The sequence below is a fragment of the Aedes albopictus genome, chromosome 2 (assembly GCF_035046485.1).
Source record: "Aedes albopictus strain Foshan chromosome 2, AalbF5, whole genome shotgun sequence".
Lineage (NCBI taxonomy): Eukaryota > Metazoa > Arthropoda > Insecta > Diptera > Culicidae > Aedes > Aedes albopictus.
In genome coordinates, this window is record NC_085137.1 from 125535806 (window position 1) to 125824163 (window position 288358).

The 288358-nt window shown below is 40.6% G+C and overlaps 11 protein-coding genes and 2 long non-coding RNA genes across 36 annotated transcripts; 8 read left to right on the top strand and 5 right to left on the bottom strand.

The window, feature by feature from the left end:
• Nucleotides 1–9579: 9579 nt before the first annotated feature.
• LOC115255267 (zinc finger and SCAN domain-containing protein 31) lies at nt 9580–32788 on the top strand. 2 transcript variants are annotated; one of them, XM_029853221.2, is made up of 4 exons: nt 9580–10055; nt 23306–23414; nt 23491–24386; nt 32400–32788. In XM_029853221.2, exons 2-4 carry the CDS (start codon nt 23310–23312, stop codon nt 32644–32646), a joined length of 1248 nt encoding a protein of 415 aa, XP_029709081.2. In that variant the 5' UTR covers nt 9580–10055; nt 23306–23309; the 3' UTR covers nt 32647–32788. The 2 variants fall into 2 exon arrangements, with proteins under 2 accessions (XP_029709081.2, XP_029709082.2); XM_029853222.2 differs by lacking the exon at nt 9580–10055 and adding an exon at nt 10074–11006.
• Nucleotides 32759–80299, bottom strand: LOC109417759 (sodium/hydrogen exchanger 7). Of its 8 annotated transcripts, none has more exons than XM_029853251.2 (14): nt 79800–80299; nt 53648–53964; nt 53307–53593; nt 52547–52794; nt 52280–52482; nt 52107–52218; nt 51888–52041; nt 51723–51774; nt 51463–51492; nt 50957–51016; nt 42623–42726; nt 42447–42555; nt 42273–42377; nt 32759–33181 (listed from the first exon to the last, which is right to left on the bottom strand). In XM_029853251.2, the coding sequence occupies exons 1-14, from the start codon at nt 80089–80091 to the stop codon at nt 33074–33076; spliced, it is 2181 nt and encodes a 726-aa protein (XP_029709111.1). In that variant the 5' UTR covers nt 80092–80299; the 3' UTR covers nt 32759–33073. The 8 variants fall into 8 exon arrangements, with proteins under 8 accessions (XP_029709111.1, XP_029709112.1, XP_029709114.1 ...); XM_029853253.2 differs by lacking the exon at nt 32759–33181 and adding an exon at nt 33313–41661; XM_029853255.2 differs by lacking the exon at nt 32759–33181 and adding an exon at nt 33313–41456 and having other exon boundaries at nt 79800–80298.
• Nucleotides 42733–50563, top strand: LOC134287723 (uncharacterized). Its single transcript, XR_009997477.1, has 2 exons — nt 42733–49146; nt 49444–50563. It is a non-coding gene; the product is annotated as an uncharacterized LOC134287723 (long non-coding RNA).
• Nucleotides 80300–82452: 2153 nt separating the features above from the next.
• Nucleotides 82453–107674, top strand: LOC109417758 (Y-box-binding protein 1-like). Its single transcript, XM_029853260.2, has 3 exons — nt 82453–82597; nt 106773–107406; nt 107474–107674. Exon 2 carries the CDS (start codon nt 106786–106788, stop codon nt 107359–107361), a length of 576 nt encoding a protein of 191 aa, XP_029709120.1. The 5' UTR covers nt 82453–82597; nt 106773–106785; the 3' UTR covers nt 107362–107406; nt 107474–107674.
• On the bottom strand, nt 82607–146724 carry LOC109417757 (myosin-2 heavy chain). Of its 14 annotated transcripts, none has more exons than XM_062850351.1 (19): nt 146517–146724; nt 143062–143368; nt 113133–113340; nt 112812–113061; nt 112523–112746; nt 109577–111012; nt 108839–109304; nt 108458–108782; nt 107689–107848; nt 107441–107592; nt 106453–106732; nt 106003–106394; nt 105576–105688; nt 104291–105203; nt 103787–103992; nt 103600–103732; nt 103314–103538; nt 83004–83267; nt 82607–82935 (listed from the first exon to the last, which is right to left on the bottom strand). In XM_062850351.1, exons 3-19 carry the CDS (start codon nt 113312–113314, stop codon nt 82831–82833), a joined length of 5826 nt encoding a protein of 1941 aa, XP_062706335.1. In that variant the 5' UTR covers nt 113315–113340; nt 143062–143368; nt 146517–146724; the 3' UTR covers nt 82607–82830. The 14 variants fall into 14 exon arrangements, with proteins under 14 accessions (XP_062706335.1, XP_062706334.1, XP_062706333.1 ...); XM_062850350.1 differs by having other exon boundaries at nt 143062–143364; nt 146380–146724; XM_062850349.1 differs by having other exon boundaries at nt 146380–146724.
• Nucleotides 146725–165052: 18328 nt separating this feature from the next.
• LOC109420015 (hydroxymethylglutaryl-CoA lyase, mitochondrial) lies at nt 165053–167860 on the bottom strand. The gene is made up of 4 exons (XM_029853262.2): nt 167660–167860; nt 167316–167588; nt 167075–167243; nt 165053–165671 (listed from the first exon to the last, which is right to left on the bottom strand). Exons 1-4 carry the CDS (start codon nt 167714–167716, stop codon nt 165193–165195), a joined length of 978 nt encoding a protein of 325 aa, XP_029709122.1. The 5' UTR covers nt 167717–167860; the 3' UTR covers nt 165053–165192.
• A 22984-nt stretch (nt 167861–190844) lies between these two features.
• LOC115269912 (uncharacterized) lies at nt 190845–194714 on the top strand. Its single transcript, XM_062855063.1, has 2 exons — nt 190845–191178; nt 191245–194714. The coding sequence occupies exon 2, from the start codon at nt 192492–192494 to the stop codon at nt 193593–193595; it is 1104 nt and encodes a 367-aa protein (XP_062711047.1). The 5' UTR covers nt 190845–191178; nt 191245–192491; the 3' UTR covers nt 193596–194714.
• A 5941-nt stretch (nt 194715–200655) lies between these two features.
• Nucleotides 200656–203027, top strand: LOC134287724 (uncharacterized). Of its 3 annotated transcripts, XM_062850357.1 has the most exons (3): nt 200656–202630; nt 202692–202769; nt 202830–203027. In XM_062850357.1, exon 1 carries the CDS (start codon nt 200659–200661, stop codon nt 202510–202512), a length of 1854 nt encoding a protein of 617 aa, XP_062706341.1. In that variant the 5' UTR covers nt 200656–200658; the 3' UTR covers nt 202513–202630; nt 202692–202769; nt 202830–203027. The 3 variants fall into 3 exon arrangements, with proteins under 3 accessions (XP_062706341.1, XP_062706340.1, XP_062706339.1); XM_062850356.1 differs by having other exon boundaries at nt 200656–202769; XM_062850355.1 differs by having other exon boundaries at nt 202692–203027.
• A 4854-nt stretch (nt 203028–207881) lies between these two features.
• LOC109417754 (uncharacterized) lies at nt 207882–211221 on the top strand. The gene is made up of 3 exons (XM_029853233.2): nt 207882–208098; nt 208341–208774; nt 208904–211221. Exons 1-3 carry the CDS (start codon nt 208007–208009, stop codon nt 210418–210420), a joined length of 2043 nt encoding a protein of 680 aa, XP_029709093.2. The 5' UTR covers nt 207882–208006; the 3' UTR covers nt 210421–211221.
• On the bottom strand, nt 210687–211429 carry LOC109420016 (uncharacterized). The gene is made up of 2 exons (XR_002132488.3): nt 211284–211429; nt 210687–211220 (listed from the first exon to the last, which is right to left on the bottom strand). It is a non-coding gene; the product is annotated as an uncharacterized LOC109420016 (long non-coding RNA).
• A 5870-nt stretch (nt 211430–217299) lies between these two features.
• LOC115253940 (TBP-related factor) lies at nt 217300–218447 on the top strand. Its single transcript, XM_029853234.2, has 3 exons — nt 217300–217532; nt 217634–217713; nt 217781–218447. The coding sequence occupies exons 1-3, from the start codon at nt 217443–217445 to the stop codon at nt 218298–218300; spliced, it is 690 nt and encodes a 229-aa protein (XP_029709094.2). The 5' UTR covers nt 217300–217442; the 3' UTR covers nt 218301–218447.
• Nucleotides 218448–219092: 645 nt separating this feature from the next.
• Nucleotides 219093–233543, bottom strand: LOC109417751 (mitochondrial-processing peptidase subunit alpha). Its single transcript, XM_029853273.2, has 4 exons — nt 233345–233543; nt 232744–233265; nt 219524–220416; nt 219093–219459 (listed from the first exon to the last, which is right to left on the bottom strand). The coding sequence occupies exons 1-4, from the start codon at nt 233398–233400 to the stop codon at nt 219287–219289; spliced, it is 1644 nt and encodes a 547-aa protein (XP_029709133.1). The 5' UTR covers nt 233401–233543; the 3' UTR covers nt 219093–219286.
• A 1243-nt stretch (nt 233544–234786) lies between these two features.
• On the top strand, nt 234787–254456 carry LOC109417750 (endoplasmic reticulum transmembrane helix translocase). The gene is made up of 7 exons (XM_019691878.3): nt 234787–235402; nt 235531–236212; nt 236277–236791; nt 242297–243635; nt 243695–244034; nt 244103–244379; nt 254218–254456. Exons 1-7 carry the CDS (start codon nt 235118–235120, stop codon nt 254332–254334), a joined length of 3555 nt encoding a protein of 1184 aa, XP_019547423.3. The 5' UTR covers nt 234787–235117; the 3' UTR covers nt 254335–254456.
• Nucleotides 254457–288358: the final 33902 nt, after the last annotated feature.

Consider the following 288358-nt stretch of genomic DNA (forward strand, 5'->3'; position numbering starts at 1 on the left):
GGGTGATCTCCAGGTGGCTTTGTGGATATCTTTGCGGGGGAAGAAGGTGCTTCGGACTACCATACCACGGGAGGCTGCAAAGTTTACGCATCGTTGGCCGTTATCATTCGATGCGGCGTGCAGGCTGTTTCGCCAGATTACCGGTCTGTACATTTGCTCCCTTTCTACCTGCGATTCATGTCGCTGCCAACGATTTTCACGTCACGTGGCGAGCAACCATTGTATGTTTGCTCTAGCTGCGCGTAGGACGCTTCTTTCTCGTCATCAGGTCTCCCTTCGTGTGGGCAGTGGACGTTGTAGTTGAAGAAACGGCCCTTAACTCTCAACATGCATTAGAGATGGGAAAACTGATTCAATTTTGAGAGCGAATCGCTTCCGATTCACTCTCAAAAAAGAATCGACTCTTTTGATCGATTCAATAACTCATTTCCGGAATTTGATGAAAAATTTCGTTTTTCGAGCCGAATCCTTTCTTATATGTCCAGTTTTTGAGAAAATTTGCTCTCTTGATACGGACGTCGACGTCGAATTAACAATCTTAGCATAACGTGATAAAATGCAAGATAACACAGATTTTCGCCCTGCCACTAAAGAATCGAATCACTGGTGCGAGTCAGCCACACAATAAACTAACCAAAAAATGATGTAATGGCAAAGATTGCGGTGTTCTGCGTCTAATTATTATGAAAGTGCGTAATCAGCCAACTCTTTTTGGCAGATTGTTGGACCGGTTATGAACTTCACTGAATCGTAACTCTTTTGAAAAGAATCACGGTTCACTCACTCGGTTTTGCGAGACGATTCTTTGAGTCGATTCGCGAGTGAGTTGCCCATGTCTAACATGCATCCTTGCGTTGATCGGCTGCCACCCGATCACACGTTGTCGCATTAGACCGGCCCACATTTGTATGAAGCGAAAAAAAAGTTTTCAAAATTCACGGGGCACCCTCTAGAATCGTGCCTTGGGATGAGAAGAACAATCTGTGAAAGATTCAGCTCAATCGGTTGAAATCTGAGCTGGCGCAAATGAGTTGAAGGTTTGTATGGGATTCTCAGTCCAAATATATGGAAAATTGGATGACCTCCAGTCTCTCATACAGCACGCCGGTTTGGCGAGTTCGATTTGACTCAGAATTGAAAGAATAGCAGTTGATACCCTAATGAACAACTTTGTGGAAGACCATATCATGATAAAACTCAATTTAGTTGCGGTTTTAGCCAACGAAACCAGGATTAGGACATCTTCCCCCGTTTACTCTCGGTTGTTACATGCAGCACGTGTTTGCCGTTCGAAACTTGCTCACTACATCATAGGCGGCTATGTTGTCCTTTATTTCCATTGCTCACGCATGTGGGTGATTATCGAGACAATGTAGAATTACATAGCTGCCTATGATGTAGCGCGCAAGCTACGGCTGACCAACACGTGCTGCATATAACAACCGAGAGTAAACGGGGGAAGATGTCCTCATCCTGGTTCCTTTGGCTAAAACCGCAACTAAATAAAGTTTTAACATGATATGGTCTTCTACAAAGTTGTTCATTAGACTATCAACTGCTATTCTTTCAATTCTGAGCCAAATCGAACTCGCCAAACCGGCGCACAGTGATGCGAGGGCGGCGAAAAATCAAAAAATCAACTTTCAGATATGGGTCCTGTGTTATGTTTGTACTATTTCTATATATTTCGAGAGCTTATTACCAAAGTTTCAAAAAGATTGGACCGAAATTGATTTTTTTACAGCATTACAAAGTATGTGTTGAAAAGTGTTGCATTTTTAGTTTCTTTGTAAAATGTATGGGGAAACGAAAAAAAATTCAACTGAGTTTTCAAATATGAGGACGCAGTTGGACACATTTCACGCTATGCTTATTTTGAAGAATTTCATGTCGTCTTTCAGAAAATCAATGGGTCATCTTGCGCAAACTTGCGCAACATATGTTTTTAGTCCCTTGAACATAGAGTATGATACAATAATTGTACAAAATAATACCGTCCGTGCCTGTACTTGGTATGCATATCATTGTAGTCAGGGTAAAAGCATCTGTTAAAATGTGTTTTTTTTTTTAATTTGTAGCTGAGATTGGCGATGCTAAAACGATTTCATTGCATTTTTGTGTTATTCACTTGAGCCGTCCAAGCTCAAACGTCCTAGAGTTTGACGGAGCCGTACATGCAGTTCGGATGAAGGCAGCGTTCAGTCGTTAACTCTACAGTATTGTTCCGATTTTATCACGCCCCTTTGCAAAAATGCTTTTAAATATACTACAAAATCTATACGCATTTTCAATATTTTAAACGTTGCAAAACACGCCTTCAACATTCATCTTGAAAAAGAGAGGAAACACTTGTTCTTCAATGTAACAGTAAATTGATGAAAACTAAAGGACTGACATGCGGAGGGCGTGATAAAATCGGAACATTACTGTATTAGTATACTAGGGTCAATATGACCCAAATTCGAATATAAAACAGACATATCTTAATTATTTATGTACGGAGACTTATTATTCTGGGGTAACATAAAATGGCATCAACATTTTCGGTAAAATATAAACCGTACGAGCTGAACAAAAAACTTACAAATAATACACTAGGGTCATATATAAACGCGGAAAATCAAACCCTTACAGAGTGACATTTTAACCAAGCAACACCATTTTATATATCATTCGATTGAAAATTTTGTTAAGAACTCGATGTTGAAGTGAAAATTTTATTTGTGGTACAATGATCACTGGGAATCGACTACAAAGCATATCATGTTGACCATAACACTTACCGTATCTTCAACCATTTAGGTTCTATAAGAAACGTGGTTTTAAGTAAAGTTAAAAAATATGTTTTGATCCCATAGTGTATTCTGCTGGCTGAAACTTGGACAGATCATCGATAGCGGAAGCTATGCTAGATAATTTTCGGACATTTCGTGGTGCCCCGGGGAACTTGTGGCAAGAGACATGTATGTAGTAACGTCAAAACATGGAGTGTAACAGCTCTTTCGTGTGATGTTTTATGAATGTTCTTCGGGTTGTGCCTGAACGGATGGGCTTTAGGAGAAAAGATCGAAGTACAGAACGTCTAAAGACAAAAGGTCGAAGGTCTATGGACAAAAAGTCGAATGGGCAGAAGGTCGAATGAACAAAAGGTCGAATGGACAAATTGACAAATGGATGAATGGACAAAAGGCCGAATGGACAAAAGGTTGAATGAATAAAAACAATTTAGTAAAATGTGCTCTCAGTGGGTTGTAGGACAAAAGGTCAAAGATCAAAAGGTCGAAAGTCGAAGGTCAAAAGGTCGAAAAGTCGAAATAAATGAAATAACTAGGATAAAAGGTCGATAGGACAGAAGGACGAATGGACTAAAGGTCTAATGGGCAAAAGGTCGAATGAACAAAAGGTCGAATGAACAAAAGGTCGAATGAACAAAAGGTCGAATGAACAGAAGGTCGAAGCAAAAAAAAATTAGTTCAAAAGGTTGAAAGGACAGAAGGACGAATGTTGAATTGACAACATAAAGAAGAGAAACAATGCCGGTGCGACCATGTTTTTTTTTCCTGTTTTATGTTCTCACTGCAACTTGACCTGCATCTCTTCAACAAAGAGTTCTTTTAACACTTAAATAATTATTAAAAGCAGGGTTTCTTTTGCTTTCCATTGTATTGTATTTGTATATTGCATAATAAACATAATACCACACTATACCCAGGAAGTCGACATTTTTTTCTGATCGGAATCGAACCTCTAATCTGGGCTTATTATAATAGTTGGTATTTACCTGGTAGTGTTTTGAAGAACTTATACCGGAAATGACTTCTACTGAATCGTGTTTGCAAAATCATGAAAAATGGTGTGTCGCAAGTTGAGTTTTAAAAACATCAAAATATTGTCCTCTTCCCCAAGGAAACCAGGATTCCGGAACGGTCCTGAAAAAGGCCAATCTCGCCCAAAAGTTCGGAAATTACTTCTACTGGACCTATTTTTTTAAATCATGAAAAATAATGTGTCGCAAGATGGGGTTCAAAAATATCCGAAAATTATCCTCTTCCCCGAGGGAACCAGGATTCCGGAACGGTTCTAAAAGTGGTCAATCTCACCCAAAAGTCCGGAAATGACTTCTACTGGAACGTGTTTGCAAAATCATGAAAAATGGTGTGTCGCAAGATGGGTTTTAAAAACATCAAAATATTGTCCTCTTCCCCGGGGGAACCAGGATTCCGGAATAGTCCTAAAAGTGGCCAATGTGACTCATGGGATGTCAAAATGTCTTCTTGGTAACTAATTCTAATAAATAACAAAGTTTCATAAGCTGTGAAGGTATATAATTCATGTTAAGACTTTTCGCCACCTTTTGTATGGAGCCGCATCACTGTGCGGCGTGCTGTATGAGAGACTGGAGGTCATCCAATTTCCCATATATTTGGACTGAGAATCCTATACAAACCTTCAACTCATTTGCGCCAGCTCAGTTTTCAACCGATTGAGCTGAATCTTTCACAGATTGTTCTTCTTATCCAAAGGCACGATTCTAGAGGGTGCCCCGTGGAATTTTTCGACATTTTTGTATTTGGGCCGGTCTATTGTCGCATCTTACCCAACACTATAAATCCTGTTCCCAGTTCATTGGTGGTGACACAGATTTTTTTTATTTATTCATATCACAAATTTACATATTTAACCTAGGGTTGCATACATATTTGTATTGTGTTTAAAATACAATCACTATGCTTGTTAAGCAAACTTGCTTTCTTCTGTTGGGTCATTCTTAACAAATGTTAAGAAAATCATTAAAATGTTTCTTAAACAATATCTTATTACTCCATCAACATTCTCTTATGAGTTTTTTAAAACAAAACAGGTTGCTGCATTTAAAATTAACCATATTATAAGCTACTGCTTCTGCTACTACCCATAGCGCACTTTTTGCTTTGATATTTTTATCATTGATTGCCTTATACAATAATTCTTCAATAGAAATCAATTTCTGATCCAACCTAGTTTTTACAATAATTATAACCCAGTCCCATACAGGTTTGAATATTTACATTGTCTGATTCTATGTATGTTTGTATCGGGTTTGTTACAGATATCGCAAACAGGAGAAGTAATTTGGGCAAAGTTATGATTAAACATTTTAACCTTATTCGGAAACGCGTCATTGAAAACTTCAAACAGTATTGAACGAGCCTGACTGGAAATATACGGTTTACTTAAATTTTCCCAAATGTTTTCCCATGGGAGATTTGGGTGCTTCTGCATGATCTTGACTTCAACGTTCTTTTTTGCCAGTAAGTAGTTATAGATTTGCTTATTGGTTATCAAATTATCTAAGGTACTCATGTACAGAGCATGACCAATCAGTTTTTTAGTATTATTAGTGACGTTTTTGAACTCGCTTGTAACTAATGGATGATCGATTTTCCTTTCGTTTTTATAGAGCAGGTTTCTGGCATTGCGTTTCTGGATCAATCAACTTCAAACCACTTTATCAATCTGAATACAGTTGATCGCGATTAACCCTAACCATTGCATGATGATTCCACAAAAATTGACCGGTTATCATTTTGATCTGAGCAACATGATTGTTTTTCGGCGGGATAATTTGAGCTGCATAACACAGCTTTGACAACATAAAGGTGTTCAAAACTGTTACCTTTTCAACTAAATTCATTCTCCTGGATGCAAACAAGTGAGATGAAAACTTAAAATTATCTATTAACATTTTGTAGTTATCGTTTACCATCCAATTGTTTTGTGGTCTTCGAAGGAAAGTATCATAAATGATTTTTCTACAAGAAACGTTGATCGATTTGAATTAAGGAGACAAGGTGCGACCTCTGGGATTTTTTATCTGAAAATGTAACTTTTCCTATAGCTCATCCTATGAAAACTTTGAACCGCTTGCGCTAAATTATAGTTTCACCGATTGCGCTGAAATTTTGTACAGTTCGTATGGGTCCTAAATGGAATAAAAAAGTCGACTGGAGCGAGAATTTGATGTTTGTCCCATACTAATAAACATATTGCATGGTATCATAGCCCAAACTATCATTCCGTGGCTGCCATCTTGGATATGGTCCGCCATCTTGAATTTTGAAATAGGTTCAAATATCGATTTTTGACTTCTACTCATGAAGCCCGATCGAAAGATACCCAGATTGCATGGTCTCATAGCTCAAACTACCATTACTTGGCAACCATCATGGATATGGTCCGCCACCTTGGATTTCAAAATGGCGTCGGATATTATTTTTGAGTTCTACTCATGAAGCCCGTTGGATAGATACCCATATTGCATGTTATTATAGATCAAACTACCATTCCATGGCCGCCATCTTGGATATGGCCCGCCATCTTGGATTCCAAAATGGCGTCGGATATTCATTTTTGAGTTGTACTTATGAAGCCCGATCGATAGATACCTATATTGCATAATATCCAAAGCAGCATTGCCGTTAAAAAGCATATATTCTGGAGTTTTGACCGCTTACTTGGAACCTAAGCCGCCATCTTGAACCTACCATCTCCACATCCTAAGGAATGTGTATGTCAAATTTGATTGAAATGTCTTAACGCATTCCAGAGATATGCTAATGTCCCTGCATACATATATACATATATGTATACGTACATACATATAAACATACATATAACCACACAAACATACAGTCGAGACTCTTATAAGATCACTGGTCGGGGGGCGCAATAGGAATTCGCTTAATAGGAGACTAAGAGCTTATGGGATTTCGGCATTTTGGGGGTGTGGCCTATTATCTCGGGTGTGTTAAGAGTTAACGCAATACTTTCTTCGGCAAATTTTTAGGGCTTGATAAGATCTACCATTTAGAACTTTGGTTCATATGATTAGTTGGCAATTTGGCCGCTAGAGGGACCACCAACAATTTGATGCTAAATTGCACTACAGGAACCATATCAGGTTGTCAAGCAAACATTACGATATGCGACAGCTCAAGACCCTGATAATTTAGAAGGATAGTGTCTTCGGGAAAGTTGTTGGGTACGCCAATAACTTACTGACGATGAGTTGCGAAGTTCGAAATTCCTCCACTGGGCGGCGCTAGTGAGCAAGTAAATTTTCAAAACCTCATATCTCAGAATCCCGATAACTTAGGAAGATGGTGTCTTCGGCAAAGTTGATCAGTATGACATAGACTTACATAAAAATGAACAATTGTTTCGCAATTCTGCCACTAGGCGGTGTTTACCGGGTTTTTTCGTTTTTTTTTTCGACTTTTTTGGCAGTTTTTCGGCTTGGCAAAACTAGTGTCGCTCCCCCCGATAACTTAGAAAGTTGGTGTCTTTGGAAAAGTTGATCAGAGTGACATAAACTCACATAAAAATAAACACTTGTTTCGCAATTCTGCCACTAGGCGGCGCTAGTGAACATGCAAATTTTAGAAATCTCATAGCTCAGAATCCTGATAACTTAGAAAGTTGGTGTCTTCGGCAAAGTTGATCAGTATGACATAGACTTGCACAAAATGGGACACTTGTGTCAGAATTCTGCCTCAAGGTGACACCAGTAATCACGCAAATTTTGAAAATCTCATAGCTCAGAATTCTGCAATCTTGGAGAGACTGTATTCTCCATTGATGAGATACTTGGTTTGAAATTCTGCCCCTGGGCAGCATGCATATTTTATTAGTTGTATAACTTGATGTCAGTCGGACTCGAAAGGAATCCTCCGTGGAATTTTTAAGAGTATGCCAGCTGAAACTACTAGACGAATTAAAAGAATCAGAAAATTAAAGAATTGCGAAACAATTGTTTATTTTTATGTAAGTTTCTGTCATTCTGATCAACTTTGCCAAAGACACCATCTTTCTAAGTTATCGGGGGGAGCGACACTAGTTTTGCTGAGCCGAAACCCCCTCAAAAAAGTCGAAAAAATACGAAAAAAAGCAGTAAACGCCGCCTAGTGGCAGAATTTTGAAACAAGTGTTTATTTTTATGTAAGTTTATGTCATACTGATCAACTTTGCCGAAAACACCAACTTCCTAAGTTATCAGGATTCTGAGCTATGAGATTTCTAAAATTTTCAAGTTCACTAGCGCCTCCTAGTGGCAGAATTTTGAACCAAGTGTTTATTTTTATGAATGTTTATGTCATACTGATCAACTTTGCCGAAGACACCAACTTCCTAACTTACCAGGATTCTGAGCTATGAGATTTTTAAAATTTGCAAGTTTACTAGCGCCTCCTAGTGGCAGAATTTTGAAACAAGTGTTTATTTTTATGTAAGTTCATGTCATTCTGATCAACTTTTCCGAAGACACCAACTTTCTAAGTTATTGGGGGGAGCGACACTAGTTTTGCCAAGCCGAAAAACTGCCAAAAAAGTCGAAAAAAGACGAAAAAACCCGGTAAACGCCGCCTAGTGGCAGAATTGCGAAACAAATGTTTATTTTTATGTAAGTCTATGTCATACTGATCAACTTTGCCGAAGACACCAACTTTCTAAGTTATCAGAATTCTGAGCTATGAGATTTCTAAAATTTGTAAGTTCACTAGCGCCTCCTAGTGGCAGAATTTTGAAACAAATGTTTATTTTTATGTTAGTTTATGTGATACTGATCAACTTTGCCGAAGACACCAACTTCCTAAGTTATCGGGATTCTGAGATATGAGGTTTTGAAAATTTACTTGCTCACTAGCGCCGCCCAGTGGAGGAATTTCGAACTTCGCAACTCATCGTCAGTAAGTTGTTGGCATACCCAACAACTTTCCCGAAGACACTATCCTTCCAAATGATCAGGGTCTTGAGCTGTCGCATATCGTAACGTTTGCTTGACAACCTGATATGAGACTATTTCTATTTAGACTATTTTCTATTTATTTGTCTAATCAACAGGCTCCATATAAGCCCCAATGATGTTTCTTAAATCCTATGGTTCCTGTAGTGCAATTTAGCATCAAATTGTTGATGGTCCCTCTAGCGGCCAAATTGCCAACTAATCATATGAACCAAAGTTCTAAATGGTAGATCTTATCAAGCCCTAAAACTTTGCCGAAGAAAGTATTGCGTTAACTCTTAACACACCCGAGATAATAGGCCACACCCCCAAAATGCCGAAATCCCATAAGCTCTTAGTCTCCTATAACGCTCACCCCTGTCTAGTAGGAGTTCGTTTAATAGGAGTCCGTTTAATAGGAATTCGTTTAATAAGAGACTCGACTGTACCAGTAAAGATACAAGCATATAACATACAATCATAGGTACATACATCGACTTTTGTATGTATTGATTAACAACTCTGCCGAAGAAATGAACTATAAATTATTAACCATTGTCAAGATTCCAGGGATTTCGCATTGAAAATGAAGCTCATATATCGTGACAATATGCAATCTTTGCATCATTGTTTACGCCACCTAGTGAACCAGTCACAAACTATATTGTCCACTATAAGAAAAGTATGGATGTGGAGAACATCTTCTCTGAAGAAAGTAAATATTTTCTCTTGTTTGTACTGTTATCCTTTATTTTCACACTCAAACTAACACCACCGAACGGTATCGCGGTGGTGCAGCACGCTGGACGATGGAGCTTCTCGCGTGATCGCATTACCAGTAAAAGGAAGCCTTTCGTTGCGTGCGCACAACTTACCTACTTCGGTCCTACCTCCCTTTAGTTCGGTCAGTGAGTTTGCTTGCCGCCCATAGGGTACCAACCCAGGTATCAAGTCAGTAGTGATCGTACAACGACGACGACGGTGCGTAATGCAGAAGGCGCGCGCGCGTCGATCGTCCGCACTTGGGCTCGTTATCATTTCCCTTTCAAACCACTAACGGCGGTTTTCACGAAGGCTCGATTGCAGAAAAATACGGTTGTGTTGTGGAGCAATGTGTGAGGAAAAAAAGTGCTTTGGAATTGTTATGGTTGGATATGTTCTAATGACTGTTGCACGTGAACCGATTGACGGCAGTCAGTGATGAATATTAATAAAGTGGAAGGATTCGTACAGTGGAAATTGCGGCATCAATAGACCTTTCCTGTTTTACTATTAGTGTTGATTTGGTTAAAAGCAAGTAAGTTGTATAAAGGCAATATGTAATTGATAAAAAGTTACTTTAGGAGTGAAAAAAAAGCTGTCACGCAACTGATTTTTTAATAGTGTTGAAGAAAAATCGAGAACTTCAATAAATAATTCCAAAACTACTCAAGTAACATAAGTAAGTCCAATAGGTTTAAGGACGTTCATAGATCATCACGAAACCAATATAAGGTTTTATGACAGTCTTCAGAACGTTCTCACGTCTAATTGGTTTTAAAATGTTGCTTGAAACCGCTTGTTGAAGTTCAGCTATAAAAAAAGTGTGATATAATGCATATCAGGGGAAAAAATCGATCGTACCAGAGTCAGAAAAGCGTTTTCAGGAAAAATATCTACAAATGATTGTTTATCAAGTGCCTGTCCATACACTATAATAAAACCGCAGTCGATCAATCGTCGATTAGGATTGCGAAAAAGAACCACTCGTTGCCGTAGCCAGTTCCAGCAATAAGTTGATAATAGGGACGACCAACGACCACATTGCCTGCCTTGGTGGGTGCATTCACGTGGATAAATCATTTTCGCGCGCAAGCTCACACGAGCCATTGAACATTCTGGAGAGACGTCTGTCTAGGAGCAAGTTTCATCCGAGTGAAATAAAAACGTGTAGTACTGAGTGGTCATTAATCTGAGAAAATTATTATTTTCACCATCCGGCTGATTGCCAATTGACGCGCACTTCACCCAATCTGGCCCTCTCCGTTCTGAACCAGTTGTCGTTGTCGTCGTCGGCGCGGGGTGCTAGAAAACGTCTGTCTTTAGTGGCGCAGTGTGTCTCTGGGTCTGCCTGCGGTGTGTAATTGTGACTCACTAGGTACCTGTTGGCCGGTTGGTGGTGAGGTGTGAAGGAGAGGTGTTCTCAGTTCGAAAAAAAAAACTACTTTCGAGAACAAGTGTAACACTTGCTCTTGCAATTTTTCCTCTGGTAAGTTCCACGTTTAAACGGGCGAACGGGTAGTGGAAAATTTAAACGGTTGTGCAACAACAGTATAGGTATGCAGCGAATCTGAGAGCAAGCCTTTTGAGAGTTCTAAAGAATTGATAAAGATTGAGGCTGAAAAATAAATCAAGCTTTAGGAATTTTGAGAATATTAGGTAAAATTACACATACAACATATGCACTGTATTTATACTCGGCAAGCCTCGTTGGATAAATGAACGATTCGTGTAGAAAAAAAACATCTTTTCTAAACTTGTTGCAAAAATAACTTCTTTTTTATGTAGATTGAAATTATGCAACTTTTTTTATGTTATGCAGTACATATTAAGAAAACGCAGGAAAGGTATTTTAAGCAGTAGTGGACCCCTTATAAACTGAAAATAGCTCTGATCATGAAAACAGTACGATATCCTAAATAAATTGTCTTTGTCAACGATTGCGCTACAGGTCTTATGTCTTTTTTACAAATTGTACTCAAAAACCGTACAAAAACACCCTATATTTCGCATCAAATAATCATTTGAAGTCTGGCTTAAATTATCCTATAGTGGTCCTTCCGGGGTTTTAGGAAGAGAGCAGTCTCTTAAAAACATTTACGAGAGGAAAGGGACAAATGGGCGAACTATGGGCCTTAAGGCAACTGCGCATACAGGAGTGCTTCAAGAGTTTTAAAGGGCTTCCAGGATTTCTGGGATTTCAGGGTATTTCATTGGGTTTCAAGCAAGTTGCAGAAGGGTTTCAGGAGCCTTCTAGGGAGTTTTCAGGGACATTACAGGGGGTTTACTGGAGCGTTTCCTCCAAATATCTATAAAAAATATTTTGAAAAAAACCCATAACTAATGCTAAGAATTAATGAGAAAACCTTTGAAAAAAAAATGTGAAAAATCCCTGTAGCTGTAGTAAGGTTTAAATCTGAATAGATTCAAAGTAATGCCTGAAAGAATATCTGATGGATATATTGGAGAAACTCCTGGAAAAACTCCCAGAAGATTTTCCTGGAAATTTACAGAGGAATTTCAAAGTAAGTGCTCGAGAAAATCCTTGAATAAATTAAGTAATACATAAAGAAACCTTGGGAGAAATTCAGGCAATAATTTTTGAAAAGTTACCGGAAACATTTCTGCATTTTTGAAGAAAAACCTTAGAGTAAGAGCAATTTTTTAAAGAATCTCCTAATCTTCGACAAAAAAAATCCTGAAGTCGCATTTTTTTGAAAAAAAGTTTGGAGGAATTCTTGAAGAAACCCCTAGAGAAATTAATAGAAGAATTTTCAGAGAAATATCAAAGAGAAACTTTTGAAAAAAAACCAACAATATTTATGGAAATACATTAGCATGAGCAAAACAAGCATGAACTTATGTAGCAATCCTTGAGAAAATTTTCATTAGAATCCCTAAACTCTTCTAAGATGTTACGCTATGCGCAACGTGATGACGTAAATAGTGCACGTTCAGTGAGCCTGTCTGTGTAATATCGAACCAAACATCTCTGGAATCTCTGGAGGAATTTCTGAGTTTCAAGAATAATATTTTTTTAAATTTCTTGAGCAACTCCCAAGAGAGCTGATTTACACCGTGTCCAATAAGTTCTCATACAAAATACAAATTTAAAAATTATAATTTTATTTCACATCTGTTATTCATATTTTCAAAATGAATGCATGTATTGAAGGGCCACATAATACTGATTCAATAAAGCATAAGGTTTAGAATAACGATATTTTATGTTTGTTTTTAGAAGCCTAGCAGTACGCTTCCGTTTTCTGAAATCCGTTTGCTCCGGCACGCAAGAAAAATGTTCGAAAAGTTCTTCATTCTACGGTAGCTAAATAGAGTCCATAAGGTTGAATTTTGAGTTTTTATCCCCAGTATTGTATCAAATGGATATACTAAGGTTAAATTTAAGCAATTTTAGTGATGATATGGTAAGAAATTTCCAAGTAAGCTCAACTTGGGCTGATTTCCTTGAAAATGACCGTTATATTAAAGATAAAAATCATAAAACCTAAATTTTGAACAAAATTTACCACAATAGGGACACAAGCATGTTTTAGAAGTAAGAATAATGTGAATCAACAAGATAATATGCAGCCATGCTTCTTTAACACAACAAATTTCATTAAAACAGGTAAATGGACATTTTTGTTTAATGTACGTTTTATTTTGTACAACATAAAACAGCTTCGTACTTCACCAATACAAAATGTTATATTTTTTTCTCTTCTGGCCATAGTTGCTACTAGCAATGGTGAGGACAGGAACCTAATTTGTTTCAACCTAAAACCTTCACCTGTTAAAATGAGACGAAATACCAATGAAATGGTATGCGTGCCAGCTGAAATCGACTTACGACACATAAGCGATCAGCAGAGAAGGATAAAGGACAATTAATTCAAAAACATATGCTGTATTTGATCAATGTTAGTTGGCCTTTCAATAAATAAACTTACTTTGAAAATTCTAATTACAGATGAGAAATGAATTCAATTTGATTTTGTATGAGAACTTATTGGACACGGTGTAAGTGAAAAGTCTTCGGTAAACCTATCCATGTAGTCAAATAACACAGCGTAACAAAAATTAATTTTTGGTCTGTCTCAAGAGCAAACTTATGTGTCTCTGACAGATTTTGGGCCGCTGAATCCGAATCCGGGCTCAGATTTGCTCCAGCACGTCACAATTTTGAGCTACACCTCAATTTATAGGGCAAAATATACGATTTTGGGCTTTTTTGACTGCAAACCATTAAGCATGGAAATATTTTTTTAAGCAATCAAAAGGTTAATTGGTCAATTAACATCTAAATTAACGACTCATGCAAAATATTTCGTTTTACCAAATCGAATTTGATAGTTTTAAGCGATTTATGTTAGGTACTATATTTCCCATACAAGTCACCCTCCAAAAGTTGCATGCAAGTTTTCATACTAACATAAAATGCTTAAATCTATCAAATTTGATTGAGTAAAACGAAATATTTTGCATGAGTCTTTAATTTAGATGTTAATTGACCAATTAACCTTTTGATTGCTTAAAAAAATATGTCTATGCTTAATGGCTTGCAGTCAAAAAAAACCCAAAATCGCATATTTTGCCCTATAAATTGAGGTATAGCTCAAAATTGTGACGTGTTGGAGCAAATCTGAGAGCGGATTTGGATTCAGCGGCCCATAATCCTTCGGAGACACATAAGTTTGCTCTTGAGGCAAAAAAATGTTGCGCTGTGTAATGTTTTGCAATCAACTCAAAGTACATACGCACAGTTGAATAAATTATTAGTGAAATTATTGCGAAACCCAAGTAACAGTTCTATTGCTGATTGGTTTTGTTCAATTTTTTTCGGGTTTTATTACAGCAATAATTAAAACTCACATTCTTATGACTACTTTCATTGAAACCATTGACGAAATGTTTTATAGTATACTTGAAAATATCCATAAAGCTAGATTTTAAAAGTAAATAAAACTCTCCGATAAGTAATTCTTCTGGCATACCACAATAAACCACAACTGTTCAAACTCTCAACAGATGGCAATCCGTTCGATTAGTAACGACAAAAAGCAGAAAATACGACATTGCTAGGTTTATTGCGGTCATCATAAAAGTAAACTTGCTTTCGTTTTATTTTCGCTAATTATGGTCGTCGCCATATTGAAGAATTAGATAGATAGAATTACGCGAATGGAAAATAATTAATTATGCTTAAATTAGCAATAAATTGATAATTTGCCGCCATTTGCATAGGATGCTCACATAAATGAACTCTCTCAGCTGAGTTTTCTTGTAGTTCGAGATAGTTTTACAAAACAACAAATTGAGTTATTTATTCCAAAATGATAATATTGATTAATTTCGAAGCGCATTTATTTTATGTTTATGCAACCCCAATATTCACGATAAATTTTAATGCACATTATCCTAGTAACACAATAGCTACTGAAATATTACTTTGAAATGTCGCTTTTCTACTTGCAAATGATGTCGTCTCCTGAACTTTACGTGCCATTGAAAAAGCTTCACTGCATCTTGGGTTGTCATAGTTTTTGTTGGAAAAAACAACAACAATCAACCTCTTTTCGAGTATGGAAAAAATCACCTAGGTTTTGAAACAGTTTTATTGCTACTCTTAATACGATTTGCAAAACCTCTCGGAGAGTGGTCCACTTAGCCGGAAGATGCCGGAAGAGGTTATCAATAGGTTTTGATGGATGAATCAGTTTTATTGCAAGTTTTATAAAGTTGGTCACGAAAATCTCTTATAGGGTTTTGCTCTGCTTGTCGTGGTTTCGTTCGCGCTCGAAAGTTTTTTTTTCGCGACGATTTGGCCGGTGCTACGCCATCCGGATGGCTCTTCCGCGGGTGAGAATGTGTGAATGATTGATTTTGAGAAGATTTGTGAGTGATACGGCGGGTGATACGCCTCAAGTTTTGAAAATATCGACACCAGTCCATGTTTTAAGGTAGAAAGTGCTAAAGGTATTGATTGCAATAATGAAAGTGTGCGCTAATAAAAAGTTTTCTCCGATGCACTTTTTCCGCGATTCCGCTCGTGGCGTGACAGCTCTTACTACGTGCTCCGGAGAGTACAATAGTTTCGTTTTCGATTATTTCGGGACCGGGAAAAGCCAAAAGTGCCGAAACTCGTCGTTGTTCTCGCGATTGTCGTGCGTATTGTCGTGTGCCTCTACCGCTACCAATTGTTCGGCAGACGCAGATGGGAAATTCAGAATCACGGGGATCATCAAGAATAACCTCGGACCGCACAAGCTAAATGGGTGAGAGCTTTCCAATATTCACCATATATCATTCAGTATCATTCTTTACATATGCCTATATTTCTCAACCATATTTAACACATATTTGGAGCGTTTGGTACGGTATGTCCACGCATCCCTCCTCCCCTGCAGATTCTAGAATTGCTTCGACGGAAAACAATCGTTTAAACTCGAGACAATTCGAAGAATCATCTTCGCGGTAAATACAACGCAGTAGGCCTGGCCGCTTTGACGCTTGCACCATATTATTGATATGCTGCAAGCCTCAATACTGACAAGAAAAGTAATTGGGTCTAATCTAACCTGATTACTTTCCAGGATGCTTTCTCGTACTGGCTGCGTTTGTATTAGATTAGATTAGATTAGATTAGATTAGTTGGTCACGAAAATCTCTTATAGTGCCAAACAAAACTTAAAATGTCACTTGAGAAAAGAATTCACAGCTCAGGTGGTATTTAAACTCACGACCCTTAGGATAAGTGCTTTTGCAACTAGGGGCCCTGAAATTTGTGAACCTTGGTTACTCAAGCTCTGGTTTTATCATGATAGCACTGTTTAAAATATTACCTTTTAGTCTTAGATTTATAGTTGTGTTAGGTGGTGGTCGCTGGTTATATTTACTTCTAGTAAAGTGCATAAAAAAAATTCATTTTTTTACTGTGAGTTGAACTCTACTAGTAGTTTATCAATACCTTTAGTTCAAATTTGTTGTTTTAGGTGTTAAAATTTAAACACACGTTTTTCAAAGTTCATTATTTATATCAGTAACGAATGTACAAAATTTTATTTCATTCCGCCCATTCGAAGATATAACAGTTGAAAAATGACTATCAGATAATAATACATTTTTTTGGAATTTTGTATTATTGTATTGTATTTTACTAAGATCACTCAAACTTCATGTAGAATAGCCTAATTATGCTCAAATTTGCACCAATAATGGACCATACGACCAGCTATAAGTGACAATTTATTGCTTTTGTTCAATTTTTAAATTCTATTATGATCTATTCTACTCGCACTTGTTCAATTTTTAAATCTCTGGTGAGTGTCTTTAATAAAATATAATAATTTTTAAATCTGGAAAAAGTCATTTAACCTTCCGCACGGTTGGCCACCACCGTCAGCATCACGTTAATGCTGAGTACAAAAAGCGAGATTTTTTCAACGTGATGTACAAAATACAATAGCACGATCGCTCGAGGATTAAGTGGGCCTCCCAGTTTCGAACATTACACGTTCACTTTGTAAGGTGATGGTCATGAGTTTCACTCCCAGCCCCGCCTCCAACAATTTTTCGTCGAGCCGTCTCAAATCGCTCATTTACACAAACTCTATTTTGAACAGCTACTTTATACTTTCAACTTAGTGTTCTTTGAGCATTTCCACAGTTATTAATTGAAGGGCTTTTTTGCCTACCATTGCATGAATTTGTATATTTTGAGGCAAGTACAACGATACACTATGCCCTGAGAGCCGAGAAAAATTTCCCGACCGGAACGGGAATCGAACCCGCCGTCTCTGGATTGGCGTTCCATAGCCTTAACCACTAGGGTAACTGTAAATCCTGTCCCATCGGGCGTATATAGAAAATTCTACACGGACAAGCTCGCAAAAGAAGTGTAGACTCCAAAGCTGTTTAATACAAACAAATAACATTCATGCATGGTAGCGTTGCTACAAGGAGTTAACAACCGACGACGCCATGTGATGATGACTCCGGCTCAAGCAACCATGCGAAAGTATTTCCGATCGATTGCTGGTCATTAGTTAAGAATTCAGTGTTGAGTTAAAACACATTAACCCACGTAGGTAGTAGTAAGGTTGATGCGGTTGGTGCAGTGAGTGCAGTTTCTCTGAATGAGTAAGTCCATTGCCCACATGTCAATCAGCATCCTTGCTTTGGCCTGTACTTGCAGAGTTGTTTCAAATTGAAATGCTACGTCGTACCGTCGTCGAGCAACGTTGCAAAACGTGAGGTGGTGTTGTTAGGTAGAATTGTTAGGGGTTTTCTTACTACTCAGGAATATTTTTCTTTCTCGTTTTCCGATTCTTATCGATCATGTTTTTGGTACTGACATTATTGATCGCCTTGGAGCTTCCTCTCAAAAGGGCATGTGGCTTAGAACGGTTCCTAATCAATCTCCACCAGGATTGATTCAACGTAACGGTTGCACCATTTTTTTTTTCAACAATGTGCAAACAGGTATACGCTCGACCCTGTACGGTGTATTCAATCAAGAAAGTTTTATAGTAGCTAACATATGACCTAAGTTATCTTTATGTCCATTGAAAAGTTTTCCATCGAATAATTCCGAGCAGATAAATTTGCCAGTCACACGAGCAGTGTCACCCCTTGTAATTAATGGGCGAGGTGTGCGGCAGCTATTACCTACCGTAAACTGGGTAGTTGTATCAAATATATTATCTTCCTACGTTCTCCAGTACATAGAATGAGATGGCTTCGTTAATGAGGGTCATTTTGATAGCGCAAGTGTATTATAAGTTCAGGGTGACTGTGTAGTAGTCGGTTGTTAATACGTATTCCGGTCAGTATGTAGCTCTCCTTAATTGATGTATACCTAAATAACTATAATAAGTATTGAAAATTGCATAATTTCATATGTGCTGTAACATCAATTCATTGAACGTTACTCCGCACATTCAAGCCTTTGACAACACGCCTTTCGACGCCATATTGGAATTCGCTCGGGGTCATGGTATATCCCCAATGATTTGCAATTGGATTCACCAAATGCTCGAAAACCGACATCTTTTCTCGACATTGTGTCATGTGGCGATTAGGAAATTGAGTGTTTGTGGATGCCCCCAAGGGGGAGTCTTGCCACCACTTTTGTGGAATCTCGTAGCAGATACGCTTTTGAGGCAACTCAATAATAGCGGTTTTCCTACTTACGGTTTTGACGACGACTACCCAACATTGTTAATCGGTATGTGCATCAGCAGCCTTTTTGTCCTGATGCAAAACGCTCTTCAGGTAGCTAAGGGTTGGTGTCGCCAATATGGCCTTTCGGTAAATCCGAGTAAAACATTTATTGTTCTTTTCACGGAAAAGCGTAACCGTAATGGAGTTCGACTTTTGCGTCTCTTTGAGTCTGAAATCAATGTGACTGAACAGGTAAAATACGTTGGAGTCATTATTGATTCGAAGCTTTCCTGGACTCCTCATACTGAGTTCAGAATCAAGAAAGCTTATATGGCCTCCGGGCAACCTTCGGCGAACCTTTGTTATATACAACTTGGGGTCTAGAACCCAAGTATATCAAATGGATTTACACAACTGTTGTTCGTCCAATATTGGCCTATGGATGTCTTGTGTGATGGCAGAAGGGCGAAGTGAGAATGATCCAATCAAAATTAGGCCATCTCCAAAGGATGTGCTTAATAGCGATGTCTGGAGCGATCTCTTCAATTCCCACAGCAGCGCTCGAAGTTCTCTTTGGCGTTGCCTCACTACACATTCATCTCAAACAAGAAGCACTTTCTTGCACTTACCGCCTATGGGTACTCGGTTTACTAGAGGAAACTCCTGTGAACCGCAGTTCAACACACACCTCGTTGTTTCCAGTTTTTATGAATTGGGACAAAGTTGCCCTTGCTCCAAGTGATCTTACAATTGCTTTTAATTTTCAATATAGGACATGTTCCACGAAATCAGTCTTATTCATTTGGATGATACTGCACCGTATATCAGGCCGGAATCTTTGCTCTCTTGTGCGGAGTGCAGTCAGCACTTCAGCAGCACACGGAATTCCTGGAGGAACCTCTGGAGGAGATCTTGGAGCTCCAGATACTTGGAGGAATTTTTGGGAGGGTTTCTGGATAAATTCCGAGAGGAATTCCTGAGGAAATTTCTGAAGGAATCCCTGGAAAATTTCTTGGAGAATTTACTAGAGAAATACCTGAAGAAATTAATGTAGAAATTTCTAATGAAATTCCTGGAAGAATTTCTTAATTAATTCCTGGAGAGGTTTCTGAAAGATTCCCTGGGGACCATTCATAAACGACGTAGAATTTGGGGGGGGGGGGGGGTCTGACCAAAGTCTACGCTCCATACAAATTTCAAAATTTTTGTATGGACAAAAGTCTACGAGGGGGGAGGGGGGTCTGAGATGGCCAAAATTTGGTCTACGTGGTGTATGAACAGCCCCCTGGTGGAATGCTTGGAGGCAAGGCTAGAGAAGTCCCAGAGAATCCATACATAAATCCAAATAGAAATCCCTGGAGAAACTTTTGGATGAATGCCTAGAGGTATTCCTGGGGGAATCCTTAGCGCAATCTGTAAAGGATTCCCTAGAGGAATTACTGAAGGAATTTCTACAAGAATCTGTAGGGAAATTCATGGAGGAATTTCTATAGGAACTCCTGGAGGAATCCTTGCATAAATTCTCGGAGGAATTCTTACAGTAATTATTGGAGAAACTCCTGGAGAAATTCTTGGAGAAATCCCTGGAGGGTTCCTGGAAAAATCCCAGCTGGAATTACAAGAGGAATCCATAAAGAAATCCCTGGAGGATTTACTTGAAGATTCAGTAGAGAAATTCCAGGAGGAACCTTTGAAGATATTTCTGGATCTCTAGAAGGGCTTGTGAAGGAATCTTTATTGGAATTCCTGGAAGATTTTTCAGAGGAATCCCTCCAAGAATTCTCAGAGGACTGGAAGAATTCTTAAATTCTTGCTAGAGTTCCTAGAGTTATTCTTGGAGGAATCCCTGGAGGAATTTTTGGATGAATCCCAGAAAGAATTCATGAGGGAATCCCGAGAGAAGTTTCTAAAGAATACCCAGGAGGAGGAACTAAAGAAATCACAGAAGAAATTCTTGGAGAAATCCTGGAGGAAGTCTAAAAAGAGTTCGTGAAGGAACTCTTCTAGGCATCTCAATAGCAGTTCCTTAAGAAATCTCTGGAGGAATTCCTGAATAAAAAAAAACATGAGATATCCCGGAAGCAATCCCAAGAGGAATTCCTAAGCGCATCTCGAAACAGTTCCTGGAGGAAGTCCTGGTGGCGTTCTTGAAAGAATTCCAGGAGAAATTCTTGAAGAAATCCCAAGAAAAGTTCCTATGAGAATCCTTGGAGGATTTTTTTTAATAATCCCTGAAGTTGTTCCTGAAAAATGCAGAAGGGCAGCATCCATTAATTATGTAACGCTAAAATCGACATTTTTCGACGCTTAGCCCCCCCCCCCCCCCTAGATCATTACGTAATTTGTGGACAACACCAAGGAATTCTCGAGTGAATCTCTGGAGGAATTCTAGAATAAATACTTGGAGGTACTCCTATAGGAATTCCTTGAGGAATTTCGGAAGCAATACCATGAGAAATTCCCAAAAGACACGGACACGTTTAATGCTTCCAGTGAGCTTTTCGCTTTTTGAAGAAAGCACGACACTAGACAACGGACTAGCATGCAACGCCCAGTGGCATATCCGAAAACTTTTCCTGGCATCTGCGGCGGGAATCGTACCAACGCTCCCTTGCACGATGCGACTAAATGCTTGGTGAAAGACACTGGTCGCACGATCAGGAAGCCACAAGAAAATCCTAGGAGAGCTTTCTTAACGAAGAACTTCTGTAGGAATACCTAGAAAAAAAATCTGATAGAATCCATGTCTGCAGTAATTCCTGGACGAATTACTAAAGGAACCCTTGGATGGGCTGCTACACAATTTTTTGTGCAAATTATTTAAGGAATTACTAAATTAATTTAAAAAAAAAATTCTGGTAAAATTTTGTAAAAAAAATCTTGGAAGAAATTCCTACAGAAATATTTTCAATGGAGCAATCTCTAACGGAATTCATGAAAAAAATATGGAGAAATAAGTGAATAACCTGCAGTAAACCCTCTGGTGAAATTCCTGAAGGAATCCTAAAAACAAACACTGGAACAATTACTGGAGGAGTCTCTAAAAATATCCCAGTGGAAATTCCCGAAGGAATGCCTTGTGAAATCCCTACAGGAATTCTAGAAGAAATCTCTGTAGGAATCCATGATGGAATCCCTGAAGGAAGTTATGTTGTATCTATATAAATTTCAAAAGGAATCATGCGATGAATTCCTGAAGCATTTCTTGATACATGCCCTGAAACAATCACTGTTGTATCTCTGCAAGACGTACTTTCCTTTCGGGTCAGACTAAGCCATGAGCGCCGTACATAGTAGCCGTCTCCATTCTACTCGGTCCATGGCTATGTGTCTCCAGTTCCGCACTCTGCGAAGGGTCCACAGATCCTCCTTCGCAAGACGTCCATCGAAGAATTTACGACGAGAACATTCTTGGAGAAGTTCCTGAATAAATACCTGAACAATTCATAAAAAATACAAGTGAAAATTTGAGAATTTCTAGCTACTACACTCTATAGCAACGTATGGTTCTAGAAAATCCTTGTCTTACCCTACCGGAACTGGTCCGGGTCTCCAGTTAGCCTAGTGGTTAAGCTTATGCATCGCCAATTTGGAGACGGCGGATTCGATTCCCGTTCCAGTCGGGAAAATTTTCTCGACTTCCTGAGCATAATGTATCATTGTGCTATCCTTACAATATACAAAGTCATGCAAAGGCAGGCAAAGAAAGCCCTTCTGTTAATGACTGTTGTTTCGTCCGGGTTCGGACCCAACGTTGTGTGGAAGATGAGAGGAGGAATCCAGGCGACGACGAAAACAACTTATTTCCAAACTTAGGATTTTATTTGCCCCCGAGAGGCACACGCCTGCTCGGGAGTGATCTTCACTTACAATTCTAATTACATTGGGTTCGGGTGCGCCTTTTATAGGCGCACAGTACGGATAGACAAAGAGTATAAAATTTAATATTTGATTCCCCACGCGGGCTACTTTCTGCAGTTTGGTGCGCTTGTGGATTGGCACCAAAGCAGAGAAGCTGCACGCTGGATTGTGCGGTGCGTTGAAGGAAACAATGGGCATCGCTTTGAATGCCTCTACTTCTGCACGCACTTGGATAGCCTCGTAGCAGCCAGTGATGACGGCGACGACGGGGCGAGATCGAACAACTGTTGAAGTGCTCAAAGAACACTAAGTTGAAGCGAGGCAGGCCAAGTTCCAGTGGGGACGTAGAGCCATAAAGAAGAAGAAGAAGCGGAACTGGTTTGCGGCATATCCGGAGAATTAGACATGTTGTTTTTGTATTTTTGAATTTGAATCACAAAATTCAGCCATTCAACCAAGCTTGCTATTAAGGTGTAAAGTTCTATGATAAGATTGAAGTGGTACTCGTAGAGATATAGGTACTTGGACGAATTTCTTGTGGTTTTTGTGGAAACCAAGTTTGATAATTGTGGATGTAATCCTAAATTATTTGAATGGTTTATTTCTTTAGATTTTTTCTTGAACTCTTAAATATTGATAATCTTGAGATGACCCGAATTAAAAAAAAATCTGGCGGCCAGGGGGGGACACGGCCCCCTGGCCCCCTTCTGGCTACGCCCATGACGTATCCTTTTTTTATTCTTATGATCCTTTTCCTTCCAGAGCAATGGCAATGGACATCTGTCGCCTCTGTATGGAGGCCAGCAACCTCAACCAATCGATGGCTGATGAAACCATCCAGGTGATGGTAGAAGACTGCATTCAAATCAAAGTAAGAGGACATTTCTGACAAATTTATTCCACACTACAACTTATGTGTCAATTCATTTTATGTTACACTTCCACAGTTGGATGTCCCAAACGAGCTGCTTCCGCTGGATATTTGCGACGACTGCTACTACAGAGTGAAAGATTTCTTCGAATTCAAAGAAAACTGCCATACCATTCAGGAAATGCTACGAAAGGAGATCGAAGACAATCGACGCGAACAGGAGGAGAACAGTGATTCATGTACAGCGAATTTACTAGGGGATGACATACAATACTCGGACTACATCGAGGACAGTTTAATCTTCGGTGAAATATCGACTGATGACTTGATAAGTGATTTGCAAAACAGTTGCACCAGTAGTAGTGATAACGAAATAGACAAAATTGCAAACGAAATTCTAAATCAAAGCGATTTTATTCTCAATAGTGACAGTAATAATAACACTAATAATGAAAATACCATTCCTGAAACCACAAACATTATCGTGGATGAAGATAGTGAAATGACTAATGGGAACTTGCTAATCGTGATAAATGGCTACATTGGTAGTGATGGTAATATTTACGAAGATCCCGTGATACACCAAACTGAGGTGGAAACCGCCAAGACTGACAGCCAACCCGAAAGTAAGAAACGCATGGTCAAACGCAGCTACAGGCGTGAGTATACTTCGGCTTTGCTGACGTGCGAGATGTGTGGGAAAATGGTCCACAAGACGTTACTGCCCGGGCATCTGAACATGCATAATGGCGTCAAACCGTACGTTTGTCCCCGAGTGGGCTGCAAATCTGCCTTCCACTGCAAGCACAAGCTGAAACGGCACCTCGGATACAAGCACACCGATGGGCGATTTCCGTGCCAGGAATGTGACAAGATCTTTAACTCGAACCTTGCCCTGTACCATCACCAGTTTGCGACGCACCAACTGCGGGACAAGGCGTGCACGGAGTGTGACAAGAAGTTCCGAACCACGTAAGTTTTTGTAGCTTAGCCGAATTGTCTCCTATTTTGAAGTGAATGCATCTGATAAATTGTAGTTATAATGGTATGCGCATAGCGCAACGCACGCCCGGAGTTGTTAGAAATTTTTCATGGAAGACTTCAACGGGTAAAAAGCGACGAACCCGTTTCAGTGGGTCAGCTCCAGAGAAACACAGCGGGGTTCTTTTAAGGCAAGGGTTTTACACTTTGAATCATTTGACGACTCTTCCAAATGGATTGTTATGAGGTGTCATATAATTTACATGGAATGTATAGACAAAAAAACATGGCGTGGTGGATCGTGACCGGTCTTAGCCGTCCCTACTGTCACTCCAAAGAAAAAAAAACAATAAATAAAGCATGGAAACTCGTTTTATCCAAATTACACTTTTCAATAAACAATATAGGGTATTGGTTCCCTTCTTAAGCATGTGGCTCCCATTTCCATCCTACGAAAAACAAAGAATTGAAGCGCTGTTTGTTTTGTTTCTTATTTTTGTATTTTTTGTTAAACGTTTAGTGAGCACCCATGAAAACAAAAAGAACGGAATGAATCGGTGCCGTATTCGCTTGTTTTCGAATAGGATGAATATGGGAGCGTGGGAGTACTGATGGCACACATACCCTACCTTGTGAAGTTGCGTATTGACATGATTATTTTGAAGTTTATCGTTGAATAATTTTTCAATCATGCTCAATTACAAGGGTTGCACAATAAATTCAAGGGCATGCCATGAGCTATTTTTTCCACGAGACAATGTGAGCTAAAACTAAAATCATAAGTGAAATTCCTCAAGATTTTTTTTTTTGCTATGATTCCTTCAGAAATTTCTACAAAAATTCTTCCAAAAATGTTCATAATATTGGAAATCTAGTTGAGATCCCTTTAAGAATTCTTGCTAGGATTTATACAGATATTTTTGGTTGAATCTACTAGAAAGTCTTGCTGGGATTCATCAGGCGATTCCTGTTGGTAATTCTCCAGGAATTATTGCAAGACTCCCATGAGCAATTGATGGAAAAATCCCAGATGCAAAAACGAGAATTCCTGCAGAAATCATTAAAGGTATTCTTGGTATTGGTATTCCAAGAGAGGCTCCTAAAGGAATCTTTGGAGAAATACAATTTCATAGGAGAAATCTAATCAGACATTCCTGGAGGAATCCCAAGAAGTTTTTTCTAAAGATTTCTCCTAGAATTCATCTTGAAATTCCTTCGGCTATGCCTGATTTCTGAAGAAACTCCTGAAAAGATTCCTCTATGGATTCCTCCAGCAAGTGGGAAGCACCTCATGTGATTTGTTCAGCAATTTCTTTAAATCCATTAATTTTACCAGAATTTTTTTTTCAAAAATTTTTGCCTTTATTTTCCAGTGCTTCTCTTTTTTTATCTGTATCAACGAGATTTCCAGTGCTCCTTTAATAATTACTCCAGAAATTACCCTCGAAATTACTCCAGGTATGCAAGGTTCAACTCTCAAGAAATTTGTCCATGGATTCCTCCAAGAATTCCTCTTTGTTTTACTCCGCAGATTGCTCCAAGGGTTCCTTAAGGAAGTTCAGGAGTCATGATAGAATCCCTCATGTAATTCATTCTGTGGTTCCTCTAGAGATTTTTCCAATGATTTCTGCAGGAATATCTCTGGGATTACCTTTTAAAAATTCTTTAGGAATTCCTTCAAAACTCCTTCAGGAATTCCAACCATGCATGGTTGGATCATGATGGATCATGGATCATGGATCATGGGTCATGATCAGGCCCGGATTTAAGGGGGGGGGGCAAAGGGGGCAAATGCCCCGGCCCCCCGTTTAGGGGGCCCCTCAAGAATCCTGAAGCACTATATATTTTGGTCAACAAAATTATATAAAATGCACTTCAACAGACGATTAAATTTTATAGATGTCCAAGACTGCCCATAACTGCATAACAGTCACATTCGACAAAAGTAGGCATTGGAGAAAATTGAGCTCAAAGTTTGCAACTTGCACTAGTATTGAAAAGGATCAAAATTTCAAAATATTGGCAAATATTCGAAGTTAATCATTTTGCAATGGACCCTGATAAAAAAGATGATAGAGATACAACAGAATGGATTGTTACAACACGTTGAATTGAATGGTACTTACCATTAATTCAATTGTTTAAAACGATAGAGTAACAACAGATCTTATGGTTTTCAACCATAGCATGTATTGTAAATGTCACTTTTACAATAGAAAATGGGGGTTGTTATGTATCTTTACCATAAAAAAAATCCAAATTTTCTGGAAAAAAATCAAGTCAACTACCATTCAACTTAGGGTGTTTTTATTATTGAAATCTCTAGTGCCATTGATTTTATTGTACACGTATTGTAGTTCCAATACACCATTTTCAGCAGGAAAATACGTACACAATATAATTTGTTGTTGAAAAGTCAAATTTATCATTATTCAATGGTAGTTTATGGTGATTTTATTGGGAATTTTTATCAGGGGAATTTTCCACAGCTCTTCTTGGGCGAATAGTTTAAAAAAATATTAGAGTAAAATATGATTGGTGGTACGCTATGAGCCCAGTGTGTATTCCCAGTGTGACTGTTATGCAGTTACATTCGTGAATATTTGATAATGAGACAAAACGACTTGGTATTTTTTTCACATTTTGAAAAACAAACTTGTAAAGTTTGTTTGGGTAGTTGAAAGTACTGATGATTTGAAGATGAGCCCCGGTATTAACTTAATATTGACAAAAATTGCAAATGTTGCAAATATGCAGTTATGGGCAGTAGAGCTTTTATAAATGGGTTCTTTTAAAGCATTCAGATTATTTCATAACCTAAATTTTCACTTGAAAAGTTTCATAATTTTTGATAATTTTATATCAAAACCCTATGTTTCATAATGTTTGGTGCAAACATATTTTGCTATTTCGATTATAGTAGGGTATGAGTGCCATCAATAATCTCACGCTCCCATATTCATCCTATTCAAAAACAAGCGATTACGGCACCGATTGATTCCGTTCTTGCGTGCTCACTTCCAACAAAAAAAATACAAAAATGAGAAACAAAACAAACAGGATTGAATCCTTTGTTTTTCGTAAGATGAAAATGGGAGCCACATGCTTAGGAAGTTAACAAGTTCCCTACGTGGTAGGAAAAAATGCGAAGGTGTTTTTCAACTTCAAACCTTATTTTCATCTATTCGACGCTTCTTAATCTCTGTTTTAATGTTCAATGATCTCTAACAGCCTAATTTTCTGAAAATATCTTGATTTTTTTTTTTCGTTTTTGTCACTATCTTTACAAGACAGCGCTTGAAACTGAAAACAATCAACGTTTTTATACCATAATAACATCAAATGTATGTGCTAATTTCAATGAAACTACATGGCTCTGGATTAGTATGGCTTGGGTTTTCATCTCATTATATTTAAAAAATGTAGTATATTAGCCATTTTGTCTAATGACAATTGGCGCGCAGTTTATTGATACTCACTTTTCCAACTTACCTTATTACAAGTTAAAAATCAAATATATTTATTTTTATTTTTATAGTTGGCATATTCAAAATTTTGTTTTTAGGGGCCCACTTTATAAAGTTTGCCCCGGGCCCCCAGAAGCCTAAATCCGGCACTGGTCATGATCTCTAGGAATTCTTACTTGGATTTCTCAAAGTGGTGTTTCTGCCATTTATTATTTCTCTCGAGAGCCATTACAGATTCTTGGAGAAATTCCAGCAACATTCCTGAAACAATCGCTACAAAAATTACCAAAGAAATATCAAAAAGAGGACTTCATAGAAGAATCCCTAGGCAAATTCCGAAGGAATCCCTGAAAAAAAAGCTCTCCATGAATTTCTGAAGGAAACCGTGAAGAAACTACCAGCATCCCAGCATAAAATGCTAGAGGAATTCGTTGATGAACCCCAAATGGAATTCTTGGGATATCTCTGTAGGAACCACACATGATGAAATCTAGAAGGACACCCCGCCGGAATTCTTGAAGCAAATCCAAAAGGAATTGCTTGGAGGAGTCCTTTGAAAAGCGCCACAGAAGGAACTTCTACTGAAATCCTAGCAGGCATTCCTAGTGTAATTCCTAAAAAAATCTAGACGACGTCCGCGGAGGAATGTCAAGAGGAAATCTTGGCGGAATCCATAGTGAAATTTCTTGAGATCTAACAAGAAGAATCCTGGCAGGTATTCCAGGAGGAATTCCAAGAACTCTGAAGGAATCCTTGGAGAAATTTCTAGAGAAACTTGCAGGAATTCCAAGAAGAATTTTTGGAGAAAACTTTAGAGAAATCTTCTTAGAATTCCTCCAATCATATCTGAATGGAATTCTTTAGAGACTCTTGCTGATATTGTTCCATTAATTCAATTCATTTATATAGCATTACATAACAACTAATAATAATAAAACTGAATCAACAATTCCTCGCCACGTTCGTGGCTGTAGTCCTCCATCCTCGGCCGCGTTCCACATTTGCTAGATTATTTTGCACCTGGTCCGCCTATCTTGCACGCTACCCTCCAGGTTTTATTGCACCTTCCGGATCTCTTGCGAACACCAGCTATGCAGGGTTGTTGTCCGGCATTCTCACAACATACCCTGTCCATTGTATCCTGCCAGATTTTGCAAACTTCCGAATGCCGATATCTCAAGTTGATCGGGAGCACCCGCATACTCGCCGATCTACTGAAAGCGCATGGGTTGCGCACCGTAACGCTGCAGGAAGTGTGTTGGACAGAATTTATGGTGTGAACGGTACCAGAGCTGCGGAAACACATGCAAGGTGGGAACAGCTCGTGTCGATTCTTCAGTTTCAGCATAACCAATTTGATCAGCCCCCACAACGGAATCAGTAATGATGGTAAAGATGCATTTTACACGCAGCTCGAATTCGACCTGCCCAGGCCACGACTTCAAGATCATCGACTTTGACTACTACCTGATAATGGCCAAGCTATGTACACCCAAAACTTTCCGTCATCAAAAAGCAGGGAATGAAATTATCGATCATGATCGCGATTATAGAAAACTCTCTCGCACATCAGACCCCGTTCCGCAGCGCCGAAAATGGATTATCATCAGCAATGAAAAGTTGACTGGTTTGCTTTCTGCGATAGGTTTATTTGACCGAAGCTAACGATTCCTCCGCATCTGGTGGTAGGAATGAAAACCCTGTAGAAGAATTCGAATGGTCCCTCATTGTAGAGGCGTTGAGTGAGATAAGGGGAAAATCGTTTGTTTACACAAAAAAAAAACAATTTCTTGTCTTTAGAATTTACTCATATAGGCTTATTCGGATGACCCCTCATTTTAGAGGCGCTTGGTGAGATAAGGAGAAAATCGTTTGTTTACATAAAAAGTCAATTTTTTATCGTCAAATTTTACTCATTTTTTGCTCTAGAAGTTGCTATTTTCCATTTGCGATGGCTTCTAATATCATCATTCCCGATGCCCATGCCGACGGACATAGGATTGGCCAGCAAACAAAAAATCCGGGAGATTTCCCGCCGGAGGCATAGCAAGAGCTCTTCAATTTAAACACATAAATTCATTACCAAATTTTGAAAACGACGTATAATCAATGCTACACCATTGATTATACGTCGTTTTCAAAATTTGTTACTGAATTGTTCGTAAGTACCTACCGAATCTTAGCGCTTCTGAAAGAGAATTATTTTTTTTGTCCAAAAAGTGCTCATTTGGTTCATTACGTTGCAGAATTCGATAAGAAAAAGTGAAAAAAGTGTACTTTGCATATGCTGCGCCATGTATTTTTTGACGGAGTCACTCTTTTCATGAGATTCTTATTCCTGCCATCAGATGAGGGATCCTTAGCTTTCATAAAATAAGCCTATTGCCGTCATCACCGACTGCAGCTTTGATGGTCTAGGTTCAAATTCCGTTGCCGGCATTTTTTTGTTATTTGGCTTCTGTTAATTATCGCGGTAACTTTGCAGGCGAAAAAGTTGGATAGCCGACTTATGAAAATTAAAAGAACTATGTTCGAGCTCGATATAGGCAAATTTGACGGGAGCTAACGATCCCTCCGCATCTGGTGGCACGAATGAGAACCCTACGAAAAACGTGACTCCGCCAAAAAGTGTCATGGCGCAGCATAGACAAAGTGCACGTTTTTCACTTTTTCGTATCGAATTCCGCATCGTAGAGAAACAAACGAGCACTTTTTGGAAAGACAATTTAATTCTCTTTCAGATGCGCTATGATCCGGTAGGTACTTACGAACAATTTATGTGATAAATTTCAGGAGCTCTTGCTATGACTCCGGCGGGCGATCTTCCGGATTTTTTGTTAATTGGCCAATCCGGTATCTGTCGGCGTGGGCATTAGTATGGGACACGCTTGTCCCGCTTGTCGCCAAAGTTTGCATAGGATTTACTATGGGAAAATTTACACTTTCAAACAAAAAATCCCAGTGGTCGCCTTTTGTCTCCTTAATTCAAATCCATCAACGCTTCTTGTAGAAATAACATTTATGAAACTTTCCTTCGAAGACCGCAAAACGATTGGAAGCTTGTGGAAAAAGTTATTGATTTATTACCGATTAGTGATCCAACGAATGGCTTTTTGTTTTGTTTTATTAGCAGCACTGCTGCTGCCATTGATGCATGGGGCTTGGCATGGGGTGGCGGGAGGCATCACCACCCCCAGAAACAGCAGCAGCCAAGGCAGCAGCTACAGGATTTTCTATCTGAAAGTGTTACTTTTCTCATAGTAAATCCTATGAAAACTTTCATACAGTTCATATGGGACCTAAATGGAATCAAACAAGTCAACTGGAGCGGGAATTTGATGTTTGTCCCATACTAGTGTGCATCAAGAATGATGATAATGGAAGCCATTGCAAATGGAAAATAGAAACTTCTAGAGCAAAAAATGAGTAAAATTTGACGACAAAAAATTGATCTTTTTATGTAAACAAACGATTTTCTCCTTATCTCACCAAGCGCCTCTACAATTGGGGGAAATCTGAATTGGCCTATAGGCTAATTTGTCACCAAAATCGAATGAATTTGTGGGATGTTATTAAGCAGGCTTCGTTGACGGCCGGTCGACATGGTACGCTGTCGACCGGCCGTCAACGAAGCCTGCTTGATAACATCCCACAATACAATACTTCATTATACGACGGCAAATTATCCAACAATACAGTGCTAACAGGTGATAACCAGGTTTCAACGCATCACCTGTTCATCGGTATCAAGGCGGCATACGACATTATAGACCGCCCAGAGCTGTGGGAAATCAAAGACATAAACAGCCACGCTGGGAAGCTGACCAGCAGACTGATCATAGCAACGATGAACATTGTGCATAACTGCGTAAGGATTTCTTGTGAATTATCCAGTTGTTCCAGATCTCGCCAGGGACGGCGAGGGACTCTCATCCCTACTCTCCAACATCGCTCTGGAAGTTGTGACGAGCCGGGCTCAACAGCCGGTGTACAATTGTCGGCCAATTTGTGTGCTCTGCGGACGACATGGATGGTTGAATTTAAAACGGTGGCAACAATGTGATACGGGGAGTGCTCAAAGCATTGCATTATTTAGAATTTCTTAGAATTATCTCTTAAAACGGATTCGTGGATGATAATTAAAATGGAATCATAGAGGGTTCATATTTTATAAAGGACACGGACAACGTCTTCAGCTTTCGGCTGCACAGACTGTTTTAAACTTAACATTAGACAACGGACAACGGAGCATGCACCAGTGGAAACGGGGAAGAAACTATTTTCTCGAAAAGTTTCGACGCCCGAAGTGGGAATCGAACCCTCACCTCATAGCATGGTGCGATTATAAGCTTGGTGACCCTAACCGCACGGCTACGAGGCTATTTTTTTAAATTAATAATTCCAATGCTTTAAAAAATCTTCTAGAACTATTATTATTGAATCATCAACCCCGTTCCAACACATATCACATGTTGTATAGTATGAAAAACATCACTATTCATCATGCGATTATTACATACTTTATCTTTTCTTTCAGCCATGGTCTCAACCGACATATGCACACGCACAATACGGAGAAAAGGTTCAAGTGTTCGCACTGTCCGATGACCTTTACGAAAAGCTCCCAGTGCGAGAATCACATCCGAGTGCATACAACGGACCGACCGTTCGTGTGTTCGAAATGTAACGCCGACTACAGTTACCGGCGACTGCTGGTGAATCACATCAAACGGAAACACCCGGGATCGGAAGCCATACTAAGGGAAATCGAGTGTGCTGCCTAATTTAATGAGATTCGGAGAATATACATTATTAGTGAATAAAAAAGAAACAAAAAGAATCGATGATCATTTGATAGATATCACACCCGTTTGGACAGTAAAACACAAATTTCGATTAAAATTTATACTTTTATTCTAAACAGACACACAGTGATGAATACAGTTAGATACTAAGAGCTACAACATACAAATATCTAGTTCCAATCATAGTTCTTCACAATAGATCCGGTTATGTAACGCAAGCTTTAGCTTAATTTTATCACAGTCATGCAAATAATTAAAACAACTTGATTCGTAATTTCAATATCCAAGCGAATGCATCTATCCTATCTAGTTAGAGCGGCGCGAATGAGATGTAACCGGATGATTCAGCGAATTTTTGTGTTAGTTCCAATCCAATGCAAGTGCACCTGCATGCTTAGCCCGCTTACTAGAGATGGAAAATTTTGCCACCAGCTCGTTTACCTTGCTGAATGATTCGGCTGGCAAAGTTGCCAGAGTTCAGAGAACTATGGACGCAGTCATCCATAATCTCCAACTACACCCCGGACGGAGCACGTTGTCGAGGACGCCGTTTTGGGGCAGTTAGGATGGTTGGCATTTCGGATACGGATTGTGTGAAGCGGAGACAGTGAGCGACCACCGGAACAAGAGAAAGGACAAATAGACGAAACTTTAGACAGGACACTGTATTTGCGACATACATTTTTTTTCACTCTTTTGATTTAATGTGTTTTCTAAAACGATAATTACTATCCAGTACGCTTGACAAACCATTATTCGTCTGCTTAAATATATATTCCCTTTAAACAATAGTTATAACACGATACTGTAGCCAAAGGTGATAGATTCTATTCGTCATAACGTTTGATTACTTTTCACTCTGCATAAAACTCACGTAGGTATCACTGCATAAACCACTCTAGTGTGTACTAATTAACAAACTGTTCGCTATGATGTATCAGCAGAGTCTTAAATGTAGGACCTAGCCTCTCGGTCATTACCGTTTGTCATACCTACAATGTACACTAGCAGCTGAAACTAGTAGTGGATCCAATAAAAATAACATAATACACGTGCAGAATTGCTCCTTCTGCAAAATAAAAGAAACTTAACCCTTAAGTACGACTAATTATAAATTATACATGATAGCATTTATAGTGCCTAATCACAGATGATATCTCACCAACATCTAGTTTAATAATTACCCAATTTTCTTTTTAATAAACAGTAGTTAAGGCCAGGATTCCATCCGGGACTACAGTAACTGTACGTTGTTTGATGGCGCGATTGTGATGTAATTAAGCTACTGTTTTTCTTCATTTAGAATTCGAAACTATAACCCAATTGATAACAGATAAAACTTAAATGATAAACATCCCGTTGACTAACACACGCTTCGTTGATTTTTGTTTTTTTTTTCAGTTATTTGCACGCTTTCAAGATTGGCACATAGTGTTCTCCCTATACAAGTCGTGTGTGTGACAAGCCAGTTGTGATTGAATTCAGAATTTACAAAATTGAAAAAAAAAAACACTCATTGCTTTGGCTTGATAGTTTGTAAAACAATTACAATCTTACAATATCAAAACAATCTTCAGCAGAACAACTCCACTGAAACAAAACCTGCTATGTAGAAAAATGACCCAGCATTCGTCATGTATTTTGCTAGTATCTCATCTCTAAGAATATGTGTTGATCTCCAAAAAAATCCAAGAATGAAGTAAAGAATTCTTCAGTGGAGATGAACCAGGGTAGAAATTTACTACGGCATAGGCGCTAATTCCCGTCATATCAGATGGAAAACAGCCAATAATTGAAGATATTCCAACTTACCTTTGACAATGACACATTAAGTAGATAGGAGCAAAAGGTGTAGACTATCCATAACCAGCCCCTATAGCATTGGAAATAGGTTGATTATGCAAAATTCCACGTTTATATTTCACTCCACTTACGATTTCACAATTCTTCACGTTTAACGTATGCAGAAGAAAACCGCGCCAAAGCAGCAGCTATCCGAATTGTTCTTCATTACCGTTTAATTTTCACTTCGCTAGATTTACTACTGGCCTGACCTTCAATTCACAAACCACAAAATCTCTATGGTAGGGAAGTGGAACCATCTCGGCAGGGGTCCTATTTTGGGCACTTTTCTGCTATAACTCAGCCAATTCCGAACTAATTGACACAATTTTTGAAACGCGATGAGATACGTATAGTATCTAGCCGTGTACGAAATTTCAAGTCAATTCACAGAAAAAAATATTTAAATTTAAACAATATGTAAATCGTTGTTGTTGTGAAATTAAACGAATTCAATCGAAAAAATTAGTTAAAATTGAGTTTAATTTGATGTACATACCTGGAGCATTAAAAACACACAATTTTACTCTTGAATCAACTCAAAATACCATCAGATTGTATTTTCAACTTTGTATTGAAAAATACATTGAAAAGCATCCGATTTTCTGTCAACAAAGCTATAAATTTCAAGTTGTGTAAATTTCCAACTTTTGCTTTGGAGTCAATGCAAATGGCGTCACCTGTTTCAGTTTTGTTTTGCTAGCGACTGAGAAAGTTAATTTCATGGAAAGCACCGGAAGACACGTTGTTTGCAAGTTTTGTGCCGCGATGTTTGTGGTTTAGGATTGTTGGTGAGTGCACACTGAATAATGGCTGATCGGGTAAGTGCAGATTACGAAGAATTCCATCTAATCCGGCAAAAAATCACCCACACCAGCGGCACTTTCAACTGTAGTCGCTGAGCGTCTCCCGGTGCTTTGTTTTGAAATTCGCTTGTATCGTGGACAGGAATGATGGCGCAGTTTATGGCAAAACAGGGCAAAGGATGTTTGCTCCTTCACGTAAAGGACTAGTCCATCGATTTTTATTCAATTAGATAGGTAGCATGAAAAATAAAAATGAAACTTCAATGAAAAATGCAGCAGCATACAAATTGAGCAAATCGTTTAAATTTCAACGAAACTGAATTTTACACGACTCGCTATATAGCTCGTGTAATTTTAAAATCTAACGCAATTTTGCGTTTATTTCGATGCTCCACATATGTGCATCGAAATCAACGCAAAATTACACGAAAATTTTAACTGTGTTGGTTTGGAATTGACAGAGTTTATAGCGAAGAGTGTCCAAAATACCGGCCGCTGCCCAAGTGGTTCGCTACCCTACATCAAATTTGGATGTCGCTGTTGCAGAATGCACCAAAAGCTGCTCAATTATTTAAATAAATTGTTGTTTCTCGTCAGTAAATTGTAAACAAATAGTTGTCTTCGTCTTTGGGAAGATGCAGACAAATGTGTGCGTGAATTTTCTGCATACGAAACATTGTATTTAACAACCACAGAAAAAGATTCCTTCGTTGCAGTGTGATGGCGTTTTATGATCTGGTGGGTAAAACTAAAAATTAAACCGAAATATGTTGGTCGTGCCTTCTTGTGTACAACATTTCATGGGAACATTTAAAAATTGACGGTTTTTTTTTACTTATTCGTTTATTTGGAAGGCTCGGGCGCCACATGTGCATAACTGAGCCGAAATCATTTGTTTTTACATTGATTTTACATTTTACAATTTATTACTGCCTTAATACTATGTTAGTTTGGGAAGCCGAAAAAAAAAATGACGATTAAAACGATAAAAAAGTTACGACCAAAAATCGATCCGTGCAAAAATAAGAATCGAGTGTGTTTTCAACAAATTGTTAAGAGCTTCAGGGATTCTAATATTGCGTCTCTAACAATTTTACTAAATTTTCCAAGATTTTTTATGAGATTCCCTCAAATTATATCATTCGAAGAACATTTGAAATGTATAAAGGATTCTACCAGAGAATTCGTTCAAAGATTCCATAAAGAATTTCTAGATGAATTGCGTTAAACATTATATCAATTTTGAAATCCCCGGTCACCTTGTAGCATTTTCAACATACTTAATACATGACTCGTTACACTATCAAAGACTCTCCTTCCCTCATACATGGAGAAATCCTCGTAGAAATCCTTGGAAAATTATCTTGAGGAATCCAGTCTCAGTAAAAATCCTGGTAGATATTTTGGTGGGATTCCTTCAAAGATTTGTTGGGAAAATCTCTGGAGGAGAATCCTGCAAGTAATCCGTGGAAGGAACATGGCAAAAACCCGTTACGGAATCTCGGGTGGAATCTTTAACCCTCTACTGCCCATGGTTGCTCTAGAGCACCATCGATTTTCGGCGAACTGGAGACAAACGGAATTAGATGAACATGATGCAAAAGTTTTAAGAATATGATTGTAATCACATTAGGTAAACCCAACTGCCAACTACTTGTTTCAATAGTGGAACGATTATAATCAAAAAACTATTGATTTTCAACTAAAAACTTGTTCGTTTATTTCGAAAAAAATTGGCCAATTTGCAACAACTTTTGTTCGAGCACTTTTTTTCGGAAAAGCTTTCTTGGTATTAGTAATAGTCGTTCAAAGTCGTGGGAGGGAAAGGGTTAAATAAATCGTGTTGAGTTGACGGAATGCCGGTAAAACTCCTGAAGGAATCCTGGCAGAAATCCCGTGAGAAACACCATAAGGAATCACTAAAAGAATATTGGAGGTATCTCTGCAAGAATCTTAGGATGAATGCCTGGAAGAACCTCAGGAGGAATCCCAGAAGGAATCAAAGGAGGAATCCCGGGAAGAACACCTGAAGGAATAGTGGAAGAAATGCCTAAAGGAATCCCTACAGAAATGCCTGAAAAAGTCTCTCAAAAAATGATGGAGGAATCCCTGAAAAAAAAACATTGAAGGAATCTCGGAAGGAATCTTGAAAGGAATCCGGGAAAATCCCTGGTGATAGGGAGATATACGTTAAAACATGGAGGTATTCAGACAGAATCCCAGGATGAATTCCTGAAAGAAACACGGGAGCAATGCTAGGAATTTTGGGAGGAATTTTGGGAGAAACACAGGAAAATCCCTGGAGGAGATGAATCCTTAAAGAAATGCCTTAAAAAATCAGGAATGAAATAATCCTTGAGCGAATAAGAAGAATTCTAGAGGTATCCCTCACAGGGAGGGATGCTAGGAAAAATCAATGGAAGAATCCCGGGAGGAACTCCTGGAAGGATCCCAAGAGCACTCCCGGGAAGAATCCCTGAAGAAATCTCTAAAAATCCTGGACAAATCCTCGAAATAATCCCTGAAGAAATCTCGGAAGCAATTTTGGGAGGAATAGGGAAAATACCTGAAGGAATTCTGGAGAAATTTTTTTGAAGAAATACATTAAAAAACAAAAAGAATGCTGGAGGTATCTTTGGAAGAATCTCGGGACGAATTCCTGAAAAAAATCTCAGGAGAAATTCCAGGAGAAATCTATGAAGGAATCCTGGGAGGAAATACTTAAGGAATCAAGGTAGGAACTCCTGAAGGAATTTTGGGAAAAATACCGCAAGGAATCCCTGAAAGAATCTCGGGAATAATTTCAAGAGAATTCCTTAAAAAGATCTCGGGAAAAAATCTATGAAGCAATCTCGAGAGAAATCCTCAAAAAAATCCCAGGCGGAATTTCTGACGGAATCACGGAATAAATCCCTGAAAGAATTCCGGAATGAGTCATAGAAAATAACCTGGGGGAATCCCTGGAAGAATCCTGGAAGAAATCTCGGGAGAGATTCCAGGTGGAACCTTGAAAAAAATGGTTGGGGAATCCAATGTAGGAATTCCAGAAGAAATCCTTTAAGGAACCACGAAAGAAATCCCTTAGAAAATCTCGGGAGAAATTATTAAAGGGGTCTTGGGAGGAATCAAGAAAAAGAATCCCAGGAAACCCAGAAGAGCTTCCTAAAGAAATCCCGAGAGAATTCTTTGCAGGAATCTGAGATAAAAAATCATGGAGTAATTCTTGATTCCTGAAAGAATCTCGGAAGGATTTTGGGAGAAACTAGCGAAAGTCTCAGGAGAAATCCTGGAAGGAATCCCGGAAGAAATACCTTCAGAAACCACTGGAAAAAATGTGGAAGAATTCCAAGAGGAATTCCTGGGAGGAATCCCAGCAGGAATCAATGAAGAAATCCCGGAAGAAATCAATAAATGAATCCCAAGAAGAATTCCCGAAGGTCCCTGAGTCACTGATTGAATCGCGAGAGGAATTCTTGATGGAAATCATTTAAAAAATCCCAGGAGAAATCACCGAAGGAATTCCGGGAATCTCAGGGGGAATCCCGTGATAAATCTCGTGAGGAATCTCTGAAAGAATCTCGAGAGGAATCCCTTTGGGAAAACCGGGAAGAATCCCTGAAAAAACAGAGGAGGAATCCCAGGAGAAACCTCTTAAGAAAATCCGGGAAAAATCAATGAAGAAATACCTGAAAGATTTGAAGAAATTAAAAAAGAAGTCCCTGGAGGAATCCTTTGAAAAAATCTGGAGAAAACCTTGAAAGAATCTCGGAAGGAATCCGGAAAAAATCTAAAAAAAGCCTTTGGGAATACCGGGAGGGAATCTTGGAAGGATCTTTTGAGAATACAGGGCGGAATTCTAGGGGAAATATTGGGACGAATCCCTTGAAGATTCTCAGCAATAATTCCGAGATGAACGAGGTAGAAAGTTTAATCATCCTAATGCATTACATTGGCAATAGCTCGCTGACGTAGCGCACGTCAAAAATGACGCTAATGCACAAGGAGGGTTAAGAGAAATCTGATAACAACAAAATCACATAGCTTGTTTTTATATAATAGTTTGTTATTGTTAACTTATCAAAATATAGGGTCTTGTTCCATTTGGGCAGGTGTACCTATTTTGGGCATCTGCCGCTATAACTAAGTCAACTTTAAACCGATTGATTTGAAAGTTTATATAGAGTTAGGCACGTACAGTATCTAACTCTGTACAAAAATTCAAATCAATCGGTTGGAAATTGACTTAGTTATAGCGGCAAGTGCCCAAAATAGGTACACCTGCCCTAATGGTACAAGACCCTATCTTTTAAATAACATGTTTTGTTGGGAAATCTTATTTTGTTATGTTCAAATTATTGGGGCATATTCACAAGATAACAATTCAATAATATATTTTGTTGTAGAACAAGTTTAGTTATTATCCTACAATATAGAATGTACAAATATGTGATAAACAATAACACAAAAATAACAAGTTCAGAAATTTCTTATTATTAAGTTGTGATTGATCTAACAAAGCATGTTATTGAATTAGCCTTCCAGGAACATTTTTTTGTTATGATATTTGTTATTTTGCCGCTTATGTTATGCTAATAGCATAAAAATAACTGATTCCAGTATTCAGTTATCAAGCCAAAATAACATATTTTATTATGCTGTTGATATTTTCTTCTGCTCGGGTATCGGTATCTTAGGTATCTTAGGCCACGGTTTCCCAACCTTCGTTTCGCGACCCCCCAACTGCTTGCAGGCATGCTGCGATTGTTCTACGAAAAGCGGGGTGTTAACCGACTCGGGGGTCGCGAGAGCAAAGGTTGGGAAGCGATGTCTTAGGCATTTGAACGGTTGTGTTGAAGACGCCTAAGTTGGGTCAGGCACATATTTGCAGGAGAAAAACAGGCACAACTATTGTATAAGTTTCTCTAGAAACATGCTTGAATGGCTTTCTGGCTGAGTCCTTGAAGACATATTAGCAAAATTTTCTGTCGTTCTTCGTTTCTGGTGTAATTTGAAAGAGATTATTTACCCAATCCGTCCTTCAATCATGAATCACTGAACTGTCAAATGTATCTACATCATGAGCTATTTTATGCATTCTTGAACCCTGGTTCCAGAAATGTTCATGAGAACATAATTTTCATTCCATGGTTTATACTTGGCATCTTGCGAGCACTTTTTTGAGCGTGCGTTAAAAGGATTTCTGTGAAATGTTAGTAGTTTTACTTGACTTTTAAAGGTTTCTAAAAGAATATCTACAGGGGTTCCTGAAGATAAATCTCCTAAGAAATCTTTTGGAGAAATTTCAGATACTCCTTCAGAAACTAATGAAAATTAGCACAGCACACGCTATGTCTGAGCCAGCAGATTATAAAAATTGAATGTACATCGGGTTTCTTTCTACCAAACATCAGTATTCAAGCTATATTTTCATATGCAGAAGGTTTCAAAATATTCTATCGGTGAAAATTTTTCCATACATTTTGTATGGGAGCGAAATTGGCCGAAAATGAGAATTTCATGTAAATTTGTATGAAAAACAGCTAAAAAATGCAAAAATCAAAATTTCCCCGATGAAATATTTTAAAACCTTCTGCAAATGAAAATATAGCTTGAATACTGATGTTTGGTGGAAAGAAACCCGATGTACATTCAATTTTTATAATCTGCTGGCTCAGACATAGCGTGCAGCATCAAATGCACAAATTTGAAAAGTTATTTTTTTGTAGCTGCAAAATTGCAGAAAAGTATTGTAATGATCACTTTTAACCGACTTAACACACACACACACGTCTTCCTAAACAACTCGTTTTAGTTCTCAAAGCCCCCGCATCTTCAACTGATGTCTATAAAGAGGTGCTAAATAAGCCTAACAACTTCAAAACTACATAACTTAAAATATACAAATTTGGCAAAGATTAAAATACTCAAGTAGATATCGTTGATACCGTTTGATTCTAGTGGAGAGGTGCAACGAGGAACATGATTTGATCAGCTCCTTATTACACTTATCCTGTGACGATTATTGTCACCCTGTTGTCTTCGGCTTATTTGTTTTCTATTTTCTATTTTTTCAACAAACTGCGATGCAAAACAAGGTTGGAAATAGGAACACTCAACGCTCTAACGCTTTCTCGATATGGGCTGAAATAAGGAAAACACAAATGGGAAAGAAATTTTTGTTGAAAATGAAAAAAAAAATCTAAAATAAAACATAAACTCCAGAATTTACAGAACACCAATTGCAACTAATTGAAACCACTTACAGTTAGGAAACAGAAAGTTAGATAAAATCATTCCCTAGTCTACTAAATTGATTAATTTCCCTATTCGCATCGTCACTAGTGGTCTACATACATGGGTATATGTGAATTAGTAAGTTTAGTTTGTGTGATCCATACCGTTAATCGTTAATCGTTGAATGGCGCATATGCCGTGCATGCATTTAATAAGTGTAAAAAAAACAGAAAATAAGATAAATAAAACCAACATTGGATGTTACTAGTAAGGATAATAAATCATGGCTTTTTGTTATAAGTGTGTATTGAATGTTTTTCAGATTTTTTGGCAGATTCTGTACTGTGATGCTCCATTTTCCGCGTATCACCCTACTCGACTAGATCGGTTTTCTTGCTAATGTTAGTTATATTAATACATGCTATCCTTATACCATTCGCTAACAAGTTGGTCAACTACCGTCAAATCCCGATCTCCCAAAAATATTCGAGCAATTCTTTGGACTAGATTTTTTAAACCTTTCGTCGTAATTGGACAAATGTTCACCATCTTCAAATCAAACCAATATGCAATGATGCCCACAATACGTGCACAATGTTAGACTCTAGTGTAATGGTTGTTAGCGGCGCGTTTTTTCCCCTTCTAGATTCCATATATGTCCTAGTCACGGTTTTTATAGCTCGCAAAAATAGTACGATCATCCGAAACAAGTCGTATACTTACGCGATTGATCGAATTGCGACGGATGCTGCCGTCGCCCCGCGAGGTCCGATCGTCATCGTCGATGCACAGATCGGAGTCCGAGTCGGCACGCCGCGTAGGACCCTCCTGTACAATGGAAGAGCGATAGAATTGGATTAGTATCCGATTATTTCATTCCATTCCATCAACACAAACCTGTGTCAGTTGTTCGGTGGTGGTTAGTAACCTAGCCAATGGGCTAAGGCATACTGGAAGCGTTTCCAGCAGCGTTGGACGCGAATGGGTCAACAGTGGTTTCATGTATCTACGAGAAGTCGAATCGTATAGGATAAGTAAATCTAAATTAAATACCAGAAAGGTTGATTTATTACCTTGTATCGAAACTACCCCATACTCGGGCTAGAACAGCCTTTTCATTACCTCTCCTGGTTCCACCAGGAGTTGTTGCTCCTTCGCTGTCCTGATTTTCAAGATCCTGTACAGAAGATATAGTTTCAATTTAATGCTTTTTTTTATTGAAAATGCTTAATAAATTAAACTAGATTGTGACATTAATACAACAAATAAACACTCATAACAGTAATATTTTGAATTGAATGAGTATGAACAAGTGAACATGGATAACCCCTAAAAATCAAATATTATATAGTGGACAATGAGGGTTTCCGGCCATCTGGTCGAATGGGTCGTCTCGTTTGGCATAATTTTGTTCGAAAGAATTCAGATAAACTTTTTGCCATTCTAGCAAGCAATAGTGTAGCGGCTCGGGCAGTGGCCGGTATTTTAGGCACGTTTCGCTATAACTCAGTCAATTCCAAACCAATTGACTTGAAATTTTGTACACATGCTATACGTTCCAAAAATTGTGTCAATTGGTTCAAAATTGTTTGAGTTATAGCTGAAAAGTGCCCAAAATAGAAGCCCTGTTGAGATGGTTTCACGTCCCTATGATCGTGAGAAGTTTTTCCTTCTTTTAATCATAGGCTATTCTTTCTAGTTTTACCATTCAGTGTTAAGTTAAGCCCTGAAACTGACACTATTTCATCAGAGATTTTTCCTTCTGCAAATCATGATCTGTTCTTTAGGGTTTTACTGATGTGGAGAACAGTCGCATAATGACTTAAGTTCAATATTCCTTTTTTGGCCAAGCGGCATTCGCCCAAAAGGCCCGAAACCGACAATAAGATAACCAAAAATTTGAAACATATTCGGTATTTGTTCAAGTTAAACCTGACGATCTAACTCTAATCATTTTATAAACTAAATCAGATCGTGCAACACTGTACCTGTACCGTTGACAAGTACACCGCAAGAATTCAAAGTTCTGCGTTCGTTTAAAAAAACATTATCTGTTTGATGAAAAATCAATCGAATAGAGGAGAATAAAGAAGGGGGATGGGGGAGAAAGTGTTCCAAGGCGAAATTATTGGAATTTCCGCTAAGGTGTGGAAAGAAGAAAAATACATGATCTACGCCAGAGAGTCTACCTTGGTTTGAAAGGGAATGACAAAAGTTTCCTCTGGAAAATTTTGTGCAAAAATCTAGATAGAGAAATCGTAACGTTTTTCTTCCCCTATGAAGATTTAGAGAATATATCAGTGAACATTTTGCTAGAAGACAACTTTCTAGTTGGACTTCTAATATGGGCGATATTAAATTTCGAAACGATTTTTTTTTAATCTGTATTAACCCTCTAATACCCAACCCCGCCTTTAGACGGAGTATAGTTTGAGCATTTTTGTAATTTTTGTTTCGTGGGAAATCAAAATTTTTATATTTTTGGCAGATATTTAGGACTGTTTTGTATATCTCAAAATGTTTTTTGGTGTATTTTAAAGCGTATTTACATTTTTGAAAAATCTATGAAAAATTGATGTTTTGGTCACCTTTTAGAAGTCAATGTTTATTTTGTATTGAAACGCAACAATTAACATATTTTAATTTTTTCCCAAATCATTCTACCCTAGTTTAATAGTTTAAGGGAATCGAATACACTCTAAAATTATTTTCCTTAAAATTACACGGAAAATAAAATTTTATATGAAAAAAATAAATAAAATAAAAATATTTCTACAATAATCATAAAATCTCAAAATGTTCTCATCTCAAAAAATCCGTACCCCAAAAAGGCTTCCAGGAAAAATATAAAAGTGTGGAGATGTTCAAAAATAAACATAAGAAAAATCAAAAACTGAAATTCACGAAATCAAGAATTAAAAAGAATCATCTTCCAAAACATGTTTAAATCGATTTTAGATGACGAAAAATGGTATTTAGATCAAAATCAAAAATTTGGGTATTAGAGGGTTAACGAGATTTTTAGCCCTAGGCTAGTTCATCTCGGGACCCACGCTTTAACTTCCCTTCCGAAGGAAGAACTCACATTTTGTGAGTTTGTCGGGAGTGGGATTCGATCCCAGGTCCTCGACGTGATAGCCAAGTGTTCTAACCATCACACCAGGTCCGCTTTCGAAACGATGAACATTTAATACCGAATGATTTCTGACATCTTTATTTGGCATCACTGCACGTTATATGTGTGGCGAATATAATCTTTGGCGTCACCACCCGCCGCTGGATGGAAGCGCAAGTGTTCTATAAAAATGGTATAGTTTGGATCGTAAATATTTTACGATATCACTTCGAACAATCTTGGTATCTTTGGCAATGTTGTTGGCTTGTTCAAAAGCAGATCATTGATGGTCCAAATCATAAGCAAATCAATCGTTGTTGAATTCTTAATGATTTGGATCATCAATCAACAGCTCTTGTCAAAGCTAACAACTTTGCCGAAGATACTAGCCATAAAAATTATCGCATTTTTAAGATACACAAATATACGTTTATGCAATTCAGCATCATAATTTTTAATATATATAACTCATTTCGGTATCATAATGACTAAACTTTCCGCACTGGTTCATTATGCAACTGAAATGAAACGACGGGCTTGGTGGTCTAGTGGCTACCGCTTCTGATTCCTTCTGCATAGGTTCTGGGTTCAATCCCTGGCCCGTCTCTTTCCTCCTACTTTATCTCTTTCTCTTCTCTACATATATAATTCATTAGAGTGGGTCATCCGTTATATGGAAAAATGTAAAATTTGATGGCATCAAAGCATTTGGGGTCCCATTTCAGGACTCAAATAACTGTGCAAAATTTGGCCACGATCGGTTATGCCTACGTTTTGTGCATCGCGTTTGAAATTTATATGGGGTACTTTTTTGCATTTCTCTCATTAGAAGCACGAATTTTTCTAAAACCATATAACCGATCATGTGAAAGCATAGCCTAGGGTGTCCTGAAAAACGTTTTCGAAGACCACGAAGTAATCTGATGCTTTCGAAAAAAGTTAAAGCGTTGGCATTGCTTGTCGAAACAGCATGATTTTGGTGCTATTGTTATTCCTTTACATGTTAAAACTTTAACACATGCATGCGGTTTGTTGTATATAACTTTTTTTACAAGCATCGGATCGCTTTGCGGTCTTCAACAAAGTTTTTTTTTTTTTTTTTTATCTGTATTAACGAGATTTTTAGCCCTAGGCTAGTTCATCTCGGGACCCACGCTTTACTTCCCTTCCGAAGGAAGAACTCACATTTTGCGAGTTTGTCGGGAGTGAGATTCGATCCCAGGTCCTCGGCGTGATAATTCAACAAAGTTTTTCAGAACATCCTAAGCTATCATTTTATATTATTATTGGTCAAATAGTAGGCAAACTTTTTTAACTTATGACAAAAATGCAAAGAAGTATGTTTTCCTATACAAAATCCCATACAAATTTCAATTGCAATGCGCAAAGTGTAGACGCAACCGATCTTGCTCAAAATTTGCAAATATACTCAGGACCCGAAACGGAACCAAAACAGCATTGATCTGAGAAAACGGTTCCGATGACCCACGCTATACATTGTATATTCATAAGTTCATAGCCATCGCTAGAACAGAAACGGGATGAAAATAAACCGTTTTCTTTCCTTCCAACTTTGCTAACACAATGTCAATCTGTCATATAACGCCTACGAGTTATGGAATCAAGCGAATTGTGCCGCAATATCTTCAGAGTAATGAATACACTAATCTATCACCTTACGCCTGGCATTTACGCACCAATGTGTGAGCCCATTGCCAACCATACCTTACCAACACTCCGACATCCGCATGAATTTGTGCAAACGCAGGGGTACATTCGGTCTGATGTGGATATAAACGATTGCAATCATCACTTTCTTCCCCTTCCCGCATTGACCTGTAACCTGACGTGGCAGGCGCCATTGTCGCTTAAAAATAGAAGATCACCAACACTCACACACTGAAAATGCCTGCTTAGTCATCGGCAGATTCTCATTGGTTCCTTGTGTGAATGTAGCTGGTTTGGTGATACTGGAGTAACATCCACGGGTGGTCAATCAAACTCAAGCTCAAACTGAAGGTTAGTATCGCAGCTAATAGTACAAGCTTACAAAACCGAAATTACTTTCATAATTTTTCGTAATTTGACGAAGTTTGGCAAAAATAAGTAATTTTCCACTAAATTGAGCAAATCTCAAAAGAATGACTGACGTTTTTCTTCATAATTTGTTAGTTACAACACCAAGCTTTGGATTAAGCATAAATTTGTTACATATCTCTTCAATTTTCACCGATTTCTAATTAAATGTGCAAAAATGCGGAAAACGCTGAGTACCGCTGCCGTAGGTGATAGTTACCACCCTCTTCCATTCGTAAAAGATGCAGTGATGCCAAATAAAGAAGTTAGAAATCCTGCGTAAAAAAGGTTCATTATTTCGAAACCTAATGGCCCCCTTATTTGAAGTCCAACTAGAAAGTTGTCTTCTCACAAAATGTTCACTGATAAATCTTCAGAGGGGGAGAGAATTTTTAGTTCTGCTTTAAAGTACCTTTTTTGAGACTTTGGAAAGTCTGCTTTCCCCATACTGGATAAATAAAATTCCCATATAAAACTCAAACTCAAGTGTGGACTAGCTTACCGTCTTTTTAGATTTTTGTTTTTATTTTTTTTTATTTGGGGGTTTCATTTGAACCCATTTGCAACTATTTGTGACTATGCGATTATGGATTTTGTGAAATCAACTAAAAAGGGTCTTAAAGACTACATAGGGTAAACTAATTATTTATACGAAACAGAATGGATCAAAAGTACACTCATTGCACAATTATGGGTCACACACAATTATTAGTCACTTTCCACTTTAATAGATAAATACTAATTAATTGCAAGCTTTTGCTAGCCATTATCACTTTTCGTTGATGAGTTGATTTGTTTTATGTCACTATACGTATCGCACACGGGCTTATACGTCAAAACATACATATTTTCGGTAATTTTTTGTTCGGCGTAAAACCATTTTTCAAAGAAACGCTTCGATTGTGAACATCATAAAGTGCGTGCGCTGCTTTCGTAAGCTCTGTAAATGCGAGCTTTAGTGATTTTCAAGTGCGAAATGGTATCGTCACCAGAACAAAGGTATAATTTACGTTCTAAATGTAGAAATTCATGCAACTGCAGCTAATCAAAGCTTATTTCAGGCAAAATTTAAATGACTCATTGTTGTGACAAGGAACACCGAAAATCACACAATTATGGGTCACTTTTTGTGCAGCATAATATTGACAGTTCTGCGTACATGGGCATTGCATACTTTTAGGCGTTTATCAGTGGTTGTGTTGGAGATTTCGGCAATCCCAATTTTGAAAAATTGATTCCAAATCGTTAAGAGGTTTAAGACCAGTTTTAGATTCTACTAGTTGATCTATCTAGAATAAGTGACCATTCATTGAAAAAATAGACAAAACATTATTGTTCAGCCGATTCCTCTTGAGTGACCCATAATAGGCAACAAATTGATCCATAATTGTTACACAGCCAATTTTGACCCAAAATTGTGGTTTTCATTATTCACCGACATTTCAGTAATTTTCACCGCCTAAAGTGAATTTTACAAGCAGATTTTTATATAAAACAATAAAACTTTTTATTGTTCCTAACTCCTTTAGGAGTTTCAATGAAGTGAATCTATCTATATATATAAAAATGAGTTTGTAGCTTCTTTGAGGCAACAAAACTCATGAACGGCCGAACCGATCTGCAAGACCCTTGCACGTTTCGATTCGTATTCATGGTGGCTGTGTTTATATGTATAAAAAGTTACGAAAATCAACTAGAAAAGTAACAAAATTGATAGAGAACTGATTTTCTATGAGCTGGGAAGGAAATCAACACGACCGAAATAAAATCAATCTAGAGTGCGGTGCTATTTCGAGCTCAACAGTTGTCAAACCACCATAAGACGGCAAGACAAAGTTTGCCGGGACAGCTAGTATAAAATAAAAATAATGAAAGTGTTATTTTTGTATGAAAAACGATTCATATTATGAAATGATTGTTCCTTGAGTGACCCATAATTGTGCAATGAGTGTACATTATTACTAATTTTCTGATCATTTTTTCATTGACTCTAACACAATATATGAAATTCGTTGGTTTTATGAGCGTGTGTAAACTCAAAGTTTGGGTTGATTTTTTATCATGCAGGTCACCATTTGAATCCCTATTTAGTTAGAGTTATCGAACTAAGGCCACGAGTACACGGGGACAAATCGCCCCCTTAATGCTAGAACTAGGTAACTCGTTTTGGCAGGTGCGGGTAAAAAAGACTGGTAAAACTTATTCTGCTATAAAACCAACTCTTTGTTGGTCTTAAAAGATGAATTAATATGTGTTTTTGTAGTTTCAATTGACAAACTTTTGTTTATTGTGATGTACGTTCAGATATAAACAAATTTCTCGCGATTTCGCAAAACCAGTTACCAGCTTTGAACTAACAAGAAATCATCTGGTTTACACTCATGAAAATTTGATCGATTCAAACAGGTATTTGAGGAAGGGCCCATATAGCCGAGGTGGTAAACGCACGGGTATTCAGCATGACCATGCTGAGGGTGACGGGTTCGATTCCCGGTCGGTCTAGGATCTTTTCGTAAAGGAAATTTCCTTGACTTCCTTGGGCATAGAGTATCTTCGTGCCTGCCACACGATATACGCATGCAAAATAGTCATTGGCAGAAGAAGCTCTCAGTTAATAACTGTGGAAGTGCTCATAGAACAAGCTGAGAAGCAGGCTTTGTCCCAATGAGGACGTTACGCCAAGGAGAGAGAAGAGAGAGAGAGGTGTTTGAGCATAATTTTCATCAACTTTCACATAATTCATCGCGTAATATCTCTAAAATTAATGTTTAACACGTCCAAAACTTCAGATTTCTATGAAGGGAAAATATAGACCATTCATTTGAAGTTGGAAAGTTTTTGGCTGGCAGCTTGAATTTGGCCGCTGTTTCGTATTTTATCATTACGGCGAAACTAGAAACGCTTTGTCATTTTTTTGGTTTTATTTTATGTTGAACGGAACAAAGAATCGGTTTTCATACACATTTAGAGTAAGGATCAAGGTGTCTCCCGAACTGTCCTGGTGGAAAGTATTTCTTATATTTAAAAAAAACATTTTTTTAAGGAAATTCAGAAAAAAATGGTTGAGGAAAACTGATAAACATTTTCCACTAGGAAAAAAATCACGAAACACCTTGACCCTTTCTCTAAAACTGTACCTATTTTGAAAATATTGTTCCGTTATTTAATGAACATCCAAAACCAACAATGAGTTTTGGTTTAAATCGTGGCATAGGTGGCGACACCATCAATTGCCAAATTTTGAGTCAGTGGCTTAACACTTTCAAAGTTGGAAAACTTTGAATGTCACAATACAGTAAAACAATTTTGCATATTGAGAATGTTGGCTACATATACGACCAAAACTTTTTATCCGTTTGCCAAATCGAATGAAATTTTAATAGAATATTTCTATTTACATACGCCACCTACAGGAAAAAAATATTGTAATCGGTTCAGTATTTCTGACTCAAGCGTTACATATATGTTAAATATTTATTATTTTTTATTCGTTATTTGTACAAAATTCTCAAAATCTAAATTTCTTGCGTCGGAGATATCTCCGACAATACTAAACCAATTCTGATGAAATTTGGATGGCTTCATCTACACATAATAAACTGTTGTTGGTTGGAAAATCAGCCATTTTGATGCAAGCAATCAAAAGTTAAACACTATTTTTCATGGTGCAATTTGAGTTGGGACACCCTTTAGGACGCAATCAGTGAAGTACTAGATTGAAAGTAGTGAGCTGGATTTTAGAATGGTGAAATGATCAATTCTCCATTTCTGCAATGACATGGTGCAAACAGCGTGGGTATTATGATTTCTTACCTAATGTGATGCTGTCTGAGCAAAAATTTGGGTAACTGTGTTGATGAAGTTGCAAGAAATAAATAATACAACAATACAGTTACCCAAACATTTGCTCAAACAGCATCAAATTAGGCAAGAAATAATAATACCTACGCTATTTGCACCATTTCGTTACAGAAAAGGGAGAATTGATCATCTCACCATACAAAAATCCAGCTCACCACTTTCAATCTAATACTTCACTGATTGCGTCCTACTAAGTATTATCGTCATTTCTAATCAAATTTATTATTTATAACTTCGCAACCAATAAAAATCAGCCTATCTGTGTCGCGACCCACGTTTGATCATTTTTAGTGTAAACTTCCAATTTCCTAAAACTCAATTTTCAAACGCATTTCCAATAAATACTTATTCTTACCAATGAACTACTCCTTCTATTGACCTGAAGCTGGCTCAGATTCAAACCGACATCAACCGACTGGGTAAATTTTCGACCATTCGATTCAGAAAAGATGGGCATTTGAAAGTTTCCGGTAAAGGAGTGTCAAATAATTGTAGGAGAGTGCCGAACCGCAGCCAAATTTTGGATTTGTTAGCAGGAATGCGTGCAAGTGGACAAGTAGAGAAAAAATACGGTATATTATGAGACACGTTTTTGATTTTTGAGTTTAGTTTAAAATTGAAAAGTTAGGGAACATTGAAAGTACTTTGTGAATTAGAGAGTGCCTTGGGTGCACTGGTGAAGATTGAGTTAAATTACAAAGAAGCTAAGTAGAACATGCAGAAGTAGGATAGGAAAGAATTATTTAGAAATATAGAAGATGCAGAGCACTTAAGCTCAAGGAATACAGCCACACTTTGTTAATAGGTAGGCAGTCTACTTCAGGTCTAGCATTAGAGTCAACAGATAATTTGGAAACGTACCCCGGCTGTGTTCTCCATCGAATTGTATACCTTTCGAGTGTTTTGCCCCAGTTGTGTGATTTGGATTGCAATTAGTTCGAGCATTGTAGAATCAGAGACGTGAGTTGCGTGTCAGTGAGATAAAATTAAAAAACGAGAATGATAGAACAGTAGGTTGCAGTTAATAACAGAAATTGAGACCTCTAATGTGCGTATATGTGATTAAAGGAAATAAGCGACCCTAACAATGTTTTTGGAGTATTCAAGTAGTAGAAACTTACACTTCTCACGCCCTGGTACGGTAGTGCTTCCGTTTCATCATTGACACCGACTCTGTAAAATAAATGATTAAAATAAAATATACACGAAAACGCTCATGGAACTATATGAATTGTTTCTAAAGCGCACAAAAACTGGTTTTGAAATATATGCAAAAAGATACTGACGGAATTTTCAGCCAGTTTAGGAGGAAATTAGAAGCGCCACCCTGGATTATTACGGTGGCAATCACTATCAACGATGTGGTCGTGAGCATGGCTTGCCGTGCATCAGAAACTGTGTTTCTGATTGCCAGTGCAAACGACATTGCTCCTCTAAGACCTGAAATATGAACGCCAAAGGTTAACAAACTTATTAATCTACTGGAAGCATTCTTAGTCTCTAACCTGCAAAGAAAAGCATATGTTGGAAGTTCCACGAAATCTTTGGTTTTCTAGCAATGTTCAGCAATGCTGACAGAGGATAGATGTTGATAGCTCGACCAATTGCTGCGCAAATCTGAAACAGTAAAAAGTACTTTTAGGTAAAACTGTAACGTTTACTAAAGAAGTCTACTTACAAAGCCAGTGAATATGAACAGCGGATCGAATCGATGCTTCGGGAAGGTGAACATCGAAACTCCGATGTACGAGAAAATGAAGTTCTCTGCGAGGAAGTTTAGCAGTTCGAATATCTGTTTCGTTCGAGTTCGCGAATCATCCGACAAGTTGTTGTACGTGTAATGAGCTTGACAAATACCGCAGAATAGTACAGCAACGACACCTGTGAAACAATTTCAACCAATTATTTTCACTTCATATGCTACGATTCCGAGCTTTCTTCATACCAGTTAGCTCGGCAGCTTCCGCTATCAAGAACGTGCTGTACGACATCAGTACGAACAATGCCGACTCCAGCAGAGGGAAATCCCGGATGTGGGTGAACTTGGTCATCAGTGCCGTTATGCAGCCCATCGAAGCTCCAATTAGCAACGAAAAGAAAAACACGCTGAAGAAGTCTCCCAGCGATCGCAAGAAGGCATGGCCTTCGAAACCTCCCGTACTGGAGTAGTGTTCTCCGTAGTTTTGAATAGCACTAGAATTGGGTGAATTACATTCAAAAACGCTATACTAGAGCACACAGGACACCAGAAAGTATAAATGCAATAAACCATTCCTATCAGTTGCGCTGGGTATATGATAAATACCGATTGTGTTTGTATACCTACTTCTCGGGTATTCATTCCAGCAGCAAGGAGTAAGAAAACTTTCCAATCATTCTCTTGCAAATATTGTTTTACTTGCATAGGTACAAACAGCAACGGAGAGTTCCATGGATGTACATTGTACAGTGTTTGTTATCAACAACATTTACAACAACATGTACAAAAATTGGTGAGCTCGTTTCATGCTATTGTAAAATTGCGAAAATAAACTACCTTTTTCTTTTAAAAACACGAACCTAAAGTAATAAGACACTATTACTGCGATGATCGTAAACATATTTTGTTGATACACCCGATTCTTTTTTGCACGGGTCGTTTTTTTCAGGTTGCAATTATACTTTCTGGATTTTCCCTAGAAACCTAGGTAATCCGAATTACTTACCCGCTCAGAACAAGCGAAACCGCATCGTTCAACACGCTCTCACCAAACACCAAAGCGTACAGATTAACATCGACGTGCATATCACTAAATATCGCTAGTATTGTCAGGGGATCAGTCGGTGAGATCAACGCCCCGAAGTAGAGCGTATCCAGGAAGGTAAAGCTTTCGCTTAGCTTTGGCATCATTTGTACGAACCCGTACATCAGTGCCCCGATCAGGAACGCCGACAGGGTCGTTCCGATAATGGCAAACGTCAGAATGGCACCCAGATTGCGGAAAAAGTATTTCTACCGGAATTGATTAGCTCTCAATGTGACTCAAACAAATCTCATAAAACTTACCCTCTTCAGGCTATAACCAGCGTGAAAGATGATCGGTGGTAGTATAATGTTGAAGAAAATCTCCGGATCGAAGGTTGCCTTCAGATCTATCTCGTTCTCCTCCAGCTTGGCAACCTCACCACGAAAACTGTACGAGTAGGTCTTGTTGGCCCGCGTAGGTGTGTTGGCCTCGTTGGGCAGCTTCCCCGGAAACACCAACCACAGGCTGTCCGGTGGAAGGCTCTGGTTGAACTTGGCGTCCGGTTCGGGCTCGACCGACAGGTGGATGATCGGCGTCTTGGTGCCGGCATAGCGTATGATCGCACCCACTATGAGACCTGCGAGGGGTATGAAGAACGTATTTCAAAAACGGGATTAGAAGGGTTTTATGTTGTTTTGCAATAGGATTGAAATTATACTATAGGATTATTCGCCAATTCAAGACCAACAATTGAAAAGGCCCCATCAACATTGCGTAAACAAACACGTTTCTGTCGACTTTGGGCCTTCTGGAATCCATCCACGCATCTCACCACCATTAAAAGAAAGCTTGATGTTTGCGCTTCTGTTAGTGGTGTTGAGGTGTGTGAGTGGAGTTCATAAGGCCTCAAGTCGACAGAATCATGTATGTTTACAAAGTATTGATGCGGCTTTTTCAATTGTTGGTTTTGAATTTCCTCCAACAGTTTCTCTAGGAAACCCGTCCGAAGCTTTTATGAAAATGTCTACATAATGTCTTCCATGACTAAATGAAATTCTTTCAGTAATTGCTCATCCTGGATTGATAATAAGCATAGGCAATTATTATCAATCCAAGACATTCGAGGATCTCTATTCCTCTAAGAATAAACCTCCAGTTGTATTCTTCTGAATACGTCCTTTCCGGAATTTCCCTCAAGACAGTTTCTATACTCGATATACTCATCTTAGGCATAATCCTGTAGAAATGTCAATTGATGTATTTCCAGAAGGATCCTTGTAACAATTATTGAAGGAATTCTCGTGAAAGCCTTGAAACTATCACTGGAGGCAACCCTCGAGGTATCCCAGTAAAAATCCCTGAAGAAATTCTTGAATAATTTTCTGGAGGTATATTTCCAGAGAACTCTCAAATTATGCAGTTCTCGGAAAAAATCTGAAATACACCTGGAGGATTTCCTGGACAAAATGGCAGGAATGTTTTAGGATTAGCTTTCTCAGTCACTAAGTCAAGACAAGTTTATACTGCTCCGACGTTTTGGCCTTTTTGTTGTGGCCTTCTTCATCCTTGGAAATACTCCTAAGAATCTCTGGAAAGGTTTTTTGGAAAAAAAATTCAATGGATATCTTTTTGAAGGGTTTCTTGGAGAAAATTAAGAATATCAGGATGAAAGATGAATGATGAAGGATGGAAGAATCGCAGGACGAATTTCTGAAGGTATTCCTTTGCAGGAGCTGCAGGGGGTATTCTTGAAGAAATTCATGGATAGATTCCTGAACAAATCCGTGGATGAGCTCCTAGAAGATTGTTTGGAGATAATTCTTGGTTTCTGTATGCATTGCTCTAACACTATCTCAACATGAAGAACATGGAGAAATTAATGGGTGCATCCCTGAAAAAGATGTTGTCTGAAATTTCTGAAGGAACGCCTGAGTACATGTTCCTAAGAAACATGAATAACATGCAGAAATTAATGGATGCATCCCTGAAAAAGATGTTGAAAATATTTCTGAAATTTCTGAAGGAACGCCTGAATACATGTTCCTAAGAAATCACCAGAGGAATTCCTGGAGCAATCCGAGGAAAAGTTCCCGGCGCAATCCCTGGGAAAATTCTTGGAGAATCCCAGGAGAAATTCCTGAATGAAGCCCTGGAGGAATTCCTGAAGAAATTGCTGGAGGAATTTCTGCAAGAATGCCTGGAGGAATTTAAGGAGTAGACCATGTAGGAATTCCTGGAGAAATCCCTAGAGGAATTCTTGGGGAAATTCTTGAAGGAATCCCTGCAGGATTTTATGAAGGACTAACTGTAGGATTTCCTAAAGGAATCCCTGGAAGAATTCCTGGAGTAATATCTAGGAAATCTGGGAGGAAACCCTAAGAAATTTCTGGAGGAATTCCTAGTGGAATTTCTGGATAAATTCCTGGAAAAATCCTTGGAAGCAAGATCGTGCGTAAGGGAGGGGTTTTGGGGGTTTAACTCCTTCCATTTCTAATGTCCCATACACTAGGCGCCCCTCCGGATTTTCCCGAAATCAGTAAAAACCCCTCCCTTGCCACCTTTTCTGCGCACGGGCCTGCTTGGAAACATTTCTGAAAGAATCCCTGGGGGAATCATCGGAAGAATTTCTGGATGAATCCCTCAAGCAATTCTTGGAGGAATCTCAGGAGGGATTTCTGAAAGTATACCTGTAGGAATTCTTGGATATCTCTCAAGAAATTTATGCATGAATTTCTGGAGGAATCACTGGATGCATTCCTCATGGAATCCCTGAAGCAATTCTTGGAGGAATCTCTAGAAGAATCCTTGGAGGAATTCCTGAATAAATTCCTGGAGGATTTCTTGAAGAATCTTATGACGAGTTACTGTACGAATTTCTGAGCGCATTCCTGGAGGAATTCCTTGAACAATTTCTGAAGATATTCCTGGAGAATCTTTGGCGAAATTCTTGGAGCAATCCCTGGATGAATACATAGAGAAATTTCTGAAGGAATCGCTGGAAGAATCCTTGGAGGGATCCCTGGAGGAATTCTTGAACAAATTCCCGAAGAAAATCCTAAGAAACTCATGTAAAAAATTCTGAGAGAATTCCTGGAGGAATACCTAAAACTTAAACAATTCCTGAAGAAATCTTGGAGGAATTCTGGAAAGAAATCCTGGAGGAATGCCTATAGAAATCCTATGAGCAATTCCTGGGGAAACTCCTAGAGGAACTCTTGGAGAAACTTCTGGAGGAATGCCTGTAGAAATATCTAGAGGAGTGTCTGGATCCCTGACGGGAATCTTGCAGGAGATTTTGGAGATCCTGATCCTGGATGGATTCTTGTGAGGGTTTCTGGATAAACTCCGAGAGGAATTCTTGGAGAAATATCTGAAGGAATCCCTGGAGACTTTTTGGAAAATTTACTAGAGAAATTTCTAGAGAAATTGCTGTAGGAATTTCTGGATGAATTCTTGGAAGAATTTCTTGATTAATTCTTTGAGGGATTTCTGAAGTAATCTCTTGAGGAATTTCTGAGGTAATTCCTCGATGAACTATTGGAGAAATTCTTGAGAGAGTCAATTTCTAGAGGAACTCCTGGAGGATTTCCTGGTGAAGGTAAGCCTAGAGAAATTCCTGGAGGGATCAATATAGAAATCCCAATAGAAATCTCTGGAGGAATTCTTGGAGGAACTTCTGGAAGAATGTCTGGAGGTATTCCTGGAGGAATTACTGGAGACATTCCTGTAGCAATTCCTGGAGAAATCTGTAGGCAAATTCTTGGAGGAATCTCTATAGGATTTGGCGGAGGAATCCCTGCATAAATTTTCGGAGGAATTCTTAGAGTAATTCTTGGAGAAACCCCTGGAGGATTTGCTGGAAGAATCCCTGAAGGAATTCCAAGAGGAATCCCTAGAGAAATCCCTAGAGGAATTTCTTGAAGATTCGCTGGAGCATTTCCAAGAGGAAATCCTGAAGGAATTCTTTAAGGAACCCCTGAAGATGTTTCTGGAGGAATGCCTGTAGGAAACCCTGGGGAATATCTAGTAGACCTTCTCTATTGGAATTCCTGAAGGAATTTTTAAAGGAATCCCTGCAAGAATTCCCTAAGGAATTCCTGGAAGAATTATTAAATTCGCGAAGGAATTCCTACAGTAATTCTTAGGGGAATCCCTAGAGGAATTTATGGAGGAATGCCAAGATGAATTCATGAGGGAATTCTAAGAGAAGTTTCTGAAGAGTTAACTGTAGGAATTGAAGAAATCACAAGAGTTTTTGGAGCTCCTGAAGCAATCCTAAGAAGAGTTCGCGAAGGAACTCCTGTAGACATCCCAGGAGAAATTTCTGAAGAAACCTCAGGAGGAATCCCGGAAGCAAAGTCCTAGAGGAAGCCTGGATCAATTCCTGGTGGAGTTCTTAAAAGATTTCCAGGAGGAATTCCTAAAAAAACTCAAGAAGAGTTCCTAGGGGAATCCTTGAAGGAATTTTTAAAACAATCTCTGAAGATGTTCCTGAAAAAAAAATACAGAAGGAATCCTCGAGTGAATTTTTGGAAGAGTTCTTGAAGGAATATTTGGAGGCATTTCTGAAGAAATTCCTTGAGGAATACCGGAAGCAATACCATTAAAAATTCCTAAGGAAATCTTAGAAGAGCTGTTCTAACGAAGAACCTAGAAAAAATCTGAAGGAATCCATGACTGCAGTAATTTCTGGACGAATTATCGAAGGAATACTCCTCGATAAACTCCTAGAATTTTTTTTTAAACATTTTTTTTTGAATTATTCCTGTATTAATTGTTGAATAATTTGTAGTGAAATTTTTTTTTTTTTTTGAAAGGTTCCTAGCGGCACGCCGACGGACGTAGAAACCTCTCCCATCACTGTGTGCACAATCGTCTCGCGTTTGCGCGGACAACGACAGTTCACTAGGCCTTTGGATAGGATAGAGAACGTAATCCTTCAGAAGCAGTTCACCAGCCGTGCACGGAACATGTCGTCCAGTAAGACACTGCACAGCAAATAATGTTGTAATATCCAGACGCGTAACTTCTGGCGATGTAACCAATTTCGAACGTAATTTCAATCGGTTACATCGTTTTCCAACAATAATCACACTCACCATGTACATCTTGGTTGGCACCGGAAAGTGTCAACAGACCCGCTTCAGCTGAAACCTAGAAGCAGTATCATATTTATCATCCACTTTCTAACTCGGTGGAATAGACGAGAGGTAAGGGATATACCTCACAATCAACGGATCTCTGTACGAATCCATGCCAATATTTTACTTATATATGATGCATCTATCGATTTGGTTCTAGCGATTGCTAGACCCGCTATCAAGCTGCGGCGGCTGATTTGCTGCGTGAAAGGAATGTAATCTGTACGTCACTTTCACGACACGACTGATGTGCAGCGAAAATGATGTGATATCACAAGATTTTTTTTGCTGTGTGTTGCGTACTGACTCAGAAGGTTACGGTACACGGAGCCGCCAAACTACCCAAAATTGAGTTCTTTTGACGCAATCCCATAGTTCTGCCCAATAAGCCAAATTTGGGTAAATCGATTAAACTCACACTAGGTAAATTGCCTTCACCTCCAGCAAAAACATTTACTTAAAAGTAGGTAAATTCAACCCAAGACCCCCCCTCATTCAACCCAAATTTGAGTAAACCTGCATATACCCAAAATTGGCTTATTGGGCTCAAGGACCCCCGTTGGGTAGATGCATCTCTGTTTGTTTTTGACAACATCGGTGAGGGAAAGAGGGAAAACAACCTAATTTTGGGTAACTAGTTTATTCGATACACTCAGCTTTGAGTAAAATCGACCCAAAAATTAGGTAGTTTGATTTCTCCGTGTAGAAGGTGTGAAAGTTTCGGTTTTGTCATATGGTCGATTTCGTATTTGTTTTTTTTTGTCATGTCAAGGCTCAAAGAAAGTTGTTGTTAAAATTTATAATTCAGTAATCTTTGGTGTGCCTATGATCTGTTAGATGGTCGATGTGTTCGCTATGTCCATTTTTGTTGATCCTCATTTTAGTACTGTTTTTATTATCTTTGAAAGTAGTTTTTCGTCCACATCCCTAGCACTATCAGCATCTGTCCAAATAAGTCCAAATAAAAGAAAACCTTTAATATACTCAGTTGAAAAATGTAAACATATCTAATTTGTCATAAATCAGGCCAAACATGTCTAAAGGTCCAATCTGCAAAAGAGAGGCTCTCTTTGTTTTCCCTCTCTTTCGTTAATATCTCAGCTGTTTATTTGTATTATGATTGTCTCCTTGCATTGAACGATGGTCAAAACAATCGTCTTTTGATTTGTATTGCAAAAATAGTTGAAAAGTTTACCATTACATTAAAATAACTGAAAGAGAAAGTGAACAAAGAGAGCCTCTCAAATGCAGATAGGACCTATTGAAATGTTTGGCCTGAAATAGTATACGTTAGTCAAAGTCGAAGTAGTCAGTTTTTGTCGATTTCGTCTTGATCACACGTTAGCTTCGAATCTATAAGCATGCACTATTAAATGCTGCACTTCCCACTATTAGTTTCTTAGTTATTTTAAATTGATATTGGAAGAAAATGTTATTAAGCATTAGGCATTCGAAACATATTAGGGTTTACTCACAATACTATCAGATATAAAAATAATGATAGAGAAAATTAAATCACGAAAGCACATCAATGTTGAGAACTATGTATTAGCTAATGGATACTACTAATTATTTCATATTTGAATTGAATTTGTATTTGTTAAAATTAACCGAATACATAGTGGGAAGCCCAGGCAACAGTTTAAAGTCTGCCGACTCAAAAAAGATTCCGAGACTCGTCACAAAACAAATATTTTCATTATGATTCACAACGACTCACGAAACCTTCCCAGACTCAATCGACCGGAACTGTTTCCTGGGTATAGAAACTACTGGGCCCTAGCAGGTTCCACCTGTTTATCGAGCATTTCTAATAAATCAGCCATACTCCATCTGTGGCAGCCGGTTCGCAATGAACCGTTGGAGGCGCATTAAAGTGTTAAAGGTGATATTTTCATTACAAGAATTTAAATTAACATCCTTCACTTTAATACCGTCGAACCCTGTGATCTTGGCCAGGGAATAATTTGTGGTGAAATTTTCTGAAAAAAAAAATCCTACAGAAATATATCGAATAGTTCCATATGGAAATATATTTAGAAATCCGTGATTAAATCTCTAAATACCTACAGAAAACCCTAAAAGGATATCTTGTTAAATTCCTGAAGAAATCCTAAAAAACACTAACAATCACTGCAGGAACCTCTAAAGATATCCCAGTGGAAATTCCAGGAGGAATGGCTGATGAAATCCTTAGAAGAATTCTAGAAGAAATCTCTGTAGGAATCCAAGGTGCAATCTCTGAAGGAAGCTATGTCAAAATTGCTGTAGGAATTCGTGGATTAATCCTTGCAGAAGTATCTGTAAAAATTGCTGAAGGAATCGTGCGAGGAATTCCTGAAGCATTACTTGAAACAAGCCCTGAAACAATCACTAACGGAACTACGCAAGATGTCCATGGAAGAATTCACGAAGAAGAATTTCTTGGAAAAGCTCCTGATTATATACCTCAAAGAATTTGTGGAGATGTTGGTGTCCCTGGAGGAATTCATGAAAAAAACCCAGGTTTTTTGTCTTAGCATAATGTTCATAATAATTGAATTCAAGTGAAAATTTCTGAATTTCTAGCTACTGTAGGGGTAGGCGGGGCAATATGGACACCCGGGGCAGAATGGACACCCTTAATATTTTGAAATATGCGAACTTTTTTGAACTTTTAATGAATGGAGTCCATTTATCTAAAACGTAGTTTCAGGAAAGAAACATTCGAAATTAAAATTATACTTGATTTTACACGAAAAAGTTGCGTCCTCCGCTTTTTGTGCATGGAAATTATAATTTTCACACCATCTAAAATAAGATTTAGTGATTAATTTATTGCAGGTCGATTAAAACCTGATATTTCTAGAACACATGCGAGTAGTTTTGCTGTATCTACATGCTTAACATGTTTATATTTTCTTCTTTATTATATCAAAAATCAAGTTTGGAAATATCTTCTGCTGCCGGGGCAAAATGGACACTCACCTTTTTGAAAGAAGCGGCAAGGGAAAAATATAACCTAAATCACAAACCAACCAAATTCTTCGATTTCAGTATATTTTCGGTTAAGGTGAATATATAACGAAGCCACACCTCAAACTTTCAAGAGCACAAATCTAAGGAACCAAAAGACGGATTGCGCTGCAAAGTTTATCGATTGATGACCCGCTGGTGGTGACCAATCGATCAACTTTTCAGCGCAAAGCAACCCTCGGTTCTTCAGATTTGTGCTTTTGAAAATTCGAAGTGTGGCTTCGTTATATATTCACCTTAAATGTTCACTATAGTAGACATAGGGTGAAACAAATTGGTCAAAAAACGACAGCAGTGGAAAATAGTTGTTCTAGGCACAGCTGTACATGCCGACAAAAACGAAGCTTTATCCAAAACAGCCTGAATTTAAATTAACTGAACAAAAATGAACTACTTCGGCGTATTATTCATCCATAATAGTTGTTTTATAATGAAATGACTTTATAGGTGTAAATAATGTACGAAATTCGTAAAAATCTCATGGTGTCCATATTGCCCTATGGGGGTGTCCATTCTGCCCCGTATGCTTGAAGACGGTCATGAAAAACTAACATTTTTCAAAACATTTTTTGAAGTGAATAAATCATTTTTCTTCGTGAGCATTCTTATGCAATAGATGCTAAATAGACTTTAAAAGGATACATGTATAAAAAAACTAAACTTTTTTGACATCTTGCCAGGTAAAGTTGGCAAAAACCTTAGGGTGTCCATATTGCCCCGCCTACCCCTATTTACTCTATATCAGCATACGGTATATCCGGAAAATTGGGCATGTTATTTTTCCTTGAATAAGAATCACAAAATCTAGCTATTCAATCCAACTTGTTATTAGGTGTAAAATTCTATGATAAGATTGCAGTGGTACTCTTAGAGATATAGGTAGGACTTGGCCAATTTTTTGTGGTTTTTATGGAAACCAAGTTTGATAATTGTGGATGAAATCCTAAATAATTCGAATGGTTTATTTCATCAGATTTTTTATGGAACTCGCACCATGGCACTATAAGATATCAGGCGGACAAAAACAGAAAAAATGACCCTCATCCGATCTTTTTGTTATATTTTTTGTCAAATGTAAATATTCTAATTAAGAAAAGCCCAAGGTTTCAAGTATCTAGCACTCTGCGTTTCTAAGATACGAAATGTCAAAGTTGGAAATTAACGAAAAATAAAACTTTTTGCCGGATAAGCTTGGTTTATGTGTAATCAATTTAATGGTCAAAGCTTTCTAAAACTCTTCTGAAATTATTTTAGTAATTACTACAAATGGCATGACAAATATACCTACAAACAATAAACGCGCTATAAATGTTAAGGTGAATATATAATGAAGCCACACCTCGAATTTTCAAGAGCACAAATCTGAGGAATCAAAAGACGGATTGCGCTGAGAAGTTGATCGTTTGGTGACCTGCTAGTGGTGAGCAATCGATCAACTTTTCAGCGCATACCAACCCTCAGTTCCTCAGATTTGTGCTTTTGAAAATTTAAAGTGTGGCTTCGTTATATATTCACCTTAAGATTTTCACGTTATGTCCAACCGCAAGTGAGAGACATTTCCGATTAAAATAGATGTTCGACCGGATTGCAATCAAAATCAACATCTCTGTTCGTTGCAAACCTATGCAATTTAAACACTAAGCATTTATCTAGGCATTTGCCTTATAGCTTATACCAATAAACAGAATCACTCTACGTTATGTACGAAAGAAACCTGATCGTGCGAACCAAATGAACTGTCATCATGATTTTGTATTTGTGAACCTACAGAACATGCTAAACACTAATCACAGTAATCGATCAAACCAACAGCAGTATCAAAAATCAGCGAATAGAATCTTGAAGTTGCATACCGGAATCGTCTATTATCTGATTCTAAACGGTGTCCATGTGTACTTGTTCTTAACCTTCCGTAAGTCGCACAGTTGGGCCCCACCACGCTATTGTTGAATATAAAAAGCGAGATATTTTAACGTGTTGTACAAAATTAAAATACAACAGCGTGATAACTCGAAAGTTAAATAAAACTGAATGAAAAAAAAAACACATTTGCATGTTGCATGATCGATCAGGTATCAGTAAGTCGGCTCCTTCATTTGGGAAATTTGTGCCGCCATGACTGCATGATGATAACTAAATTCTTTTTTTACACGATCTTTTTTTACGCGGTTTTATTTTACACGATTTTTTTTACACGATTTTCTCGAAATTACGCGATGTGTTTTTGGAAAGATTCTTCTCTCCTGGTCGTAATTTACTTCCGATGGGGCTCAAATTTCTACCAGAGATCTCTCTTATCATCCTTGATACCCTGTCAAAATTTTAGAATGATCCGATACAAAAAGTTTTGAAAACTTTTTTTACACGATTTTTTTTACGCGGAACAAAAAATCGCGTAAAAACAGAATTTAGTGTAATGAATTGTTACATGTATGTATCTTATAGTTGGAAATTGCAAAAAAAAAACAACATGCCTTTTATTCTTTGAATTTGAAGTTTAACATGTACGGTGAAATGAGAAGACGGTTAATTCGAACAAGACGTTTTGAAACGTGGCAGTTTAACCTGACAATTATTACATTATGACTTCTCAACACATAACAAGTTCATAGCAAGTACAAGTAGTGTTGTGATTGTGAAGTGATACTTTAATAGCTTCAAACGCTTAATAGATAAGCAATAAATCCCAAACAAATGCAGTAGTAGATAAATCAGGCAAATACCCAGCCACTAAATCACGTACCTATCTATAAACTGCAACGCGCTGACGAACAACTATTAAAAAGTGATTCAACCACACAAGGTGATAGGTTCGAGAGTGCATGGATTTCCCCGGCATCACAGTCGTGTGGATTGATTCCCTCAATTGTAAAACGATCATGTACGGAAAAAAAAATCGACAGTGTGCATTTAAATCGTGGCTATGACCACTGACTGAATTGCTACGAAACCGGAAATAGTTGTTGTTTATATCTACATGTGGTTTTACCTAATCAATCAATAATGGCCGTAACACAGATTCGACCACTGTGGATAGAGAATAAAATTGACTGGTCAGCAGGTTATTAGTAGCTACGAGTGAAGATTTAACGACCACGTTTTAGACTCACTCATCCTTTAATTTAGATGTGATAATTGAAACCAGTAACACTCAAAAGTTATACAATCTGTAATCAACTGAATTATCTTTCTTTTTAGCGTACTGTATCAACTGAAACAAAGCCTGCTTCTCACACACACATCATGGTATTGTTGAATTACCGCTCACTTATCGCTGCGACTGTGTGTGCATTTACGAATTTCCGGTATAATATTAAATTCCATGAAAATGGGGTATTTTGAATGTACATGCTTTCTGTTGACTTGAGGAATGAAACAACATGTGGGAATCCCTGATCTAGCGAGACCGCCTTTGATAAAGACTCACTTGCTTCTGGGAATCAAATGGTAACTCGATCCTCCACTTGCTAACTGATAATGGTTCCGCTCGAAGCTTTTTTGCCATATGCTGTCTAATGCGGAGCATGACTAAGTGCTAATATATTTGAATATTCCCATCTCAGCTATATGCTATAATTGTATCATTTCAGTGGTTTGCACCACTGAAAGGTTATACACTCGATCGTTTTTTTACGTCAGTTCGTACGGTTGGATATAGGGGAGACTGAGGAGACTTGATCCCTGGGGAGACTTGTTCCCCCCATATTTTCTCGGAATCAAAAACAGTTTTCTTCCAGCATATTTTTTCCAAAACGACATCTGGACAGACGACAATGTTTTGGCTACAATTGATTTTAATTGTGTATTGCATTATTTTTTAATGGCTGATGGTTTGTTTTCAGTCTTTCAGAAATCTTTTAGGCGATTCCGAAAAATCTCAATAACTTTGTGAAAATTGAACCAAATGGTGTCAAAATTTCACAGCACATAGTATAAATAAAGTACTATCAAATGTATTTATTCAAATAGGGCTGTTATATAAATATTTCAATTAATGTAGCTTAGTGTATACAACAGTGACATGGGGAGACTTGATCCCTCGAGGATTACACGCACATTATACATGTGAAAAATAAAATTCAATTTGGAACCCTCTATTTACTCGGAATTCTAGTATATTCAATGATAAAACGTGACAGATAACACAGCGCAACATTTTTTTTGTCTCAAGAGCAAACTTATGTGTCTCCGAAGGATTTTGGGCCGCTGAATCCGAATCCGGGCTCAGATTTGCTCTAACACGTCACAATTTTGAGCTATACCTCATTTTATAGGGCAAAATATGCGATTTTGGGCCTTTTTGACTGCAAGCCATTAAGCAAGGAAATATTTTTTTAAGCAATTAAAAGGTTAATTGGTCAATTAACATCTAAATTAACGACTCATGCAAAATATTTCGTTTAACCTAATCAAATTTGATAGATTTTAGCATTTTAAGTTAGTATGAAAACTTGCATGCAACTTTTGGAGGGTGACTTGTATGGGAAATATCGTACCTAACATAAATCGCTTAAAACTATCAAATTTGATTAGGTAAAACGAAATATTTTGCATGAGTCGTTAATTTAGATGTCAATTGACCAATTAACCTTTTGATTGCTTAAAAAAAATATTTCCTTGCTTAATGACTTGCTGTCAAAAAAGCCCAAAATCGCATATTTTGCCCTATAAATTGAGGTATAGCTCAAAATTGTGACGTGTTAGAGCAAATCTGAGCCCGGATTCGGATTCAGCGGCCCAAAATCCTTCGGAGACACATAAGTTTGCTCTTGAGACAGACAAAAAGTTAATTTTTGTTACGCTGTGTAATTATTATATTAGTACAAACCATGAAAAGGGGGATCAAGTCTCCCCATTTTCAAGATACGGCATATCCTTTACAATTTAAGGAAATCTTATAATTTCAAATACACCGTATGCATTAAAAATGCAAGAAAACTTGAAAAGAAAATGAATAGGAAGCTTCTGGTATTATTTTCCCTTTAAATTAATCATGTGCTCAAAAGGGGATCAATTTTGACCCATTTTTGAAAAATACATCATAAGACATGCCTCCATAAAAACACAGTTTTGAAAACTTTAACAATAATTTAAAGTCCTTCTGTTTTGTATAAACTTGCAATAGATGTTTACCTGCTATTCTGTACAAAAAATGGATCTAGTTTTGGGTTTTTCTTAAAGTTACAGGCAAATTAAGAAAAAGGGATCAAGTCTCCCCAGTCTCCCCTACTTTTTTGCAGTTTCTCATTCTAATAGGCTGTTTTACCTCACGCAAATCTGCCAGGAAAAGGCCTACTTTCTCACACCACATTAGTAGTGCGGTAATCGTTCATTACAGCACTGATTTGCGTCGCGTAATGAACCATTACAGCACTGTTTTCAGTTTTGATCAACTTCTTGATGCTTTCTGGACGCAGGTTTCAAAATTTGTGACAACTGCACAGCATAACCTGCTATGAACAGACTTTCTTAAACATGACTATGAATATCATTGTGCAGTTTGATGAAAAAGTTTTGTTAAAAACTATCCTCAAGTGGTAATTTATGAAATTGCAAAAAACGGCAAGCCTCGTTGGATAAGTGTACAACTCGTGCTGTAGAAATCTTCATTCTGCACCTTGTTGCGTAAACTACTATTATACGCCCAAAATGAAGATTTACACACTAAGATCAGCTCGGTATTTTTTCCATCTTTTTACTGAGTTCTCAACAGCAGATTTAACTCGGTACGCTCGGTTGTTTCTTTTGCGGATATTCTGTAAATCAGTTACCGAGCTCAGATAATAAACTGTCAAAAGTTACTGATGCACGGTAAATATCGTTACTGGTGAACGGTAAATACGATAACCGAGTGTACCGAGAAAAATCTGCTGTTGAAAACTCAGTAAAAAGATGGTAAAAATCGAGGTAAAAATACTGAACTCAGTGAAAAAATTACTGAGCTGGAACATCTGAATCTTAGTGTGTAGGTCTACTTCAAGTATTGTTCAAAAAAATGTTGTATTACAGAAAAACAGACGTCACACTCTACTCACTTCCCATAGATTACCTCTTTAACGGTTGATTCAAATATTCGGTAGTTGGTCGGTCGCGGCGCTGACATTGTTTCTGCTTGCCATCTAGTGGTGGCTTGTCCAAACAAAGCATGATTAGCATTAAGCGATTACGATTTCGTGACGATGATTTTCAATATAACTTGTTCTGAGTGTTACGTCTGTTTCTTTGTGACTACACGTAACACGATGAAATTGAAAATAATAAAATTATATTCTCGTTGAAAAAAACTAGCTTATTCTACATAAATCAGTGTGGTGCTGGTAGGGGTGGCCAATTTCTGGAAGGGTAATTTTTTCTCCTTACTCGTGCGTTGTTTTTTCAGAAGCCTTTAATATTTTTTGGAAATCACGAACTCATTTAAGGGTTAACTCAGAATTTTCTTCATGATTTCCTTCAAAATTTTTTCCAGTAGAACACAATGGAAACCCTTACATAGATTTTTCCATAATTTAAACTTGAAATAGCCTGGATCTCCATTCCTCTAAGAATATACCCTCAGTTGTATTGTTCCGAGAACATCCTTGCCGAAATTTCTATAAAAACAGTTTTATATACCCCTAGTCCCCTCTTGTTCTGAGATGAATGTAGTGTTCAGTAAAACACATTTGGTAGCTTTGGATTCTTATACATAAGTGACGTTTATTTATGTCCTACCTCATTCGTAGCCTACTACATCTCTCCTTATCTTTAATAAAATTTAAATATTAATTTTACATGATTTCATTCTAATTATAATAATGTGAGTATCTACAGATAATCACTGACTGATTTCCAGAAGGTTATCTCACGGGATTGTTAATTCTTTGGAATCTTCTACGTCATGTTTCTCCTGCTATGAGACTCGCTAAAGATGAAGATGAAGGTTCTTGAACCTGGGGAAAAGAGGTATTAATGAATATTTGAACACCAATATATATGTACATTATTTTTTCTCATTATACTTAGCCATCCACTTTCATATTTTTCCAATTTTTCCAAATAAATTGATTATTATCATGAATAATTCTTCTTATTTTCGTCAACTTCTGTTCAATAGATGGCTGAAATTAGACTTAGAATTTTAACTGTTATAATATATTCAAGAGTCACATGAACCGAATTTATAACTTGAATATTATAGTAAACTACTGGTTTGCTGAATCCATTGATATAGCATAGATTCGTTTTTATATTCAATATAGTGTTGTTTTCTCTATTTATAGCTTGTGTCATAATCGTCTGCTCAATGTTATTTTTTTTAAGATACTTTACAAGAAACGGGCCGGATGATTCGTTTTATTCCTTCGATTCATTCTTGAGTCGGGCCGAATTTCAACGATCTCCCTACGTTCTTTTTTCAGAAATGGACCAGGAACATTTTCCTCTACATTTCATATGGAGAAGTAGACCGGAATCAGTGTTCCCTTTACTCTCTTCTTTTTACCGAGGAGCGGACCGGACGATCTGTTTTATTCCTTCATTCTCTATTTGGAACGGACCGAATTTCAACAATCTCCCTTCGTTCCTTTGACAGAAACGGACTGAGATTTACAAACCTCCTTCGTTTCATACGGAGATGTAGACCGGAATCAGTGTTCCCTTTACTCTCTTCTATCTACCCAGGAGCGGACCGGACGATCTGTTTTATTCCTTCATTCTATACATAGAATGGACCGAATTTCAACAATCTCCCTTCGTTCCTTGTACAGAAACGGACCGGGATGTACAAATCCCCTTCGTTTCATACGGAGATGTAGACCGGACTGTTCAACCAAAAACGGAATTGAAGATTTGTGCTATTCCTTCATTTCATCATAGAAATGGACCGAATTTTTCCAATCTTTTTAAATTCCTTTTACAGGAACGGACCAGGGTTTATAAATCCCTTTGTTTTAGATGTAGACCGGAAGCACTCATAGTTTTCCCTTTACATTCATTCGTTCACCAGATTATTTCCTCATTTCCTTTTAGAAATGAGACAAATTTTCACAAACTTCCTGAATTCGTCCTACAGAACCAAACCAGATTCCTTTTTATCTTCTATGCCCTGTTTCGCTATGGGGAAATATACCAGAATAGCTGTAGTATTTTTTTCAAGTCCTAGCAGGAATTCAAAAGCAGATAGTATTGTCAGTAGCGCTATTTTAATTTACAATATAAACGCTTTAAATATGTTTTTTTTTTCTACGAATCATGATCCTTACAACATTGTCATTTCTAGTTAGTAGCAACAACATGAGCAACAATTAACGTATTATTTTTACGATATATTTTCACAGTAGTACATCTGAGAACCAGACCATATCTGTAACGAAGGCTAATTCATGTTCCTTTCATTTGCAAGGATACCAATCTCAATGGTTAGTGAACAAACTCACATGTTCTTGATTAATCTTAACTTTACGCAGGCCAACAATGCTAGAATAAATAAATGAACTGTGGGGCCATGTAAATTAGATTTGTGAGCTACTTTTAATATTCAAATGAATAGACAAAACACCGCTTACTTGATTGAGTAAATACATATAAGTCTTATTAGTTTTAGCACCGGAAAATCAACAAGAGAAGAATGCGAACCGATACCAATGGCGACGACCACAGCGACGAAAAGGGACTTGCGATTGGAAGCTCGGTACGTGGAACTGCAGATCTCTCAACTTCATCGGGAGCACCCGCATACTCGCCGATATACTGAAGGACCGCGGGTTCGGAATCGTAGCGCTGCAGGAGGTGTGTTGGACAGGATCTATGGTGCGAACGTTTAGAGGTAATCATACCATCTACCAGAGTTGCGGCAACACACGTGAGCTGGGAACAGCTTTTATAGTGATGGGCGACATGCAGAGGCGCGTGATCGGTTGGTGGCCGATCGACGAAAGAATGTGCAGGTTGAGGATCAAGGGCCGATTCTTCAACATTAGCATAATAAACGTGCACAGCCCTCACTCCGGAAGCACTGATGATGACAAAGACGCATTTTACGCGCAGCTCGAACGCGAGTACGACCGCTGCCCAAACCACGACGTCAAGATCATCATAGGGGATCTAAACGCTCAGGTAGGCCAGGAGGAGGAATTCAGACCGACGATTGGAAAGTTCAGCGCCCACCAGCTGACGAACGAAAATGGCCTACGCCTCATCGATTTCGCCGCCTCCAAGAACATGGCCATTCGTAGCACCTTCTTCCAGCACAGCCTCCCGTATCGTTACACCTGGAGATCACCACAACAAACGGAATCGCAAATCGACCACGTTCTGATTGATGGACGGCACTTCTCCGACATTATCGACGTCAGGACCTATCGTGGCGCTAATATCGACTCCGATCACTACCTGGTGATGGTTAAACTGCGCCCAAAACTCTCCGTTATAAACAACGTACATTACCGGCGGCCGCCCCGGTACGATCTAGAGCGACTGAAGCAACCGAATGTCGCCACCGCATACGCGCAGAATCTCGAGGCAGCGTTGCCGGACGAGGGTGTGCTCGATGTGGCCCCTCTAGAGGACTGCTGGAGTACAATCAAAGCAGCCATCAACAACGCAGCTGAGAGCACTATCGGGTACGTAGAACGGAGTCGACGAAACGATTGGTTCGACGAGGAGTGCAGAGCGGTTCTGGAGGAGAAGGATGCAGCGCGGGCGGTAATGCTGCAGCATGGAACCCGACAGAATGTGGAGCGATACAGACAGAAGCGGAAGCAGCAGACCCGTCTCTTCCGGGAGAAAAAGCGCCGCCTGGAAGAAGCGGAGTGCGAGGAAATGGAACTGCTGTGCCGTTCACAGGAAACACGCAAGTTCTACCAGAAGCTCAACGCATCCCGCAAAGGCTACGTGCCGCAAGCCGAAATCTGCAGGGATAAGGACGGGAGCCTCCTGACGGACAAACGTGAGGTGATCGAAAGGTGGAAGCAGCACTTCGACGAGCACCTGAATGGCGAAGAGAATGTAGGCACGGAGGACCAAGGCAGCGGAGGAAATGACTATGTTGGTGCAGCGGAGGACGGAAACGAACCAACTCCCACGCTGAGGGAAGTTAAGGATGCCATCCACCAGCTCAAAAACAACAAAGCGGCTGGTAAGGACGGTATCGCAGCGGAACTCATCAAGATGGGCCCGGAAAAGTTGGCCACCTGTCTGCACCAGTTAGTAGTCAAGATCTGGGAAACCGAACAGCTACCGGAGGAGTGGAAGGAAGGGATAATCTGTCCCATCCACAAGAAAGGCGACAAGTTAATGTGTGAGAACTTTCGAGCGATCACCATTTTGAATGCCGCCTACAAAGTGCTATCCCAGATCATCTTCCGTCGTCTTTCACCTAAAGTAAATGAGTTCGTGGGAAGTTACCAAGCCGGTTTCATCGACGGCCGGTCGACAACGGACCAGATCTTCACCGTACGGCAAATCCTCCAGAAATGCCGTGAATACCAGGTCCCAACGCATCACCTGTTCATCGACTTCAAAGCGGCATACGACAGTATCGACCGCACAGAGCTATGGAAAATTATGGACGAGAACAGCTTTCCCAGGAAGCTGACTAGACTGATAAGAGCAACGATGGACGGTGTGCAGAACAGCGTAAGGATTTCGGGTGAACTATCCAGTTCATTTGAATCTCGACGGGGACTACGACAAGGTGATGGACTTTCCTGCCTACTATTCAACATCGCCCTGGAAGGTGTTATGCGACGAGCCGGGCTCAACAGCCGGGGTACGATCTTCACGAAATCCAGCCAATTTGTATGTTTTGCGGATGACATGGATATTATTGCTAGGACATTTGGAACGGTGGCAGAACAGTACACCCGCCTGAAACGTGAAGCAGCAAAGGTCGGACTGGTGGTGAATGCGGCTAAGACAAAGTACATGCTGGTAGGTGGGACTGAGCGAGACAGGACAAGCCTTGGCAGCAATGTTACGATAGACGGGGATACTTTCGAGGTGGTAGAAGAATTCGTCTACCTCGGTTCCTTGCTAACGGCTGACAATAACGTGAGCCGTGAAATACGAAGGCGCATCATCAGTGGAAGTCGTGCCTATTATGGGCTCCAGAAGAAACTGCGGTCAAAAAAGATTCACCCCCGCACCAAATGTACCATGTACAAGACGTTAATAAGACCGGTGGTTCTCTACGGGCACGAGACGTGGACGATGCTCGAGGAGGACATGCAAGCACTCGGAGTTTTCGAGCGACGGGTGCTAAGGACGATCTTCGGCGGCGTGCAGGAGAACGGTGTGTGGCGGAGAAGGATGAACCACGAGCTCGCTGCACTTTATGGCGAACCCAGCATCCAGAAGGTAGCCAAAGCCGGAAGGATACGATGGGCAGGGCATGTTGCAAGAATGCCGGACAACAACCCTGCAAAGTTGGTGTTTGCTAACCATCCGGTTGGTACAAGAAGGCGTGGAGCGCAGAGAGCACGATGGGCGGACCAGGTGGAGCGTGATCTGGCGAGTGTTGGGCGTGACCGACGTTGGAGAGCTGCAGCTGCAAATCGAGTATTATGGCGGCAAATTGTTGATTCAGTATTATCATGAATTTGATGTTAACTAAATAAATGAAATGAATATAAGTCTTATTTATGTTTTCTGTAACTTTTCTATTCATATGTTTGAATAAATTTCACTTACCCCCATTTCAAAACAACTGGTTGTATGAAAAGTATTTCAATCGTTTGCCTTTACATTTAAATGTAATGTAACTTTTCTTATTTGCATCATGCTCAATAAAGCGATTGCATATTTTTTTTCAATCATTCCTCAAGTATCTGTATTGTTATAACAAATGGATTAAAACACATGATAGTGGAATTCAATTATTACATTTGATTCAAATGCAATTGCTTCCAACTTTAATTATTTTATTGTGCTTGTTGTGGGTGTAGGAATGTGTGCAAACTAAATGAAATTATTCTTCCGTAACTTACGTGGTTGGCCACCACCGCCTGCACCATGCTAATGCTGAATACAAAAAAAACTAGATTTTTCAACGTATTGTACAAAACACAACATCATGATCACTCGAGGGTTAATATCAAATCAATATGTTTTCATTCAAACTTCTCAAAGAATAAAGAACGGCTAGAATAACTAACAGTATTTTCTTGAATGGTCAATTTTGTATGTCAGTTTCATAATAAATTGAACCTGTCTAATAGAGCGCATGGCTATCCGTTCTTCAACATCGGAATCATAATGTCACGTAAACTTCACATAACTTCCAACACAAATTTATGTAATCCAATAATAGCTATCCTTCAACGAGTTATGTTTTTTTTTCATATCAAGCTAGAAATACTGATGATTTTTTTTTTCAATAGGATAAACGTCAATCATGGAGGTAAAAGTAGCTTCTTGTAGTAAATTAAACAAATTAAATCGATCATACCACACAGTTAGAGGCCTCAACTCGTTTGTCTGTAGTTTCGCATCTTAATTTAATTGTAAAAATATTAAAACTGCCCTTATCTCAGCTTTCGATAATTAATCACTTGCACCAATTATAGGTACCTACATATACTGTTCTTATTATGGAGGCAAAATTTAACTTTGATTTCAATTGCTTTAAAATAGGTTTCCGACAATATTACAAATACCCTTTTTCCAACATTAAACTTGTAAAAGTACTAGTGGTACTAGGTTTCAAACTGATGCTATTCTAACAAAGAGAGCGATTACCCCAGAAGTTTGCAATTGTCAGGAAATTCCATTTTGCTTGAATAAGTTATATTAATTATGAATGCTGGGCCTGACTAGGAAGATCCACTGAAAAATTAACTTTCAATACCCAAACTCCCACAAATATGTTGACATACATACTATTCTTTTATGAATTTGATTCAGGAATGTGTATTTGTATTTGTATTTGTATTTGTAAATAATAAAGTACGTTTGTCTATTTATCATTTACTATTTTTTCATCACAGCAACTAAACTATTAGCTGTTTCGCTGCTTAGCAACGAACCAGTGTCAGACAAAATCAAACAATTCTTTACACCACGACAGCTCCAAGCCAAATTGGTCTGAAATAATTCGTTCAAAACTAAAACTTTTTGTTTTCGTCCTGAGCTTTATTCCAACCTGGAATGATGAGCATATCATCTGAAACATGTCACTACGCAACCTGCTGGAATAAATCGAGTCAGCGAAACTCCACCTTCTTTACGGTATTCATTTGAACGTTGTTGCCACACCTGTCGACGAATGCCGTCCCAAGCTTTCTCCGCGCCTCTTCGCTGCCAAATTTTCTGATTGCTGGAGCTTCTGGGATCGCTGACTTGCGTTTCTTCTGGTTTCGCCGCTACACCAGTTTCTTCTTCCAGATGCCTCCTTCGGAAGGGATCCTATCCTCGTCGCCAATGTAGTGTTCAGTAAAACACATTTGGTAGCTTTGGATTCTTATACATAAGTGACGTTTATTTATGTCCTACCTCATTCGTAGCCTACTACAATGAATATACAATCCCCAGAACATAATCTCAAACAGATATCAATTAACGTTTTCCCGGAAGGATCCTTTGAAGAATTTTTGAAGGTATTCTCGTAAAAGCCTCAAAACTATCACTGGAGGAAACCCTCGAGGCCTCCTTGTAAAAATTTCTGTAGGAAATCCCTGGAGAAATTCTTGAAGTATTATTTTCGGAGAACTCTTAAATGATGGAATTCTTGGAAAAAACCTGGAGCTCACCTGAAGGAATTCCTGGACGAATAGCAGGAATGTCTCGAGGAATTTAATAAGCAATTCCTATAGGAATTCGTGGTGCATTTTCTCGAGAAATTTCCGTAGGAATCCCTGGGAGAATTCCAAAAAAGTCTTCTCTGGATGAATTCCTGAAAATTTTCTTAGAGAAATGTCTGAAAGCGATTGATTGATTGATTGATTTGTCTTTATTTAAGAGATTTTCAGCCCTTGGATCTAAAAGCGCATGTAAATACTTATATGTTTGAAGTAAGTCACAGTGACTGTAAAAGAATAACAGAATATGATCCTGAAAGAATTGCTGGATAAATATCAGAAGAAACTCCTTTGCAGGAGCTGCAGGGGGTATTTTTTGAAGGAACTCATGGATGGATTCATGAATAAATTTGTGGATGAAATCCCTAAACATTTCTTCAAGATAATTCTGGAAGAATTCCTGGATGGCTTCTTGGAGAATTTCCTAACTCTTGTATCCCGCTAAAATTGTTTCAAAGTATTCCAATACAAATCACTGAAGGGCTTGCTCTAGAAGTCCTTCAAATAATTCAAAAAATCTTCAGGTCATTCTGGAAAAAAAACTTGGGTGAATCCATGGAAAGTTGATGAACACATTTCTGAAATTCCTGGCCAAAGGGATGAAAAAATCCCGTGAGGAATTTCTGAAAGAATCACTAAAAGAATTCCTGGAGCAATCCCTGAAAGAGTTCCCGGAGAAATCACTAGAGAAATTTCTGCAGGTATGCCTGGACTAGAGTAAACCCTGGAATAATTTCTGAAAGTATACTTGAATCCCTGGAGGAATCCAGAGAGCAAATATGGGAGGAATCCTTGGAGAAATTTCTGAAGAAATCGCTTGCTTGCAGAATCCCGTGAGGAATTCTTAGACAAATTTCTGGAGGAATCATTGGAGGAATTTTTGGTCGAAATCTTGGAGGAATTTCTTGAGCAATTCTTGGACAAATCACTGGAGGAATTCCTGAAAATTCCCGGAAGCAATTCCTAGAGGAATCTCTACTAGATTCTTGGAGAAATCCCTGAAGGAATTTCTGAAGAAATAATTGGAGGATTTCCTGGAGGCATCTCTGGATTCCTTTCAGGAATTCTGGGAGGAATTTCTGGAGAAATTTCTGACGAAACCTCTTGCGAAGTTGCAGGAACAATCCTCAGAGAAATTTCTGGAGAAATTATTGGAAGAACCTCTGGAGAAATCTTGGAGAAATCCCAGGAGGAATTTCTGGAGGAATCCCTGAAGCAATTTTTAAAGGAACCTCAGGAGGAATGCCTGGAGAAATTCTGGACAAAGTTCTGGCGGAATTCCAGGAGGAATTCCTGCAAAAATCCCAAGAGTGATTCTTGGGGTTCTTCCGAGGAACTACCTCTGGAAGAATTCCTGAATAAATTCTGGAAGAATCTCTAGAGGAATTATGTAAGGAATCCCTGGAGAAATTTTTGAACAAATTCCTACAGAAATTTCTGAAGAAATATCTAGAGAAATTTCTAGAGAAATTTCTGAAGAAATTCCTAAAGAAATTTCTAAAGAAATTCCTAGAGAAATTCTGAAGAAATTCCTAGAAAAATTCTGGAACTCCTGGAGGAATATCTGGATGAATTACTGGAGGAATCATCGAAGGAATTCCTGGAATTTCTGGAGTAATCCGTGAAATAACTCCTGGAGAAACCCTGGAAAGAATTCCTTGTGGAGATCTTTATGGATGAATTCCTGAAAAAAAACCCTGGAAAATTCCTGGAGGAATTACTGAAGAAAAACTTGAAAAGATTGCTGTAGTAATTTCCGAAGAAATTCCTGATTTAATTCCTGGTATTCTTGGTGGAATTCCTGGAGGAATCCCTGGGGAAATGCCTGGAGGAATACTTGGAATAATTTCTGGAAAAAATCCGGGAGCAATTTCTGGGGGAATTTCTGAAGAAATCCCTGGAGGGTTTCTGAATAAATTCATGAAAGAATTACTAGAGGAATCTCAAGAGGAATTTATACAGGAATCCCTGGAATTTTTGGAATAATGCCTGTATAAACTACGGGAGGAGGAGTTCTTGGAGAAATTGACATAGTAATTTGTGAAGGGATTCCTGGATTGATTCCTGAAGGAATTTCTGCAGGAATTCCTGGGAAAATTTCTGCAGATTTGCCTGGGGCAATTCCTGGTGGAATTCTTAAAGTTATTTATGGAGGAGCCTCTGAATGAAATCCTGGAGGAATGCCAGGATGACTCCCTGGAGGAAACCCTAAAAAATCTCTGGAGCAATGCCTGGAGGTTTTTCTAAAAGAATTCCTGGAGAAATTCCTAGAGCAATCCCTAGAGGATTCCCTAGATGAACTCCTGTAGGAATGACTGGAGGAACCCCTGGAGACATGCCTGTAAAATTCCTGGAGGAATCTCTAGAGAAATTCCTTGAGAAATCTCCATAGGAACTTCTGGAAGAAACCCTAGAGAAATCCGTGGAGGAATTTCTGGAGGATTTTCTTGAAGAATCACTAAGGAACTTTCAGGTAGAATCCCTGGAGGAATTCCTAGTGGAATTTCTAGAGCAATTCCGTGAGGTGTCTCAAGAGGAATACCTGGAGGAATATATGGAGGAACTCCTAGAGGAATCTCTAGTTGAATTTTTAGAAGAATTCCTGGACGAACCCCTGTAGGAATTTTCAGACGAATCCCTGAAGGAACCTACAGAGGAATCCTGGAACAATTCCTGAAGCAAATAATGGAGAACTCCATTGTAGAATTCCTGGGGGAAGCTCAGAAAGAAATGCAATGATCAATTTCTGAGGGAATTCCAGAAGGAGTTTCTGAAAAAATCCCAGAAGAAAATATTGAAGAAATCCCTGAAATTCTAGAGAACATCCCGAAGGAATCCTTAAAAGAATACGTGGAGGAATCCCTGTACTAGTATACCTCTGGAGGACTACCTGACAAACCCCCAGGAGGAATCTCGGAAGCAATGCTAAGAGAAATTCCTAGGGGAATCTCTGATGTTCCTGGAGGAGTTTCTGCAAAAATTTCAGGAGGAATTCCTGAAGGAATCCCAAGAAGAGTGCTTGGAGGCATTTTTAAAATAATCTCGGGAGTCGTTGCTGAAAAAGTCACACAATGAATTCCCGGGTGAATCCTTGGAGGAATTTCTGAAGAAACTCCATGAGTAATTCCTTAGGGAATTTCAGGAGAGTTTTCTTAGAGAATTCCTGGAAGAATTTCTCTAGGAATCCCTGCATAAAAAATCTGGAGAAATCCATGTCTGCAGTAATTTCTAGACAAATTAATTAAGTAAGAATAAGATGGACTTTTTAAGGTATTTTTCTAAAAAAATTTAAGCAATTCCTTGAGTATTTTTTAAATAATCTCTAGTAATATTTTCTGAAAGAATTTCTTGATGAACTGCGGAAACACTTCGAATAATTCCAGATGGAATTATTGGAGCAATATCCAGTGGAATTTTGGAAGGAATATATGGAGAAATTCCTGTAGAAATCTCTGAAAGAATACCAGCAGAATTACCGCAAAAGATCTCTGCAGAAATTCCCGAAGGAAATCGCGAAAACAGCACTGTAGGAACCTCTAAGGATATCCCAGGACAATTCTGCAAGAGTATCTCCCAGGGTTTTCCGGTATACTCTCAGAGTTTCTAGCAGAATTTCCTACGAAGAACGGTTTTGCGAGATAGCTTTCCAGCGACTTCAACTTAGTTTTTTGCAAGATTTCTTTAAAAGTTGTTCCAGAGATATCTTCCAGATAATATCATGGAATTTCTTTTCAAGTTCCTTGCGGGATTTCTCCCATATCTTCTCTCGGGATATCTCTTAGAGGTTTTCAGAGTTAGTTCCTCGCGGAATTTTCCTAATTACTTCCAGTTCTCCCGGAAGAAATCCCATCAGGAAGAACTTCTGCAGAAACCCCGGTAAAACTGCTGAAGAAATCCTGGGAGGAAATCTAGTAGAAATCCCAGGAATAACTCCTATAGAAATCTGGCAGAAATACCCCAATCATTCAAGAGAAATCCTGAATATACGGGGAAATATCCTAGGGGCATTCATTTTGTACGCCTTGCAAAATCTTCCCTTCGTACGGGTTTTTCGTATACCTAATGCATTGATTGTTACATTTTCTGGAAACCCCCCTCCTTCCTCTGACCGTGACGTACTTAATGGATGCCCACTGAGAGAAAATCCCGTAGAGATCCCGGGATAATCACACAAAAAAATCTTAGACAAAACTCAGGTTGGGGGACAAGGGACTCTGGTAGCATACCGGGAAGAAATCGCGGAAAGAAATTCTGGAGAATCCCCGGGGGAATCAAACGGAGTTCAGGAATCCTGGAAGATTCTGAAGGAAGAATCTCGGAAAGAATTGCTCGTTTTTTTTTTAATTCAAAGATTGCTAAGAAGATAGTCGTGAAAATTTCAGAAAAATTGAAGGACCGCGATAGCAAAAAGTTTGGGAACCACTGAGTAACCCGATACAGTTTCATTTCAAACAGCAGCAGGCTGTGTTATCACAGCTCATAATGAAGCGACACAAAGGGCACACCACCTACTAAGAAGCGAGATGATGATTTGAGTGACTCACCGTAGATGACCGCTAGTCCGGTTTCATGCAACCAGGACACTCTGCGATGCTTGAACAGCCAAATGGTCAGGACCGTCAGGGTCAGCAGGAACGTATAGAGCAACAAATTCAGACTGTCGATCTGGTGTAGCTTGTTGGCCTTGGCATCCAGCTCAATATCGGTGGATTCGCCATAGCAGCGGCCACTGTGCCCCAGCAGAACTGCCACCGAACAGACTATCACAAAACAAACACTCAGCTCCGGACGAACCCTCCGGGATTTCACTCGCGACGAAGTAGCGATGGCCTTCATGGCGTTGATTCTTCCCCCTTTCCGCGGAGCACTGCGATTCGCGCTCGCGAACGCATTCACGCACTACACTAGCCCCGGACCGATACTCTGGGAGTCACTCGCGGTTAGAACTGGTAATCACTACACTTTTTCAGACCGGATTTACGGGAAGAAAATTCACGACGGCGGAGATATTATTTTTTCCTCCGTTTTACACTGTTTGTTTTTCTCTGACATTCGCATCGCATCGCGACGTCGCACAAGAAGAAAAAAGTTTGAGACGAACTGTCAACTGCAGGGGTGGAAACAAAGGCGTGCAGTACTAGATTAATCATCATATCATTAGGGTGGGTCAATTTTATATTATCAATCCAGTTGAAATCCGGAATAAATACATTATATTTTTACACGGCGTTTTTACACGATTTTTTAAACGATTTTCTCGAAATTACGGGATGTGCAGTTTTCTTAATCTTGTACCTCACGCTATGCCCAATGGGAAGTATTATGAAAAGCAAGATGAAAAGTGAATGTACCTTAAACTTTATTCGCTAGAACCATATTTTCGGACCTCTAGATTCAGAAAATGTGTGGTTAAAAATAATCCATCTTGGGTTTTTTTTTCATACATTTTTATATGAGACGAAATTGACCTTAAAGCACTGTTTGCAGTTCAGAAGGAATCTTGATGCATGGGAAATTCCTTGCCTGAATCGCTCAAGAAACCGGTTTTTCTTCGATCGCAGAACGCAGTAGAAAAGAAATGACAGTTGAGTTCAATGGCAGTCACCGAAGAAAGTTTCTGCCAAGAAGTTTCTTGTGCGATTCCTTTAGAACTCGAAACTGCGCTTAAAATTACTTTTTTCGATATTCGTATGGGAAAATAGTAAAAAATATTAAAAATATCAAAAAAACCAAGACGAAATATTTTTAACCGCACAAATTCTGAAACTAGAGGTTCACGATCCTATAGGGAATAACATTTGAGGTACATTCGATTTTGATAATACTTCCCTTTGGACATAGCGTGTACCTCGCTAGAACTGCACGACAGGCAGGTTATCGGGCAATATTGTTTTGATTTTGCGATAGTATCAGGCAACACCTCAGCAAACCGGGAGAAATCCTGAGAAATTCTGAGCAATTCTGGAGAAGAAAAATGCACTCTCCAGCACAGAGTCTTACCCCGAGCCCACAACCCCGAGTTCATTCTGCTGTTGAGAACTCAGTAAAAAGATGGATAAAATATCGAGTTGATCTTAGTGTGTAGTACGCAGTTGCGAAGAAATAACAATTAAAATGGCAGCCACTGTAGAAAATTTCTGCCAGGAATCGGTCAAAAAATAATTTCTTGAGCGATTCCTTTTGAACACGAAACGGCTTAATAGGACGGATCGGTGAAGTACTAGATTTGTAGTAATGAGCTGAATTTTAGTATGGTGAGAAGGTCAATTCTCCGTTTCTGCAATGAAATGGTACAAAAAGCGTGGGTATTATGATTCCTTGCCTAATTTGATGCTGTTTGAGCAAAATCTCGAGCAAAACTTTGGGCAACAGTGTTGTTGTTTTCTCCATTTCTTGCAACATAAACAACATAGTTATCCAAAGTTTTGCTCAAACAGCATCAAATTAGGCAAGGAATCATAATACCCACACTTTTTGCACCATTTCTTTGCAGAAACGGAGAATAGACCTTCTCACCATACAAAAAATCAGCTCATTACTACAAATCTAGTACTACACCGAACGTGCCCCATTCGCTTTAATCCTAAAGTGATCGACAAATTGTTGAAATGGACACCCCCTATCGTCTGACGACACCAGAAACAAAAAAAAATGGACACCCCTAATGAAAATTGTCTAATCCTTTTTGTGCTCCCTTTTCTTCATCCAGATTAGTCCTGTTCAACGACATAGGTTGAACTTGCTCGAAGTTGCTCCATCCTACTCTTACCCATTTGTCAACAAACGGGAAAGAGCGGGATGGAGCAAGTTCGAGCAAGTTCAACCTACGTCGTTGAACAGGACTATTATTGGGGACTACGAAGGTGATGATTTTGTTTGCGGTTTTCTGTGAGAAAGTGAAGGAGGGAAGATTTTTTGCTTTTTTTTTCACTCATACTCCCGTAAGAAACCCCGTAGGAAGAAAGAGTGTTTCCCGGCTCATCAACCTTCGTAGTCGCGAATTTTGTGTTCGCTGCCGTCGCGTCATTTTCATAACCTCCTTCGATTCGAACCGTTGCGCGTCAAAAATAAATAGTCCTGTTCAACGACGCAGGTTGAACTTGCTCGAAGTTGCTGCATCTTGCTCTTACCCATTTGTCATCAAACGGGTAAGAGCGGGATGCAGCAACTTCGAGCAAGTTCAACCTGCGTCGTTGAACAGGACTAATGTCTCGTGTTTAGTTGCGGGTTTGAAAATTCGGCGAAGATTTTGTTGAATGACGTGAAAAATAGTGCGTAGAATTTGGTGAAGTTTGTGCTGCTTTCCGGAACACAATCCGAACTACCGACCCAGGATCACAAAGTAAGTAGATATGATTTTGTTTTCCAATGATTTATTTTTGATCGTATTTCAACAACTTGCGATAACAACTAGAGAAAAAAACTGAATAATATTGGTGCATCTCGTGTCAAAGATTTTCTTTTTCAAAATTGGGGCATCAGATTTTACGTAAAACTATGAAGGTATTATTTTGCTAATCTGATATTCTCCGCCGCCGGTTGGATCATGTATTAACTGCCTTTTGTTGCAAATGTTTACTTCGGAAGTGTCCCAGAACTCGAGGGGCCAAGTTGGGACGAGGCGACTACCCTTCTCCGTTGCGTGGCAGCCATCGATGGGGTGGGAGGTTTTCCGGCCTGCTGTAGTGTACGAATGACGGAATTAGTTTTGAACTTCCGGATTGTCCCAATAAACAATACAAACTTACTCTAGCCAAATGCGGTGTACTAGCGGACACCGGCCGAGGGGGAGGTCCCTGACCTGCTGCTCCTGCCAGCGCTGTGGGGGTTGGGCCGTTGCCCAAAGTTTGGATCGCAACCGGTCGCTGAAGTTCCCGATCGAGCGCCTCGCTGCTGTTCGCTCGGGATGACGATCCCGCTCTTCGGAACATTCCGGACAGCTTGCCCTTTAGGTTACTCTTACTGGAACGAATATCACCCGCCATGCTGAGGTCCGAATCGGATCCTTGCATCTGTTGGGATGAAATTTATGGTACACATTTAATTTGGTGTTAGGCCATATAATAATAGTAAAGTAAATATAGATCCCCAAAGACCTCTGTCACATGTTTAATTCATATAGAATATCTATTTACTCAGTATTATTTATAACAATGATCAACCTATGACCTATTACCATTTTACACTGTTGAAAACAACACTAAAATATTTAGTTAATACAGGTTTACGTTGAATAATAAATTACAATTACAATTACTAAAATATTTGACTTTACCAACAATTGAGGATTCATTCTGTAAATAATACAGGAATACATCTTGGTAGTGCGTTTGCCCGATAGTATGTAAATTAAAGTTTAATTTTGAAAGATACCAGCACTGTACTCTTCATCCAACGGTTGTAGGCTAAATGAAGCTTAATAAACAGAGTGCTTACACATACAACGGAGAGTCCTGAATTTCTTTGTAGATTTCTTAAGCCGATGTAGGTTACCGAGAAGATTATTGGCCTCCTACTAACATCTGACATGTTTTTTTCACTATTCTAATTTCTATTGCTTTCAGAATTTGCAGCAGTTCAGCGTTGGTAATTGCCAACTTTTCGTTTATACTTCCTGCTATCATATTCTCTTTTCCTTCGTTATGCAGTGGTTATAGCTGCGCCATGCTCCATGCTTATAGACTGTGGTTTGCTTTAATCTGAGTTCAGTTTTCTAACTGAAGTTAAGCATGTCGAAGTATTTCATCCTTCTTCTTTGGTGGTATTCTTTGTCCGATTGGTGTAGTTGGTAAACTAGGTCTGCATGTTTGTCGGATAGCCCCGTTTCCGGTTTCCTTAGCTAAGGTGATACTGATATCGTACTCGGGGTGTAGTACACTGCTTTTAGCAGTTCCGAGTTTTCGTTTTCCTTGGACTTCTACTCTGGATTGCATTGATATCTAACCTGATTGACAGTATGGCTATGTGTGATCCGGTTGCATTTGCGTTTCCTGCTTCGTATGATTACATCCTTAACTTTGATAAGGGTTTCTGGATTCATTCTCCCTATCTTTTTTGAAAGCAACTTCAGAATTTTCAGATTATTTCCTGTGTTTTTTTTACCGCTTCTATGGGCTTTCCGTACGTGAAACCCCGGTTCAAGGTAAAACCCAAGTACTGGTGGCAATTGACGATCTATATTTTCTCTCCCTGTAGGTTCACCAGGAGGTGGTTGATGTTCTCATTGGTGAAGGGTATTACAGTTAACCCTCTCTTACCCATGGTAGCACAGGTGATCCACTACTTTGCACTGTTCATACAAACACAGTATAAGTTAGATCATTTCCATTTTTTCGTCAGATGTTTGTATATGTTTGATGAACTATTATGCCAAGTTTGGTGAAAATCTTTCTGCTCGTTTTTGTTCTAGAGCTAAATGATTTAGCGAAAGTCGGTATTTTTTCTATTTTAATTCAAACAATATTTGAATATTCAATATTCCGAAACATGAACATTATTTTCAACGGAAAAAAATACTAGCATGCCCTACAGTATGTATATTAGCACAATAAAATACCGTTTCACAAACAAGTTGACGATAAAACACTAATTTTATGAACAAACATGTGGATCATCAGTGATCCATTGGGAACATATCGACATTTTTATCCTTCCTGATCTAACTTGTTCCTTGTTAAAATGTTTGTTTACATCCAAGACATTTGCCATTAGTAATATTACTAATAGTGTTTCATGTAAAAATGTCATTATTTCATATAATGTAATCTATTTAGCGCCGGCAATAAGTCGCAGATGAATCCAGGAGGGTTTATATGGTACGAGGAGTGAATCCAAAGATTTGAAGCGAACCATGTCCGAATAACTACTTATGATAATTGCAAGAAGTTCGACAAGTTTCATTAAGTTTTACAGATGGGCTAGATAAGAATTTCGAGATAAATTAAAGGTGCAATAGACGATTTATAAATATATAGTTTGAAAAAAAAAAAGCAATATACAAATAAACAACTAAATTTATATATGTGCCTTCAGTGCATCTATCTTCCCAATGGATCACAGGTGATCCACCTCAAATATCAAATTTTTCATTTCTAACGATATTTTGGAGTAAAACTATACATCTTTTGTTCTAGTGATTTGTTTAGAAACCATTTTATCTATTTTTAAATGTCAAAAAACCTTGTGGGAAAGAAAGGGTTAATTTATTTATTAATTGATCGATTTGTATTTATTATAGAGACTATCAGCCCTTGGATGGTTTCGTCTCTTATTTGTTTATGTGGCTAGCTATGTGTAAAGTGGAAGCAAGAAGTTGTTTAGGTTTTCAAAAGCTTCTTCAATACAATCGTGTGTATTAGTGCGATCACTGCAAAATCATCCGTTAGTTGTTCCAAGATGCATTTCCCATTGGAGAGTTGGTGTAGTTTGGAGGACTTCAGGTTAAATGGGACGCAGCCAATATTTTTCCAAAGAACAGTTACTAGAAATCTGGAAGTCGACTCTGTCCATTCTTTTTTTCTTCTCTGAGAATCCTTGCGTTACTTCCAGGTTCCGACTCGGATTACCTTGGACCATTTCTGATACTAATTGTTTTGTCTAGTCTACCTGGCTGTTTCCCCCAGGTTGATTCGAAGTTATGCTCCAGTTCCTCATCGAATTCTTCATCTAGCCTTTCGTACCAATTGCTTGTGCTGATCAAATCCTCGAGATCGTCCACATATGCCTCTCTGGACATTCCTTGCGAAATGCTATTTAACAGTGGGCCTTATTTTCAGTTTTGTGCATCTTGGCTTGTGCGGACAAATATTTGCCGTCTCGGCATGATGCTCTCCACAGTTTTGGTACTTTTGTGAGTTCTTGCATATCTTTGTTGGTTGATTCGTATTTCCAGCACTTTCGGCACTACCGTGTAGGTACTAAACTTTGGGCAGTACGAAATATTGCGCATTTGGGTGAAAACCATTCCTTTAAAGCCTTTTTTTTTTGCTATATTCATATTTTTCACGATTGTTTTGCTTTTCCCCAAATGTCGATTACCCGAACGCCGTTTCCCCGAATAATCATTTTCCCCGAATGCTGTTTGCTAGAATAAATACGTTTCCCCGAAAAATATTTTTATGTTTTTATTTGATGTAGGTACTATCTAAAAATTATGAGATGCTAAATTGTCATCGGATATTTTTTCGGCCTATGCCGCTTTTATTAAGTTTTGTTTCTAAAGTACACTAAGGTCTTTTTTTACACGGTTTTTTTACACGGATTTTTTTACATGGTTTCGCGAATTAACACGGTTTTTTTTTTACACGGATTCGCGAATTAACACGGTTTTTTCAACTTTCTCGCGCTAAGTGTCTAGAAGGGAACTCTTACTAAAAGGAAGAAATGGGATTTATGGGAAAGGATTGCAAGGGAGTTGAAAAGTGGTATGAGGTGAAGGCGGATGATGATGTAAGAGGTCTGCAGGAAAGGGATGTGTGTGTGGGGGGGGGGGTCTGTTTCTTGAAGGTGGTGGGTGGGTGGTGCTGTGTTTCTTGAAGGGGGGGGGGGTGTTAATATATGGGGGGCTAGAAGGGGTTAAATGGGGGGTTTCCTAAAGGTGATTTCTGGAGTATGGTTCAGCGTCCTACAGGTCCATGGAGCATAGTTCTGAAGAGAAGTAATTTTCAAGGATATTCTAGGGCATCCTAGAACTTCCGCGAATATTGGCCTTAAGATCTACAAGCGTAATCGATGGATTGTAGTCACATTACTGATACGGTGCTACATCATACAGGTATTTAGACCACAGTTCTGTAAAGACGTAGTTTCCAAAGATATTGTAGGACCTCCAAGAACTTCCGAGAGTACAGGCCTGAAAATCTATGAGCGTAATCAATTAATTGTTGCTATATTATTGATGCGGTGTTCCATCCTACAGATCCATGGAGCATGGTTCTGTAGAAAACTACTTCCTAAATATGCTCTAGGTCATCCAAGAATGTCTGCGAATAAAGAATTCAACATCTACAAGCGTAACAAATGAATTTTTGTTACATTACTGATACGGTGTAACATCCTACAGGTCCATGGAGCATAGTTCTGAAGAAATGTTATTTTCAAGGATATTCTTGGGCATCCAAGAACTTCCGCGAGCAGTGGCCTTAAGATCTACAAGCGTAATCGATGGATTGTAGTTACATTACTGATACGGTGCAACATCCTACAGGTCCTTAGAGCATAGTTCTGTAGAGACTTACGTTTCCAAGATATTCTAGGACCTCCAAGAACTTCCGCGAGTACAGGCCTGAACATCTACGAGCGTAATCAATTAATTGTTGCTATATTACTGATGCAGTGTAACATCGTGCAGGTCCATGAAGCATAGTTCTGAAGAGAAGTTATTTTAAGGATATTTTAAGACATCCAAGAACTTCCGCGAACAAAGGTCTTACGATCTACAAGCGTAATCGATGGATTGTAGTCACATTACTAATATGGTGCAACATCCTACAGGTCCCTACAGCATAGTTCTGTAGAGACGTAGTTTTTAAAGATATTTTAAGATCTCCAATAACTTCCGAGAGTACAGGCCTGAAAATCTACGAGCGTAATCAATTAATTGTTTCTATATTATTGAAACGGTGTAACATCCTACAGGTCAATGGAGCATAGTTCTGAAGAGATGTTGTTTTCAAAGATATTCTTGGGCATCCAAGAACTTCCGCGAATAAAGGCCTTAAGATCTATAAGCGTAATGGATGAATTGTAGTCACATTACTGATGCGGTGCAACATCCTAAAGGTCCTTAGAGCATAGTTCTGTAGAGACGTAGTTTTTAAAGATATTCTAGGACCTCCAAGAACTTCCGAGAGTTCAGGCCTGAAAATCTACGAGCGTAATCAATTAATTGTTTCTTTATTATTGATACGGTGTAACATCCTACAGGTCCATGGAGCATAGTTCTGAAGAGAAGTAATTTTCAAGAATATTCTAGGGCATCCAAGAACTTCCGCGAATAAAGGCCTTAAGATCTACAAGTATAATGGATGGATTGTAGTTACATTACTGATACGGTGCAACATCATACAGGTCTTAAAAGCATAGTTCTGTAGAGACATAGTTTTTAAAGATATTCTAGGACCTCCAAGAACTTCCGAGAGTTCAGGCCTGAAAATCTACGAGCGTAATCAATTAATTTTGGCTATATTATTGATGAGGTGTAACATCCTACAGATCCATGGAGCATAGTTCTGTAGAAAAGAAATTTCCCAAATATGCTCTAGGTCATCCAAGAGTTTCCGCGAATAAATAATTCAAGATCTACAAGCGTAATAAATGGATTTTTGTCACATTACTGATACTGTGTAACATCCTACAGGTTCATGGAGCATAGTTCTGAAGAGAAGTTATTTTCAAGGACATTCTAGGAAAACCAAGAACTTCCGCGAGTAGTGGCCTTAAGATCTACAAGCGTAATCGATGGATTGTAGTTACATTACTGATATGATGTAACATCCTACAGGTCTTCAGAGCATAGTGCTGTAGAGACGTACTTTTCCAAGATATTCAGGACCTCCAAGAACTTCCGCGAGTATATGCCTGAAGATCTTCTAGCGTATTCAATCAATTGTTGTTACATTACTGATACGGTGTAAAGTCATACAGATTTATTGAACACGGAGATGTCATTTGCAAAGATGTTCTAGGTCATCCAAGAACTTCCGCGAGATAAGGTCTTAAGATCAGAATCAAGCATAATCAATAGATTATTGTAATATTACTGATGCGGTACAACATCCCACAAGTTCATGGAGCATGGTTCTGTAGAGAACTTTTTTCCAAAGATATTCTAGGTCATCCAGAATTTCCACGAGTGCAGAATTTAATATCTACAAGCGTAATTGATGTATTTTTTTTCTACATTTTTAATATGGTGTAACATCTTACAGATCTATGGAGCATGGTTCTGCAGAGAAGTTATTTTCAAAGATGATCTAGTACATCCAAGCAGGGATTGGCGGCATGCACCGTGCGGTGCGAAAAAAGCGTGTGCTTCACACAATCGCAAGTGCTCGTCTCCCGTTTTGCCGAGAGACAAGAGACGTATGAGTGAGAGCTTTCGTAATTGTGCGAGAGACATTCGCAGCACTAGCTCTACGGCGCAGGGAGTAATGCACGGTGCTTGGGACTGCGCTTGTCTCCAAACAGAAAAAAACAATTAATAAATTAATTGAAGAGTTTGTGTTTTCGGCAAAGTTGTTAAGCTTGTCAAGGGTTGACAAGTGATGGGTCGTTTGATTCGAAATTTTTCCAATCATGCGTAGTATCAAGCCAAGTGCAAAGCACGGAGACAAGCACCGAGAGAGTGCATACGACAGAGCGTGAGAGACAGGAGAGCTCTAGCGCGCGGCAAAGTAAGCGAGCAACACACAACCGATTGCGCGTACTCGTCTCCTTCTAGTTTGTTGTGCTGTCTCGTAGCAGAGTGTGCGGCATGCAAAGAGTTTTGAGTCGCACCCTATCCCTGCATCCAAGAACTTCTACGAGTCAAGGCCTCAAGATCTATAAACAAAATCGATCGGTAATTGTTGCATTACTGATGTCATGTAACTTCCTATAGAGCTTGCTGACGTTTATTCACCTCTCTCTTTCAAGCATGCAGGCGGGATAGGATTTGTTTTCATCGGGAAACCTTTCCTGATGCGACAAATCCTATTCCGCCTACATGTTTGAAAAAGAAAGGTGAATAAACGTCAGCAAGCTCTATAGCATAATCAATGGAGTTTTGTTGCATTACTGATCTTGTGTAACGTCCTACAGGTCCATGGAAGACAGTTCTGTAGAGTCTTGATTTCCAAGAGTGCTTTAGGTCTTCCAAGTACTCTTGCGTATATAGACCTTAACAAACAACCATCGACAGTAACATCACGCTTGTGATGTATGTAATAAACGTTATTTCATGTAATAAACGTCAATCACGGATTATCACTGCACGATATGCAGGCATTGGGATAAAAATTGCAAACATTTGCATTATGGTAAACAATTGGACCGCAATTCCAGATGTAGTATTGCAACAATGCATTTGGATATTTGTTATGCGGGAAACGTTATTTTCGGACGAGTGATTTATTGGCCGAAAGAAATTCGAGCGTTTATTATTCAGGTATTTGGAATTCGGACGAATGATATTCGAGTTTTGTTTCCAAAGCATCTCTCTTTTGGAGTATAATGGGGTACTTATTGAGTATGTATAATCGATAAAACTAACTTATCAGTCAACAACATTTATGTTTCGTAGCGACCAAACCCAAACAGAAATTACCCAATCATCTCTTTTTTGAATTCTTTACCAATGCGCAAAAATAAGTCCGAAGTTGTCCAAAGTTCATAACTATCGCAGTCGCAGTTGACAACCGGTAAACCTCGAGGATGTTGCATCGCATCAGTAATGAAACAACAATTCATTGATTACGCTTAGAGATCCTAAGGGTTTTTTCACGGAAGTTCTTGGGAAACATAGAATATCTTTGGAAATTAGTTCATTACACAACAATTCTCCATGGACCTGTAGGATCTTGCACAGCATCAATAATATAATAAAAACCCACATATTACCCTTGTAGATCTTAAGGCCTCTACTCGCGGAAGTTCTTGGAGGACTTGGAATATCTTTGGAGATTTGTTCTCTTCAGCTCTTTTATGATCTTGCACCGTATAAGTAGTGTAACAACAAGGCACCGAATACTCTAGCAAGATGCGATTCACCCCCGGATGAGCTGCAGTGAAACCTTTGGTCCAATCCTTATCCTGTCCATCCCTCAAAATGTGACCTTCTATCCTCGAGCTGCCACGAGTACCCTGGCTTCCACCCATCACTAACAGATATCATTAAAAAGTTATTACTCTGTATAATGTATACTATTAAGTACAAAGAAAGATCCTCGGCTCCGTAAAGCGTTATACGTGATTGAGCCCCAAATAAATGAACCAGAAAAAAGTAGTGTAACAACAATCCATTGATTATGTTTGTAGATCTTCAAGCTTTTACTCATGGAAGTTCTTGGAGTACCTAGAAGATGTTCGGCAATTATCTCTAAATAGAACTATGTTCCCTGGACCTTTAGGACGCTATACTGTGTCAGTAATGTGACAACAAACCGTTGATAACGCTCGTAGATCTTCAGGTCTATCCTCACGGAAGTTCTTGGGAACTTCCATTGATTGCGCTTATAAATTTTAAGGCCTTTACTTGTGGAAGTTCTTGGAGGTCCTAGATCATCTTTGAAAATTATTTCTCTACAGAACTATGCTCCCTGGACCTGTAGGACGCTACACTGTATCAGTAGTGTTACAACAAACCATTGATAACGGTTGTAGATCTTCAGGTCTTTACTCGTGGAAGTTCTTAGAGGACCTACAACATCTTCTTCTTCTTCTTCTTGGCGTAACGTCCTCACTGGGACAAAGCCTGCTTCTCAGCTTAGTGTTCTATGAGCACTTCCACAGTTATTAACTGAGAGCTTCCTCTGCCAATGACCATTTTGCATGTGTATATCGTGTGGCAGGCACGAAGATACTCTATGCCCAAGGAAGTCAAGGAAATTTCCTTTACGAAAAGATCCTGGACCGACCGGGAATCGAACCCGTCACCCTCAGCATGGTCATGCTGAATAGCCGTGCGTTTACCGCCTCGGCTATATGGGCCCTACAACATCTATGGAAATTATATCCTTACATAAAAAATGTTCATGGACCTGTAGCATGTTACAACGTATTAGATATGTAACAATAATCCATTGATTACGCTTGCAGATCTTAAGGCCTTAACTCGTGGAAGTTCTTGGAGGTCCTAGATCATCTTCGGAAACTATTTCTCTACAGAACTATGCTTCCTGAACCTGTATGACGCTACACTGTATCAGTAATGTGACAACAAACCATTGACAACGCTGGTAGATCTTCAGGTCTTTACTCATGGAAGTTCTTGGGGGATCTAGAACATCTGTGGAAATTAGTTTTTTACAGAAAAATTGTTCATGAATCTGTAGCATGTTACAACATATTAGAAATGTAACAACAATCCATTGATTACGCTTGTAGATCTTAAGGCCTTAACTCGCGGAAGTTCATGGAAGAGGTTAGGTTAGGTATCTTTATTAGAGAGATTTTCAGCCCAAGGCGTTCATGGAAGACCTAGCATATCTTAAGAAATGAATACTTTTCAGTACAATGCTCAATGGACCTCTGTGATGTTACAACGTATCGGTAATGTAGCAATAATCCATAGATTACGCTTGTAGATCTTAAGGTCTTTACTCATGGAAGTTCTTGGAGGTACTAGATCATCTTTGGAAATTATTTCTCTACAGGACTATGCTCCCTGGACCTGTAGGACGCTACACTATATCAGTAATGTGGCAACACATCATTGATAACGTTTGTAGATCTTAAGGCCTTTACTCGCGGAAGTTCTTGGAGGACCTAGATCATTTTTGGAAATTATTTCTCTAAAGACCTATGCTCCCTGGACCTGTAGGGCGCTACACTGTATTAGTAATGTGATAACATACCATTGATAACGTTTGTAGATCTTAAGGCCGTTACTCGCGGAAGCTCTTGGCATTGGCGTAACTAGAGGGGGGGCCAGGGGGGCCAGGCCCCCCCCAGAATCCGCCAGGCCCCCCCCACAGAAATTTTTCATGACTTTATATATGGAAATTAGAAAAAAAAATCTGAAAACCACTGTCATGGTGACAAACATAGATCTATATTCTCAATTTAGTTGAAAATCGGAGTTTTCGACTAGCGAAGTTGGATTTTTCTCAAAATCAAGCAAACAGCTATACAGTGCACCACTTCCGAAGTTAGGTCCGACGCACGGATTTGGAGAAAAATCCAACTTCGCTAGTCTAAAATTCCGGGTTTCAACTGCACGTACAGTAATAGAAATTTGTTTTGCATAATATGTGTTTAAATTGGCAGTTATTGGAGACAATTCTCAACTTGTCACTCTTTACAAGATCATTGTCCAAAATGGTCTATGTAATTAGTTAGTTTTGTTTGGAAACATTATATAACCAGAATTATATAAAAAGTAATACTTTGTACATCTTCTTTTTTAAATCGCTGAGAAATTCAATCTAAATGATAATTTCCAGGAATTCCTGGATGGGTATCTTTAAGAATCTTTGAATTTTCTAGCAGCATTACTGCAAAATATGGTTAAGTGATTCTTTATGGATATCAAGTATCATGTGGGAAAAAACTCTGGTTGAATTTGCAATGGAATTCCAGCAAAAGTTTGTGAATTCCTAGTGAGAATAGATGTACGTAGCTGAAGCGTAAACGCGAGTGTATTCATTAAAACCATGCTGGAGGTGATTTCTAGCCGGTCACTATCAATTTCTTTTATTTCGTGGGCCAGGGGTATTTTTGCGTCTATCAAACAATGCACAAATTCAAATGGTCATTGAGGAAGTTTTAATATATTTAAAAGCTGGTGCTGCAAGATGGGATCGTAAGTTTGAAGGTATTCATGATTGGACTTGTAAAAGACTTGGTATACATGAGATAAATGTGAAAGAATTCCTGGATGACCTCTTGGAGAATTTCTTGGCTTCTATGTCCCTCTAAAATTATCTAAAAGAATTTCAATACAAATCGCTGGAGGAATTCCTCTAGAAATCCTTCATAGTATTCAAAAAATCTACAAGTAATCCTAAAAAAAACCCTGGGGTGAATCCCTGAAAAACATTATGAACGGAATACTGTAATATTTTAACTAACCGCTGAATAAATTAAACAAAAAATCCCGAGAGAAATTTCGGAAGAAATCATTACAACAATTCTCGGAGCACTACCTGCAGGAATCCCTGGAGTAATTTGTGAAAGTATGCCTGAAGGAATTCCTGGATAAATTCCTGGAGGAATCCGAAAAGCAATTATGCTAGGAATTTCAGGAAAAAAAAATCTGAAGAATCCGCATCACAAATCCCTGTAGAAATTACCAGAAAATTTTTAGATGAATCCTTGGAGGAATTTCTGGATGCATTCCTGGAGGAATCCTTAGAGGAATTCTTCAAGAAATCACAGGAGGAGTTCCTAGATGTATTTCTGGAGGATATCCGGGAGAACCTTCTGGAAAAATTCCATGCGGAATCTCTGGAAAACTTCCTGGACTAATGCCTGGAGCATTAGGGGTTTTTTTTAATATCGTTCAAATTGGTATGAAGTTTCTGAAGGTTAATGAAACTAGGTAGGGATCATATATATTTGAAAAACTAAATTGAAAAAAATCAGGGTCGCCTAATTTTCCGGAAAACTCCAGTGAAAAACAAACATTTTCCACAGACACCACCTACTTTGTAAAATCATAGAACGAAGCATCATAGGCACACTTTTTTGTGAAAGCAAATTTTCTCAGCAATTCCAAGATGGATTTCTGGAGGAAATCCTAGAAAATTTTTTGGACAAATTCCTGGCGGATTCCTTGGAAAAGTTAATGGATTGATTGATTGATTTGTCTTTTTTAAAGAGACTTTCAACCCTTGGCTCCAAAGTTAATGGATAAATTTCTGAAGGAGGCATCCCTGGAGAAGTTCCTGGAGTAATGCCTGGAGCATTAGAGAAATTTCTGATGAAATTCCAAGATAAATTTCTAGAAGAATTCCCAGAGGAATTTCTGGAGGAATTCCAGGAGGAATTCTTGGAGGAACCTCACGGAAGAATCATTAGAGGAATCCCTGCAGGAATTCCTGGTGGAATTTCTAGAAGAACCCGTGAAATAACTCCTGGACAGATTTCTAGAGGAATCCCTGGAGTTGAAATTTATGGATTTATTCCTAGAGCAAACCTGAAAGAATTTCCGGAGGAATCCCTTGGAAAAATTTCTATAGAATTTGCTGAAGAATCTCTTGAAAGAATATCGGAAGCAATCTCTAAAGGATTTCCTGCAGAAATTCGTGGAGGGATTCCTGGATCAATTTCTGAAGAAATTCCTATAGGAATTTCTGAAGAAATACCTACGGTAAAACTTGGTGGAATTTCTTGAGGAGCCCCTGGAGACACTGCGGTAGTAATTTCTGAGTAATTCCCAGAGGAATTCCTGAAGGAATTCCTATATGAATTCCTGAAGGACTTTCTGAATGAATTCATAAGGAATTCCCGTAAAATTTCTTAAAGAAATTTTTACAAAAGTTCTTGAAAGAATTCCTGGAGAAATCCCTGAAACAAATTTCTGGAGGAACCTTAGGAGGGATTCCTGGAGGAACTTCCGGACAAGTTCCAGGTGGAATTTCAGGAGGAATTTCTGGACAAATCTTTATAGGAAATCTTGGGGAAATTCCATGGAACTATTCATGGATGCATTCCAGGAGGAATCCCTTAATCAATTCTTTGAGGAATCCTTCAATGAATTCCTGGAAGAATCTCTAGAGAAATTCTGGAAGGAATCCATGGAGAAATTTCTGAATTTATTCATAGAGAAATTCCTAAAGAAATTCGTAGAGAAATTCCTTGGAGAATCCTGAGAGGAATTTCTAATGGAGTTCCAGGAGAAATTTCCAGAGGAATTTCTGGAGGGCTTACAGGAGCAACTTCAGAAAGAATTTCTGGCAGAATTACTGGAGAAATCATCGGAGGAATTTCTGGAGGAATCCATGAAATAATTCCTGGAGGAATGTGTAGAGGAAACCGCGGAGAAGAAATTCCTGGATTAATTCTTGGGGGAAACCCTGGAAGGATTTCTGGAGGAATTCCTGGAACAATTCCTGAAGGAATTGCTGTATGAATTTCCGAAGAAATTCCTGGAAGAATTCCTGGATCCATTCCTGAATAAACTACCGAAAGTATTACTGAAGAAATACCTGGGGTAATTTTGTGAAATTCGTGGTAGAACTCCTGGAGGAGTTCCTGGAGAAATGCCTGGATGAAATCCTGGAGGAATGCCGGGAGGAATACCTGGAATAATTCTTGAATAAATTCCAGAAAGAATTTGTGGGGAAATTTTTAAAAGAATCCCTTGAGGATTTCCTAGAGGATTCCTAAAAAAAATATTTGAAGGAATTCCTAGAGATCTCAGGAGGAAATCATTCAGGAATCCCAGGAAGAATTATTGGAATATTTCTTGGATAAACTCCGGGAGGAATTCTTGGGGTAATTTCTAAATGAATCCCTGGAGGATTTTCTAGATAAATTCTTGGAGAAATTGTGGTAGTAATTTCTGAAGGCAAGGTTGCAACCATTCATTTGCAAAAATTTACATTCATTTGCTATTATCTCAGTTCAGAAGCATGCTATCGAAAAACAATGTATGGATGAATTGAACCTTGTAGTTTTATCTGAAAGTTTGCCGAATAACATTGGGGTCGCAAACGTATGCCAAAGTCGTGAGCGAGCTGTGAAGGCAACTTTCCACAGCGTGAATGAAATTTATATTCACCGCGTGGAGAGTTGCCTTCACAGCTCGCTCACGACTTTGGTATACGTTTGCGACCCCAATGTTATTCGGCAAACTTTCAGATAAAACTACAAGGTTAAATTCATCCATACATTGTTTTTCGATAGCATGCTTCTGAAATGAGATAATAGCAAATGAATGTAATTTTTTGCAAATGAATGGTCGCAACCTTGTCTGAAGGAATCCTGGATTAATGCCTGAAGGAATCCCTATAGAAACGTCTGGAGGAACTTCTGGAGGAATGCCTGGAGTAACCCCTGGATAAATTCCTGGAGACATGCCTGTATCAATTCCTGGAGGAATCTCGAGAAATTCCTTAAGAAATCCCTGGAGGATACCCTGGGGAATTTCCTTAAAAAGTCCCTGGAGAAATTCCTGGACTAATGCCTGGAGTAATCTCTGGATACATTTCTAGATGAGTTCCTGGTGGAGTTTTCAGAAGAATTCTGGGAGCAATCTAGTGGAGTTTTGAGTTTTTAGAAGAACTCCCGAAGCAATCTCTAGATGAATTGCTGGAGAAATCCCGGGATGAGTCCATGGAGAAACTCCCAGGAGAAATTTCTAAAGAAACCTCTTGAAAAATTCCTAGAGGAATCCTTAGAGAAATTTCTAGAGAAATTCTTGGAAGAATCCCTGGGAGAATTCTTTGAAAAATCCCTGGAGGAATCCCTGAAGCAATTTCTGGAGAAACCTCAGGAGGAATGCCTGGAAAGTTCTGGACAAATTCCTGCAGGAAGTTCTGGATAAACTCCTTGCGGAATCCCAGGAAGAGTTCCTGGATTAATCTGTAAAGGAATTTTTGTGGAAATTCCTTGGAACTATCCCTGGAAGAATTCTTGAATGAATTTCTGGAGAAATCTCGAGAGAAATTCTGGAAGCAGTTAATGGAGGAATTTCTGAAGAAATTCCAAAAGAAATTTCTGAAGAAATTCCAAGAGAAATTTTTGAAGAAACTCCAAGAGAAATTTCTGAAGAAAATCCCAGAGAAATTTCTAGAGGAATTCCCAGAGGAATTTTTGGAGGAATTCCAGAAGTAATTTCTGAAGGAATTCCTATGGGAGTTCCTGGATCAATTCCTGGAGGACTTTCCGAAGGGATTCTTGGGGTAATACTTAAGTAACCTCTTGAGAAATTCTAGGAGGCATCCTTAGAAAAATTTCTAGAGAATTACTTGGAAGAATCCCTGGGGGAATTCTTGCAAAAAAACCTGGGGGAATTCCTGAAACAATTTCTGGGAGAACCTCAGGAGGAATTCCTGGATAAATCTCTATAGGAAATCTTGGGGAAAATCCGTGGAACTATTCATGGAAGAACTGCAGGAGGAATCCCTAAATGAATATCTTGAGAATCCCTGAATGAATTCCTGGAAGAATATCTAGAGGAATTCTGGATGGAATCCATGGAGAAATTTCTGAAGGAATTCCTGGAGAAATTTTTAGAGGAATTCAGAAAGGAATTTCTGGTGGAGTTCCAGGAGGATTTTCTGAAGGAATTACTGCAGGAATCATCGGTGGAATTCCTGGAGGGATCCATGAAATAAATCCCGGGGGAATGTGCAGAGGAAACCCTAGAGAAGAAATTCCTGGAAGAATTTTCGGAGGATTTCATGGAAGAATTCCTGGATCCAAACTTGAATAAATTCCTGAAGTAATTCCTGAGGAAATACCTGGGGTAATACCTGGAGAAATTCTTGGTAGAACTCTTGCAGAAGTCTCTGGAGAAATGCCTAAATGAAATCTTAGAGGCATGCCAGGAGGAATACCTGGAATAATTCTTGAAAAAAAAAAAAATCCGGGAGGAATTTCAGAAGGAGTTCCTGGAGGAATCTCAAGATTCATTCCTGATGAAATACAAAGTTCGATTTCTGAGGGAATTCCAAGAGGATTTTCTGAAGAATTCTCAGGGGAAATACTGAAGCGCTGAAATTCCTGAGGATATCGTGAAATCCTGGAATTATTCCTGCGGAAGTTTCTGAAGGAATCCCAATAAGAGTTCCTCTAGAAATGTTTAAAATAATCTCGGAATTCGTTTTTGTAAGAATAACAGAAGAAATTTCCGGTGAATCCCTGGAGGAACTCTTGAAGTAATTTCTGAAGAAACCCGATGAGGAATCCCGGAAGCAAGCCCCATTAGGAACTCTTTATGGAATCTCAGGAGAGCTTTCTTAGCAAATGCCTGGAAGAATTTTTGTAGGAATATTCCTGGATAAAAAAAATGGAGAAATCAATGTCTGCAGTAATTGTTGAAGGAATACTAGGATCCCTAGTGGAGCGGACCTGGTGGGATGGTTAGAACACTTGACTATCACGCCGAGGACCTTGGATCGAATCCCACTCCCGACAAACTCGCAAAATGTGAGTTCTTACTTCGGAAGGGAAGTAAAGCGTGGGTCCCGAGATGAACTAGTCTAGGGCTAAAAATCTCGTTAATACACATAAAAAAAAACCAAAAACTAGGAACCCTAAAGGTTTTTTTGTACAAATTTTTCAAGCAATTCTTGGAGTGTTTTTAAAGAATCTCCAAGCAAAATTTTCTAAAAGAATTTCTGGAATACATTCCTGCAGAATTACTTCGAATCATTCCAGATGTAATTATTGGAGCAATCTATAGTGGAATTTTGGAAGGCATATATGGAGATATCCCTGTAGAAATCTCTGAATACCAGAAGAAATTCCTAAATGAAATTTCGAAAAAAGTACTGGAACAATTACTGGAGGGACCTCAAAAGATATCCCAGGACAAATCCCCGAAAAAATGTCTAGTGGAATCCCTAGATAAATTCTTGATTGAATTTCTGGAAGAAGCCAAGATGGAATCACTGAATTAGGCTATGGAAAAAATCTTGGAGGAATTGTTCGTACTCATCCTCCTCTCTCCTCTTCTTGGCGTAACGTCCTCACTGGGACAAAGCCTGCTTCTCAGCTTAGTGTTCTATGAGCACTTCCACAGTTATTAACTGAGAGCTTCCTCTGCCAATGACCATTTTGCATGTGTATATCGTGTGGCAGGCACGAAGATACTCTATGCCCAAGGAAGTCAAGGAAATTTCCTTTACAAAAAGATCCTGGACCGACCGGGAATCGAACCCGTCACCCTCAGCATGGTCATGCTGAATACCCGTGCGTTTACCGCCTCAGCTATATGGGCCCTACTTCGTACTCATATAGTTTACAAAACTATGAACAAATCTGAACCAGTCATTTTTATTACTTAAAACTACAATACTGATTTGCATATTCACATATCGGGCGCCCATTCCGCTTAAAATTCATCTCAAGTCAGGCCCCCCCTGGGCCCCCTCCAGGAAAAAATCCTAGTTACGCCAATGGCTCTTGGAGGTCCTAGATCATCTTTGGAAATTATTTCTCTACAGAACTATGCTCCCTGGACCTGTGGACGCTACACTGAATCAGTAATGTGACAACAAACCATTGATAACGCTCGTAGATCTTCAGGTCTTTACTCATGGAAGTTCTTGGGGGACCTAGAACATCTGTGGAAATTAGTTTCTTACAGAAAAATTGTTCATGAACCTGTAGCATGTTACAACATATTAGAAATGTAACAACAATCCATTGATTACGCTTGTAGATCTTAAGGCCTTAACTCGCGGAAGTTCATGGAAGACCTAGCATATCTTAAGAAATGAATACTTTTCAGTAAAATGCTCAATGGACCTCTGTGATGTTACAACGTATCGGTAATGTAGCAATAAACCGTTGGCTATGTTTGTAGTTCTTGTGGCCTTTACTCGCGGAAATTGTTGGAGATCAAAATTGGAGGTCAAGTTTGAAAATTATTTATTTACAGAACAATGCTCCGTAGACCTGTAGGATGTTGAACAGTATCAGTGATGTAACAACAATCAATCGATTACGCTCGTAGATATAAAAGCCTTTACTCGCGAAAGTTCCTGGGTGTCCTGGAACATCTTTCTCTACACCACCATGCTTCGTGGGCCTGTAGGGTGTTGACAGTCTCCTTGATTCTTCATTTCGTCCGTCTAGACAGTCCTTAACACCCCAAAATATCCTTTGCGATCTTCCTTTGAAACAGTATGCACTCTGCTCCCCATAACCCATCCCTTGTCCCTTGAAGTTCTAAAAATCTGAAAAAAATCATGGTGGTTCAGAAAAAGGTGCTCTTTTGTATAAAATCAAAAAATCACTACATTTTTCTTAATTTAAAAACCCAATTAGCACGGTATTTTTTTACACGGTTTCGCAAATTAACACGGTTTTTTTACACGGTTTCGCGAATTAACACGGTTTTTTTTACACGATTTTTTTTTTACACGGGACGTATCCCCCGTGTAAAAAAAAGACCTTAGTGTATGTGTTACCATCACAGCTAACACTAAGGCAGCATCCATTTATTACGTAATGCTAAAATCAACATTGCTTGATTTTGAATTTCAATTCCGTTGAAGCTCTCTTTTGTCTATAAAAAAAGCAAGTAGGTATGTTTCCAATTTGTTTCCAATTTATTTCCATTAAGCTTTCTATTATGTATTGCAAATTCAAAACTGCAAAGTTACGAGTCGTATTGTTCCATGTCGTGCCTCATGATATAAATTAGTTTTGAGCTGAAATGCGTGACTTAAACATGTCGTCCGACGTAGAAGAATTTACAGGATTCGTTTAAGCTGATCTCGAACCAGAATCCGGCCCATACAGGCGCCAAAGTGTGAATGAGAATAATTTCATTAAGTGTGTCCAAACAAAACGTGGAAAAAATAAAGTTTGCAACGACGGAGACACCTATCACTTGAACAAACGAGTAAGCACATGAATAATTCTTATTGAAGAGAATAATACAACATATTTTTAGACCGATGACTCGTCGTACTGGGATTACGAGCACCGTCGAGCACCACTTCTCGACCACGATCCATATTTAGAAAGATTGATCAGAAGGACAAATGGAACCTTATCCATGAACAATATCCATAGCCATGAACCTAACACACTGAGGGTTGCTACAGCAGAATTCCAAGCAGACGCAGAACTATCGAAACACGCTGCAAAATCAAACGTAAAACCTGATGCCGTCTCAATGCAAACGAAACCAGAGGTAGGTCATTCCAAATATATTTGATTAGAATATTAATTTAGTTTGTATTACACCACGTGCTCATTAAATTGGAAAGCATTGTATGATATTTTTTTTTATTTATTTGAACATGTTCAAGCCGCAAGTATCAGGAATGCGAAAAGAAAATTTGTGCAAGGACGCAGGAAGCAGGAAGCACCACCAGAACTTGAAGAATGTGAAGACTTTTCTAAAATTGACGAACGATTTACCAAAACAGTGGATGCTGAACTATTCGCCAAGAAACGTTACAGATGGGAAAGAACAATAATCATTATGGTAACCGCACAACATGTCAGAATACTTGCTGAAGCAAACATTTGAATAATGGATGGATCCTTTTCCACAACTCCCAAAGGATTATAACAAAATATTATACCTTCGGTTACCAAAGAAGAATAAAACCACGTACACTAGGGTCTTCACCGCATTAATCAAGGTTGCTGTAAAATTCAAAGTAAAGCTTGAACCAGATTCTATTCTTGCGCATTCTTAGCGGTAAAAACTTGCTGGTCAGACGCGAAAATACAAGGGGTTGTTACTTCCGTTTTTCGCAGAGTATGTTTTGCAAGTTGAAACAATTAAAACTGCAGTACGCTCACGGAAACGATAACAGCGTTTGAGAAGGTTTTAGCCTTTGCCATTTAATAAACTGAAAAAGAGCTCCTCCAAAAACATTTACAACTTTATGAAATATGTTGAAGAAAATTACGTACATGGACCAGCCGAAAAGAAACGTGGAACTACTTTCCCGCCTAAACTGTGGTCGGTATACACCAACGTACTGGACGGTGTGCTACGCACGTCTAATAATTTAGAGGGCTGGCACTTTAAATGGAATTCCTCATTCAAAACAAAGGTTTTGTTTAATGGGGTACTGCGACAGTTTCAACTCGAAGAACGAAGTGCGTCGACGCAAATCATCCGAACTTACAACTCGAGCCAAAAATTGTCGTATTTAGCGTGACGTACTAAATGGATGCTCCCTTCACTGCGGGAAAATGTACTTCGAGCTTCGGAGTGAAAAAGACTCCGAAGATTTTGAATGCTTCGGGAACATGCTTTCTTTCCACTACGGTCTTCAAGTTCTTCATATCCAGCTTCCGTTCTCTTGTCATTTCGTTTTAGCCTTTCGACTCTAGTGACTTTGCTTCAGTGTTTTTCTAAAGTTCGTCTTCGCCGAAATCAAATTCTCAATCCATAAATAATTTTGCATATCATTTCGCATAATTTAGTCCAAAAATGAGTCGAATTGATAAAAAAAGGTTGAGGTGACATGTAGGTATGCGTATTCCCTCAAGGTTGTTTAAATCTTGTTTAAATGGTTGCAGTACATATTATCGTTGGATAAACTACTAAAATTATTAGGTTTGGCTTAACAACGCTCGTACTGAAATCAAGATTCATTAAATTACCTTTAATCCATGAAGTCTAATGAAAAAGATTTATCAGCATTTGTTTATTTTTTCATGAAGTCACAGATGAAATATTTCCCCATTAAGAAATGGCTCTGAAACATATATCTTACCGAAAAATCACTTTCGCTTCCCTTGCTGCCTCTGGTGAGACTCAAACTTCTCAACTTGCCCATTATGCCTCGTTTCTTCTTCCTCATTCGCGGCATATCGCTTTGAGTCGATCCACCGGATAGGCGTGAATCCAAACTTGAATCCCTCTGGAATCTTGCCCCGTATTCGGAGTCCAACGATTGCAGCGAAGACATACTGTCATCGCCTTCCTTCCAGATGAGTTGCTAGAAATGGATGTATCCGTCAGTTTCTGTTACAAATAACAAGTTCGCACGCTGTGCTAACCCCTTGCTGTTCAATCTGCAGCGATTGATCCAACGATAAGCTCTTCTTGTACAAGCTTCCTCCGTTGCGGTTGATTCTCATCACCGGCCTGCCCGTGTGGCCTTCTATGGAATCGTTCTCCTGGGAAGCGGCCCTGAGTAGAAAAAAATCTGGTTATGGAGTCCTTGGGCTTATCTCAGATTCTTACCTTCGCATTCCACCACGTCGCATACGTTCCCTGTCTTTTTCCTCATCACACATACGTTGGTACCGTCTCAAGTCGTCGGACGCCTCGGCTAGTCTCGTTAATACTGCTATCACTGTCGGCGACTGTGGAGTTGTTCCACCTGGACCCGGCGAAGGACTCTTGTGACGCATCGGAGGTGTTGGAATGGGTGCATTTGCACTGATGGTCTGTAGAATGAAAAAAAGAATGTCAATATCCTTTCGAATGTCCAATAGAGGTAATCACGTTCAAATGTATGCGAGCCTTTTTAGTAGATGTAGTAGTGAAACTGCGAGGAAAATATTTGCACTCTTGCCCCGGACGTTAGTTTTATCATTATTTACCCGTTTTACCCAATTCGATTGGGTAATATTTGCATATGCAATCTGAATAGCCTTTCAATCGGCGTGCACTTTTGTGTGAGGAAAAATTTGCGCTAGTGTTCGTGTGTTGAAATGTCACTTATCTCTATAAGTCCCTTCTTACCTTTCCCGTGCTTGTAGTAGTAGTGGTAGGCTCTTGTCGGCTAGATGCTCTCTGAAGCTCTGGCGCAAGTTTTAGCAATTCATCAACCGTTTGCAACAGAGCTCCCATTCTACGATCGCCTTCCATTTCAAGCCTTCGCCGTGTAGCGCCCTCGCGTTCTCGCTCGGAACGTTCACGATCGCGTCTCAGCTTTTCATTGGCCGTTCTGAGCTTCGCATGAGCGTCCCGTAGTTCTAGCAAATCACTCTGCAGCTCGGTTACCTTCCTTCTGCCCTCTTCAATTTCCTCTTCGGTTGTCTTTTTGATCTGGTCTATCTTACGCTTAGACTCTAGCTTCTCCTTATCCCTTTCTCTCTCCACTTCGAACAGTGTCTGCCGGAGATCCCTAGCCAGTGTGGAAGTCTCCTGTACCAATCGCTGCAAATCCTCACGTTCCTTCTGCCAGGAAAGCTCCAGTCTTGTCTTTGTGCCCGGTACCTTGCTTTTACCTCCGCTGATGATCTTCTCCTCCTCAAGTTCGTTGATCTTGGACTGCATTTCGGAAATCTTGATCTCGGACGCACTCAGCTCGGATATCAACTCCGTTCGCACCTTGCTGGCCTCCAGTCGTGCCTCACTGAGCTCATCCTCTAGGCAGCCGATCTGCTGTTCCAGTGCGATAATCTTGGATTTGTCATCGTCGTCGCCGCTACTGCTCGTCACCGAGGCTAAGCTGCGTCGGTTAGCTTTCATGTCACCGATTTGTTTCTGGGCGGCTTCTACCAACTGCTTGAACGTGTCCCGGTCCCGCTTGAATCGTTCGCATTGTCTTTGTAGTCCGGTCAACTCGTTGTGTAGATTTGTTACTTGCTGTTCGTAGCGTAGGCGCGTGGCTGCTACTTCGGACTTTACGTTCATTTCGGCTGTCTCAAGTCTAGATATGGGAAGGGGATATTACAAGAGATGAATGGAAGAGGAAACCTGGTTTAACTTGTGTCAATTTGTGGGTATAACGGTAGGTTCCGTTAGGGTTCTGCAAGTAGTTCAAATGTACGCCATGGTACATTTTTTCTATGGAATTCAAGTTAAGTTTTAAAATGAAATGAAATTCATCCTTAAGAAAACATGCCTAAAATTAATGGATCTACAATGCTATCAATGCATCTAATAGTCTCTCAAAAATAAGCTGTAGATACCGGTTTTTGAGGACATAATGAGGATTACAAGTTAAAATTGTTTATGACTAGTCTATTTTAGGTCTAGTGAGGAATAATGAAACTATGTCAACAAAACTTGGGACACTTACTGCACGTGAAGCTTTTTAAGGTCTTGCTCGAGATGGGAGTTGTGCTCGCTTAAAGTGCGCTGTGCTTTGTTGATTCTCTCGTAATCATCTAATTTCCCCCTCAGATCATCATTCTGAAAAAAATAAAATGTTCAATATCAGGCCAAACATTTCAATAGGTCCTATCTGCATTTGAGAGGCTCTCTTTGTTCACTTTCTCTTTCAATTATTGCAATGTAATGGTACACTTTTCAACTATTTTTGCAATACAAATCGAAAGACGATTGCTTTGACCATCGTTCTATGCAAGGAGACAATCATAATTCAAATAAACAGCTGAGATATTAACGAAAGAGAGGGAAACTAAAGAGAGCCTCTCTTCTGCAGATTGGATCTTTAGAAATGTTTGGCCTGATATGGTTTCTCATCGATGTTTCACTACACTCACGTCTTTTCTCAACTGTGCCACCTGATAGGCGTTCATTTCATTCTCCTGGCACAAATGTTCATACTCGCGCTGCTTGTCCTCCAGTGAACTCTTCAGTCGGTTCTTCTCTAACTCCAAACCAGCCATTCGACTGTCGGCGGCACTTTCCAGCGCAGCAATGTTCTTCTGCATTTCGACACACTTCCGGCTGAGGTTTGTATTTTCCTTCACCAGCCGAGCTTCGATAGTGTCCGCTTGTGACAGTTTGTTTCTTAGTACGTCAAGTTCCAGAAGCTTCTGTTTTTCGGATTCCATCTGCGCCTTCAGCATGACGTGATCCTCCTCTAGCAACTCATGTTTGGATATCAGTTGCTGGTACTTTTTGGTTTCATCTTCCAGTTTCGACATCAAATCTGTTTTATAAAATATTTGGATTAATTGGTTGCATTCTTTTATATTTTCTAAACTCACCGTCGTTCCTCTGACTCAACTCCTGGATTCTTAAAGCGGATGGATCGTTTGACGTAGACTTTCTCTTCAAACTGGTAATTTCTCGTTCCAAATCTTCCTTGGTTTCATCGGCCTTGCGTCTTTCCTCCATCAATTCCTTTTCCAAGCCCAAAATTTTCCCTTCGATCTTGGATTTTTCTTTCCTTAAACCTTCCAAATCCCTCTCAGCTGCATCTAACTTATCCTTCTCAGTCTTCAACTGTGTCTCCAGTTGAGATTTGTTGGATTCCGTTGATTTCATCTGCAACAAATGCGATAATCGTCATATTCTCAACCTCTAGAAACCGAACAAACATGGCATCTCAGGAAGAATCTCCGGTGTCTGAGGATGCCGTTGCAGTACAGCAAGAACAGCAAGAATCGAAGCCCCAAGATAGTTTTAAAAAGAACAAGCGTATCACCGGAACAGTCAAATGGTTCAACGCAAAGGACGGATTCGGTTTCATAACTCGGCACGACACCGGCGAAGATGTATTCGTACACAGAAGTTCGATTCTGAGACCGAACCGGCGCCAAATCACCAAATCGGTAGGAGACGGAGAAATAGTAGAATTCGGGCTGATTGCCTCCAAGGTAACCGGCCCGGGATTCAAGCCGGTCAAAGGAAGCCCATTTGTGGCCACACGGGGAGGTCGCCGAAGCCGACCCTCGTCTCGCGCCAGTCAGGTGTCAAAGGATAGCGTCAGCAAAGTAGACACCGTGGGAGACGGTGTACAAGAAATTGAAAAGCGCACCAAAAAGCTATCCGTCCAGTCGGCCTCGGACGAAGCCGAATCGGAAAACGCCGCGAAACAAGTACATTTCGAGGAATGTGGGGATGCTACGTCGGAAACGGTTTCGTCCAATACGACCAACGAATCCGAGGACTAGCTATGGATTACCCACCGCAGCAAAACTTCAGAACATCTACGAAAGGCAAGTGCCTGCCGAACTCGCAAATAACACTTACGGTGGTAGTAATTTTGGTAATCTTCTCTTCTAGGACTTTTATTTTATCGTTTTGCTTTTTGTTTTCATCCTCCAACTTCTGAACCGTGCGTTGGGCCTCGTTCAGTTTGATCGCCTGAAGCTCTGAAGAAACCTTGGGAGCGGCCAGCTTTCCTAAATTTAGAGAAAACAAAACGTGTAATTGATACTCCGAAATTGACTTCAATAAATAATGTGAAAATAACCGCAAACACTACGTTGTAGACTTACTTATTTCTGCTTCCAGTTTCGCTCTTTGTTCCTTGGACTCGGCCAGGTCAGCTTGTAGTTTCTTCTTCTCGTTCTCCAAAGTGGTCAGATTCATGGCGCCGGATCGTCCCACGATGGCACGCAGCTCGTTGATTTCATTCTCACATTCGTCGACCATTCTCTGAAATGTTGAATGTATCCTTCAATAAATGTAATAATACGTACGGAAATTCAAACTTACAAATTTAGAAAAAGTAAGTCTATAGATAAAGTGGTAAATGGTATATTGGTATACTGAAAAATCATACGTGCGTGTTATGGGCTCAATTGATATTCTGCGAGACTTCAAATCTGAAAAACGATCTTGTTTTACCGAATGAGTTATGCCTGGTGTGATCCAAATGTTGCTTAGAAAATAATGAAACCCATAAACACATAGCATCCAGGGTACAAAGGAACATGATGAAGAGTTGTGGAGAATGACAATATTTTTGATATGAACATGAATACAGATAAACATTATTGAACATCTAGAAGATCGTTAGACTAATCCATCAGTATTATGACTCTGGACTAAGACGGAAATTTCACCTACAAATGGGAAGTTTGGGAGGTACACCTGCCAAAAATGACATAGTGTCTTATCCTTGGAAAAGGTGCTAAATATATCGAAACGTCGGACGTTGAAACAAGTCAGCGTTTGATTTATGTCCAGACTACTATCTCGATATCATTCAAACTTTAGATTTAACTCTTTCCAGCCTGTTGAACTTCATAGATAGATACATACCTTCAATTGCAGCTTGGTGTGCATATCATTCGGCACCTTTGCTGATCTGGACGGTAAATTTGCCGAAGATTCTGCCGTTATGCGTTTCAACCTGCTCTCCAGATCACTCTTCTCTTTCTGCAGCTCCTGGATAGTACTATTCAGTTTCTTCGTATCCGCATCATTACCCTTCGTTTCGGCCTGCTGAAGTTGCTTGATCTCAGCGGTGTACTTCTCGTTTTCCTGCTCCAGTGCTTGTGTTTTCTGACGAAGTACATTTGCCTCTTGCTCGATGACCTGTAGCTGACGTTTCAGATCTAAAACCTGCTGATCTGCATCCAGAGATCTGTAAAAAATAATCTGCTACCAAAGCTTCCTAGAATTCCATTTCTCTTAACTTACTTCGACTTCACCAACGATTTGCCGCCCTTCGTTTTGCTGATGCTCAACTCGGCCTGCACGCGTTCCACCTCCCGATCCTTCTCGATCAACTTCATCCGCAGTTCGTTGATTTGCTCCTCCATTACCTTGATTTTCTTCTCGTCCAGAGGATCCTTCGTTCCGCTACTCTTCGACCCCAGCAGCGACGGTAGCTTGTTCTGTTTGTCCATTTCCTTCGTCTTGGATATCAAACTTTCCTGCAGTTCCTTCACGTGTTCGCGGCTGCGCTTATTCTCGATTTCTAGTTCTTCCATCTTTCGCCGCAAAACCGCCGTTTCCTGCTCGTTCAGCTCCAGCTGAAGTCTCAGCTCTGCGGGATCATCTTCATCGGAAATGCCCTCGTCTTTGTCCATAGGACCTTCCGGAGTTAGACGACGGTTTGGCGGACTGGGACTAAGCTTTCGACCTGTATTGAAGATACCTTTCGCTGAAGTTGTGATCGGGCGATGAAGGAAATAAAACCAAAACTCGATTACTACTCTACTTGCAAGGAAAGCGATAGAAAAAAGGTCGAAGGATAGAACATGCTCTGGACCAAGTCATGTTTAGGATCCACATCTTTCTAGTCGATTCCATCGATTGCTTGCGCGCGAAACTCGGTAGTTAGAATGTTATTCATAACAAAATGAAACACATCAAGATTAGTAAATATTAGTACATTTATTGCACGAAAACACTCGAATTCGAAACGCTCAGTACTTCTCGCCTTCGTAGCCATCTTCTTCAGCTGCATCATTAGCGATTCGTTGTCATCCTCGATACGCCCCGATTTGCGCCTAAGATTTTCGGCCTCTTCTTCAGCATACTTCAACTGCTCGCGAAGATCGGCCTCCCGTTCCAGAGAGTCTTGCAGATCGCGAAGCAACTGCACCGGATCTTCTTGCGATCCTCCGCGGGTCAACGAAGCCCGTGAAATCTTGTTATCCGCTGAAGTTGACTTTCCGATCTTGCCCAAGCTGGGGGTCTTCTTCGTTGGCGTAGTGGGATTCGATCCCATTTGTTCCAGTTCTCCTTGTAGGCGGCGTGCCACTTCGTTCGCTACCTTCAGCTCATCCTCCAGTTGTTTGACCTTCGTAGCCAGATCCGTATTGGTCCCAAGTGCAGCCTTTTCAGTTTCCAGCTGTTCGATTTTTCGGTCCGATTTCTTCAGTTTGAACGACAAGATGCGACAATTTTTCGTAGTCTGATCAAGTTCCTTCTTCAATGAAGCATATTCGTCTGCTTGTTCTTCGCGGAAGTTATCGTGCATTTCCTCGATTTCCGATTCCATATTGCGAAGTTCACGCTTGATCTCTTCGTTTTCATCCATTAGTTCTTCGCACAGAGTTTCCGCTTGCTCGAGTTTCTGTCTGAGTTGCTCTTCCACGTTTTTCGCTCCACGGATTTTGATATCGGATTCCAGTTCTTTCACCTTGGTGGTCAGAAATTTCTTCTCATCTTGTAGATCTTCAAGCATCTGTTTCTGTTCGTTGACTTTCTGCTGCAGTTTGAGAGCTTCCGACGCTGCCGTTTTGTTGGAGCCCGTGTCCATAGATGCCAGTCTACGTAACAGTATGTCACTCTTTTCGCGTTCAGCTCGATCACATCTGGCTTTCACAGTTTCCAGTTCACGTTTTAAACTTTCGATTTCTTCTTGCAGCTCGCTGTTGTCAGTATGGTCCACTATTGTGGTTTCCGTAGTCTCCGTTGTAATCGAATGAAGGTCTTCGTCTCTCTTCGATTTATTATCTTTGATGGATATTAGGAACTTGACATCATCGCTACTATTGTTCACTACAGGATCAGCTTTTGGAGTGAGTGGTATTAGTGGTTTCGGTGCTGGAGTGATTGTTGGCTTTAGAGAAGCTTCAAAAGGACCAGTATCAACTCGTCGACGGCGAATAACCTTCGTGGAATCTTTTGCCGGTTCGGTATTAGTGGTAGGTTTCTTAGTTTCTTTTTCTTTTAGAGGTGCTAGCGTAGTGCTTCCGAGTGGTTTAGTGGACGTAATGGTCGTTTTGCTTAGCGTTAACTGCGGTTTACTGATTGGCTCCTCGACTTTGGCTTCTGGAATGGGTCTAACACGACGCTTACGTTCTACCTTCTCCGGTTCGACGGCTTTGAGCGGCTTCAAAACGGATTTTGGCTCCTCTTCCCTATGGAGGAAATATGAAATGGGAATTAATATACAGGTATTACGCGACCATCTTTAAGACAATTGCCAAAAAAAATCCTAGGAGGATGGATAACATCTAAAATTCAAAAACAAAATCTGTAGGTTTTCTTAAGACATTGCAAAAAAGAAAGAACCCTTGGAGGCAGTTGGGCACATGGGTGAGCGGAATTCCAGTCGGTTCTCACTACACGTTGCTAGAATAATTTAGGATGCTGTTAAGCCATTTGACCGGATGCCGTTTGGCTTAATGTCGTTTGATCGTACTCCATTTGGCTGAATGTCAACTGGTCGTAAGGGTCGTTTGGCCGATTGTCATTTGGTCTAATTATGATCAAAAGAATTCAGAGGCACGGACACACTCTAGATAACATACGATCATCAGAAATACTTTTTTCTTCTAATCATACCTAGGCTACATTAATAATTTTACTATTGAGGGATTAGTTGGCGTTGAAACTGCGAATGGTGTTATCAGATTTTTCCTTCCTTGAATCATATGCTGTTCTTTTGAGTTATACTGGTATAAAAAACAGTGGCATGATCACTCAAATTCATTATTCCCTTTTTGGCCAAACGGCGTTCAGTCATGTTGTTCAGCCAAACGGCATTCGGCCAAATGACCTGGAACCGTCAAGTACCGTGATTTCGGGTGAAATTGATCGACGTGAGTACCATTTTTGTTTGTTGAAAATAAAGCTTTGAACTTAAAACAATTTGTAGAAAATGACCATCATCTGGCTCAAGGGTTATTGAATGATGAGTTCACATGTTTTACAGATAATTAGTCACATATTTCTGTATTAAATTTAATATTTTCCGAAACTGCGTGTTTGGCGATTTTCAAAGACACTTTCATACTTTTGTTACGGTAGCTGTATCGCACATGGAATAAATATTCAAATAAACGTTTATAGCTGCTAAGTGTTCGCCAAACCCGATTTCGTCATCAAAAGTTCTATAAATATTGATATTTATGCATAAAATTGTACTTTTTCTAAAGAAATGACTTGTATAGTATGGAAATTGCATACTTTTAGGCGTTTTCGTTAGATTCATTAAACTTTAAATTTAAATAATTGAGAATTTACTAAACATGTCTAAGTTTTACAAAGCTTTTCGCATTCTGGGGTGAATAATTCAGATGGAAAATTTATTTTCAGCATTTACAAAGATATTTCACGGACTGATCAATTTCACCCCGAAACTAAAATTTCTGATTTTTTATTTTAAGTGATATTTATTGCAATAAAATAATTTGCAGTAAAATTTTCAACCTCGTTGACTGATGAAACCCGTGGTCGTACTTGTTTCAAAGCATTGAGTTTGACTATATCGATAACTATTCAAAATTTAGAAGCCAAAAACTGTGGAAAGTGATCAATTTCACCCGAAATCACGGTACCACAATAGTGCTACAATTGCCGATTTTCTCCAAATTTGTGCAAGACATTTTAGCATTTGATTTGAATAAGTCGAATATTTGCACTTACTCTTTTATAGGCACTGATCGTTCCCGGCTGTCTCGTTCGGCACTGCCCTGTCGCTTTATAAGATTCATCTTACGTACTCTTTCGGCCAGGGAATCGCCCTTCTCTATAACGACTCCCTGGTCCTCTGCCTTTTCCAGCTCTTTCTTGGTATCCTTTGGTTCAACTTTCAATATCGGTGGCAACGGAGGTCTTTTCAGCGTTACCGTCATCTCTGGTTCTTCCAACTGTAATCCGGAGAAATCAATAAGTACCTTAGTCATGACTCCGTTCAACAGCCCGGACAACTTACGTTCTCGAATGTGGTAGTATGCCTCCTCCGTGGAAGCGTTAGGTTAACTGTGAAATCTGCCTTCACTTGTTGTAGAATGTTATCTAGATCGGGCGTCGAGGCCCAGGATGCGGGTCGCTGCGGAAGTCCCGGTGGTCTATCACTGCTGCTGCTTCCCTGGTTGCTACTGTTGGACACAAACAAATTCTGCGTGGATGTCCAACTCCGCACGGGTTTGTCCAGGCTTGTGCTACTACCACCATCACGACTTCTGAGGCGGTTATTCGACATCGAACTTTGATTAGAAATCTCCCACGTTCTAGTACTTTTAAAAATACATACCGCGATTGGGACGAGCCGACTAGGACTGGAGTGGAAGCTGTGATGTCTTCGCCATTTCGTTTGTTGCCGTGCTCTTTGTAGTCACGAAAGCACCGCTTACAACGGGTTGGCCAGCGCACCTGCGGATGGAATCCAAGCGGGCACAGCTGGTCACCCTTTGCACTGGGAAACAGGTGCGACATGTTTGAAGGTTTTGTTTATCTCGAATCTGAAAATAGAGATGACATATGGTTGATAAACAATATTCATAAAGTTATCAAGAGGTCTGTAAGTCGCAGAAATAGGCGTATCTGTCCAAAAATAAGCATAATATTGGAATTAAAAGGAGTTTTCTCGTCCTTACTATAGTCACAGACAAACAGACGTAACACTCTGATAATTCCCATCGTACACCGATTTATCGGTCTTTTTCAAAATATGATAGTTGGCCAATTGCCCACCCGTGGCGCTCGCATCGTTTTTGTTCGAGTTTGACGTTTGCTCACTACCGCCACCTAGTTGATGGTCGGCCAAACTTAGTCCTTTTAGCATTGGGCGAATATGTTTCCGTGACTATGATTTGAATCGAAAAATGTTCGAAGTGTTACGTCTGTTTGTCTGTGCTATAGTTCTGCTTTTTTTTGAGTAATTCATTTTTTATTTTTCTATGCAAAACAGTGAAGAGATGGTTAAGTGTTTTTCCAGCTAGTGTTTCTATGTATTTACAGATAGTGTTCATTGACCTGAAGGACTGAATTGAACCAGGTTATCTCCGATTTCCAGGAATATTGTCGAGAAACTTGCTTACGCGATACAGCTATGTAGTTATGAACATGTGCACTCAGACAAACAGACGTAACACTCTTCAAAACGGCTTTACACATGCATTTAACGATCATTTCAATTTAATTTGATTTCTGCGATCCTTACACCAGATGCGCTAGTGTTCGATCGCTTTGACGTTAGCCAGTATACACGTTGCTGAATGATGCAAACGAAAATTACAGACGATTTGTGTAATAGGGTGCGTGTTAGACCACAAACGTCAAATCGAAATTCATCATGGCCCAATTTCCTCTAAAAGTTACGTCTGTTTGTCTGTGTTTCTTATGTGAGGTCAGTTCTGGAATATTTCAGCGTTGTCTGGTCCCCTTTCAGAATAACGCATATCGACAGGATAGAATCAGTACAAAAACAATTTCTATTATATGCTCTTCAGAAACTAGGTTGGACATTATTTCCTCTTCCATCATATGAAGCAGGCTGCATGCTTGCTTATAAACATTCAGACATTAAAAGAGCGTCTTGAAATCGCCATGATCTCATCTGCAAAGATATTTTTTCGCAACGAATTAATTCATCTGAAATTTAATCTGAACTAAATTTTTATGCGCCCACACAGCGTCTTGGGTGACCCCAAACTTTTGGCCGATGACATCAAGGATTAATTTACTTAATAACTTTTTTTCTAGATTTTTTAGCTAAGTTCTGTAAAAAGCAGTTGAAAGCTAATAGAAAATGGGTCATATTACCGCTCTCATCTTAAAATTTGGTCGACCCAACTTCCAGCGACACTGCCGTAAGTTTATATTCATTTTTTAGAAAATTTGGCAACTTTGGGTTAAGTTTACATACAAAATTTTTTGAAAAAGTTTCTTTTAAATCATGTTAAAAGTTTCTTTGACTTATTATCTTTTGAATGAAACCTAGGGTTTTGAAATCGGACTCAAATTGGCGGAGATATGGGCCTAAAAAAATGACATGTTTTTGAGGGGGTGACCCCAAACTTTTGAACGGGAGTGTACATGTCACTGCACGGTGAAAATATATCACGGTGATGGCACATTGAGATTCCACGGTGAAAAAGTTTTGGACTTGGACAAATGAGAATCTCTTTAACCCTCCTATAACAGGTGTCATTTTCTTGTTTTCACCGTGAAACAAGGCCCATTATGTGGGGTTATACGGGTTGGAAAATAACAGTGTTCCACCCCATTTGAAATGACCAGATTCGGTCTCCGTCGTTCATGAACGCCCTCTTAGGGCCGATTTCTTCACCTCGGCTTAACCGGTAAGCCAGGCTTACCCATATAGTTAAAACTGGTTTAACGCTTAAGCCAGGGTGAAGAAATCGGCCCTTAGGGAGACCGTGTATGTTATTGGACAGTGAATCAAAATTCAAACGTCGCGTAACAATAATGGCAATGTCGCAACCTGAATTTGTTGCGACATGCTACCCAACGCGACATAGGTTTGTCCCAACTTGAGCAGAATAGGACAAAGATCGTGCACCACTAGTTTAGAGATATCTGAGCCTTGCATTGTGATTTTCGAGCGCTAACTTCGAGTCGGTAAACACTGCAACGCGGCTGAAGATGTATCATCAAAAATTTTCGATTTTGGGTTAGTAATAATTGATTATTCACGAATTGAAAAGTACGCAACAAATTCAGCTTCCGTTAAGTTGCAGTTATTTGTAAGATAGTGATGTCGGCTGTTCGGGTCCGTATGAAGTTGATCATCAATATTAACTTCTTTTTCCGATCAGCCTAGATAGCTGTGTAGTGTCGGTAGCGGTTGGCTAAGAATAACACTACGGACCACCTGTTCCGGGGGTAAAAGTCCACTAAACAGGGAACCCCAATCCAAGGTGTCAGGCGACCCGTGCTGATGGATGAATGGTTGAGGGGGTTTAAAATATGCTCGATCTTTAACGGAGCCCGTAACGTAGGTAGATCGCCTTTATGTATTGCGTTACGGTTCAAGATCTACCAAACCGAACCCTAGTGACATCCGGTTTGTCAAGTTGGGGTAATGTGTTTTGGTAATAAGGATTCATGCTACAAAGTCCTTGTTACTGGTGACAGTTTCTAAAAATGCATTTATTCTGCCTTGCTGATAGTTAAAGAATCGGGCTTTGCCCACCCGAGACTACACTTGATGTTAGGAAAACATGCTTTACGTATCTAACTGCGTACTAACCTATCAAGGACTGTTAAGTTCTGGTAATTCAAGGACTCACGTGCATTCTTATTGCAGAACACATTCTCTAATTTGACAGAGTTTTGCAACTAGCCTGAAGTCCCGGGTTTTGTTTGTTGTCCTGGGACTAAACTAGAAGCAAGACATGGATGGGGCTAGAGTTCCGATGCATGGATAAATATCAGTACCACCGTTTTGTTTTTCTCAGAATTCAAATACATTGGGTTTGATTAGGGGCGCTCTTTCACTGGGATTTAAATCTCTATGATAACGGGACCTTTTTATCGCAATCTATTTCTTGCACCTCTGGGATAACAAAACAGGAACTGTACAGAAATCGATGCTTCATTGCCTCTCAATGACAATGGAGTAGTACGACATGCACTAAATACTAAGGATACGAGTAATGCCACAATAGATCTAAATACTGGTCGCAGTGGCTCACCCGAACAGAAAAAAAAAGATAGTGTATGTTTTGGAAACAGTATTGATCGCACATGGCTTTTATAATTGAATCTGTAGTTTAACTCCTAAACTACCAAGGGTCCAAAAAAAGTCGGAAGTCCAACTTTGACAAGGCATTTCTCGGCCGTTTTTCAACCGATTTCAAAACTTTTTTTTGTGATGGAACCGGACAGGTTTCAAGATCATCGTCCATTCAAAAAAATATAAAATAGATGCGTCTACCCAAAGTTATTAAGCAAAAGGCACTTCCTAGTTTTTTTGAGAGCGCATTTTTTGCGCATATTGATCAATAAAACAAAATTTAAAGCGATGACATATGGTTTTTTCGACTCTAAATCATGCGTACAGCTGGAGTGAACATGTTTATGCAAAATTAGTGATTCCTCAGTACACTGATAATTTACTTTACTCAAAAAACTGCTGAAATACCCTATTTTTCACATAAAATAAGCAATAAATCAAAATTCAAAGCGATGACATATACTTATTTTGGTCTTAAATTGTTCGTAGGATTATATTCGACATTTTTGATGAACAATGAAAATGTTCTAATTACACTCTTATTTTGTTTTACCCGGAAAACTACGAAAATTCCATACTTTTTACACAAACTAGTCAACAAAACTAAATTTAAAACGATAACATGTAGTTTTTTAGCCTTGAAATGTTCGTAGCAGTTTGGGGGACATACTTGAAGAATAATAGTGATGTTTTCATTACACTCAAATTTTGTTTCACTCAAAAATCAACGAAAGTACCACATTTTTCACGCAAAGTGCTTAACAAAAATAATGGCTCACAATGCAAAGTAGTTTTTTACCTTTAAATTATTCGTGAAATCGTACTGGACTTTCTTGATGAGCAATAGTGATGTTATCATGACACACTTAATTTATTTTACTCGAAAAGCTACAAAAATACCATAATTTTCATACGAAACAGTCAATAAAACAAAATTTAAAGCCATAACATGTAGTTGTATGGCCTTAAATTTTCCGTTACAATGTTCTGGACCTGTTTTTGATGAAATGTTGATGTTTGCATTACACTAATATTTTGTTTTATAAAAAATGTACGAAAATACCACAGAAAAAGCGAATAAGCCAAAATTTAAAGTAATGATATGTAGTTTTTCAACTTTGAATTTATCGTAGTAGTTTAGTGGATTTATTTGAACAATCCTAGTGGATTTTTAATTACACTCATATTTAATTTCACTCGGAATATTAGGAAAATACCACATTTTTCACATAAAGTAGTCAACAAATAAAAATATAAGGCAATGCATTCTGGTTTTAAGGCTTGAATTTTTTCGTGAAATGATGAACGTTGAACAATAATATCCCCTTCATGACACTCTTAATTCATTTTACCAAACAAGTTTTTAAAATATTATAATTTTCTTACAAAATAGTCAATAAAACAAAATTTGAAGCAATGACATGTAGTTGTTGGTCTTTAAATTTTCCGTTGGAATGTACTAGACATGTATTTGATAAAATTTTGATGTTCACATCACATCCACGTTTTGTTTTACTACAAAATTACGAATGTGCCATATTTTTCACACAAAATAGCCAAGAACACAAAATTCAAAACAAACACATGCAGATTTCTATTACTGACTTTTTTGTACCAGTTTCAGGTTATCTACTACCTGAAAAAAATACAAGGCAAACCGAAAATTCACCAGGGATTTTTTTTATTTGAGTCCATTTGCGTCTCCTGAACATGCAGTAGCAATCACCAAAAAATGAAAAAAAGTTACTAACATAACTGGTTTCCAAAGTTAAGGTTAGGTTATGTGTCTTTATTAGAGAGATTTTCAGCCTTCTTTCATTCCTGTTTCTTGGGATTCCTTTTCAAATTCCTCTGGGAGATTCTTTCGTATTCCTATCGACGTTTTTACCCTAGATTCAAACAGTTCTTTCCGGAAAAATTCCTGGAGAATATTGCAGGATTTCTGAAATGCAAATATTGTCTCCTGAAGGTTTTTACGAGAATCCTATAGATTTTCTTCCAGAGGTTTAACCATATTTGCTCTCAGAGTCTCTCGTTGGATTTTTCCTCCTGCGTTCTGCCCAAACAAATCTTCATGGAATTTATTCTCTTTTCTCCATGAATATACATCAGATGTTGCCACAGAATTTCTTTTAGAGTTTTTCTCGGAATTTCTCTTGAAGGTTTTCCGCGATTTCTTCCGGTATTCCTCTTGGTACTTCTCCATTAGATTTTTCCGGGATTTCTAAGGCTTTTACAGAAACTATTGCTGGGACTTCAACTGTGGCTCCTCCCGGATTTTAAAGGTGTTTTTCACGAGTTTTCTGAAGGAATTGCTTCTGGGATTTCTCCCGAAGTTTTAAGAAATTTCAATGATTTTTTTCTGGAGTTTCTCCCCGGATTTCTACAGAAGTTACATCCGGGATATTTTATAAAGGTTCCTGCGAGAGTTTTTTTTAAGCTTCACCTGAGATTACTCTCGGAGTTTGTGCTCTAGAAGTCGAAATACAGAGCTCCAAACTTAAGCATTTTGCATGAAAATCAGTCAATGCGTCCAGAACTACACTTTTCTAGAAGTGTTTCTCGGAAAACCTCCTGCCTGAGATAACCTACAAAATTCATTGTTAAATAACCGGAGACAGGTCGAAATGAATCCACGTGATTTTTGCGAGAAATTATACAATGAGGAACGCGAGAGAAACTTCGGAATAAATCCTGAGAAGAACTGGGAATTCTCGGAAAAAAGCTCTGGTAGGAAATATTTAGAAAATTCATGAAAGAACTCTGAAAATTTCTAAGAGAAATCCCGGGAGAAATTCCGGATGAAAACCAGCGGAGAAATTCAGGAGAAATATCGGAAAACTCTTTGGCAGAAATTCCAGAAGTAATAATTGGAAATCTCTAAAAATATCGGAAAAACCACGGAAGGAACTATTAATGGGAGCAAATAAAAGAAAAACACTTTGCATGGGAACTAGGATGTTCCATCCACTTGAGAGAACTGGAGAAAGCCAGAATAAAAAACTTCGAAAATGCTCCAGGAAAAAAAATAAGAGATTCCTGAAAAAATATGATAATTTTCTAAATGAGTTCTTGGAGAAATTGATCAAGCAATCGCTAGAGGAATTTCTGATGATAACCCAAAATAATAATACACGGAAACATTTCAAAAGTTTTCTAAAATAATTTCTTGAGAAATAGAATCCCTAAATAAATTCCGCATCAATCCTTGATATTTTTGAAAACATCCCTGAAGGAATCTCTGGAATATTTTTGAAAGATTTTTGAAAAGAACCCACGACAAAATATTTTGAAAGAATCTTTGGAAAGATATCATAAAATATAAATGCACCTTTTGGGAAATTTCTGAAAAACAAATGTGTATAGAAGAGTTTCTGATGCAATACCGTAAAACCGGGTAGCTTTGATAGTTTTCCCGCAAATTTACCTTATATTATTCCATGTATTTTTCCTGATTTAATAATTTTAAAACAAGTACTGGTGTCTCAGTTATAATTGCAATGTAGGAATTGGACAGTTTTAATTGTTTTGGGTGATTAACGTTATTTTTTCACATGAGCGAGAGTCACATTTTTATGTTGGGGATACTTTGATAGTGCTCTGACAAACATATTAAATCCTAAAAAATATTACAGATTGCAACGCAAAGAGTATCAGCATGATGAGAAAAGCCGTATGAAGAATGTTAGGTTAATTTATTGTATCAAAACATGAAGAATTTTATAAATATATAAATAACAAATTGAGTCAGTACTCCACCTGAGTGAAAATCTCAGTGCTTTTAGCTGTCAAAAATAATAAAAAAAACTTTAATGCATTGATTTCAATTTTTAATTCATGACTACTTTGTGTGCAAAACGTGGTATTTTCCTAGTATTTTGAGTGATATAAAACATGAGTGTAATAAAAACATAACTGAGGTTGTTCAAATGAATCCACTAAGGGGCTGTCCATAAACCACGTGGTCATTGGGGGGTGGTTTCGGCCAATGACCATTTTGTATGGACAAATAAAAAAAATTGTGTGGACTAATGACCACACGGGGGGGGGGGGGGGGGATTGAAAAGTCCCAAAAAAATGACCACGTGGTTTATGGACAGCCCCTAAACTACTACGATAAATTCAAAGCTGAAAAACTACATATCATTGCTTTAAATTTTAGCTTATTCGCTTTTTTGTGGTACTTTCATACATTTTTTTATAAAACAAAATATTAGTGTAATGTAAACATCAGCATTTTATCAAAAACAGGTTCAGTACATTGTATCGGGAAATTTAAGGCCATACAACTACATGTTTTGGCTTTAAATTTTGTTTTATTGATTTATAATATTTTTGTAGCTTTTCGAGTAAAATAAATTAAGTGTGTCATGAAAACGTCACTATTACTCATCAAGAACGTCCAGTACGCTTTCACGAATAATTTAAAGGTAAAAAATTACTTTGCATAGTGAGCCATTATTTTTTTAAAGCACTCTCCGTGAAAAATGTGGCACTTTCGTTGATTTTTGAGTGAAACAAAATTTGAGTGTAATGAAAACATCACTATTATTCTTCAAGTATGTCCCCCAAACTGCTACGAACATTTCAAGGCTTAAAAACTACATGTTATCGTTTTAAATTTAGTTTTGTTGACTAGTTTGTGTAAAAAGTATGGAATTTTCGAAGTTTTTCGGCTAAAACAAAATAAGAGTGTAATTAGAACATTTTCATTGTTCATCAAAAATGTCGAATATAATCCTACGAACAATTTAAGACCAAAAAAAGTATATGTCATCGCTTTGAATTTTGATTTATTGCTTATTTTATGTGAAAAATAGGATATTTCAGCAGTTTTTTGAGTAAGGTAAATTATCAGTGTACTGAAAAATCACTAATTTTGCATAAACATGTTCACTCCAGCTGTACGCATGATTTAGAGTCGAAAAAACCATATGTCATCGCTTTAAATTTTGTTTTATTGATCAATATGCGCAAAAAATGCGCTCTCAAAAAAACTAGGAAGTGCCTTTTGCTTAATAACTTGAGGTAGACGCATCTATTTTATATTTTTTTTAAATGGACGATGATCTTGAAACCTGTCCGGTTCCATCGCAAAAAAAAGTTTTGAAATCGGTTGAAAAACGGCCGAGAAATGCCTTGTCAAAGTTGGACTTCCGACTTTTTTTGGACCCTTGGTAGTTCGCGGGAGTTTTTACCCCCTCGGTAGTTTAAGTGTTAATAAAACATGTCGGTAATGTCGGGTCAGAATTTAAGAATTATAAGATTTGTTTCCAACCCTTCATAAATTTGGACCATTGATAGACAACTATAGTTCATCAACCTTCATTTGAAATTTAGGAATTTTTGATACACTTTTTCTATACGTTACACCTAGTTGCTCATTAAAAAAAAATTTACTATATGAAAATTTTTCCGTTCATTTATCTGTATTTTAGAATCTGTCCAACATTTTACGGAGGGTAACAGAAGCAAAAATCAATATTGTCCCTGACTGCAAAATTTCTTTTATCTTCTCGATTACCATCATTCAACAAAAACACCTGTCCCGCTACTACCTAACGAACACCCACGCATATTCGCTTCCTTTCGCGAACACATGTTGACTTTCACTCGCGTGAGAAATACGCATGAGAGTAAAAATAAAATTAAACACAACAACATTGCAACCATAACAATGTTGGAAGTACGTTGACGGCGACATGTGGGTGACGTAAAATGTATATAAACACCATGACAACAGTTGCAGATACGCCGTACCGGTGGCAATTCCGCTAAACCAAACGCGAAAATCTGTTTGGACTATTCTTAGTTAACTAGGTTAGGTTCAGTGCACTGCGCATGATCTCAGAAAACATCGTTCAGAATGAGACAGAACGTTATGCCGCTCGAATGAAACGAGTAGACTTTGTGTGAATGAGACAAGCAATTTTGTTTTCGTCTCGTCTTACGTTGATCTTTCAGTTTGCTAATACGAACAGATATTCGATTGTACTACGCTCCGAATCTTAGGCTATAAACTTCATGATAATTAAATTTTAAAAGCACGTGCAATCTTAAGTGACATGTGCTACACGAATAGTACACTAATTGGATGCTAATTCTATATAAGTTGATTTAAACTTACAAATGTAAGTATATACGCCCTATGCTTACTGTACTGAGTACATTGACGATGTTAGCAAAAATGGACGACGCAAAAACATCATATTCCTTATAGCATTTTATAGACGGAAAATCGACTATAAATAGATGATTGATTGACAACGTAATTAAATATTGTTAATTCATTAGCACCGAGAAATCATTTGTGTTTACAACACGACACTCACACTAGGGTAAGGGAGGTATTTTGGACCCTTTTAGGAAGTGGATGAACGATTCAGCGAAAAAAGAAGGTTCCCACTTCAAAATATGGATAATTTCAGTAGGCATTACGTAGAGCAACATGTTTTCTGTCGAAAAAGGCCAAACAGAACTAAAAATTGTTGTAGTAAATACAAGAAATATCAAAACTCCTGAAGGTTCTCGGGCTTCTATTTTGGACCACCTGATTTTATATTGGACCACCAAGTGCACATATTTTGGCCCACCGAATTAAACTTCAATTGATTCATGAAATGAAAGCCACCACAGCAAAAATTTAAAAACAGTTAAAACTACGTAAAGTTTACATCATTTCTATTCATTTTTTGAGGCAGGGAACGTTTAAAAATTACGTAACGGAAAAAATCGATGATATTTTGTTGTATTGCCAGTTTTTAAGCATTGTTGTATGATGTTTCATAAAAAAATGTGACGCAAAACCTGTATTTATTAACTATTGCATGACGTCAGTCACCATGTATAAATTACGTAACGCTTAATAGGAAGTGTGGAAGTCTAGTGATTTTGCTAAATATAAAGAAGTTCCACACACATTGTAATGAGTGGAAAGGTCATCAAAAATAAGGTAATATGAATGATACTTAAATTGCCATACATACATTAGATAACACATTGTCTCAGTCATCAACTGATTGCCGAGAAGGACAACTTTTCTAAACTGGATGACTAAACACCTGAAAATTTCAACTTGTCGACTGATTGTTAGGACACAAATCGAATCGAAATTTTTAACTTGGCGAAAAGTAGTTACATAGAACAATTCGAACCCACAACAATCTCATTGTAAAATAAACGTATAACAACCCAGATCACGGGAGGTCCCAACTTATTCTATTTATCTGTTTTTAGAGTACATTACATTGGCATGGATATTTTCTCCCTTTAGAAGGAACTGGAGAGATGGATCTGACAGGTGGTCCAAAATATGTCCACATCTGATTATGTTGAACATATTTTGGCCATACCTCAAACCACCTTTTTAGTAAATATTATCGCCCCACCGAGGTTAAGAACAGTTTATTTTGAGTTCTTACAAGGCCCTAACTACATTCACATGAAATAAATATTTATTTGTAAAATTTAATACCTCTTCGATGCCGACTACAAATTTGTCACCTTCTTTGTTTTTGATGCTTTTCCGTGCGTTTCATTGGAAGTGAAAACATTTTCTCTATTTTTGATACTGAAGAGCATATTTAACTGACATCCAAAATAAAGGTCATCACATAATTGAATACTTTTCGTGTTCCCGTAAAAAATTACCAAGATTTAGTAGAGATTATGTGATAAATATCATAAAACTCCCTAGGTGGGCCAAAATACCTGCCCGGTCCAAAATACCTCCACTACCCTAATTGTAGCATTCAAATTACGCTATCTCATATGGAAACGTAATTAGTTGAATCACTGCCAATTGAGTAACGATCTAGTTCTGTTTCTGTATATACGTGACAGGGTAAGGGAGGTATTTTAGACCCCTGTAGAATATGGATGAACAATTCAGCGAAAAAAGAAGGGTTTCACTATAAAACATCATGCTAGGACCGCTCAGCACCTAGAATATGTAAGACTTACTCATAAGTGCATCATTTCCAGATCACACCAAAGATGTGTAACAGTTACACATTCACAAAAACAGCTCGTACACTCTTATAGTCTATAAGAATTGATAGAATAATAGAAGTTCTAGATGCGAAATGTCGATTTTTTTTGTTTACCAAGGTCACTAGTAAACCTAGCTAGATTGCCGTGCTATTTTTTTTTGTGAATTTCACGATTTTGTGGACGCAGGAGCTGATTTTGTGAAAGTGTAAGGGTTACACATTTTCGGTCTAGTCTGGAAATTATGCACTTCAGTAGGCATTACGTAGACCAAAATGTTTTCTGCGGAAAGTAGCCAAATAGAACTCAAAATTGTTTCAGTAAATACAAGAAATATCAAAACTGATCTCGGGCTTCTATTTTGGACCACCTGATTTTATTTTGGACCACGAAGTGAACATACTTTGGCCCACCTCATTCAATTTTAATTGATGAAATCAAAACACCTCAGCAAAACTTTACACTTGGTTAAAACTACGTGAGAATTACAACTTGTTTTTCTCGTCTTTTAAGCCAGGGAACGTTTAAAAATTACGTAACGTTAAAAAAGAAAGAAATTTTGTTGCAAGCTCCAGTTTTTACACATTGTAGTAGCTTCATAGAAAAATGTTACGCAAAACGTGAACTCATTAACTATGGCATGATGTCAATCACCACATGCATTTGCATTAAAACTTCAAAGGAAGTGTGAAAGTCTAGTGATTTTGCTATATATAAAGGCATTCCACACATATTGTATTGAGTGGGAAGGCCATCAAAAATACAGTACAGTCAGAAGTCGTTATACACGGTGCCACCCTCTTTACGCCCAGCACGATTGCTCTGTTGTATTTCAACCTATTCCGTTCATTTTTGGAAGGTAATTAGCTTGCGATATGCCGCAACTACTCACCAAATCGAACCCATAACAATCTCATTATAAAATAAACGTATAAAAACAGGACTCCCCAACGTATTCTATGTATCTGTTTTCAGAGTACATTACGTTGTTGGCATGAATGTTTTCTCCCTTTAGAACGAACTGGAATGAATCTAACAGGTGGACTAAAATGTATCCCCATCTGATTATGTTGAACATGTTTTGGCCATACCTCAAACCACCATTTTAGTAAATACTATCGATCTATCGAACTTAAGAACAGTTTATTTTGAGTTCTAACAAGGCCATAACTACATTCACATGAAATAAATGTCCATTTGTATAATATAATACCTCTTCGAAGCTGACTACAAATTTGTCACCTTCCTTGTTTTTGGTGCTTTTCCATGCGTTTTATTGGAAGTGAAAACATTTTCACTATTTATTTTATACTGAACAGCATACTTAACTGACACCCAAAATTAAGGTCACTACAAGCTTCCGAAAGGATGGAAAAAATCTTTCCTTATACCCATCTACAAATCTGGTAAAAAATCCGATGTTCGTAATTATTGTGGGATTGCCATTATCTCATGCATACCAAAACTATTTGAATCTATTATAAATAGACGTGTGTTTAATCAAATTAAACTAAGAATAACAAATGCACAACATGGATTTTTCAAAGGTCGGTCGACTACAAAAAACTTGTTAGAATTTGTTAATTACACCTTATGTGCAATGGACAGTGGAAACTATGTTGAATCACTTTACACCGATTTCAGTAGGGCGTTCGATAGACTTGACATTCCAATGTTGATTTTCAAGCTTGATAAAATGGGAATCGAGTCAAGACTACTTAAATGGATCGAATCATACTTAACTAACCGATTACAGATAGTAAGATTTGAGGGAAAGAAGTCAGAACCTATCAACGTATCATCAGGAGTCCCCCAAGGCTCACATTTAGGACCTTTGCTTTTCATATTGTTTGTAAATGATATCACGTATATTCTAAAACATCTCAAAAATTCTTATATACTCTGATGATATGGAACTCTTCAAAGAAATAAAAAATGAAGAAGTCAGAGAATGTTTTTTGAGAGAAATCGACACTTCTTCTTCATTAGGGCCTAACTGACATTTTCGATTTCTCTTCATCGATCCTCTCTTTGTGTTATTACAGAATGTATATTTAGTTTTCACAAAATTTTTTGATTAAAATGCGAACGAGATGACTACATCTTGCTATAGAAACAAAAAGAATAATGATTTTGTTCGTTTTGATCAAGTTATTAACGAAAGAGAGAGTCGACGAAGAGAATTCGATCAAGTCAGTTAGGTCCTTATGAAAAATCATTGTCAAATCGAAATACGCATATTTGACCAATGGTGTAGTAAAAGCCTGCTGCAGTTGAACGTGAAAAAATGTAATTCAATTACGTACAGCAGAAACATAGTACACCACCATTGATTGTATCTTTAGGAAACCGAGAAGTTGAAAAGTGCAATAGAATTAGAGATTTAGGTGTTATCTTAGATTCCAAATTAACTTTCACCGATCATTATAACGCTATCACTCATAAAGCAACTAATATGTTAAGCTTCATTAAGCGTTTTAGCTACAACTTTCAGGACCCATACACGATTAAAACATTGTACTTCGCTTATGTAAGATCAGTTCTAGAATACTGTAGCATAGTATGGTCTCCCTACATGGTAACACATGTGGATCGAATCGAATCAATACAAAAGCAGTTCCTCCTATATGCCTTACGCAAGTAAGGTTGGTCTACATTTCCACTGCCTTCATATGAGGCTAGATGCATGCTTATAGATATTCAAACTTTGAAAGAGCGTCGCGAATTAGCCATGGTTTCATTTATAAATGATTTAATATCTCAACGCATCGACTCCGCCAACTTATTTTCATGTATAAATTTCTATGCTCCTGCTAGACTATTGAGAGGTCGTAATATATTTGCTTTAAACAAACATAGAACAGATTATGCAAAATTTGGTCCTTTGAATCGAATGATGAACCTCTATAATCACCACTGTGCATCTATTAGTTTAACCATGTCTACAAACTAAGATTCTGATTTTCCAGCTCAGTAAATTTTTCACTGAATTCAGTATTTTTTCATCTTTTTACTGAGTTCTCAACAGCAGATTTAACTCGGTACACTCGGTAATCATATTTACCGTTCACCAGTAACGATATTTACCGTGCATCTGTAATTTTTGACAGTTCATTTGCAGAGCTCGTTAACTTTTTTACAGAGTATTCAGCAAAAGGGATAACCGAGCGTACCGAGTTAAATCTGCTGTTGAGAACTCGGTAAAAAGATGGTACAAGTACCGAGCTGATCTTAGTGTGTAGAACAAATTTAAGAGAATATTTCGAGTCTTTGAGACATAATACAATATAGTTATTAAGTGATATAGTTAAGTGAAATTATAGTCTACGGTATGTTTGACGAAATAAAATAAAAAAAAGAATACTTTTCGTGTTCCAATAAAAATTTACCCAGATTAAGTAAAGATTATATCTTCTTCTTCTTTTATGGCTCTACGTCCCCACTGGGACTTGGCCTGCCTCACTTCAACTTCTTAGGTATGAGAAGGCCGGCTCCAGAGGCATCCTCCATTCGGGACATTTGTGCCATCGCCGTACATATAAGCCTATTTCATCATTTACCTGAGGGAGAATGGGACAAGGGATGGGAATTGGGAAAAGGAAAGGTAATAATGGAATAGGAAGGGGTACCCTAGAAGAGGGAATGAACGCATAAGCGCAACGAGAGCTCATAGCCCATACCACAACGGGATAAATCAGTGCCCTGAAAAGGACAATGTAGTATGAGCGAAAAGAGAGCCTATAGCTCATTGGAGGTAGCTTGTGACGTCATGCGACTTTCAATATGGACACATTCCACGCACTTCTACGCCAAGGGTGTGAAATTTTAAAGTGATTGTTTCGCCCCAAAGCTTTTCAGCATATGAAAAAGGGTAGATTCAATCTTACGAAAGCCATTTATTTTACTTAAAATTTGAGTGGTAACGTATTTAAATAGCTAGGTGAAGTAATAGCATTTTATGTGAGAAAAATGAAATTTTTCATTGATAATTTTTAAACATGCCTGCTTGCATGTTAAAGTTCGAAAACGTTATACTTATTATTTGTTAATGTAGTATAATAATGTACCAAAGGACACTTTTCATAAAAATGGGTTTTGATATGTTTTAAGCACTTTTTGCTATAGCCGCAATTTAATGGTGTCCCGTTACGAAAATAGCATATTTCTTGTAATATCAAATTTCTTACGAACTTTAGGAAAATGATTTTCAGGATTCTCTTAGTATTCGGGGAGACCTTTCTTCCAACATATGGGTTACCTTGATCGACACGTTATCTTAGGCGTTACAATGGGTGCTTAGACATGGTGTACCGTTACGAAAATTTTAAAGATATTCATAAGTGAATAAATAAGTCTGGTTTGGTCAAATATATAACCAAAAATCTGTAACCAAGATGAAATGATATTATAGGGTGTATATTAGTGTGGTTCAAAAAATCGTTTTTGCTCCACACCGCTTATTCGATTCAAAACCAGATTCTATGCCTTCTCCCAAAATTTGAGCTCATTTGGTTGAAAATTGAGACTGCACAAGCCCTTTAAAGTTTGTATGGAAATTACTATGGAAAAACGATGTTTTTCCTTCAATCGACCGTAAAATTTCCCCAAGTGCCCTGGAGGATTGGTTTACCCTTGGTACTTCTAGATTACTCTATCAGCTACTACTTTGCCGAAGACCGCATTCAAATCGGACGCCTCATTAATAAGTTATCGATTTGTATCCAACTGGGCAAACTTTAGCAATGATCCTCCAGCTTCCCAGCAGGCAACATTGCTGCATATGGCGCCAAAGATAGCACACTGAAATCATGGCTACTATGTTTCACTGCAAAATGCAGTGATGCCCACCGATTAGTTTAAGCATCATGAGTAAAGATTTAGATTCTGGGTAAAAATCGGTAATTAATTAATGAGGCATGCGATTTGAATGCGGTCTTCGGCAAAGTTGTAGCTGATAGAGTAACCTAGAAGTACCAAGGGTCAACTAATGCTCTAGGGCACTTGGGGAAATTCTACGGTCGATTGAAGGAAAAACATCGTTTTCCCATAGTAATTCCCATACAAACTTTGAAGGGCTTGTGTAGTCTCAATTTTCAACCAAATGTGCTCAAATTTTGGGAGAAGGCATAGAATCCGGTTTCGAATCGAATAAGCGGTGTGGAGCAAAAACGATTTTTTGAACCACGCTAGTGTATATACTTTCATTATCCTTCTTGGAGTAACACCCCAACTGGAACAAATCCCGCTTCTCAGCTCTTCCACGAAAACTACGTAAACAAAGGGCAGGTATAGCCTGTATCCGCAATAATCGGGACACAGAAGCACGGCTGTAGCTCTGTAATGAACTTGTTAAATTGTCCAAATAATTGACTGAAAACTCTTTTGTGTATGTTTATTATTTGTGCTAAATTTCGTAAAAATCGATGCATTAATTTTAGCTGTGGATGAAAAACAAACAGACGTGGTTTTCAGCACTTTGTACAATCATGACCAATTTTAATTCGCATAATAGATTGTTCTTTCACGCCACAGTTCAAAGTTCTTTGATGATCATTATGAAATTTCATCAGCAGTTATGATACTTATAGAGACATTTTCTTGCAAAATTTCATTAACTTCGATCAATTGGTTTAAAAGCTAATGGTGTTGATAGGGGTGAGTGTTAGTGAAAATTTTTCGTGTTTTTCATGTGCGATGTTTGCATAATCATAATTTTTGAATTTCTTTGCCAATTTTCATTAAATTTTCACAGAAGGTAGTTGATTACGTGTACATAATGCCTGCAAAATTTGATGATTATTGGTATTGTACCTTCAATAGTACAATCGAAACAATAAAGGGTGCTGACTAATTGCTGTTGGAGGGGCTAAAATAACGTTCTGTCCCAATACATGTTTCCACTATAAAATTGTTGATAGTGCATCGATTTTTTTGAAATTTTGTCTATGCAACTAATGTAGATTGAGAAACTTGTGTTCAAAATTTCAGGCGTTTCCTTTGCCAAATTCAAAAGTTACTGCGCTGACAAGCAAAACTAGGGGCTGTACAAAATTCAATGTCGCGCATTCCACTTTTTCATTGCTACAACAAAAAGTACTGCACCGATTCACATAAAATTTTGTAGGTGAAATGAACACACCTGAAGATGTTATTTGGTCAAATTTGAGCAATTTAAATGTATCTATTGAATAGTTACAACTGTATTTCTGTGACCCGATTATTGTGGATACAGGCTGTATTCTGGTGGATCAGTATAAACAGTGATATTTTATTAAGTTTTGTGGTGACAGCATACTCAATAAATGCTATAACCTTTTTAACATGTCCTATGAACTACCACCATGATGTATGAAAAGGTTTATAGAATCACACAACACTCAAAACTTGAAGACCCCGAAGTGATGGTTGGCATACCTTTTTTAATCCATTTATCGCCGTATAATTTACTTTTATGACGACAAACATATTTTGAAGCTTATGTTCTTATTGAAAATATAAAAAAGTAAAATGCATCACGAAAATGGCGTTGCATTACATTTTTGTGACAACATAAATTAATAACCATTGATTGAAAGTCTAGCGACCTCCCTCTTGTCGTTTTGGTTGTCAACCTTTTTTCTTCTCGAAATCCGTTTGTTTGTATCGTTACTGGTTGTCGTTAGCTGAATATCAACGGAAAGCCCCCATAATCCATCCCCTCAAAAAAAAAAACATTGTTCTCTCTAACCTCGACGAAACGGCGAGTTCAACGGTTCGCCAAAACTAACATTGTTCTCTCTAACCTCGACGAAACGGCGAGTTCAACGGTTCTCCAAAACTAACATAGAATGAAAGAAAAATCCCCTTAAAATGTAAAATTTATTTCAAATGAAATTGACTCCTTTATTTCCAAGGCGCATGAGCCTTCAAATAAATGATTAAATAAAAAATGATAAGAAGTTTTGCAATCGATAGAATCAGTTAGATAAATAAACGATATAAAAGTTAAATATTTGGCGGGATGTGTAGACTGGACTACTAAATAAGAGTCCTCGCTTTTATATTTATTAAGTAGAATGATGCTGACAATAAAACTGTTTCTGAGTATCTTGTGCAATTGATACCTGTTTTGCCAAATGGCTAAAAATTATTATTTCGTGTGTGTTATTGTGTTTGAGAGGCCCCACGGTGTCAAAATTTCGATTATTACACTAGTTTACAAAATAAAACGAAAGTCGTGAACTTCTGTCAACGACCAAAATTTTTGAAGCATAATTTAGCGCTGTTTTCAAAACCATGCTACAAAAAATTTTAAGTGGAACACTACAGTTTTTGAGTTCTAGCTTAATATCGAGTTTTACAACTTTTTAAAATATGGAATTTAATAAAATTCAAATATCTTGCGTTTTGTTAAACCAATTTTAAATATTTTTCCATAATTTAAGAGCTGAATTTAATACCATTCCATCATCTGAATGCAGGTTTTGCATCAGATTGATGAAATTCAAGATATTGGCGAGTTTTGGGGACGATCTCCTTAAATTTTAGCAAAATTTCCAAAAATATATGAAGAAATGTATTTTTTTAAATGAGAAAAAAACAATTTAAAAATTCTTTCTCAACGTTTATTGGCCATATCATATGTAGGCGAGTTACCGTGAAAAATTCAGCTCAATCAGATCATTGATCACGGAGAATGAGATGTTTGAAGTGAGCGATATTGCTTAAAAATAGAACAAAAATCGATTTCAAATCATCAACCTTGTATGAAAAATCGAAAAAAATTCCGCTCTATTGTAATTTTTTTCCTTCGCGTTTTCGAACTCAGGGCATGATTCTACACCAAAAACGATCATCAGCTTACCAAGTTCAAAAATGCTGTAAACTAGTGTTATCGAACTTTCATGTACCTCGGATTTTTCTTCATAGAATGTCAGAATTTCGGCAAAATAGTATGAATGGAAAGTTTGAAAATATTCCATCGGGGAAATTTTGATTTAGCTAAGTTTTTGGCTGTTTTCCATACTGAAATTCAATAAATACTATTTTAGCCTAAAATACGTTCCATACAAAATGTATGGAAAAATTTTCGCCGATGAAATCTAGATTGAGTTTAAATAAGGGCGAAAGTAACATGAGAGGGTTCTCTTCATCGACTCTCTCTTCTGCAAATTATAGTGACAAGATGCAAATTCAATCGAACTTTTTTACACTTAGACGCTAGATTGCATCGCTACCTAGCGATTTGTGACCAAAAAGTGCAACCATACTTGCATCTTGTCACTTTAATTTGAAGAAGAGAGAGTCGATGAAGAGAACTCTCTTATGTTACTTTCGCCCTTATTTATACTCAATCTAGAAATATTTTCTAGTCTTCCGATTATGAATATATAGCCCAAATACTAGTTATTTTCGAAGAAAAATACGAGGTACATGAAAGTTCGATAATAATCGAGATTTTGACACCGTGGGCCCCCGCGGAACCTGTTCCAGATGTTACGGAGCGGCCATATCAGTTGATACATACTTAAGTCAATTTTTTCTATCCCATTCTTTCGAAATCATGAAGATTGATACGTCGCACGGCATGTCTTGGTTGCAAACCAAAAATGTCCCCGATGACACCCTGTGGAACCTGTGCTTTATGTTCCGGGGTGGCCATATTAGTTAATACATACTTCAGTCTATTGTTTCTGACTCAGTCATTCGAAATCATGAATATTGATATGTCACACGGCATATTTAGGTTGAAAACCAGAAGTGTCCCCAATGAGGTCCCGCGGAACCTGTCATGGGGATCCGGATGGGCCAACCAATTCAAATCTGGTTATCGCAGTTGTGTTTCACTGTTCGCAACAAAAATTCCGCTGAAAATCGATGGTTCAAACACAACAACACACGAAATAATCATTTTTGCAACCCCCTGACCCCAGCACGATTCGGAATATTGCCGGAATGGTTCCGGGCCACTTGAGTATAATAAATCAGTACCAATTTATGATCAATTGAGGGCGACTTCAAAAGAAATCGGATGAAAATGGATGAACTGCCTGCATTTAGAAAATGAGTTGTCGGGGCTCGGGTACGTGAAGGTTAAATAAAACTCGAAACAGGTTCCCCAGGGCCCATTCCGATGGCCATCATAGGGCCAGAGCGGGTTTGAAGGCCTATTTGTGTCCTGCTGGACAGCTACCATCTGTCCAAGGATCGGTATATTTGCCTCACTCCATTCATATTCACTCCTCTTTGCTGAAGCGAATCGAAAAAGATGCAGCAAACGGATCGTCGTGATCAAACACGCAACCCCATCACCAGTGGGAAGCGATGAGACAATTGCTTGACACGAATATTCGTTGCCATTCGTCGCAGTTTGGATCGCAAGCGAATGAATGAATGGCGAATGGTGAAGAATGCTGATGAGCGATCGAAGCGGCTATTATCATAAGTAGAAGAGAATTTCTGCATGTAATGCTTACATTTTTACTGTATTGTTGTTGAAATGCTAGATTAGCAAAGAAAATAATTCGAAAACATCAAAAATTCGTATGCACAATATCAATCACATCACTCACGAATCGCATTCGCTTGCGATGCGAATGTGGACGAATGAGTAATTTCCAAGTGTGGCTTCCCACCGTTCGCCGGAGTTTGCTATCGTCACTGACAAGCATACACACGAACTAAAGCGACAACCGTTCGCTGCTGACTGTCTTCGAATGTGGAAGAAGATGAAAAGTGGAAATCAGGAACCCTGCATCTGTCTGAAAAACATTGCCGAAGACACCAACATTATATCTAGCAAAGCATTTGACCTACAACCAGATGTCTTTCGCCGTAACAGGACACCATTTGCAAAACACTGTTTTCACGCGAGCGTAACGCTAAACTATACATTTCTCAGTAAAACTCACTTCGGCAATCTTGTTCACATCAATCCAAAGAAGAAATGTCTAGAACACTCTATTATTCTAAACATCATAACAGAGCTGATATACGCATTTCAGTTTGAAAATTTAAAAAAGAAAATTTCTGCGTTGGTGTCCCGTTACGAAATGTAACATGTTGTTAGGGTATGTGTTCCATCATTAATCTCCCGCTCCCACGAAAGTTAGTTCCTCGCGGTGTCCCGTTACGCTGGAATGTGTCTCTGACATAGAAAGGCACGTCATCGAAAGCATCCTCAATATTCAAGAAATTACCCAAGCAAAAACTACGTTTGAGCGAGTGCTTTCTTGAAAACGTATACAACTTTGTGTAAAAAAGTCACTGGACATCCCAAATTGGGAGGCATGTGAGTTCACATGAACAGTCATGTTAGCCAGACGAACATCACAGATGTGATAATCGACAATGCGTTTCAAGCATTTCAGAAAGAACGAGGTAATCAGATAAATCTGGAACTTATTCCTTCTTTATACAACGCACGCACCCTTTCGGGATAAAACTACAGAGTAATTTCACACCATGAAATACCCAATACCCAATACTACAAGAGTTCAAAACATGTTTGAAAAACCCAAATCCCTCTGAAGAAAACTAGGACAAAGCCCCATTTAGTCCTGGAGATTTGAAGTAAGCAGAGCTTTTTTAGTGCCCACTAAATCGATTCTATAGCTACAATCCTAGGGGCAGAAGCTAAAGATTCGTAGCTATACAAAAGACTGGTTTATCCGAAGATATTTAGAACTTGAACAGGTCCGAGTTCCATTCAGGAAAACCTCTTGCGGTCCGCACAGACCGCAGAGGACAAGCTTCTTTGAAAGCAATAGCTATGGTATACCACAATGAAGGGCGTTGTAGTAACAAAACCACAATGAAACTCTCTTGGAGTAGCAATGGAAGCGAGTTATCCATGAAATGTGGTCGCAACCAATTATTACAGGTACCCTAGTTTGTTGAGCAGGGGCGCCTAAATACGCAAAGTTCGCGAAGGAACACTCAAAAGTACAAAGAAGGTCAAATGGAGACTTCTCATCTGACACATGCCAATCAGTCAACTCATTAAGGTACACCGGGGCAAGTTGAAACGGGTGGGGCAAGATGAAACAGCGGGTTAACATGATGTTTTCTATTTATGATAAACAGTTTGAGTGCCATAACGCATAGTTTTTGATTCAAACAATCTTTTAACGAAGGATGAATTTCAAAATTTTATTGAAATCTATTTCAAAACTTCACGTTTCATCTTGCCCCACCCGTTTCAACTTGCCCCGGTGTACCTTACAAAATCTGCTCATGCAGAGTTGGGTTAGGTGTAATTCTATGTTAAGTTATCCATGAACTATACTACCTAAGTATTCCACCAAACTGAAGCATGGCAAATTAATGTTTGAGCTATTTCAGATGATATAATCATCGTAGCAATACTGCCAAATATCAGCGAAAAGATGCTAAAAACAAGAGCTTACTTGAAGGCATCCATAAGAAAAGGTTGAAACATACTGTTAACGTTATTTTAAGATATAGCATGCTCGAGGCACGACACTTCATTTATAATGAAAAAAGATACAGAAATTACCCTACAAAAATGAACTTTTTGAAGTAGAGCCACTTGGGCTACACACGCTTTTTATGCTGAAAATTGATCTGAGGTTTCGTAGCTGGTGGGGCTGGCTCACCGACACTTCCGGTCCGCTTTAGTGCTTTATGCATCATTGTGGCCAGGTGTTGCTCTAGTTTTTCCAACTGTATTGTAAAGCATGAGCGGTGATCCTTGGCATTCTTGTGTAAATTGGGGTAGGTACTCGAAATGTTGATCGATCACCGATTATTGCTGGCAGATGCAGTGGAAAGTTTGTCTTAATACGTATCAATCGTCTCTGACAAACGAGAAAAACTGACTTCACTGATTACCTGTCTCTGAGCCAAATTTGGTATAGAGTCTTCAGTCTCCAATTAATCGCTTCATGTTTGATGGAGGTTTTTAATCCAATGGGTTACATAGCCGCTATCCGAATGAAGAGAGTAATGTTCCGCGTAATGTATCACAAATCGAAAGAGGTACGGTACATTACGTGGAGCGGATATACTGAATTGGGTACCAGACCAAGTCCCTGCTGGGTGGCGCTAAATAGGTGAGCCATAGACAATAGAATCGTCAATGTCGTAGGGCATAGTATGTGACTATTGTCGAAACAACACTATATTTGGTCATTGTCCAACTAAGCGCATAACTATGTTAGGGTCAAGATTAGGATGAAATCATTGGTAAAATATAATAACACTTTTTAGTTTGTGTAGTTAGATATTCGCATGGTTAATTATGTTATGAACAATAATTTTATTGACGAATCCGATTTAAAATAATTGAATAGTTATTTTGTTAAGCCATATTATATTAAAATAATCACTATCATTATCAATGAATGCTATCCGCTTAAGATCTTCGCTACATTGAATTTTGAATTATTGGAGGCTTCACTTATCAACAAATTTACAACAAACACGCTATAACAGTATCTAGAGAATCGTGGAGGGTGAGAAATCTGAACTAGTAGCAGTATTCATATAGATTAACAATTATACTCTACTATTTCCAATCATTGCAACATTATACTAATATGTGCGGGCCGCCCATTTGCGGAGTTGTGCGGCCAATTATTCTCTTTCCATTCCAGAAACGACCGTTTTGAAGCAAGAAGTGTCCCAATGGCCAACACAAACGGGACTTGTCCGAAACACACAAGATAAGTACAACAATTTTATAATCAGGCGCCCAACTCTTTCTACGACTTTGCTAATAGATAATGCAATATGCATACTTCAATATCAATTATTTGTTTGTTTGCGCGTTTATTTATGACACTATTGAAGCATTCGTGTCGCCGCGGAATAGTTTACAATTTATATATATATATTTTTTTTTCAATTTTTCAATTCACTTTAAAGTATCTAACACTGCTTTTACAATTGTGTATGCAAACTTGTATCTTAAATATGGTCATTATTAATAGTAGTCTGATAATTCAAGTCTAGTGATTTTTTTCCCAAGGAATAGAAAGAGTTGGTGCCATAATCAATACAATACTTGAAACTGGAAACTCCTTATTTCCCCCTATGGGTTATAAGGAGGGGCGGGACATTCGAGCCTACTCATCAGTGGAAAGGACTTGATATGCTAATCGGTTTAGCATAGGGCAGATACAAGTCTACTGGTAGACGTATCGCCCAGCGAAACAACGCAGATTGGCCACGGCCCGGGGGTGCGTTGATTATAACAGATTATATAACAGATTATAAATTGATCTGAGGTTTCGTAGCCGTAGCCACTACCCTAGGCAGGATTACACTCTTCACAATCACAGCACAAAAAGGAAACATCAACGACAAACCAAATCGGTGTCAATTGAAAAACGCATTAAGCGAGCCCATTTTGATAGTAATGTAAGCTAATTAACAACATTTGAATAATCCCGTCCTTATTTAGCTTCAAATTTGAGAATTAAGAAAGGCCAATGATTATCTCGGAGAAACGCAATGTCCACTGCACTATTGCTCCGGTTAGCGCAGTAAGGGCGTAATACTATGGAGGACGCCTTCATTCTCCACAGGCTCCGTTTGTGGTTTGGTTTTTATTAGACCCCCCAACCATTCATTCCTAGGCACGGTAAGCGTAAAGCCGCATAACACCATGAATTAGGGGTCACCTGTTTTGTGGACTCTTACCACTGGATCAGGCGATCCGTAGTGTTATTCTTAGCCAAGTGAGACAACCGCTACCGACACTACACAGCTATCTAGGCTGATTGGGAAAAGAAGATTATATCTTTTTCTTCTTTTATGGCTCTACGTCCCCACTGGTACTTGGCCTGCCTCACTTCAACTTAGTGTTCTTTGAGCACTTCCACAGTTATTAACCCTCGAGCAGTCTCGTCTTTGACTACCTGCAGTGATGCCGCGCTTACGTAGTGTACTAATACTACATGCGTGCATTTTTCATGGTGCGTGTACTCAGTACACGACGCGACCGCTCCACAGTGTTTTATTCCGCCGATTTCGCGATCAAAATTGAATATCTTCAAAACTAATGATTTTAGGTACATGTTGTCTTTGGAGAAGTTTTTTGATGAAAAAGGGCGCATATTTTGCCAAAATCATTTTGATGATTAATCCACTTAAAAGTGAGTTAGAAAATTTATTTTTTCTAAACTCACTTTTAGAGCCAAGGTGTCTTCGGCAAAGTTGTAGAGAATCAAAATACAAAAAGCTTTGCCAAAGACACCAATGTCCTATGTCTTCAAAATTTTGAGATACAAAGAATTTAGTATAAAAAAACCTTAAAACCTGTTTTTTCAGTATAACTCTTGACTGGTATTTTATTAATTTTTCAAACCTTCTACAAAGTTATCACAAATGACAAAATACATGTTTTTGTAGAAGGAATCAAGGTTCTATCTCTTATAGGAAAAAAGTTATTATAGATTTTCTCCTTATTTTAGGTCAACTTCAACCTTAAAAATCTCCATTCTACGCAAAATTACGCAGCTGAAATTTTGACAGCTGATTCTTCTATGTTTTTACTATCACGTAACGGTTATAACTTTTGTACACTTCAGGAAACACAGCCTTTTTTAACTAAACAAATGTCTGATATTTTTCATTTTTCAGCTTAAAACTTTTTCCATTTCCCTCAACCTTTGTCAAATAATAGTCAATGATATTCTATACTCAACTCAATACGTTGCAACGCGTTGATCCGCACTTTCAGAATGCGCCATACACTCTGGTGAACAATTTTGATTTTCCCCGATGTGTACAGGGTGCGGCAGGAAAAAATGCGAAAAGTTCAAGGCACTATTACACGCTAAATATAGGATATATATGTGTATTTTTTCATGACAGTGTATCAGTCAATGTCTATATTCTAGAACTAAAAAATAAAAATGAACATATTTGATGTTTAACATGTGATAATGTAGGCCTAATAAGCGAATATCAATAAACTGCGCGCCCAATGGTCATTAAACAAAATGGCTATAACAGTAACAAAATTAGCTCAAATTCGATGAACAACCAGACCACACTGATCCAGATCCATGTAGTTTCACATACCAGATGAAATAAGTACATATATTTGATGATATTGTAGAGAAAATCAAAAAATTTGTTTTATCAGATGCGAAATTTAGCGACCTGTGCGATTTTTTGCGGTTTGAAAATTCTGGTTGTCTTCATCTTCAGGCGCCGTCCTGTAAAGGTTAGTGACCAAAATGGGAAATTTTTTCATTAACTTTTCAGAAAACTAGCCTATTATAGATCATGGAACGTTGAAACATAGATTGGTTAATGTCAAATGGACGAAAATGAGGTTTGAAGTTGAAAAACACTTACGCGTTTTTTGTTTAATGGTTTCATAGAGAAACGTTTCCCTATGAAAACAAACACGTTCTCCCAGTGAGCCAAAAAGAGAAAGGTGATTTAACGTCAGATACCTTTATGTGATAATATACTGACTGAAAAGGTCTAGGTGTGAGATACAATCGCGAGTGTCTTTTTTATTTTTCATTTGTCATACAATAGGACTGGTAGGACAGGTGCAGGAGATGTGCCTGTTTTTATCTTGCATATGAATGGTTAATCAATAATATTGTAGTGGTTTTGCCGCTCATTGATGTTGCATGCACAGATTTGATGAAAATCACAGTGGGAGAAGAAAAAACAAGGTTCTTTAGTTGAAAAAATGAAAAATATCAGACATTTGTTTAGTTAAAAAAGGCTGTGCTTCCTGAAGTGTACAAAAGTTATAACCGTTACGTGATAGTAAAAACATAGAAGAATCAGCTGTCAAAATTTTAGCTGCGTAATTTTGCGTAGAATGGAGATTTTTAAGGTTAAAGTTGACCTAAAATAAGGAGAAAATCTGTAATAACTTTTTTCCTATAAGAGATAGAATCTTGATTCCTTCTACAAAAACATGTATTTTGTCATTTGTGATAACTTTGTAGAAGGTTTGAAAATTTAATAAAATACCAGTCAAGAGTTATACTGAAAAAACAGGTTTTAAGGGGTTTTTATACTAAATTCTTTGTATCTCAAAATTTTGAAGACATAAGTCATTGATGTCTTTGGCAAAGTTTTTTGTATTTTGATTTTCTACAACTTTGCCGAAGACACCTTGGCTCTAAAAGTGAGTTTAGAAAAAATAAATTTTCTAACTCACTTTTAAGTGGATTAATCATCAAACTGATTTTGGCAAAATATGCGCCCTTTTTCATCAAAAAACTTCTCCGAAGACAACATGTACCTAAAATCATTAGTTTTGAAGATATTCAATTTTGATCGCGAAATCGGCGAAATAAAACACTGTGCGCTCCCGGGTTAATTGAAGGGCTTTCTTTGCCTGCCATTGCATGAATTTGTGTATTGTGAGGCAAGTCCAACGAGACACTATGCCCAGGGAGTCGAGAAAAGTTTCCCGACTGAAACGGGAATCGAACCCGCTGTCTCCGGATTGGCGATCCATAGCCTTAACCACAAGGCTAACAGGAGACCCAAGTAAAGATTATATAATAAGTGTAATTAAACTGATCCAAAATATGTACATTAGTATGGGACACGCTTGTATGGAAAAAATAAATCCTCGCTCCAGTCGACTTTTTCGATCCCATTTAGGTCCCATATGAACTGTACAAAATTTCAGCGCAATCGATGAAACTATAATTTAGCGCAAGCGGTTCAAAGTTTGCATAGGATTTACTATAGGAAAAGTTACACTTTCAAACAAAAAATCCCAGAGGTCGTCCTTTGTCTACTTTATTCAAATCGATCAACGCTTCTTGTAGAAAACTCGCTTATGAAACTTTCCTTCGAAGACCGCAAAACGATTGGATGCTTGTGAAAAAAAGTTATCGATTTATTACCGATTAGTGATCCAACGAACGGCTTTTTGTTTTGTTTTATTAGCAGCACTGAAGTTGCTGCCTTGGCTGCTGCTGTTTCTGGGGGTGGTAATGCCTCCCGCCACACCCCATGCAACAACGGCAGCAGCAGGGCTGCTGATAAAACAAAACAAAAAGCCTTTCGTTGGATCACTAATCGGTAATAAATCAATAACTTTTTCGACAAGCATCCAATCGTTTTGCGGTCTTCGAAGGAAAGTTTCATGAATGATTTTTCTATAAAAATCGTTAATCGATTTGAATTAAGGAGACAAAGAGCGACCTCTAGGATCTTTTATCTGAAAGTGTAACTTTTCCCATAGTAAATCCTATGAAAACTTTGAACCTCTTGCGCTAAATTATAATTTTACCAATTGCGCTGAAATTTTGCATAGTTCATATGGGACCTAAATGGAATCAAAAAAGTCGACTGGAGCGAGAATTTGATGTTTGTCCCATACTAATGTACATGCCCGGGCCAAGATTAGTATACACAACAGTGACACACAGTGGTCCAGATTTGAAAATACCTGGCAAAAATTGCCAAATCATAGTAGTCTGCTAGTTTTAGCCTAAATGAATATATTGGAACATGATTTAGCGCTCTATTACATGTTAATGCCATTTTCATTATTTGTTGATTTCTTCGAATAAAATCCGAACAAAATGGATGTTTTCCATACAGTTTGACTATACACATATAATCATGGCGCTATTGTTTTGGCAGCTCTTGGCAGTTGCATTTTTCCTTAACCGATTCTACATACATAAACGTGCATTTGAACGGAATATCCTCGCGTGGAATAGCGTGGAGCGTTTTGTAAGACACTTTGAACTCGAAGTGTAAGAATTTCTCCTACTAATGACATGTAATGTCAATTTTGAAGCCAAAAGTATTATTTTGAATTCTTGCTTCATTGGAGATGTCTGATTTTACATCAGCAGCTATTCAGTGCTGTAACAAGATACAAAATCAATACGTCCAAATATTTTGAAGGCCAGTCAGTGCTCTTGGTATTATAGATGAATGCTCAATATACTGTATCTCATTAAAGACATGTTCAAAAATTGAGTTTCTGCCAGCTTTTTTTAAAAATTGGACCTCTGTGTGACATAGCGAACTTGCAGTTAAAAAGCATTGCAGTTAAAGCGTTAGCACCGAGCGAACGTGTACTGTATTTGTAAATAATGTTCGCGATTTTCATGTGCGATGTACGCATATTCAAAACGTTTGAATAGCTTTGCCTAAATAAGTTGTGTAGTAAAAATTCAAGCATAACATTTTGTATTATACTCGTTGAAAAACTCGACTGTAACAACACTCGTCATAATTATGCAGCTCGGAAAACCTCGTTGGATAAACGTGCTGTAGAAGATTTCATTTTGCAGCTCTTTGCATAAACCTAGCCATTATTTCATACTTTAAATGTTTCCCACCTAGACAACACAAATTCTTAATTTCATAAAGATTTGAGCACTAACCATGTGTTTTTTGAAAAATTTATTGTTACCGTAATCACAATATCAATGATTTCGAAATTCTAAGAAATTGAATAAATATGTGTAACTCAAGGTATTACTACTTATATTCCATTAAATACTGGGATTTTCTCTTGTCATACATGCATCGTACTTACATTAATTAAAATAACTGCTATCGTTGCAAATACTCCTCTCAATAATTCATTCTCAGACTGCTATTTTCCGTTGTCTTCCCCAATCATACAATTATTCACAGCTCAGGTTTTGTTTATTCGTTTCCGGTACACTTCTGGTTACATTTTCCACATGTACGCGTACATGCCATGTGGCACATAATTCATAACTTCCCAAACGATCACCACTCACTAAATATGTTGTTCACGCGCACTAGCTGGCTGGCTACAGCATCGATTCTTCCTCTTCATTTCACTTTCACGCCATCAACAATACAGCAGCTTCTAGCTTTTCCAAAAACAACTAAAACATTTATTTCCACTGATCGTATTGCTCTGTCTTCTTCCTTCGGGCCAACCAAGACCTGCTAGGAGCAAACGCAGCTCGCTCGTAGCGGTATGAACAACGACGACCGCGAAAATCGCAATATCTGCTACATTTTATGAATTAGACTGGTCGAAGTGCGGGTATTTGCATGTAGGAAACATTCCAGTGAAAGAGGTTAATTGGGGAAATTGAGGCTTCTAAGTAATTGATGTGCGATTGGTACCTACGATGTGTTTTTGTCCAAAACATCATCATACACGGAGAAATCAAACTACCTAATTTTTGGGTCGATTTTACTCAAAGCTGAGTATATCGAATAAACTAGTTACCCAAAATTAGGTTGTTTTCCCTCTTTCTCTCACCGATGTTGTCAAAAACAAACAGAGATGCATCTACCCAACGGGGGTCCTTGAGCCCAATAAGCCAATTTTGGGTAAATACAGGTTTACTCAAATTTGGGTTGAATGAGGGGGGGTCTTAGGTTGAAATTACCTACTCTTAAGTAAATGTTTTTGCTGGAGGTGAAGGCAATTTACCTAGTGTGAGTTTAATCGATTTACTCAAATTTGGCTTATTGGGCCGAACTATGGGATTGCGTCAAAAGAACTCAATTTTGGGTAGTTTGGCGGTTCCGTGTAGGTTTTGGACAAGCATGTAAGAATCCAAACATGGTAGTTGCAATGGTTGATGCTGATGAAATCGTGAAGAAATTCTAGGAGGAAATCCTACAGGAATTTCTGTAGAAACCTCTAGCCCTTTATAAGGCAGTGGCAACTATATTGCCACCTCATAACAATATTTTTTTTCTGCTCACTTAGAAAATCTTCTCAACTTCTGTTTTAACTATTGGACACATTTGGCCTTTGTTATCACTCATTATTTTTTTGAGCCATAACAAACATGAATTGGCTATTTTAGAACAAAAAGTCTTTGACAAAACTGCCATTTTTGAGCCAATGAAGGTTTTTAAGCTCGAACTTTGGTTGTGGCAAACAAATCAAAAATCTATTGATGGCAAATAGAAGATCTATGTTCCTTTTACTCATGGACAAAATTTCAACTTGTTTGCTTCACTACTTTTTGAAAAATTGAACTAAACTAAATGGTCATGTACTAAAATGACAATATCTTTCAAAATAATCATCCAATCGTGTCGCAATCCAAACATGTAACTCATAAATGTTAGAGCAATTACCTGTCAAAAAACCAGCATGATTGATTAACGCATTACGAAGCTACAGAATTTTAAACTTTCTTGCCGAAAAAACTGAAATTTAGACCATTTTTTTCATACAAAATCGATCGGTGATTTTTTTGAAAATAAAATCGTTTTTGTTCATCACACCACATGTGCTTCATATTCCAATGTAGTACGAGTTCGTTCCGTGCCTGGTTTTCTCGGCCTTATAAAGGGCTAGAGGAATCCCTATTCCAATATGTGAATAAATACCTAGACGAGTTCCGGAAATAATTCATTTAAGAATCATTGTAGGAATTCCAATTAAAATTTCTGAAGAAATCCCTTAGAAACATACAAAAGTTCTGGGGGAATATTTGGAGTAATTCCTGGAGGAATCCCAGCAGAAATAGCTTGGCAAATTGTGGACGAATAACAAGGAAATTCCCAGATAGAAATGCTAAAAGAATTTCTGGAGGAATTCCGGAAAAAAATCACAAGACAAATTCCTTAAGCAAAAGCAATTCCTGCAGGAATACCACAAGGAAATCCTGGATGAATCCCAGGAGGATCCCCGATAAATCCATAGACAAAGCATTGTAAGGAAATCCTTGACATCTTGACATCCATATTAGGGGTATTCACTTAACAGCGTAAACTGCTTATTCAAAATTATTCTGATTAAACGTCGCGATCACCAAGGTAATCTTTGATTATTTCATTCGCAATTTCATGAAACATTTCAAATAAACAGAAAATCATGACTTACGCAGCCGTTTAAACTGTTTAGTGAATACCCTTATTTTTTTTAAAGAAATTTCTAGCAGATTCCCGGATAAATTTCTGGTTTAGTCATCTCAGGACACCCCCCACCCCCTAACAAATTTCATATAAAGATTTTGTGGAGTGGAGTGTAGACTTTGACTCAGTGGAGTGGATAACTGAGGAAGATTACAAATGGTAGTTGAAATACGCGTATCTGTCAAAGGATAAAAAATAGGGCGGAATTAAAAGGTACGAAACTGATTAAACTCATTCGAAAAATGAATCCGATGCTGTATTCATTAGGCCAGTCTAACTACAAGCCATTCGCCCGAATTGCGTAACAATAATATAGAGTAGGAGAGCACTACATATATTCTTCTGACACTGGCCGGCGGCGGGAGCTACTCGTGTATAGAGGATGCTATGCTTCGATTTAAAAATAACTCCCCATTCAAAGGCAAAAAAAAAAACGTTGCGAAAAAGAAGGAATTTTTTTCCTACCGATTTTTACGACCGTTTTCTCTATAGTGCAGAACACTTTGATCTTCACGAATTCTTCGATTGGTTTGCTCTCGGCTACATCATACCTATATCTCGCACAGTTGGGCACTTGTGTTGCTGCACTACACGTTTTCTGACCGTGAAATACCTCGTCACTCGTCACGGAAGATTATATTCAAAACTCTGAGATTGAACGTTTTCTTCCTGGTGGTATCTATCGGCATGGCACGGATTATGATCCCATTTTTTGCTCAATTATGGCAAATAGTGATGTCTCACCTCGCATTGCTTTGTGGGCAACGACGAAAATTTTCGCACCGTGAATCACACTCTAGGGTACTCTTTCTCTTGTCAGCTTCGGCTATTTTTGCTGCTCCGGTTGCCAATGCTGAAATTATATATCGCCTTGTGGGAATTTTTCTAGACCTTTTTTTACGTTTTCCGGACACTTAAGACACTACTTCGATTTCGATTTTCACTTCAACTTTCAATCTAAGGGCAGATCCATCCACTCGTGCTGAATACATACATTCATTAACTTTTTCGATTAATTTCACTCGTATTAATGGCGAGGATGACCCCAAGAACTCAAAAAATTGATCGTAATTGTTCCCCGAAGGAAAATTTCTTCGATTTCGCAGTGCACAGGCAGATCACACTTTTCACCAATTTTCACAGTGGCGGTGCTCCTTCCTTTCCGTTTTATCTCTGTTTGGCGCGTGGTTTTCCCCGTTTGGTGTGCTAGAGTGAGTGAGATGGCAGACACAGTGGCCCCCTGGGGTTCCCCGTACCGACGACGACGGCCAATCGTGCGCACGCGGTTAAATGCGATCCTAATCCGGCACCGTACGAAACTCGACTAAAATTAAGCGATCAACTGGCAAGTGGGAGATGCCAACCAGCGCTGACAGATTACCACCTCACGCACGAGCATGGGAAATTTGGTAGATCGTGAAAATTCGTGAGAAAACGAGGGGAGTTTCTAGTCGGTGGAAAAGTTCACTGTGGGCTGATACCGGCTCGATCATCTCAGATTAGGATTCTTAATTTAGGAATATTTGAACAGCTCAACTCGGATATTATTTTTAATTGAATATTATGAGGAAATAATATAACCTAGGACAGCCCTGGAATCCTCCGGCAATTCTATTAGAAGTAAAGGAACCTTAGTTGATAATGGAATTACCTATGCTCATTTTTTACGGGGATGAACCAGCCTCGGGCTGAAAATCTCCATATTAAAGAGCCAATAATAATAATATGCTCATTTTTGTATCCAGAAACTCTGTTGTAACACCTTCAGTGTAGTGTGGAGTATCAGTGAAGCTCAGTTTGTTAAAACTGAGAAGACTGTCTTCTGAATTTCTTAGAATTACTTCACTGAAGTAATTTCTGTCTTAACTCCGGGATCAATTTTCGGTAAAAAATTTGGATAGAATTTGAATTTAGGATAGAGTAATGGCTGCAAAACGGTGAGTCGATAAGGAGAGCGTCTAACATAGCTCTGCTCTGGTCCTTACAAGTTCCTACCTCATGCTTCCACGGGTCAAGCGATGCTGGTAGTGCAGCCTGGGCACTGTTGTCCTTCTGACTTCAGTTAGATTGAGGAGGTACCACCTGAGCGTCTGATCACCAAGACTGGAAACTCGGAATATGGAATAGCAAGTCACTTGATCTTTGTTGGACTGGACAGAAAGTGTGGAAAAGCGGACATCGAGCGGCTACCTTCTACCATAGCTGTGGCACCATCAATGAACTGGGAACAGGTTTATAGTGTTGGACAAGATGCGACAACGTGTGATCGAGTGGTAGCCGATCAACGCAAGGATGTGCATGTTAAGAGTTAAGGGCCGTTTCTTCAACTACAGCATCATCAACGTCCACTGCCCACACGAAGGGAGACCTGATGACGAGAAAGAAGCGTTCTACGTGCAGTTAGAGCAAACATATTGTCCGTGCAGTTGAATCCCGGCATTTTTGACTAGCGAAGTTGGATGTTTCTCAAAATCCGTGCGTCGGACCTAACTTCGGAAGTGGTGCGCCGTATACGGAGAAAAATGGATATACTTATTAGCATACCATTTAATAAAAAAAAATATTTCTCGTGATATATACTGTGTTATGCATAAAAAGTACGCATGAAATGAATTTATATTATGCATTTCTATGAATATCTGGAATTTATTGTTTCCTTGAATATTGAGACCCAAATGTTACTCTTGGGACTTGAAAACAGTCAAAAATCCCCCGCGTTAATTTTCGCGTATCCGCGAGTTCATCGAGAGAAACAAAACTTCGAATATTCTCTGCAGAATCTATATGATATAAGGCAAATTCCGACCGTGATCGATCAGGTGTTCAGTAAGTACATGCATACATTACTAAAAGGGCATTAGCATTGAAAATTATTATCTTTCTGCAACAGAGTTTGCCACCAACGGAAGCTGTATCCTGTATCCGGTTGCAGTTCCAGTTCCTACACCATCCAGGGATGGGAACACTCACTTGCAACGCAATACAATCACTTGCTATTTTCTCAGCTCAGAAGCGTGCAATCAAGAAGCGATGTATGGGCGACTTTTACCTTGTGGTTTTGTCTAAAACTTTGCCGAATAGAGTAGGGGTCGCAGACGAATCTCAAGGGCGTGACAGAGCTGTGAAAGCGACTCTCCACGAGGTGAGTGTAATTTACATTCACCTCGTGGAGAGTTGCTTTGGCAGCTCCCTCACGACTTCGATGTGCGTGTGCGACCCCTACTCTATTCGGCAAAGTTTAAGGCGAAATCACAAAGTAAAAGTCGTCCATACTTTGTTTCTTGATTGCACGCTTCTGAGTTGAGAAAACTGCAAGTGAATGTAACTCTTTCTAAGTGAGCGTTCCCATCCTTGACACCATCTTCCAAAAGACACAGGCACGACGATTGGAGAACCCTCGGGAGAACCTTAAAGCGGAGTTTCCTCTTCCTGTGTATCCCGACGATGAGTTCTAGATACCGGGCGACATGCCGGGCCCGTTTGCCATCGGTTATTTTTAAGTTTATGTGTAGTGCAGAGTGTATAGTTTTGTTAAGTTTACTTCAAATTAATTAATTTAAATAGGCAAATAAAATGATATCCTTCTGTTTTACTCATTCAATTTTGAACTATGTTTCTCTCTTGTTGTGATAATCAGAAAAAAAAACAAAAACTAAATCAAATATGCATTAGCAAATATAATCGATGTATGCATTCCAATGCATAAACGCCTAAAAGCATTGACTGAATACAGCCTGGATTCGCTGGTTGGGTCACGACTGCGCCCTGATTAGCGAACCGTGTTCGTTCGTTGGGGCAACTGACAAATGATCAGAATGCTTAAGACACCCGCAAGAGACAAGAAATATGTCACGAAACACTCACATACTTCCACAAACGTTCTGTATATAGGAGCTGCGATGCGACGGCGGTTAGACGTCAAACTCGTTTTGACATCGATTTTGACATTGACAGTGCTTTTTAGTTGGGTTTTGCCCCAACTAGTGAACATTCAACCATCGAGACAGCCCATGTAACGAGCCTCCAACGAACGAATCGGCACTGTAAACCCAAAAATATGCATTCCAAAGGGTGGGCAGATCGAATATGGTTTTAGTAAAGAATTTATGCATTTTAGCATTTTCCAATCTCTCCGTGATAGCAGACCAGGTTTATTATACAGCGCACCACTTCCGAAGTTAGGTCCGACGCATGGATTTGGAGAAAAATCCAACTTCGCTAGTCGAAAACTCCGATTTTCAACCAAATTGAGAATACGATGGTGGCTCGCCGCGTGACGTGAAAATCGTTGTCGGCGACATGAACGCGCAGGTAAGAAACTTTGTAACGAGTCACTATTTAGTGACTTGGTCACTATTTTCGGGTCAGTCACTAAAAAGTCACTATTTTTAAAATGTTTCAACTGAAGTCACTTTTTCTGCTGAAAAGTCACTATTTTTTAACTATTTTTAATGTTTCGTGGCAAATGATCTATACAGCGAAAAAATAAGATTTGGAGTTATAAATAGTGCAAATCAAGCATTGTGTGACTGGAGACAATAACATGTTGATTAGCTGTGTTAGCAAATGTATCAATCGCCTATGTAGAGTGACTGATTTTGATTCGTAGTATTGTTAAATTAAGTTAGGTTCTCTGATAGAGACGATTTCCAGTCCGAAACTGTTTCATCTATTTAGTAGAAGGCTTGTCTTTTTGGACAAGATTTATGTGACTATACCAGAAAGCATTCTTTCTCATTGAAGTTTCTTGCTCATTCTACAGTAAAGTGATGAATGTTTTTGAACTATTATCGAAACAAATATTGGTGAAAAATCTGCATAAAGTTGTAATGGCATTCTAGGAAATAAAAAGTAGAGGTTTTTTAAATAGAAATTTGTGGAAATATTTGCCAGAACTCTTGAAGAGATTCTCGGTGGAATTAACGTTACAATTGTCGATGGAATGTGCTCCTGTATAACCCCCATGACAATTTCTGCATGAATTCATGCAGGATTTTGGCGAAATCACGGAATACCTATTACTTGTGAAATTTTGTCTTTAGCAAAAGCATTTGTCTGAATTCTTGTAGGTATGGTATTCTAGTTCATCGCCTGGAAAAACTTCCTGATAAAATTCTTTGACGAATGTTTGGAAGAGAAATCTTCGAAATGATATCTTCTAGTAATTTTCAAAAATTGTACACTATTTTTGTCAAGAGTTTTTTTTTTTTTGAAACATCGCCAAATACTATTTTGACTATTTAGTTTTCAACTGTTTTTGCTTTGCTTTGTTTTTGACATTGATGTAGCTTGTTGGAAACGATAGTTATCAACATTTATTATTCCCTGAAAAAAATGTTGACTACATCAAAACGTCTGATGAAGGAGAAAACATGTCTGTTCGATTGCAGCAGAGACTTACCAAACTACCCAGATTTCCAGATAAAGCCTGTATCCGCAATAATCGGGACACAGAAATATGGTTGTAGCTCTGTAATGAATTGATAAAATTGGCCAAGTAATTGACTGACAACTCTTTGGAGTATGTTTATTGTTTGTGCCAAATTTCATAAAAATCGATGCATTACTTTTAACTGTGGATGAAAATCAAACAGACGTGGTTTTAAGCATTTTGTACAATCATGACCAATTTTCATTCGCATAATAGATGGTTTTTTAACGCTACAGTTCAAAGTTTTGCGATGACAATAATGAAATTTCGTTTGCAGTTATGATACTTATAGAGACACTTTCTTGCTAAATTTCATCAACTTTGATCAATTGGTTTGAAAGCTGCTGGTGTTGATAGGGGTGAGTGTTAGTGAAAATTTTTCGTGTTTTTCATGTGTGATGTTTGCCTATTCATAACGTTTGATTTTTTCTTCTAATATTCATGAAAATTTCACAGAAGGTAGTTGATTATATGTATATTATGCCTGCAAAATTTTATAATTATTGGTATAGTACTTTCAATAGTACAATCGAAAGAATAAAGGGTACTGACTAATTGCTGTCTGAGGGGCTAAAATCACGTTCGGACCCAATACATGTTTCGACTGTAAAATCGTTGATAGTGCATCGATATTTTTGAAATTTTGCCTATGCAACAAATGTAGATTGAGAGGTTTGTGTTAAAAATTTCAGCCATTTCATTTGCAAAATTCAAAAGTTACAGCGCTGAAAAGCAAAACTAGGGGCTGTACAAAATTCAATGGCGCACGTTCTACTCTATCATTGCTACAACAAAAAGTACTGCACCGATTCACATGAAATTTTGTAGGTGAAATTAACCCATTTTAATATGTTATAAGGCCAAATTTGAGCAATTTTAATGTATCTATTGCAGAGTTGCAGCTGTATTTCTTTGCCCTGATTATTGCGGATACAAGCTTTACTCCAGTCACTAGCTACTCTGTAAATTCAATGACTTCCTCTGGAGTGAAAAATTCGCTCAAACATAGAGTATTGATTCCCTTATTAAGCATGTGGCTCCCATTTTCATCCTATGAAAAACAAATGATTGATGCGCTGTTTGTTTTGTTTCTTATTTTTGTATTTTTTGTTTGAAGTGAGCACCCATGAAAACAAAAAGAACGGAATCAATCGGTGCCGTAATCGCTTGTTTTCGAATAGGATGAATATGGGAGCGTGAGGTTACTGATGGAACACATACCGTAATCCGGGGTATCATTGATCAGCGGGGTAACATTGATCGGCTTGACCCAACTCAGGAAATGTTCAAACAAGTATTTTACATTGAATCAGTTTCTGCTATCGAATGGTATATCATAATCTGCTATCATTTAGCTATTAAATGACATGCAATTCATAAAAATTGAATTTCATAAACAATGAAATAAATCGATTTTTCCATAACTGTGTTTCGTAACGCAATGAGATACATTGATAAACATTCATGCCTGGCATGAATACCACCGACGAACCGACGTGACAGCTAGAACAAATAAATTCAAATTTGTTGTCCGCGACGCCATGATGAAAAATAGCCGAACACTATCGCCACCTCTATAACGGCTCGCGATGATTTGATAGTTCGACACCGAACCCCCGTGTGTTCATATAGGAAACGGTTCGCGTCTGTGCTGATTTGACAGAAGCGATCGCTCGCTTCGGTGGTCGACCGTTAAATTTGGGGGGGACACTTTTGAATCGCCACTGACACGTCGGTTCGTCGGTGTGAATACTACATACAATATGAGGTTTGAAATCACTGTATTACTTAAATATGATATCCTAGAGTTGGATTTAATAAACGAAACTTTTATGAAAATGCTCTTTTTCAGTAAAATATACGATTTATTAAAAGTCGGCTATCAATTCCTTAAGCCATTGCCTATTTTCAGGCGTTATTCGTGGTTTAGAGAATTTTAATCCTAAAATAACTTAAAAAGTACATAATTTGTAAGAATTTGGACAACATATTCGAAATCAGCAACCCCGAATTTAGTAAGTAAGGGTATTTTCACCACAAATGAACATTGATCACTGACATGATCAATGTTACCCCAAATCAACAAAATCAAAAATTAGATTTAAAAACCTATTTAAACATGTTTTAAAGTTTTACAATACTTTTTCGAGTAGCTTAACACATAATCAGAGGGCCAGTACTTGTTTTGAAAATATAAAACATGTAACGTTTGCTTTTACAAGAGAATTATTCAAGAAAGATCGAAAATTCTGATCAATGTTACCCCGGATTACGGTACCTTAAATCGGAAAATGCACCTCGAACTATTTTTAGAATTGCTTCAAAAACTCAAATCAAAGTTTTTTGAAAAGGTGATATGACTGGTTGGAGCAAACATAAAAATTATCTTTGGCCCGCATTCAAAAGAAGAAATGTTGTTATAAAACATATCAAAAAATTAGAGGAGTGTTATTTTTGTAACTCAAGTGAAAAATACTTGAAAAGTGCCTATTTTTTCTAGAAAATCATCAATATCTTTTGAACGGAATGACGTAGCAACATTCTCAGCGCACGAAAATGTGCGTTTAAAGCTCTAAAAATGGTTCTTAGACAACTTTGATGAGATATTTGAAACAAAAAATATAAAGCGTTTAAACTGTTTTGACCAAATTTGGAGCATTTTCCCATAGTTTCCATAGGGTGACGCTAGAACAAAACGTTTCATGGCTTTATCTTTTTTGTTTCAAATTTCTCGTCAAAGTCGCCTAAGAATCACTTTTAGAGCTTCCAAAGACGGAATTTCAGGAATTTTTGAAGGACTCTTTGTCCTTGAATTCCTTCAGGGATTTCATTCAGGTACATATCCTTTAGAGATTTTTCCCGAGATTTCCTCGTTGATTTGACATTGAATTCCTTTTGGGATCATTTAGAAATTTCGCCTGGGTTTCCGTTAAATAAAAGGAATCCCGGGATTTCTTCAATTATTTGCCCATAATTCTTTTATGTTTTTTACCCTGGCCAAGATCACAGGGTTCGACGGTATTAAAGTGAAGGATGTTAATTTAAATTCTTGTAATGAAAATATCATGTTTAACACTTTAATGCGCCTCCAACGGTTCATTGCGAACCGCCTGCTACAGATGGAGTATGGCTGATTTATCAGAAATACTCGATAAACAGGAGGAACCTGCTAGGGCCCAGTAGTTTCTATACCCAGGAAACAGTTCCGGTCGATTGAGTCTGGGAAGGTTTCGAGAGTCGTTGTGAATCATAATGGAAACATTTGTGTTTTGTGACGAATCTTAGAATCTTTTTGGAGCCAGCAGACTTTGAATTGTTGTCTGGGCTTTCCACTATTCGGTTAATTTTAACAATCAATTCAAATATGCAACAATTAGTAGTAAATCGTGTATTCAATATGCTCATTCATAATTCACAACATTAGATTTACTTGTGATTTAATTTTCACTTTCATTATTTTATATATGATAGTTTTGTGAGTAAATCCTAATATGTTTCGAATATCTAATGCTTAGTAATGTTTTCTTGCAATATCAATTTAAAATAACTAGGAAACCAATAGTGTGAAAGTGCAGCATTTAATAATGCTTGCTTATAGATTCGAAGCTAACGGGTGATCAAGACTTAAGACGCATATTTGACGAAATCGACAAAAACTGACTACTTCGACTTTGACTAACGTAACCTATTTATAACAAATTAGAGATTTTTACGTTTTTCGATTGATTGTATTAAATCTTTTCTATAGTTTGGAGCTGTTTGGACTGACGCTGGTAGCGCTAGGGATGTGGACGAAAGACAATTTTCAAAAATAAAAACAGTACTAAAATGAGGATCAACAAAATCGGACATAACACATCGACCATCTAACAGATCATAGGCACACCAAAGATTACTGAATTACAGGGCACAACAATTATCTGAACACAATAACATGCTTTAAACCTTGACATGACAAAAGAACAAATACAAAATGGACCATACAACAAAACCAAAACTTTCACATCTTCTACCGTAACCTTCTGAGTCAGTACGCAACAGTGTCTTACTGGTCGACATAATCCGTGCACGGCTGGTGAACTGCTTCTGAAGGCTTACGTTCTCTATCCTATCCAAAGGCCTAGTGAACTGTCGTTGTCCGCTCAAACACTTCGTGCTCCTTCATATAGACGCGAGACGATTGCGCGCACAGAGGCTTTGTGTCACAAGCCGACATGTGCCGAGATAATCGCGGGAATATTCTCACGAGCGAGCGTGAGGTGGTCGAGAGGTGGCGGCAGCATTACGATGAGCACCTCAATGGCGACGTTGCAAGTACCGAAGGTGGCGTGGTAACAGATCTAGGAGTACGTGCGCAGGACGAAAGATTTCCAGCCCCTAACCTCCAAGAGATTGAAGAGGAGGTTAGCCGGTTGAAAAACAACAAAGCCGCTGGAGCAGATCAACTGCCAAGCGAGTTACTTAAAATACGGTGGAGAAGCACTAGCAGTTTTAGCAGATTCCAATCCTCGGTACCCATTATGCATTGGCGTATCTAGGATTTTTTCCTAGGGGGTGCCCAGGGGGTGCCAGATTTAGTGGCTTTTCAGCCGCTCAAACCGATTGATCTAATTTGCAAAATTGTGGAACTCAGCCTTCTAGATAAATGTGAAGTGTTTAAAATGTCTATTAGACAAATGCTGTATTATTGTAAACTCAGTAAACCGCAAAAAACTAAAAAATCTTTAAAAAAATAAGGTTAATATAGGAAATTTGTATTTTCATTCTAAACTTCGCGTTTACTACTCTGTGTTTTATCGCATGCAAGCAATCATTTGAATATAAACATAACTTGCATTTTCGGTTTGAACTCAACATAAATAGTGACTGTCTTTATCTTTTATAAGTTGAAAACTATTACGTGAGCATGAACTTATTTTTGAAGAGCAATTGAGAGTATGATTCATAAATACTACCTTTTTTAAGAAGTACGTAATATACAAGAAGTTTGTATTTTCGGAAATATTATTTCGGCATTCCTCAGAAATTCGTCCGACAATTTATTAGAAAATTGTTTTGCAATTTGTTGCACAATTCAAATTTATTTTGGAAACCACTCAGTAATTTCTTTGACATTGACAAATTTCTTCGGCAACTGCTTTGTATCCTCTTCGATAATTTCTTTGAGAATTTCTTTGGGAATAAGCTTGGAATTTGTTACAAAAAAAAAACCTTTCAGCATATCCTTTAATTATATTATTTGTAAGTTCATGGAGTTAAAGTGGCTTATTTTTAAATGTAATTTCACATTCTTCGGATTTTTTGACGTTCCTTCACCAATCGTTTTAGAAGTTTCTCAAGAGATTTTCCTTTAATTATGCCACCAACCCATTTGATATTTTATTCAATTTCTCCAGCAACTCTCGGTATCTCGGTATCAACATCTTTCGGTAAAGTCTTTCAATTCCCACTGTATTTTTTCGGGATTTTCTTCGATACTTTTTTTTTAGTTTATTTTATCTTTGTAATTAAATATTCCTTTGATAATATGTTTGAGGAGTTTCTCGACAATTACTTTGAAAACTTTTTCGGTAATTCTTTTATAATTCACGTCTATAATTCCAGTGAATGTTATCAGACAAATAATTCATCGAGATTTGTTCATTAATAAATTAAGGAATTCCTGCAACAGTTTCTTTCGGGATACTTCGGCAATTAATAGAGCATCTGCAAGTATTTCAGTGTAAAATTTCTGCCCTAAAATACTAAATTTGAAGGAATGACACGAAACTTCGATAATAAACCCCAAAAAAGACTGTGTTACCCCAAAAATTGGAATAGCATTGGGAGTTTTAAATTATGCGTATGGTCCACTGCACGAATTTATGCTGGCCTGCTTACTCTCACGCGAAATTTGACAAATTTCGTGTGAGAGTAAGCAGGCCAGCAGAAATTCGTGCAGTGGACCATTGAGTGATAAATAATGAATTTCAGTTTGTTTTATTTGAACAAGGCTCTGCAACGCAGCTTATAGAGCTATACAATTTATAATAAGCCAGCTGGAAGGAAATCATGTTGAAATTTAGTTTGAGAAAGTGTCTATTGTCTATTAAATTAGTCAACTGTGAGAGGTCCATATGTAATCAAGCAAATTTTAAGCAAATGGCTGACACCAAGGGACTCTACCCACAGCAGTCACAAAAATCATTTTGGATCTACCGTGAATTGAACCTGAATAGCATAAGATCGATCCAAATTAACTGTACATTTTCCAGATTAGCCCAAATTGCTAATCTGGTAATGATTTTCTGTTGCCTGCCTTGATCAATTTGCGTAACTGTTAAGAGATGAACCAGCCTAGGGCTGAAAACCTCTATAATAAAGAAAAATAAAATAAAAAATTGCGTAACACCCGTAACGCACTAGTGTTAATTAACCCGTAATCATTACTGTATTGTTTGATTGTTTAAAATTAAAATGTTATTTTTGGTCATACACCACACTTCATTTTTCCAAAAGATAATGTTTAACTTATCGTTGTTCTAAACAAAATAATAAGCTAGTATAAATAAGTACCACTTTTATGCTTAATTTGAAGAATATAAGTCTGTTGATTGAGGGCCCATATAGCCGAGGCGGTAAACGCACGGGTATTCAGCATGACCATGCTGAGGGTGACGGGTTCGATTCCCGGTCGGTCCAGGATCTTTTCGTAAAGGAAATTTCCTTGACTTCCTTGGGCATAGAGTATCTTCGTGCCTGCCACACGATATACGCATGCAAAATGGTCATTGGCAGAGGAAGCTCTCAGTTAATAACTGTGGAAGTGCTCATAGAACACTAAGCTGAGAAGCAGGCTTTGTCCCAATGAGGACGTTACGCCAAAAAGAAGAAGAAGTCTGTTGATTGTTCTCACAGTATCCACAGTAATCCCGGGTTATACATAGTTGATTTATCGTGCGAAGTTTGTAATTTTAGGTGATTGTTAACGGAAAAATTCTAGGGGGTGCCAAATTTATTCTAGGGGGTGCCAGGCACCCCTGGAACTATTGGTAATTGAGCAGACAATTGACTAAAACACGTCTTTATGGTTTGAAGTGTAATTCAGGAATGATTTATTATTCTAAGTTTTCTATGAATGTCAAATACCCTGGCCAAGATCACAGGGTTCGACGGTATTAAAGTGAAGGATGTTAATTGTAATTCTTGTAATGAAAATATCACCTTTAACACTTTAATGCGCCTCCAACGGTTCATTGCGAACCGGCTGCTACAGATGGAGTATGGCTGATTTATCAGAAATGCTCGATAAACAGGAGGGACCTGCTGGGGCCTAGTAGTTTCTATACCCAGAAAACAGTTCTGGTCTATTGAGTCTGGGAAGGTTTCGAGAGTCGTTGTGAATCATAATGCAAATTTTTGTGTTTTGTGACGAGTCTCGGAATCTTTTTTGAGTCAGCAGACTTTGAACTGTTTCCTGGGCTTCCCACTATTTGGTTAATTTTAACAAATACACTATACAAATACAAATTTAATTCAAATATGAAATAATTAGTAGTATCTCGCGTATTCAATTTGCTAATACATAGTTCTCAACATTTGATGTGCTTTCGTGATTCAATTTTCTCTATAATTTTCAATATCAATTTAAAATAACTAAGTAACTAATAGTGGGAAGTGCAGCATTTAACAGTGCTTGCTTATAGATTCGAAGCTAACGTGTGATCAAGACGAAATCGACAAAAACTGACTACTTCGACTTTGACTAACGTAGACTATTTATGACAAATTAGATTTTTCGACTGAGTGTATGAAAGGTTTTCTTTAATATGGACTTATTTGGACCGATGCTGATAGTGCTGATAGGGATGTGGACGAAAGACAACTTTCAAAGATAATAAAAACAATACTAAAATGAGGATCAACGAAAATGGACATAACAAACACATCGACTATCTAACAGATCATAGGCACACCAAAGATTACTGAATTATAGGGCACAGCATAAATATGAACAATAACATTCTTTAAAGCTTGACATGACAAAAAAAAAACAAATACAAAATTGACCATATGACAAAACCGAAACTTTCACACCTTCTACCGTAACCTTCTGAGTCAGTACGCAACAGTGTCTTACTGGACGACATGTTCCGTGCACGGCTGGTGAACTGCTTCTGAAGGATTACGTACTCTATCCTATCCAAAGGCCTAGTGAACTGTCGTTGTCCGCGCAAACGCGAGACGCTTGTGCGTACAGTGATGGGATCCGTCGGCGTGCCGCTAGGAACCTTTCAAAAAAAAAAAAAAAAAAAAAAAAGTTTTCTATGAATGTCAAATAACAGTGCAATGGCTTTGCCTACTGTGATCAATGGGTTGCTTCGTTCATCAACACTCCTCCTCAACGCATGATCTCGACGCCAGACATAGTTCTCAGTTTCTCCAATCGAACTGCTCCAAGAGGCTTCGTTAGAAGATCTGCGACCATGTCTTCAGTGCAGCAGTAGACAAAACTTACTTCTTGTTTCATTTTGATATCTCGTGCATAATGAAATCGGGTATCAATATGCTTGGTCCTGTTGCTGAATTTTTCGTTTTCTAGCATTTTCAGGGCACTTTGATTATCTTCGTACATAACTGGAACAAATGGATGTTCATCCAGATCGCGGAGTAGCCGCTTCAACCATATCATTTCTTGAACGGATTCTGATAGCGCCACGAACTCTGCTTCAGCCGTTGACAGCGATACGCACGTTTGCTTGCGGCATGCCCAGCTAATTGTTCCACCGTTGTATTTCATCAGGTAACCACTATTGGATTTTCTGTCATCTCGGCATTCGGCCCAATCAGCGTCGCAAAATCCTAGTAATCCTTCGTCCTTCTTCGTATTGCTCAATCGTAGCCACAGATTTTTGGTCGTCATCAGATATCGAGCCACCCGTTTGAGCTCCACCCAGTCATCTTTTGTAGGACAGCTTGTTTTCCTGCTCAAGATGGACACAGAAGCAGAAATATCGGGCCTGGTATTTACGGATACGTACAGTAATTGACCGATGAGTTTTTGATACTCCTTGTTATCCGAAAGACTATCACTTGATTCATGCTTGTGGTATCCTGGGTCTAACGATATTTTTGACGGTTTTGCTTCTATTAATCCAGCCGAATTAGCAATCTGCTCTATGTAACGTTCTTGGCTCAGAAAGAAATCTCCTTCTTTGTTTCGCTTCACTTCCATTCCTAAATACCAGTGGACTTCTCCCAATGATGTAAGCGTGAATCTGGTCTCCAAAGCCTTCTCCGTCTCAATTATTAGATTGTTGTCCTCGCTTGCAATCAAAATGTCGTCCACGTAAACTAATACATAGCAATGATGTCCTCCTTTGAGCTTCACATACAAGCATGGATCCGATTCACTTCGCTTGAAACCTTGACGCTCCAGTTCCGCATCAAGCCGTTGGTTCCACGCCTTAGCAGCCTGCTTCAACCCGTATAAGCTCTTGAACAATCGGTAGACTTTGCGTTCACTTCCTTTGATCACAAATCCAGGTGGTTGTTGCATATAGATCTCCTCCTCAAGGATGCCGTTTAAGAAGGCAGTCTTGATATCATATTGGCGTACAGACATTCCTCTCTTTGCAGCCACCGCCAATAATGTACGAAAGGTTGCTTGACGTACAACAGGTGCAAAAATTTCATCATAATCGACGCCATACTGTTGACTAAATCCTTTTGCTACAAGTCTCGCCTTAAATCTTGAAATTTCTCCGTTGGAATCTTTTTTTATTTTGTAGACCCATTTGGCACCGATCGCTTTTCTCCCAGCAGGTAGTTCAACCAACTTCCACGTATTGTTATCTTCGATCGAATTCATTTCTTCCATCATGGCCATCTTCCATTCCTCCTTATGGTTGCTCGAAATAGCTTCTGCAAATGTTGTTGGCTCCTCCTGACATTCTGTTACTGCCCATATACGCTCGAACCATTTCGGGGGAACTCCTTTCGTTTGCCTCGAAGATCGTCTGGGAGTGATTTTATCATGATTCGATTCATCTTCATAATGCAGTTCCGGGTTCGCATCTCCATCTGCAACTGGCTCGACTGGTTCAGCCTCTGCTTCCGGTTCCGGTTCTGGCTCGGGTTCCGCTTCAGGCTCATCGTTCGGTACTTGAGGTACAGGAATTTCCTTCTCCAGACTTACTACAACATCATTAAAATTCTGTTCTGCAATTTCAGACTCTTGATATAGGTATTCATCAAATTTTGCGTCTCTGCTGATAGTGATTGTACAATTCATCCGGTTCAGAAAGCGGTATGCTTTGCAACCATCCGCGTATCCAACGAACGTCAGCTTCTCTGCCTTCTTGTCAAGCTTCCTACGTCTCTGTTTCGGAATGTGCACGAAAGCTGTTGATCCAAATATCCGCATATGTGTGTACGATGGCTTCTTTCCGTAGTAGACTTCAAAAGGAGTTTTGCTTGACGATGATGTTGGTAAGCGATTTTGAATGTAGTTTGCTGTTGCTATGGCTTCTCCCCAAAACTTTTTCTCCAGCTTCGACTCGGTCAGCATACATCTCATCATTTCCACCAAATATCGATTCTTCCTCTCCGCTACACCATTCTGTTGAGGGCTGTAGGGAGCGGTGTGCTGCATCCGGATTCCATTATCTGCACAAAATTGCTTCAGCTATCCATTGTTGAATTCGCCTCCACCGTCTGCTCGCATGATTCTTGGTTTCCTTCCAAACTGATTCTCAATCAAATGAACGTATTGTTGAATCCTAACGAAAGCTTCCGATTTGCATCTCATCAAATATACTTCAGTATAGCGGGAATAGTCGTCAACGATCACCAAACAAAATCGGTTTCCGCTCGGCGTACACTCTTCGAATGGTCCACACAAATCCATGTGAATCAGGTCACCCACGGCTACGGTTCGACTTTCCGACTCTTTCGGGAATGAAGCACGACTCTGCTTTCCTTCGCAACACGTATCACAAATGGTTCGAACGCCACAGCTCTGCATCGTCATTCCGGTTCCCATTTCCTCTCGGACAATCCGCATAATCGCATCCGCATTCCGGTGTCCCAATCGGCGATGCCACAGGTGAATGCATTGTTGGGAATGATCAGCTACAGTCACCAAAGCTCTCGCAGGTCCTGCCTTCAAATGATACAAGCCTTCTTTGCGCTCTCCAATCAGGTATACGACATCGTCCTTCATAATCTTGCACATTGTCTTGTTGAACACGACTTCGAATCCTTCATCGGTTATCTTGCTAACGCTTAACAAACTTCCGGCAAGTGCTGGAACGTGGTAGACATCGGACAGCTTCACCGTGACTCCTTTACCTTCTTCATTTACGCCTCGAAATACACCGGCACCAATACCGGTTCCGACCACCTTGTTTCCGTCCGCCAAACTGATACTTGTTTTTCGCGATACATCCAAACTATCCAGCATGCGTACATCGTTCGTCATGTGGGAGGTTGCTCCAGAGTCCAATAGCCACAAAGCGCCACCAGTTTGCTCACCAGCCGCCAAGCACATCTCGACTTCATCGTTCGTTGCTAGCTTCACTTTTTGCTCTCTGGGTTTCTGCTGCTTTCTCTTGTCACTCATGAGCTTCTTGCAATCCCGACGAAAATGACCAGTTTCTCCACAGTAATGGCAGGTTAGCTTCTGTTTCAAGAATGGTTTTCGTGATTCATCTCCGCCAGTCCGTAAAACCTTCTCAATCGATTGATTTTCTTCACGCCGCTTCCATTCATCAAGGAGTTTGCCTTTTACGTATTCCAGGGTTAAATCCGCTTCTGGTCGACTCTCCAACGCCGTAATGAGACTTCCGTACGATTCAGGTAAGCTTGATAGGATCATGGCCACTACCCAGTGTTCTTTCAGCTCTTCTCCCATAGCGATTGGATAGGCACGTTATTTCATTTAAATGTTCGGACATGCTTCCTCCTTCCAACAGCCTTTGGGAACACAGCTTCCGGAGAACATGGACCTTGCTCGCCAGTGATGACCGTTCGTGGTAAGTCCGTAATGCGTCCCACATCTCCTTGCTTGATGCAGCTCGAATAACATGGGAAAGTTGTCCATCTTCGACTGAGAGTCCGATCAGTGCGCGCGCCTTCGCATCTTTCGTGATCCAGTCGGCCGGCGGATTTTCAGGCTTCTGTTCAGTCACGACATTCAACAAGTCTTCTTGAATCAGCACAAGCTCCATTCGAAATTTCCACACAGCATAATTGGCATCACCTAGCTTCTTGAAGGACGTCTTGAGATCACCCATCGCGCTGGAACTTCTCCTTGAACTTCTCGGAATTGCTGGTAACGGTTTTACAGTTCGGATAGCGTTCTCCTCTTCAACGAGTTCTCCTGGGCTCATAACCTATTGGTAATTGAGCAGACAATTGACTAAAACACGTCTTTATGGTTTGAAGTGTAATTGGGTTGTTTAATGAATATAATATTGCTTTTTTCTATAGCCTAAGTGAAAGAGCTCATTTTTCTAAGAATAACGTCAATTTATTGGATTCCAATACCTTTGTTTTGAAGGTCAAATTAACAAAACAGTTTTAACTTTCGTGGATAGAATGACAGTTCAATCGCTAAAATGACAGTTCCACCCGAACAAAAAAATTTCCCCATACAAACTTTAAATGCAATTTTAAAAATAGTTCCTAGACTCCAAAAATTATGAAATTTTGGATTTAGACTAATTTTGGGGCGGAGAATCCGATTTTGAAATAATCCGGGTACCCCTAAAGAACCCAATTCAGGAATGATTTATTATTCTAAGTTTTCTATGAATGTCAAATAACAGTGCAATGGCTTTGCCTACTGTGATCAATGGGTTGCTTCGTTCATCAACAGGAACCACCCCTAGCTACGCCAATTCCATTATGTAATTTATGTTTAGTCGTTTTCCTGTCAGATCGGTGTAACATGCCAAATATAATTTACACAAAAAGTATTCACACGGAAAAAATACACGGTAATGAATATTATTGGGTACCGGACTGGACACACAAAATTTAATGGTTTTCTTTGGTACATCGAGGTCTTGAAATTAGTTTATGAAGGTATTCTCTCAAATTTTATGCCGCCGTCTATCACCGATTGCAAGAGAGTTCGTGGGCAATATCAGGCTGGATTTATGGGTGAACGCGCTACAACGGGCCAGATGTTAGCCATCCGCCAGGTGTTGCAGAAATGCCGCGAATACAACGTGCCCACACATCACTTGTTCATCGATTTCAAATCGGCGTATGATACAATCGATCGAGAACAGCTATGGCAGATTATGCACGAATACGGATTCCCGCATAAACTGATACGGTTGATCAAGGCGACGATGGATCGAGTGATGTGCGTAGTTCGAGTATCAGGGACACTCTCGAGTCCCTTCGAATCTCGCAGAGGGTTACGGTAAAGAAATCGATGTGGTTCAAGAATTTGTGTACATACTTGGGCTCACTGGTGACAGCCGACAACGACACCAGCAGAGAAATCCAGAGACGCAGGAAATTGAGCTTACTTTGGACTCCGCAGAACTCTATAATCGAACAAAGTTCGCCGTAACACGAAGTTAACTATCTACAAAACGCTGATTAGACCGGTCGTCCTCTATGGACACGAAACATGGACCCTACGTGCAGAGGACCGACGCGCCCTTGAAGTTTTCGAACGGAAGGTGTTGCGTACCATCTACGGCGGAGTGCAGATAGAAGACGGGACTTGGAGAAGGCGAATGAAGCACGAGCTGCATCAGCTGCTGAGAGAACCAACCATCGTCCATACCGCGAAAATCGGTAGGCTACGGTGGGCGGATCACGTCATCAGGATGTCTGATAGCAACCCGACTAAAATGGTTCTCGAGAGTCATCCGACCGGTACAAGAAGACGTGGAGCGCAGCGAGCTAGGTGGGTCGACCAAGTGGAGGACGATCTGCGGACCCTACGCAGAGTGCGGAACCGGAGACAAACAGCCATGGACCGAGTGGAATGGAGACGGCTACTATGTACAGCAGAGGCCACCCCGGCCTTAGCCTGATCGGTAATGTAGGTACATAGACAGAAATTTAACGATCCTGTGATAAAAATCAAACCAAAGCATGGGAAAGAAAAAAAATCAAGCATTGACTTGATTTCTGCATTTGTCTAACAAAATATAGAATGAAATCTTTTATTTGGTAGTTTGCAATAGTCACAGCTGTCCAAAGGTCCATCGAGCAAATCAAACATAAAAACGAATTTTTGGATATTTTTTTTATTAAAAAAATAATCGTCAAAAATAGATCTGGCACACGTTGCTTCCTAATTAAAATAAATGCACGAATTCCGACACCCGTAGTTGGTATATTTCATACGACCGCCACATCAGTCCGTTTCTAACACGATGCGTTTGGATTGGTTTTCCTCATGGCTCGGTTCACCTTCGACTCGGATTGCCGTCCCAATTTTTCGCAAATAAACTTTCCAACATTGACCAGCTTGGGCAAATCGATTCCGGTCTCAATGCCCAGTCCATGCAACATGTACACCACATCCTCAGTGGCAGCATTTCCCGAGGCACCCCTGGCATATGGACATCCGCCGAGCCCGGACACCGATGCGTCCACAACGGCGACTCCAAAGTCCAACGATGTCAAAATGTTTGGCAGGGCTTGTCCGTACGTATCGTGGCAGTGGACGGCCAGCATGCTTACCGGAGCAATCTTGGTCACTTCCCGAAGCATTTCCGAGAACGAACCCGGTGTTCCCACTCCGATTGTGTCACCGAGCGAGATCTCGTAGCAGCCCATCTCCAACAGCTTGTCCACGACGTTCACCACGGCCGATGGTTTGATTTTGCCCTCGTACGGACAACCTGAAATTCAAATTGGAGCTTCGTTAGTCATTGAAACATATGTAGTTCTAAAAAAATCATTTCGTATAATGAAGCATTCTTCAGAGACAAATTTCTAAAACTCCATTCTTCAGCTTTTCACACCAAAAATCGGTTTAGGCTTTCAGCAAAATGATTTGCTGAATAAATATCAGCAATCACCTGTTTTGCTGAAACTATCAGAAGTTTCGATTTGTTAGCTGAAAACCAGCAAACTTTTCGAGTTTACTGAAGTTTCAGCAAACTCGTCCGTCATCAACGACGTCGACGTCGGTTGCTTGTCAAATAGGAGAAAAATGAAAAAAATGTGAATGTCACTGTTGCAGCGAAAAGTTCATTTCTATTTTAGTATTTTTTGCCATATTTATTGAAATACAGTGCGAAACGGATTCAGATCTCGTTACCACACCTTTTGGCCCATTTGTACAAGTACAATGTAGGTAAGTACTTAAATAATGAAGCTTTCATTTACCATGCTAAAGTTTAATTTCCATGAAATAGGTAAAAGTGGAAGACATGAAACGACCATTGAGTGATGAGGCAGCAATGCATCCAATTATTCGATACGTTTTCTTCAATTATGATAGCTATGAGTTTAGTAAATTTCACGAAATAAACAACTTTTTTACACTTTTATGTTTTTGTTTATTAAGAATTTTTAATCCCGCAATTTAAATTGTTTTGATCCATTTTGCTGAAACTATTCAGTAAAACGCTGCCAAAACCCACGCCGGTCGAGTTCACTGAAATTTCAGCAATTCTCAAAAATTTGCTGATCTTTCAGTAATCCGTTGACAACCACGATGACATTTGACATTGCTGAACATTTCAGTATTTTTTTTTACTGAATCGTTTGCTAAAATTCCAGCTCGGCAAAATTCAGCAAAATTTTGCTGATTTTCAGCGAAAAAAATTTGGTGTGTTGGGTACCCAGCGGTATCACACTGTAGCAGTATTGCGACATTTGCACCCATTTAGACTCGGCCGAAATTCATTATCATCACAGTTGAATTTCGCACACGACTTCGCAGCGGCTGGCATGCACAAGTTTGGTTGAGTTCATGACAGGGGCGTCGGATGCACGTCAGGTAAACAAAATAAGTTGGATTAGTGTGAAATTTCGCTTGGAAATGATGATTAAAAGGATTCTCAAATTATCACAGTAGTCTAAACATTAATGAGAAACCCAATACTAATGAGTTGCATAGAATTTTCAAATATTGAAGCATTGTCGATGATATTTTTTGCAAAATTTTGCCAAAAATCGTTGTAGTCTTATATTGATACGATCGATTTCTTGGCTATCTTGATGTGCATTACAGTGAAGAATTTGCTAACATCCTCCAGAACAATAGTTTGAAAATTATTGGAACCAGAATACTTACCAACGACTGTGGACACGTACCCCCGCACCTTAACTTGAGCCTTTTTGGCGGCGTCCATCACGTCCTGGAAGCGAGCCAAACTTTCTGCGATCGAGCAGTTGACATTCTTCTTGGTGAAACTTTCGGAAGCAGCCCCGAATACGGCCACTTCTTCGGCTCCGGCTGCCAGCTGTAAGAGAATTTCCAACGCCACATTAGTCTTGCGATCATAGCTAACACCTAAATCAAACTAGGGACTGACCGCAGCTTCGAATCCCTTCAAGTTCGGCGTTAGCACCGGATAGCTAATACCCGGCAGTTTGTTGATTCCCTTGAGCACTTCCGCATTGTCGCCCATCTGGGGCACCCATTTGGCACTAACGAAACTGGTGACCTCGATCGAGCGGAGACCCGTCTCCGAGAGGGCGTTGATCAGTTCAATTTTAGTAGCGGCCGGCAGAATGGTGGGCTCATTCTGGAGACCATCTCGGGGACCGACTTCCACAATCCGTACTCCGGTGGGTTGGGCAAAGTTCTAGAGGAACGAAAAGGAATCAGACGATCTACTTCATGCAATTTTGAAAAGAAAAGAAAAAGAATGCTTACCGTCGTATATGCCCTTGCCAACAGCGGCTTTACTGTGCGACGAAGAGTTGGCAGCATTGTGGTGTAAAATGTATTAAATTATGCAATAGTTAAACTATAATCAGCTGTAAAAATGATAGATTAGTGCACTTTGTATGAGTTGCGCAAACAAAACAACTCCAGTGAATTCTTATCAGTTCACTGATCATCAATCATCATCCATCAGTGTTGTTTTGAATACGAAAAGTGATGCCAGCACAACACATTTTTCGCACTCTGGGATTCTGGTTTGCATCTGAGTGCTGCGAATAGAAACGGTTTTATTGCATCTTGCTTTGCTCTTTAGATTACCGTGCAAATGTTCAAACGTTTGAAATATTTGTTCACACCAGGGAGGGTGCAGGCACGTCAAACTCGAACAAACTACGCCTACCTAACATGCATCGAGCGGGCCTTCCCAAACAACACAATGCGATTTCGCGGGCCACCCCCATCGACAAAACAAACCGATTTCCAAGCAGGATTCGACTAGGCTTCTGATCGCATTGCCAGTCACACTAACACACTCGTAAAAGATGAGCAGTAGGCCTACCTTGCCGCATGCGGGTCCCCTGGTTCACACGTCAAACACCAAAGGAAGTAGCAAGTAAACAAACCGATTATTCCATGCACCACCCAAAAAGTGTAACCGACACTGAAAAATTCTAGCAGCGAAACGAACCAATGTATGCTAAAACTGGTGGGAACATATTGCATCTTTTTTTTGTCCCACCACAATATGTTCCCACCAGTTTTAGCATACATTGGTTCGTTTCGCTGCTAGAATTTTTCAGTGTCGGTTACACTTTTTGGGTGGTGCATGGAATAATCGGTTTGTTTACTTGCTACTTCCTTTGGTGTTTGACGTGTGAACAAATATTTCAAACGTTTGAACATTTGCACGGTAATCTAAAGAGCAAAGCAAGATGCAATATTGTGGTGGGACAAAAAATTTTTGCAGGGGGTCGAATGCGGTGCAAAAGATGCAATATTTTTCAAGCTAATTGGCTTCTTTAGCGCACGCAGAAAAATATTTTGTAAACACAATTAAATTCTCGTTCAAATCAACCGATTTTTCAGTTTGTTATAGCGACAAACTGATTTCTAGTTTAAACTGAACTGTTCCATTGTTTGACAATACAAATATTTTCATTTGCCGAAATTTTTAACAGTTTGTTAGAACAAACAGAGATTTGGTAGTTTCAACATAAAATAACAGATTGTTTTAAACGACTGCACTTTTGCCACTAACAAAGCCGGGAAGCGATTGTGTTGGTGACGGCAGCTCCTGCAGCAGCTCCGAAATCTATTTTTAGACACTCGACAAGCGGATGGAAGCGAGAACGAATAAAAAAAGGCAAAAAATCGAAACAGACCAACTTTTTTTTGGATGCAGTCTTGAGTACCTGCGCGTTATCCATCACGGCCAAAACTGCACTTGGAAGTTGGAGTGATGGATTTGCTACACTTTCTTCGTTGTGGCGATGTTGGGGTAAGAATTTTGAAGATGTGTGAGTGCTTCCGGGCCATGTTTATGGTCCCCATTTTGTTGAAACAAATGCAGATTTTAACGTTATGCTACGTTCAGACTACGCTCTATATCAAGTAATATAGCGAGATGATATCCTATATCAAGAAAGGCGTTCACACTACGCCGACATGATATAGCTTGACGTTTATGTTGGCGAGGTTGGCGAGCTGAAAAAAACAATAACATTGCGCGTAAACTTACAGAAAATATTCATTTCTATCGATATGGTGAAAGTTTCAGTGAAAATTTGCTGCAAATTAATGATTCCAGGATTCTGGTTTCTCAGGAAAGGATTGCGGAGATAGTCTGGTTCGCAGATACGGAACTTAAAGTGAATTACGGGCAGAATATTGAAGAAAATTTCTTAGAAACTCTGGCGGCATTCCAAAATATTCTTGTGCACATTCCGTAACCTGATTGCATTGGTGGGATTTTCTCCATCGGGAACATTTCAAGGAGCTTCGCTAGAATTTTACCAGTTCACCGGGAAGCCCTCCTGGAGTTCCCCGAAAGTTAGTGTAGGAGCCCTCGAGGCATTCTTTCGGAAGTTCCCCGTAAATTGATTCAGGAGTTCTTAGGCAATTTCTCCAGAAGTGACCGAGAATTTCTACTGGAATTCCCAGTGTTTTCCTGTATTTCCCACGTAAGTTCCTCCAGGATTTTCCCGGAAATCCTTCCGTTACTTACCCGCGCTTACCCGTGAATAGAATGGAAATTCCTTTAGAATCTCGCCAGGAATTCCTGTATTACTTATGGCAGAATTGATCCAAGTTTTCTTTGGCAATTACAACATAACTTATCCGGATAATCGCTCCAGGATTTCCATGAAATTGATTGCAAGTGTTCACCAAGGTGCCCGCCAGCAATAATGTATCATTTTCTCCAGGATTCCGCAAGGAAGTTTTCCAGTACTTTTCTAGAAATTCCGAAAGAAGCTCATCAGGAATATTTCCACGAGTTCCACAGAAAATCCCCGGGAATTTCTCCGGAGACCAGAAACATCTCAATAATTCTTTAAAAAATATTGTGATTTTCTCCGGAATTTCCTACAGGAGATCCCCAACAGTTCCTGCAGGTGTTTCTCAGAAGTTTCCAGGGAATTCCTTCACAAGAATCTCGACAACTTTTCCATGAGTTTCCCTGGTACATCTCCTGGAGTTCACCAGGAGTCCCTTCAGCGAAGTTCCCCGGGAGTTTTCTTAGGAATTTTTCATTGATTTCTTGAAAATTTCTCCTGGAATTCCCCGGTAATTTATCAAGCATGTTAATAGGATTTTTTCCACGGTATTTTTTTTTTTCAAGAGTTTCTCGATAACTGCTTTAGAAGAGCTTTAGGAATTTCTCCTGTAGATTCCGGGAAACTCCAGAATTCATTCAAGAGTTTTTGGAATTGCCCAGAAGTACCACAGTAATCACTCCAGGAGTTTAAGGGAACTCCTGAAGGAGTTGATAGGCAAATCCTCCAGAAGTTTCGTGGGAATTCCTCTACTAGTTACCTGGAAACTCTTTAAATTTCGTTTTTTTTTCGGAAATTCCTTCAGCAGTTTCCCGAGATTTTTTTCCAGAATTCCACGGATATTTCTTCAGGAGATCATTGGGATATTCTCCAGGAGTTTTTCGGACATTCATCCAAGAGTTCTCTGAGAATTCTTGCAGGAGTTCCTCGAGAACTCTTTCAGAAGTTCTTAGGTAACTTCTCCATAAGTTCCCTGAGAACTCTTCCAAAAGTGCCTCATAGATTCCTTCAGAAATTTCTCGGAATTCCTAACGGGTTCCTCGAGAACTCTTACAGAAGTTCCAAAGAAATTCTCTAATTACATTCCAGCAATTTCATTAGAATTCTTCGGGAATTCTTCCATTAGTTCTTTGGAAGTTCATCTAGGAGTTCCGCAAGAATTCCACCAGGAGACCTTGCAGGAGACCCCCGGAAATTCATCCAAGTGATCCCCGGAACTTCCTTCAAGAGATCCCCGGGAATTCCTCCAAGAGATCCCTGGGAATTCCTCCAGGAGTTCCCCGGAAATCCTTCCAGCAGTTCCCCGGAAATCCTTCCAGCAGTTCCCCGGAAATCCTTCTAGCAGTTCCCCGGAAATCCTTCTAGCAGTTCCCCGGAAATCTTTCCAGCAGTTCCCCGAAAATCCTTCCAGCAGTTCCCCGGAAATCCTTCCAGCAGTTCCCCGGAAATCCTTCCAGCAGTTCCCCGGAAATCCTTCCAGCAGTTCCCCGGAAATCCTTCCAGCAGTTCCCCGGAAATCCTTCCAGCAGTTCTCCGGAAATCCTTCAAGCAGTTCCCCGGAAATTCTTCCAGCAGTTCCCCGGAAATCCTTCCAGCAGTTCCCCGGAAACCCTTCCAGCAGTTCCCCGGAAATCCTTCCAGCAGTTCCCCGAAAATCCTTCCAGCAGTTCCCCGGAAATACTTCCAGCGGTTCTCCGGAAATCCTTCAAGCAGTTCCCCGGAAATCCTTCCAGCAGTTCCCCGGAAATCCTTCCAGCAGTTCCCCGGAAACCCTTCCAGCAGTTCCCCGGAAACCCTTCCAACAGTTCCCCGAAAATCCTTCCAGGAGTTCCCCGGGAAATCCTCCAGGAGTTCCCCGGGAAATCCTCCAGGAGTTCCCCGGGAAATCCTCCAGGAGTTCCCCGGGAAATCCTCCAGGAGTTCCCCGGGAAACCCTCCAGGAGTTCCCCGGGAAATCCTCCAGGAGTTCCCCGGGAAATCCTCCAGGAGTTCCCCGGGAAATCCTCCAGGAGTTCCCCGGGAAATCCTCCAGGAGTTCCCCGGGAAATCCTCCAGGAGTTCCCCGGGAAATCCTCCAGGAGTTCCCCGGGAAATCCTCCAGGAGTTCCCCGGGAAATCCTCCAGGAGTTCCCCGGGAAATCCTCCAGGAGTTCCCCGGGAAATCCTCCAGGAGTTCCCCGGGAAATCCTCCAGGAGTTCCCCGGGAAATCCTCCAGGAGTTCCCCGGGAAATCCTCCAGGAGTTCCCCGGGAAATCCTCCAGGAGTTCCCCGGGAAATCCTCCAGGAGTTCCCCGGGAAATCCTCCAGGAGTTCCCCGGGAAATCCTCCAGGAGTTCCCCGGGAAATCCTCCAGGAGTTCCCCGGGAAATCCTCCAGGAGTTCCCCGGGAAATCCTCCAGGAGTTCCCCGGGAAATCCTCCAGGAGTTCCCCGGGAAATCCTCCAGGAGTTCCCCGGGAAATCCTCCAGGAGTTCCCCGGGAAATCCTCCAGGAGTTCCCCGGGAAATCCTCCAGGAGTTCCCCGGGAAATCCTCCAGGAGTTCCCCGGGAAATCCTCCAGGAGTTCCCCGGGAAATCCTCCAGGAGTTCCCCGGGAAATCCTCCAGGAGTTCCCCGGGAAATCCTCCAGGAGTTTCCCGGGAAATCCTCCAGGAGTTCCCCGGGAAATCCTCCAGGAGATTTCCGGGAATTCCTCCAGGAGTTTCTCTAACATTTCCTCGAGAATTCTTAAAGGACATCTACGGGAATTCCTCCAGCAATTCCTCCAAGAGTTTCTCCAGCAATTCCTCTGAGAGTTTCTCCAGCAACTGCTTGGGAGAGCCTTCAGGAGCTCGGGAATTCCTCAAGGAGTTCCCCGAAAACTTCTCTAGGATTCTCTAGGAACTCCTATTGGATTGTCGAGAAACTCTTGGAATAATTTCCGGGAACTTCTGGAGAATTTCCGGAAGAACTCCTAGAGGAGTTCTCGAAAAACTTCTGAGGAAGTCTCAAAGAACTCGTAGAGGAATTCCCGAGGAACTGCTAGAGGAATTCTCGGGAACTCCCGAGGAAGTCCTAGAGGTTTTCTTGAGGAACTCCTAAATGAATTTCCGAAAAACTACCGGAGGAATTTCCGAAAAACTCCCGGAGAAATTCCCCGAAGAATTCCGGCGGAACTCCCGGAGGAGTTCTCGAGGAACTGTTGGTGGAATTTACGCGGAACTTCCTGAGATGTTCCAAAAAAAACTTCTGGAGATTTTCCCGAAGAACTCTTGGAGAAACTTCAGAGGGCCTCATGGGTGAATTCCCGAGGAACTTCTAGATACTGCAGAAGGAATTCTCAAGGAATTGCCAGAGAACTGCAGGAACCCGGAGGAATTCACGGAGGAATTTTTGAGGAACTTCTGGAGATGATCCCATGGTGGAATTTTCGGGGAAATTCTGGAGAAATTCCAGAGGAGATTCTAGAGGTATTTCTTAAAAACTCTTGGAACTCCTGAAGGAATTCCCGATGAAGTCTTGGAGGAACTCCTGCTGGAATTCACAGGGATCACATGGGGGACTTTTCGAGGAACGCCTTGAACAGGGAATTTCTCCAAGAGTTCTCCGGAAATACATTTTCGATTTCTCCGGAAATACCTCAAGAAGTTCCTCGGGAATTCTACCTGGAGTACTTAGGAAATTCTTTGAGGAATTTCTCGGCATTTTTTCCAGGAGTTGCTCGAGCATTCTCCAAAAGTTCCTTCATGAGTTCCTCGAGAATTTCTCCAGCATCCTCGGGAATAACTCCAGGAGTTCTTCAGGATTTCATCGGGAATTCCCCCTTGGGTTACCCGGGGATACATCTAGGGATAGCCTAGGAATTCTTCCAGGAGATCCTGGTTTTCTCCAGGATTACGTCAAGGAGTTCCTACAAGAGTAATTCGAGAGTTCTACCAAGAGTTATTCTGGAATTCTTCCCGTAGTTCTCCTTCAGAAGTTCCTTGGGAATTCTCCCAGAAGTTCCTCGGAAATTTCTTCAGGATTTCTCCGGAAATTCCTCAGGAATTTCTTCAAGAGCTTCTTCCAGAAGTTCCTCAGGAGTTTTTTCAGAAGTTCCCCGGGATTTCTACCAGAAATCCCTCATGAATTCTCCCGGAAGTTCTTCGGGAATCCTTCCAGCAGATCCTCGGAAATTCTTCCAGAAGTTCCTCGGGAATTCTTTCAGAAGTTCCTCGGGAGTTTTTCCAGAAGTTCCTCGGGAGTTCTTCCAGAAGTTCCTTGGGAATAATTTCAAAAGTTCCTTGGAAATTCTTCCAGGAGTTCTTTGAAAGTTTTTCCAGAAGTTCCTTGGGAATTTTTGTAGAAGTTCCTCGGGAATTCTTCAAGAAGTTCCTTGGGAATCCTTCCAGAAATTCCTTGGGAATTCTTCCAGAAGTTCATCGGGAATTCTTCCAGAAGTTCCTCGGGAATTCTTCCAGAAGTGCCTCGGGAATTATTCCAGAAGTTCCTCGGAAATTCTTCCAGAAGTTCCTCGGGAATTCTTCCAGAAGTTCCTCGGGAATTCTTCCAGAAGTTCCTCGGGAATTCTTCCAGAAGTTCCTCGGGAATTCTTCCAGAAGTTCCTCGGGAATTCTTCCAGAAGTTCCTCGGGAATTCTTCCAGAAGTTCCTCGGGAATTCTTCCAGAAGTTCCTCGGGAATTCTTCCAGAAGTTCCTCGGGAATTCTTCCAGAAGTTCCTCGGGAATTCTTCCAGAAGTTCCTCGGGAATTCTTCCAGAAGTTCCTCGGGAATTCTTCCAGAAGTTCCTCGGGAATTCTTCCAGAAGTTCCTCGGGAATTCTTCCAGAAGTTCCTCGGGAATTCTTCCAGAAGTTCCTCGGGAATTCTTCCAGAAGTTCCTCGGGAATTCTTCCAGAAGTTCCTCGGGAATTCTTCCAGAAGTTCCTCGGGAATTCTTCCAGAAGTTCCTCGGGAATTCTTCCAGAAGTTCCTCGGGAATCATTCCAGAAGTTCTTCGGGAATTCTTACAGAAGTTCCTCGGGAATTCTTCCAGAAGTTCCTCGGGAATTCTTCCAGAAGTTCCTCGGGAATTCTTCCAGAAGTTCCTCGGGAATTCTTCCAGAAGTTCCTCGGGAATTCTTCCAGAAGTTCCTCGGGAATTCTTCCAGAAGTTCCTCGGGAATTCTTCCAGAAGTTCCTCGGGAATTCTTCCAGAAGTTCCTCGGGAATTCTTCCAGAAGTTCCTCGGGAATTCTTCCAGAAGTTCCTCGGGAATTCTTCCAGAAGTTCCTCGGGAATTCTTCCAGAAGTTCCTCGGGAATTCTTCCAGAAGTTCCTCGGGAATTCTTCCAGAAGTTCCTCGGGAATTCTTCCAGAAGTTCCTCGGGAATTCTTCCAGAAGTTCCTCTGGAATTCTTCCAGAAGTTCCTCGGGAATTCTTCCAGAAGTTCCTCGGGAATTCTTCCCGAAGTTCCTCGGGAATTCTTCCAGAAGTTCCTCGGGAATTCTTCCAGAAGTTCCTCGGGAATTCTTCCAGAATTTCCTCGGGAATTCTTCCAGAGGTTCCTCGGGAATTCTTCCAGAAGTTCCTCGGGAACTCTTCCAGAAGTTCCTCGGGAATTCTTCCAGAAGTTCCTCGGGAATTCTTCCAGAAGATCCTCGGGAATTCTTCCAGAAGTTTCTCGGGAATTCTTCCAGAAGTTCCTCGGGAATTCTTCCAGAAGTGCCTCGGGAATTCTTCCAGAAGTTCCTCGGGAATTCTTCCAGAAGTTCCTCGTGAATTCTTGCATAAGTTCCTCGGGGATTCTTGCAGCAGTTCCTGGAGAATTTTATAATAAGTTCCTCGGGAATCATTCCAGAAGTTCTTCGGGAATTCTTACAGAAGTTCTTCGGGAATTCTTCAAGAAGTTCCTCGGGAATTCTTCCAGAAGTTCCTCGGGAATTCTTCCAGAAGTTCCTCGGGAATTCTTCCAGAAGTTCCTCGGGAATTCTTCCAGAAGTTCCTCGGGAATTCTTCCAGAAGTTCCTCGGGAATACTTTCAGAAGTTTCTCGGGAATTCTTCCAGAAGTTCCTCGAGAATTCTTCCAGAAGTTCCTCGAGAATTAATCTACAAGTTCCTCGGGAATCTTTCCAGACGTTCTCCGGAAATTGTACTAGAAGTTTCTCGGGAATTCTTCCAGAAGTTCCTCGGGAATCACCACAGGTTCCTCGGGAATTCTTCCAGAAGTTCTTCGGGAATTCTTCCAGAAGTTCCTCGGGAATTCTTCCAGTAGTTCTTCGGGAATTCTTCCAGAAATTCTTCGAGAATTATTCTAGAAGTTCCTCGGGAATCTTTCCAGAAGTTCTCCGGAAATTCTTCCAGAAGTTCTCCGGAAATTCTTCCAGAAGTTCTCCGGAAATTCTTCCAGAAGTTCCTCGGGAATTCTTCCAGAAGTTCCTCGGGAATTCTTCCAGAAGTTCCTCGGGAATTCTTCCAGAAGTTCCTCGGGAATTCTTCCAGAAGTTCCTCGGGAATTCTTCCAGAAGTTCCTCGGGAATTCTTCCAGAAGTTCCTCGGGAATTCTTCCAGAAGTTCCTCGGGGATTCTTCCAGAAGTTCCTCGGGAATTCTTCCAGAAGTTCCTCGGGAATTCTTCCAGAAGTTCCTCGGGAATTCTTCCAGAAGTTCCTCGGGAATTCTTCCAGAAGTTCCTCTGGAATTCTTCCAGAAGTTCCTCGGGAATTCTTCCAGAAGTTCCTCGGGAATTCTTCCCGAAGTTCCTCGGGAATTCTTCCAGAAGTTCCTCGGGAATTCTTCCAGAAGTTCCTCGGGAATTCTTCCAGAAGTTCCTCGGGAATTCTTCCAGAATTTCCTCGGGAATTCTTCCAGAGGTTCCTCGGGAATTCTTCCAGAAGTTCCTCGGGAATTCTTCCAGAAGTTCCTCGGGAATTCTTCCAGAAGTTCCTCGGAAATTCTTCCAGAAGTTCCTCGGAAATTCTTCCAGAAGTTCCTCGGGAATTCTTCCAGAAGTTCCTCGGGAATTCTTCCAGAAGTTCCTCGGGAATTCTTCCAGAAGTGCCTCGGGAATTCTTCCAGAAGTTCCTCGGGAATTCTTCTAGAAGTTCCTCGGGAATTCTTCCAGAAGTTCCTCGGGAATTCTTCCAGAAGTTCCTCGGGAATTCTTCCAGAAGTTTCTGGGGAATTATTCCAGAAGTTCCTCGGGAATTCTTCGAGAAGTTCCTCGGGAATTCTTCGAGAAGTTCCTCGGGTTGATTGATTTATCTTTATTTGAGAGACTTTCACTCGAATTCCTCGGGAATTCTTCCAGAAGTTCCTTGGGAATTCTTCAAGAAGTTCCTTGGGAACTCTTCCAGAAGTTCCTCGGAATTCTTCCAAAAGTTCCTCGGGAATTCTTCCAGAAGTTCCTCGGGAATTCTTCCAGAAGTTCCTCGGGAATTCTTTCAAAGAAAAACTTTCAAAGAACTCCTGGAAGAATTTCCAAGGAACTTTTGAAATTATTCCCGAGGAACTTCTGGAAGAACTCCCGAGGAACTTTTGGAAGAATTCCCGAGGAACTTCTGGAAGAATTCCCGAGGAACCTATTGGTGATTCCCGAGGAACTTCTGGAAGGATTTCCGAGAAACTTCTGGAAGAATTCCCGAGAACTTCTGGAATAATTGCCGAGAAACTTCTAGTAGAATTTCCGGAGAACGTCTGGAAAGATTCCCGAGGAACTTCTAGAATAATTCCCTAAGAACTTCTGAAAGGATTCCCGAGGAACTACTGGAAGACTTCCCGAGGAACTTCTGGAAGACTTCCCGAGGAACTTCTGGAAGAATTCCCGAGGAACTTCTGGAAGAATTCCCGAGGAACTTCTGGAAAAATTCCCGAGGAACTTCTGGAAGAATTCCCGAGGAACTTCTGGAAGAATTCCCGAGGAACTTCTGGAAGAATTCCCGAGGAACTTCTGGAAGAATTCCCGAGGAACTTCTGGAAGAATTCCCGAGGAACTTCTGGAAGAATTCCCGAGGAACTTCTGGAAGAATTCCCGAGGAACTTCTGGAAGAATTCCCGAGGAACTTCTGGAAGAATTCCCGAGGAACTTCAGGAAGAATTCCCGAGGAACTTCTCGAAGAATTCCCGAGGAACTTCTGGAAGAATTCCCGAGGAACTTCTGGAAGAATTCCCGAGGAACTTCTGGAAGAATTCCCGAGAAACTTCTGGAATAATTCCCGAGGAACTTCTGGAAGAATTCCCGAGGAACTTCTGGAAGAATTCCCGAGGAACTTCTGGAAGAATTCCCGAGAAACTTCTAGTAGAATTTCCGGAGAACTTCTGGAAAGATTCCCGAGGAACTTCTAGAATAATTCTCGAAGAATTTCTGGAAGAATTCCCGAAGAACTACTGGAAGAATTCCCGAGGAACTTCTGGAAGAATTCCCGAAGAACTTCTGGAAGAATTCCCGAGGAACCTGTGGTGATTCCCGAGGAACTTCTGGAAGAATTCCCGAGAAACTTCTAGTACAATTTCCGGAGAACGTCTGGAAAGATTTCCGAGGAACTTGTAGATTAATTCTCGAGGAACTTCTGGAAGAATTCTCGAGGAACTTCTGGAAGAATTCCCGAGAAACTTCTGAAAGTATTCCCGAGGAACTTCTGGAAGAATTCCCGAGGAACTTCTGGAAGAATTCCCGAGGAACTTCTGGAAGAATTCCCGAGGAACTTCTGGAAGAATTCCCGAGGAACTTCTGGAAGAATTCCCGAGGAACTTCTGGAAGAATTCCCGAGAAGCTTCTGGAATAATTCCCGAGGAACTTCTGGAAGAATTCCCGAGGAACATCTGGAAGAATTCCCGAGGAACTTCTGGAAGAATTCCCGAGGAACTTCTGGAAGAATTCCCGAGAAACTTCTAGTAGAATTTCCGGAGAACTTCTGGAAAGATTCCCGAGGAACTTCTAGAATAATTCTCGAAGAATTTCTGGAAGAATTCCCGAAGAACTACTGGAAGAATTCCCGAGGAACTTCTGGAAGAATTCCCGAAGAACTTCTGGAAGAATTCCCGAGGAACCTGTGGTGATTCCCGAGGAACTTCTGGAAGAATTCCCGAGAAACTTCTAGTACAATTTCCGGAGAACGTCTGGAAAGATTCCCGAGGAACTTGTAGATTAATTCTCGAGGAACTTCTGGAAGAATTCTCGAGGAACTTCTGGAAGAATTCCCGAGAAACTTCTGAAAGTATTCCCGAGGAACTTCTGGAAGAATTCCCGAGGAACTTCTGGAAGAATTCCCGAGGAACTTCTGGAAGAATTCCCGAGAAACTTCTGAAAGTATTCCCGAGGAACTTCTGGAAGAATTCCCGAGGAACTTCTGGAAGAATTCCCGAGGAACTTCTGGAAGAATTCCCGAGGAACTTCTGGAAGAATTCCCGAGGAACTTCTGGAAGAATTCCCGAGGAACTTCTGGAAGAATTCCCGAGGAACTTCTGGAAGAATTCCCGAGGAACTTCTGGAAGAATTCCCGAGGAACTTCTGGAAGAATTCCTGAGGAACTTCTCGAAGAATTCCCGAGAACTTCTCGAAGAATTCCCGAGGAACTTTTGGAAGAATTCCCGAGGAACTTCTGGAAGAATTCCCGAGGAACTTCTTGAAGAATTCCCGAAGAACTTCTGTAAGAATTCCCGAAGAACTTCTGGAATGATTCCCGAGGAACTTATTATAAAATTCTCCAGGAACTGCTGCAAGAATCCCCGAGGAACTTATGCAAGAATTCACGAGGAACTTCTGGAAGAATTCCCGAGGATCTTCTGGAAGGATTCCCGAGGAACTTCTGGAAGAATTCCCGAGGAACTTCTGGATGAATTACTGAGGAACTTCTAGAATAATTCCCGAGGAACTTCTGGAAGAATTCCCGCGGAACTTCTGGAAAAATTCCCGCGGAACTTCTGGAAGAATTCCCCAGGAACTTCTGGAAGAATTCCCCAGGAACTTCTGGAAGAATTCCCCAGGAACTTCTGGAAGAATTCCCCAGGAACTTCTGGAAGAATTCCCCAGGAACTTCTGGAAGAATTCCCCAGGAACTTCTGGAAGAATTCCCCAGGAACTTCTGGAAGAATTCCCCAGGAACTTCTGGAAGAATTCCCCAGGAACTTCTGGAATAATTCCCGAGGAACTTCTGGAAGAATTCCCGAGGAACTTCTGGAAGAATTCCCGAGGAACTTCTGGAAGAATGCCCGAATAACTTCTGTAAGAATTCCCGAAGAACTTCTGGAATGATTCCCGAGGAACTTATTATAAAATTCTCCAGGAACTTCTGCAAGAATCCCCGAGGAACTTATGCAAGAATTCACGAGGAAATTCTGGAAGAATTCCCGAGGATCTTCTGGAAGGATTCCCGAGGAACTTCTGGGAGAATTTATGAGGAATTTCTGGTAGAAATCCCGAGGAACTTCTGGAAAAACTCCCGAGGAACTTCTGGAAGAAGCTCTTGAAGAAATTCTTGAGGAATTTGCGGAGAAATCCTGGAGAAATTTCCGAGGAACTCCTGAGAAACCCCTATGGAATCGCTGGAGAAATTGCCGAGGAACTCCTGAAGAAAGTCCTGGAGGAGTTCCCGTTGAATCACTGAATAAATTCCCGAAAAACTCCTGGATCAATTCTTGATAAACTCCTGGAGCGATTTTCGAGGAACACCTTGAGAATTCCCGAGGAAGTTCTCGAAGTATTCAAGAGGAACTCCTGGAGAAATTGCCGAGGAACTCCTTCAGACATTTTCCTGGAGGAATTCCTCCGGAACTCGTAGAGGAACTTAGGGAGAAATTCCAGCTAGAATCTTATAACCTGGTAGAAAGCCTGATCCTGGTCTAAGTTTAGTCCCGGAGGAATGTCCATAAAAATGCTGAATGAATTTCTAAAGAACTTCTGGAGGAATTTCCAGAAATTCCTGGATGGAATATCCGATGCAAATATGAAGGAATTACCAGGAAAACTATTGTAAAATTCCCAGTTAAGTCTTGGAGGGAGTTTAACATAAATGCTGGAGGATTTTTTGCAAAACTCTTGTAGAGATTCCCGTTAAATTCCTGGAGGAATTTCTGGAGAAAATTTTCTAGAAAATTCCGAAAGAATTCCCGTTAAATTCCTGGAGAGAATTTTCTAGATTTCTAGAAAATTCCGGAGGAATTCCCGCGGAACAGCTGGAGAGGTTTCTTAAGAACCCGACAATTTCCGGAGAAATTCTGGAGGATTTACCGAGGAACTCTTGTAGGAATACTCCTAGGAATTTCTGAGGAAATCTCGGAGGAATTCCTGAGGATTTGCAGGAGAAATTTCTGAAGAATTCCCAACGAATTCTCAGAGGAATTCTCGAGGAACTTACGGAGGAATTCCCAAAGAACTCGCGGAGGAATTTCTGAAAAAGTCTGGGAGGAATTCCATCAGGAGAAATTTCCGAATAAGTCCCGGATCAATTTCAGAAGAAGTCTCGGAGGAACTCCTTGAGGACTCCACAAGAAACTCTTGAAGGAATTCCAGAGGAACTCCTGGAGGAATTTTCGAAGAACTTCCGGAGAAATTCCTGAAGAATTTCCGAGGAATTTTCGAAGAAGTCTCGGAGGAATTTCCGAATAATTCTCGGAGGAATTCCCGGGGAAATCCCAGAGGAATTTCTGAGGAACCCCCGGAGGAATTCCAAAGAAACTCCCGAAAAATTTCCCGCAGAACCTTCGGAGGAATTCCCGGAGGGATTTCCGATGAACTCCCGAAGGAATTTCCTAGGATCTCTTGGCGAAATGCTCGAGAAACTTTTGGCGAAATTTCTGGGGAACTACTGGAGGAATTCCTGAGTAACTCTGGGAGGGATTCCCGAGGAACTCCAGTAGAAACACCTGGAGGAACAAAAAGAAAATCGCGTTAAGTACTGTTCCTTTGAATTCCACTAAGAATTTGCATCCTTTGACAGATACGTATTTCGACCTCAACTGTAAGGTCGTCTTCAGTGTCTTGTACTTGACTCAAAGGAACAGTACTTAACGCGATTTTCTTTTACTTGCAGATATTCCCCTAACAAGCCCAGGTTAATCATCATCAACCTGGAGGAATTTTGAGGAAGTCCTGGATGGCTTTCTGAGGAACTTCAGGAGAAATTGCCAAGGAATGGCCGGGGAAATATTGGAGGAATTCCCATGAAACTGCCGGTAAGATTTCCGAGGAACTGCTTGAGGAATTTCCGAAGAACTCCAGGAGAAATTCCTGAGAAACTCTTGGGGGAGTTCTTGAAGAAATTTTCCACAAATTCTGAATTGAATTCTTGTTCATCCTCTAAAAAAAATCTCATGTCACTTCTGGAAATATTCCTGGGGAACCCATGGAAAGATTTATTTGGAACTGCTGCAGGAATTGTCATAAAACTCCAGGAAGTATTCCTGAGGAACCTCAGGAGCGTTTTCCAGATACCTTGTGATTGAAAAAAATTTGCGAGGACCTCCTGGAGGCGATTTCTGAGAAACTCCTGGATGAATTTCCGGGGAACAGCCGGGAGGATTTCGCGGGGAACTTATGAAGGAATAGTCGGAGATCCTAGATCCTAGAATTACTTTGGAACTTCTCGGAGAATTTCAAGGAAAATCCCGGAGGAATATCTAAGAAAATGCTGTATAAATTTCAGAGGAACTCTCGGGGTAATTTCCACATAATTACTGTTGGGAATTTTCGATGAAATTATAGAGAATAACCTGGGATTTTTTTCCGGGGAACTTCTACAATTCGTAGGAAAAGCTGGCAATAATTCCCTTGGAAATAATAAATAAATTTCCAGGGCAATCCTGAAGGATTTCCCATTAAAAGCTTATGTACTGGCAATAATACAGTTTGGTTATGTTGTCGCGGAATTGTAATTAAAAATGAAAAATAAGTGTCAATGTTTTAAATTTCCTAGTAGCTCCTGTAGGAATTGCCGGTGGATTTCCTGACATAAATTCCTTGAGAATCTTATAGTGAATTTTCGGAGTAATTCATAATATAATCCTGGGCATTCTCATATAAAAGCTGGAAGAATTCCCGATGTTCTCCCGTAACTCCTAAAGGGAATCATGTGGAGCTGCTGGAGTAGATCTCAAATAATTGCTGCAGGGATTTTCTGGAAGGAATCCCGAGGTGTTTCTGCATGCTAGATTGATTCCCGGGGAAATACAGAATTTGCTGTTGCGATCGTTTCGCGATGAACCAACTGAGTTATCACCCTGCAATTGCTGATGCTTCTCAAAGAAACTGCGGAGAAAAACTGCACATAATTCAAACAAACTGCTGCGACCGCATCTGGAGGAACTCCTGTGGAGCTTCTGGGAGTATTCTTGGCTGCTGTAAGAACTTCTGAATAAATGCGGGATGTATTCCTGGGGAAATCTGGAAAGCATTCTAGAAGAAATGCTGCAGCTGCTGCTACGGTTATTTTCAGCTAGTTGTTCCAGGTTTCTCGATGTCTCAAACTTGGTTCCAAATGCCTTGCCACCTTGGAATTGTAAGTTTCCCAAAGGAAACGGCGAAAGCTGGGAAAGGAACTCCAAAAGAAACATTTTTATTTTAACTACCGATGGAATCCACCGAGTCCAACTTTTTTTCGTTTTTTTTTTTTCAAAATTTTTTGTTTTGGTTGCATGCGACTTGACGTTTCGCAACATAAAATATCGCCCAGCGCTATGTTGGCCGGGTTGCCAACCACAACTTTTCGGGTTTATATTACGAAACGAACTTGATATACGCTATATCACGTTCCGTTCTTAATATAGGATGACAACTGATTTGTATGGTATATCAAGTAATATAGAACTTGATATAGCCTCTATATCAAGAATCGCTCTATATTACTTGATATAGAGCGCAGTGTGAACATAGCATTATATGGAATGATGGGAATTGGTTGTTTTGATCGATAAACTCTAAGTAAAAACAACGAAATATAACTTTGGAATAAGTAAATGCTCAGTTTAAAAATCAACCATGCGTTTTATTGTTGTAAACAAGCCTCATTTTTCTGCGTGCGGTGTTGAGATAATTCCATATTCTGAATCTGCTTGCAAAACTGAGCCGAAATCCAAATTTTCATGAATTTTGGTGCCCGGGAACATATTTTAAAATCAATTTAAAGTTTGTATGCAGGGATGCCACATATACAGATTTTTCTGTAACCATGCAGATTTTCTCGCAGCTTTTCATACAGAATTCTGTATACCAATAATTACAGATTTTTGGAAATCATACAGATTATACAGATTTTTCTGAAACTTACAGAATTTCAAACAGATTTTCCGTGAAATCTTACAGATTTCATACAGATTTTTGGCAAAACATGATGATACAGATTATAAAGATTTTTGGAAGGCAGTATACAGATTTAAATGTGGCAACACTGTTTGTATGGGAGCGATTTGTCGAATCACCCCTCGTCGCATTTTGTGTTGGGTGGAGCTGTCAAACAGTTACCCAGCTGTCAAAAGGTGATTTTGAAAAATCTCTTTGAAATTGATTTTAGGTACCAAAATAATGTTCTAAAAATCTGCAAAAAAATCATAGTGGCTCAGAAAAAGGTGCTCTTTCGTATAAAATCAAAAAATCGATACATTTTTCTTAATTTAAAAACCCAATTGGCTTCTTTAGCGGTGTTGAGATAAATACATATTCAGAATCTGCATGCAAAACTGAGCCGAAATCCAAATTTTCATGAATTTCGGTGCTCGGGAACCTATTTTAAAATCAGTTTGAAGCTAGGGGCAAGACACTGTGCAAACGAGAGTAACTCTGAGAAATTCTGAGTAACTCTTTTCACCAATGATCGACGAAATTTGTTGAAAAACACCCCTAAAACTGCAAGAAAGGCGACATATCGGGCAATATTGTTTTGATTTTGCGATGAATCAGGCAACACCCAAGCAAAAACGGGAGCAATCCGGAGGAATTCTGAGCAACTCTGTGAAGGAAAATGTACTCTCCAGCACAGTGTCTTGCCCCAAGGTTTGAAGTTTGTATGGGAGCGATTTGTCGAATCACCCCTCGTCGCATTTTGTACTGGGCGGAGCTGTCAAGCAGTTGCTCAGCTGTCAAAAGGTGATTTCGAAAAATCTATTTGAAATTGATTTTAGCTACCAAAATAAAGTTTAAAAAATCTGAAAAAAATCATAGTGGTTCAGAAAAAGGCCCACACCGCTCAAACGTCAAATTTCGTGTGAGAGTAAGCAGGCCAGCAGAAATTCGTGCAGTGGACCATACGTGAAACCTAACGCCGGACGTAGTGCGCTGGGCAGCGGATCTGGCCCTCTTTCCAACGCACTTTGCCCGACGTACGTCCGACGCACGGTTTGGAAGAAAAAATCGATTTTCGCGTGTCAAAAATTCCGATTTTGAACTGACTGCACGTGAACAATAGAGATAAGTGACATTTCAACACACGAACACTAGCGCAAATTTTTCCTCACACAAAAGTGCACGCCGATTGAAAAGCTACTCAGATTGCATATGCAAATATTACCCAATCGATTTGGGTAAAACGGGTATTGCGCAGTTCCCACCCCACTGGACCCCTTTTGCAGTTAGTGTAAGTGCGGGATCGTGAATACTGCGGTAAAATAGAAAAAATCCAACGGGGTTGCGGTGGTTTCGACCGCCGCAGTCGTTCCGCAAACGTCAAAAGTGCTCGGTTCACGCTAAAAAGCTCTCACTCACTTGGTTGCCATCAAATTAAAAAATAATGAAAATTGTTTCATTTATGGTTTATGTAATCGCAATTGCTGCCACAACATGTAACTTATTTCTAAACTATATTAGGTGTAGTTTTAACACTTTAGTATGCAGCTGTACGCCATTAAACACAATTGAGATTTTCAATTATTTATTTTTGTTTCAAGGTTGTGTGCATACTTTTTGAAGTGTGCAGCAGTTTGACGTTTGCGGAACAGGTCTTCTTTGTCTTCTTCACTCCGCCAGGTTGGAAGATTTCTCTGGATAAGCAATATTGCTTATCCAGAGAAATCTTCCCAAGGAGAATACATTTTACTAAGGTGGCGCAGATAAACATTGCAAACCACTGGTTGTCTCTTCCACTCTTCTGGTGTTCTTATGCAACTAAAATAGTGACGTCACTATTTCAGTTCCATAAGAACACTAGCAGAATGGAAGAGACAACCAGTGGTTTGCAATGTTTATCTGCGCCACCTTATGTCGTTTTCGTTTTTGCGGTGGAGCTACACCGGTGTAGCACTTTTGCACCGAAAATGTTCGTTTTTGATTTTCGTGCTACACCGGTGCAGCACTTTTTCTGCACCGCGCATGATAGTGTAGCACTCAAAAAATCGGGAGTGTAGCTGGTGCACACCGTGTCCACCAATCAGCGTTTGCAAAGTTGTCAATATTTTGGTGTTTATACACGCACACCAATGCAACTGCACCGAAAATGTTCGTTTATTCTGCAAAAAGTGTAGCACGAAGCGGTGTAGCACCGCCGCAAAAACGAAAACGACATTAGTAAAATGTATTCTCCTTGAAATCTTCCAACCTGGCGGAGTGAAGAAGACAAAGAAGACCTGTTCCGCAAACGTTGAACTGCTGCACACTTCAAAAAGTATGCACACAACCTTGAAACAAAAATAAATAGTTGAGAATCTAAATTATGTTTAATGGCGTACAGCTGCATACTAAAGTGCTAAAACTACACCTAATATAGTTTAGAAATAAGTTACATGTTGTGGCAGCAATTGCGATTACATAAACCATAAATGAAACAATTGAGTTGTCCAAAATAAGTCTCACGAAACCTACTGCAAGCCTATCCATATACGTGAGAACAAAAGATGTTTACAAAGTTCTTACAGATAGATTAACACGGGAAATCTGAACACAAACCACTACCACATAGGAATTTGGATTGGTCAATTTTCATTATTTTTGAATTTTATGGCAACCAAGTGAGTGAGAGCTTTTTAGCGTGAATCGAGCACTTTTGACGTTTGCGGAACGACTGCGGCGGTCGAAACCACCGCAACCCCGTTGGATTTTTTTCTATTTTACCGCAGTAAAACTGCGATTTTGCATCGAATCGTTTCGGTGTCTTCTGCGCACTTGTAATGCACTTGTGGCTTCTTGTGGCACTTGTGGCTTCGTGGCCGTGCGGCTAGAGGCGTCAGTCATCTAGACGTTTCGTAATGCTCGGAGTGTGGGTTCGATTCCCGCTCCAGTCGGGGAAAACTTTTCGTCAAACGGAAAATTCTCCACTGGGCCACTGGGTGTTATGTGTGTTGTCCGTTGTCATATGTTACACACTATTTTTGTTTCGCTGGAAACCAGCAATATTTTGCTGGTTTTTGACATGCTGTAAAACCAGTAATCCAACCAGCAAAATATTTTTGCTGAGTTTTCGGCAACGCGTTTTGACAGCTTATTTTGCTGGTGGTTCAGCAATTTTGTCCGAGGTGGAGTCCGGTCGGATTTTTTTTCATTTTTCTTTTCAATTGAAACAAACATTGATGAAAAATCTTGAGAAAATGTACTTTATAACTAGAATTCCGATATCCAGTGGTAAAAAATAGAAAGATGACTCATCGAAGAAGTGACACATTGAATTTAAATGATAAATGTGTAGTAGTTCCGAACCCCTTTTATAGATCAAACGAAACTCGTCAAACCCATTGGGCTAAATACAGCTGTCAAAAATAAAACGCAGCGACCGTGCGTCAAACCGATTCCGTTGTAGGTCCGCTGAGGCGGAAGTCAGGAGGAGAAAGCAGTGCCCGCATCATCCTCGATACGTCCGTCGCCGAATAAAGACGTGTGTTGTTACCAAAAATCGTTTTAAGCGTGCGCGATCCGAAAACCGACCACAACTTTTCAGAAGTGGGATCAGGCCTAGTCCGAAACTATTACGCGAAGTGGCTGACCTGAAAAGTGCGGAATATTGTGTTTGTGAGTATCGAGGCGTCGGGTAGGAAAAACCCGGATTCGAGCGTCAAAACGAATCCATCAAGACCGATCGAAAACCGCGTGTGCCGACCAGCCAAGCGACCAGCGAAACGGGTGGCATAGGTCTAGCCCCGTCCGGAGACAGCGAAGGTGAATCCCGTAGTGAGCGAGCGATAATGCCACGGCGCAAGGGAAGCCGAAAATCGGTAGGAGCAGACCAGGACAAGGAGGAGGACGACGAAAATGAGGAAGAGGACGGCGAGGACGAGTTGCCTGCGGCCGGTGGTGAGCGATATTTCCACCCGGAGGAACTAAAGCAACTGATTCCGCTGTTCAAGGAGGGAAGTGGAGTGTCGGATTGGCTACAAACTATCGATCACTATCGTGTGCTGTATTCGTGGTCGTCGAAAACTACACTGTTGTATGCATCCTGTCGTCTTTCGGGAGCAGCATACCAGTGGTATCTCGGGGAGCGTCCGACTATTCCTGCCTGGAATGACTTCAAAGCGAAGATTTGTGTGGCTTTTCCGGAGCACGAAGACGAAGCCGATGTTCATCGAAGGCTGGCGAAGTGCGTGAAGGATGGAAGGGAGTCCTATGACAACTACGTGTTTAGGATGAATGCCATCGGGCAGAAGGGAAAGCTGAGCAACTCGGCGATCATCAAATACGTCATCAGCGGCCTGTCGTACGATCCGCTGTATGGATGCATCGCCACTCGGAAGTACGAAACCATCTACGAACTTCTCGAGCACATCCGATACTGCGAGTCAAATCAGGAGATGTGCAAACGGCGAACGTACCTCCCGAAGGCAAACGCAAGCAGGCCGAATGCAGGTGTTGGTGGCAGAAAGCAGCACGACGAGAACCGCCCAAACAACGACGGCGAGGGCCAACCGAAGCGGATTCCGAAGGATGAATGTTCCAACTGCCACGGTTCCGGCCATATTTCGATTAACTGCCCGCAGCCCCAACGTCGACCCCGGTGTCCGGTATGCAATAAGGTGGGCCACGGTGAGGAAACGTGTTTCAAGCGACGAGGTGAACCAACAGCAAGACCAAGCGGTGATGCAGCTGGACCAAAGCCGGCAACGAGTGGCAACAGCCCGGCGTACCCGATTGTAGCTGGAAGCAGCGACGATAGCCCCGGAGCTGGTAAGCTATTGAAAGTGAACGGCCAGTCGTTAGTACCAGTTGATCTAGTTGTGGGAGATCAGGTACAGACGATTGAAGCGCTTGCTGATTCTGGATGCCCGGTGAGTCTCGTTAAGAAATGTTGTTTCCCAAATGATAACATGTTTTGTACAGAGAGCAATGAAGATTTAGTAGGAGCGAACAATTCGCAGATTGATATTGTAGGGTCGTACTCGACCAGAGCGAAAATTAAATCAGACGATTATGTAGCTAATTTGACAGTGGTCGCAGACAGTATGTTCCTAAGCTAACTGGCAACGCTGAAGGTTTCATACTTCAGCCCTGCGGGATCCACTCACACCAACCGACGCACAGTGGGAAAAAATGAACCCGAAACACGACTAAATTCATTTTCTCAGCTGGGTAACGGGTTCTGCCAACGACTGAGACCATTTTCGCTTGGAAAAAGTGTGCTGAATCGATTGGTGGGGGTCTCGTTGACCGGAGGCCTCACCCTGGCCAGCTAGAGGGCCGGAATCAATCCGAGTTCCTTACGGAAAGCAAAATCATTGTCATCCAATAATACTTTCGCACCCGATATTTATTCTGGAGCCGCAAATCAGAAGTCAACCGCACTCCGGATAATATCAGTTGCATGTTATGGTCCAATTGTGGTTCCGGAACAATCCGGGACAACCCGGAACATTAGGGTGGGGCTAATTTAAAAAAAAATCTCTGGGATATGATATTGATATTTATTCTGAAGCCGCAAATCAAGAGTTAATCGCATTCTGGATAATATCGGTTGTCTATTTGGTTGCTGTGGTCCATTTGTGGTTCCGGAACAACCCGGAACATCCGTGTAAGCGGGTATACAGAAGACTTACCCCAATTAACATTTACACTTGCATTTACATTACATTCACATCCAAATTGAAAGTATGAAAAGTGAATCTGCATAGATATATTTATAGTATTGAAGTAGTATAAGATCGCTCTGGCCGGTTAGAACTGGCCAGTGCTAATTCCGAGTTCTTCTGAATACATATACTTTGAATATCTGAGTTATGCCGCAACTTAATAAATAATACAAAATTCACAAACAAAACCATGCAGGTTGACCAAATTATATTTGTGACCACTTAGTCCGGCCCAATCCGGAATGCTCCCGGATTCCCTCAGAGATGCTTCCAGAATTTTTCTATGGATCCTTGGATGCTTCCAGATTCCCTACAGGATGCTTCCATAATCCTTCTAGGATGCTTCCTGAATCCATCTGGGATACTTCAAAGTTGCTTCAAAGATGCTTCCACAATCCTTCTAAGTTGCTTCCAGAATCCTTCAGGAATACTTCCAAGTTCCTTCAGAGATGCTTCCAGAATCCTTCGGATGTGCTTCCAGAATGCTTCTGGGATGCTCCCAAAATGTTTCTGGTTTGTTTCCAGAAACCTTCAGGAATACTTCCAAGTTCCTTCAGAAATGCTTCAAGAATCTTTCAGTGATGCTTCCAGAATCCTTCGGGTGTGCTTCCAGAATGCTTCTAGGATGCTTCCAAAATGCTTCTGGGTTGCTTTCAGAATTCTTTCAGGTATGCTTCCTGAATCCTTCTAGGATGCTTCCAAAATACTTCAGGGATGCTTTCAAAATTCTTTCTAGAATGCATTCTGAATTCGTTTTGTGTGCTTCCAGAATCCTTCTAGGATGCTTATAAATTCCTTCTGGGATGATTCCAGAACCCTTATGGGATACTCCCGGTTTCCTTCTAGGATGCTTCCAGAATCTTTCTTGTGTGCTTCTAGCTTTGGGAAGTGCTTTACATTTACGATTATTTATTTGTATTTTAACCGTAACTTTTTTATGTTGCTTTTCATATAAGTGGGCGAAAATGAAAGTATACACTATAACTTTACTGCGATCACAGTAAGCTGTCGCCATACCCATAGCATAAGTATATTTTATAGACAATCAGAATTTATCGCGCATTCAAGCAAAGCACACGTCATCATGATATATAACGGAGATATTGTAAAAATCTATATTCATAATCGTCGTGAAGAAGATGTCTTGAATTTTCTGAAGAAGCATTTGAATATTACACTCAAGTTATTGAAACCCTTAGCAAAAAATTGGATTCGAAGCTTCAAGTACCATTTTTCGAAGCATGGATGCTGTAAGCGGTTTTTTGAGAAGGAATCAAAATGGATTGAAACGCCTTTCTCGGTAAGAAATTATTTCTAGTAAATGTATCAAATTCATATTACATTAGATTAAAATATTGATAAATAGTCAGGTACTACGGGATCAAAGTCGTTCCATCTTGCTCATCGTAAAAGTGTTCCTAACCCCGCTGAGCACAATAACGACGTGGAAGGTATTTCAATAGATAGCACACCTTTGACGCCTCTATCTACCGCAACCAAGTCTGGTCACCGCGGACGTAGGCGCCTGGTGTTTGAAAGCTTGTCTAAATCAACCAAAAATAAACAGAGTCAAAAGTTAGCACGAGAGAACCCGCTTGAAAAACTGTTGCAGTCATCTGAAAAAGTAGCGCGTAAGCTGAAGAATCCACATACAGCGAAAATGTTGAAATTATTGAGAACTGGTGGCGAGATCTGGGCGAAAAATGCATTGAATTCCATCGAACGCGCCGAAAAAAATCTAAAGCCGACTGCTGAATCATCGTTGATGTTAAAAACACGACTTGGACTAAGCAAATCAAAATACCAAGGTAAGGGCGTTTGTATGTAAGTATTAGGGCATAAAAGTTTCTAGAAACAATCCCTATTTCTGAAGCATTATTTCAGTCATGGTCTCTATGGAAGAGGATTATATTTATAATATTAGCATCACACAAACAACCACTAGCAACAATTAAATATAAGGATACCTCATTATTTTACCTTGAGTGTATAAAACTCATAAAAAAATTTAAATAACATTCCAAACTTTACAAAAAAAAAACCATTGTGCATTGTACACTTTCATATTTGTTGTAATAGACTATCTCCGTCAGATCCAATCTCCATTTTTATATTTTCAAAAGTTAATATATAATATAAAATAATTAAAATTGGTGCACTATAATGTTCATAAATAGGGACCAATATAGCCGAAGCAGTAAACGCGCAGTTTTTCAGCAAGACTATGCTGATGGTTCTTGGTTCGCTTGCCGGTTGCTCCTCGACCTTTTCGTAATGGAAATTTTCTTGACTGCCTTGGGCTTACAGTATCTTCGTACCTGCCACATATTATACGATCGCAATATGGTTGTTGGCATAGAAAGTTCTCAATCAATTACTGTGGAAGTGTTCATAGAACACTAAGCTGCGAAGCTGGTTCTCTCCTATTGAGGACGGTACACCGAGGAGAAGAATAAGAATGATTACAAAAGTGTTGAATGCATGATTGTTTTTTTAAGATAATGTAAAAATATAAACATTCGTCTTATGATATTGAATTTACTTTCTATTTAAGGTATTCGGAAATTCATAAAGCAAGAATTCGGCTTGAAGCTTCTCGTCCCGTGGGCTGTTATGATCGAATACAGAAAATCAATAATACCGTCCTTTTTAACTCCAAACTGGGAAAAAGGATACCTTTCGTGTACCGTTTCCGTTCGGGATTTGATTGAAAATGATGCTAGACGAATTACTGAACTAGCAGACACAAGATCAAAACTGGATGCTATTTCAAATTCGTACGACGCACCAATAGTCATTGACTGTTTGATGAGGGTAGCGGGAGGTCCTGATTCAGCAACAGGTTTCTCCCAGTATAACCAGGAAAACATTCTTGGTAGTGATGAGAGCCTCCTGTCAGAAAATTATATGTGTCTGGAGCTGACAACAATGTCTGGGGACGAAATCTACCGGAATCCAAACCCGCAGTCGGACTTGTTTTGTCGCCCACGATCATTAAGCTGGACGAAAGAGACGGATGCCATCACACTGGAAATGTATAACAACTTTTTCGATGAAATCAACGACATCAAAGACGATCCCGTCATAGTCAACGTAGATAATATTCGTCTTCGAATAACAGTAGAAGCAATTTATTCATTAATCGATGGAAAAGCTGCCAATGCTATTGTGGGCAACAAAAATACACATGCTTGTCCGGTATGCATTGCAGGAGTAGATAGTGTAATAGGACCGTCATATTTTCACTCTCGCTTAAATAGCGCGGAATGGCTAATTCGTAATGCGGCAAAAAAGAACATCCCCAATAACCCAGCTTTGACAAATCCTGAAGTACGAGCGGAGCACAGAAAAATTTCGAATAATCTGGAGGATCAGTTCAAAGCCCATGTAAATCGGCCAAAACCCGGAGGCAGTGGAAGTTCCAATAATGGGAATCTTGCACGCCTCATGCTCTCAGATCCTACCGCATTTTCCAATATTCTTGGAATAAATGTAAAACTGGTGGAAAATTTGAGGCTGATCAGCAACCTGGCACTCTCATCCCGAAGACTTGATCCTGAAAAGGTCCAGCAGCTGTACGAGGAACTGGAGAAGAATATCATTGCGGAATTCACGTTCGTTAAAAAGCTTCCGCCCTGTTTGCATAAATACAAACACTTGCCGGAGTACATCACCAAATTGGTAAGTGGAATGATTTCTTATAATAAACAGAATTAAATACTTGTTTTTTTATTCAAGCCTTACACTATGAACTTTGTCGACGAACAAGCAGGGGAACGCATGCACAAACGACATAAATTTTCTAGGCCCAATTTAGCACGGAAAACATCTCCCGAGGATAATCTGTATGATGTAATGGTAACAGCTTTAGCGTGGTCTGATGTAAAAATGTCGTACATCGCCCAAAGAAAAGAACCTAAAGACAACCGCGGGAAAGACGATCACTCTAAGGAATTGGCTAAATATTACATGGAAGAAGATTTGAGTGCCGATTCCATGGCTTCGGAAATGGCTGCCAACACTGACGACGAGAGCACAGACGGAGCTGATGTTGAAATGTCCTCTGAAGAAAGTCCTTGCTCAGATGGAGAATGACATGCACCATTTTTGTCATTATGTTTAGATATCATTTCTGTTATTTGTTCTTTTTTACTTTTTTCATTGTTTCTTGTTATTTGTTATTGTTTTTTTTTTTGATCACTGTACTAGTTTATTTTCGTTTATTATTTACAAATGTTTACCTATCAAGTAAGGAACTTGATCGTTTATCGTTACTAAAACCAGAATTTGTTGTTTGTTTCCAAAATAATTATAAATAAGATAAATTACCTAAATATATGGAAAACAAATTTCTTGAATTGTTTGAAAGAAAACTAGACACATAGACAGTGCTGAAGCCTTATTGCATGTAGATTAACAGTGTATTTAGAGCAATCATTAGCATTTTTTTTATTTTTTTAACTGTGCTTACGGAATAGTCTAAGGGAACTTAACAGTTTATCTACTTGAAAAAATGTATGGAAAAATGACGCAGAAGAGTTTGGAAGTTTATATATTATAAGAGATTTTGAAAAGAACATAAAAAAGATCCAGCAAGAATTTAAGGAGAATACCAGGAATATAAGGAATATTGCATCAACCCAGAAGCATTCTAGAAGCACACAAGAAAGATTCTGGAAGCAACCCAGAAGGATTCTGGAAGCATCCCTGAAGGAATCCGGGAGTTCTGGAATATCCAAGAAGGAATTTGTAAGCATTCTAGAAGGATTCTGGAAGCATACAAAAAATTCTGGATGCATTCCAGAAGGAATTCTGACAACATCCCTGAAGCATTTTGGAAGCATCCGAAGGATTCTGGAAGCATCTCTGAAGGAACTTGGAAGTATTCCTGAAGGATTCTGGAAGCAACTTAGAAGGATTGTGGAAGCATCTTTGAAGCAACTTTGAAGTATCCCAGATGGATTCAGGAAGCATCCTAGAAGGATTATGGAAGCATCCTGTAAGGAATCTGGAAGCATCCAAGGATCCATAGAAAAATTCTGGAAGCATCTCTGAGGGAATCCGGGAGCATTCCGGATTGGGCCGGACTAAGTGGTCACAAATATAATTTGGTCAACCTGCATGGTTTTGTTTGTGAATTTTGTATTATTTATTAAGTTGCGGCATAACTCAGATATTCAAAGTATATGTATTCAGAAGAACTCGGAATTAGCACTGGCCAGTTCTAACCGGCCAGAGCGATCTTATACTACTTCAATACTATAAATATATCTATGCAGATTCACTTTTCATACTTTCAATTTGGATGTGAATGTAATGTAAATGCAAGTGTAAATGTTAATTGGGGTAAGTCTTCTGTATACCCGCTTACACGGATGTTCCGGGTTGTTCCGGAACCACAAATGGACCACAGCAACCAAATAGACAACCGATATTATCCAGAATGCGATTAACTCTTGATTTGCGGCTTCAGAATAAATATCAATATCATATCCCAGAGATTTTTTTTTAAATTAGCCCCACCCTAATGTTCCGGGTTGTCCCGGATTGTTCCGGAACCACAATTGGACCATAACATGCAACTGATATTATCCGGAGTGCGGTTGACTTCTGATTTGCGGCTCCAGAATAAATATCGGGTGCGAAAGTATTATTGGATGACAATGATTTTGCTTTCCGTAAGGAACTCGGATTGATTCCGGCCCTCTAGCTGGCCAGGGTGAGGCCTCCGGTCAACGAGACCCCCACCAATCGATTCAGCACACTTTTTCCAAGCGAAAATGGTCTCAGCCGTTGGCAGAACCCGTTACCCAGCTGAGAAAATGAATTTAGTCGTGTTTCGGGTTCATTTTTTCCCACTGTGCGACGGGATGTAGCGATACCTGCGAGTGCGATAGCATTATAGGATCAAAACAGATTAAGAACAAAGCCTCAGATGAATGCCAAATCTGAAAGCGTTGTGATCTAATGTGCTCTTTATCGATAATTTCGTTATAAATATCTTCTCTAAGATTGTGAATTCCCTACTACTATATTAAATCTAATTAGTGAAATTGACCGGTAGTAAAACGTAAGGTCGCCTAATGCCTAAACTACTACAAATTTAATAATAACATGTTGATCAAATCTAGGTAAAACCTGAAATACTTTTCATGCGAAGAACCAAAAGATATTTAGTGGTAATTTCGGGTAATAGTTGTGAACAACACGTGAGTGGATTGAACTTGCAAAAAATACGTATAATTGTTAACCACTTTATAATTTCAGTAAATACTTTTTCTATGCCAAAACTCTACACACACTGAACCTAACCTAAGTTGTACAAGCCTACACCAAATTGTAAGTAGACACATATTAATGTTACCGAATTCGTCTAAAAGAAATATATTTTTAGCTTGAGCTGATCTGGAACAAGTGCGTTTCAACTGCTAAAAGAAGTGTGGCTACTTGTAGTTTTTAACAAACTCAAGAATTTGAGTCCACGATGGCTCATAATACCAATTATCCGGCCAATCTCGAGACCACCGACCAGAATGTCTCTGCAAGTGCGTGCCCGGCTTGCAATCGTCCGGACTGGGCCGACGCTATGGTCCAATGCGAGGAGTGCGAAGATTGGTATCACTTCGGCTGCGCCGGTGTAACCCGATCCGTCGAGAACCGACGCTGGACTTGCGATGACTGTTTGCCCATCAGTGTCAGCAGCCGATCGTCGTCGGTAAGTAAAGCGCTGGAGCTGCAACGACTGCAGGAAGAGCAGCAGATCCGTCGCAAACGGTTCCTTCAGGAGAAGGCTTTGGAGAAGAAGCGACTCGAGCAGGAACGGCAGCAGATATTGGAAGAAGAAGAACTGGAGAAAACCTTTCTCCAAGAGAAATTCAGCTTGATGGAGATGCAGGAAGCAGATGAGCGAGGAAGCGTTAAGAGCAGTAGAAGTCGTAGGAGTAATCGCGAAAGCATCATGCAATGGATGCGGAATGACGGAACCAAAGAGCCCAGTGGTAGTACGCCAAAGAACGCGACAACGCAGGCACTAAATCCGGAAACCGTTCCACAAAGTGCGAATGCTCGCGGGGATAGAAATCTAGTTTCGTCCTACCTTGCGACCGAGCAATCTACGCTACTTGTACAACCCAGTCCCAGCAGAACCATCTTTCAAGGATTAGAAGCATCAGCGCTCGTTCCAGCCGCCAAGCGAAACATCGCGCCGCAGACACGTCCGACTCCTCCGCCACGAGCAGCATTCCCTCAAGCACCACCTCGCCAACGACTGTCATGCTATCCAGCGCCAACGGCGCCGCCAGCCAGTGTCGCGGAAGACGACGCTAGCATCGATGTACCTCCGCTTCCCTTCGTATACGCCTCTTCTGAGTTGGAGGATGACCATGGTCCTCGCAGAAGTGCCGCCAGAGTTAGACGAGTGGCACCTCCTGTACAAAACGTACCACAAGCAGACCTGTCAGGTCAAACAGCCGCTGTACCGCCCAGGAATGTGAGGTACAGCGAACCGAGGGATTATTCCAGAACGAATTTGGAAGATACGTCCGAATTAGCAGCGCATGGACCTACTTCTGCGCAAATTGCAGCTCGTCGTGTAATGTCTCGGGATCTTCCTGATTTCGACGGCAATCCAGAGGACTGGCCAATATTCATCAGTCAGTACGAAATCACCACAGAAAGTTGCGGGTTTAGCAACGCCGAAAACCTCATCAGGCTGCAACGATGCTTGAAAGGACACGCTCGGGAGTCTGTACGCAGCCGCCTGCTGTTGCCCGCCTCGGTGCCCCAGGTAGTAGAAACACTGCGGATGCTGTTCGGTCGTCCAGGATTGCTCATAACCGCTCTGCTGAACAGAGTGCGATTAGCTCCAGCCCCAAGGATGGAACGTCTCGAAACGGTGATCGAGTTCGGAATGGAATTGCAAGGCCTTTGCGACCATCTGCTAGCGTCAGGTGAAAACGCTCATCTGAACAACCCCTCCTTACTGCAGGAACTCGAGGACAAACTGCCCTCACAGATGAAGCTGCAGTGGGCAATGCACAAGCAAACCGTGGTAAACGTCACACTACAGACCTTCGCAGCGTACATGTCACACATGGTTACGGCAGCGAGTCAGGTGACAAAATTGGTGGACTGTTCTGGCGATCGTCGACCCGCCGATCAGAAGAAGAGAGGAAACGCAAAGGAGAAAGGTCATCTCTATGCACACGCCTTGACATCTGATAGTCTACCGAGTAAGAGCACGGCTACCACACAAGAAGCGACCTCGCGCCACTGTCCAGTCTGCGAGAAACCAGACCATCGAGTAAAAGACTGCCGACAGTTCTTGGATTTCAACGTCGAGAATCGCTGGCGCTGTATCCACAGACTCAAGCTATGCCGCACTTGCTTGAACCCGCACGGCCGGAATCGTTGTCGGTTATCTGCTAAATGTGGTATCAATGGGTGTGAATACAAGCATCACCCACTACTCCACTCTAAGTCGGAGAACCAAGTTGGACCAATCACCGCTGAAAACCATTCGCATCGGGACCAACTATCGAAAACGTTGTTCCGCGTCGTTCCCGTAACGTTGACTGGAAAGGCTGGGAAAGTACATACGTATGCCTTTCTAGACGATGGCTCCGACCTAACGTTGATTGACAAATCAATAGCTCAACAACTCGGTGAGTCCGGACCAAAGGGAAAACTGTACCTCAACTGGACTAGTAACGTGACGCGATGTGAAGCAGATTCTGAGGAAGTTTCTTTCAGAATATCGGGACTATCTGGGAGCAAGTCCTTTTTAGTTCGGAGTGCTAGAACAGTGTCTGAACTAAAGCTACCGATACAGTCGCTAAATGTGGACCGACTGACACAACAATACCCCCACTTGAAAGGAGTCCCCATATCAGGGTATGAGGACGCTGTCCCACGCCTGCTTATTGGACTCGACCAGCTGAACCTTTCACTGCCGCTAAAACTACGAGAAGGTCAACAAGGAGATCCCGTCGCCACCAAGACAAGACTCGGCTGGTGCGTCTACGGTGGAAGTAGCAACACAAAATCCGTTGGAGTAAGCTGCCATATCATGCAATCGCAGCCGGAGATGGACCTACACGACGTGGTCAAGCAGTACTTCGAACAAGAAGATACAGGTACCAAGCCAGCGGTACAACTGGAGTCAGCTGAAACGGTGCGAGCAAGGAAGATACTACACGAGACCACTGGGCGTTTGCCCGATAGGTTTGAAACCGGGCTGCTTTGGAGATTTGACCACTTTGAATTTCCGGAAAGCTATTCCATGGCTCTTCGGCGTTTGGAATGCCTGGAACGGAGAATGTCCCGAGAACCCCTGTTGAAGGCGACTGTGGTTCAACAAATCCGAGAGTACGAAGAGAAGGGCTACGCTCATCGTGCCACGGAAGAAGAGCTCTTGGCAGCTGATCCACGTCGGACTTGGTACCTCCCGATTGGAATTGTTACCAATCCTAAGAAGCCCGGAAAGGTTAGGTTAATTTGGGATGCGGCCGCCAAAGTGGACGGCATTTCTCTTAATACCGTTCTATTAAAAGGACCCGACCTACTGAACTCCCTCCCAGGAGTTATATTTCGCTTCCGAGAAAGGGCTGTGGCGGTCAGCGCCGACATCCGTGAAATGTTTCACCAGCTCCGCATTCGCCCAGAAGACCAGCATGCACAGAGATTTCTGATGAGGGAAGATTCGAGCCGGGAACCAGACGTGTACATCATGGACGTGGCCACCTTTGGTTCTACCTGTTCCCCTTGTAGCGCGCAGTATATTAAGAACAGGAACGCAGAAGACTTCGTGCAGGACTATCCCAGGGCGGTGGAAGGAATTACCAAGTGCCATTACGTGGACGATTACTTGGATAGTTTCGACACGGTGGAGGAAGCTCGACGAGTAGCCGCTGAGGTGAAAATGATCCACGGAAAGGGCGGATTTGAAATCCGGGGTTGGCGTTCCAACTCGGCCGAAGTTCTCAGCCACCTGGGAGAAACGACGGTTCCGACGACGAAAGATCTTCAATTAGACAACGGCGGAGTAACGGAGAGGGTTCTCGGTATGCTGTGGTTACCAACGGAGGACGTGCTGTCATTTTCTACGCAAATGCGGAAGGACATAGCTGCGATCATCGACGACGGCCGGCGGCCAACCAAGCGTCAAGTTCTAAGATGCGTCATGTCTTTGTTCGATCCACTCGGACTGTTAGCCATGTACACCGTGCACGGAAAGATCCTAATCCAATCGATATGGCGTTCAGGTAAGGATTGGGACGAGGAAATCGGCGATGAAGAATTCCACCGCTGGATGAAATGGATACGCGTGCTGAACCAGGTTGACAGCATTCGCCTCCCCCGTTACTACATCGGCAAAACTGTCTCCTCGGCTCTGGGATCCGTCCAACTTCACCTCTTCGTGGATGCAAGTGAAGAAGCCTACGCAGCTGCCGCCTACTTCCGGTTCACACTTCTCGACGGAACGATCATCTGTAGCCTCGTCGCGGCGAAGACCAAAGTGGCTCCCCTTAAGCCGCTTTCTATACCTCGATTGGAACTGCAAGCGGCAGTCCTCGGCGCAAGGCTAGCCATCTTTATTGGAGAAAATCATACAATTTCAATCGAAAGAAGGGTTTTCTGGTCAGACTCCAGCACAGTCCTAGCATGGATTCGATCAGACGCCCGTAGATACCGGCAGTACGTAGCCTGCCGTATTGGAGAACTACTCACAATTACGGAAGCTAGTGAGTGGAAATGGGTTCCTACCTTGGTTCCTACCAATATGAATACTGCAGATGAAGCCACGAAGTGGGGTAGTGGCCCCTGCCTATCTACGAACGGAAGGTGGTTCCAAGGACCGCAGTTTCTGTATTCTCCTGAGCAGCATTGGCCACAACAAAGTCACATGAAAAACATTTGTACGGAGGAAGAACTTCGATCCTGTTTCGTTAACAATGCCTCGCGGCATGTACCGTTGATTCCAGTTGAACGGTTTTCTCGCTGGATTCGGCTTCTAAGAGCTACTGCCTATGCGTTGCGGTTTATCTACAATGTACGGAGGACCAAACAACAGCGAAACACTGGACCATTGGGCTCAGATGAAATGCGTGAGGCTGAGAACGTTCTTTGGCGGCTCTGCCAAGAAGAATCGTTCCCGAGTGAGATTTCACAACTAAACTCAATGAAATCTGAAGTGTCGAAATCATCACCTATTGCCAATCTGTCGCCCTATCTTGACGAACTCGGAGTACTGCGGCAAAATGGTCGAATCGGCTCGGCCTCCTACGTTGGATTCAATACGAAGTTCCCGATAATCCTGCCGAAGGCACATCGGATTACTGTTCTACTCCTTGAAGACTTCCACCGCCGAAACCATCATATAAATGTTGAAACTGTCGTGAACGAAATAAGGCAAAACTTCTACATCCCACAGCTCCGCACAGCAGTACGGAAAACGGCAAGAAATTGCCAATGGTGTAAGATCTACAAGTCACAGCCGTCTACTCCAAAGATGGCACCACTACCAGCTGCAAGATTAGCATCCTTTGAACGGCCGTTCTCATACGTTGGAGTGGATTTCTTCGGTCCAATACTAGTGAAGGTGGGACGAAGTCACGCAAAACGCTGGGTGGCCTTTTTTACGTGCCTGACTATAAGAGCGGTCCATCTTGAAGTTGCGCATAGCCTAAGTACGGAGAGTTGCATCACCTGTTTTCGTCGTTTCATCGCTCGTCGAGGAGCTCCCTTGGAAGTTTACAGCGATAATGGCACCAACTTTCAAGGTGCCAAGAAACTTCTTCGAGAGCAAATAAACAACGAGTTAGCAGAGTCTTTCACGAACTCCAATACCAAGTGGTTCTTCAATCCTCCCTCAGCCCCGCACATGGGTGGAGCTTGGGAGAGGATGGTGCGCTCTGTAAAAGCCGCTATAGAAAACATCGACACCGGGCGGAAACTAAACGACGAAGGACTTCTGACGCTACTGACAGAAGCGGAGGGTATCGTCAACTCCAGACCGTTAACCTACTTGCCACTGGACTCGGAAGAACAAGAAGCTTTGACGCCGAACCACTTCTTACTCGGAAGCACAACTGGTGTCAAGCAACCTCCTGCGATTCCCACCGATCAACGGGATGCGGTTTCCAACAACTGGAAGCAGATTCGTTATCAGCTGGACATTTTTTGGAACCGCTGGCTAAGAGAGTATTTGCCGACCATCTGCCGGCGCACAAAGTGGTTTAGCGATACCAAACCCATCGAGGTGGGAGACTTAGTACTCGTAGCGGAAGGTACTAAACGAAACAGCTGGACACGCGGGCGAGTGACGGAAATACAGCCAGGTCCCGACGGACGTGTACGACGGGCTACAGTACAAACATGTTCGGGTTTCATGAGAAGACCAATTTGTAAGTTGGCCCTGCTTGATGTTCAAGAACCTTGTAAAACAGCTCCAAACACGCAGTCTTACGGGGGCGGGAATGTTCCTAAGCTAACTGGCAACGCTGAAGGTTTCATACTTCAGCCCTGCGGGATCCACTCACACCAACCGACGGGATGTAGCGATACCTGCGAGTGCGATAGCATTATAGGATCAAAACAGATTAAGAACAAAGCCTCAGATGAATGCCAAATCTGAAAGCGTTGTGATCTAATGTGCTCTTTATCGATAATTTCGTTATAAATATCTTCTCTAAGATTGTGAATTCCCTACTACTATATTAAATCTAATTAGTGAAATTGACCGGTAGTAAAACGTAAGGTCGCCTAATGCCTAAACTACTACAAATTTAATAATAACTTGTTGATCAAATCTAGGTAAAACCTGAAATACTTTTCATGCGAAGAACCAAAAGATATTTAGTGGTAATTTCGGGTAATAGTTGTGAACAACACGTGAGTGGATTGAACTTGCAAAAAATACGTATATGATTGTTAACCACTTTATAATTTCAGTAAATACTTTTTCTATGCCAAAACTCTACACACACTGAACCTAACCTAAGTTGTACAAGCCTACACCAAATTGTAAGTAGACACATATTAATGTTACCGAATTCGTCTAAAAGAAATATATTTTTAGCTTGAGCTGATCTGGAACAAGTGCGTTTCAACTGCTAAAAGAAGTGTGGCTACTTGTAGTTTTTAACACAGTACGATGAAAATGGGAATGATCTTGGGTCGAAAATTTTTCGAAGAAAACGATATTCGTGGTTTGATTTTTGAGCGCGATCGAAGCGTAAATGATAGCTTCGATGTTAAAGCGATGCAAGATGTTTTTGACGGCGAAGTTGAAACTTTGTTCGTGGACGCAAAATGTACCCTTGTCGTGGGTGACTCAGATGAAACCAGATCGTTAAGTGGTACGGTGTGTGAACTTTTCGAAACTGAGTACTTGTCTCGCGAGAAACCGACCGAACCGTTAGTAAAGTATTGTGTTGATATAAAGCTCAAGGATAACCGATATTTCAATTCAACTCCTCAACGCTTAAGCGACTATGAACGGAAGGAACAAAACAAAATTGTTGATGATCTTTTGGCAAAAGGCATCATTCGTGAGAGTGAATCGCCTTACTCGAGTCGAGTAGTTCTAACGCGTAAGAAGAACGGGGAATATCGCCTCTGTGTCAACTACAAACCGTTAAACAAACTTGTCGAACGTAACCATTACCCGTTACCAATAATCGAGGATCAAATCAGTAAGCTTCAGGGACGGAAGTATTTTACCACGCTTGACATGAAGAACGGTTTCTATCATGTTGATATCGCGGAGGACTCGAAGAAGTATACGTCGTTTATAACGGAAAGCGGTCAATACGAATTCAATAAGCTACCGTTCGGTTACGCGAACTCGCCCGCTATATTTTCGCGGTATGTTTCCAAAGTTTTGGACCCGTTTATCAAAAGCGGCGAGATTGTTGTATTCATCGACGACATAATGGCAAGTTCAAAAACTGTTGAGGAGCATTTGGACTTACTGAAACGACTTTTCCAGGTGTTGTCAGATAATCACATTCAGTTGAACATCAAGAAGTGCTCGTTCTTGAAGTTGAACATCGTTTTTCTCGGTTACGAAGTAACGTTCAATCAGATTCGGCCGTGTAATCAGCATATCGAAAATGTAGAAAAGTTCCCGGTTCCAACAAATGAGAAAGCGCTTCAAAGGTTCCTCGGTCTAATGAGTTATTTCCGGAAGTTCATCTACCGGTATAACGAGATCGCGAATCCGTTGTACGAACTGATGAACAGTCATGATAAGCACTTCAAGTTCGAATCGCGACATTACGAAGCTTTTGAAAAATTGAAAGAGGCGTTGGTATCGAAACCTGTATTGAGCATATATTCGCCAGCGTTAGAAACTCAGCTGCATACGGACGCGTCAGCAAGCGGTTTCGGTGGAATATTGATGCAGCGGCAAACGGTCGATAACCAATTCCATCCGGTAATGTTCTTTTCGCGTAAAACGACTGCGGCGGAGTCAGTTTTACATTCGTTCGAACTCGAAACGTTGGCGATCGTGTACAGCGTTAAACGATTTCGCGTTTATCTCTTCGGCATTCCGTTTAAAGTCGTTACGGATTGCAATTCGTTAAAAGCGACACTGGCAAAGAAGGATGTCAACCCTAAAATCGCGCGTTGGGCTCTTTTCCTTGATCAGTTTGACTTCGAAGTCGAGCATCGAGCGGGTACGAAGATGCAGCACGTGGACGCGTTATCACGGATGTACTGTTATGCGATCGACAGAGAATCTGATTCCATATTCGAAAATGCGCTTTACGTTAACCAAATACGGGATTCTAACGTCGTTAGAATTAAGGCGGACTTGGAAAGTCGAGACAGTAAGCTCTACGAAGTGAGGGACAACCTGTTGTTCCGTAAATACAAAGATCGTTTGTTGTTGTATGTTCCTTTGAGCATGGAACAATCGGTGATGTTCAAATACCATAACGGTTTAGGACATTTCGGTATCGATAAAGTGGTTGAACTGATAAAGCGATCATATTGGTTCCCGCAAATGCAATCGAAACTCAAAGATCACATTTCGAAGTGTATTACGTGCATCGCGTTCAATCCGAAATTGAAGAAGTTGGATGGGCCACTTCTAATCGTTGACAAAGTGAGCATTCCGTTTCATACGGTTCACGCAGATCATCTCGGTCCGTTGACGTTGACGAAGGGGAAGAACGTGCATATTCTCGCGGTCGTGGACGCCTTCACGAAGTTTTTGAAGCTGTACGCGACAAAGACAACGAGTTCTCGTGAAGCAATGAAGCATCTGAAATCGTATCACATTTCGTATTCGGTACCCGAGGTTCTCGTTACCGACAGGGGAACAGCGTTTACATCAAAACAATTCTCGTCTTTTGTGAAGGATAACGGTATCCGACATCAGCTAGTAGCAACCGCGTGTCCCCAAGCGAATGGGCAAATAGACGGTACAACCGCACACTGATCCCGTTGTTGAGTAAGTTGGTTGAAGAGCGTTCGCAAGATTGGGACACGGTGTTGGTTGAGGCGGAATATTTGCTGAATAATACGTTCAACCGATCGATTGGGGATGTACCTTCTCGGCTATTGTTCGGCGTCATCCAAAAGCGTATTGTTCCTGAAGATCTTACAGCTTACGTTGATGTGTTGAATGAGAAATTTGACCGGGATTTGCCTGCAATCAGGGATGCGGCAGAGCGAAACATTCGAAAATTGCAAGAATACAACAAAGACCAGTACGATATGCGTAGCAAGCTAAACACTCAGTATCGCGAAGGTGATCTCGTTTCTGTTCGGACCGTTAAACAAGTTGGAGAGAGAAGTAAGTTGAACCCTAAGTTTAAGGGCCCATACGTCGTCAAAAAGGTATTGGATCGAAATCGGTACGTAATTTCGGACATTGATGGTTATCAGGTATCCAATCGTAAATTCGAGGGTATTTTCGATCCGAGTAATATGAGGTTGTATCAGAAGAGCTCAGATGAGGAAATTTCTAAATTTTCAGATTCCGAAGAAGAGTTTGAAGACGTTGAGTACCTAGAAAGATCAGAGTCAGAAGAATATGAGGATGAAGAATATCTAGAGGATGAGTAAGCGACCAGAAATGTAAACAAAACATGAACTGTAAACAATAGTTGTAAGAGTAAACAATGTAATCTTGAATTGGGTTTTTAAATTAAGAAAAATATATTGATTTTTCGATTTTGTACGAAAGAGCACCTTTTTCTGAGCCACTATGATTTTTTTCAGATTTTTAGAACCTTATTTTGGTACCTAAAATCAATTTCAAACAAATTTTTTGAAATCACCTTTTGACAGCTGGGTAACTGTTTGACAGCTCCGCCCAGTACAAACTGCGACAAGGGGTGATTCGACAAATCGCTCCCATACAAACTTCAAATTGATTTTTAAATAGGTTCCCGGGCTCCGAAATTCATGAAAATTTGGATTTCGGCTCAGTTTGACATGCAGATTCAGAATATCGAATTATCTCAACACCGTTAAAGAAGCCAATTGAACGAGAATGAGGGCGACTATCTGGGCAATCTGTTGAGGGCAACAGACAGGTCAGGATGGACGAGCTGTAGTAGTTCCGAACCCCTTTTATAGATCAAACGAAACTCGTCAAACCCATTGGGCTAAATACAGCTGTCAAAAATAAAACGCAGCGACCGTGCGTCAAACCGATTCCGTTGTAGGTCCGCTGAGGCGGAAGTCAGGAGGAGAAAGCAGTGCCCGCATCATTCTCGATACGTCCGTCGCCGAATAAAGACGTGTGTTGTTACCAAAAATCGTTTTAAGCGTGCGCGATCCGAAAACCGACCACAAATGCGATGAAAATTATAACTTTTAAAGAGGAATTTTCAAGTACTTCTGCTTGCTAAGTGTTTCGAGCAGAGGCGCGAAAAAAGTATCCAGGAACGTGTTAAGTGTTTGACAGCACCTTTGCTGGTGTTTCAGCAATTTCTAATTTTGCTGGCTCTTCAGCTATCATTGCTGCATTTTCGGCAAACTATAGTTTGCTGATACCCTTCCAGCAATTTATTTTGCTGGATGGGAAAATCAAAATTTGGTGTGTAGTGCTTGTTCAGTCTGTACAACCTCTGGTTGAAGACGGTGTAGTGTCTTTTTAAAGACACCGACACGATTCGATGCAAAATCGCAGTTTTATTAACGATCCCGCACTTATACTAACTGCAAAAGGGGTCCAGTGGGGTGGGAAATGCGCAATAAATAATGATAAAAGAGTGATAAAAGATAAAAGATAAAAGAGTGCAAATATTTTCCTCGCTGTTTCACAACTACATCTACAAAAAAGGCCAGCATACATTTGAACGTGATTACCTCTATTTTTTGTCTGTATGAAATAGGGTATGTGTGCCATCTGTAATCTGACGCTCCCATATTCATCCTATTTGAAAACAAGCGATTACGGCACCGATTGAATCCGTTCTTTTTGTTTAACAAAAAATACAAAAATAAAAAAAAAAAACAAAACAAACAGCGCTTCAATCCTTTGTTTTTCGTAGGATGAAAATTCAGGCCGAACATTTCAATAGGTCCTATCTGCATTTGAGAGGCTCTCTTTATTCACTTTCTCTTTCAATTATTGCAATATAATGGTACACTTTTCAACTACTTTTGCAGTACAAATCAAAAGACGATTGATTTGACCATCGTTCTATGCAAGGAGATAATCATAATTCAAATGGACAGCTGAGATATTAACGAAAGAGAGGGAAACCAAAGAGAGTCTCTCTTCTGCAGATAGGACCTTTAGACATGTTTGGCCTGAATTGGAGTCACATGCTTAATAAGGGAACCCTAGGTACCCTAGGTACATTATTCTTTCTGCAGTTCTGGCAACCCTTCGCCGAAGCCGCGCGCCGGCAGTTCGATTTTCGTGCAGTTTTCGTGCGCCACAACAAAAACAAAAGTGCGTTTGACGTTAGTGGTTGTTGGTTCAAATTTGTAACCGTTTATTGTTCCGTCTTCGTGATCGCGCAGGTAAAAATACAAAATTCCGTTTTTATTTTCGATTCCGCGTTTGAGATTTGCTCGCAATTTGTAGGATCCGTTTGAAAGTGACTGTGTAAAAGTGAAAGTGACCTAGTAGAGGAAAATCAATCCGAATCGGTCGCACAATGTCCAACGACAGCCAATCGTCCGAAGAGGAATGCCCCATCCTCGGGACGCCCACGATCGGGGAGGTGAAGGAGTATCTGCGGCGGCTTCAGTAAGTACTTACAAAAAGAAAGGGGGGCTGAGTAGGCCGTTTTTAAGGGCTAGTTTTGTTTTTTATTAAAAGTTTGACACGCCGAAATAATTTAGCTGCGAGCTAATGGAAGATTTGTTAACAATGGCTTTTGCAAAATTGTTTGGATATGTTGGTAGAAAAGTGCTTAGGTACCTAAAATATGACGTGGAATTGAGATTCAAATTCTAAAACTATTGTTTTCTATCATCTTTGACCGACAGGAGGCTGCCCATGGATCAGCAGGCAAACATTACCTCGGAGACGTCGGATGATTCGTTCGATATCGATGACAGCTTCCAGGCGATGATCGAACGCAAACGGCAGCAGATGATTGAGTCCAAACTGCGGGACGAAGATACTACTGCTTCGACGGAAGAAGCTACATCGTTTACACGTTTGTCCGAAGTAGGAGCCGGAGATGCCAGTAGCCAGCAGCTCCGCCGTGGGAATGATTCGACTTTTATCGAACACGATTCCATGAGGAAAACGACCGATGAGAGCTTCGAAGAGATGGAACGGCTCTGCTCGATGAATTTGAGCAAACTGGGAGTACAGCAGCAGCATGATGACGAGGAGGAGGAAGCCATTCGCAGAATCTTGGAAAGCTCGAAAAATAAACCGAATCAAGTTAGCGATGGAACAGAACAGAAAGATGGTATGTATTCATTGTTTATACTGAGGATAGCATATGATTTGAAATTACTCTTTCTATTTTTCTTAATATTCTAAACTACATCATTCATTTAAGTCAACTAAGCTATCCTATTTCATTTCCATCTTGTAGCCTCCAGCAACGCTTCAACGGAGCTTGTAGACGAAACACAGCTGGAAGATGTGGAGGAACCTTCCGGAATGTGGGAGAACACCATGCACCACCAGGCTGGTCCAATGGGGGGCAAGGCTATTTCTCCGGTGAAACGAATGCATATGCTCCGGCCGTCGACGATCATTGAGGAGGCCACTATCAACGAGACTACCGCTGTTGGTAGCAGCGGTACTTCCAAGAACACATCCCTGGAAAGTTTCCTCACAGCTAGGCAGAATCTGAACGGAAGCGGCGATGACTGCTGTTCGGTCGTCACCGGAAGCGAGGCTTACCGTACGGCGAACGAAAGCAGAGAGGATGAGATTAGTAAGATTTCGTCGACGGTTGATAGTACGGCAGATTCCGCTGTCGGATTCGATGCCACCACGATCGTCGAGGAAACGAAGCTGGAAGCAAAGCATATTCCGCGTCAGGTAGGTGGACAGGGAATAAGCGAAGATGATGATGATGTTATTGTTTTGAGCTCAAGTGATAGCGAAGCGGAAGAAGAAGGGGAGTATAGTTCGATTGACAGTGGAAACCCTGATGGTGGAAAATTGGATAACGGAAGCTTGTTCAACAACAGTGACAGCTTGCAAGAGGATTCCCTTTGTCAGGAAGATAGCATTGAGGGCGCAGTACCAGGATCCCCGATATTGGACGCTGTGCCAGATCATTTCAACGATACCATGGAAGAAATGGAATTCATGATGCGTCAAGGAATGAAGATACTGCAACAACAAAAAGCTCAACAACAGTCAATGTCCGAGAAACCCAAACAAACTCCGAGCAGTGTCAAGAATACCTTGGTAGTAGGTTCACACCTCACCCCGGTAACGCCCATCAGTCCAAATCGGTATCTTAAACCTAAACAGCCCACCTCTTCCAATGCCAAACAAAATCTTTTCTCATATAGCGCAAGCAACAAGCCCAAGTCCACCCAGAAACCGTATTCCGCTTCTTCCAATGGCCCGAGCAGTTGCGGAACGTTCAAGAAACCCGTCAGTCGATTCCCACTGCCCAAGTCCGCCAAGAAGTTCGATCACGTTGTTTCACCCATCGGAGAGTACATCAAGAAGACGCCCCAAACCATGCTCCAGGCTCGAATCTTCTGTCCCAACCGGAACCTGATCGATGTCCTGCACAATAAGCACGACAACCGGGATAGCGTGATGAGTTCCAAGGAAAACCTAATGCAGGAAATCGATCCCACGACGGAAGGTTACAGTTCGTCCCTGCCACGCAAGGGAGTGGTCAGTTCGAGGGGTGCTCACGTGCTGGACGAACGCAACCCGGTTCGGATTCCTGGTGGCGAAAAGATGCACAAACTCCTGAACAATTCTCCCACCCTGGTGGTACGGCACGAAGGCCGACTCAAGTACCAGCGGGAAACGCAGCTCACGGAGGATAGCGTCGTCGATGACAGCATGGCCGATTTGTCGTTCGCATCGGGCGACATTTCGGTGCGGGTTTTGAAGGATGTTAGGCGGTTCTAATTCTAAGGTTCGTCGCAAACAAATTTAAGTCGATATTTTGCTCATGTGTGCTGCGGATTTTTTTTGTCTCCTCGATGTCTCGATTTTATAATATAGATGCAAACCAATCTCGTAAATTTTGGGTTTCTTTTTTGGTTTTTCATATCACAATTTCCGGGTTGGATAATTACGAAGAGTGTTGAAAAAATCGAGTTTTGCAACAAGTCACTATGCAAAAAAAACTGACTCGATTTACGGCTGTCATGTAGAAAATTGAAACAAAAACATTGCGTGTATCAGAAAACTTGTTTAAAATAAGATACAACTAAAATCCTAATTCAAAAAGACATTATTCTAAATCTAGAGACTAATCCTTCAGAGTTTCTTTGTCGTCCCGAAGTGGACTACCTAGCGCTTCCTGCTCCTTGCGGAACAGATAGTCCGCAATGTATTCGGCCTCTGCCCGGCGATTCCGCGCCTTGTGCGGTTCGTAAACTTTCTTTACGACCACCATTACGGACCCGGTAATGAGAATGGCACCGCCGAGTATTGCCACTGGGGATCCCCGCAGCACTCGGTACATATTCATTAGTGTGAACATTTTTTTAGCTTTCGTTTACTGCTACCTCCTTCACTAAAGTGGTTAGCTACCTACTTAGCAGTTGATTTCGCTTGACCGCCTTCTACTGAGCCAGTGGACGATGCGTTATCGAGCTGGTACTGCTTGAATGCCGGCTGAAACGCGTAGAACCCACCACCTATGCCGAATATAGTCACAAGAATGATTTCCGGTAGCCTAGATCGTCCGTAGCGCATCGCTTCTGTGGAGCAGATATGTATTTGATTATTTTTGCTGTTAAATCAATTAAAAACACAAAATTTACCAGAATATTTACCAAAAAAATTCTTAGCATTCACGTTTTCTACGAAACTTGCATAACTTCACGACACCGATGAATTTGTTTACTGATGGATGAATGGAATGAACATAAGTTTATGTTCACCTACTGTGCCGCAGGAAACAATCTTGGCGCATAGTGGTTCCTGCTTTTAGTAGTGTTGCGTGTACGTACACGCTGCATTACACAAACACCACTTGAGTTACTGGTTGAAAATAGTAAACAAAGATCAGCTGTTCCCAGCAAAATCAAATGGGCATATTTTCAACCAGTAGATTTGCATTAGTGTTCGTGACACCGCGCTGCGAAACCACTATGCACGGAAAAAAATAATGACGCATTTCTAGCATTAAAACGCTAAGGTCAGTTTACCCAAATATGGGTATGGTTTACCCATAATTGGGTTGTTAAGTGAATAAAATATTGCTATTTTCTATAGCCTAATCGAAAGAGTTCATTTTTCTGAGTATAATGTGATTTTATTAGATTCTAATACCTTTGTTTTGATGGTTAAATTAACAAAACAGTTTCCGTTTTTGTGGATAGAATGACAGTTCAATCGATAAAGTGACAGTTCGACTGGAACAAAAAAAAATCTCCATACAAACTTTAAATTCATTTTAAAAATAGTTCCCGGACTTCAAAAATTATGAAATTTTGGATTTCGACTAATTGTTGGGTGGAGAATCCGATTACGAAATAATCCACCCTAATAGAAAAATATGATACAACGTGCTTAACAACCCTTTCGGGCAATCATCTTGATCATACATGGAATAATACAATCATTCACCCAATCATCAGTGTATATTGTCGTCGCGGTTGAAACCCGAAGTTTCCCCACACCCGACAATCGAATTTCCTCAAAATCCATACATGAAACCTAACGTCGGACGTAGTGCGCTGGACAGCGGACCTGGCCCTCTATCCAGCGCACTGTGCCCGACATACGTCCGACACACGGTATAGGAGAAACATCGTTTTTCGCGTGTCAAAAATTCCGATTTTCAACTGCACGAACAATAATACATTTTTATTAGGGCAGATACTCCTAAAGAACCCAATTGCCGAAAAGTGCACAACCTCATTTTATGGGTAAAGCCACTTTTCCCATAAATGGTTAAAGGCGCTTTATTCAAATATGGGTAAATAATTTTACCCATAAATGGGTAACTTAGCAATGTTTTATTTTAAAATTTTATTTATATTTTTTTGTTTATTTCAATTTATTCAAGATTTTTTCAATAGGAGGCAATCAGTGAAGTACTAGATTGAAAGTAGTGAGCTGGATTTTTGTATGGTGAGATGATCAATTCTCCATTTCTGCAATGAAATGGTGCAAACAGCGTGGGTTATATGATTCCATGTCCAATTTTATGCTGTTTGAGCAAAAGTTTGGGTAACTGTGTTGTTGAAGTTGCAAGAAATAAATAATACAACATCACAGTTACCCAAACTTTTGCTCAAATAGCATAAAATTAGTCTAGAAATCATATAACCCACGTTGTTTGCTCCATTTCATTGCAGAAATGGAGAATTGATCATCTCACCATACAAAAATCCAGCTCACTACTTTCAATCTAGTACTTCACTGATTGCCTCCTATTAATAAAACAATGGCCGTAAAATTTTAAACTGTATTGAACATGAAAACACATGAAAAAATAAATTATTTTTAACGTTTCCTAATCAGTTTTAACATTTCACCATACACTATTTTCAATGCACTGTCCATCTTGCTGTCCGCAACAACCCGATCTACCGGAGTCCGTAATCTGCTTTCGAATCTGCTCCAGGCTCTTCCTAGCAGAGATTCTCTTTTCCCGACTTCACTTCGCGGAAATTCAAAAAATATTCTTGTTGGATAAGCACTTCCCTTGGCACTTCCAACTCCGGGCTCAATTTGCTGCTGCAAGCACCCTGGGCGTTGCCGGAAGTCCTTGAACATTGTTCACACGATTTTACAGTTCGTGACGTTGGTCGTCCGTAGGAAATTCCTTAATTCCTATCTGTGTTGACATTATGTTTTGGGCTGGTGGTTCAAACACGTACGTGACCGCATCACCTCAAATGCAGTGTGACTGAATCCCATTCACGCACAAAATCATGTTGAGGTGAAATTTTGCATCGCCAACAATCGCCAAGCAAAGTAATCATTGGAATAGTTTGTTTTCAATTTATTTTTGACAGTACAAGAGAAGAAAATTTTTCTTTATTTTTTATTTTTGGAAAATTAACAAACGCTCTCTTTTTGGAGCAAGCCAAGAGCTCAAAAATGTGTAACTGGCCATCAGCTCACGGCGTGAGTATGACGTACACATAATTTTCCAAGTAATTTTCACACATTCTCCCGGATTTGCAGCGATGCTCCACAGTGAGTAACTGTTACACATGCGATGTGCGTAGCAGTTTCAGCGTGTTGGACTTGGCTATATCTTTCTGTCGCTGTAGGGTCTACCTCGATCCACCCACGCATCTGGGTACCGTTATCAGAAAGATCTAACTTCCATGCTAACTTCGCTTTTTCTGTTATGCCTGGTTTAGACAGTGCAAGTGACTTGATTAAAGTCAATGGAAAATGCCCAATTGAATGCGAATTGAACGTGTAAACAACACCATTCATCTCACATGAGCAACTCACTTGACTTGAACGAAAGTTGAACACGTTGAACTTTTTCATTCAAGTCAAACGAAATCGTCTCACTTGCCCCGTCTAAACCCGCGATTCATGTGAGCTGAATTCAAGTCATCTGTCAGTGAGATTAATTCAATTCAGTTTGCTTACGCTCCGCACGAGTTGAACAATGTAAACACTTACTTCAACTGAGATGCATTCAAGAGCATTCAAGTGAACACTCAAGTCATTTGCTCTGTCTAAACACATCATTCCATTGGATTGAACATCTTTGAGAAGTTGGCAAGTGAAATGTTCGTTTCAGTTGAACAATGTAAACCAGGCATTAAGCGTGTCGACATGCGTGGGTGAATCAAGATAGGCCCTACAGCGACAGAAACAATGTTTGTTTACAAAACGAGTTAGACCCTTTAGACATGTTAATGCAGTATTTTTCTTTTGAAGGATATAAAAAGTACGAACACCGCAAGTGTGTCCCAGGCCTTAGCCTGATCGGTAACCCCACGTCTCCACTAGACAGAAATGTCTTGCCAAAAAACGTAACAGAAATGATCAACACCGCTGCTTTCCATGCAAATAGCGAGAGAATATTCCTGTCATGACACATCTGTCCAACAAAATGGCAAGACATTTCTGTCTAGTGGAGACGTCGGGTAAGGTAAGTATACAGCCTGGATTCACTGGTTGGGTCACGACTGCGCCCCGATTAGCGAATCGTTTTCGTTCGTTGGGGCAACTGACAACTGATAAAAATGCCCTACACTGTAAATTTTGTTTGCTGGTATTCAGCAAACTTTGCTGATTTTTTTTTGTGCTGATTTCATTCAGCAATGAGAATTTTACTGAGTATGAGCAATTTTTTTTTTTCAACTTGCTGAACCATCCAGCAGTTTTGACAGTTGATAAGCAACGTTGTGCTAAAATTCAGCAAAAATGTTGCTGAAATTCAGCAATTGACGCAGAAATACGTCACGAAACACTCGCAGACTTGCACAAACGTCCTGTATATTAACAAATTAAGACATACGATGCGACGGCGGTCAGACCTCAAACATCGATTTTGACATTGACAGCACAGACAAACAGACGTAACACTTGCGAAACTTCCATCGACCACGCTTTTAACGGGCATCGTTTTTCTATGCGTTTGACGTTTCACACTAGCGCCTTCTGTTGACGATATGGCATAACACAGTGATTCGTACAACTTTTCCACCAGGTGATGGTAGTGTGAACTGGGCGATGGATTTCCATGAAAATCGTTCAAGGTGTTACGTCTGTTTGTCTGTGTTGACAGTGTTTTTTAGTTGGGGTTTGCCCCAACTAGTGAACATCCAACCATCGAGACAGCCCATCTAACGAGCAGCCAACGAACGATTCGGCACATATTTTTTTCAAAACGATCTAAAACCCGGTTTTGAATTTCGTACCGCTGGATAGTTTTTGTGACAATACGCCCTTTTGTTAGAGAAAGCGTGCTGTACTAAAATTCACGCGCAGTCCGAGTTCACTTTCGGCGTTTATACACTGAACCCAAACATCATCCTTGAATTGTATTTTTTGTCATCCGCCTGATGCTTAAAATGTATCCTTCCTTTTTTGTCTGATGGCAATGAGCGTATGCTACAGCATCAAAACATCGAAAGACATTCCCTCCCTATGCATATGAATGTACTCAGGTTGTTGAATTTCCTCTCATTCGATTTTTGAATAGGAGGCAATCAGTGAAGTACTAGATTGAAAGTAGTGAGCTGGATTTTTGTATGGCGAGATGATCAATTCTCCATTTCTGCAATGAAATGGTGCAAACAGCGTGGGTTATATGATTTATTGACTAATTTGATGCTGTTTGAGCAAAAGTTTGGATAACTGTGTTGTTGAAGTTGCAGGAAAAAATAATACAACAACACAGTTATTCAAACTTTTGCTCAAATAGCATCAAATTAGCCAATAAATCATATAACCTACGCTGTTTGCACCATTTCATTACAGAAATGGAGAATTGATCATCTCACCATACAAAAATCCAGCTCATTACTTTCAATCTAGTACTTCACTGATTGCCTCCTATTGCACGAGTCCAACTAGCTATCATCCTGTAAGCGGATGAATAGTGTTCCGATCACGCCCTATTATTATAATCAGTCGATGCTTGGCTGATTCGTCATCCGCTTTCGAACTGATTGGCAGTCGCTGGCTGGTGTCCGATCTGGCGGTGGTAGGTTAGGTTGGATGCGAGGCTAGTAGTCCGCCATTGTCATTTTCACAAGAACGAGAGAGTGCTTACTTTTTGTAGTCTGAGGTAAGAAAACATATTCTGGATAAATATTAGAAAGTTTTCGATAGTAAAATTCATCTACTTTTGTTACAGCCAGACGCCTTGCTTTTTTTCCGGAATAAAAGGAGCAATGATGATGAAGGTGAACATCTTCCCCACCAGTGACGGGCCGCACAAAAGTCGCCGATGGATACCTATCGGGGCTCATCCGCGTTTACCGCCGAGGCTCCCCTATGTTCCCGTTCAGCATCAGTACATCTTTGAGTACACCAACCACACATTGGTGATGTTTTGGATGCCCCAAATTGCACAGAAGCTCACCACGGGGACTACGCCGATTCTTTCATGTTAGCCATCTCTGTTTAACAGTTTATTTAATGTCTTTTCAATAAACGTTAAAAAATAAATTATTTTTGATTCAGTTTTTTTCTAGGATTATTTAGTAAAAAGTTCAATAGATCCATTTCCCAGATAAATCTATTCTGTTTCTCATACGAAATACAAATTTGATTCGTTTAATAACCGTACTAAACTCATTAGAAAATGAAATGGCAAATCATTCGTTTTTGGACAAGCGTATCATACGGTTACAGGATGAGTGCCATTCGGGTGATTGCCATCCGGAATCAGAGGCATTCGTTTGATTTGTCATTCGACTAGGGAATGATGTTTGTTAAAGGGCGTGTGCGTATTACTTCACATACGATTTTGGGAGGATGCTTTGGTTCAGTGTAGACGAGTGCACTGATGAACATTGAGTAGCCTGAAAAATTTTGACAGCACAGCGGAGTCGACTCTCAGCAACTTCTACTCAGAGATGCATTACCAAAATGCGCTGATATTTTTTTCTTTGATTTCTTACATGAATTTCCATTTAAAGTGATGCATATGCATATAGTTAATGCACAAGCTCATATTTTTGCAACTTCATCGCGAAAACCAGTTACAAAAAATTAAACAAATATTTTGCTGGGTAGAACTTGTTGAGAGTCGACCCCGCTGTGGTGTCAAAATTCGCTGCCCGAGTGAACTTCCAGCGGGCGGTGCACTCGTCTATCTTCATCAGCTGTCAGATCAGTCGCTTTCATGTTAGTTCATCCTTTCCTTTGCAGTTTACAGGCGGCTCTGCCAGTTTGTTGTGATTCGTGCTAGAGTTTCCAAAAAAGACATCGGTGAAACTCTGCCAAAATCAAGTAGAACTTGCACTTTCCAGGGTAGTTAGGCGGACGAAATGGACATCAAACCAACGGTGCTGTCCAGCCCGATGCCGCGACCGGCTGCATCCACTGCAGGTACCAGTTCCGCGATGCAGCACTCGAAGGTATGTTTCGGTCGGTCGGTAGTTGGTAGTTAGTGCTTGTTGAAAGGAAATACAAATTTATATGGCTTTACTAAAGAATGCTGAAAATGTACATTTTTTAGCTACCACCACAAAGCAGCATGGTAATGCAAACACCCATGCCCACCGGGCCACAGGAAGCAATAAATTCTATACTTGTTAGGTAGGTTCAATGTTTCGTTTGTCACCAAATGACGGTAGGTAAAAGATCTCATCCATTCCTTTTTTAGAAATTGTGTGGCCACTGTCGGCTTGGGGTGTGAGCTGAACCTTCAGGCAATCAACTTTCGGTTGCGAAACTCCGAGTACAATCCGGCTCGGTTTCACGGTGTCGTGATGCGAATCCGGGAGCCCCGCTGTACGGCGCTGGTGTTCCGATCGGGGAAGATCGTCTGCACCGGGGCTCGTAACGAAGCCGGTGCCTATCTGGCGGCGCGGAAATTTGCACGAATCGTACAAAAACTGGGCTACAACGTGCGCTTCCTGGAGTTCAAAGTGCAGAACCTGGTTGCGACGGTGGATCTTCGATTTCCGATTCGGCTGGAGAACCTGAACCAAGTGCACGGGCAGTTTAGCTCGTACGAGCCGGAACTGTTTCCGGGCTTGATCTACCGGATGGTGAAACCAAGGGTGGTTTTGTTGATTTTCGTCAACGGAAAGATCGTTTTTACAGGGGCCAAATCCGAACGGGAGGTTAGCGATAGTTTGGAGAATATTTATCCAATTTTGCAGAGTTTCCGAAAGAATTAGACGTTTTCTTTCCTTATTTGGAATCGACAAATTAATTTTACATTTATCTCAGTATGTATATAGTTTTTTTTATTACTTGAATATTAAGTACCTTTTGATTGTATAATAAAAAGTATGAAAATTTCACCCACCATAGTGAGTACACTACTAGTACTTTTTAATTCTTTGAAAGAACAAGAATAATAAGAAATTATCACCATTCTGGATTCAACTTACAGTCCGAAATTGAAAATACGAAATCCCTATCCTCTCCCCTCAGGCTACGTGAAATATGCTCCATACAAGTTTTGGAATTTTTGTATGGACAAAAGTCTACGAGGGGGAGGGGGTCTGAGATAACCAAATTTTGGTCTACGTGGTTTATGAACAGCCCCCAGAGAAATATTCACGCACGGCACATCACTGCAGAATGCGCCTGGTAGGTGAATTAGATTTATTGAAGTTTGTTAGGACGTCAGTCGCGCTCGGAACCAGAATATCATATCATCATAGCTTCCAGACAGCGCAGATAGAAAGATCTACTAACCGCAGCACCGTTCCTACCGGGCTCACGAATTGAATATGCCTAATAGTAATCAATCGTTTATAGGCAGCGCCGGCGCTTGTACTTGTCTACCCTGCTTTAGTAGTGCCAGTTTCACTAAACATCAAACGACTAAATCTGTAACCAACATTGACGTTATCATAATATATAACGTTAACAATTTAACATAAGTTAAACCCAGGAGCTGTTCATTTTTTCAGAAAATTAAAAAGGGCTTTCTTTCACCACGAACTGACACTGTAGCGACATCGTTTCCTTTAAGATTTGATATATTTTAAAATAAACTTGTAATCAGTTCCCGCAGGCAAATAAAGCACAATCATCATTACACAACTAACATCCTATAGAGTACTCACAGTTTCGGTTCCACTTGACTCACGCTGAGAAGACATCGTCCATCTTCCATCATCGTCCACAAAATGTCCCGATCTCTGTCTGGACCTTACCTAAACAATGACAACCGCCGGTTGCCGGGCAGTCGTCCCTCGCCACCGAGCGCCGTCTGGATGTCCTTCACATCCGGAATGCCCTTGATTTCGCCTCGGGCGGCCAAAGCCGGAGGCGACGCCAGGAACCGCCGGGCCACGTTCTGAACATCCTCGGCAGTTATTTTCTCTGCAAATAGGAGGATCGATGTATTCCCGCTGAAACCAACAGACACAATTTCTTAGACACTTACCAATCTCCTGGATGAAATGTTCCGGCCGCCTGCGCTCGCCGGTGGCCAAAACCTGCCGTCCGATGTCCTCGAAGACAACCGGCCGGGCCTCCAGATTCATCAGCAGCATACTCTGCAGCTGGGTTTTTGCCCGTCGCAGTTCCTGATCGCCCGGACGGGCCTGCATCGTGTACAGCTCCCGAGTGATGACTTCCACCAGGCTTCGGATGTGCGTCGGGGGGGCAGTGGCGTGAATGCAGAACAAACCGGAATCACCGTAAGCGTGGTTGTACGCCGTGGCGCTGTACATCCAGTGGTAACGGTTCAGAACGTTCGTATAGAGCCGAGTGTACATGCCCTTGCCGGGACCGCCTGCCGAGAAGGAACCTCCTCCGCCCATCATGATGTTCAACACGCAAGCGGCAATGAAATCTTTGTCCTGATGGGAGCATCCGTTGAGTCCGATCACCACGTGGGCCAACTCTGGCAAGCCGACTGCCGCATACACCGGAATGGGACATTCCACCAGCTTGGAACCTCCAGTGTACTGGGCAATGGAAGTGTCCACTCCGGACGGATCTTTGGCAGCGACCTTCTCCATCTCCCATGTGGCCGATCCTTCCACGAAATATTTTTCCGCCATTCGTACCAAATCGTCATGGGCAACGCCGACCCCGGCCAGTACCATGCGGTCCAGGCTGTGGTGATGCCGCAGATAGTTCAGCAGCATAGTGCGGTCTATCTTGTCAGCATTCTCCAGCGGGCACAGCTTCGGCAGTCCCAGAGTGTTGTCTCTGAATGCTGCCGCATGGATCATGTCCATCAGAATCGGTTCCTGCTCGGGGCGCATTCCCAGCGTTTCCAGTTCGAACTTTACCGATTGCCTGGCTAGGTCCACTTCGTCGTCGGCTAATCTGTAAAATGAAGAATTTCCGAAATTGTTTAAAATTCAATTGTCTGTCCTGCTTATTAGAAAATAGCTTTGCTTTATTCAAATCTTCGGGAGCAGATGGGATGCATCCTATTTTACTTCAAAATGGATTTGATTATTTCAAATATGTTTTGATAAAACTACTTTTTGCAGTTTAGCTACAGTATATATTCCCAAATCTTGGCAGGATATTACCGTAAAGTTTATTCCGAAAGAGGGTCGTGCTTCGGATGAAGAAGCAAAGAGTTTCAGACCTATCAGTTTGACCACCTCTTTTCTTCTGAAATGCTTAGAAAGCATTGTGAATCAACACATCCGTGTTGTTCATCTGGCTAACGTGCCTCTTCATGTGAACCAATGCTTACCAATTTAGAAAGTCCACTGTGACTCTTTTACACAAAGTTCTTTACGATATCGAGAAGGCATTCGCTCAAAAGCAATCCTGCTTGGGTATTTTCTAAGATATCAATGGGGCTTTTGACAACGTCCCTTTCGATGCCGTATTGGAAGCCGTACGGAGTCATGGTGCTTATATCTCCAATGATTTCCAATTGGATTTACCACATGCTCAAAAACCGACATCTCTTCTCGACGTTGCGATTAGGGAACGTTCAAAAATTACGTCCATGATTTGGGGGAGGGGGGGGGGTCTAGAAAAGTGTGACAGTACGTGTATTGGGTATAGGAAAAGTGCGTGACAGAGGGGGGAGGGGGGGTCTAGAAATCCCGAAAAACGATGGACGTAATATTTGAATCTTCCCTTAGGAAGCTGAGTATTTGTGGGTGCCCTCAAGGTGGAGTCTTGTCACCACTTTGGTGGGATCCCGGATAAAAATTAACCATAGGGTGTTTAGTGAAAACCATTCCTGCACCATACAGGGTACCAGCTACAATAAGGTGTATTGTAATGGAAAAAAATCTTTGCACATTATAGCTACTATACGGTTACATTCAATTTTTATGTTACAATATATTAGGGGGATTCACTTAACAGCGTAAACTGATTAAACTGATTAAACATCGCGATCACCAAGGCAAACTTTGATTATTTCATTCGCAAAACCATGAAAGATTTCAAATAAGCAGAAAATCATGGCTTACGCAGCAATTTAATCTGTTTAGTGAGTACCCCTATTATACTGTTTTACGTTTGAACTATTCACTTTTCCGAAACATTATTTTTTCAATAAAAATGTTTAAATAAGTGGTAAACCAGATCGACACTGATTTTTCATTTGAGCCTGACATTTGCAAGTTCTTTTCATCGAGCCTCTCTTTGTGTTAACACAGAATGCGAAGAAGATGACTACATGTTGCTATAGAAACAAAAAGAATAATGATTTTGTTTGTTTTGATCAAGTCATTCGCGAAAAAGAGAGTCGACGAAGAGAAATCGATCAAGTCAGTTAGGCCCTTATGAAAAATCATTGTCGTGATATCCTAAGAACTGCAGATCCAAGAGATATGGCGGGCTAGGTATGTGAAGTGCGATGAAAGGAATATGAATGTAGGTCAACTCGGAAAGACGCAGGTCAGATTACCGTAAATCAGTGGATGAGATCAACACTATTCTTTCTGTATTTGCATTTAGGGGAGTTTTCTCCTCTTCTCTCAATCGAACTTCTGACAGTTTTCTCATGAGTTGTTATGTATTTCAAACTTTAGTCAAATTGGAGCCTCAATATTGCAATAACGATTAAGCACACAGTAATGATACTTATGTACCTCGTCACCCACTTCATGCAATACTTGTTTGCAGTTTTGCTACAGGGTATATTCCCAAATCCTGGCGGGATATTACTACTGTGAAGTTTATTCCGAAAGTGGGTCGTGCGTCGTATGAAGAAGCAAAGAGTTTCAGACCTATCAGTTTGACCTCTTTTCTTCTAAAATGCTTAGAACGCATTGTGGATCATCACATCCGTGATGTTCATCTGGCCAACGTGCCTCTTCATGTGAACCAACATGCCTACCAATATGGTAAGTCCACTGTGACTCTTTTATACAAGGTTGTTTACGATATCGAGAAAGCATTCGCTCAAAAGCAATCTTGTTTGGGTGTTTTCTTGGATATCGAGGGTGCCTTTGACAGTGTGCCTTTCGATGCCGTATTGGAAGCCGCACGGAGTCATGGTATATCTCCAATGATTTCCAATTGGATTCATCAAATGCTGAAAAAATCGATATGTCTTCTCGACATTGCGTCTAGCAGGGATTAGGAAATTGAGTGTCTGTGGATGCCCCCAAGGGGGAGTCTCGTAGCAGATACGCTATTGAGGCAACTCAATAATAGCGGTTTTCCTACTTATGGTTTTGCAAAGCGCCCTTCAGGTAGTTGAGGGTTGGTGTCGCCAATATGGCCTTTCGGTTAATCCGAGTAAAACATCTATTGTTCTTTTTACGGAAAGGCGAAACCGTAATGGCGTTCGACCTTTACGTCTCTTTGATTCTGAAATCGATGTGACTGAACAGGTAAAGTACGTTGGAGTTATTCTTGATTCCAAGCTTTCCTGGACACCTCACATTGAGTTCAGAATCAAGAAAGCTTGTATGGCCTTCGGGCAATGCCGGTGAACCTTTGGTACAACTTGGGGTCTAAAACCCAAGTATATCAAATGGATCTACACAACTGTTGTTCGGCCAATATTGGCTTATGGATGTCTTGTGTGGTGGCAAAAGGGCGAAATGAGAACGGTCCAATCAAAGTTAGGCCATCTCCAAAGAATGTGCTTAATGGCGATGTCTGGAGCGTTCTCTTCAACTCCTACGGCAGCGCTCGAAGTTCTCTTTGACGTTGCTCCACTACACATTCATCTCAAACAAGACGCTCTTTCTTGCACTTACCATCTACGGGTACTCGGTCTACTAGAGGAAACTCCTGTGAACCGTACATCAACACACATCAGGTTGTTGCGAACAAAATTTGCTAAACATACATTTTTACTCGGGCACCGCAGGCGCCCGACGTCGAGCCAACCGTCGTTGCCACGTGAGCGGGCTGCCGTCGTTGCCGTAGCAACGACCCAACCGCAATCGCAGCAAGCGTGGGCTGAATTTGAATTTTGCACTAGAAGTGAAAATTTGCTCGTGCGTACAGGACGCACTTTGTCGAAGTTTAGAATATAAAATTAACTTGTAAATGCTTGATATATAAAATAGGTTTTTAAATAAATTAGTAAAAGATTCCAAATAAGTGCTTTAGTAGTCAATCGTCGAGAAACGAACCCCTGTACAGTAGTTTTGGTGATGTGACTGTGGTGCAAGTGAGTTGAAACCTGAGCCGAAGCCGAACCTGGTGCTTCCCCCCAACACGCTGCCCAGAAGCCAAACGTCCGTGCCGCAGGTGAGCCGTTGACGATTGAGTTCGAGCGAACCTTCGGAACATTTTTGGTCCTTCGAATGCCCATGACCGGTTTATATGGAACAACAGGTACGACGGTCTTCTAGAAAAAATAAAGGTGTAGTTCCTAAGGCTTTAGATAAGTACGTAGTTTATATTCCGAAGCAAAGTAACATGCTTCGTACTCCACCCAACGTCTCGAATGTGAATCCCCACGTGGGGGAAAACGTTGCTACACAACCGGACGCGATTCCGGAGAACAAATCTGTCGCCTCTGGTGCATCGAGAGAACCTGCAAAGTCAACGAGAACTCGAACATCGCGAAGCAGCAGGACTGACAGTCAAATCAAGCTCTTGGACCTGGAAGAGCAGAATGAGGAGGCTGAACTGCGAGCTTCCATCGAGCGGGACAGGATCGTGGCTGAGAAGCAGCTTGCTGAACTGCAGATTCAACACGACCTGGCACTGAAGACCGAGCAGCGGAAAGCGGAGTTCCTGAAGCGGCAGCGAGAACGCGATTTGAGGAAGATCGAGCTGCAGTCTGACTCAAGTCACCGATCGGGTACATCGAGCAGATCGAGTACCTACACCGACGTCTCGAAGCGCGTAGCAGATTGGCTTACCGAATCCGATAAGGTCAGACCAACCAACGTGCATGAATCGTCCCACTGGATAGATCGTCCGTTCCTACAACATCGCGATGCAGGGAATGCGTCGCCTCCCGACGACTGGAATGCACCGCCTCCCGGCACATGGAATGCGTCGGCTCCCGGCGCGCAGAGAGCTGTAAACCAGGGTGCATGGAATGCACCGGCCCCCGTCGTGCGGAACGCGCCGGCATACGACGTGCGGAGTGCGTCGGTACAAGAACCCGCTGTAAATGAGGTTCTGTCGCAAGCTTTCAGAGCACTACAAAGTAGGAACATGCGAGACTTGCCTCCCTTTTCCGGCGACATCATGGAGTGGACCGTTTTTGAAAACGACTTCAGAACATCCACCGAAGAGTTTCAGCTGTCGGACCGTGACAATCTTCGACGACTGAACAAAGCGCTGCAAGGAAAAGCGCGAAGAACTGTAGAGTCACTGCTCTCATCGCCTGACAACGTGGAGCAGATTATGCGAATGTTGAAGTCGAACTTCGGCCGCACTGAATGGGTGGTGGCGAACCGACTGGAGGCGCTGAGAAACCTGGAGACCGTAAAAGAGGGAAACATCGAGTCCTTCCGTGCCTTTTACAATGCGGTAATTGGTACCAAGGTGGCGATGACCAACGCGAGGGCGGACAACTACCTGATGAATCCCGAACTCATATCGCACCTGGCTGAAAAACTGCCTGCTTTCAGCAAACAGATGTGGGTTCGGCATAAGGCCGCTCTGTTGAAGGAAGGCGTTGTAATCGAGTTCGACACTTTCTCTCGTTGGTTGGAGGATGAGATGGACAACCAGCTCGCGAGTCTCAACCCTGTATTCAGCGTCAAGAAGCCCAGCTACCAGCCGAAGCCGAAGCCGACAGTCCTGAACGTCAACAGTCGCGACGAAGTGGTAGCGAAGAAGTGTCCTTTGTGCTCCGCAAGCTCTCACTCTGGCCTGGAGAAGTGCGAGCAGTTCCGGAAGCTGTCGGTTACCCAACGTCGATCTGCTGCTAACTCCTGCAAGGTCTGCTACATCTGCCTGAAGTTCGACCATGCGAGGAGGAACTGCAAGTCCGAGAAGAAGTGTCCCATCTGCAAGAAAAACCACCATGAACTGGTCCACACCGACGAACCTGCAAGGAACTCGAGAATCAGTCGTACGGACGCGGCGAGTAGTGACGATAATGTCTGCAACTTCAACGGCAAGAACACGAACACACTGCTCCGAGTTGGAAAGGTTAAGATTCGTGGTCCACAAGGCGTCGCTGAAGTATTTGCGCTCTTCGATGAAGGTTCGTCTCTCTCGATGATGGATGCAGCTGTGGCAGAGAGCCTCGGATTGCGAGGACCGATTGCTCCTGTGACCTACCGCTGGACAAATGGGATCCTGCACAAAGAGGAACAGTCGATGATGCTCTCGTTCCGAATTTCTGGACCTTCCGATCAAGCGAAGTGGTACGACGTGAACAATATCCAGACGGTGACAAACATCGCCCTGCCGGCGGTGAAGTTCGACATGGCGAGAGTAAAGCAGCTGTACCCCATGCTCGATGAAGAGAAGCTGGCTGCGATCCAAGATGCCTGTCCCTGTATGCTGATTGGATCGAACAACGCAGGTCTGATTGTGCCTCTGAAGACGGTGCAATACTCATTGGATGGTTTGCAGCTGACTCGATGCCACCTGGGATGGACAATCCATGGAGTAGTGGACCCAGCCGGCGCCGGATCGAGCAACCATCATGCGTTCCTGTGCTCCGAAGACGACGACATCGAGCTTACAGATCTGATGAAACAGATGTACAAGGTTGAAGATTTCGGGATCTCTGGCCAGTCGGTGAAAATAGCCGACGAAGATCAACGAGCACTGGACATCATGCACCGTACCATTACACGGCGTGGTGATCGTTTCGAGGTTGGCCAGATATACAGGTACAACAACTTCGACTTCCCGGATAGCAAGCCTCAAGCCCTACGACGTCTCCAGATCATGGAAAAGAAGATGGACTCGAATCCTGATTTCGCTGATCGGTACTGCAAGAAGATCCAGGACTACGTCGACAAAGGATACGCCAGGGAATTGGAACCTGGTGAGCTAGCTGAAACTCCGAACACCTGGTACCTGCCGCATTTCAGCGTGGCGACTGATGAGAAGTTCCGCTTGGTGATGGACGCCAAGGCAAAGTCGCACGGTTTTTCCCTGAACGATCTGCTACTGAAGGGTCCGGATTTCGTCCCTCCGCTGATCGCGGTCCTGATACGGGCCCGAATGAAGAAGATTGCCTTCGTTGCGGACATACGGGAAATGTTCCATCAAGTCCTCATCCGCAGAGAAGATCAGGACTCCCAGCGATTTCTTTGGCGTGGCATGAATCGCACGGACCCTCCTAACGAGTACGTTATGCAGGTGATGGTATTTGGTGCAGTGTCGTCCCCGTCGATGGCACAGTTCATCAAGAACTTCAATGCGAAGGAGCTGGAAGAAAAGCACCCCGGCGTCGAGCGAGCTGTCGTGAAGCAGCACTATGTCGACGACTACTTCGACTGCGCGGACACTGAACAAGAAGCCATCGAACTGGTTCAGCGTGTCATTAAGGTGCACGATCAAGGCGGATTCAAGCTAGTGAAGTTCTCGTCAAACTCCCGTGCCGTGTTGGCATCTCTCGATCCGGAAATCGTCGCGGATAATGAGAGCGACGTTCGTGTCCTCGGAATCGAGTGGGACCTACAGTCCGACGAATTTGTCTTCCCGCTAGACTTCCCAAAACTGGATCAGCGATTCCGGACAGCTGAAGCCGTGCCCACGAAGCGGCAACTGCTGAAATTCATGATGGGTATCTTCGATCCACTGTGCTTGCTCAGTCCGATCACGATTCAGCTGAAGATCATCTTTCAAGAGCTGTGGCGACTGCAGTCGGGATGGGACGATGAGATTCCTGATGGTCTGGTGCCGAGATGGATGGAATGGCTGAACGAAACTGCAAGACTGGGAGAAATTCGAATACCGCGGTACTACCATCCGGCGGTGCCATCCTTTAGTGATGTTGAACTACACGCTTTCTGCGACGCGAGTGACAAGGCTTATGCCTGCGTGATCTACATGGTCCACCGCCAAAAGGAAAGATCACATGTTGCGCTGGTGTACGCGAAGTCGAGAGTAGCACCCCTGAAGTCGCAGACTGTGCCGCGACTAGAGCTACAAGGATGCGTCCTGGCAAGCCAGATGATAAGCGTTCTTCAAACGGAGATCATGATCGACATTACCCGGCTGTACTTCTGGACCGATTCGAAGATCTGTTTGTGTTGGTTGAAGTCGGATCAGAAGCTGACGGCCTATGTCGGCGCTCGCGTAATGAAGATTAAGGAGAATGGTCACGGAGTGCAGTTCTGGCACTGGGTTCCGTCGCAGCTCAACGTGGCGGATTTGGCAACGAAGTGCTCGAAGATTGGCAGCATGCAGGAATGGCTGCGTGGCCCAGACTTCCTCTACCGGGATAGCTCTACCTGGCCGATCGACGAACCGTTGGAAATGTCCTCCGCAGAGTTCGCGAGCTTCCACTCCGAAATAACCGTCAAAGATGTGGCCGGACCGCTGTGCTGTGCGGCGTTCAAAGAAAAGTTGATCGATCTACCCGACATTGCTAGGTTCTCGGATTTCAACCGGCTGATCAGGTCAACTGCGTACTACCTGAAAATGAGAAGACTGTTAGTTTTGCCGAAACGAGAAAAGCCTAATCGGTTGACGATCAATGTTCGTGACATGGATGAAGCAAGAAATGCGTGGTACAGGAAGGTACAATCGGAGACCTTCGAATCCGAGCTGCGTAGCTTGAAGATGTCAGGTTACGTGAAGAGTAGCAGTCGTCTGAAAACATACTCCCCGTTTCTCCACGATGGAATCATTCGGATGCGAGGTCGTGTCCAAGATGACAGCAAGCCGTTCGAGGTGAACAACCCGGTGATCCTTCCCGACGGCCATCCGTTCTGTACGCTGCTGATCCGGATGTATCACATTGCCAACGCACATCAAGGCCTGGAAACCGTCATCAACAACGTCAAGGAGCGTCACCGGATACTGAAGATCCGTTCGCAGGTGAAGAAGTACACGATGTCCTGTGTAAAGTGCCGAGAGCTGAGAGCGAAGCCAACCGTTCCGCAGATGGGAATCCTGCCGCCGGCACGAACAACCCCGCACGTGTATCCATTCACCAGTACTGGCATCGATTACTTCGGGCCGCTTTCTGTAAAGGTCGGCCGGCGCGTGGAGAAAAGGTGGGTTGTGCTGTTCACCTGCATGACGTCGAGAGCAGTACACGTGGAAGTGGTGCCATCGCTCGATACGAACAGCTGCCTAATGGCAATACGCTGTTTCATGTCTGTCCGTGGACTGCCGCAGTGCATCATGACCGACAACGGTACCAACTTCACCGGTACCGACCAGGAACTGAGGACGCTCGTAAAGTCACTGGACCAGCCGCAGATTGAGGAGTCGTTGAGTGTTAGAGGAGTACAGTGGAAGTTTATACCCCCCGGTGCTCCACATTTCGGGGGATGCTGGGAGCGATTAGTCCGCTCCGTCAAAACTGCACTTGGTGCAATGCTGAGAGACCGACACCCTACGGACTTGGTGCTCCGGACGGCGTTGTGCGAGGCGATGAACACTGTCAACAATCGGCCGTTGACGCACGTTGCGGACGACCCCTTGGATCCTGAACCGTTAACACCGAACATGCTGCTACTCGGACGGAACAACGTGATCCAGTTTGACCACGATTTTGACGAACGGGACCTGGACTGTCGTGCCGCCTACAAGCATTCCCAGATCTATGCGGATCGTTTCTGGCGCAAATGGGTGGCCGCATATCGCCCGGAGCTCATCCGGAGTCGCAAATGGCCGGACAACAGGAGGTATCACGAGTACAAGGTTGGTGACATTGTGATGCTGGTGGACGAGACCCTACATCGTGGTAACTGGCCAAAGGGCGTGGTAGAGAAAACCTACCGTGGCCCGGACGGGAAAATAAGAACTGTGGAGATACGAACAGCGAAGTCACGGTATAAGCGACCCGTCAGCAAGGTTGTGTTGCTGCAACCCATCAGTTCGTCTTCTGGCCCGGAGAATGTTGCGAACAAAATTTGCTAAACATACATTTTTACTCGGGCACCGCAGGCGCCCGACGTCGAGCCAACAGTCGTTGCCACGTGAGCGGGCTGCCGTCGTTGCCGTAGCAACGACCCAACCGCAATCGCAGCAAGCGTGGGCTGAATTTGAATTTTGCACCAGAAGTGAAAATTTGCTCGTGCGTACAGGACGCACTTTGTCGAAGTTTAGAATATAAAATTAACTTGTAAATGCTTGATATATAAAATAGGTTTTTAAATAAATTAGTAAAAGATTCCAAATAAGTGCTTTAGTAGTCAATCGTCGAGAAACGAACCCCTGTACAGTAGTTTTGGTGATGTGACTGTGGTGCAAGTGAGTTGAAACCTGAGCCGAAGCCGAACCTGGTGCTTCCCCCCAACACGCTGCCCAGAAGCCAAACGTCCGTGCCGCAGGTGAGCCGTTGACGATTGAGTTCGAGCGAACCTTCGGAACATCAGGTCATTGTTGTTTCCACTTTGGGTGAATTGGGACAAAATTGTCCTTGCTCCTAGTGATCTTACAATTGTTTGTAATTTTCCATATAGGACATTTTCCACGAAATTCCCATCCCGGGGATATCTGGAAAGAATTATTTCAGACGGCGTCGTATGATACACTGATGGCTCCCTTCTCGAAGATCGAACAGATGCTGGTGTTTATTCTCGTGAGCTAAGGCTGTATCAGTCTCACTCACTTGGTAGACAAGGCACCGTTTTTCAGGCTGAACTATTTGCTCTTATGTGCGGAGTGCAATCAGCACTTCAGCAGCACATACTGGGCAAAGTAATATACTTCTGTTCAGATGTCCAGGCTGCTATTAAAGCACTTACTTCGGCCAACTCTGGGTCGAACATAGTTATCGCTTTGTTGAACGCAAATCGTGGAGCTGAATTCAGCAAATGCTGTTCACCTTGTATGGATACTTGGCTATTCTTCCATCACTGGAAATGAATTGGCTGATGAGTTAGCTCGCACTGGAGTATCACATGACTTCATTGGCCCTGAGCCAGCTATTCCGATATCGAAGTGTTGGGTAAAGCTTCAGATTCACACTTGGGCTGCTACTCAACACAGGCAATACTGGAATAGTTGTGAGTCATGTCGTCAAACTAAATTCAGGGCTGTTACAAAACTGTCGATTTGGAAACCGCAAAATCCGCGCCAAGCATTTTGAAATCCGCGCCGAGGTCATCAAATCCGCGCCAGTACAAAAACATATGATTTTGATGACTCAGGCTCATAAAAAGTCTGAATTTTTCAATTTTTCGAGCATGTTTTTTGTTGCACTCCATGTTAAAACCGATTTTAACTATTATTAATCCATGCAACTTCCACATCAACCAAGAAATGTTGCAAACAGTTAAGTTTTTTAAATTGGAATAAAAAGTTTTGGATAAATAGTTATTTGATTGCTTGCCAATCAGGGTGACTACTATTTCACGAGAATGGGATTTCCTGTTCCCTGAAACAGTTCCAAAAAGGAGAACTCTTGGCGAATTTTTTGAAATAATTATAACCAACATTATTGTAGAAATCTTGCTATAAAATCTGTAGTAAGTCTCAAAAGATCGTTCAAGAGAACTGCAAGAAAATTTTCAGATTTTGTGTGATATCTAATTGCCCCATCTAAATTGAGTAATTGAGCGTAATCCATTGATTAAATAAATCACAAATTTCAATAGGAATAAAATTTAAGAGTGATATTTATTAAAAAGGAATCATTTCATAAAAAAATATCAGGCAAATGTTCTCACCTTTGAGTAAAAGGTATGTAGAGAAGTATTAATTTATTAGAAATTTAAGATAAGAGGTTCTGCCCATGCCACACCCTTGGAAATTCAGTAAAGATTTCAGCAAGAATGTCCTGCATGGGATTCCAAAAGCTTCATGTTTTTATGTAAAAAATCCTCCACAATTCTACCAAAAAACCCTTTATTAATTGTGCTTGCTACTCCCCTCTCAACGAATACTCCGATTGGAAATCAAAGATAAATTTTACCATGACAACAGAAGTTTATTTTTAGGATAATTCTACCAGAGTTTATCACAAAAATCGATTCGACAAAAGATCTACAAGCAACACAGTCTACAACTACAAAACCAATGATTTTCTATACGAGATTCTTCTAATTCAATCAAAAGATTATCCAAAATTTCCAGTGACGTCTTTTTGCAAATTCCATAAAAAAAACAGATTTCAGAATTACCAAGAAACTCATAGAATTTTTGCAGAAATCTTGCCTTGATTCAGTGTTTTTCGAACCTCAGACATTACTAAATAAGTTCCGTTCAAAATATTCTATCCGAAAATTTAGCCGGGCAGCATCGGCAGCTATGTTGGATATGCGGCTCGAAATTTCAAAGTGATGATTCTCTGCAACCAAAGCGAATATTCGTATGAAAAAGTATCACACTATTTGCTCACTCGCAGTGATTACGATGATACTTTTTCTGCTGCGTTGCTGCAGAATTGACAATTTTTTATCACTTCAAAAACGCGAGGCAAACAATCATTGAAAAGCAAAAAGTCAATGATTCGTTTGAAAGCTTCGTGATGCATTATGACACCTTAAGACATAAATTACTATGAGAGGTTGACTACGAAATTCAGAAGAGAAACTTCTTTGTTTTAAAAAATTGAGCGTTTAGTGCAGTGCAACTTATCTAGCACTCCAAGCTAGCGACTATTGACATTATTTTTGCTCAATCACAAAATTCATAACTCTAATTTGGAAATGTTCTTTATTTATTCTGATTGTGTTGAGCTACATGTCAACATATTTAATGTAAGTGCATTTGAAAATCATTTCCGCGAAAACCGCACCGAAATTATCAAAAACGCGCCAAATCCGCGCGAAACGCAAAAACCGCGAAAAACGCAAAATCCGCGCCACCTGTAACAGCCCTGCAAATTGTATTGTACTGAGCCATCTTCAAGGGTGCCAAAGTATCTTACAAATCTGGCAAAGCAGAATTGCAGCATTCTGGTTAAGGACTTAACTGATGTTCTTGACCCACTGTGGTAAAGAGCTATATGCTCTACGCTTTTATGCGTTATCACAGTGCCTTTTCCAGGACGCTCTATGAACTCATTGTGGTACGTTTATTCCCCTACCTATCCTTTTTCTCATTCCATCCTTCATTCCTCTCTCTCTCCCTCAGATAGATGATGAATACGGTTCAAAACATTTCACTTACTTGGGTCTCAGCACGACATCGGCCAAAATGCGCGACACCGACTCCAGTCCCCGACTGTCGGCGCTGGCCGCATACACGAACGTGTCCCGCGAGCTCTGGCAGTCGCAAATCCCACCGTGCTTCTCGAGCTCCTTGAAAATAACGTCCTTTTCGCCAAAAGATTGCGTCGACTGGAACGCCAGCTTCTCCAGGAAGTGCGACACTCCGCTGGGGTAGGCCATCTCGTACCGTGGCCCGGAATCGATTACCACCCCGACGGTGCAGAACTGTCCGAACCGATTCTGGGACGCGACCCGCAGCCCATTGGACAGCCGAGTGACCTGCGTCGGGACGCCCTGATCGTTGGGCCGGGCGTACTGAACCGGGGGCAGGTCCGGTATGGGCTGCGAGAGCGGCGGCATCGGAGTGACTATCTCCTTCGACGGAACATTGAAGGTGGGCCCATCCGGATTGCTGGCACGGCCCCCTTCAATCGAGTTGCTGCCGCCGCTGGTGCTGACGTAAGGTCTCCAAATGGTGCAACTATCCGGACAAAAGTGCAACAATAAAAATGTCAGATTTCGAGGTTAAAAGGGACGGCCTTCGCCCGTCGTGACCTTACCATTTGTTCAGGAACACCCGATTCGAGAGGGCTTTTGCGTTGAATGGCAGAGCCATTTTTGCACGGTTGTTTTCCTACGCGATTTTACTACGGGAACTGGATTTACGCACAATTTTCTGGTGAAAAAGTGTTCACAGGACTCGATTCACGAAACAGCAGCAACAGAAATGTCGCCGAACAAGAAAACTGACTGGCGGACGTTTGACAGATGGATGAACTCTTGCTGCAGCAGCTGCAGGCCAAATGATGTGCCGCTGTAACATGTTTTGTAGAGGATTCGGTTATTTTCAATGTGGGCTAAAAACTTAAAGCACAGACAAACAGACATACTACTCAAATCGGAACCATCGCACGATTCAACGGTCATTTCGAAAATATTGTGTGGTTCGGACTGTGCTCGCATGTGTCATGGTGGCGCTGCTGTGCCTCAATTTTGCAGAGAAATGAACGCGACGCCGATCAATGTTTACATAAAATGACTCAATCATGAACCTTCATTCATGTTTTACGAATGGATGACGCCACGGGGGAGTCGTCACCTGCTAAATTTTCACATCGAGCCGAGGGAAACAACACCTGCAAATGAATGCTTCGGATTGAGCATTATAGAGGGTGCTAGTGAGATGCCAAACGATGTTTTTGAAGCAGTTTTCTTTTAAGTAATATGTCTGTTTGTCTGTGCTTAAAGGCAGAGCTTTGAAATATCTAATAAAATATTAAATTTTGTAATAGAGGTAATAAACTATAGAGGAAGAATGTCGCTGGCGTCGCTGCCGAAACATCTCTTGCTGGCGGAGATAGGCCGGGCTATAAGTGTCAAAGCGAAAAAGTATGCAGTTTGACAGATAGATACCCGACATGTTTGCGAGCGAGAACAAAGGGAACAGCAGCGACATTCGTCCTCTATAGTTTATTAACTCTATTAATTTTGTTCATTTGTATACAAGATCAACCATTTAAAATGCTATGTTCAGACTTAACTGAACAAGAAACTGATGCCGTTTTTCTTTTTGATCCAGTTCCAACCTGGGTTGGAACTGGATGAGATCACAGTTTCAACCCCAACCCGACTTCGGTTTCGTTTGTACTAAAGTTTGTTTGACGTTTGTTTGTTTACACATTTTCCGCCAATCCAGTTCCAACCCAGGTTCAAAAAGAAAAACGGCATGAATAATGTAATTCCAAGTATTCAGAATACCATTTTTCAGGTATTTTTTTCTTAAGCAGGCTGTAATTATAATGCTAGCTAATATTAGATTTCTGGGATATGATCCATTCTAGGGAAAGATTTTTGAGGGAATGGTAATTCTATATAAATAATAAAAGTGAACGAGTTTCTTCGAGTTTGATTAAACTGTTTCTTCCCTGATAAAAAACGTACACTTTTCCCAGAGTGGCATCATTTTAGTACATTCACACGTCACTCAAAGGGGGAGAAAAAAGCAAGAAAAGCAAACTGATCCACCTGTCAAGTGATTTTCGCAGCTCCATCATCATCGGATCGTTTTCGCCCGGTTACAGGAAGAAAAATCGGGCCCAGCAGGAAATTTTCACTCCATTCAGTGCGGAAAATTGCCCGGAATCTAGCCCCGAAATGTGCCGGTTCTAGTGTCGTTCAGTGCGTGCGGTTTGGCCATCGTCGGAAAGCGGTGTCCATTCATTGAAAATCTGCGGTGGAAATCGATCGAGTTTGCTGTCGTCACTGTTGCGGGTTGTGCTGCGGTGGGGGGTCGTCGTGTTGCGCTGTCGGGGGAGGGGAAGGATAAAAATCGAATGATGACCGAGGACGGGGGGAAGCGCCGGAGGAACGGTTCGCTGGACGAGCTGGTGCAATATGTTACGCTGCACGTACCGAGCCACGTCCTGCTGAGCGGAAGCACCCTGCCCTTTATGATGGTGTACGCCCTCTGGGGCTATCTGTGGGTGTGCGTTTACGGAGTGGAGGACTACTGGGAGGCGGGATTGCTGACCCTGGCCGGCATCGGATTCGTGCAGATTCTGGTGTGCCTCTGTTGCTTCTGGAGCGTGCATGTGCAGGTGTTCCTCAACTGCCGGAAGGTAAGAACAAGAACTAAAATAACAAATTGTCATCCTTCAACAGTTACCTATAAGGATTTTTTTTTAAACTCTCTTTGGAGACATCGATTAAGAATCCTATTGAAATTCCCACTTTCTTCTCTTTACAGGCAAAAAGCCCGGACAAAGCAAAAGTAGTGAAAGTGGTCCCCACGGAGAACAACGGTTCATCCGAACTGGTCAAGCTACACTGCGCCAAAGCGAACGAAACTGATACGGCCGTAAGCGACGATGGATCGGTCTATTGGTTTATTTTCCAAAAGACCAAATACGTGTGGGATTCGAACCGGAAACAGTTCCGCAGCGTTGAATTCCCCATTCACAAAACGTACGAAGAATACTTTGAATCCAAGGGGCACCAGGAAGATTCCGATGTCCAACTGGCGGAGCGAACCTACGGCAACAACAACATGGAGATGGTTGTTCCGGAATTCTTCGAGCTGTTCATCGAACGGGCCACGGCTCCGTTCTTTGTGTTCCAGATCTTTTCGGTGTTGCTGTGGTGCCTGGACGAGTATATGTACTATTCGCTGTTCACGCTGGGGATGCTGATTTCGTTTGAGTGCATCCTGGTCCAGCAGCAGCTGCGGAACATGTCCGAAATCCGCAAGATGGGAAACAAACCGTACATGATTAACGTGTTCCGGAACCGGAAGTGGCGTCCGATCAAGTCCAATCTGCTGGTGCCCGGAGATTTGGTATCGATTACGCGATCTCAGGATGAGAATCTGGTTCCTTGCGATCTGCTGTTGATTCGGGGAACCTGCATCGTGGACGAAAGCATGCTGACGGGTAGGTTTGCAATGATTTTCCAATGACACGTCTTACAAATTCCTTTTTTACCTCTCATTTTCAGGTGAATCCGTTCCCCAAATGAAGGAATCGCTGGAAAACACCGACGAGCACAAAAAAGAACTGGACATCGAAGCGGACGGCAAGTTGTATGTGCTTTTCGGCGGCACCAAGGTGGTACAACATTCCTCTCCGAGCAAGGGTGCCATGCGGGCACCGGACAGTGGCTGTATCGGGTATGTTCTCCGAACCGGGTTCAACACCTCGCAGGGCAAGCTACTTCGGACGATCTTGTTCGGCGTGAAACGGGTAACCGAGAACAATCTGGAAACGTTTGCATTTATTCTGTTCCTGTTGGTGTTCGCGGTGGCTGCTGCGGTCTATGTGTGGATCAAGGGCTCCGAGGATCCGGAACGGAATCGGTACAAGCTGTTCCTGGAGTGTACGCTTATTCTGACATCGATCATCCCACCGGATCTACCGATCGAGCTGTCGCTGGCTGTGAACACCTCGCTGCTACAGCTTTCGAAGCTGTATGTGTTCTGCACGGAACCATTCCGGATACCGTTCGCTGGAAAGGTAAGCATTGCTAAGATGAACTATGGCGCATCATTCATACCGTATGAAGTGATAAACATTTCGTCCCAGGCATGTGCATCCATGCAAATTTTAATGTTCATTTGGTTCTATTTTCTCAATTTCCAACCGAGTTTGACGGAAACTCATCGTCATCGGGATCCGTCCGATGATCAAATGAGATAGTATCTCAGAGATACTTTCATCGACATGTAAAACATTGTCCAGTTAGAATCTGGACGCAAAGTAAAATTTATTGTGACGCTCTAAAAATGATCATAATCATTATTCTTTTACAGTAGTCTGAGCATAAACTAGTCCTCTATTAATGGTGAAATCATCGATTTTCTTGCAACGAGTGAACATTTATTTCAGATTGAAGACAAGATAAGGAAAAAAATCTTGCACAAACACGTTGAAAATCTAGCGTGGTGAGATCCGACAATCGCCAAAAATGTTAATATCTCCAAAACCATTATGAGTGATGTGCTCAGATGTTATCCATGCCATGAGGAAGTGTCTCCGGAAGATTGAAGTTTGTGTTCATAGATTAATCTGCTTGGAATTCAAAGATTTGGCAGGAAGCTCGAGCTCTGAGCATCGTTTCCTCACTTCACGATAATGACAACAAATGTGTACAAGGATGATAGCCTCAAGAATTGCGTGCTGGTTTTCAAAAATGCACACGAGGCACGAGGGTAGAGGTTTGAGCTACTTTGGCGAGCTGTCACGACAGCCGGATATGTTCACTGGTATCATCACGGATGGATAGTGTTTATTAACGAAAAAACGCTCAAATTTCGCCTCCCTAGAATTCACTGAATTTCCCTTAATTTCGCAACAAGAGAAATGTTTGACAAAGTTTCTTTGGATTCCTAATCAGACTTGTTGAGGGTCTCAAGACACTACAGAGATGACCCGATTGTGAGACAAATACACCGAAGGGGTTGATGCTAAAATTTACTACCATTGTGCAGATTTTTAACCCCTCTACTTCCCATGGTTGTTCTAGAGCACCATCGATTTTCGACGAACTCCGGACAAACGGAATAAGATGAATATGATGCAATTATTTTTAGAATATGATTATAACCTCATAAGGTTAACCCAACGACTACCTACTTGTTTCAATAGTTGAACTATTGATAAACAATCAAAAACCTATTGATTTACAATCGAATTTTTTTTTACATTGATTTCGAAAAATTTAGCCAATTTGCAATAACTTTTGTTCTACCACATTTTCGGAAATGCTTTTTTGGCATAGATATACTGCCCCTATTCGCATAACAGTCCCATGTTTGCTGGGTTTCCTATTCACATGGGACTGTTGTGCCAATGGGGGCAGTATAGTCGTTCAAAGTCCTGGGAAGGAAAGGGTTAAGAAAGTTAACACGGAAAAATTCTGCGATTCCTCTAGAAGTTTCGTCAGGGCTTTTTTTCGAACTTCATTCAAAGATACCTCTTGAAGTTTTTTCGGAGATTTATCCAGAATTTTCTTTAAAGAGTTCTCCAGGAATACTTTCTGGGATTCCTTCAGAAGTTCCTTTAAGAATTCCTCCAGGGTTTTTTCCAAGTGTTTCTTCGGGAATTCTTCTAGAAGATCCTCCATAGATTTCTCCAGGAGTTCCTTTAAGGATTCTTCCAGAAATTCTTAAAAGATTTCTCCAGGACTTACTTTAGAGCTTCCTACTGAAGTTCATTAAGGGATTTCTTCCAGTGATTACCCAGGAGTTCTTTCAGAGATTCCTCTAGAAGTTTCGTCAGGGCTTTCTCCTGAAGTTTATTCAGGGATTCGTCTAGAAGTTCCTTAGGAGATTCCTACAAAAAAAAACAAATTTCCTTAAGGATTTCTCCACAATTCCTTCAGAAACTTCTTTAGGGACTCCATCAGGAATTTCTTTAGAGATTTCACCAAGAGTTTTTTCGGGAATTCCTCTAGAAGTCCCTTCAGAGATTCCTCCAGAAGTTTCTCCTGAACTTCATTTTCTTAACAAGCATTATAACTGTACAACAGATGAATAAACCGTACTTAAGTTTGATTTTGGAAATTTTAGCTGAATAAGCTATTATTCAGCTATCATTTTTTGTTGGGTTGTGGTTCCTCCAGCAGTTCCTTCAGGGTTTTCTCCAATGCCTCCAGGATTTCTCCAGGACTTACTTCAGGGGTTCCTACTGGAGTTCATTCAGGGATTTCTATAATAGATCCTCCACACGCTCAGAAAACCGCTCTGATAAACGTGAACAAACAAACGCAAATATACACCGTGAACTGGAACTAGTTCCAGCTGTTAATATGGGCGTTCTAGAAAACGTGAAATCTAGTTCACGGGGTACATTTCTTATTGTTGTTATCGTTGCTATGCATAGTTCCCGTTTGTTCACGTTGCCGTGATTGGGAGTGCACTACACGTATATCGGAACGGATTTTTTTTGCGTGCAGTGATTCCTCCAGCAGTTCATTCAGGGATTCCTCTAGATCCAGAAGTTTCGTCAGGGCTTTCTCCTGAAGTTCATTAAAGGATTCCTCTAGGAATTCCTTATGCGATTCCTACAGATTGAGATTCTCAAGGATTTCTCCAGGACAGCGTAGTTATTGGTCGAGGCCATCCCATAACGGCGAACAAGTTAGCATTGTCATCGTCACAAGATGAAACGGGCATTCGCGCGCTTCATTATGTAATTTTGTAATGGGCATGTGTCATGACGGAAACTTCTATATTGTTAAAATTTCACCTGGTCCAAGTGAATTTAGGCTAGCCATTGTTTTTAACAGAGTGGACATATTTTCATGATTTTAAGGGTTCAAACAATAACAAAATCAACCAATCTGATAGTAATTGCTTTGTTAACAACTATGTCACGCTCCGTCATGACCGAATATTGTCAGACTCTCTTTAGAGTCATTTAGAGATTCCTCCAAGCAGGGATGGCATTCCGCTCTGAAAATGTGCACAGTGCAGCTCATAATCATATTAAAACCGCGCACACTTGCACACACACTGAGGGGCATGCCATCCCTGCCTCCAAGGATTTTTCCAAGAGTTTCTTCGGGAACCCTTCTAAAAGTTCCTTCAGAGATTCCTCTTGAATTTCATTTTGGGTTTCCTTAAGCAGTCCCTTCAAGAATTCCTCCAGAAGTTTCTTCCGAGATTTCTCCAGGGGTTCCTTTGGAGTTTATTCAGAGATTTCTATAGGCGTTCTTCCAGTGCACTGCAGTGCTTCCTCCAGAAGATCCTTTAGTTATTTAATTTCATTTATTCAGTATTACATAGTTAGAGCACCTTTAACGGTGCGCTTCTATACCCCGTTTGGCAGCCCTCCATCATTGCAGCAAACTTTACCGGTCGCTGCTGGATGCGCTCGCAGAATACTAGCGCTATGGGTGGGTGACCAAATATAGTAGCGGGACAGTTGCGCTGCTAAAAATGACAGCCCTCCCGATACGAATCAGGGTGACTAATTTGATTGCTACCGGTGTGGAAAAGGGTGGTTAAGTCAAAATGGTAGCGGCGCGCGGGTTGCTAGAATAGTAGCCGAGGTTAATGTTGCTCTTATTACAATAAATCTAAATTATTCAACAATTCCTCGCCACAAGACTCGGTTCGTGGCTGCAGTCCTCCATCCTCGGCTGCATCCCACACTTGCCATCTGGTCCGCCAATCTTGCAGGCTGCCCTCGAGTTCTTCTTGTGCCATCCGGATCTTTTGCGAACCCCAGCTTTGCAGGGTTGTTTTCCGGCACTCTCACAACATGTCCTGCTCATCGTATCCTTCCAGCTTTTACGACCTTCCGGATGCTAGGTTCGCCGTAAAGTGCAGCGAGCTCGTGGTTCATTCTTCGCCGCCACACACCGTTCTCCTGCACACCGCCAAAGATGGTCCTAACGTTGTTGTCTGCCGTTAAAAAGGATCCGACGAAATCCTCTACAACCTCCAAAGTGTCTCCGTCTATCGTAACACTGCTTGCACTGTCGTTCTCGGTTCCACCTGCCAGCACCTACTTCGTTTTTGATGCGTTCACATTTGTTGCTTCACGTTTCAGCTGGGTGTACAGCACTGCCACGGGTCCAAATGTCTTGCAAAAAATGTCCATGTCATCCGCGAAACAGACAAATAGGCCGGATTTTGTAAAAATCTTACCCCGGGTGTTGAGCCCGGCTCGTCGCATAACACCTTCCAGGGCGATATTGAACAGCAGGCATGAGAGTCCATCACCTTGTCACAGTCCCCGGTGAGATTCGAACGAATTAGACGGATCGCCTGAAATCCTTTCGCAGTTTTTTACACCGTCCATCGTCGCTTTCATCAGTCTAGTGAGCTTCCCGGAGAAGCCGTTCTCGTCCATGATTTAGGGATACCTCCTTGTGGTCATTCAGGAATTCCTCAAAGGGTCCCTTCTAAAAGTCATGTAAGGGTTCCTCTAGGAGTTTCCATAGGTCTTCTCGTTACTAATAATTAACTGTATTTTGAGACTCCTTCAATGAAGGTGGTCTTGCAAAAAATAGAAATATTTTTTTTTTTAACTTTTTCATGTTTTAACTTAGCGCAATGCAATAAGAAGTTTTTCTACAACCAATTTGGAGAAACTTTGCCGAGTTGTTCCTGAAGGAATCTTAGGAAGAACTCCTTGGGGAATCTCACGAGGAATTTCTGAAGGAATCCTAAAAGAAATTACTGAAGGAATTTTGTAAGGCATTCTCGGGAGGAATGTCTGAAAGAATCCCTTGAGGAAACACAGAAGGAATTGGGAAGGTGGAGCTTCCATAAATGTAACTTCCGAAGGAATTTCTTCAGGACTTCTAGAAAGTAGGTTTTCCAGGAGGAATCACAGATCACAGAACTCCAGAAAGAACTCTTGGATAATTCTCAAAAGAAACTTCTGGAGGAATTCTTAAAAGCAGGAATTCCAAAACGAATAGAGTGCGGGCACCGGTTTTGGCCAGTCTAACGGAAATCATTTTTAGAAAAATAGTCAATAATCCAATGATAACTACCGATGTGTTAAATGATTGATTGATTGATTTGTCTTTATTTAAGAGACTTTCAGCCCTTGTTAAATGAAAGGTTTCAATCTATATTTTGAAGGAAAAATGCAGAAATCAAGCTAATACTTGATTTTTGCAATAAAAGTGGCATTGGCCAAAATAAAAGCTCAGCTTCAGTTTTGGCCATATTCTTAAATGCCGTGTCATTATTTGGCTCGGTATAGCTAATAGTTGGTAAAACCCTTGTCTACACTGAAAGACGGCTTGCGGTAATAACCAGCATAACAATGTTTTCAAATTTACCATGGCATAACTTGATCATCGATCAACATACGCTTCTTGTGTGCGTTTTGTTTTCTCTTAACCCTCAGCGTACACTGAAAGACGGCTTGCGGTTGAAATTACTATTTGGTTATTTATGCAGCCAAATAAACAACTCAAAAATTGGGTGCACAAAATACATTAGGGATGCAAAAATAAATAAAAGTAATAAATAAATATGCGCTTTTTCCTCTCGTTAGGTACAAATCTGCTGCTTCGATAAGACTGGAACGCTAACTAGTGACAACTTGGTGGTAGAAGGTGTGGCCGGCCTGAAGAAAGACACCAGCATTACTGCAATCAACGAAATTCCCGAACCTACTGCACACGTGTTGGGATCTTGCCATTCGTTGGTCCAGCTAGATGATGGACTGGTAGGGGATCCGCTGGAGAAGGCAACGTTGACGGCCATCGATTGGAATTTGACCAAGGGCGACTCGGTGGTTCCCAAACGGGGAAAGTTCAAGCCATTGCGAATCTACCAACGGTTTCATTTTTCCTCCTCGTTGAAGAGGATGTCCGTTCTGGCTGGACACCTTGTTCCGTTCAGCAATGAGACGTGCTACATCGGAACGGTCAAGGGAGCTCCGGAAGTGGTGATGAAGATGTTGAAATCGGTTCCTGATAATTATGAGGAAACCTACTTGGAATACTCTCGTCGTGGGGCTCGCGTTCTAGCTCTGGGGTATAAATCCTTCGGGTCGCTTGATGGTAATACGGTTCGGGAACTGAAACGAGCCGACGTCGAAAAAGATCTAGAATTCGCAGGGTTTATAATCATTTCCTGCCCCCTGAAACCGGACTCAAAGTACGCAATCAAAGAAATCATTCAAGCTTCTCACAAGGTGATGATGATCACCGGAGATAACCCGCTGACCGCGTGTCACGTAGCCAAGGAACTTCGGTTTACCAAGCGGACAATCGTCGTTCTGACGAGAGACGATTCCGACGATGCCTGGTACTGGGAATCGATCAACCGAGAAATCCGAATCCCTCTGGCCGAAAATCGAACCGTCAAGGATCTGTACAAGGAACACGATTTCTGCATTACCGGAGAAGGGCTTCAATATCTGGACAGCAAGAAACATTCCTACCTTCTGAAGTTGATGCCGTACGTGACGGTGTTTGCCAGATTTGCCCCGAAACAGAAGGAAGTGGTTATAACCACCTTGAAGCAGCTGGGATTCCATACGCTGATGTGTGGTGACGGAACCAACGACGTCGGGGCCTTGAAGCATGCCAATGTCGGAGTTTCTCTACTGAGTCATCCTCCGACAAGGGGCGAGAAGCGTGTGCGGGCTGTCACTGCTGATGGGGAACCGGAAAAGAAGGCGAAACAGGACAAACACGATGAGCAACGTAAGGCGCTGACTCCGAGGGAACGGGCCATTATGAAGCATCGGGAAAATATGAGCTCCACGCAGGAGCGACTGCAAAAAGTCCTGAAGGAGATGGACGACGAGCAGGTGCAGGTTGTGAAGCTGGGCGATGCCAGTATTGCGGCACCGTTCACCAGCCGATCGTCGTCGATCAATTGCGGTAAGTTTGTTTATGATGCTCCATAAATCATTATTATACAAATAATGCATTCCTTGCAGTCTGCCACATCATCAAGCAGGGTCGCTGCACGCTGGTAACGACGTTGCAAATGTTCAAGATCCTAGCTTTGAACGCGCTGATTTCTGCCTACTGCCAGTCGGTGTTGTACATCGACGGCGTCAAGAACAGCGACACTCAGCTGACGTTGCATGGTCTCCTGACGGCAGCATGCTTCCTGTTCATCACCCGCTCAAAACCCCTTAAGGCCCTGTCCAAGCAAGCACCACTGCCGAACATTTTCAACCTGTACTCTGTGACCACGATCCTGGCGCAGTTTGCGGTTCATTTCACGGCACTGATCTACCTGGTGCACGAGGCCAATCTACGATCACCGCCAAGGTACGCGCTCCTCTTCTTGAACATCACCCCATCCAATTGTATAACTTATGATTTTCGATACCCCCTAGGGAAGGCAAGGTGAAGCTCAATCTGGATCTGGCACCGGACGAGAAGGAGGAGTTCACACCGAACATCGTGAACAGCACGGTATACATCATCAGCGTGACGATGCAGATTGCGACGGTGGCCGTCAACTACAAGGGTCATCCGTTCATGGAGAGTATGCGGGAGAACCGGCTGCTGTCGTATGCCATCTTCACGTCCAGTGCGATCGTGCTGTGCCTGGCGTTGGGCATCGTGCCGGATCTGTTGACCACCTTCGAGGTGATAGACTTCGAATCGGATGTGAGTATCTTTGTATTAAATTCATCGTATTGCGCGTACATTGTTATAAGGGCGTAACTACTGCCTCCATTCGCACATCAGTCCCACCCCACGTGAATTAGAAACCCAGTAAAGGTGAAACTGTTATGACTGTTATTATTATTATTACTATTTATTAACGACACTTTACCATTATTGTGGCATTCGTGTCATGTTATGAAGCTATTATGTTGTTATAGGGTGCGGGCACCGGTTTTGGCCACTCTAAGGGAAATCATTTTTATAAAAATAACCAATAATCATATGAAAACAACCAATGTGTCAGATTAAAGGCTTCAATCTATATTTTCAAGGAAAAAATGCAGAAATCAAGCCAATACTTGATTTTTGTATTAAAAGTGGCACTGGCCAAAATAGAAGCACTGCCGCAGTTTTGGCCATATTTTTAAGTTTGGTTTCTATTTTGGCCAATCACGTGTATTTCTTATGGGAGTGGCCAAATTAGAAGCACCCTGGCCAAAATAGATATATGGGAGCTGATTTTTTAAGGAAATATATTTTTTCTTCTAGTTTTTAATCAAAACGTGTGGTTTTTACAGCTGTAATCATCATATGGTATTAGGATCTACTAGTAAAAAAATTAATTTACGCCGATTTGGATCGCAACAGGCTCAATACCGCACTATGGCCAAAACTCCGGACTGGCCAAAACTGAAGCTTCTACCCTATGTATTATGTTTTGATTTGCTTTAGAAAACTTGCTGAAATCCTCCATAAATTCCTTCTGGAGTGGTATCCCCGTTTTACCAAGTACTTTACGATGAGATTTCTCCGGGTTTTGCATTCCACCGAAATTATTTGTTAGAATTTTTACAGGAATATCTGATGGGATTTCTCCTGGGAATCTTACAGGAACTGCTGCTGGAATGCTTCCAACAATTAAAATTTTAATTCTTCCAGTATTTTTTTTCTGGGATTCCTCCTGACTACTGCAAATTTTCCTAGAATTTCTTCAAGCATTTTTGTAATAGATTATTTCTGTGGATTTCTCCTATAATTTCTTTAACCTCACGTAACTCGCGCGGTTGACCACCACCGTCAGCACCACGCTAATGCTGACTACAAAAAGCGATATTTTTTTCAACGTGTTGTACAAAATACAACAGCGCGATCACTCGAGCGTTAAAAGTTCAGACTAGGATTCCTCCAGTTTTCCTGCTTTGATTACTCCGGGAATTCTTGCTGCAACCCGTCCTGGCATTCCTACAAATATTCGTTATGTTATTCTTCCAGAAATACCTTCGGATATTCCTTCAGGAGTTTTTCCAGGAATTCCTCCGAATTTTTCTCCGAGAATTCATAAGGAGATTTCCCTGTCCAAGAGTGATGGGTTTGACGATGGCTTATCAAGCGTCGTCATATAGTGAAAATGTGTTTAAATAATTTCAATTTTAGTCTTTTATAATTATAGATTAGCTAAATTAAATATTGTAACGAAAATTAGTGAAATAGTAAATGGAATAGTATTTGAAAGTAACTAGGTTTTGAATTAAAGCATTTCTTTACAAAATTAAACTAAAATAGAATCTGAATAATCATACCATTGCTTTATTGACTTTAATTTAAACGCTTGATTTGTCATGCCTCCAGCATACGCTTAATCGCTGTCGCATGATCTAACAACAGTTGATTACGCGCAGTGCTGGGGGGACCGACAGGGCTTATTACCAGTCTATACTAACCCTCTAACTACTAACAAGACTGGGAAGCCAACGATCACTCATTGCACTTTTGATAGTAGTATTAGTAGTAGTAGTTAGTAGTAGTAGTAAGAGTAGTAGTAATAGTAATAGTAGCAGCATTTTATTAACAAGTTGATTCGTACTATTCTTTTTCACTTCTTCGAAATTATTTTTATAGCAACTATAAACTCAGGAGTGGATAGCATAACGACATTGATTGCAGCAGGGTCCAACCTTATTATGTAATGCAAGAGTGCATATGGGATGTCTCTGCATTACTTATATCTTCTAATTAAGACAGGGCAGGGTGATAAGAAAATCGCATTAGTGAATGAACAATTTAGAATCTAAATTTTAGATGTTGAATGCTGTTCACTCAAGAAGTTCACTGGTGCAGGTAGAAAAAAAAACTTTTGAATCTCTCTATTTCATAGCATAGTAACAAGAAACTATATTTAAAACTGAATATAAATTATGCTCTCTATGATGCTCAACAATGCTATAAACAGAATACTAAAATTTCCGGGCCGCCATTTTGTGGAGTTTGGCGGCACACTGTCTTCTTGTCATTTCAGGTTCATTTTCTACAACGCGTGGCTACAAAGAGTGAACAATACCATCGTCTAGGGAGCATTTTGGAGCTAAATTCGGTGAGTCTGTTCCATTATATTTACGCTGTCATTATTTTAAATTCACCATGGATAGTTGCGGCCTTTTTTGCATGCATATTGTTATGCATCTGTTTGTGCACATTTGTTGTTACCCATCTTTCGTGTATTTACTCAACTAGCACTGTAAAGTTCGTCACTTCGAGTGTCGGCCTAAATTCTTAGTATTCATTTCATTAAAACTACTATTGTTGTACAGTCCACATATTTGATGTTGCCACGTTGAGCACCGGTTTGTCCACATCTGCTAGAGCTTTTGGCTGGGAGTGGGTCTGGTTTGCAGGTTTAGCGGGGGCCTACCACAATTTGGGAGTGTGAGGGGGGGGGGGGATCTCTGCTTTGAACTCACTACTCATCAATTCCGTGGGGTATCTAGAAGACAATTGACGATAAGATTGGAAAAAAGCTTGCAGTTGGGAACTAGACTAAAATAGTGGCCGATAGAAAACAACGCGCTAGACAGCATTATTATTCATTTTTTTTTTTAATATTTACCCATAGGCTTTTCGCCGGTTGGCAGTATAGTATTTAGCTGTGTACGAAGATACGGATTAGTTGGTGTACAGATGACAGGGTTCTCACGGGAATTGCTTCAAGCGAGGCTTACATAACAACTGACAATAAAGAAACCTATTTTTCTTGACTTTCTACGCAATGGACATCTGACCGAACACACGTGTTTTCGTTAATCTCCTAGGCATTATTTGTGCATGACGGAACAACTAGCAGGACACAGTTCCAGACGTCTCTTTTTAATAACGATATTCAGCATATTTCCAATAAAACTACACTTCAATAAAGCAAAGACTAAAGCTGCTATGATAGAACAGATCAGAATGACTTAATTGACTTATTGACTACATATTGGAGATCTACTTCGAATAACTGACAAATTGACAAGAACCTAACTAAATACATGGACCATACTACAAAAAAAACAATTGACAAAAAGAAAAAAGGGGAAACTTTTATTAAAACTATTTTTGTTCAACGCAGGCCAAAACAGTGTCGACTTGGGCCACGATATGCCTACGTACTTCTGTGTGTTGAAACAAAAATAGAGGCTCATAGAAGCAAACGTAGGGAAAGGGTGCGGTGTTAGAACATAAGCACAGTGTGCTACCGCCGTAATCACTATGAAAAAAAAAAAAAAAAAAAAAAGAGAATTCATAAGGAGATTTCTCCCGGAAACTCTCCGGTGATGCATGCGGGCATTTTTCCATGGATTACTGGCGAGAGTCGTCTAAGAACTCCTGCAGGGCTTTTTTTTTTAGGAATTCAACTATGGATTTTCTTAGCTCCGTGGATGCTAGCTGCTACCTCACGAATCTAGGAACCCTCCCTCCGGCGGCTTTTGGGAGGTCGCCGTACGCAGTGTCACAGAGAACCCAGAGAACAGACATCCAGGCTAGAACAAATTTCATTCAGGAAGTTGTGTAAGGATTTCATTCCTTACTTGAGTAAAGATGCAGACCACGTTGAAAACACTAGCATCGCAAAAAACACTATTATAGTGGCTTCTGCTTGCGTGTAAATACGTACACGTAGCATTGTGTGTTGTGAGCGACCGCGACCAGGCGAACAGGATTGTTAACCTTCACGTACACGACCCCCAACATCTAATTTTCAAAATGCTGGCATTTCGTCAATTTTCATCCAACTTTTTTGAAGTTGCCCTCAATCGATCATAAATTGGTGCTAGTTTATTACACCCAAGTGGCCATGCAATATCCGGAACCATTCCGGAGATATTCCGGATTGTACTGGGGTCAGGGAGGGTGCAGAAATGGCAAAAAATGATTATTTCGTGTGTTATTGTGTTTGAACCATCGATTTTCAGCGGAATTTTCATTGCGAACAATAAAATACATCTGCGATAATCAGATTTGAATAAGTTGACCCATCCGGATCACTGTGACAGGTCCCGCGGGGGCCTCATTGGGGACACTTTTGGTTTTCATCCAAAACATGTCGTGCGACATATCAAACTTCATGATTTCAAATGATTGAGTCAGAAATGATACTCTGAAGTATGTATCAACTAATATGGCCACCCCGGAACATCTAGCATTGGTTCCACGGGGTGACATCGGGGACATTTCTGGTTTGCAAACAAAACATGCCGTGCGACGTATCGAACTTCATGATTTCAAGAGAACGGGGCAGAAAAAAATGACTGAAGTATGAAGCAACTGATATGGCCGCTTTGGAACACCTGTAACAGGTTCCGCGGGGCCTCACAAACACAATAACACACGAAATAACCACTTTTAGTCATTTGGCAAGAAAGGAAACCTCCACCACCTCGTAACCCCAATAAAATCCGGAATATCTCCGGAATGGTTCCGGATGTTACATGACCACTTGAGTGTAATAAACTAGCACCAATTTATGATCGTTTAAGGGCGACTTTAAAAAAAATCGGATGAAAATTGACGAAATGCCAGCATTTTCAAAATGAGTTGTCGGGGGTCGGTAATGTGAAGGTTAACCACCGACGAACCGACGTGACAGCTAGAACAAATAAATTCAAATTTGTTGTCCCCGACGCCATGATGAAAAATAGCCGAACACTACCGCCTCCTCTATAACGATTCGCGTTGTTTTGATAGCTTGACTCCGAACCCCCATGTATTCATATAGGAAGAGGTTCGCGTCTGCGATGATTTGACAGGAGCGTTCGCTCGCTTTGCTTGTCGACCGTTAAATTTGGGGGGGGGGGGGGACAGTTTTGAAACACCACTGTCACGTCGGTTCGTCGGTGGGTTAACTATGAGCTTTTTAGGCGGGAGTACGAAACTTATCTACCCAGCCTAGAGATAGAGTGCCATGGAGTGGTCACTAACGACAATTAGACTCGTGCCGCCATCTTGTCTGGAGCTGGTGGGTTTAAAAATCATGCTGTCCCACTGGTTACAGTACTTGATGCCGTCCAAATGAATAAGGCACAACCCGACGGTTCAAAAAAAAAACCAGAATAATTTAGGGCATAGGTTCCCAAACTTTCCGGTGCGCGACCCCTTCGGCCAGCAGACGTACTTTTCGTTACCCTTCATAGAAATTATCTCATTTGTTATCTGTTGCAGTAAAATATTCGACTGTCCCTAGCGACCCCGTGGATAACGGCCGGCGACCACTCCACCCCCCCATCCTCTCCCCCCCCCCAGGGGGGTCGCGATCCACAGTTTGGGAAATTATGCTTTAGGGGTGATACACAAATTATGTCACGCAAAAATCGACCTTTTTCAACCCCCTCCCCCCTATGTCACACTTTTTGTATAGGACCTAAACATTTTTTGTATGGGTCGTCACGTTCTGCAAAACCCTCCCTCCCCCCCAAAAAGCGTGACGTAATTTGTGCACGCCCCCTTGGGCTCCTTCGTTTACCTATTGGTTTCTACGAACTGCGTTTACCTATTGGTCATGCACTGCGAAAAGTAGGGCCACACCAGTTGCCCAGTTTCTGGCCCAAAAAGCCAAGAAACTAGTCAACAGGAACGTCGACAGAATCCAGTCGACCCTTCTGAAAAATTAACTCTTTCTGGGATAGTGGATACTATCTTCGATACGTTTAATGTCTCCCCCGCTATAAGAAATTTGATTAACATGGCCCTTCGCTTTGTGAAACCTCTTCTGAAGGAACTGGCTTCAGGATGGCCGATTCTTGAATCTTTCATATCTTTCGATCGCTAATTTGTCCTGGTAAGTCGGAGATATGATCGAATTCTTTCAGTGGAATTGTAGAAGCCTAATTAAAAATATAGATGCGTTCAAATTTTTAGGTCACAGAACACATTAAGTGATATGAATAAAGTGAGCAAATGCTTTTACTTTGCTAAAATGCATGTGTCAAACCTTTTACTTGAGCATTTACTCAGGTTGGTACATATAACCAAACTAAAAGTGTGAGCATTTACTTTTTGAACATAGTAATCCATATGAATAAAGTTGGGAAACCTGAGAAAATGCTCACAAAAGCTTGAGTCACCTACGGATCATTTAATTTATTTAGTTCAACATCAAATTCATGATAACACTGAATCAACAATTTGCCGCCATAATACTCGATTTGTAGCTGCAGCTCTCTAACGTCGGTCACGCCCAACGCTCACCAGATCACGCTCCCCTGGTTCGCCCATCGTGCTCTCTGCGCCCCACGCCTTCTTGTACCAACCGGATGGTTAGCAATCACCAACTTTGCAGGGTTGTTGTCCGGAATTCTTGCAACATGCCCTGCCCACCGTATCCTTCCGGCTTTGGCCACCTTCTGGATGCTGGGTTCGCCGTAAAGTGCAGCGAGCTCGTGGTTCATTCTTCTCCGCCACACACCGTTCTCCTGCACACCGCCGAAGATCGTCCTTAGCACGCGTCGCTCGAAAACTGCGAGTGCTTGCAGGTCCTCCTCGAGCATGGTCCATGTCTCGTGCCCGTAGAGGATTACCGGTCTTATTAGCGTTTTGTACATGGTGCATTTGGTGCGTGGGTGAATCTTTTTCGACCGCAGTTTCTTCTGGAGCCCGTAGTAGGCCCGACTTCCGCTGATGATGCGCCTCCGAATTTCACGGCTCACGTTGTTGTAAGCCGTCATTAAGGATCCGAGGTAGACGAATTCCTCCACCACCTCGAAAGTATCCCCGTCTATCGTAACATTACTACCCAGACGGATCCGGTCGTTTTCGGTTCCGCCTACCAGCATGTACTTTGTTTTTGAGGCATTCACCACCAGTCCGACCTTTGCTGCTTCGCGTTTCAGGCGGGTGTACAGCTCTGCCACCGTTCTAAACGTTCTGGCAATAATGTCCATGTCGTCCGCAAAGCACACAAATTGTCCGGATTTTGTGAAAATCGTTCCCCGGCTGTTGAGCCCGGCTCGTCGCATCACACCTTCCAGAGCGATGTTGAAGAGTAGGCATGAGAGTCCATCACCTTGTCGCAGTCCCCGGCGAGATTCGAATGAACTAGATAGTTCACCCGAAACCCTTACGCAGTTTTGCACACCGTCCATCGTTGCTTTAATCAGTCTAGTCAGCTTCCCAGGAAAGCCGTTTTCGTCCATGATTCTCCATAGCTCTGCGCGGTCGATACTGTCGTATGCCGCTTTGAAGTCGATGAACAGGTGATGCGTTGGGACCTGGTATTCACGGCATTTCTGGAGGATTTGCTGTACGGTGAAGATCTGGTCCGTTGTCGACCGGCCGTCGATGAAGCCGGCTTGATAACTTCCCACGAACTCATTTGTTGTAGGTGACAGACGACGGAAGATGATCTGGGATAGCACTTTATGGGCAGCATTCAAAATAGTGATCGCCCTGAAGTTCTCACATTCCAAATGGTCGCCTTTCTTGTGAATGGGGCAGATTACCCCTTCCTTCCACTCCTCCGGTAGCTGTTCGGTTTCCCAGATCCGGACTATCAGCCGATGCAGACAGGTGGCCAACTTTTCTGAGCTCATCTTGATGAGTTCAGCTGCGATACCATCCTTACCAGCTGCTTTGTTGGTTTTGAGCTGGTGAATGGCATCCTTAACTTCCCTCAGCGTGGGAGTTGGTTCATTTCCGTCCTCCGCTACACTGGTGTCGTCGTTTCTTCCGTTGCCGTGGGCTCCCGTGCCTACGTTCTCCACGCCGTTCAGGTGCTGATCGAAGTGCTGCTTCGGCTGCATATTTCGGCTCGCGGCACGAAGCCGTTGCGGGATGCTTTGAGCTTCTGATAGAACTTCCGTGTTTCTTGGGAACGGCACAGCAGTTCCATTTCTTCACACTCCGCTTCTTCCAGGCGGCGCTTTTTCTCCCGAAAGAGGCGGGTCTGCTGTTTCCGCTTCTGTTTATAACTTTCCACCGTTCCACGTTCTGTCGAGTCCCTTGCTGCAGCATCACCGCCCTCGCTGCATTCTTCTCCTCCAAAACCGTTCTGCACTCTTCGTCGAACCATTCGTTCCGTCGATTCTTTTCCACGTACCCGATGGTGCTCTCGGCTGCATCGTTGATGGCTGCTTTCACTGGACTCCAGCAGTCCTCTAGAGGGGCTTCATCGAGCTCGCCCTCGTCTGGCAACGCTGCCTCGAGATTCTGCGCGTATGCTGAGGCGACATCCGATTGCTTCAGTCGCTCTAGGTTGTACCGTGGCGGTCGCCGGTACCGTACATTGTTGATGACGGAGAGGTTTGGGCGCAGTTTGACCATCACCAGATAGTGGTCGGAGTCGATGTTGGCGCCACGATAGGTCCTGACGTCGATAATGTCGGAGAAGTGCCGTCCGTCAATCAGAACGAGGTCGATTTGAGATTCCGTCTGCTGTGGTGATCTCCAGGTGTAAAGATAAGGGAGGCTGTGTTGGAAAAAAGGTGCTACGTATGGCCGTATTTTTGGAGGCGGCGAAATCAATGAGTCGTAGGCCGTTTTCGTTCGTCTGCTGGTGGGCGCTGAACTTACCAATCGTCGGTCTGAATTCCTCCTCCTGGCCTACCTGAGTGTTCAAATCACCTACGATGATCTTGACGTCGTGGCTTGGGCAGCGATCGTACTCGCGTTCGAGCTGCGCGTAAAATGCGTCCTTGTCATCATCAGTGCTTCCGGAGTGTGGGCTGTGCACGTTTATTATGCTGAAGTTGAAGAATCGGCCTTTGATCCTCAACCTGCACATTCTTTCGTCGATCGGCCACCAACCGATCACGCGCCTCTGCATATCACCCATCACGATGAAAGCTGTTCCCAGCTCGCGTGTGTTGCCGCAGCTCTGGTAGATGGTATGATTACCTCTAAACGTTCGCACCATGGATCCTGTCCAACACACCTCCTGCAGCGCTACTATGCCGAACCCGCGGTCCTTCAGTAGATCGGCGAGTATGCGGGTGCTCCCAATGAAGTTGAGAGATCGGAGGTTCCACGTACCGAGTTTCCATTCGCAAGTCCTTTTTGTTCGCTGGGGTCGTTGCCGTTGGTCTCGGTTCGTATTATTCTGTTGCTGATTTTCCGTTACAATGGTTTTTTACGGCTGGCTCGTAGGGCCTGACACCAACCCCCTACTTTCCGGAGATCCATAGTGCACAGTTGAGCTTAGAGTCCTTCCCTGGCACTCGGACGTAGATCAGCCGCCCCTAACATGGGGATCAGACGCTTTTGTGAGCCGCTCCTCCTGGAGAACAGACGCTGAGGCTTACCGAAGCAAACCCCCCCCCCCTTCCCTGTCAGCCTACGACCAAAGTTCCCACCGGGGTTGGTTACCCGATCTTCCCTAAGGTTGCTCATAGTTTTCGGCCGGTACCGCGTGGAGGTAGGGATAGGAGTTGCTGGGCAGAGGCTAGTGGATCACAATGGGATCTGAATTGCGCAGCATACCCAGCCTTTACCGTTCAACTACATACCCTTTAGATTAGATAGTTTGCAGCCCGATCTTGCTCACAAATCTTGTATTAACTAATCCATGTATCCCACACCTTATTCTCCACAGTTCCGGAAGATCCTGGTTGGTGTCCTGGTGGCGGACATGCTGCTCGCCTATCTGGTCGACCGGATTTGTTCGTTCCTGTTCGGAGAGATGCGAAAGAAAGCGGACATCATTGCCTAGGTCGGATGGGAAGGACGAGCGGACTATAACTGGACGAGAACTCCAGTCAGATACAACAACACTAACTAAGGTATCCTTAGCGCGGCACACATTCAACTATAAATAATATTAGTGAGTAAAAACATATGCACGAAGCGAATCGCGAAAAATTGTGTGAGACTAGGTGGGATTGGTTCTTTTAATAATTGTGAAGCTACGATTTGGTCGATGACCGTCAGGCAGGTTTAGCGTGTGATAGAGTATTACAATTTTAATTTTAATCGAGCACATTTAGGGCTATCTCGGTAAATTCATTTAACGAGAATCCAACAAAATGCATTCTCGGCAACCCACTTACCGAGGTAGGGAAACAATTTTCATATGTGAGAACCTCATAGCGATCGACGATACGAACAGAGCTCGAGGCGCGGACTGATCTGCGGAATATCCGGAAGAGATGAGAATACGTGTGTGTCGGGTGTATTCTGTTAACGTTCGTGAATAGGGGGTTTGTACATTTAGTGGGATTGATGTTGATGTTGGAAATAATATAGTGAAAAAAAAATTGGACTAGCAAAGGCAGCATTTCTCGTCGTCGTTGTCGTCGCCGTCGAGTCAAGTCATTGCATACAGACTGGAGGAGCAAGTTAAGGAATTTCTTCTTTATGCGAAGAACACTAAACGCGATGGAAGTGAGTATGATGTATTAGGAAAATGTCTATAAAGCTGAGAATGGAAAAAACATGCCGGAAGGAAACTTAGATGAAATATTTCAATAAACTAAAATGAATAAGCAGGGAACGAAATGGAAAGCAACTATTAAAATCTGTTCATAGCAAAAAAAATCGTTTACTTGACTTATACACTTTATATAACTGTCTTACGGAGTTTTTTAGTTGAGGGTAATGTTGTATGGTTCGTCGTATGGAGCAAAATCTTTAAAATATAAAATAATATATTTGAGAAAAAAAATGTCTTTTGGTTTCACTTACCGATGACAGTGCCTGTATTGTGGGAAATTCAACTTTACAAAGTTACATAGTTTGTTTAGGTACGCGGAACACCTCGCTCTCGGTGAGTTGTATGTGTTATCTATAAATTTCTTTTCGGTTTTTCTTTATGTAAATTCAACATTGTTTTTTTTTTGCAAAAAAATAATTTTGAAAGTTTGAAAATGTGGGTGTGTTTTATACTTTATCCAAATAGGTATACTATATTGAAACTTCTGTTTCTGTTGATGACCTTCTCTCCGTTTCCCAGTCTCACGGGACTACATGGCACGCAATATCCCCAGTCCACTGTCTTATTCCCAACCCATTTCCCACAGGGTAGTACTGCTGCAATATGTTTCGCTTTTAATTGAATTTAATGCATCTAGTTTGTCTGCTTTGGAGGGCACACCGACACAAAAGCTTTCAAAATGAAAACTCAATTAGGTCGTGTGCTGTATGTACCTTCCTAGCTGGTTGGTAACTTTGCGCCAAAGCTTTCGTTCAACCGCAATGCGTTTACAAATGGGCCGGTGGAGGTCGTTTCCTATACTCCACGTCACGTCCCAGTTTTGTTCCAGTTTTAACCATTCAGCTGTTCCGGTTTAGGTGATGACATTAAAATGGCTGTAAATCTAATAAATTTATGTGAATGTGCTGTGCACTCCGCTGGCTGTATCGGGCGCTGTGATTGGGTAATACCTACACATAATTTACGATGGATCAGTTTTAACCTGATGCACATATTGCTTTTCGATGTTAACACCGTATAATATGGGAGACCCATATTGTGGGCAGCAATAAACGATACTAATTAGATCTGAGAGTTCAATTTATAGCTTGTATGCTATTTATTATAAAGCAAGTACAATTGAGTTATGGGTTGACCTGAATCGCTAGTTGATTTTATACTTTGCTATACAATTTATACAATTCTCGGTTGGCGCAGCAAATTTCCGTAATGTTTTTTTTGTTACAAAATAATATCACTAGTATTCCCTCAATTGCGTCGTAGCATAGACTTCTCCTTCGAGGCATCCACAAGCACTCCATTTCCTAATGGTTGCTTGACGTAATGTCGAAAAGAGATGTCGGTTTTTAAGCATTTGATGAATCCAATTGGAAATCATTGGAGATATACCATGACTCCGTGCGGTTTCCAATATTGTATCGAAATCGCATGCTGTTAAAGGCACCCTAAGCAGGATTGCTTTTGAGCGAATGCCTTCTATATAAGCCATAAGAAGATGAATGCGGAGCTCTATAAGTCTCACGTTCTAAGGGTGCAGTTTGGTTTACGCCGAGACCCAAAATCTTTCTGGAGATTTGTGAATAGCAAAAGGAAAGGTTCGTCTGTTCCTTCCAACGTTATTTATGAGGGGCAAGAGTCTGTGAATGAGTCGGAAGCTTGTGATTTCTTTGCAAAGCACTTTGCTTCAGTCTTTCAATTACCGTCATCTGGCGACCAGGCGGAACGTGCCGCTTCTCGTGTTACTCCGGATGCGGTAGATCTGGACACGTTTGAAATTTCATCCGATATGATTGTCGAGGCCTCAAAAAAGCTGAAAAACTCATTCGCTCCTGGACCAGACGGCATTCCCGCCGTGGTGTTTCGTCGCTGCATTAGTGCCGTTGCGGAACCACTATCGTTCATCTTTAGACAATCATTCGAACAAGGAGAGTTCCCTACGATTTGGAAAACGTCGTACATGTTCCCTGTGCACAAAAGTGGGGACAAAAAGGATGTGAAAAACTATCGCGGGATTACCAGTCTCTCTACCGCTTCGAAACTTTTCGAGATCATTGTAAGTGATCGCTTAATGCGCGCCTCGAAAGCCTACATCTCGAGCGATCAACACGGCTTTATTCCCGGTAGGTCTGTAGCCACCAATCTCCTGGATTTGACAACTACCTGTCTGACAGCTATGGAAGAAAGGATGCAAGTAGACGTAATTTACACGGACTTGAAGGCAGCGTTCGACAAAATTGACCACAAGGTGTTGATATGCAAGTTGTCTAGACTAGGAATCTCGAATAGGCTCTTAGCGTGGTTTTCATCGTACCTGACGGACAGAAAGCTGTGTGTCAAACACGGAGCGTACGTTTCTGCGCCGTTTGTTGCCTCGTCTGGTGTGCCTCAAGGCAGCAATTTGGGACCCTTGTTATTTGTCATCTTCTTTAATGATGCAGCATCGACACTTGGTTTCAAGTGCAAGCTCGTTTACGCCGACGATCTCAAGATCTACATGGTGGTGCGATCCATAGAAGACTGCCTTCGTCTGCAAACCTTGCTTAACATGTTTGCACAATGGTGCGAGGAGAACAAGCTTGTTATCAGCGTACCTAAATGCCAAGTGATGACTTTCTACCGCTCTAAGGATCCGATAATGTTCGACTACCACATCAATGGCTCCATTCTAAAAAGGGTGGACGAAGTGACGGATCTTGGAATCATACTGGATCGCCAGCTTAGCTTTCAATCTCATTATGCGAGTATTATCTCGAAAGCAAATCGACAACTTGGTTTTGTTTTCAAGATTGCTAAAGACTTCAAGATCCACATTGCCTGAAATCGCTCTACTGCTCCCTCGTACGCCCGATCCTGGAGAATGCCTCGGTTGTTTGGGCCCCACATGATGTCACATGGAATCTGAGGATTGAACGAGTGCAAAAAAGGTTTGTTCGACTCGCGCTTAGGAGTCTCCCGTGGCGTGATCCCTTGAATCTTCCGGCGTACCCCGACAGATGTCGTTTGCTCGGTCTGGAAACTCTTGGTAGAAGACGTAAAATTCAACAGGCTGCATTCGTTGTAAAACTCTTAAATAGTGATATCGACTGCCCAAGACTCCTGTCACTGCTCGACTTCCATGTACCTGGCAGGATGCTAAGACAGCGAAGTCTAATGCAAACCGGATTTCATCGTACTCTGTATGGATACAACCAACCAATTTGTGCTATGGTCCGAATGTTCAACACCGTAGAATCAGTTTTTGACTTTGGGTTAACGTCTAAGCAGTTTGTGACTAGGTTGCGAAGACTGGATTTTATTTAATTAGTAATAGATTTACTACATTCATTAAGACTATGTCAGATGAATTAATAATAAAATAAATAAATAAATAAAAATATCGTAAACAACCTTGTGTGAAAGAGTTACTTACAGTAAACTTTCCATATTGGTAGGTATGTTGGTTCACATGAAGAGGCACGTTAGCCAGATGAACATCACGGACGTGATGATCGACAATGCGTTCTAAGCATTTCAGAAGAAAAGAGGTCAAACTGATAGGTCTGAAGCTCTTTGCTTCTTCATACGACGCACGACCCACTTTCGGAAACAGTAACTTACAGTAACATCCCGCCAGGATTTGGGAATATATCCTGTAGCAAAACTGCAAACAAGTAGTTGTTTCAAAACATGTTTGAAATGATCAAATCCCTTCTGAAGCAAAATAGGATAAATCTTATCTGCCGCAGGAGATTTGAAAGGAGCAAAGCTATTAAATGCCCATTCAATCGATTCTGAAGTTATGATACTCCGAGCCGAAGCTAAAGAATCATAACTACAAGAAAAGACATCAGGTTCATCCGAAGATGTAATATCCACACATCCGGGGAAGTGTGTACTGAAGAAACATTCCAAAACTTTCTCATCAGAGGAAGTGAAATCACCATTTGGCAAACGAAGTTCGTTCACTTGAAAATCCTTAGATTTTGCAAGGATTTTGTTCAACCGACTGGCTTCACTCAGACTGGAAACATTTGTACAAAGGTTTTTCCAGTCGGATCGTTCAGCAGACCGAAGAGGTTTCTGGTAGGCCTTGCGAGCCGACCTGAAAGCCTCCGACCAACAGAACGTCGTCTGTTCCTACTCTTTCTACATTGTTTCCTGAGCTTCGCCAGATCAGAGTTCCACCAAGGGGTTCCTCTTGTGGTCTTCACAGACCGCAGAGGGCAAGCTTCTTCAAAAGCTTCCATGATGAAGGCCGTTGTAGTATCAACGGCATCATCTAAATCACTTGGATTGTCAATGGATGGTGAGTATCCATGAAATTTGGCTGCAACCAAATCGGTAAAGAGATCCCAGTTGGTTGACCGGGGGTTCCTGAAACGCAAAGTTTGCGAAGTAACATTCACATGTTCAAACAAGATGTAGCGATGGTCAAATAAAGATTCTTCATCTGACACATGCCAATTGGTCAGCTCGTGACTAATTCTGCTAGAGCAAAGCGTTATGTCTAACACTTCCTTTCTAGCAGATACCATAAAGGTTGGGCGGTTGCCTATGTTAAGTAATCCAAGATCTGTACTACTTAAGTATTCCATCAAACTGGAGCCTCTCAAATTGATGTCTGAGCTGCCCCAGATTATATGGTGAGCATTGGCATCACTACCAACAATTAGCGGTAAATAAACCGAACAATAAACGTATTTCCTGTTGAGGTTTCCAACAGATACATCGATTGTGATAGCACATACATCTCTCTAACTATAGTTCAGAGATGAGTGTAGCAACGATTGCGTTGTTGACAAGCACACATGCTCGAGGCATGACACGTGAGTTTGCCATTTCATTTTTACTGAAAGTAGCAAACACCGGATTCACAAGGTTTCCTAGATAGAAATTTCCCTTACGAAAGTAAGGTTCTTGGACTAACGCCACTTGGGCTGTACCATTTTGCATAAGTCTACAAAGATTGATCGTTGCTGTTCTTTTGTGCTGAAGATTGATCTGAGCTATCCTAACCGTAGCCGCTACCCAAACTAGGCAAGATTAAACTCTTAACAATCACAGCACAAAAAAGAACAGCAACAATAAAGCCAGTTCGGTATCGATTTGAGTGCGCCAAAGGTGAGGATGCACAGAATACACTGTGTAAAACGCATAATGCGAAACCATATAGGTGAAAAATGAAACTAATTAATAACATCTTCATAATCCCGCCCTTATTCAGCCCCAAGTATGAGATTGAAGAAGGGCAGCTGATTGTCTCGGAGAAACACAAGGTCCAGCACTATTGCTCCGGTTAGCGCAGTAAGGGCAAAATACTGTGGAGGGTGCCCTGGTACTCCACAGGCTCCGTTTGCGATTAGGTTTTTATAAGACCCCCCTAACCATTCATTCCTAGGTAAGCGTAAAGCCGCATAACACCTTGAATTAGGGGTCACCTGATTAGTGGACTCCTACCACTGGAACAGGCGGTCCGTAGTGCTATTCTTAGCCAGTTGAACCAACCGCTACCGACACTACACAGCTAAAAATTCATCATGCTGTAAATAAACCAAATAATTCTTTAATACACCAACAAACTTAACTTCAAACCTGCCTGATAATTCTCAGGTCATTTTGACAAATGTAAGTGTAACTTGAGCATGAAAAGGACGACAACAAGGTCGGTAAAGTAGTAGCTTTGAGCATTTTGAGTTTAGGCTTGGTGGTGTAATAAAGAATAGACGTACATATTTTCTGTTGATACATTGAAATAGCACACACATCTCTGGTGGTTAGCTCAGAGATGAGTGTAGCAGCGATTGCGTTGTTGACAAACATACATGCTCGAGGCATGACACGCGAATTTGTCATTTCATTTTTCGCTGAAAATAGCTAACACCGAATGCACAAAATCATAGCACAAAAAAATAACAGAATGATGATCATACGGGTCCGAACAGCATCAAAATACGTACAATTTATCCTGTCGAGATAAACAATTTTCTTAGTAGCAGAGTTTACCTCTATATGACTTGTGAGTGCTAATGATGTGTGAAAAGATATTAAATGTTTTACTTGAAGGTGATGTGATGCTTCCCGTAAATAGAATATGAAGTGCGAAATTAGAGTCCAGGCAGAAGGCAACTTCAACAACTTCGTGAAAATCTAAATTGTGCTGGCTGGACCCGAGATTTTGGAACGTCCGGCGAATTTAAAATGTTCAAAATCCAGTCCATTTTTCTGTATTGATTACAGTTATTATGGATACACGCTTGTTAAAGTCTGCATCTGTATATGAGAATATAGCAAGCCATTCGATAATGATACAATTCATTCATGTAGGTATCTATATCTTGTCGCTGCTTATGATTCAAGCGCCGTATCCATCCATTTGTCTGCTCATCCGATGTTACGTCATTTGGCAACTATAGGGAACTACACCACTGCTTGACAATCCGAAAGGACGTAGTCGTACATATACCGGCATTTGCGGCATGCCTGCTCAATGGACCGGCTTCTGGCACATTATGAATGAAAATGGAAATGATCCCTGCTGCTGCAAGATATATATTCACATATTCAGGGGAAATGATTCAAAGTGCAACTTGAAGTTGAAGTTTTCATCTTTTAAAATCTTGGAAACTTGAGGAACATTTCAGAAATTCAATATTATTATTGGAAATTTATCTAATTGCAATATAGCGAAGAAAGTACGATAAAATGCTGACAAAGAACACTAAGTTGAAACGAGGCAGGCCAAACCCTAATTCCAGTTGGGACGTAAAGCAACACTCAGTCAACCAGTGATCGTATAAAATGTTGCATAAGATGTTAAAGTGGAGGCGATATGCGTACATTTTGCATGCGCCTAAATGGAGCCATGCACGCATATGGCCTCCACTTTATCTTCATATGCAACATATTATACGATTTCTGGTTGTCTGGGTATTTAGCGTTAATCTCGAAACCATGTACCTTCTTAATTTTTCTACAATTAAAAGGAAACGCATGGTACTTGAATAAATCGCTCTGCATAAGCTCTACGATCAAGTTGGTGCATTCTGCCCCATGTTTCTCCATATGGAAACTCAAAGACCGGAATAGAAGAAAAAATCTCCAGAACCGCACATTCTATCCGAAGACTGCTCTGTATTTATAGCAAAGAACGACAATGAAGCAACACTCTCTATAAACAGTTCGGTGGCGCTTTCGAAGATGCTTCTTGTTGGGCGGTCACAATGTTGCATCTTTGACTGTTGGTGGGTCGGTGGAAAGCTCCCGTTCAGAACCAACCTCCCATCAGCAGGATCAGAGACTGCCAGCAGTAGGTATAGGGTACGGACACATGTGCGTAGATAGATATGTAAAACGGAGGCTCCAGCAAGTCTGAACAGATGATGATGTTATTACGCTAAAGTTTTGTGTCATCGTCGTCGCAGCCTCTTTCGGGTGTTCTCCTCCCATAGTGGTGTGATGCTGCTTGGAAACTGCATACCATCATGTGTTCATATAGAAAAATCTCTGCTTCTGGAAGCCATACCTATGTTGGTTGTTGCCGTCGACGGAGGATCGTCCTATAGATAGGACATGTACACCACTTGTACCTTTTCGGGTAGTTTTTATTTTTAGATCTCCCTTCTCTACATGGTTCTGTTTGTGCCTTGCAGCAATGCATATTGAGAAATTTTGGTACCAGTATGTAAATAAAGGGTACATGCATCGAGGACACTTATTGGTATGCAAATGACTCATAATAAAAATCATTGTTAACTATATTGATTTATGGTGCAATTCGTTCATTTTTTAGGCAACGAGCTATGTAGTTTCTCATGTGAGGTATTTTTCAATCAAATGGAGCCCTGATAAAAAAAACCATAAAAATACGATAGATTTGATTGTTACAACACCATATTTTTCGAAAATGATTCACCACACAACGTATTGTAATTTGCACAGTACACTCACCATCACCACTACTGTTTTATACCATTCAGTGAATGGTAAATGACACTTTTACAATAAAAGGTGGTCGTTATGTATCTTAACAATAAAGCACAGACATACAGACGTAACACACTGATAATATTAATCGTACACCGATTTAACGGTCTATTTTAAAATTTGATAGTTGGCCAACTGGCCATCCGTGGCGATCGCATCGTTTTTGTTCGAGTTTGACGTTTACCCACTACCGCCACCTAGTTGATGGTTAATCAAATTCAGTTATTTTAGCATTGGGCAAACATGTTTTCGTGGCTATGATTTGAATCGAAAAATGTTCGAAGTGTTATACGTCTGTTTGTCTGTGAAAGAAATTTTGAAAAAACATGCATTTTCTCGTAAAACACATTAGATTGTATTGTGTTTTTATGGCACATTTTAAAGGTATTTCACAAAATTAAACCACATAACCCAATGTTTAAAGGAAGGAGCTTGGAGGACTCATAAGAGCAATTATTGTAGAATTTCCTACTGGATATGCTTAAGAAACCCCGGCAATAATTTTGAAGAAATCCTGGTAGGATAAGAAATCCTTGAAGAAATCTCTGGAGAAATTGCAAGAGGCATTTATATAGGAATCCTTAGATAAATCTCTGGAGGAGTTCTTGAAAGGATATGCAATTCTTGCAGAAACCATTGAAGCAATCTAAATTAAAATATTTAGGGGAATCCCATCAGGTATTTATGAAGGAACTCCAGAAGAAAGTCTTCAAAAGTTTCTCTTGGATTGTCTCCAGAAAATCTAGAAATTCTAGAAATTCCTGCTGGGATTGCTGGGAAAATACCATCATGGATTTTTCAGGGAGTCCACTTGAAGTTCCTCCAGGAGTTTCTCCTGTTATTTGTCAAGGGATTTCTTCAAAAAAATCTTTATTATTTCTTCCAAGAATTAAAAAATGCAGCAATAGTTGCTCCAGTGATGTCTCTAAATGATATTTTCAGATATTGATCTCGAAAGTTCTTCAGAAATTCCTCCTGTGGTTCCTTCGTTCCAATGATTCTTCCAGGAATTCCTCTTGGGATTCCTCCAGCGGTTTTCTTCCAAGGATTCTTCCAAAACCAATTCTGTCATTGAGCATGAGCATGAGCATGAGCATGATTGACCGCCCGCGGTTGCTCCTCTGTTATTGCAAGGACAACTGCATTTACATAAAGAACCAACAGATGTTGCTTGGGATTAGCTTTCTCTTCATTGTGTAAATGCTGCAATCCCAATACTTTTCAATAAGCAATACCAGCGCCGGCCGCGTCCGAATGCAGGTCAATTGAGGATAGGGAAGGAAATGATGACGTGATTCTCGCTTAGGCCAATAACCGAGGAATTCTCTGCGTTACTACGAGAAATCACTAGGAGTTTGGACAGGGGAAATGGAGATGTGTTGAGGATTTCGACGTGGTAAACGAATGTAATGTTTTGATTCGCGATTAATAATGCGCTCGCGAAGAAATACCCTTCTAAACCTTGGACGACGAACGCGATCTATTGTGCCTCAAAACTCACCCTACATAAGTTATTCATTCGCAACTAAGGAGAACACAATGCTAAACACCGACGAATCTGTAGTTTGCGTTTCCGCGCGAGACAATGCTGAACGCGATCGATTCACAAGTATTAACAAAATAACACGGGATAAATAAATCAGAAAGATCTTACCGCATGGTTCGCCGTCTATCTTTTACCGACCCTCTCTTTTTTCCAGAAATTCATGCAACGTTTATTTGAGTCAAAACATTTATTCATTTGGGCTAAAATAGTACAAATGTCGACACCGAAGATGACGAACCATTCAAATTTTTGTGTACATGCAAAAAATGAAAGACAAATATCTATTACCAACTAAATGTGCATTTGGAACTAGCGCCGACACAAGACGTGACGAACTTTTCAATATTCGTTAGATAAATATACAAAACCCAGTGCAGAATTTTATACATCCTATAGAATTAATTATTGTGATAAAATGGAACGAGCTCACCAATAAACATCCTTCGAAGTGTCCAGTGCGTATGTGCTGCAGCATCTTCCACAAAGTGGCCTCGAAATCACACTGAACCGCTACAACAACACACGGGTACGACGATGTGCACATTCAAATTGTCGACGACGATGCGGCCGATCCGAATGGAAAAAGCGGCACTTCCACTTTGCCTCCAAAAACACACTTAACCGCCCCGTACGGAGACGAGCACGCACGCAGGACGACGACACGATGCAACGACAAGCCAAGACAGATCTCTCTAAAATAAAAACGCTCATTTTTGAGTAGCGCCCATGCCGCACAGGGACTGTGTTGGAAACACACATTTTTTTAAATTGCTCGTACGCTCACATTTTTGCAAAATATCAATATTTTTCGGTATTTGAAGGTGGTTTATAAACCCAGTGAGCTGCCATGTCGAAATTATTGCAAAATACATGCTCATGTGGGCGTACGAGCAATTTTAAAAAAATGTGTGTTTCCAACACAGTCATGTGCGGCATGGATGTTTACTAAAAATGTGCAGGTCAAACACATTTTTGAGCGTAGCCGTTTTTGCGTGATTGAAATGTCATCCGCTGCTGGCATCACACGACCGACTCGCACGAAAACTAGTTTTTTCCTCTAAAAGCACACACACAGGACGACGACGCGATGCAACGACGAACCAAGACAGACTGAAATGTCATCCGCTGCTGGCATCACACGACCGACTCGCACGAAAACTAGATTTTTCCTCTAAAAGCACACACACACAGGACGACGACGCGATGCAACGACGAACCAAGACAGACTGAAATGTCATCCGCTGCTGGCATCACACGACCGACTCGCACGAAAACTAGATTTTTCCTCTAAAAGCACACACACAGAACGACGACGAACCAAAACAGACTGAAATGTCATCCGCTGCTGGCATCACACGACCGACTCGCACGAAAACTAGTTTTTTTCCTCTAAAAGCACACACACAGAACGACGACGCGATGCAACGACGAACCAAGACAGACTGAAATGTCATCCGCTGCTGGCATCACACGACCGACTCGCACGAAAACTAGTTTTTTTCCTCTAAAAGCACACACACAGGACGACGACGCGGATGCAACGACGAACCAAGACAGACTGAAATGTCATCCGCTGCTGGCATCACACGACCGACTCGCACAAAAACTAGTTTTTTTCCTCTAAAAGCACACACACAGAACGACGACGCGATGCAACGACGAACCAAGACAGACTGAAATGTCATCCGCTGCTGGCATCACACGACCGACTCGCACGAAAACTAGTTTTTTTCCTCTAAAAGCACACACACAGGACGACGACAAGGACGACGACGCGATGCAACGACGAACCAAGACAGACTGAAATGTCATCCGCTGCTGGCATCACACGACCGACTCGCACGAAAACTAGATTTTTCCTCTAAAAGCACACACACAGAACGACGACGCGATGCAACGACGAACCAAAACAGACTCTGTTGCTTAATAATCATCTTCCAAAACCAATTCTGTCATTACCATTAAAGTTCTTGCTAGGATTCTTGCTGGGATTCCTCCAGCGATTCCTGCATGGATTTCTTTAGAAATTTAGTACTCCTACTTAAGGATGTTTTCGATCACCTGGCAATCAATTGACTCATTTGACTATAACTCAGTTCGGAAGCCTTATATTAAAATGTGATGTTCGGCAAACTTGTGGAATAGTGTTTTTCCTACAATTTTTACCAAGGACGCCATATTCTAACTCTAATATTTACGGCGTAAAAGTGTTAGTATCACCTACTCATACTAAACGATCGGAATTTTTGATCGTTTAGTATCAGTAGGAGGTACTAGCGCTCTGACGCCGTATATGTGAGAGTAGTTAGAATATGACGTCTTTGGTGATAAGGAAAAACACTAATCTACAAGTTTGTCGAACAACACATTTTAATATTAGGCTTCCGAACTGAGTTATAGTCAAATGAGTCAAATGATTGCCATGTAATCGAAAACATTCTTGCTCCTACTGGGAACACTCTTTAGATTATTTTGGGAACTAGTGCTGGGATCCCTCTAGACATTTCTGTCAGGAATCCTACAGTCTGTTTTTGGATTTCCTACCTGCAGGGGATCCTTAAGAATTCCTGGAAGACTCTCGAGTGTGAAAATTGAAGATATTTCTACCGAAAATGAATGAGAAATCTCAGCAAGTATTCCCGAAGAAATTAAGGTTGGAGTTCCTGAAGTAATCACAAAAAGCAATTCCTAGAGGAATCCTTAAAAAATATCTCTAGGCTTCAAATCAGGAGTTTCTAGAAGAACTTCAATAGATTTCCTTGAGGAATCCCAGGAGCAATCATAGGGGAAATTTTTAAAGGCACCCCAGCAGGCATCCGTAGAGGAATTCTGAGGGGAGGGTGTTTGTGATTTTGTGACGAAGTGTGACGATAGGGGGTAGGGGTTTCTGATATGCTACGTAGCTTTCTAAACTCATTGAGAAAAAATATTTCGAAATAATTAAAATTTTTACTTGCATTAAGTATCATTATGCAGTAAATAAAAAAAAAAATATTGCATGATTTTTTTCTCCATCACATTAATGTACAGGGGATGGCCAAAATGTTTGGGATAGGATTTTTTTTTTCTTTCACAAAAAAGTTCAACATGCTGTAACTTTTCATAGAGTGCATCAACAAACGTTCAAAAGTTCGTTAAATTCGGTTCTCTGGTTTCCGAGTTATGACAGTTCAAAAATAAGTTGTCTAAAAATAGTGTTTTACGAGAACGATTCTAGCTTCGCGAAAGATTAATCAATCGAGCTCAAAATTGTACCAATGATGCACATATACACTCCCGTGCAAAAGTTTGGGGTCACCCCCTCGAAAACATGGAAATGTTTTTCGGTCATATATCAGTCATCTTTCATTTAATCCACTCGTTCTTAGACTCTTTCGAAAGATAAAGAGTTACATTTGATTCGTAGATACTTTTCACAAATTTCATATGAAATTTTTAGTATGCAAAGTTCACCTAAACTTACATGTTTTTCCTAAATCTGTACGAAAAATTGTATTCCTTGTAATTTAAAATTGGGTCGACCAAATTTTAAAACTAAAGTTGCATTAGAACCCTATTTCTATCCTCTTTGAGAGCCATTCATTAGATTTTAGCGGAAAAAATCATAACATAATTTAAATGATCGAGTTAGGTTTACAAGTCACCGTGCAAAAGTTTGGGGTCACCCCTTAGTATGCTGCATCGTGCAAAAGTTTGGGGTCACCTTCCAAATGAAGTCTGAGTCGGATTTTTATTCAAATCGTCATTGTTTATGGTGCAACTCCAATTCCTTATTTGATATTTGAATGGCAAGACACAAAAATGGTTATGAAATGTTCGCAAACTAAGTTCTAGACTAAGTTAAGGTAGACAATGGGGTATAAACTCCATACTAAATCAGCTAAGTTCGTTATATAAAGCGCGAAAGAGGATGGAAGTGAGATAAAAATGATTAATTCGTGAACTCTACCCTATATAACTGTAAGTGTTGAAACCCCAAATATTCCATTATGGCTACATTATATCCAAGATGTTTGAGTTTTCATTTTATGAGTTGTTATATTACCTTTGCAAATGTTTTTCATAATTGGTAGCACGCAGATCGCATAAAAAGGAAAATCACTCAAAGGGGCTTTTCCCTGTTTTTAAATGTTCCACAATGGGAAAAAATAGGTATAAAACACGAATAAATTCAATATCTCTGCTCGGAGTGGATGGATTTGAATTAAATTTTGACACAAACTGCAAAAACTCTACAGTTTCAGATAAGGAGGGGGTCATTCGCCGCACGATGCTGGAAAGCAGTGAAGCGGGCCCGTTTTACCCCACTCTCTCTTTTTCACCTTTATAGAAAAATCCAGGAGTGCAAAATAAATTATTTATTTGATTCGTGTTTGTGTTAAAACTTCCGTAGTATCGAATGGAGCTGGTTTGGCTTTCCGCACGGCCCTAAAAATTGAAATATCTTCATGTAACCCCGATATCACCTATTACTTTCAATTTTCACATGTTTCTCCGCCCGGAGTGGCATGCAACCGACAATAGAAGGAGAAATCTTATGTCAAATTTCCGATACATTGGAAGTTTCTACACAAATATGAGTTGAATAAGTCATTTATTTTGCACGCCAGTCGGGAATAGATAAGGATTTTCTCAAAAAGGTGTGTAAAAGAGAGCGCGGGGTAAAACGAGCTCAATACACTGATTTCCAGCATCGTGCGGCGAATGACACCCTCCTTATCTGAAACTATGGAGATTTTTGCAGTTTGTGTCAAAAATTCATTCGAATCCATCCACTCCGAGCAGAGATATTGAATTTATTCGCGTTTTTTACCTATTTTTTCCCACTGTGTGTTGGTTAGAAAAAACTAACAAACTAACTATCCGAGATGTTCATATCTGTGTGATGGAGAAATGTCTGGACAGTTGTAGCTTCCCAAAGGTTTTGAAGGGGCAGAGCCTGATCGTATTATGAAAGACGGAGAAACCACTCGGTGACCCGTTGGCATATAGACCAGTCTGCATACTCGATACGGCGGGGAAGGAGCTGGAGAAGATGATAAATACTCAACAGTCTTTTGAGGTATAGCGAAGGTGTACATAGCCTATCGAGCAACCAGTTCGGCTTGTGGAAGGGTAAGCCGACCATAGACGCTATCTTGTCATATACATTTCGGTTTCCGGTGAGCGTGGCCATCGTCGGCTTCGCTGACGATATTACGCTGGAGGCCTGTAGCAGGCAAAGTAAGGACTACACGTCTTATCTGTTTGAACGTTTATTATAGAATGATGTAAATGTTCCCTACGTCAATCTATAAAAGCCACTACTACTACTACTACTACTACTGACTGAGTTTAGTGTATTCAGTGTAATGTTGGGAGTGGCTTAGTGACTTACTTAACATACTTAGTTACTTAATTACTACAAAGTCTACAGTGAATCGATCGATGAGATGAAGCTAATAGCTGCCCATTCGATCACCATTATTGAGGAGAAAATAAGCTTTAGGAAACTGGAGATTGCACACCATAAAACTAAGGTTGCTGTCGTGAACAAGGAGCAATGGTTAAGGCATGCACTATTACTTCGAAGCGCTTCGTCAAACACTTGAGGTCAAGCTTGGGGTGATGATAACATGGTCATTATGGGCCACCCTGGGGAATGGCACTACGTACTGATACCGTGGTAAGCAGGAAGGTTCGATACGGTGTCTACTGTCTATTGATCAGATGCCGGCTCTGTGACAACGCCAACCAGAAAAACTTTCAAACAATTATGTAATACTGTAATGTACGTAAGCGCTTTGATACTAGTAATCAATTTGCTGCTTGTTTCTTTTATAGAGAATAGAAAATAAAGAGAATTGAAATGAAAATACGCCGTAACTCAAGAAATGTCGAACGAGATTGTGGTATAATCTTTCAATCGTTGTATCTAATGGAGACGCATGGTATTGTGAAAAGGTAGAAGTATGTACCACCAACAATCTGAAACTCATTCGTATCAGTATCAGATTGGAAAAGAGTTCGGTTAAAACAAATCAGAAACAAATGAAAATAAGCTAAACGGAACAAAAGTTGATAAATCATCATAATGACACCGCAAAGCTTTCTTTTCTTGCAATCATAAGAGGCGGCGGAAACTATCGCAACGGAAATTATTGCGGCGCTATTCATGGTGACTGGTGGTTATTCTCCCTTTCTCCAGCTACTTATCAGTGTTGATCCTTCCTTAGGCTGCAGGCTCAGTAGCAGTGCCATTGAAAGTCGAGCTACGAAGCAACTCTTGGGCTTGTGGCTGCTGGGTTCGAAATTTCAAAGTTTGTGATCATTGCATATCAAATTGATTTCTTAGGAGTTTTGAATCATTTATTTGCGTTATCAATATATACAGCTAGAAAGTAACAACGATGTCGTGTTAACAATTCCGCTTGATACGTAAAGCCACCGCGAAGGTAGGTGGTCTAGATTCATACCCGACAATTGACTATAATCAACAGTGCCCCGAGGCCACGAGGGCTCGTCCTGAAGAGTTGACTCCAACCAACCATCCGCTCCGTAGTTTAAGTTTATAAATAAAATAGCAGTTTTATTTTCATTTGCACGCTACACGGATCTATTCTTGGACTTTTGGTTGCGGTTGGATTGTAGGCTGTGTGGCGGGATAAATGGAAAAGTAGGTATAGGAGAAAATTGCTGCCTTGCGATGAAGGCTGGATTATGGCTTCCCGATCAGAAAGTTATATCAAGTTTGTATCATGTTGTGATAAAATGTTACAATAATTTACCATAACTTGATATGATATAAACTAGATGCATTATTGATTATGTTAAAATAACTCAAATAGTAACAAAAAGCCCACTGATCTAAACAAGAACATTATACTCATTGTATAAAATTATAAAAAAGTAAGAGTTTGTCTTATTTCTATCTAGGCCCGGATTGAGGATTGTGGGGGCCCGGAACCCGAGCAGTTGTGGAGGCCCCTCGGAGATACAAATGTGATGAGCAATACAGTTTTTATTAGTTTTTGAGCAGTACTTGAACCAACACTCTATTTGTGGGGGGCCCTAAAATGTGGGGCCCGGGGCCCTGGCTCCCCCGCCCCGCTTAGATCCAGTCCTGTTTTTATCGGTGTATCGGAGTTCGTCTACATTTTCGTGTTATTTTTGAATGACTTTGGGTGATATCGCTGTTAGATGTCCGGAAGACGCAAATGGAAGTCAACAATTTCGTCTCGAATGTACTGAAACTTGTACAATTTGGTGAGTTTGTTCCTGTATATGGATTTTATACTTTTGTACCTAAACGTTGACCACACGTATCCTTTGGAATTTACTTTCCCACTAACAATACCCAAATTCCAATGGCGTAGATTTCTGGAGGGAGCCAGGGGAGGCCTGACTTGAGGTGGATTTTAAGCGGCAAAGGCGCCCGAATATGCAAATCGTCATTACAGTTTTGAGAAATCGAAATTACTGTTTTAGATTGGTTACTAGTTTCCTTAGATGTTCCTCCAGTGAAGTTTCCCTTAGGAATTTCTCCATAGATCCTTCAAAGTATTTCGGCAAGTATTCCTTCAGAAATTTATTCAGGGATTTGTCTATAATTACTACTACAATTCCGCTAGAGATTGCTCCAATAACTTCAACTGGAATTATTCGAAGTATTTCTGCAGGAATGTCTTCCAGAAATTCTTTCAGAAGATTTTGCTAGAGATTATTCGAAAATTTATCCAGGAATTGTTTAAAAAATTTGTACAAAAATCCTTTAGGAGTCTATCCAAGTATTCCTTAAATAAGTCGTCCAGAAATTTCTGCAGACATGCATTTTTTTCAATTTGTTCATACATGGATTCCTGCATAAATTCTTCCATGAATTCGACGAGAAAGCTCTCCTGAGATTCTCTAAGGAATTCTTCTTCTATTGCTTCCGGGACTCGTCATGGGGTTTATTCAGAAATTCCTCCAAGAATTCCTCCAGGGATTCACCCGGGATTTCCTTCTGTGATTCTTTCAGGGATTATTTTAAAAACGCTTCCGAGAACTCTTCATGAGATTCATTCAGGATTTCCTCCTGGAATTAATCCAAAACTTCCTCCAGGAACTGTTTGGGGATTCCCTTAGGAATTTCTCTTGGAATTGCTTCCGAGATTCCTCCTGGGGTTTCTTCATGAACTCCTTCAGGGATTCCTCCAGAAACTGGACTCCTAGAGTTCCTCTACGTCAGGGGTTTTCAGACCTTTTGCTTCGGGGTGCACTTTTTGGAAATATATCGTCGCGCGGTGCACTCTTTCAAAATTTCTAAAAGATTTTATTTGTTCGTTACAAAACTAGTGTATTTTTCGATGCCACTTCCTGGTACATACACTAGACATGTCGTTGAAAAGAATTTCTTTCACCGATCATGAATATGACTTGATTGTATTTCTTTATTACTTATCGACCTTTACTTTTCTGCTGGTGTTTTTTTTTCGAAATTCCAGCCCAGGTCTTTCAGAATTCTTAGCGAAATCCTCAGCAGATTCCTGGTGAAATTGTTTCCAAAAACTAGAGACGAACCAGCCAAGGGCTGAAAGTCTCTCAAATAAAGATAAATCAATCAATCAATTGCTTCCAAAAAAAATAACACTTTTTGAGGACTCCTGGTGGGTGTCCGACCATTTGGCCGAATGCCGTTTGGCCGAACACCATTTGGCCGAATGCCATCTGGCCGAAAGGGTCGTTTGGCCGAATGCCGTTTGGCCGAAACATGATCAAAAGAATTCAGAGGAAGTTTTTGACATTTTAACTGCCGATATGACTATCAGAAGTATTTCCTTCTTTTAATCATAGGCTATTCTTTCTAGTTTTAATATTCAGGGATTAGTTGGCGTTGAAACTGCCAATATATCATCAAAGATTTTTCCTTCTTTGAATAATAGGCTGTTCTTTCCAGTTATACTGAGACGGGGAACAGTGGTATGGTCACTTGACTTCATCATTCATTTTTTCGGCCAAACGGCATTCGGCCAAATTACCCTTTCGGCCAAACGGCATTCGGCCAAATGTCGTTCGGCCAAATGACCCGGAACACTCCTGGTGAAAGACTCGGGCTCCTATATTCTGTGTAACTAAAAGATATATTTTGAGTGGTTCAATAACAAAACACACACTTATCATTATTGTGAAGGCAACATATTTTAAAGACACCCAGTGCATTTAGCAAAGCTTCACGGTGCACCAAGTGCACCGCGGTGCACGATCTGAAAACCGCTGCTCTACGTGTTCTTTGAAGGATTCCTTCAGTATTTTCTCAGGAATTTCAGCGCTTCTTCAGTACTTCCTCTTGCGATTTTTTTTTCAGAAACTCCTGGTATTTCTTCAGGTTCATTGAAATAATCGCCCCCCTTTATAGTATTTTCGCCCCCCAATTTTCATTTCTAAAATTTTCGCCCCCCTGGGCCTGATTTTCGCCCCCAAGGGGGTGCTCTAAGGACTCTTTCAGAGATTCGTCCAGGTACTCCTCCAGTAATTCCTCCAGAAATTCCTATGAAAATTCCTCTAGGAATTTCTGTAGGAATTCCTCAGAATATTTCTAGATATTCCTCCAGGAATTTATTCAGGGATTCCTTCAGGAATTCTTCCAGGAATTGTTCCACCCACAGTATTTCCTGAAGAATTCCTCCTGGGATTCCGCCAGGAATTTGTTCAGAAGTTCCTCCAGGCATTCGGTCAAAAAATCCTCCAGGAATTCTTCCAGAGATAGTTCCACGGAATTTCTCCAAGAATTCCTCCTGGGATTCCACCTGGAATGTGTCCTGAAGTTCCTTGGAACCTCCTGAGGTTTCTCTAGAAATTGCATCAGGGTATAATTCTGCAGGAATTCCGCTAGGGATTTTTCCGAGAATTTCCCAAAGGATTCTTCCAAGAATTTCTGTTGGAAATTATCTAAGGATTCCTCCAGGAATACCTCCATAGGTTTTTTTTAAAGATATATCTTCAGGGAATCCTCCCAGAATTCATCTAGGGATTCCTCCAGTAATTCATGCAGGGATAACTCCAGGAATTCATCCAAGAATTTCTTCAGGGATTCGTCCAGGAATTTCTCCAAGAGTTTCTCTAGTGATTTCTCCAGGAATTCCTTGAGGTATACTTTCAAAAAATCCTCCAGGAGTTTCTCTAGGGATTCCGCCAGGAATTTGTCCATAAGTTTCTCCAGGATTTCCTACATCCCTCTACGAATTGCGTCATCGATTTCTCCAGAGATTTCTTCAAGAATTCCTCTGATTAACGAATTAAGATAGTTTTTCAACTTTCTCATGCACTGAGTGTCCAGAAAGGAACACTTCATAAAAGAATGAATGGAAATTTCTGGCGAAGAGTTTCAAGGTGTTCAATGACCTCCTAGTACAGGCTTGAAAATCTACAAGTGTAATCAATTAATTGTTGTTACATTACTGATGAGCATGGTTCTGTAGAGAACCGCAATCTAAAGCTGTTCTATGTCATCCAATAAATTTTGCGAGTAAGAGCCTTAAGAGCTACAAGCGTTATTAATGATTTTTTTTGTTAAATTACTGATAGCGTGTAACATCATAAGGGTCCATAAAGCATTGTTCTGTAGGGAAGTAATTTTTCAAGATATTCTAGGTTATCCAAAAACTTCCGCGAGTAAAGTCCTAAAAATCTATAAACGAAAATAATGGGTTATTGTTACATTACTGATGCGGTGTAACATCCTAGAGGTTCTTGGAGCATGGTTCTATGAAGAACTAGTTTCCAAAGATTCTCTAGATCATCCAAGAACTTCCGTAAGTAAAGGCCTTAAGGTCTACAAGTATAATCAATTAAACTCATGTGGTGTAACATCCTACAGGGCAATGACCCATGGTTCTGTAAAGAACTTCTTTCCAAAGTTGTTCTAGGTCGTCCAAGAACTTCCGTGCGTAAAGACTAGCGTAATCAATCAATTGTTGTTACATTACCAATGCATCTCACAGGTCCATAGAGCATTATTTTGTGAATAACTAATTCTCATAGATGTTCTAGGGCAGTGGTGCTCAGGCTGGAGGATACCGCGGGCCAAATTTGCAATTCGGGATCGACCTGCGGGCCGCATAAAACATCGATGCACAAAAACAACAAAAAGAACAATTCTAAAGCATATTTATTAAAAATCTGAACTGTTCAATTCAGATTCATAAGTTTGGTTGAGAAAAACGTTTGAGCTTTAAACTGAAATTTAAACAAACAATTTAGAAGTTGCCCCTAGAATTGCCTTGAAGCCACTTCAAGAACTTGTCAAGAAGCTTTTACAAGAATCGTTCCAAAAAGGTTTGCTGGACTTTCTCCTGAAATTTCTTGTGGAGTTGTTCCAGAAGGTTTTCGAGGAATTTCTTGAAGTTTCTTTTAGTTTTTCTAGAATTTTCTAGGAACATCTCCAAGAACTCCTCTTAGATTTGCCTTTGGAACTGCCTTGAAGTTACTTCAGAAATTCCTCATTAATCGTTTCCAAGAATTTCTCCTGGAATAGCTTCCAGGAGTTTCTTGAAGATTTTAGTAAATTCTTTCCATAAGTCTCTTCTAAAGTTGATGCAATACTTCATCATTAAATTTCTTCAAAATTTAGATTTTCAACAATTGTTTCCGGAAGTTTCTTCAACATTATCTTCTGAAGTTGCTGCATAAATTGCTTCAAATTTATTGTTCAAATTTTCCTCAGGCGTTCTAAGCATCTTTTGTGTCTTGATGCAGTTAGTTCTGGAATCTTGTTTGTAGTTACTCCTGAAAATTCTCTTTTTGTTGCTCGAGGAATTTATTCTAAAGTTGTTAAAGAAATTTCTGTTAGAGTGGCACCAAAACATTTTTCTAGGAGATGCTCCTATAATTTCCATGCAGTATCGCCACAACTTTCTCATCGAGTTTCTCCATATACTTCGTTGAGTTTCTCAATATATTCTCATTGAGTTTCTCCATATATTTCGCTTATAGTTGCTTAAAACTTTTCTCCAATAATGTTTCCTGGAGTTTCTCCAAAAATGTATCCAAAAGTTTCTCCAAAAGGGCACAGGAGACGCTTTATGAATCTCGCCTGAGATTTTTTTTTCTTTAAGTTCGTTCAGGAGTTTCGCTTGGACAATTCAAATTGGATTCGTAAGTGAAAATGAAACAATATTGGCAACCAAGTTGAGATTTGTTGAGAATTTTGTCAAAAACTTCGTGCTTTGTGTTTGTATGTTCTCCGAAAAGGCGAAATGTGAAATATTTGCTCAGCGTTGCATTGACTGCGCTTAAAAACTGCAACTAATTTTTAAATGATTCAAGATTACATTATTTACATTTTTAACAAACTTTCATTTGATTCGTACCACTTATAAATAACTGTAAGCTGGCTTCGTGACTTAGCTGAAATACCGAAATATTTCGGAGTTGCGATTTCGAATCTTACCAGAACGGATTGTTCTTTTTGTGTTCAACACTGTGAAAATTGATCAGCATTTTTTTTTGTTTGATTTCTTAATAAATTTAACGGGTTATTTCAAATAATCGTTCAAAAATTTCGATTCGTCTTAAAGTACTCCGCGGGCCGCATCTTAAGGCTTGGAGGGCCGCATGCGGCCCGCGGGCCGCAGGATGAGCACCACTGTTCTAGGGCCTCCAAGCACTTCTACGAGGCGTTAAGATCTACAAGCGTTATCAATAGATTGTTGTTATATTATTGATACGTCGTAATTACCTGTGTAATATCCTACATACAGCTCTATGGTTGATTTTACTGTAACTAACCAGAGATGGTTTAGGTTTCCCACGAACATCCGTGTAAAAAGGCCTTAAGATCGTTAAGCGTAATCTACAAGCGTAATCGATTCATTGTTGTCACATTACTGATATGGTGTAACTTTCTATAGGTCCATGGAGCATTGTTCCCTAACGAACTATTTTGCAAAGACATTCTAGGTCCTCCAAGAACTTCCGCGAGTGACAGTCTTTAGATCTACAAGCGTAATCAATATTTTTTTTCTACATTACTGATATGATGCAACATCCCATAGGTCCATGGAGCATTGTGCCGAAGAAAATAATTCTAGATCCTCCAAGCACTTTTGCGAGGAAAGGTCTTAAAGACAATCAATTTTGGGTTTTGGTTACATTACTTATGCTTTGCAACATCCTACAGGTCCATGGAGCATTGTCCTGTAGCGAACTAATATTCAAAGATGTTCTAGGTTCCCCAAAAACACTTCAGTGAATAAACACCTGGAAATCTAAAAGGGTTACACTACCTAGTTTACAGCATTTTTGAACTCAGTGAGCTGATGATCATTTTTGGTGTAGAATTACGCCCTGAGTTCAAAAATGCGAAGGAAAAAAAATGCAGTAGATTATTTTTCAAAAAATTTGAATGGAGGAAAATTTTCAAATTTCAAAATTTTGAAAAAGATATTTTATCTTAACATACAGGGGACAGACAAAATGATCGGGGTTTGGTATTATTTCCAATTATCAATAAATGGTTTAATAAGTGTAACTTTTTGAAAAGTGCATAAAAATCCCAAATTTTTACTGTAAGTTGATTAACTAGTTGTGTTTCCAAATTTGGAGAATAATGGGCTTTTTTACACGAGGCTAAAATGTTCAATGAAAAAGGTAATTATCCGATAGCTAACTTTGAGCTGTTATATCTTCGATTTCTATGAACCGAATGCAATAAAATTTTAAGCATTTATAAATGAAATTAACATAAAAACGCCAAATTATTCAAAACGTCAACATCGTTTCCGAATTTGAAGATTCAAAATTTAGAAGATTAAATCGACATGACTTTTTTTTCTTGTATAACAGCTAATATTTTTCCCAAATTTGGATCATTATTGATGTACAACAAGTAGATCAATTATCAGTAAAAATTTGAGATTTTTTATGCACTTTTCAATAAATTACAGCTATATAACTACAACGCAAGATAGTTGTCGTTGTTTGTTTTTTACCAGGGATTTTAACCTTTTATGGGTCATTCATCTCGTCACGCAAGATAGTTGAATTTTAGTAAATTTGAATCTTTTATAAATGTAACAATAACTCAGAAACTAATGCTAGTCGTCGCAAACACCCTTTTCCCTTCAAGCAGTTCATCGAGCCATCAGCCTTGCCAACAGGTGGGTTTTAACCCTACCACGAACCTTTCTCTATGATTACGAGAATAGGTTTTTCTTTTCCTATTTATAGGTCAGATTGGTTGAGGAGCATATTTGCGTGGTTGTCGAATGCCAGCAAATTAAATTTGAATCAATAAATTTAATTACACGAGGAAGTGTACAAACGAAAACAACGCAATGCTATGCCAATCGAACAGCAATTGTAGCTGTTCTCGATATGATGGGTGATGTGATTTACCTTGCTTATATCATAGATATACCCAATAAATTTCCGCGGTGCGCGCTGGCAGGCAGCAGGTGGTGCAAGAGTGCTTTTCCTAGTATTATTGCGAGGAATCATATGTTGAAAACTGCACACGATAAAATTTGTACAGAATGAAAAGCAGAGAAAGAGAGGATTTTTTTTTACTTCGTGCATTTGTAGTTGAACAGGCGCGGAACAGGCAGAACTCAGTCTTCCGGAGAAAGAAGCGCCAGCAGGAGAACGAGATCGCGTAGCGATGGATGAGCTGTACCGCACTAAGGACACACGGAAGTTCTACGAGAAGCAGAACCGCTCGTTCAGAGGCTTTGTGCCACAAGCCGACGTGTGCCGAGACAAGTACGGGAATCTTCACATGAGCGAGCGTGATGTGGTCGACAGGTGGCGGCAGCATTACGATGAGCACCTCAATGGCGACGTTGCAAGCACCGAAGGTGGCGTGATTACAGATCTAGGAGTACGTGCGCAGGACGAAAGATTTCCAGCCCCTAACCTCCAAGAGATTGAGGAGGAGGTTGGCCGGTTGTAAAACAACAAAGCCGCTGAAGCAGAACAACTACCAAGCGATTTTCTAAAATACGGTGGAGCACTGGTGAGAGCATCACATTGGGTCATTACCAAGATTTTGGAGAAGGATGTATTACAGGAGGAATGGATGGAAGGTATCATGTGTCCAATCTACAAAAAAGGGCGACAAGTTCGATTGCGGAACTATAGCGCGATCACACTACTGAGTGCTGCCTACAAGATATTCTCTCAAATTTTATGCCGCCGTCTATCACCGATTGCAAGAGAGTTCGTGGGGCAATATCAGGCTGGATTCATAGGTAAACGCGCTACAACGGACCAGATGTTCGCCATCTGACAGGTGCTGCAGAAATACCGCGAATACAACGTGCGAATACAATTTATCGAACACGGTTTTTAAAATTAACCCTCTAGCAGTCGCGTCTTCAACCACCCTCAGCGATGCCACGCACACGCTGTGTATCACGAGCGAGCTTTTCTCATGGTGCGTGTACTCAGTACACGACGCGACCGCTTCCGGGTTAATTGTGTACACATTAGGTTGTCCCAAAATTGGACATGGTCGAAAAGCTTGGGGGCTCACCCTGCAAATGATAGCTAAGGGTGTTAGAAACAAACTTTTGTATGACGGCAACTTTCAGAAATGACGTTTAGAGGTCGCCCCGGCGAGATTTTTGAAAAATGGTCATTTTTCGTAATAAATTTCTTACAAATATTATTTACCGTACAAAAATTGGCAATACCCACTATTTTTATATTTTTTACAGCTTGATATGGATCCAAACTTCTTGGGAAAAATAATTAACGACATGTTTTGCAGGTAACTATTTGATACCGATTTTTTGAATTTACTAAAATTAGTCATTTTTTGATATACTGCGCATTTTACCCATCATAAAAAGTATCTGAACCTAATGCTAATTTAAAACAATTTCCATAAAAAGATAGGAAATTTTATAAGGAAAAACTTTGCCGAAGACAGCATTGCGTTTTTTCTATCCGTTTTAGAGTTATTCACGATTTACTATTTGGTGAAATTTGAATTTTTAGGTATTTTTCTAAAAATGTCACATAGGATCTTCTCAAAAACACATACAAAGTAACAAATCACGTATGCTCAACAAGTTTTTGTCTTGCTTGTGTTGTGGAACTATGGTGACATCATTAATTGGTTTTTAGTTTTTGTTATTCAATCCCTTCATATAGAAATTATACAGCAAAGATTTCTTAAAAAGCTAGCTCTCTTGACTTGACAAGCTCAGTACTATTGATTGTTTAAAGATATTCTCCACAAAATGTTGAGCCATATTTTCGCGTTTATCTTACTTTCTTGTCGATATTCTCAATTATTTTTCTATACGAAGACGTATTAGTCCTGGACCAGTGAAACAGCCCAGGAAACAGTGGCAAAGTGAATAAAGACGAATACGAATCGCGATTACGAACATCTTACGTAAGAATACCAACTTTTAGATACTAAGTTCCAATTCAAGACATTATAAAAAGCAGAGCATGTCTTTTTTTACATTTACTGACTTGAACTATTTTATCAACATCGAAAATAAGATACACCGAGTCAAATTAAAACGGGTGGGATGAGATGAACCAGCGAGTTAACGTCATGTTATCCAAGGTTAGAACAATTTGATTACCATAACACACACGCGGCATATAATAGGACAAGGTAGACTATTATTGGGAAACAACAGTTTTGTACGTAAACAAGTGACGTCATTTTTATCATCCTATATGTTGATCAAAATGATAGGGACTACTAGATCGTTTTATTCATGTCTATGAACGATTTGAACAACATCATTGAAAACCAAAATCGGCATGTTTTGCGGAATGTATCACCTTCTAAATGATACAGAAAATGTGCCGTGCGCTTGATTGTGTATTATGCTCGTATAAACCATTGTCAGTACATCACCGTTAAAAATGCCATAGCCTACTGAGGCATCTCAAAATGGTACCTAATGATAAAGCTTCTTGCTAGTAGGTACCTTTCTATATCAAAGAAAAGGGATTTGTCAACGGAAACAAAAATTCAATAAATGATGCCACCATAATTCCTAAACAAAATCAAGACAAAAACTTGTTGAGCAAACGTGATTTTTTACTTTGTATGTGTTTTTAAGAAGCTCTTATGTGACAGTTTTAGAAAAATACCTAAAAATTCAAATTTCACAAAATAGTAAATCGTGAATAACTCTAAAACGGATAGAAAAAACGCAATGCTGTCTTCGGCAGAGTTTTTCCTCATAAAATTTCCTATCTTTTTATGGAAATTGTTTTAAATTAGCATTAGGTTCAGATACGTTTTATGATGGGTAAAATGCACAGTATATCAAAAAATGACAAATTTTAGTAAATTCAAAAATTTACTATCAAAAAGTTACCTGCAAAACATGTCGTTAATTATTTTTCCCAAGAAGTTTGGATCCATATCAAGCTGTAAAAAATATAAAAATAGTGGGTATTGCCAATTTTTATACGGTAAAAAATATTTGTATGAAATTTATTACGAAAAATGGCCATTTTTCAAAAATCTCGCCGGGGCGACCTCTAAACGTCATTTCTGAAAGTTGCCGTCATACAAAAGTTTGTTTCTAACACCCTTAGCTATCATTTGCAGGGTGAGCCCCCCAAACTTTTTGACTATGTGCAATTTTGGGACAACCTAGTACACATCACCTGTTCATCGATTTCAAATCGGCGCGTCTGATAGGACGGATCGAGGCCAGCTATGGCAGATTATGCACGAATACGGATTTTAGGATAAACTGATACGATTGATCAAGGCGACGATGGAAAGACGGTTCTTTCGAGTAATCGATTGATTGGCGTTCCGAGGCATTCCAGGGGTGTTTCAAAGAGTTTCAGTAGCATTACAGGTGGAATTTGCAAGCGGTTTCAAGGGCATTACAGGGGTGTCCAGGGGGTCTCATGGATGTTTCAGGAGTTTGATCTTCATGGGCGTTGCTTTGAGATTTAGGGGGCATCAGGATGTTCCAAAGGATTTCATGAGTTTTAGGATCATTGCTGGGGATTTCAGGGGCGTTACAGGAGGACTCAGTGGCTTCCAGGGAGTATAGTAGGTGATCCAGGAGTTTTTTCTTGGGCGTTTCATGGGGTTTCAGGATGTTTTAGGGACGTTCCAGAGGCTTTCAAGAAGTTTCTCAGAAGGAGAGAATCTCAGAAACAATTCCTACAGGAAATTCGTGAAAAATCAACAATGGAATCGTGCGAGAATTTTCGGAAGGAATACCCAAAAGAGCAATCGTGGAAGGAGCCTCTGAATAAATCTCAGAACTAATCTAAGTGGAGCGGACCTGGTGTGGTGGTTAGAACACAAAACTATCATGCCGAGGATCTGGGATCGAATCCCACTCCCAACATACTTATAAAATGTGAGTTCTTTCTTCGGAAGGGAAGTAAAACGTGGGTTTCAAGATGAACTAGCCTAGGGTTAAAAATCTCGTTAATACAGACAGAAAAAAATCTAATCTAAAGGAATCCCGTGAGGCATCTCTGAAAGAATCCCTGATGGAATAATTTAAAGGGGAAGAATCCCGAAGGAATTCTGAGATAAACTGCTGAAAGAATCCGGGAAGGCCCAAAGTGCGAATTACGGAAGGAATATCTGAAGGAATGCCTGAAAGGGTTCTGGAAGAATCACAATAGGATTTCCTAAATATTCCTAAATTTGGGAGAATCTCTTGAAAGAATCTCAGAAAAAACAAGATAGAAATCGGTAAAGGAATCTCAGAAGGAATTCCAAAACACATATCAAAAACAATCCGTGAAGAAATCTCCGAATGAATCTTGTAAGGGATTTCTGAAGGATACCTTTGATAAATCAATGAAGAAATTCCAGGAAGAATCAATAAGGAAATCCTGGGTTGAATCCTTTATGAAATTTCGAGAAATATCCCGGCCCTGAAGGAATTCCGGGAGGAATGCCTAAATAAAACCCGGGAAGGATTTATGAATGAAATCGCTGAAGGAATGCCGGAAAAAATGCCGTACGAAATTTATAAACCAATCAAAGCAGAAATCCTGGAGATTATCAAAGTCTCTTATGAATTGCTGGATTGGCGGCGGCTTGGAGCGGAAGCATCTTTTGCACTTGGATATTCACAACACTTCTTCCTCCTAACGGCCGGAAACGGAGCCTCACAACACTCAACATCAGCTGTGGTCCAGCATGAAGCAAGCGTTCGTGGTAGTGCTGAAGATGTAACCGAGCAAAAGAATGTTGTTGAACAGGAAGGACAGCGCGGGGTGTTTTGTTTCTTCTGACTCCAGAGAATGCTTCAACCACCCACCTAGTTTGAGTTGTTGATTTTTTGTGAGGAAAGGGTTGTGCCATCGTAAACGTGAACCCGGTGACCGGTTCTCCTTTAGGGAGCGCCTTCAGCACTTCAGCGAACTCTCCCATTCGTAGCAGATGAATTAGGGTGCTCTCCGCTTTACGCCGCTCTTATGTAGAAAGAAATCCTGAGTAACTTCATTGTGAGGAGGTAGTCAAAGTAGCTTCATAAGGCGCAACCAGTATGCGGTGCTACGAATGAGGTCTGAATACGACGAGAACTTCCGGAAATATTTAGGGTTGAATTCGGCGACTGTGGAAACCGTTCCTGCGACAACTGTTCGTCGTTTTTCGTCTTCTATTTCTGATGTGGATGAAATCTATGGTGATTTGGGCCATTGAACCAAACTCTTCTTCCAGGCAGGTTCTTGCTACTATAGGTCAGCTGTTTTTTTTTGTTCCAGGAACATGACTCCATTGATAGCGTTCGGTGACAGTTTGGATTCCCGCTGTACGGTTAGCAGCAAATGGAATCTGTCCAGAAGTGATATGTTGCTGCTATTCTAATTGAATCATGTACTTTATCGAACAGTTCTGCTTCCAAAAGCGCTCCGCAAATCTCCTATTGTGGCATCGTCTGGCATTTTAGTGAAGAAACCTTAGATTTGGAAGAAAGAAGTCGAACCTTCGACTTCCCTTCTGCATCTACACTCCGGATGTATAGACAGGCCCCGTGATCTTCATCCGAGGTATCGCAGAAGCAGTGGATTTCAGTATAGCAACTGCGTCCTGGATGATAACGCAACGCTAAATACGTGGTTGGTTGAAAAGTGGTAGCTGTACGAGGAAATTACTCCATACCTCACCCACCGTTGTTGGTGGTACGGTTTGGTTGCCCGTTTTCGTAACGATCACAGCTGTTGCATGTAAACCTTCACCGTAGTAGTAACGGTACCCAGGAAGCCCAGGGGGTCGAAAAGGGTCGCAATCACTGACCATATGGCTCGTTTGGTAGGGATTACGCCAGTCTCCAGAGTGGGAATGATGAATTGAAAACCGAGAATGTCGGTAGAAGAGAACCAGGTCAATCCCAAAGTTTTCACTGAAGGTTCTAGGCCCAAATTGATCCCATCTTGTGTACGGATGGAAATCCTCCTCCTGATAACATTGTATGTAGGTGGTATGTAGCAACTCCGTAACGGTTTCCACATCGTTCGCACCCGTGATGCCGTCATCAATAGGTGTCTTCCATGGTCGCTCGTGCCGCGAGCGTAAATCGTTCATCCAATGCAAGTGAAATACCGGAAGGAATTCCAGGAAAAATCTTGGGACAAAATCTCCACAGGATTCTCTAAAGGAATTACAAGATGAAACCTGGCAGGAATCCTAGGAGAAATTCATAGAAATTTTTCTGAAAGAATGCTCAATACTTTCATAGATAAATCCCTGTGCGAGACCTGCAATATACGACGATACCATTCCAACAAACATTTTTGCTGTACAAGAGTGGAACAAACCAGTCTTAAGCAAACTTTAGCTTAAGAAACTGTTATTCAGCTGGTTCTGTTACTTGGGATGTACGAAGTATAGATATTCTGAACAACATCTCCAAAGACAGTATGCTGAAATATTGTGTAATTCTCAAGATATTCATTTCTTGAGTACTGTTCTATAAATAGTATGCTGAACGGATGTGGGTTTCGGAAATCTGCACATAAACTCGGCATTATATCAACTATCATGAATCTTATATGGAAATTGTTTTCTGATGAATACTAGGTGTTATATTTATCTCTAAATCCATGCTAAAAGATTTGGAATTGGTTGACCACAACACGAGACTTGAACGCAAAGATAACAACAAATATAACGACTACAACGCAAATTTTGAAAATGCCATTTTTTAGAATTGTGAAGCTCGATTTTCAGCTAAAGCTCTAAAACAGTTATATTTTGTTTTTTTGAAGACAGTTTGGGAATCAGAACGTATATGCATGGAAAATGTAGGTCATTAATAGAAGTTCATGACTTTGATTGTTTCTTTTGAATAAGTGTTATTGAACGGTGAAAGTAGCTGCACCATCCTTTACTAAGTCTCTATTTTATCGTGCACAAACACTTATTGTTGGCAATAAACATTCCTGTTAGGTAGTGCTTCCAGGGAAAACAGTTAACTTCTTCACTACAACGACTCGTTCGTAACATTATATTATTGAGGTGAGTATCGGAAGAAAGAGGTTATGCCCATCACAGTTGTAGAGGTACCCAGAGCTGCGTTGCGGACGGATGGTTTTTTTTATACATCGTAATCACACTATAGGCAGGCACCCATATAAGGAGTGTATCGTAAAGTAGTTGAAAATGTTTAAAATAGCCTCAAAAATAGTTTAATACAACTTTTAAGTAATTTTAATTTTGGAGATACTGTATAAATCCTTGAAAAAAGAAATGGCTTTAAGGATTTTCTAAAAATGTTCTTTTAACTGGGTTTTTAACCAAGATTACTGAACGCATGTTTTTAAATTTTTGCACACCTTCTAAAAAATTGAAATTGCGAAAAAAGTTCGATAATGTTCGAAAATTGTTATTTTTTTTGTGCAAATATAATAAGCTCCAAAATCCTCATGATATAGGCAAATTATTTTTTTCAAGAAAAATCTCCACTGCATTTAAGCGCAATTCTTAAAAATGAAAAAAATGCCATTTTTGAGGAACCTCTTTTTTCTATGCTCCTCCAAATCATGTTTACGCAAATAAAAAATACATAAAATGAAAAAAAATCGCATTTTTTTAAATAGGGTATGTTTTTTATTTATGGACGAGTAAGTTAGAGCAAAAAATAGAATTTTATAACCTTTTAAGATATTCAAAGCAGAACTTTAAAGTTTGACAAAAAAAGACGTTTTTTGAAGTGGACCATTTTGTAGGTATAGGAGATTTTTCTATCGAAAATATGAGCTTTGAAAGTCGGTGTTGAATGATATGTTATGTGTACATAACTGTTAACAAGCATCAATGTTTTCCAGATTTTTTGTCGTACAAATTTTATTTCCTACAGATTTTTGAAATGTTGAAAAAACACAACAAAATTGCATTTTGTGCAGATTTTTATTTTATGAGGTGTGTTCATTTAACCATATTTTCAATAATACTAAACATTTTCCAAATTTATCCAAGCTGTTCTAAACTTAACTATATTTTGAAGATTTCATAGAAGAACCTAAATGAAAAGACCAACCCAGCTTCGAGATAGAGCATCCTGAACATTTTCAACTACTTTCCGATACACTCCTTATGGGGAATATAATTTACGTCGTCACCATCGCACGTCCGCCTACATGTGACAATAACCATATAACCGGAAACAATAATGTTGGGCTGTTGGGGTGACAAATGCTGGATGGAATGCTGCCTATATGGGATTTTCCGATGTGTGTCAACTGGCAGGACGAAACTAGGGCCTCGAACGGTAATGAGCATATTCATGTTGATGATTTGTGTGGGACTTTCCGAAAATGACCAGGCCAATTCCGATGAAAGCGAAACGGAGTCTAATGAAGTTTAACTACGTTGTGAGTTGTGAGTACATCAGAGTATAAAAGCCACTATGAATAATGATTGATTTTCCGTGGGTGGTTGAAGATGTAACACATAACACTAAAACAGGGTTTCTTCAATTTATTCAGATTGTGACTGATGGTCGACTGATGTGACAATGACGCTTTGGATTCTGTTTATTGTTTGAGTGTTTTATCTGTCTGTCTGTGATTGAATTACAGGCTTACATGGTAAACATGGTAAACATAAATCGTTTTCTCATCGTGCGTGTTTCTATTTATAGAGTTACCAAGAACTACCAGCATTGCAACTTAACTTTCGATGGAATTATCGCTAAATTTATCATGTATAGAAAAAAAGTAATAATAATAATTCCACTTCCGCTTGTTATAAATAGCAGTCCACATCTTTTATCGCTTACTGGTGGTGAGGCACGCGCCAAAACGCACTTGGCGGCTTGGCACGGAACGGTTCTCTTAGCAACTTGAGAGCAATAGTTTTCCAAGAACGGCTTGGGCTATAGCGTCCTACTTCGAAGAGCTTTTTCTGTTACATTTGATATTGCAGAGCGGCAACGCAGCGGACACGACGCGGAAGATTTGCGAGAAAAATATTAATATTTATTACTACTTAAATCGAACAAGTACATACCTCCTGTCCCGTCTTGTGCTTCCTATGCCGGCTTCCCAATTCATAGCCGCGAGTCTCCTAACGTGCCCACTTGGAAAAAGCCTGCTTCTCAGCTATAAGCACATCCACAGTTAGCTTCCTCGGCCATTGACCATTTTGCATATGCATATCGTGTGACAGACACGAAGATACTCCAAGATGTCTAAGGAAGTCAAGGAAGTTTTCTGTATGAAGAAGCCCTGGACCAACCGAGAATCGAACCCGTCACCCTCATCATGATCATGCTGAATACCCGAGCGCTTACCACTTCGGCTATATGGGCCCTCTATCACTTCGAAAAAGCGCAACCATACAAAAGGACAAAACTCGAAAAAGAAGATCGAAAG

Coding starts and splice junctions, on each gene's coding strand:
- LOC115255267 (XM_029853221.2), top strand. CDS start 23,310: ATGGCAATGGACATCTGTCGCCTCTGTATGGAGGCCAGCAACCTCAAC. Junction 23,415..23,490: donor AAGACTGCATTCAAATCAAA/GTAAGAGGACAT, acceptor ACACTTCCACAG/TTGGATGTCCCAAACGAGCT. Junction 24,387..32,399: donor GACAAGAAGTTCCGAACCAC/GTAAGTTTTTGT, acceptor CTTTTCTTTCAG/CCATGGTCTCAACCGACATA.
- LOC109417751 (XM_029853273.2), bottom strand. CDS start 233,400: ATGGCTCTGCCATTCAACGCAAAAGCCCTCTCGAATCGGGTGTTCCTG. Junction 233,266..233,344: donor CGGGTGTTCCTGAACAAATG/GTAAGGTCACGA, acceptor TTGTCCGGATAG/TTGCACCATTTGGAGACCTT. Junction 219,460..219,523: donor ACATTTCATCCAGGAGATTG/GTAAGTGTCTAA, acceptor TCCTATTTGCAG/AGAAAATAACTGCCGAGGAT.
- LOC115253940 (XM_029853234.2), top strand. CDS start 217,443: ATGGACATCAAACCAACGGTGCTGTCCAGCCCGATGCCGCGACCGGCT. Junction 217,533..217,633: donor CCGCGATGCAGCACTCGAAG/GTATGTTTCGGT, acceptor TACATTTTTTAG/CTACCACCACAAAGCAGCAT. Junction 217,714..217,780: donor ATAAATTCTATACTTGTTAG/GTAGGTTCAATG, acceptor TTCCTTTTTTAG/AAATTGTGTGGCCACTGTCG.
- LOC109417759 (XM_029853251.2), bottom strand. CDS start 80,091: ATGAAGGCCATCGCTACTTCGTCGCGAGTGAAATCCCGGAGGGTTCGT. Junction 52,042..52,106: donor ACATATGCTTTTCTTTGCAG/GTTAGAGACTAA, acceptor TTCATATTTCAG/GTCTTAGAGGAGCAATGTCG. Junction 42,556..42,622: donor TGGGGTAGTTTCGATACAAG/GTAATAAATCAA, acceptor GACTTCTCGTAG/ATACATGAAACCACTGTTGA.
- LOC109417754 (XM_029853233.2), top strand. CDS start 208,007: ATGTCCAACGACAGCCAATCGTCCGAAGAGGAATGCCCCATCCTCGGG. Junction 208,099..208,340: donor GAGTATCTGCGGCGGCTTCA/GTAAGTACTTAC, acceptor TTTGACCGACAG/GAGGCTGCCCATGGATCAGC. Junction 208,775..208,903: donor TGGAACAGAACAGAAAGATG/GTATGTATTCAT, acceptor TCCATCTTGTAG/CCTCCAGCAACGCTTCAACG.
- LOC109420015 (XM_029853262.2), bottom strand. CDS start 167,716: ATGCTGCCAACTCTTCGTCGCACAGTAAAGCCGCTGTTGGCAAGGGCA. Junction 167,589..167,659: donor TGGCAAGGGCATATACGACG/GTAAGCATTCTT, acceptor TCGTTCCTCTAG/AACTTTGCCCAACCCACCGG. Junction 165,672..167,074: donor GTACGTGTCCACAGTCGTTG/GTAAGTATTCTG, acceptor TTTGAATTTCAG/GTTGTCCGTACGAGGGCAAA.
- LOC134287724 (XM_062850356.1), top strand. CDS start 200,659: ATGAATACTGCAGATGAAGCCACGAAGTGGGGTAGTGGCCCCTGCCTA.
- LOC109417758 (XM_029853260.2), top strand. CDS start 106,786: ATGGCATCTCAGGAAGAATCTCCGGTGTCTGAGGATGCCGTTGCAGTA.
- LOC115269912 (XM_062855063.1), top strand. CDS start 192,492: ATGATCGAATACAGAAAATCAATAATACCGTCCTTTTTAACTCCAAAC.
- LOC109417757 (XM_062850351.1), bottom strand. CDS start 113,314: ATGTCGCACCTGTTTCCCAGTGCAAAGGGTGACCAGCTGTGCCCGCTT. Junction 105,204..105,575: donor CTTAAAAAGCTTCACGTGCA/GTAAGTGTCCCA, acceptor TCCCATATCTAG/ACTTGAGACAGCCGAAATGA. Junction 83,268..103,313: donor GAAGCGAAAGTGATTTTTCG/GTAAGATATATG, acceptor TCATCCCAACAG/ATGCAAGGATCCGATTCGGA.
- LOC109417750 (XM_019691878.3), top strand. CDS start 235,118: ATGATGACCGAGGACGGGGGGAAGCGCCGGAGGAACGGTTCGCTGGAC. Junction 235,403..235,530: donor TGTTCCTCAACTGCCGGAAG/GTAAGAACAAGA, acceptor TTCTCTTTACAG/GCAAAAAGCCCGGACAAAGC. Junction 244,035..244,102: donor AATCTACGATCACCGCCAAG/GTACGCGCTCCT, acceptor GATACCCCCTAG/GGAAGGCAAGGTGAAGCTCA.